This window comes from Mauremys reevesii, linkage group 1 (assembly GCF_016161935.1).
Source record: "Mauremys reevesii isolate NIE-2019 linkage group 1, ASM1616193v1, whole genome shotgun sequence".
Classification (NCBI taxonomy): Eukaryota; Metazoa; Chordata; order Testudines; family Geoemydidae; genus Mauremys; species Mauremys reevesii.
Window position 1 is genome coordinate 261,310,682 of NC_052623.1, and position 259,956 is coordinate 261,570,637.

General features: G+C 44.1%; 3 protein-coding genes and 2 long non-coding RNA genes across 7 annotated transcripts; 2 read left to right on the forward strand and 3 right to left on the reverse strand.

Moving 5' to 3' along the window:
• The first annotated feature begins 5,903 nt into the window (after positions 1 to 5,903).
• On the forward strand, positions 5,904 to 147,978 carry STAB2 (stabilin 2). The gene is made up of 69 exons (XM_039484192.1): positions 5,904 to 6,082; positions 9,245 to 9,378; positions 10,867 to 10,982; positions 20,153 to 20,238; positions 21,056 to 21,125; positions 27,415 to 27,510; positions 27,848 to 27,973; positions 29,725 to 29,921; positions 30,849 to 30,982; positions 38,295 to 38,428; positions 43,000 to 43,082; positions 44,168 to 44,317; positions 46,006 to 46,149; positions 47,800 to 47,862; positions 47,961 to 48,080; positions 49,353 to 49,406; positions 50,410 to 50,490; positions 53,866 to 54,018; positions 57,122 to 57,184; positions 58,299 to 58,382; positions 59,847 to 59,933; positions 60,501 to 60,612; positions 62,364 to 62,544; positions 63,264 to 63,357; positions 64,370 to 64,528; positions 67,021 to 67,116; positions 68,710 to 68,805; positions 71,825 to 71,872; positions 77,623 to 77,759; positions 78,148 to 78,262; positions 79,855 to 79,932; positions 80,135 to 80,233; positions 80,338 to 80,445; positions 84,902 to 85,033; positions 87,481 to 87,609; positions 91,681 to 91,737; positions 92,206 to 92,301; positions 93,060 to 93,255; positions 95,285 to 95,380; positions 97,783 to 97,828; positions 107,281 to 107,357; positions 109,413 to 109,538; positions 110,920 to 110,993; positions 113,329 to 113,400; positions 116,128 to 116,247; positions 117,938 to 117,985; positions 119,238 to 119,321; positions 119,423 to 119,569; positions 119,966 to 120,106; positions 120,471 to 120,530; positions 121,111 to 121,287; positions 121,383 to 121,475; positions 122,508 to 122,654; positions 123,971 to 124,027; positions 125,179 to 125,302; positions 126,570 to 126,719; positions 128,614 to 128,718; positions 130,823 to 130,930; positions 132,196 to 132,389; positions 133,213 to 133,354; positions 133,800 to 133,933; positions 136,094 to 136,259; positions 136,511 to 136,617; positions 137,662 to 137,781; positions 138,642 to 138,800; positions 142,197 to 142,304; positions 143,621 to 143,749; positions 145,625 to 145,744; positions 146,769 to 147,978. Exons 1-69 carry the CDS (start codon positions 5,999 to 6,001, stop codon positions 146,817 to 146,819), a joined length of 7,674 nt encoding a protein of 2,557 aa, XP_039340126.1. The 5' UTR covers positions 5,904 to 5,998; the 3' UTR covers positions 146,820 to 147,978.
• Positions 47,708 to 129,923, reverse strand: LOC120370088. Of its 2 annotated transcripts, XR_005583615.1 has the most exons (6): positions 129,651 to 129,923; positions 124,958 to 125,090; positions 81,883 to 81,949; positions 67,780 to 68,099; positions 55,256 to 55,369; positions 47,708 to 49,496 (listed from the first exon to the last, which is right to left on the reverse strand). It is a non-coding gene; the product is annotated as an uncharacterized LOC120370088 (long non-coding RNA). The 2 variants fall into 2 exon arrangements; XR_005583612.1 differs by lacking the exon at positions 67,780 to 68,099 and having other exon boundaries at positions 47,711 to 49,496.
• A 5,396-nt stretch (positions 147,979 to 153,374) lies between the features above and the next one.
• On the reverse strand, positions 153,375 to 187,925 carry NT5DC3 (5'-nucleotidase domain containing 3). Its single transcript, XM_039484206.1, has 14 exons — positions 187,666 to 187,925; positions 171,859 to 172,043; positions 169,678 to 169,752; positions 169,129 to 169,184; positions 165,389 to 165,479; positions 163,544 to 163,681; positions 161,336 to 161,396; positions 160,456 to 160,558; positions 160,227 to 160,328; positions 157,815 to 157,896; positions 157,320 to 157,406; positions 155,934 to 156,074; positions 155,272 to 155,336; positions 153,375 to 153,880 (listed from the first exon to the last, which is right to left on the reverse strand). The coding sequence occupies exons 1-14, from the start codon at positions 187,868 to 187,870 to the stop codon at positions 153,619 to 153,621; spliced, it is 1,653 nt and encodes a 550-aa protein (XP_039340140.1). The 5' UTR covers positions 187,871 to 187,925; the 3' UTR covers positions 153,375 to 153,618.
• Positions 187,926 to 220,604: 32,679 nt separating this feature from the next.
• On the reverse strand, positions 220,605 to 229,100 carry LOC120370123. Of its 2 annotated transcripts, XR_005583630.1 has the most exons (3): positions 229,065 to 229,100; positions 226,925 to 228,216; positions 220,605 to 221,636 (listed from the first exon to the last, which is right to left on the reverse strand). It is a non-coding gene; the product is annotated as an uncharacterized LOC120370123 (long non-coding RNA). The 2 variants fall into 2 exon arrangements; XR_005583631.1 differs by lacking the exon at positions 229,065 to 229,100 and having other exon boundaries at positions 227,396 to 227,533.
• Positions 227,413 to 243,907, forward strand: HSP90B1 (heat shock protein 90 beta family member 1). The gene is made up of 18 exons (XM_039484309.1): positions 227,413 to 227,548; positions 228,091 to 228,190; positions 229,276 to 229,417; positions 229,499 to 229,615; positions 230,085 to 230,416; positions 232,385 to 232,496; positions 233,484 to 233,597; positions 234,404 to 234,520; positions 235,975 to 236,112; positions 236,200 to 236,277; positions 236,384 to 236,449; positions 236,900 to 237,169; positions 238,381 to 238,626; positions 239,448 to 239,584; positions 240,525 to 240,603; positions 240,690 to 240,845; positions 241,860 to 241,958; positions 243,648 to 243,907. The coding sequence occupies exons 1-18, from the start codon at positions 227,500 to 227,502 to the stop codon at positions 243,675 to 243,677; spliced, it is 2,382 nt and encodes a 793-aa protein (XP_039340243.1). The 5' UTR covers positions 227,413 to 227,499; the 3' UTR covers positions 243,678 to 243,907.
• Positions 243,908 to 259,956: the final 16,049 nt, after the last annotated feature.

Here is a 259,956-nt window from a genome sequence, read left to right on the forward strand (position 1 = left end):
AATGTACCATTTCTAAGAAACAGAGTTTGGAGTGGGGGGCAGGGGGGTGTTTCCCAACCAATCATGGCTAGGGAATATATAATTTGTGTAAGGAACTCAGTGTATTTGTCTGAGGCGTTCAAGTAGGGTGTATCCTCTCTGATTGTGCTTACTTTACATCTGCAGTATCACTTTCAGGGTGCAAAGGGCCATATAAGTACCAAGTATCCCATAATTGCACTACAGTTAGCCTGTTCTGCACTAATCAAAAGAACCGTGAAACTGCTGACTGGATCTGAGGCCCCCTTTGGATCTGGGGGCCTCTGCAACTGCAGGGTGGGTTGCTACAGCACTGGGCAGCCAAATGACATGCTGTGGAACCTTAAAGCCAGAGCCAATGGAATCCTGCTTAAAGCAAGTTCCTCACCTGACTTGTTCTAAAACAAAGTCCACACACTGCATAGCTAGACACTCATTCCATTCCTGAAGGTCAGCTTTATTTACAAAAAAGCTATTAGCAATAGAATAAACACAAAGTTCAGCTCAAGTGGGCCTTACTCCCACCCTCAACCTCGATTCCTCAGGTTCCTACTGAAGGACTGCTCAGCCCACACTCTAGGTCCTCTCTAAAATGGCCACTCCCACCACCATTATATCTGGAAGGGGTGATGAGCCAGTTACCACAGAGAAACTTTTTCTCAGCATGATTAATACCTGCTGACAGGATGGAGTGTTTCAGGCAAACATTGCCAGTTTATTACACAGCGGTCATTAACATTCATTCCAGTTTTTAATGCTTGTTCAGCGGGACCTTTTTCATTCATTTCCACGTGGAGTTTTGTTCACGTGCTTGTTTGGGGAGTGGCTGTTCTTTGTATGGATATGTATGTTTGCATGCAAAGTGGGGTATTTGTAAACAAATAGTCATTATTTCCTATTCATCACTCTCTGGTTTAAAACATTCCTGTTGTAAAAAGTTCAGGGAGCAAAACCAACATGCAAGGCACATAACCAATCAGACACCACAAATAATTCCACTCTTTATTTATTTTAGTTGCTTATCAAAGCTTCCTGCAGGGAGGTGGGTACAGGTAGCAGATTTATATGTCTCTCATCTCAACCATTTTTCATTCTCTCTTGGCCTTGTATAAAGTTTCTAGTTGTGTCACTGTGTAAAGAAATGAAGTGCATCGCGCTGCTATTTTGGGTAGGATGTGCACTGTGAGTAACATTTTCTAAAGAGCCCAAATGGATTAGGATTAGAATCTAAATCCCATTTCTATCTGAGTATGGGAAGAGTAGCTATCTGGAAATTAATGAGAGTTAGGCACTTTGCCTGTTTAGAAGACTTTGAAAATCCCACTAGGTGCCTATCAGCATCTTTAGGCACCTAAGTACTTTTGAGATTTTAGCCCTAAATCTCACTGAAAATCAATGGGGGTTTAGGATTTTCACTTTTGAAAATATGATTTAGGCTCCTAAGTCTTGTAGATGCTTTTGAAAATTGTACCCTGTCTCCTGTCTTTATTGTGCCCTCAGCCCTACCCTCCACAGTGCCAGTGTACAAGTGGGTCTGATGAAGGAATTACTGGGGGGAGGTTCTATGGTCTGTGTTATGCAGGAGGTCAGAGTAGATGCTAGACTACAGGCCTTAAAATCTATAAGCCTGTGAGTGAAAGGTGGCAGGTGGAACTGCCTCCCTATAGAAACAACATACCACACAGAACCACACTAGGGCTTGAGTCCATCTAGTGCACTTGCACACACATCACATCACCAAGAGAGTTTTCTCCGTGGGTTAGGAAGCATGGCCAAGTCCTGAAGCTGGTTAATGAGTAGGCTGCCATCAGCAGCATGTGTATCAGCTGGCAGGTATGCTCAGATTAGCATCAAAGTGTGGAGCCCCAGCCTTCCCCAAGCAAACCTATCCCATTTGTCAGATGATGTGCTAGGGCATCACTGCAATGGCTGAGGCAGGATTTAGTCCCATCAAGATAAAGAAATGAGCTACTAATTACTTTCCATTGCAGTCTAACATATTCCATGTGTAACCCCTGTGGAGCACAGTAACTCACTATACCAATAAGAGAAGATGGTGTTGAGTTATCCAGAGTAGGAGATGAGTAACTGAAGCAGTAAATGAAAATATTGTATTATGACATGCAAGAGATGGGGGGCGGAAGCAAGTCACGTGAAAGTGGCTTTATTCCATCTGAATGGCTACAAGAGGTGTTACACAGCCGATAACTGGCAGTTGACTAATGTTTTTTTCTTGATCTGCAGCACAGGAAAGGGAAGTGCCTGATTTCCACTTCTCTTATCACTGCAGTGTCTGAACTGACAACAGGGAACAAACCATTCTGACCTCCAATTGCTACAGTAGCTGGCATTTGGGAACATGTTGCTATGCAATGATATAGCCAGTCTTGGGCAAAGCTGGGCACAACTCAGGTAACACTACCACTTCCCAGATAGCCACTCTTCCCAGGGTTGCCAACACTGTATTTCAAAAAAGGGACTGTTTCTCTTAGTACCCTTGCCGCACTCCTCCTCCAGATATTATCATTAATAAAATAATAAATAATATTTAATAATTAATAAGCAGTACTCACCTACATTCACCGGGGATATTTCTTGCTGCTTTTTGAAAACTCAGCAACTCCTGACCTTGTTGTCCAGAGATGAAAAAATAAGGGGCGTTCCTTGTAATGAGGGACTGGTGGCAACCTTATTTCCCATACTCAAGTCCTGGGCTGCTGTCCTAGCTGCAGCTAGGCCTTTTGCTCCCAGAACTCCTGCTTATTTGGAGAATTGTCCCTCGAAAACATTTGCATGTGTTGGCCACAGTCAATAATGCAGTATCATGGAACATGATGGGAAAAGGAAGATTCCCAAGGCTCACACAGCTCCAGCATGTGCATGGGGCAGGAGGATTGAGAATTGGGGATCCTTCCTTTTAAAAAAATAAAAGGCCAACCTTTTGAGTTTTGGTAGATGAAGATAGACAGAAGGGACATCCCTTCATCTGCCAGTTGCCAAGGAGGTAGAATCTAGGGGCCAATAGGTCTCCTCCTAAACTCTCTGGCTGACAGCTGGAGTTTTTTCTTCAGGATATGTTGCCTCCTCAACCTGTGGTTCATTGGCCATGGAGGAACCCATCCCCTTAGCGGGACATCAGAGAGATGCCCTTCTGATCTTCCTCATAGGGACTGGACAAAATCTGGCCTCTAATTGAGATTTGTGATGTCTCTGGTTCAGACCAGACATGATCAATATTGCACACAAAAATGAAGCTGTGTGGAAGAGCTTGACCTAACAAAGGAAAAATGATAGTCCTCAGGGCCACATGGTCATACGTGCCCTCAATATATACATTGTGACCTCTGGCTGCTGGCTTGTCTACACAAACAAGAAACGGTTTACTTTCCTCATCATGTAGCGGAAAGGAACAGGATCTGATGAGTGCACAGGAAAGCTCTTTGCCCTGTCAGTTCCCCACCAACATTTTTTTGTTTTTAAAGAACTGAACTCTTTATGTAAACAATATAGAGTCCAAGCTGACAGGTGACAGCTTGGAGATTTATAGGCCAATCTATTTGTTTAATGATTTCAAACAAGATAAAGTCCATACACAGGCCATAATTTAGGCAACATTTAGTGTTGCGGGTACAGTATGTCTAAAGGATCAAGAAAACTGTTCAGCCAGAGCCTTTCACATGCAAAGCACCTGGAATCCCCAGTAGAGCAAAGAGGCACATGTGGTTACAACAGAGATAAGTGATAACCCAAAAGTGATACAGAAGAGAGCACTATTTCCAAGTGCTGTATAGTGCACCCTACAACATTAATTGAGCACCTTCAGCACAATCCAAGGGATATTCTTTTTAGAGAAACTGTTCTGTTATTCAACCTCATTTTTACCTGTGGTAGTGTCATGTCTGCTCCACAATATTTGCCTTTACTTTATAACAGGAGATAGGGGAACCAGTGTGGATAACTTCAAGACCTGCCCCAGAATGAACAGGAACAAAAACGTTAAGGTTTAACGCAGCTCCATTACTTTTTTGTTTTCCCTTGAAAGCCTGTGTTTCCTGCTTTCCTGTAAGCAGAACTACTGAAATACCATAGCAGGGTCTATTCTCATACTGCTTCAGCCCCGGCAGAACCAAGCAGCACAGGAAACCGCATGAGAGTCTGTTCTTGCCTGATTTATAGACAAATGTGAAGAGGCAAAACATCAGTGGATCTTTTAGCGCCTCAGGAACCAGGCCCAGAACCATAGCTGCTTGTAATGAGAAATGGAAAGGCCTGTGACTTTGATGTCCTTTACATCCAGGTTTGTCTCTGCCATTTTTGAAAAACATGGCATCAAGTTGTTTTGTTTTGTTTTTTGATTTGCAAAATAATATTTCAGAGAACCTGAAAGACAAAGACTTGAGAACTTGCGAATTGTCATGCTTTCTGCCTGCCTGGGAAGGAGCCAACTGTCTAGTCTTCCTGTACCAAATGAAATATTTTCATGGCTATGGTGGCTGCACCTGGACAGCCCGAAGTCCTGAGATTTCAGAGACAGTCCTGTGGGCCTGACAAATTCCCTCTCCCTAAAAGTCTTAAATCTCAAACCAAATACATGAGGCAAGGCAGATATGAGCAGCATGGGAAGGCAGCAGGCACAATGTCTGTTGCCTGTTAGTAGCAGGCAGTAACAAAGTAATTAGCACCCAGTACAAAATGGGAGTTGTGTACAGCTCACTTGACCACCCTCTTTATTCACAGCGCCTCAGGTTGGGTTGAATAGAAGTGAGCTGCCTGTCTGGGAGGAAGTTCAGACCTAGATTCAGGGTTTGGTTTATGGCCAATTCTGTATCAGATTTAAAATGAGTGGCCCCAAGTGGGTTTTTTGTAGAAGAAAAACAGGAGAGACAAGAAGGAAAAAACAAGATAGTTATGAGCTGCATTTTTGCAAGTTGAATAAAAGAAGCCCCCTCAACTCTGCTGCTATCTGGTCGCTTACTTCAGTAAAAGTACTAACTAGCATTAAACCAAAGCTTTGTCTTCCATGATATGGAGGAGTGCCTTGGACTTTCTGAAAACTTTAGAAGTATAATGAGTTTATAAAGTCAAGCAATCAAAAGTTGAGGCACCCAAAATCACTAGATACTCTTGAAAACATGGGTCATTGCCTCTGTGATTGAGAATGACTGGGCCCCGTAACATTGAAAGAATTAAAAGGAGCTGAAAAACTTTGAAAACAGTGAGAAAGACAATTTCTTCCCTTACTTCTTCAAAATGTCCTTCAACTAATTCTTTCCTATTATACAAAGCTAAGTTGACCTAATTAATTTTCTTTCTACCAGTTGTAAAAGATTAGTCATAATGATGTAATGAAGCTTCAAAGAGGGTAAAAACAAAGGAGGAAAAAAAGTCCCTTCTTTTATCCAGCTAACCAAAGCTAGAAGATATTGATTTGGCCACCTCAGATAATGTCTCTAACTTTGCTGAAAGCGCTACAGTTGGTGGATACACCCTTCTGTTTCAAGAACTGATAAGCCCAGCAACATAAAGTTTGCATTCTGCCTGACCCCATTCAAGTGATGACAACAAGATCAACAGCTATTCCCAACCTCAGTTCATGTCCACCTAAAAGAAGAAAAATATCGTCTCTTGCCACAATTCAATGTCCTTGGAATTGTATTGTCAACAGCTACAGAGAGAGGGATCTGCAGAGCAGAATCCTATCAGGATATCCTGTCATTCAATTAGGAAGGGTTTATTCAGCTTTGCAGTGAACACTTTCAGCAAAAGCCATGTATTTTGGTATTTTTCCTATCTAAGGGCAGGTTTCACGTGCTTTGTGGTTTAGCTCATTGCGTTCTTCAGGAAAAGGAGGGAAGTCACTTCAGTTTTTTCACTGGAATGTAGTAAAGTGGTAAGGCTACCAAAACTCTGATCATTTTCAGCCATAGCATTGTTACTCATGACTGAAGAGTTCTGAAGAAAAAAAATCAAGTTTTTCATAATGGAAAAACATATGGTTATTTTATTCCTCGTGTCTTCTTTGGTTGCAAAGAACCTCTCTTCACCACCAAAGCCCACAGATCAGGTAAGAAAAGTCTTATATTTTCTTTTGGGTACATTTTTTAGATAATGATGTATTGTGTTTGAGGTATAGTACAGAAGGGTTCCGTAATTTTTTTTCACATATACTGCATCTTATGGGTGGGGAGGGGCGGGAGGGGACCCACTGCACTATCCATCCATGCTTATGTGATACTGTCTCCTGGATAAATAGATATCCCCAACTGTTGTAAATTAGCATATCCCCATTGAAATCAATGGAGCTAATTATACCTGCTAATAATCTGGTCCATAAATTATGCCATAAATAGACGTTTGCAATTAAATACATAAATAAATCTCCACATTGGTGAAACTGCCAATAGGTGATGTTTGTTTATGATTCTCCAAAACCAAAAAATGGAAGTTATTACATTTTCTACGATATCAGAAGATGAAAACAGTTTTTGGTTTTTGTTAGCAAACAGCACTCTTTATTCTCCACCAGTGTGAAAAGCTATTTTGGCCAGGTGAAAAACAGTCCTGGAGAACCTGATAATTTTTAACATGCACAAAAAGTTGCAAACTTAACATGAGATTTGTAGATATTTCTGGAATTAATGTATATGGTGATGTGATACAACCAGTGCAAATTTCCTGGATTTATGGAATTTCACAAAAATGTGTTTTGTAACATAAATTTAGGGAAGTGAAAAGTGTTATTGTTTTATAGATTTAACTATAGAAATGAGAACTGATATAAAAAATTGTGTTCACTTGAACTACCTTAAAGCATATGGTTTGAGATTACTGTATCCTCACTAGTACAACTGAGGGGAAAGGTTTGAATAACCTATTAGAGGAATGAAACAGATGGGGTGGGGTGAGAGAGTGTCAGAAAAAGGGACAACTCCCACTATCCCTCCTTCTTTACTTTTTCAATTAGAAACGTGTGAAAAAATTGTTTTGAGGTGTGAAAAAGTGGTTTTTTCTTTTTACCTTTCTTCCCCCTTTTCAAACGGGAGGAGGGGGCAGGAAGGGAATGGAGAGAAAATGGGAATTTTCCAACTATTGCAAAACAAAAACTTTCAAAATTTTGGGGAGAAAACAATTTTATTTGAATTTTCTCATTTCAAAATCTTTGAAAATTTAAAAAAATCTCCAATTTCAATTTTGATGATTTAAAATGTTCTTTTGACATTTCAGTGAAATAAGCCAACCCAATATCTTAGTCCAGTTGTTTTTGCACTAATGCACCTGTTAAAAGTAGTTTGCTTGCATATTAAAAGTCCAGATCCTGATATCCTTGAGATGTCAAACTCTGAGTGACTTTTCCTGAGCAACTTTGTAGATCAGCACCTAACAGCATATTAAATTAAAAACACAAATGTTGAAATAAAAAGTTCAGTGGGTACATCTAGCTTAAGGTGAACTGGCCAGATCCTTCAGCATTTACTCATGTATTTGTATCAGTGGGACTACATCTGGGAGTGCAGATTGACAAATTGAGCATGTTGTTGTATTGTTGAAAGCTGACTGACTTGATTGCATAAGAAGGTTATGTCCTTAGGTAATTCAATTAGTTGTCTAATCAGAGTTACAACTGAGGAGCACGGTTTGAAAGGCTGTGTGTTTTAAAGAAGACCATCAGAGGCTTTGAAAGGTGTGCTATAGTGGCTAGAGAAGGGAACAAGAAGACACAGATTCCTGAGTTCTGCTCATGCCTGTATAGTTGACCCATTGTGTAGCCTTGAGCAAGTCACTTGTTTCCACATCTCCATACATAAAATATGAATACTTACCTATCTCTTTTATATGAGTGTTGCAAGGGTTAAGAGGGTAAATGCTTCTGAATTGTCTTAATTATATATTTTCCTAATATTTAATATTAATCATGATTAATATTAATATTTTTCTATTTTTAAAAAATGAAATATTCAGGGAGGAATTATTATTCTTAATAAGCAGCTTTACCCTTAGAAAAATATATAAACCACTATACTAAATAGTTTGCGTTATATAAAGAAATCACAGGGGAAAATCTTAGTGCAAAAATCATGCCCTCAACTAAAATGTTATACATTTTGGGGGGTTTCTGCTTGGAGCAACAAGCATCTTCATTTTTAATTGTCTGGACATACCAACTAGTTTTAAGGTTTTGTTGGGGGCGTTTTAAGAGGTAGGTCAAACTAGAACCTTGAATCTGAACTTTTTCAAATTTTCATCTTCGGAGAGTTCAGATCCAAACTCATTCACATGGTTTCAGTTCCACATCAGATCCAAACCTAGAAGGTGTCTACCTTTCATTTCAAATGTGGACAAACATTTTGGCCACATCTCTCATGATTTCAAGTCGATCTAATCTAAACCCAAAATACCATCCAGATTCATCCTTGAACTCAAATTCTGCCTATCCCAGGTCTTGATATTGCCTTCTTAGTCCTTGGGTTAGGGGGAGGTAAATATTATATTATGCAGAGACTGCATTTTCACAGGGCATAATGCAGTCAGGTTAAATAACAACACATACTTCCTCAGCAAAGATCCAATTTTATATTCTCTTCTCTGAATTGGCTCAATCACAGATCTTTTCCATCCAGTTGACTGAAATTGTACTACAGTGCACATGACATTTTGGGGGTTGTAAGAACTGGTTAATGGGTCAACTAATATCACAAAATTTCTCCATACTTAGAAAATAATGGACCTCCTCCCTGGTTTGGGAATCTAACTGAGCTTTACAATTTAACACCCCATGCACTGAGGTGCTTTCACTGAGCTGTCTTCAGTTTCCCTTTCAAACTTGCCAAACCAAGCATTTATTGCTATCATATTCAGTACTACTGACCAAAGATTTATCATGATCCCAGCAGGGATATGAGACATGGTGGTGGGGGGGAGGGGGGAATATATGGAGTCAGACACTATAGTTTGTAGGGCTCCTCTGTAGAGAAGCCTGCCGTTATATCATACTGACAGGCCCCACAACCTGTTTTAGGCCTGTGGGAGCAAGATAGCAAAATTGAAAAAGTGCACTGTAGCTACAGGAGAAGGATGGGGCTGGGTGGTTATGAAAATGTACCCATAATAAGACTGTAAGAATTAAAGCAAGATTTCCCATTGACTCCAGTGGGAGCAGTTAAGCCAACTGTGAGTGTTTTTGAAAATGTCACCTTAATGATTTAAACCTATTTCTGGCTTTTTACAGGTGAAGAATAAGTGTGATCAGAAGATGCTCATTACAACCAAAACCGAATGCCGATCTTGCTCTCTAAACCTTGAAATCCGGTGCCCTGATGGTTATAGTAAAATGACCAATGGATCTGGAATACGAGGCTGCAGGTATATCTTCTGACACAATTATTCACTATAAATATTGTTCGCCCTGAACCAGATATTTTTAGCAGCATTGGAAATGACCTATGCCTTGTTAATCTGTAAAATATGTTCTTCATTGTCCTAACCCCACATTCAAGTTGTAGCAGAAAGACTGCTTAATCAGGTGGAAGCAAGGACTGCAGAATACCCGCCACTTTATAGGCGCTGACTTCTAGTTTTCCCTGGGGTGTGCTCCACCCCTGCTCTGCCTCAAGGCCCCACCCTTGCTCCACCTCTTCCCACCCCTGGTCCACCCCGCACCCCTGAGGCCCCTGCCTGCCCGCTGCTCACAGCTCTCTGCACTCCCCCAACCCCCTTCCCATGCCATCAAACAGCTGTTTGGCAGCAGCCATCAATCAGCTGTGGCTGGTGGGTGCTGAGCACCCACTTTTTTTTTCCATGGGTGCTCCAGCCCCAGAGCCCCACGGAGTTGGTGCCTATGCACTGTTTTGTGTCTTGGGTTTGTGCTTTTCTATAGTGTGTGTTTGGTCTCTTTCACATCAAAAGTGGTGGAAAGTTTTCGGTTACTTTCATGCCTCATCTACTTCCTCCCATTTGAGCAGCTATCACAGAAGCACTATGAAAGTGTTGAACCCATAGGTACAATATTATTTTTTGTATTACAGTGGTAATGGGGCCTAGAGGCCCCAACCAAAATTAAGGCCCTCTTGTGCTAGGCACTGTCCAAATACGTAATGTGAGAAGAGCCCCAAAGAGCTTACAATCTACAGATAGAGTTCATGTTCCTTTGAGTTCTCACTTAGGTCTGCCAAGAGATCTTTCAGCAGGGAGTGTCAGTGGATAGAACAAGACAGAAGGTGAAATCCTAGTCCCATCAAAGTCAATGGTAGTTTTGCTGTTGACTTGAATCTTGGATTTTACCCAGGATAGTTTATGTTCAGAGTTACTCCTGGATGAGATCTTGGGGAAGATGTAAGTATTGGTATACATGACCTCCCAGTTTATCTCTGTGAGTAGTATTGTAAAATAGTTCTCAGTTGTATTCTGTAGTATTTATGTGTTCCAGCTTGGATATGATGTTTCCATTGTTAAATGCTGCATTCAGTTTTAATCTCCCAAATCCTGTGAGTCAAAAATTCAAATGGAGTTTTCAAAACTTTTCAGGGATATCCCTCCTAAATAATCTTGTCACAGTTCTTTATCCTACTCTAGACTAAATATATACTAGACAACTGTGGAATATCCAAAATACAGGCAGGAAGAAGGACAGAAATATTGTACAAGAGAAATGGCTGCAAGGATGCTTTTGGACTTCAATAAACTATGGGGGGAAATCCTATGTTTTACATGAAAAATACAAAAAACAGAATTGTGAGGCTGTAATTTTTGAGTTCTGTTATCTAGCTTTAAAGAATTAAGAGATTACAAACTTCATTTGTCCCCACAGGAGGTTTTAAATACTCTAAAGTATCTGCAACTTCTTGTCTTCAGGTATTACCTTGAAATCAGGACTTACACTTTGTCTCTTCCTGGATGTCGGCATATATGTATGAAGGAATTTCAACAACCTGAGTGCTGCCAGGGATATTGGGGCCCAGATTGTATGGGTAAACTCACTTTATTGACATAATATCTGTGGATGTATAACAATGATTTGTCTTTTCCTCTCAAATTATTTGCATGGTAAATGTGATTTAGTTTGAAAATATGTCAGGAGCAGTCAGCTCAGTAGAGCATCTTGTTCGGTGAGTGTGCTTCAGAGTCTTACATCAAGTATGTAAGCTTTAAAGGGCCAATATACCCAAGGGATAGTCTAGTCACCTAATGCCTGTTACAGTATTGGATCTACTGACATCCTATATTAGGGTTCTGAGAAGGTGTGACATAGGGCCTTCTCATTTAATAGCCTACAGTTTTGGAATACTCCCATTCCTCACTGTTCACCCAAATACATTAGTGACATCTTTCTGAGGCTATATATGTTCCTTTCCTGTTTAAGTCAGGGTGATTCAGGGCCTGATCCAGCACCCATGCAGTTATCCACTGGCTAAATAGACAAAAAGAATATTAACAGATGATCATATTCTATATAGGCAAAGGTACGGTTTAAACATGGACCATATTTACTGGAACCACAGTTCTAGAAACCCTACTCACAGCTAGATCTCTCCTTACAACACAGAGTGACAAGCCAACTTTTTAGTTATTGTCTTTTTTTTTAAATAAAGCATAGAATCCAGCCCAATGGTACTACAATGACAACAACAATACTTGGTTAGTTTTTACACTGCAACGTATTCTGTGACACCAAGTTATGGACTGCATATGTTTTAGAATATGGAAGAGTTCACTCAAAATGGAACAGTGTCAGAATCCATGCTAAAGGGATTCCCTAGTAAGTAGAGAGGCCCCCTTTTCCTTCTAATAAACATCCTGGCCAGAAAAAAAGGAACTCTGTATAAGAATCAAGGTCTAAGCATTGTTTCTGCTGTCACTTAAAGAAAAGTGCTATTTTCTTTCCTTATCTTAATCTGTTTAAGAACATACTGTGTCTTACAGTTTAGAGGAAAGCAGTTCCTTCCTAAAACTAGAAGAAAAATCCCTGACTAGGAGCATACTTCATCTTTTGTATTTGATGGTGATGACAAAATAAGCTCTTAAATTGCATTTCTATTTCCTTAAATGATAGACCACATTGGAGCAACTGGTGTTCTGTCCTTCCCTCACACACTGCTAGATTCCAGTACCGCAAACCTTCCATGCAAGAAAGCCACACTCCTGTTTCATTTTAAATGGACTACAATATATTGAATCCAAACACGAACCATCACGAAATATCAGGCTATTGACGGCAAGGAGGCTCTGCCCAAATTGTTGGGAGGTGGTGGGGTTCAGCAGAGAGGCTGGAATAAATTCCTTTTTTAGAAGAATTTATGAATTCTTAAAAGCCTGACAAGACCAGAACTAATATTTTCAAAAATGAGCAAGCCCCTGTCCATGTCTGATTTTCAAAGTTGCTGAGCACCCAGAAGCTTTCACTGAAGCCATTTACCTAAATATGGACCTAGAATCTTAACTTTCAGCAGTCCATGTTTGTAAATCTTAGCCTAGTGTTTTAAGATCACAGCTAGAATGCCTGCTGCATTTGAATGTACATTAAATTACAACTGACACGAGATCCTTTTTATTGAGCATTCCAAACACGCTTCAGTAAACTTCAGTTAAAATCAATATCATTTCAGAGCTTCAAAAAATTTTAAACCCTGTGGGGACCAGTATGATTATCTAGTCTGACCTCCTGCATAGCACAGAAATATATCATCCTAATTTCTTAGTTGTGCAACTGAGGCACAAAGAGATCCAGGGCCAGATTTACAAAGGTATTTAGGTGCCTAAAGACAGAGATTTTCTTTGACTTGACTTTAGTGGGAGTTGGGTGCCTAACTGGATTAGTCACTTTTGAAAATCCCTCTATGCACCCATCTGCATCTTTAAGCACCTAAATACCTTTGAAAATTGGGCCTTAAGTGACATGGCCAAGGTCACACAGCCAATCAGTAGTAGAGTGAGGCACTCAGCCTGAGGTCTCCCAGGTCCTAGTACAGAACCTCTAGACCATCTTTCTTTTGAACCTCCCTCCCTCTGACTTACTCCGTTGCATCACCCATCCCTGCTGCAAACTAGCACCACTCACCCGCTCCCTCCTGCAGCCATTCAGATTTTTAATCAGTATCTGGCAGATACCAAGGCCACCTACTCTTCTCGGTATTTAGAAAACACTGAAAACTAAGATTTGTCACATAGCTAGTTAGCACAGTCATCAGCGGCATAAAAGCAAAGGACCTGGAATAAAAGTTAGAGTAACAAGCCCCAGAAAGTAGAGCTCATATATAGGACCCTGTACAGATGCCCAGCCTTTGACTTTTTCCTCTAAGTTTTAGTTACATGAACTATTTATTACTACTGTCATATGGATTCCTAAGAATTTTATTTGCTGTACAAATTTAAGTGAAAAATCAAAATAGATTAGGGAAATGTATAATATGTAGCTACTAATCAAATTCAAGTGGAAGGACATAAAATGTTTCCTAAAGGGCTGGCAACATTAAGTCCATTCTGCTCTTGTTTGTGTAATACAAAAGGCAAATGGAAAACAGAGTAAAGATAATAGTTTTAATGAATTAAACTGTATGAGGCAAGAAAATGTATGTATTTAAATGTTTTTTCTAAAAAAAGCAAAAGTTCTGACTATAAAGAAGCCAAAAACTTGGGGGGGTGGGGGAAATCCACAGAAACTCTGACAGATTCAAAAGTATTTCCCACCCTGTTATGTTTTCAGGTGACCTGCTTTTGTTTTCTGAATTTTCAGTGGATTTTTTTAAGAACATAATTTTTCAGTTTCAAAATCAGAAAACCTCAAAAATTGAATGTTCCAATTTAAAAAAAAATCTAAAGATTTTAAAAAATGGGTGCCTAAAATTAGGCTCCTAAATCTATATTTTTGGTATCAACATAAATAACCTGATTCTAAGAGGTGTTGAGCTCCCAGCCATTTCCAGTCTTATGCTCAGACTATTATATAGACCACACACACCTCTTTTTGTGGGTTAAACTGGAAACGCAGCTTTCTTACATCAGTTTTATGCTGGCCTGACTACGATGAAGTCTTTGGATTTACTCTAGTGTAAAACGGGTGTAAGAGACTGAGGAATGCAGACCATGGCCTTCTGGAATATAGTGATCAAGCAGAAGTGCTCTATCTGTCTGTCTAAAGTTGTAGAACAATACGATAATTTGCTAAACAGTTGGTAAAGGACTGGCTATGGTAGTATCAAAACAAGAGGCAAGGGTGGTAGTGATGACAAAGGGAAATGGAATGAAATCAGCATCTAAAGAATTATTGTGTCCGCCATTTTTAATATTTGTTTTGCCAGAATTTTGTACTTACTATATAAATCCTGAGTTCTTTCTCATGATTTCATTTGCTAGCCTTGCACATTGCAGGCAATGAGTTAAAACAACAAACTACTCTCTATGCAGGCCACAGATTAGCTGATTTGTGTCATCATTAGCCCTAAGGATAATTTTTATCTGTGACCTAACACCTTGAAAACATTTAGAAGCTCCATGAGGACATTGGTGCTAACATGTATTTATTGTTCTACCTTGTCCCTGGTTATCTCATCTCAGATCTTAATACAACATTATGATTTCAATGCATTCAAGGTACACTGGACTGAAAATTGTATCTGTTACAGACTGATTCATCAAAGAACTGTATATAAAGTCAATAGCTCTCACTGGATTACTGACTCATCTTTAAGGGATAGATTAGTATGCAGCCAAAGTGTTCGCAGAAATAATGCGTATGCATGTGCACATCCACTTATTTGCTCACTGCTCAGACCACTTGCAATTCACCCTTGTGCAGAGGCACAGTACAAGGCTTCCAGATCCCTTAAACTCCTGGAGTCAGGATTAAATTAGACATAAATGGTGCATAAATCTTGTGCTGGCTCACTGCACGGGGTAAATATTTCACCTCCTGCTGCACAGACCTAGGGTTGGCTGGAACACAACAAATCCATTTCAGGAAAAACTTTGAAGTTTCAAAATGTGCTTTTTGTTCTGCATCGGAACAAAAGTGAGACCTTTCGAGAGTGAGCCACCTCAGAATTTGGGGCAGGAATTAGAGCCTGGGTCCCTTTCTCAGTCTCTCTTGTTGGAGCTGTTCCCCTTTGTATACATAATTAAATATTGGGTCAGAGAAAGAGACAAAACAGATAGAACAGGAATTTGAACCTGGATCATTTCCCATGCAGGTAAATACTCTAATGGCCCGGCTATTCTGAGGTGGGTGTTGCCCACTTTCCTCTTTCTCCCTGAAATTCCGTTCTGGACCCGCAAACCTTTTTGATGGAAAAAAACTTAGCAATTTTTGAACCAGTTTTACACAGACCCAACACAAGGTCCTCTCTACTATTTAAGTCCAGTAGTGAAGCACGGGAGCTATAAGTGGCAGCACACAATGGGGGCTTGTCTCCTCTACAGACTACCCTAGTGAGGCTCAGTGCTGGCATGTTTTGCAGCAAATTGGAGAAGGGGCCACAAGCTCCACAGCTATGTAGAGGAGCTTATGAATAGTTGCCATTGAGAGGCTGCATTTAGACCTAGTCATAAAAGCAGGGAGGTTTCTGTGGAAAATTTCAACAAAAACAAAAAGCCTAAAAATAAAAGTTTTTAATGAAAATTTTTAATTTTTGTTGGTGAAAATTTGAATACTGAAATATTTCAATTGGAATGCTGTCATGCTGCCTCATGCTCCCATTTTGTATAGGTTGGGCTCCTTGGTCAGACTAATTCTCCTATGATACGCCATGGTCACCCCTCATGGCAAGGGGAGGTGGCCAAGTGTATCATGGGTGCTGTAGTTCAACTGGGGAGCCTGGCCAATAGAAGAGAGTGGAGACAGCAGGTAGCCAAACTTCAGTTCTCATGAGGCACTGTGACAGCATATCCAAATATTTTGGTTTTCAGGCTTTCAGTTTTTCAACGAAAAATCAAAATTTTCCATGGAAAGCAGATACTTATTTGGGAAAAAAGTTGTTTAAATGAAAACCCAATTTTCTGCCAAGGACAGTTTTGACAGAACATTTTCAATCAGCCCCAATTGCATTACATCCCGACCTAACCATGAGATGGGCAAGGCAAACTCCATTCCCAGCGCAAGGCCATTTTCTTAGGCTTTATACAAGGAGAGATGGATTTCACCCACAATACAGTGGATGCGAAAAATTAAAAATAAAATAGAAATACAGAAACTGTACAGAACAAGAAACTTATTTTCTAAGTAACCGTTTTATTTATAGTAAAAAATTAAGTAAATATACCAATGTTGGACTATGATGTTCTAGCTGAGCTAATAAGTTGTTTCCATCTATACCTTCTATGATTCCATGAGATTTTATTCAGTGAATATTTACTCTCCCAAAGGGTCAGAGAGTTCCATCTGTTCTAGAAAACATTGGACTTTTCACCTCTCAGTAAACCAGTAGGAGTATTGGCCAAGACTTTCAAAAATATGAGCCTAAAGTTTAGACAACTTAAAACATGCCCAGGTTTTCAGAAGAGCTGAGCAGCCAAGAGCTCCCAATCACATCAGCACTTGTGAAATCAGATCACTTAAGCCCCAATCCTGCAAACACTTGCACACATGCTTAACTTTACTTCTACAAGTAACCCCAAACTACTCACAATGGTAAAGTTAAGCACAAGTGTATGTATTTGCCAGATTAGGGTCTTATTCCGGTGCATGAATATGGATATAGAAGTTTAACTTCGGTCAAGAATTTCTAACCTACAGTTAATCTTCTATATCCATATTAAAGCATCTAAATAAACAAGCAGATTAGTAAAACTGCAGAGGTCTTGAAAATCTTGTCAATTTTGAGATGTCTAAATATAGATTTAGGAGCCTAACTTGAGGATCCTATTTTTGAAAATCTAGGCCAATATACATTTTATATCAGGGGTTGGCAACCTATGGCATGCATGCCAAAAACAGCACGTGAGCCGATTTTTAATGGCACGCTGCTACCTGCTGGGGTCCCAGCAGGCAGCAGCATGCCATTAAAAATCCTGCCCGGCCCAACCTGCCCCGCTCTTCTCCACCCCCAGTCCCTCTCCCACGGGGGCAGGGGGCAAGGGTCAGGGGGCAGAAGCTTGGTCCTGCCGGCTCCCCTGCCTCTTCCTGCACTGTGCTAAGTTCCTGCCTCTCCTCCTCCTTTCTGTCCCTCTCTCCCTCCCTGCTGGCTGCTCAGCTGATGGCCCTTGCAAGGGAGGGGGTGAGGGAGGAGCAGAGTCAGCATGTTCCATGCTCCCAGCAGAGACAGAGAAGAAGCGGGGGCAGGGCCTTGGGGAAGGGGGGGGGTGGAATCAGGGCATATCCCCTCCAGACTCCTGCTGTGAGCACCCCACGACCCCATCCCCACCCCCAGCCCTCTGCCCTGACCCCCCCTCACACACACCCAACCCTGAGCCCTGCAGCCCCACACACACCCCAGGCCCCTGACCTGAGCCCTGTACCCCCTTCACACACCCAGGGGTGGCTCCAGGCACCAGCATGCCAAGCGCGTGCTTGGGGTGGCAAGCCACTGGGGGCGCTCTGCCGGTCGCCGCGAGGGCAGCAGGCAGGCTGCCTTCGGCAGCTTGCCTGCGGAGGGTCCGCTGGTCCCGTGGCGTCGGCGGACCTCCCGCAGCCTACCTGCCGTGCTTGGGGTGGCAAAATGCCTAGAGCCGCCCCTGCACACACCCAGCCCTCTGCTTGACTCCTTCACCACCACCCCATGACCCAGCCCTGACTCTGGCACCCCCACACATACCCAGGCCCCCCAAACCCCATGCCTTGACACCTGCACCCCCCCACCTGCCCCAGCCCTCTGCCCTGACTCTTGCACCCGCCACATACCCATCCCCTCCATGCACCCCTCACATCCTGGCTCTTGCACCCCCCACATCCCCACCCTGAGCACCAAATGGGAGCTCCTGCACCCCCCACACACCAAATGGGAGCTGCCCAGGTAAGTGCTCCACACCCAAACCTCCTGCCCCAACCCTGAGCCCCCTCCCTCATTCTAGCTCCTGGCCAGATCCTACACCCAACCCCCAGCCTGCTCCTTCACCCCCAGCCCTGTGCTCAGTGCACTCCCACCCTCAGCTCAGTGCAGAGAGAGAGGAAGAGAATGGGCCAGAACCAGGGAGAAGGTAGGTACCCACTGTATGTGGGCAGGGCCAGGACCCCAGACCAGCAGTGGGCTGAGCGGATCCAGCAGCCGAGATCCCGCCAGCCCCACACAGCCTGCTGCCGGCCCCTTGCCAGCCGGGATCCTGGCCGCAGGCCCCACTCAGCCCACTGCCAGCCTAGGTGAATGGAACCCCAGACCTGCAGCGGGCTGAGTGGGCCGACGGCGTAAGATCAACATTTTAATTTAATTTTAAATGAAGCTTCTTAAACATTTTGAAAACCTTGTTTACAATACAATAGTTTAGTTATATAATATATAGACTTATAGAGAGAGACCTTCAAAAAAACATTAAAATGTATTACTGGCACGTGAAACCTTAAATTAAAGTGAATAAATGAAGACTCGGCACACCACTTCTGAAAGGTTGCAGACCTCTGTTTTATATAATCCTCCATACAAAACGCTAAACAAACTCCATACTCATCTTGTGTTTTCAGAAAATCCTTTAATACATTAGCCCATACATTTGAGATTATGTTGATTTAGAGAATCATAAAGAGTAAAGATGAAAAATAGCTACTATGTCATCTTGTCTACCTCTCTGCCAATGCAGGACTGGTCCTTGTAGTATATTTTCTGGAGCTTTGTCCAATCTACAAATATCCCAATATATGGTGTTTTTACTATGCTATATGGAAAAGATTCTTTCTTCAAATATGATCACTAAGTGTAATTTTTAATAACTGACCCTCTGGATGCTGCAAATGCTGTAATAAAATGACTACTATAGCAATTTCTAGATTGCCTATCAATCCTTTGACTAAAACAATAACTTTAAATTCAAATTTTAAAAAGTGTGATTACATTTTTTTCTTTTCATTTCATTTTCATGGCGGTCTGCCCCTCCACATTCCATCTGGGCAAACCAGAGGAAAAAGTGTTAGAAATCTCATTGTTCTCACAAGATTTCCAGTCCTGCATAGTCAATCCTGGCTCCATTCAAGTCCATGGGACTTCATTGGGGCCACGATGTCACTGAAGATACTTAGGTGACTGTCATAAACAGACAGTTAAGGGTTAAGAAGTTCACCTAGCCTAGCTGACACCTGACCAGCGGAACCAATGTGGGGACAAGATGTTTCAAGAGGAACGAGGGAAGTTCTTCCTTTGTTCTATTCATTAAGTTCTGTGCTGGAGTGAAAAGAGCCAGGAATCAACCAGGGTAGTGAGTATTAGAGAAGGAATAAATTAGCTTATGTTTATTTCCTTTTGTGACTTTGTCTTTTTGCATTAGAGGGATAATCAAATTGGGGTTTTCTTTTGTGTAACTAAGGTTTTTGCCCAGGGGAACATCCTCTGTGTTTTGAATCTGTTGTCTGTGAAAGTAACTTACCTGCTAATCTCAGAGGTATTCCTTTCACCCCTTTTCCTTAATTAAAAGTCTTCTTTTTAAGAACCTGATTGATTTTTTCCTTGTTTTAAGCTCCAAGGGGTTTGGATCGGTGTTCACCAGGAAATTGGTGGAGAAGTCTCTCAAGGTTACCAAGTATCAGAGGGGTAGCCGTGTTAGTCTGGATCTGTAAAAGCAGCAAAGAGTCCTATGGCACCTTATAGACTAACAGACATATTGGAGCATGAGCTTTCGTGGGTGAATACCCACTGCGTCGGATGCAACGTCGGTTGCCCAGGGAAGGGTTACAGTATTTGGGAGGGAGAGATTTTGGGGGAGAAGACAGAGTTTCCCAAATGACTCATAAACAGCTGTTTTTAACAATTTGGGTGGTGGCAGCATACTGATCTAAGCTGGTAATTAAGTTTGGGGGTTCTCATGCAGGTCCCCACATCTGTACCCTAAAGTTCAGAGTGGGGGTGAAACCTATGACAGTGACTCAAAAAAAATCCATGCTTTGAGATGCCTATTTGAACTGATTCCCCCAAACCCTTTGAGAGTCACCATCACTAATATAAAAGACTTTTTTGTCTGTATAACCATCACAGTCAGTTTTGTTGATTTGTCACGTTTTATTCTGTAGCATGTCCAGGAGGAGCTGCATCACCATGCAATAACAGAGGCCGCTGTTTTCAGGGTATAAACGGAGATGGAAAATGCACTTGCCAAGTATGTCCTTTCAATTTTTGGAATGATATTGTGTATCACAGCTAGGAAATACGGCATATTTATGCCAGAAAAATACATAAAGTGAAAATATTTCAGAAATAGCCTGCAGAGATGGTTTGGGGGCGGGACAGGTTGGTTTTATTTCATTTTTGTTTTTTTAAGTTTCTGCTCACTTAAAACTTCAAATGATTCCTTATGACTATTTACTTTACGGTTTCTATAATGTTCATTTGGTGGTGTTAAATAACCCCACCCAGAAGGGAAAAATAAAAGGTCAAATTCTTCTTCCTGATATGTGCATGTAAACCCCATTAAATTGGTGCACCTCATTCTGCTTTGGCTAATCTTCTAGAAACACTGCAAAGCACATCTTTTCTAGAGCACATAGGTGGGAGTTGGAGAATGAGAAACAGGGTAGAATTGAGGCACTTTTATTATTAATTATTATTATTATTATTATTGATTAGCTAGTAATTAGAATGATATGAGTAGTCAGTTAAGTTTTGTTGCAATTCTTCATTATATTTTAAGCCTTCTGAGTTTCTGTGGAAGTGGTCAGAGCTCTGAATGGGAACATAATGGCTAATCACTGACAGAAATTAAGTTTAATGTATAAGCATGTGAGGGAGAAAAATTGGCCAAAGGAGATTTTACCTGGGATTTACTTGAGCAGTCCTCATCTTGGTGGCACAATGTTTTTTCCAAATTGCTGTCTATAGTCCTTTCAGCATTATAACATTTTCTTATGCATGGCTACTCTGCTTGTATTCAAATGTTTAATTATATAGTAGAATGACTTTCCTTATGTGTTCTATAGCAAGGATTTGGTGGGACAGCCTGTGAAACTTGTGCTGAAGATAATTTATTTGGACCCAACTGCACTTCAGGTATGTCTGATTTTAGCTCCTTTTATACAAGTGAAAAAAATAAGAAATATTAAATCTGTATTAGTGCAGGATGAATTGCATGGCCAATAACCTAGGTGCAGCACAGTGAAAAATAGTATCCTTAAATATCTTTGTTTTATCATATAATCAAATAAACTAGAGATGGAAGGACCTGCTAGATTATCCAAGTCCTCTCACAGTTAGGGCTGGAATGTTTCCTGCCATATATTTTTCATGGCTATATCTATATCTATATCTATATATATATCTATATATATAGATATAGATATATATATCTTAGGGATGTTTAACTGTGATTAATTGCGCTGTTAAACAATAATAGAATACCATTTATTTAAATATTTTTGATGTTTTCTACATTTTCAAATGTATTGATTTCAATTAAAACAGAATACAAAGTGTACAGTGCTCACTTTATTTTTATTACAAATATTTGCACTGTAAAAAAACTGTAAAGAAATAGTATTTTTCAGTTCACCTTATACAACTACTGAAGTGAAATCTCTTTGTCATGAAAGTTGAATTTACAAATATAGAATTATGTACAAAAAATAACTGCATTCAAAAATAAAACTTTAGAGCCTGCAACTCCACTCAGTCCTACTTCTTGTTCAGCCAATCGCTCAGACAAATGAGTTTGTTTACATTTGCAGGAGATAATGCTGCCCGCTTCTTGTTTACAATGTCATCTGAAAGTAAGAACAGGCGTTTGCATGGCACTTTTGTAGGTGGCATTGCAAGGTATTTACATGCCAGATATGCTAAATATTCATATGCCCCTTCATGCTTCAGTCACCAATCCAGAGGACATGCTTCCATGCTGATGACACTCATTAAAAAAGTAATGCATTAATTAAATTTGTGACTAAACTCCTTGGGGGAGAATTGTATGTCTCCTGCTCTGTTTTACCCACACTCTGCCATATATTTCATGTTATAGCAGTCTCGGATGATGACCCAGCACGTTTGTTTTAAGAACACTTTCACTGCAGATTTGATAAAACACTAAGAGGGTACCAATGTGAGATTTCTAAAAATAGCTACAGCACTCAACCCAAGATTTAAGAATCAGAAGTGCCTTCCAAAATCTGAGAGGGACAAGGTGTGGAGTATGCTTTCAGAAATCTTAAAAGAGCAACACTCTGATTCAGAAGCTACAGAACCCGAACGACAAAAATAAAATCAACCTCCAACTGGTGGCATCTGATTCAGATGATAAAAATGAACATGCATTGGTCCTTACTGCTTTGGATCATTATCGAGCAGAACGCGTCATCAGCATGGACACATGTCCTCTGGAATGGTGATTGAAGTATGAAGGGACGTATTAACCTTTAGCACATCTGGCATGTTAATATCTTGCAATGCCGGCTACAACAGTGCCATGCAAACACCTGTTCTCACTTTCAGGTGACATCATAAACAAGAAGTGGGCAGCCTTATCTCCTGCAAATGTAAACAAACTTCTTTGTCTGAGTGATTGGCTAAACAAGAAGTAGGACTGAGTGGACTTGTATTTCTTTTGTTTATCATTTTTATAGTGCAAACATTTGTAATAAAAATAATAATATAAAGTGAGCATTGTACACTTTGTATTCTGTATTGTAATTGAAATCAATGTCTGAAAATGTAGAAAAACATCCAAATATATGTAATAAATTTCAATCAGTATTGTATTGTTTAACAGTGTGATTAAAACTGTGATTAATGGAGATTAATTTTTTTAATCATGATTAATTGTTTCTAGTTAATCGCATGAGTTTACTGTGATTAATTGACAACCCTTATATATATAAGTATTGGGGGGGTGGGTAATTGTGGTATTTTAGGATACCATTGTGTGGTAACCTACCAAATGCCAACTTGCAATATGTTTAATAAATTTCCTAACTAAAGGCCCTGGAAACATAGCATATAATTACACACAAAAACATTTCCCAAAAATCAAATAAATACAATATAGTATTAAAACCAGCGTACTTGAGTCAGAAACTAAGTCACCAACCAAAATGCAGTCATGAATTGGCTGTAACTTAAATATTCTGTAGTGGCTTTTCTACAATAATCACAGTAACTGCACAGCCTCAAAGGCATATTGTTTCCAACAGTTGTCCACTGGATGCCAGTGTTGATTCATATAAATGCTATTGAGACAACATTTTTATACAAATAGGGCATTAGAATCAATTCAGTATCTTTAATGGAATTATTCCTAAGGCTATTGGAGGATTCAACAGCATGTTCTTTTAACTATGATTTATGGTTTCAGCCTTCAGATATTTCAGCTGTTGATGCCTATTCCAAATTCTCTAGGGGCCCCTGGAGACTGTGCATTGGCATGAGGCTTGCATGAGGCTTTAGACATTAAGGCCTGCATGCACAAAAGGAGCTGTGCACATGGAGAAATCACTGCAATGCACAAAGCCTGACTTAGGCACCTAGCACATGTGCAATGAATGGGGAGAGAGGGTTACCTTAAACTGTGATTCATAAAAGATAGCACACTAGCCAGGGAACTGCAGGGCCGCCCAGAGGGAGGGGCAAGTGGGGCAATTTGCCCCAGGCCCCGGGCCTTGCAGGGGACCCCACAAGAGTTTTTCGGGGCCCCTGGAGCAGGGTCCTTCACTCGCTCCGGGGTCCCTGGAAAACTCTGTTGGGGCCTGGGCCCCCGGAGCATCTTCCGCAGCAATTCAGCGGCAGGGGGTCCTTCCGCTCCGGGACCCACCGCCGAAGTGCCCCGAAGACCCACAGCAGCAGGTCCCGGGGCAGAAGGACCCCTCCGCTGCAGTGCCGGGTCTTTGGCAGCTATTCGGGGGGGGCTCCCCGCCGCCGAAAACCCCAGGCGCCCGAATCCTCTGGGCGGCCCTGGGGAACTGCCTAAGCTAGTCAATAGGAGATGCCTACCAGAGGGGGGTGTCTCACGGTGATAGACGCCTAAATCCAGGCTTCAGGGATGTTCCTATTTCTGCTTGAAATTCACAGCTGGGAGCTCTCTTTGGAGTTAGGTGCCTTATGAAGCTTTAGCAAGAAGCTGGGGGGTGAGTGGTCACATGTAGGGCCCAATCCAGTAGGCATGCTCAGAAGCCATCTACTAGATTGGGCCCCTCAGGTGAGTTCACACAAAGAAGTGATGGGGGAGGGAGGACTTTTCTCATAACATTTTTACCAGTGGTTAGACCACTCAGCTGGGACATGGGTAGAGTTGCCAACCCTCCCAGTTTCACCGGGAGTCTCCCGGAATCAGGCTCTATCTCCCCGAGGCTACTAAAGCCAAACTGGGAGATTTTAGGCCACTAAAAGTCCCTTCGTGCCCTGGCCCCGCACCGCTCCCAGAAGCAGCCAGCATGTCCCTGTGGTCCCTGGGGGAAGGGGCAGGAGGTCTCTGTGCGCTGCCCCTGCCCCAGCGCCAACTCCACAGCTCCCATTGACCGGGAACGGCAGCCAGTGGGAGCTGTAGGGGTGGTGCCTGCCGGCAGGGGCAGTGCACGGAGCCTCCTGCCCCCCTCCCGGGGCTGCAGGGACATGCCGTCCACTTCCGGGAGCAGTGCGGGGCTAGGGCAGGCAGGGAACCTGCCTTAGGTCTGCTGTGCCACCAACCAGGAGCCCACACCCCTGAGGTAAGCGCCACCGGCCAGAGCCCACACCCCTCCCTGCACACACACCCCAATCCTTTGCCCCAACCCTGAGCCCCCTCCCGGAGCCAGTACCCCAAATCTCCTCCTGCACCCCAATCCCCTGTCCCAGCCCTAAGCCACCTCCTGGAGCCAGCAGCCCAAACCCCCTCCTTCACCCCAACCCCCTGCTCCAGAGTGGAGCCCCCTCCTGCACCCAAACTCCCTCCCAGAGCTCACACCCCTCACCCCCTCCTGAACCCCAACCCCCTGCCCCAGCCCTGAGACCCCCCCCAGCACCCAAACTCCCTCCCAGATCTTGCACCCCACATCCCCTCCCGCACCCCTTCCCCAGCTCAGTGAAAGTGAGTGAGGGTGGGGGAGAGTAAGTGACGGAGGGAGGGGAGATGGAGTGAGCGAGGCAGGGCCTTGGAGAAGGGGTGGGGCAGGGTGTTTGGGTGATTGGACAGTTGGCAACCCTAGCTGTGGGAGACCTTCCAGTTCAAGTCTCCCCGCTGCTTGAGAGGAGAAGGGATTTGAACCATGAGCATCTCAGGAACATGCTCTAACCATTGAGCTATAGGATAGTCTGATGTGATCCTCCCTCAGTATCTCCTCTTGAAGCTGTTCCACTGTATATAAATAAAGAGGATCCTTGGTCTCCCATATTCTGTGGGAATGGCCTAGCCCCCAGGCTATAGGGTTATTCTCATGCTTAGGTGCTCTCTCTCAGAGAGAGAGAGAGAGAGAGAGAGAACATAGCCGGGTAGTGAGGGGTGGCAGACCCCACTTCAAATCCCACCTCCCCTAGTGGGGACTTGAACCAGGGTTTTTCCATGTCCCAGATGTGTACCTTAACAACTAGGCTAAAAATTATGAGGGATTTGCCTCCGCCACTCCCCAGTCAGTTTTGTGTGAACTAACCTGACAAGCCCAATGGCCTACACGTGACCTAGGCGGTTTAATGCCTTTCTTCCCTTTGTTCATGAATTAGTCTGGGGCTTAGGTGGGAGATAGGTGCCAGGGTGTCTAGAGAGAGGCAGCAGGGCACACTTTCAGAGACAGAGACATAGGCACCCAGAGAATTTTCACTGGAAAAACTTAGGCACCTACAAGGTTTGGCGTGGGGAGGGGTACATCGTAGTGGTGTTGAAACCAGGACTTAAGTGTCTAAGGGCAGGTCTACACTAAGAGCGGGGGTCGAACTAGGGTACGCAAGTTCAGCTTCGTGAATAGCGTAGCTGAATTCGAAGTAGCCTAGTTCGAACTACTCACCCGTCCAGACGCCGCGGAATCGAAGTCCGCGGCTCCAAGGTCGACTCCGCCACCGCCTTTTGCAGTGGTGGAGTACCAGAGTCGACCTATCGCGTCCAGATTAGACACGATAGTTTGAACTCCGAGAAGTCGAACTCACCGCGTCGACCCGGCTGGTAAGTGTAGACTAGCCCTAAGTCCCTATTTGAGGCACCTAACTGCTGTTGTGCATTAAAACCTAAGGGCTTGTCTACACGAGAAAATTGTAACAATGTAACTATATTAATATAGCTAAAACAGTACAATCCCCTAGAGTAGATGCAGCTATATATATATAAGGTGCTTATACTGGTATAGCTCAGTAGTTCTCAACCAGAAGTCCAGGGTCCCCTAGGGGGCCTCAAGCAGGTTTCAGGGAGGCCTCCAAGCAGGGCCAGCATTAGACTCGCTGGGGCCCAGGGCAGAAAGCCAAAGCCCCACCTCATGGGGCTGAAGCCAGTCCCTGAGCCCCGCCACCTGAGGCTGAAGCCTGAGCAATGTAGCTTTGTGGGGACCCTGTGGCATGGGACTCTAGGCAATTGCTCTGTTTGCTACCCCCCAACACAGACCCTGGCTTTTATATGCAGAAAACCAGCTGTTGTGGCACAAGTGGGCAGTGGAGTTTTTATAGCATGGAAGGGGGGGGCCTCAGAAAGAAAAAGGCTGAGAACCCCTGGTAGAGCTTATTCCCATATAGGAAAGGGAATAAACTGTCCCAGTATAAGTCACCTTTATACTGACATAACTGTGTCCACTAGGGCTTTACCAGTATAACTTTTTCAGTAAAACATTTAAAAGTACACCTAGTCTAAGGGACAAATTTTCAAAGGAGCCTCAGCATTGTCTGGAATTTGTATATGTGCAACTTTGTGCCTGAAAATTGTTAGCCACAGAATTCTGTGCACTCCTTGTCCCCAGAAATGTTGATTTTGTCCTTCCAATGTAAACAGTTGAAGGACTAAATAAAACCTGTTTCAGAGATTGACCTATTTATGGATGCCCTTAAAATGGCTAATGTTCTTCCCTCTGTGCCCCTTGATATTAGCACGGGAACTGTTCCATTTGATGTTTAAAGGCTGGGGTCCCATTTTCAAATGAGTAAAGTTAGGCCATACAGGTCACTAGCAGCATGTTCTAATCAGCACCTCCACACCCAGACACCCATTTTAGGCCCCAACAGGTCTGCTTCAGCAACCAGGGGTGGGACTTGAGCATCCCAGTACAAAGCCTGTAACACCCAAGTTTGTCAAAAATGGTAGTGTCTAATTACTGCATCTAAAACATTAGTGGCATGAAAAACCACTGAAAACCTTGTTTCAAATCCACTAACTTATTTACCAAAACCAATCCATTTCTACATATAGTTTGCAACTGTGCTCATGGAGTATGCAACAGTGGAATTACAGGGGATGGAGGATGTACCTGTTTGTCTGGATACGAAGGGCTTAACTGTGATCAGGGTAAGTATAGCGTTTTTCTTCCAGCACATAGTCACCAACTTCTTTATGGTGGCTGCTGGTGAGAGCTAAATATATTCATTTAATGCGCATGAAAGTACAGCAGCAAAATACACACCCCAACTCAAACCCCGTCACATCTAAAGCTAACAAAGACCCATTATCATTATCACTGCATCATTACATCATTGATCACCACTAACAGTGGCCACATCACCACTCAACAGTGCCTTGCTCATCTATACTCTGCATTGGTTCTTGAACAGCAGAAGGATTGAGTGTAATGTTCATTAGTGTGATATTCAGCCACAGTATAACCCTTTGCCTTCTTTCTCTCCAGCAATACCTGAGTGTGAGGCCTTACAGTGCCCTGAAAACTCCAGATGCTCTATTTCTAGTGAAGATGAAACCAAACTGGAGTGTACATGTCTTCCCAATTACCATGGAGATGGTAAACAATGCGAACGTAAGTAGCCGTGAAGCCTGATGGGCCATGGCCACCTAGTTTGCTTCCATAAAATCAGCCCAGGTGAACAACGATTTACATTCGCTGAGAGAGGTCCCACCGCATGGTGACTCCCCCAACAGAACGTTCTGCAACACTGACACACAGGTCTGAGTTTTTTGTCATGAAGAAACATTTGTTTCTAATTATTCTATTACATTAATACATAACAATACATTATTATTCTATAAAAAGCAACAAAGAGTCCTGTGGCACCTTATAGACTAGCAAATGTATTGGAGCATAAGCTTTCCTGGGTGAATACCCACTTGTCAGTCTGATGAAGTGGGTATTCACCCACAAAAGCTTATGCTCCAATACATTTGTTAGTCTATAAGGTGCCACAAGACTCTTCATTGCTTTTTTACAGATCCAGACTAACATGGCTACCCCTCTGATTATTATTCTAATAATTCTAACAAATTATGGTGCTGAAGACTCAATAGTGTTTATCTAGTAACACAGTAATTGCAGTCCTGGATCAGACCCGAGATCCCTCTCATCTGGTATTTTGTCTCCAACAGTGGCTTGCGCCTGATGTTTCAGGAGAAAGTTCAAGAAACTGCATCAGAGAAGTTTCTTCCTATCTCCCATCAGTCAGTGTCTGTCCTATAGCTTAAAGCAAGAGAGATTATGTGCCACTATATTATATTTTATCTAGGGTACTAACGGTAAAATTTACCACTAGGTTCAGTTTTTTAAACTACATAGTGAGTTGATTCAGGATGGATGAATCAATTCAGATGACTCACTTTGAAATCACAAGCAACCACTTGTGCTTTAGTTTCCCCATTGGCTACTATCAGTATTACAGATGAAGGGCCAGATCTCGAACAGCTAACTCTCAGTGGTGAGCAGTTACTCACAGGAGTAATGCCACTGACTTCAATGGAACTACGAATGTAACTGTTGGGTTCCTAATCTGGCCCTAACTCTGCAGCAGTATGGAGGGAATGGACTAAAGCATTCATGGGCCAATCCTCTATCCCAGTGGCTCTCAACCAGGGGTACATGTACCCCCCCCTGGGGATATACAGAGGTTTTCCGGGGGTACATGAACTCATCTAGATCAATGTTTCTCAGCCTGGGGGTTGTGACCCCCAGGGCAGGTCGCAGGAAGGGTTTAGGGGTGTCACACGTGCAGGGCCAGAGATAGGGGGTGCATGGCAACTGCCTGTGGCCCTACACCACAGTGGGCCCCACAAAGCTAAGTTACATGCTTCAACCCTGGGGGGCAGGGCTCGGGCTTGAGCCCCTGAAATGGGTACAATAGTCTGGAGAGGTTGAGAACCACTGCTCTATCCCTGCCTTATAAAGCTTGGGTTTGGAAGACCCATTCTGCTGAGTGACATTTTCTTGCTAATCTAACATGCCTTAGGGCAGTTATTTTAAGTCATGTCACCTTGATCCTCTATGATCACAATTTATTAAAGAAGCGGGCAATAGTTATAATTAAGATTTTTAAATGAATGCATTATTGTAGGTTTAATTGGGTAATAACTCAACATCCCAGCTTTAAAGGTCACTTATGTACAAAAACACAGATAGTTGTTTGCTATGTTGGTATAAATAGGTTCCTATCTCATATCTTCATGTTGATACAACACTCTGGACTTAGCTATTTTAGGCAGTTCATTCTATAGGCTCCACCACCCCCTTACTTTTGCAACTTTGGGGTAATTATTAATTTGTTTTATTAATGTTTTTTCAAGCTATCAACCCGTGCTTAAAAAAGGTCTGTGCTCCGAATGCTTATTGCACCTATCTTGGACCTAATCGTCATAAATGTGTCTGCCAAGAAGGTTACAGAGGGGATGGCCAAGTCTGCTTACCAATAGACCCTTGCCAAGGGATGTTTGGAAATTGCCCTACAGAGTCTACCATTTGCAGATATGATGGTCCAGGAAAGGTAAGTGCTGAACTGGAGCCCAAAGCATTTCCAAAATCAACTGACTAGGACCAAGAATGGTTTTTCCCTGGGGGGAGACAGTCTTGCCTAGTGGATAAAGCTCTCAACAGGCACTTGGGTTCTATTCCCAGCTCTGCCGTGGCCTGCTGGGTGACCTTGGGCAAGTCATTTTCTCTTTCTTGTATCCCCAGTTTACAAAAGGGGGAAATGATAACAACCTCCTTTATAAAGCACTTGTACAGTGCTCTTGCATCAGTAGATCTCCAAGAGCTAGGTATTATTAATTCTGCTGGCTACCTGAGTGAAACATTCCATAGTAAAATTCCCTCCATTGATCAAGTGAGGCTTTCAAAGGTCTCACCTGTTCTAAATAGACATTAATGTTCCCATGGCACTTTTTGTAAGAGGTGGGGCTTGCCTTGGAGTCCTTGTCCATACATTTTGCCTGCTCCCAACTATTTTGCAGTCCCCCGTGTGCTGGTTTGTTGGCCTTCACTATTCTCGGGGCGGCGGGGGGGGGCTGCATTTCAGTGATGTTATAGGCATTTACTGTAGTTTATTAAATGCTTTGTGATCTTTTTGGGGACGAAAAGGTCTATGTGACCACGGATTATAAATTTGGCCTAGCGGCACTGATTTTAATAAATACCTCCTTGTAAGCAATGGCACCTAAAGAATTTTATTTCTTTTTTAAGGATATCATTTGAAAGCCAGAAATTTTCTAGGATGGATAAAATCTAGAAAAGGGTTGAATACATCTGGATAAGCTGCATATATGCATCTGAATTTGCTGGGTGTTTACCTGAGCCTTTGGAAGTTGTCTTTAAATCCTTGCCCTGGCTTTTGTGACAGAAACATGCTGAAAATAGCAAGTCACTAATGAAATCTGAAATACAAACTAACTTTTGTCTTTCGCCCCTGATTTAGTCCCACTGCGAATGCAAAGAACATTACAGAAATTTAGTCCCTGGAAAAGGATGCAGTATGACAGATATCTGTAAGACCAACAACACCTGCCATAAAAATGCAAAATGCGCTATGGTTGCACCGGGACAAATTTTGTAAGTCTTTTTCCTTCTTAAATCTTTCACTGATTATAGTTTATTCAGTAAATAGGCTATTAAGGAAAAAGAGATGGCAGAGCAATTCTCAGTGTATCACTGACAGTTTACTTTATAGAACTTTGGAGCATATTAGATCCTGCTACTAGTGTAGGAGTAATGCTTGGTACGGTGTAGGGAACAGCAAGATAGTTGAGTGTTGTGAGAAGAGAGTGTGCATTTATATTGCTCATTTATAGCTTGATCCAGTGTCCATTGAAGTAAATGGGAGCTCTTTCACTGATTTCAATAGGTTTTGGATCAAACAAGTATGGTGGTATCATAGATGGAGGCACAGTATATTAGCAAAGAATTATACAGTATAATGCTACAGAGAATATGTACTGTAGCTTAATGCAAAACCTTAGAACATAGTATTAAAACGAAGAGTTATAGTTTAACTCTCTTCACTCTCCAGAGATTTTGTCATATGACTGATGTTTGGTTTATAAGAGTTTATTTGTAGTGTTGCTTTTTAGGATTACAATATGGCTGATAATACAGGGTAATAATTCCTGTCTGGTGTCAAAAATACCTTCCATATAGGTGTTCACACTTAGCATAAAGGCAAGTCTCTTGGTTTAAGAAGAGGACAGCTTATCAATTTTGTGCATTCTCATGCTGGTTGTCCTTACAATATTAATGGAACTTTTCTATTATAAATGACTGTGCATTTAGTACAAGTTTATACAGAATGTCCTTCTGCCCACCTACAGAGCAGGTTACACAGCCTCTTCTCTGTGCCTCACAATCTTCCTTGTGATAATGACACAGAAGTAGAGCTGAGTGGGAAAGAGTTTTCCTATCCTGTGAGAGTTTCTGAGATTTAAAACAAAAATAAATTCTCAAAAAAATTCACAAACCAAAAATCTGAAAAAATTCAAATCAGGTCAAACAAAATGTTTCATTTTCATAATTTTGAAATGGTTTGTTTTTATTTTGACCTTTTTAGTATTTTTATTTACATTTTTTCTATAAATTCATTAGATTTCAAATCAAAAAGTGGTTTCCAATTCAAAATGAAACTTTTCATTGAGAAAATATGGAAATTGGAAATTTGACAATTTTCATTGGATTTTTTTTTCAAAATTAGTTCAAAATGGGAATTTCTTAAAAATAAAAGAAATCAAACTTCAGCCCTGCACCAGACTTTCAGTTACATAAGCCCACAACATGTCCGGAGTAGAAGGAGCAGTAGAAAGTAGTGACAGAACAGTAAAGTACAGATCAGATCAGTAATTTATGCAATAGGGAATGAAGCTGAAAATATTTATAAATCATTTGCTATCACTGAATAAAGAGAAACAGATAATTATGACTTCTTTCTTTAAAAGTCTGCTGGCCATTTCATTCCACAAAAGAATAGATGCATGAATGGTATTACTTTTACCAAAGGAAGCAGAGGCCCAGGGAAAGCATGGAAACTTTAGTCCCTATATGAACAGTGGAGCATTACGGTTTTATTGGTAAGGAAGATCACAGGAGATCATCCATTAGGTGGGATTTGAAACAGAAAACTCTTAGAAAACTTAATATCTGGGCTAACTCTGGAACCAGCATTGCAACACTGGCACTACAGTCTAGTAAAACTAGTAAAAATAAAATTCACCCAACAAGAAAGTAGTAGAAAGTAAAATGAATGCTGTCCAGGAGTTTTCTTTCATGCTTTATCATTTTTCATTTTGCCACTTGAACTTTTCAAGAATTGAAGAAAGGTTTTTATTTTACATTTTCCAACTCAGAAAAAAACAAATCCCCCTGAACATCATTTGATTACATTCTGTGGCAAAAAGAGAGATCGGAGGGAATTCTAGATGTCCCCAAAAAGCTGGACATTTTTGAAAAGATTGAAACTTCCAGTTTGTGGGAAAAGCTATTTATAGTAAAACAAAAAAATATTTGAATGAAAATTGTGATAGCTAGATGGGGGCACGGCCATAATAAAGAGCTACGGATGCTGCTGTTGTATCACAAGTATACAGGGAAGCGATGCCACTGCTGTGTTTGACTGTAGCTCAAATTTTAAACCTATATGTCTCCAACTTCCAGCTCTTCTTCCTTTGTTACACTTGAAAATAAGTTATTGTGGTGGCCCCGAGCTAGACCCAGAATGTTTTGTTGCTCTCTCGTAACTGGAAATTGTAAGTTTCCATTGTGTCACCTCCCCTGCAGTTTTTTTGTTTTTTTTTAAATGCACAGTTGTACTGCTGGTCTGCTGCCTCAGTCACTTCGGCTTCCTGTGGAAGCTCTTTGCTTAGAGGAAGACACTGTACCTGTAGTTTGGGGATTATAAAATAGCAGTAGACCAGGGGTAGGCAACCTATGGCACGTGTGCCGAAGGGGGCACACGAGCTGATTTTCAGTGGCACTCACACTGCCTTGGTCCTGGACCACTGGTCCGGGGGGGCTCTGCATTTTAATTTAATTTTAAATGAAGCTTCTTAAACATTTTAAAAACCTTATTTAAACTATTGTTGTACGTAAAGTAGTTATATATTATAGACTTACAGAAAGAGACCTTCTAAAAAGGTTAAAATGTATTACTGGCACGCGAAACCTTAAATTAGAGCGAATAAATGAAGACTCGGCACCCCACTTCTGAAAGGTTGCCGACCCCTGCAATAAACTATTGCTGTCTGTTTCTGTTCCCACATAGGTCTTTTTTGCACCAGTGTTAAAAAAATTTTAAACAACAACATTTCTTCAAGACAGATGTTACTTACATCTATGCCGTTGAAGGCCACTAAGAAACTTCAGCTGGTGCAGAATATGGCAGCTCAGCTAGTTAACAGGGCAGGTTATTGGAAGCACATTCAATTGTAAACTCTGTGGGGCAATGCCAAGCAAAGTGGGGCCCCCAATCCTTGCCCTCTAGCTGGAACATATAAACCTCTTCCCTGACTTCTCTCTTCTGCTTTTTTACTTCTCTCTATTTTGACTCTGTTCCTAAAATAAAAAACGCTGGTTAAGTAGCCACACCTCTTTCCTATAGCAGGGGAGAAGCAGGGAAACTCTCTCTTCTCTGCTGAAAGGAGAGAGAAATACTTCCCCACTCCCTAGCTTGGGTTAGCAGCACTCCCCCACAACTCCCATCCCTCCACGACTGATGCAATGAGTCTTCCCCATTCTGTTTCATTCCAACAACAGAGATTAAAAAATAACCGTGCCTGGTTTGCTTTAGGCCTGCTTCTCCCTAGCTGTTCCCATCCCTAATGGAAAACAGTGGATGGAAACAGCCCCATTCAAAGTAAAACAAACACACACATATACACTGAAAGACTTTACAGATTGCACCAGGTACATGCTCCAAACAAGAGACAAAAGTTACCCAATATAGGCAACTGCCTGGCTGCTCCCTGCCCCAACACACAGAGATAAATTAAGTCCTTTAAAAAGCAAAGGGAAGTTCAATTGGAAGCTTTGCTCCCAAGCAGAAGCTATAATTGCAAAATCTTTATTTCTGCAGCACTCAAATCCAAACCAAAAAATTGGCTTCTAACTCCATTCTGCACAGTCAGAGGTGGTATTTTTCTGACTAAATTAAATTAAATTTCAAACCACAATGCACAGCCCATATTTCTAAGCACACCGTGACTCTAGAAACAACCACAAACAAATGTGGTCAGCAATCTCTTCCTTGATAAGCCTTTGCTGTAAAAGAAGGCAGCATTAATTTACAAGTCTTAATCTGATTTCTGTATTATTTAAAAAACTGCTTCTTTTGCCAAGTTATTTCTCAGCTTTTTTAAAGCCCAGATTCTAGGAAACTGAATTCTTGCACCCACAGCCTGAGATTTGCCCAACCACTCCCCTTCCCCCACAGAAAGAAGGGTTAAGCCCCAAATGTTTCAAGGCAAAAAGGACCTATGCCTCTGCAGCAGATCTGGAGTTCCCTGCTCCCCACTCATGCTCTGTGGCAGTGCAGATGCCCAAGGGATCCCCTTAAAGAGGGGGAGGGTTCACCAGCTTAGAGGGCCTTCCATGAAAAGTAATATGGCCATTAGTGTGAATTAACGTTCCTGCTGTTTTTCCACTGTGTTGGTAGAGGGCAATACACAGGCCCCTTTGATCACAATCCCAGATCTCCTTCCAAACTTCTAGTTCTCCAGACTCAGGGACGACTCTGTGGACTTTAGGGCAAGAAGGGTGTTACCTTGGAGGCAGCTGTCACACATCCCCCCTCTGTATAAGAAAAGGAGATCTACAGGGGGACAGAGCACCATCTGGTTCTGGATTAACACTACGCTACATGTGGGGGGGGTGTGATTGGCAGAAGATGTGCATGTGTAATAAATATAAACAGGAGGTGGACACCTTGAGATTGTTTGATCATATAAAGAAGATGCTTTTAATTGTGTGGAATAACACTCCTTTAATGGTGCATGTAGAAAACTCAGCCAGATGAATCATTAAATATAAGGCTCGTCTGATAATGTAACTTGCTTAAGACTTAACTGGGAAGGGTGCTATTGTCGACTTTTTAATTTCAGCCACGGTCGCTGCTTAAACCACACAGCAGAGCCTGCAGGCAACCTACCAAGTGCAAAATATCAGTGGCAGCATTAGTGAAGATGGCAACCTAGGAAGATTTTCAAAATCATCTAATGATTTTATGTGCCCAACTTAAGACACCTTAAAGGAGTCTGATTTTCAGAAATAATTGAGCACCTGCCCTCCTAATAATCAAGCCCCTTCAAGGTGTCTCAAAATTGCTACTTTTGAAAAACCTTGCCCATTTATGTACACTAGCAGCTACTCAAGAAGCATTTGTGGTTGTACAATTGTAACAGTACAAGGTCTAACATCCTTTGGAGGGTGGAACCTCTAGTGGGCAGCCTGATTGAGTATTTGAACAGATGATACATTCCATTCAATAGAGAGCAGTAGCGCACACACTGAGGAAGGACAGAAACACACACTGTGAAAGCATGTGATTTCATAGCATAATGACTGTCGAAAAACTATGCTAAACCATCAGTAATGTTGACAAAAATGACTGTTAGTTTGATAGCAGTATTTTAACCACCACACCTTTGGTTTGATTAAAAGACATACGCAAATAACTGCCAATATGTAACAGAGATACAGTGTACATTATGGCCTGGTCTACAGAGTTTATGTTAGCTTTAGCAGAGCAGTTTTCGACTACCCAACACCACCCACCACCACCAGTAGGATAGATTAGTTCGACTTTTTTTTTCTCTTAGTTCGACTTCCTCCCTGATGAGGGAGGAGGCTAAATATTCGACATGGCTATGTCGAATTAGGCTATGTGTGATGGAAATCGACCTTAGTTGTTGCGCGCCTGACAGTCAGTCGAGCTTGATGTTCTGACCAGCCTCACAGAAAAATGCCAGGAAAATTGACGACGCCCGGCGCCTTGTGGATGTTCTGGAGGGACAGGGCAGGAGGGAGAGCCCCCCCAGTGTATCTGCAACGCCCTCCCTCCCCACACAAAGTCCCACCCCCTCAACCAAAGTAACAAGAAGGAGGGGGGGGGGGCGGGCCGAAAAAACTGTCACCTGCCTGCTGCACAAACACACAAACAAGCTCTCATTTCCTAAATGTTGAGAAGTCCCTTCCTTCCTGGCTCACGAAGCCCCAATCCCAGTTTCATCCCCTAACTGTTTTGCTGTTAATTACTATTTCCACAAGTTTTTCTACAGAAGACTGTCTGTGAAGGGGGGGGGGGGGGGGTTTGTTATAGTCATATCACCCACCACACTACACACAACACACACAGGGCAGGGCACACAGCACACCACACACACAGTGCAGTCAGTAGGCACCCTGGTGGGGTGGTGAGGAGGTGTGTTCCATGTTCTGTGTGGGGTGAGTGACTTTGTGGCATGGGGAGGTTTTGGAACTTGAATGCAGCGTCGCGTCGTGTGTCGGACCACAGAGCCACGCAGCAGGGGAATCTGTAACCTCCCTCACGGCACAAGGTGAGCTCCCGCACCAGAGTCCCCGAAGGAGGGAGGCAGGCAGGCTTGAAACAACCAGTCAGCCGCACTGCAGACCGCTCTAGGAGGGAGCTATCATTCCTCGTGTAGAAGAGTGTTAACATCACACTGCACACCACCACCACCACAGTCTGCCCCTGTTTTCAACCCCTTTAACGTGATTCATTCATAAAGAAAACATTGTTAATTAACCATTCCATTTTTTTTTTTTTTTGTTGTGTTGTGAAGAGTGGTGGGGTGGTGGTATGGGGGAATGAAGAAAGAAGAAAGAAAACAGTAACTGAAGAGCAGGGCAGTTTCAGCTCTCTGAAAAAAAACTGACAACAGGTTACCCCCCCCTCCTCCCTGACTAGCTAGCTTTCAAGCTCCCCGATGCACACTTCTGCTGGGGCTCTTCTAATTGCACGGCTGTCTGGCTGAGCGTAATCATTTGCCTCTCCCTCCCCACCCCCAAAGGTCTCCCCTGCTCTCTCAGAGAGTGGAGCACACACAGCAAGCAACAACAACAATGGGGGGATTGGTTTTTTTCGCTGAGATCTGCGAGTAGTCAGTAAGCTCCTCTCCCTCCTTGAGACGTCCGAAACTGAATGATGAATGATGACCACCCAAGAAGACCACACACATTTTTCCCCCAGCATGCATTGGGGGAATCCCAAATTCAAATGGGGCGGGGACTGCGGGGAACTGTGGATAGCTTCCCACAGTGCACGCTCCAATGTCAAACACTTGCCCCATTAGTGTGGAGGATTTCCACAATCGAAAATTGTTAAATCAAACTAATCTGGTAGTGTAGACATATCCTATGGCAGATAAAAACATGGCTTCAAATGTACGTAGCTGCAGCTTGCTGATCAGTGAGCCCATATCAAACCTCTTTATAGATAAGACCAGAGAAGTTTAGCTTAAAGAAACTATAAAATCTGGCAAATAGACTTTAATTTTGGAACTCTATCTTTGCTTCAATGTCACGTGGCTCCAGTTTCATCACTTTGTATGGTCTTGTGCTAAGATAGGATATAAACGCTGTTACTGCAGTGAAGTAAAATTACTGCTGGTCAAATAATGAATAAATGTATTAACTTTATATGATAAGTGACAGAAAACTGAGGAATCATTTATTAATCAAGTGCTATTTGACAGTCTGTAGAACTGATCAAAAAAAGGGAAATGAAATGTATTTGCAAATCATCAAAACACTAGAACTCAGATAAGTGATTCCCAACAATTCAATTACATCTGGTTAAAATTTTACTGATACAACAGTATCTGTATCCAACTGATGCTGAAGGTAAATTTTGTTCTTTTCACAGGTGTACTTGCCAGAAGGGTTATGTAGGTGATGGGTTTGTATGCTATGGAAACATAATGGAACGCATCAGAGACCTGAACACTGAACCTGGAGGACAGTGGCAAGGAAAACTGACATCTGCCATAGCACTCATTGGTAGGTACCTAAGGAAAAGAATGCAAATTTAGTCTGAAGAGCTGTCAGCAAAGAAACAACATTTAGCCTGAAGCCTAGAAACTCCCAAAACTACCAAAAGTGTGAGGGTACCTCACTCTGTCCTTGAAGTATATAGTGTTTCATTAGTTTAGTCAGGCTGAGTGACAGCTGATTGCAAGGGTTCTGGCAAGCCTTCTAGAAGAATATCATGTGAATTAAGATAAATCTCAGCCCAGTTTCTGAAATTAAGAATGAGAACACAATTTCTGCATGGAAAAAGAGGCTCCTCTTCCACTGATCTCACTTGAGTCTATTCTTCTAATCACTTTGAGAGAGGACTCCAAAAGATGGCTCTTGGACTTGCTTATTTTGATACATTCTGTATTTAGATCTCACTGTGGCGGGCTTCCGGAGCACATGGGCTGGAGAACCCCCTAATCTGAGGGACTTAGAAAAGGAAAGAAGAAATGCAGTTTATATTTGTTTAAGAAATACATTTCTAGCTCTATTCCTTGCAAAAAGAGCCTTGAAGATGCAAACTGGTGTAAACCAGTCACTAGAGTTGAAGGCTTGTCAATGATTTTTCACTAAGATCATAGGTAACTTGGTGTCCAGCCACACCTACTCACAACTGGCCCTTGGGGCTGGAAATACTATTGCCACAGGTCCTTCAAATCAGTGCACAGCCATTAGAAGCAGCCCTTCCCAGGCTACCTGTAATGGCACTAGGACTGCAGCAAGATTCCTATTAGCCACCTACTTATGGCTAAACTCTTCTACAGAGCAGACAGTAGGATTCTCTGACTACCTGTGGCAGCTCAGTAGTGTGAAAGGAAGCATAGCTAGTTCAGTGGACTCAAAGAGACTGAGCCATGTCAGACTCAGCTCTGAGACGGATATTTTGTAGATAAGATGACACTTAGCATTTCCATAGCACTTCTCACTAAAGGAGCTGAAAGCATTTTCTAAATATTAAATGAATATAATCCCTCTATGAGGTAGGTAAGTATTCTTATCCTCATTCAACAGAGGCATAAAATGAAGCACAGAGAAGTAAAGTGGGGTCAAAGATCTAGCTGGGTATACATGGAATCCTGACTTCCAGCATCTTGCTCTATCTACATTTACTTTGCTACCCCTGTACAAAATAGCTGATATTGTACTGCATAGTGTCAAATCATGTGTTATGCTGATGGCACAAGCCAGATGAAATGATACATGTTACAGAGACCTACCACCATATTCGGACATAATTTCCAACCCCTTGCCAAGGCAGCTTGATATTTTGTGCCGTCTAATGATATCAGGAAAAAATATACAATCCCACAAGTGAGCTACACGTTTGGCCATTATAAAGCAGATGCGCTACTGGAATTTTGGCATTTATGATGTTTTTAATACTGTTACTAAAAGAGGAATGGGGGGAAGAGGCCTGGCTGGAAGTGGAGGAAAACAGGAAGGATGGTAACAGTGGAGGGAACTGCTGGAGAAAAGAGAGCAAAGAATTTGGAAGCTACGGCAGATTCTTCATATGGAGTACAGAGCAGTGTTTGGTGAATAAAATGAAATGTGACTTATTTATGAACTGCCTTTTATAAAGGAGAATGATGGGGAAAAAATCTAGGATGCTTTTGGTTTTGCAAAGCCAAACTCCATACCAGGAATGGCTTGCATTTGGATCCCATTTTATCAGAATCCAAAAAGTTCAGGTGGCTCAGTAAGCCAGTTATTGCAAGCATCTCATGAGGAGAGCAACAAAAATACATTGTCTTCTGTCACAATCTTAAAAAACTGAAGCTACGGCCAGATAGTCCCAAAATGATGTTACATGTCAGAGTTAAATCCCTAAAAGCAGGAAATACAGAGATAAATTATTTGCATAATCCTCTTCACTATGCCCAGTTATTGCAATAAATCTGCGCAAGGTTCTGAATGCCTCCCTGGAGAAGAATGGGAAGATCCTACATTTGGCTAAGGATAAAATGTGGTAATTTTTGCCAATAGACCCACTTTTTGCAGTGAAAATGGGAATATTTTGCATCAGAGTTATGTGCCACAGTTTGACCTCATTTGTTGTGCTGTATATTCCACTACTCTTGGTCCAATCTTTACTTATTCTATAAGCCTTTAGATATGTCAGTGTCCGGTGGGACAGTGGGAATGACTGACAGCAGTTTTAAGTGTCAGTAACATCAAATAGATGACTTTAAGCTAGCAGGCACGGACATTGTTCTGTTATTTAGGGCAACAGAGCCCTAGGGTGGTCTCTAAATCCAGGCCTGGTGCTCCAAAAAAAAAAAAATCCAAAGATTGTATCATGACTCAAGCACAACAAACTTTCAGTATGGTCCAAAGAACAGGTCACTAGACTGGCAGTCAGGGGAGCTGATCCTATTCCTGCTTTTGCCACTGACCTGCTGTGTAACCTTGGACAAGTCACATTCCCCTCTGCGTGCCTATGCTTTCCCTCCCGCCCTGTGTCTATCTTGGCTAATTAGACTAAGATCCTCAGGGCAGGACTGTGTGTCACTATAGGTATGCCTACGCTGCAGCTGGGAGGTGGTATAATTCCCAGCTCAGGTAGACATATGTATGCTTGTTTTGTTCAAGCTAGTGGCAGCACGGGTAGCAGCTCATGCCAGCTCTCAGAGTATAGTCCATCCAAGACCATAGGTTGGTATGTAACCCATGCCTGCTTGGTGTGGCACTCTGTGCCTCTAGACCTGCTTGGTGTGGCACCTAGACCAACTACAGATTGATGAGCCTGCTACAGCCTTGGCTAAAAGACAGGTATCTTTTGTTTCACATGTCAAGCTCCAGAAGTCTCAGGTTTGATCCTGGCCAGTGACGACTGGGGTCTGCCCGCATTAAATGTAGGCGGACAGCTAGCCTGAGCTGCCACCACAGCCACACTGCTATTTTGAGGGTGCTGGCTAGTATGTGTATGTCTCCCCAAGCTGGGAATTACACCTCCCAGCTGCAGGGTAGACATATGTGTTTCTACAGTGCCCAGCATAATGGGGCCCTGATCTTGGTTGGTGCTTTTTGGTACTGCTGTAAAACAAAAAATAACATTGAGACAACAAGCCATCTTTCCCCTTAACCAGTCCTGGGGCATGAATGTTCCCCTTCATTTTGCCAGCACTGAGAACCTATGACATATGCATGTTAACTGCACAGGTTACTTTGCTTTACACATTAATTGCATGTTAATGTCTTTTAAAGAATAAAAAGTAAAGTAACCTGCATATTCTGCATCTTCCAGTCAAATTATAGCATCTAAAACTACATTTTGTGTATTTATTCTAGAGTACACAATACCAGTGATAAACTCCAAAAAGATGAACATGCTCTGTCAGTAAACTTTTACTGTTGTGTTATAATTGGAGTTGGGTGAATAACTGATTTTTTGGTTCGCTTTCAGTTCTGAAAAAACAGGAAAAAAGTCATTTTGACCCGAATTAAATACAAATTTGTTCAGCGTTTTGGTAAAACAAACATTTTTCATTGAACAAACATTTAATTCAACTGGAAATATTTTGTTTCTGGGCATGTTTAAAGGGCTAGATTCACAAAACAGCTGGAGGAGGTGTTGGTGCTAATAACCTTTAATCTAGTGGTGAAGGCCCTCACTTGGGGGTGGGAGACCCAGATTTGAATTCCTGCTCTGAAACAGGGACTTAACACAGGGCTCCTCCCATCCCAGGTGACTACCCTAACCATCAGGCTATAAAACCCTTCTCACAGTGGCTCAATGTCTTTCACTGTATATAAAATACTAGAAAACAGCTTCAACAGGAGAGACGGAATCCCATCCCAAATTCAAATCTAGGTCTCCCACATCCTAGGTGAGGTACCCAATCACTGAGCTAAAGGTTACACGTGCTCCTCTTTCTCCATTGTTGCCTAAGTCTCCTTGTGAATCTAGCCCCAAAAAATTGTTGGCCAAAACTATTTAGCAAATTCATGACAAACTCACAAATGGTTTTGGTTTGAACAAAACTGCATTTTTCACTCAGCTGTGTTATAATTTTAAACCTCTGAAAACAGGGCTTAATAGCGAAACTATTAAAGGGCTGAATCATAGAATCAGTGCTGTGAAACTGCTGTTTTGCAAATGATGTGTCACCGTGAATAGCAAATTAACTTTTATTTCCTAGCTATGTGTTCTCTGGTATTTGCACTACCAGCAGTTAATTGGCAACTCCCCAGAGGGCTGGATTTATTTCAAATAGCAAGTCTGCTCCTGGACAGAAACTAATACAAGGCTGAGGAAACCCAGTTTTCAAGACTTGCACTGGGTTCTGTTCCATGGAAGCTGGACAACTAAAAACAGTTCTAAATGTGCTTGCCTCACCATATATAGTAGGTTCAGTGATGATTTGGAGTCCATCCATAATTTGCTGCTCATATTCCAGGCCAATCACCAAGTTATTTAGCTGTTAAATTTTAACAATCACAGGTATTGTTATTTTGCTTTTTTGGCGCCGACAGTATACCTTACATTGTACAGAACATAGAATACACAATCCGTCATGGTATTCATTTTGTCATTTGTTTTTTCTTGTAAGAAAATGTCTACGAATGGCCTCTAAGTAGTCTGGGACCTTTTACTGTTTTACTGCCAACAAACAAGGGATTCAAAGGAATTAATGTAAGTGTGTGTGGGGGGGGGAAAGATTGGTTTTTTTAAATGTCAAAAATCAGATTTGTATAATATTTTGCATTCCATACAACCTTTTCAAGCTAGTATGATTTAACACTGATTGTATGTGTCTAGGAGTCAAAGACTAAACCTTCCACACTTGAAAGAGAAACAAAAAAAATGTCTGTTGTTTTGAGATAAGATCGGTGAGGTAACATCTTTTATTGGACCAATTTTTTTTGGTGAGAGAGGCAAGCTTTCGAGCTTACACAGAACTCCTCTTTCAGCCTCCTTTATTTTTGGAGTCTGGCTATAATGCAATGTTACTTTAAATCTTTAGGTTTGTTACTTCCATTTACCCCTATATATATACACAATTATTTACAATTAAAAAAATATTCTAAGGCCAAGATTTTAAAAAATGAATGCCTAAAGTTAGACATCTAAGCAGGGCTAGCCAAAATATTTTCAATGAAAAAGTTTCTACCAAAACAAAAAAGTTTTTTATTTTGATGAAAATTTTTCACACTATTTTTTGTTTTGTTTCAAACTGAAAATTGTCAGGTTTGGGGGGAATCTTCCGACATTTCTCTCCCTTCCCCCCCCCCCCCAACTGGGATAGGACCGGGATGCAAAGGGAGAGGAAGTGGGGGGGAAACAAAACACAAAAAGCAAAACAAAAAAAATGAATTTGATTCATTCCATCAAAAAATTTCTATTGTTAAAAACAACAGTGAAAAATTTTCAACCAGCTCTATTTCTGCATCTATATTTAGGTGCCTAAATAAGTGATCTGATTTTCAAAGTGTTGACCATCCAGCTATTCCTTTGAAGTCAGTGGGACTACTCACATGCTTAAGATTAAGCATGGGTGTAAAGTGTATGAGTCAGAGAGACTCCCACTGATTTCAATGGGCCTTGAGTCAGGCTCCTCATTTCAGGAAGTACTATGTACTGAATTAACTATCTGGGATTCAGACACATCTATTGCAAAAATAGATGGACAGAGCATGAACTCATCAGGGAGGTTCATTCTGTTTGTTAATAAAGCCTGTAATGTAAAGAAAGAAATCACTGTCTTTTTGCTCTTCTAGATAAAGGACCTCCTGAGCAATAAGGAGAATGCCCAGTACTTTGTAAAACTCCATATAATTGCCGGTCAGCTGACCACCAATAGCTTGAATAATACAGATACAATTTACACCTTGACTGGAAAGCCAGGGGAGATATTAAAAGGTGATAAGGTAAGAGTGGGTCTAGGTTTTGCTGTAAGGAGTAGCACTAGCAGGGGACTTCTTGCTTCTTTTATTTAACAAGGAGAATGGTAGTCCCATTCAATCTGAGACAGGAGGGTGCAGTTAGATTTCTGGCTAGGAAATGCAGTCCTATACAATAGCCAGAGTCCAAACACTGCAGAGGGCTAGGGTGAAATCCTGGCCCCACTGAAGCCAACAGCAATGCTCCCATTGACTTTGGCTGAGGCAGGAATTCACTCTTAGAATTCCAACATAACTCAACAGGTAACAAAGAAGCTTTTATTGATTAGTAAAGATGTTCTCTAAAATAAAGTCCTTGTAAACACAGAGACATGGCTTGCCCATACAGCATACTACCCTCTACCACAGTGATGAGCACGATACAAGAATCTCAAATAGCAAGGAAAACAGAGTGGAGGCCATTCAGATGGAGATAGAAGATTGCAGGCAGAGCCCTGTAGCTCTGTATGAAAGAGAGCAACCACAGTGGAATTATAGACCCTGTGGTCCATTGAGCCACAATTTGGTCACCCTTTTGAAACACATTCAAAATAAGTCATCAATCTAAATAAAATCAATAAGGCAAGAGTACTCTGAAAAAGGTGGGGTAAAGTGCATCAACTCCAGTGATGTAAATTTGGAGTTTCACTATGGATGATTTGACCTCATATTTTCATATGGATGCGTACTACATTTAAAAACTCTTTTTAAAAGCAGGTAGTGTTGTTCATAGCCAAAAAAATGTCGCTTGATTTCTTAAGCTTGTCTGATGACTGAAATCCAGCTCTCCTTATTTCTTTCAGTAGATCAGTAGCATCTAAGGGTAAGTCTGCACTTCAACCACTATAGCGGCACAGCTGCACTGGAGCATGTCAGTGTAGACACTACCTATGCCGACAGGAGGGATTCTTTTGTCAGCATAGGTAATTAATCTCCCTGAAGAGTGGTAGCTACATCAACAGAAAAATTATTCTGTCAATCTAGCACTGTTCTACACAGAGACTTTGGCCGTCTTAAATAAACTGGTTGGGGGGCTGGAGTTCCAAACCCCTTCCTCCCCCCCCCAGCGTGATACAGTTATGCAGACTGAATTTCTAGTGAAGACCAGGCCTAAGAAACCAGATCTGACTTGCTTTGTGTTTTAAACAAACAGCCATTCCTTTTGTAACAGGAAAGTGCAAATGCCGTCTGAGGCTTGTGAGGTTTCCTGCAGATTTCAGTACAAAGCACAATCAGCAACATTTTGTTGTTTTAAATATATATACTATAAGGAAATGGCTTATATTCCCTTAAGACTGTTGGAGTTTATCCATTAGCTTCAATCGCACTTTAAATGGTTTCCTGGCAGATTTTCATTACCATCTGTTATCAGAGCTGTGTTACTGTAAAGTTAAATCCTTCCCCTCACCACTAGGCTAATGCTCTTCACCATCCTTGCTTCTCTTCTGAACTTTGCTGTCCTGTAACCAAGCAATATGGGCCACATCCAAAGTCCGCTGAAGTCACTGGGAGTCTTTCCACTTCCTTTGATGAACTTTGCACCAGGCCCTGGCACGTAATGGATTTAAATTTCAGATGCTGGCCCTGCAATATGCTGTATGCAATACAGCCTCCCCACAGAAATGCAACAGCTCCAAGAAAAAAGGACTCAGTGCCTATTCTCTGGCTTGTTTTAGGACAACCAATTAAAAATTAGGATTCAGGGAAGTAAGAAGAAAGGAAAACTCTTACAGGGGGATATAATTGCTTCCAATGGAATTTTGCACATTATTGACAAAGCCATGGACAACGTGGAGCCAACGTTTGGGAGCAATAAAGAGGTGAGGCCTCATACATATAAGTGTCAGCAGGACTTTTTAAAAATATTACTTTTAAATGAATTTAGGACTCATGAAAGATGCCTGATGGAGAGCAACTGTACAAGTTTCCTCACTCTACCCTGCCAATGTGCCTGAACTGTGACCTGCATGCACAGTGGCCAGGTGTCCAGTTTTCAGCCGGAACACCCTGTCACAAAGGAATCCTGGTGGCTCTGGTCAGCACTGCTGACCATGCCATTGACTGTCCAGTTGGCGGCACCACGCAGCAGGAATGGCAGGCTCCCTGCTAATCTCCGTGCTGCGCAGCTCCCGGGAAGCAGCCAGCATGTCCCTGCTGTGGCTTCTACACATAAGGGCAGCCAGGGGGCTCTGCAAGCTTCCCCTACCCAAAGCACCACCCCCGCAGCTCCCATTGGCTGGGAACCATGGCCAATGGGAGCTGCAGGGGTGGCACCTGCGGACAGGGCAGCGCACAGAGCCGCCTGGCCATGCCTCCATGTAGGAGCCAGAGTGGGGACATGCCGTTGCTTCTGGGAGCTGCTTGACTAAAGCGCCGCCCAGAGCCTGCACCTCTGACTCCCTCCCAGCCCCAAACCCCTGCCCCAACCCCAGCCCTGATCCCCCTCCCACCCTCTGAACTCCTCGATCCCAGCCCGGAGCACCCTCCTGCACCTCAAGCCCCTCGTCCCCAGCCCCACCCCACAGTCTGCACCCCAGCCAGAGCCCTCACACCCCCTCGTGCACCTCAGTCAAAATGAGTCGAGTGAGGGTGGGGAGGGCAAGCGACAGAGGGAAGGGGGGATGGAGTGAGCGGGGTGGGGCCTCAGAGGAGGGGCGGGGCAGGGCAAGGGTGTTCACTTTTGTGTTCGTAGAAAGTTGGCAAGCCTACCTGCAGGGACAGCCTCCAAAGTAAGAGGGGGTAATGTAGTTTTCATGCCATTCAGACATTTACTTCTCTGCTGAGATGATCAATGGAAGAGTCAGTTGTAATGATGATTTCTGACATGTGGACCCCTGTCCACTGGGAACTGGACTAAAACCATGAACACATATCCCAGAACAGCCATTAGATGATAGTGACTTTTGGGTAACTCCTGACCTGAGTTAAGTTCAACCAGCAACCAAAATACTGAAGGCCATGATTTTGAAAAATGATCACTAATTTTGGGTGTCTCCATTTTTCAGTGCCCAACCTCAGATACCTTCTGAAGACACATGTTCCTGTGTGATCTTGGGCAAGACACTTAATTTCTCTGTACTTCACTGCCTTACTGGGAAATACAGATAATAATCCTCCAATACTGCCACCCTTTGTGTGTCTTGTGGATTTGGAATGTAAATTCTTCGGGGTAGGGCCATCTCTTACTATGTGAAAGAACAGTGCCTCGTATTGGGGCTCTGATCTCAGCTGGCGTGTCTGAGTCCTACAGCAATACAAATAATAAATAAAAACAACAAATACAGCCAGGTCTTTAATGACTGAGACTCATTCAATAATTCAAGTATTTGTAAACAAGGATTTTATGAGCATGAAAGTATGTTTTACTATTGATAATACACTTATGATCATGCAATGAATACATTTTAAATGTATTAGTTACTTCATTTCTAATTTAACTATAATGTAACAAATTAAAAATACATTTTTAGGAGACCATAATGACAGTGATTCAAGACAATAGACGATACAGCCGATTTAGATCCATGTTAGAGGTAAGAATATAGAAGTGGAATTCTATAAAGCTATTTTTAAATGCACAACAAAACTAGTATGTAATTCCCTTTTTTTCTTTTTTTTAAATAAAAAACAGAAAACTATTCTGGGACTGGTCTTGGAGCAGGAAGGTGGACCTTACACAATCTTTGTTCCAAACAACAATGCTTTGGATAACATGAAAGATGGAGCACTGGACTACCTGCTTTCTACAGAGGTATAACTCTTCAGATAATGCAGATCAGTACAGATTCTTATATAGTAGGTATCTTTTACAGCTTTGGTGTTGATAAAACTAAGCTTTTGTACTTCTGGGTTTAAGTCAATCTTTTTCTATCGTCAATCAGGAAAAGAGCTAATGTAATCATCATCACTATGGCAAATCCCAAAGGGCCATAAGCTCTCTGCAGACTGAATACCACCCAGGCTCATATGAGGGACAGATTACACCACAACTGCCAACTGCATGGTTCTTACACCTTTCTCTGAGGCATCAAAAACAGGATATTGGGCTAGATGGGCCTTGGGTCTGATCCAGATGGTAATTTCCATGCTTCTAAGCAGCTTTAAAGTGAAACTTTCACACTAAGGAACAAGAAAATATAACGTTTTCAGAAACTAGATTTATCTAATCCTCCTCGTGGTTTTTGCTAATATCTTCATGTTTAGGCAAAAATGTCCTCACCCCCTTAATCCATCCTCTCCCCTTCTACTTGCTCCCAAAGCGAAGGCTGGAAAATTCACTGTCCTACAAGTTCCTGATAGAAAAGGCTGGATCAGCCCATCTCCTCGCAAATGTGAAAACAAAGTATGATCTGCTGAATTCTTCCATCCAAGGGTTGGGGTGCAGATTTTCTGTCCCATACAGAGAAACATTGTGAACCCCCACTGGCTACAGCCCCTTGCTCCCATTCCGATTTCCTGGTAGCATGGCTCCATTGAAACCATAGTGACAAGGCTTTCCCTGAGAGCTGACCCCAGAGACTCTTTAAAGGGAGGTTTCACAGCACAGAGGAGACACTGAATAGGAGTTAATGCAGCTTCAGGCTTCATTATGTTTTGGGTAGATTTACTGCTGCTGGAGCTGGGAGACGATACATGTCCCTCACTAGCACCTCCCCAAGACTTCCCACTTCATCTGGATGGAAAGGGAAGATTAATGTGGAGGTGGGGGGAGGATGGTTTCCTCTGCGCACTGATCCTAGGGAACATCTAGCGGGAAATGCACAGCAAATAAAAGGTCACCCCCAAAAGGAAATGCGGGTGAAAGCACAAGGACAGAGACCAAATGAGAGTAACCTCTAGGACAGACTAGATGTAATGAGGAGAGCACTGTTTGGATTTCAGGGGAGTGTCACTGATAATACAGACATTTTCAAGACTCAGGTAAATGATAAAAATATCCTTATTTTATTGGTGCTGTGTTAAAGCAGATCAGATTTGTGCTATCTGCATTGGGTTAAAGAAAGTCCTTTGTTCACTTGTGCAGGGTGCATGGAAACGTCTGGAGCTCGTTCGATACCACATTGTTTCTTATGCTCAGGTTAGTGTAACTGCTTGGCTGTCCTGTCCTATCGCTGTCCAGGAAAGCAGCATGCTGGCTCTGCAGTGTGATTTCAAACATTCTGCATCGCTGAAAGCAAAAGGTTTCTCTAAACACAGTTTCCATTCAGTGTTATTCAACAGGGTAGCACATGGGGTAAGACTGTCTTCACTGCAAAACAGGCATGTTTTTTACAAAGAAATGCCCCACTTAATGTAAACTCCTAATGGAGACATGGTACTGTCGTTTTTATCTGATGTACCTAGTCAGCAACAACCCCAGATAAGGTGCTTAGCATTGACCTCAACTAACTACATCAAGGTAAAAACTACTTATGCCTTGTCTACACTAGGATTTTAAATCAAGATAGGTATTTTGATGTAAATGCACCTTTTTTGCCACTAAGATATAATCCAATAGATGACAGGATCACACCTTGCAACTGGAATGTGCTAACTTACTGATATGTGAGATGGTACAAAATTTGGCTGTGTCAGCTCCGCACTGCTAACGGGAATAAAAAGAAGGGGAAAAGTATCTTTGTCACTAAAATAAGTGCATATGACTCTGAACTGATGCTATTAAGATTGACACCTGCCTGGTTTAAACTGGGAGGAGTGGGTTTGTCAATATCTAAACAAGTTCCCCAGTTCTTCCCCCTTTTTCTACCAGAGTCAAAACAGAAGAACATAGAGTCCCATGACATCACACATGTATGAGGGTGCCTCATTCCTGTCTTGCTGCTGCCCCTGCTTCCTCTGCACCAGGTTGGGGGACAGGAGTCTTAATAAGCTTGGTACAGGCCACACATATAGTTTCCCAGATGGGAGTCCCCCTGTACTGGTCTGCATCAGGGCAGCCACCAGCTGGATTTCACCCCCCTTTCTTCATAATTTTTTCTCATTTTGTTAACAATCTGTTTCTGATAAGAGAGGATGACAGTCAGCTTTAAACCCCCATCACACATTCCTTTGTTTGTTTTAATCACTTTTACTCATTGTAGTTGGAGGTTGCCAGCCTCATCTCCATAGAGCACGTCAAGACCATGGCTAGACAGTTCATCTATTTTAACGCGACCAGCAATGTAAGTCAAGGAGAAGTCAACTTTTTACTGATGAATTTTCCTTTCTGATCCACTCATCCTGTTACTTTAGGTGCAAGTGAAAAATTGTTGAGCCTCAGGCTCGTCTACACTAGAAAGGCTTTGCCAATACAGCTATACCGGTATAGCTATACCAGCAGAGCCTCCTAGTGAAGACACAGCTTACACCAGCAAAAGGAGTTCTTTTGATGGTATAGTTAAACCACCTTCCCAATGGACAAACTATACTGGCAAATAGACTCAGCTATAATTGGAAAAGAGCCCATGTGGAGGATTTTGCTGCCATAGCTATGTCAATCAGAGGTGTGGATTTTTTCCACAATAGAGATATGACAACAAAACTTTGTAGTGTTGAACTGGGAAGGGATCAAAGAAATTTCCCATCTGAGTGAGTGGAAAATTCACAGCATTCCACTCCCAGAGCCCTTCAGGGCTCAGCACTATGAAAGACATTTAGAAAATATAAATGATTGTTTGGATGGGTGTTAGGAAGGTCTATAGTTTTTTTTATTTTTTTAAGACTGGGCCAAATCCTGAGCTCCTCCTTCAGCCCTGGCCAGTCGAGGAGAGTAGGGGTGTTTTTAAAATGTGTCCACCGACATATTTTAATTAACATTCTTAAATACCTCTCAGCACCAAGTGTAGACTGAGTTTAACATTTTTTAAATGTTTTAGCTGGTCATGATGAATACAACCAACACATTTTTTAAGGTATTAAACCCTGGCTACACGAGGTGCCAAGTTTTGTTGAATAATATGTTAACTAACATGTTTAAAAACATACCTCTCTCTCTCTAGCCTAGACCTGCCCTTAGTTTTCACTCAATATTTCATCAGGCAGATTCTCATCGATTTCAATTGGAGTTTACATGAGTAAGGACTGAGTGAAAACTTAGGACAAATCCTGAGATCTTTGCTAATTAAATAAGTGGAAACAAAATTAAGAAGTCAAACTTATTTAAATTTCTAATCTCTAACATACTTTAAAAAAAATGGTGATGGGTCATACTCTTAGTTCAAGATGCAGCCTTTTAATCAGTGAGCTATAAATTAGTCTCTTGAAAATGCTTTTGGTGTGCAGTACATTTAAGAAAAATAATATTACTGTAGGTACTTTTAATAAGTCAAGCTAATAGATGTATGAAACTTCCTTCCATTGTTCACATGCATTAGCCAAAATTGTGTTAAGGATGAATTATTTATACAGATCTAATTTTCACCAAAGCAGAATAGCAAAGAGGGCTGTTCAGATGTCAAGGAGCATGAAAGAATTCCTGAGTTCTAACCCTGGTTCTGCCACTGATTCACTATGACCGTGGACAGATGACAACTAAGGCTGTCAAGCGATTTTAAAAAATTAATTGCAATTAATTGTGCTGTTAAACAATAATGGAATGCTATTTATATAAATATTTTTGTATGTTTTCCATTTTCAAATATATTGATTTCAATTACAACAGAGAATATAAAGTGTTCAGTGCTCGCTCTATATTTATTTTTTATTACAATATATTTGCACTGTAAAAATAAATAGTATTTTTCAATTCACTTAATACAAGTACTGTAGTGCAATCTCTTTATCATGAAAGTTGAACTTACAAATGTAGAATTATGTACATAAAAACTGCATTCAAAAATAAAACAATGTAAAACTTTAGAGCCCACAAGTCCATTCAGTCCTACTTCTTGTTCAGCCAATAGTTCAGACAAACAAGTTTGTTTACATTTTCAGGTTTACAATGTCACCTGAAAGTGAGAACAGGCGTTCACATGGCATTGTTGTAGCCGGCGTTGCAAGATATTTACATGTCAGATGCACTAAAGATTTATTTGTCCCTTCATGCTTCAACCACCATTCCAGAGAACATGAGCCCATACTGATGATGGGTTCTGCTCAATAACAATCCAAAGAAGTGCAAACCAATGCATGTTCATTTTCATTATCTGAGTCAGATGCCACCAGCAGAAGATTGATTTTCTTTTTTTAGTGGTTTGGGTTCCATAGTTTCCACATCAGAGTGTTGCTCTTTTAAGACTTCTGAAAGCAAGCTCCACACCCCATCTCAATCAGATTTTGGAAGGCACTTCAGATTCTTAAATCTTGGGTTGAGTGCTGTAGCTAGCTTTGGAAATCTCACATTGGTACCTTCTTTACTTTTGTCAAATCTATAGTGAAAGTGTTCTTAAAACAAACATCATGCTGGGTCTTCATCCAAGACTGCGATAACATGGAATATATGGCAGAATGTAGGTAGAACAGAGCAGGAGACATACTATTCTCCCCAAAAAAGTTCAGTCACAAATTTTATTAACACATTTTTTTAATGAGCATCATGAACATGGAAGCATGTCCTCTGGAATGGTGTCCAAAGCATGAAGGGACATACGAATGTTTAGCATATCTGGCACGTAAATACCTTGCAATGATGGCTACAAAAGTGCCATGCGAACGTCTGTTCTCACTTTCAGGTGACATTGTAAATAAGAAGCTGGCAGCATTATCTCCCGAATACGTAAACAAACTTGTTTCTCTTAATGATTGGCTGAACAAAAAGTAGAACTGAGTGGACTTGTAGGCGCTGAAGTTTTACATTGTTTTGTTTTTGAGTGCAGTTATGTAACAAAAAAAATCTACATTTGTAAGGTGTGCTTTCACGATAAAGAGATTGCACTACAGTACTTGTATGAGGTGAATTGGAAAATACTATTTCTTTTGTTTATCATTTTTACAGTGCAAATATTTGTAATCAAAAACAGTAATATAAAGTGAGCACTGTACACTTTGTATTCTGTATTGTAACTGTTTTCAGTGTATTTGAAAATGTAGAAAAACATCTAAAATATTTAATATATTTCAATTGATATTCTGTGTAACAGTGCGATTAAAACTGCGATTAATTTCTATTAACTTTTAAAATCATGATTAATTGTTTTGAGTTAATCATGTGAGTTAACTGGGATTGATCGCCAGCCCTGTCACAACCTCTCTCTCATTTTTCTCCCATCCATAAAATTGCGATGACACTATGGACCCAATCCAACGCCTACTGAAGTGAATGGGAAGACTCCCACTGACTTCAGTGGACATTGATCAGACCCTTGGTTACTGACCTCACAAGATAGCTGAGAGGATTAATTAATTAGGCTCAGATGTTGCTTTTATGTTTGTGGAGCAGATATCAAGGAAAAGGTGTAATCCAGGTACACTATTTGCCTTTGGGATGTGAAAGATAGGATTTGCCAATTAACTGAACCAGGAGCTAAACCATTTTATCACTAAAAATAATGAAATTAGAACATTATGAAGTAGTGGTGTGGTAGTTTTCAAAGATGATTTCAAATTCTTTTATTCTGCAGGGACAAATCTTGGTGAATGGTGAAGAAATAGAAGAAACAGATATTGTTGCCAAAAACGGTCGAATATACACTCTTGCAGGTGTTCTTATTCCTCCCTCAATTGTTCCTATTCTACCACACAGATGTGATGGGGGAAGGAGTGAAATTAAAATGGTAAGGAAAGCCAGTACAACAAGGTTTCAGACAGTAGCCACTAAGTACTCCATGCATGGTACCAGGAGCGGCTCTAGGCATTTTGCCACCCCAAGCACGGCAGGCAGGCCGCCATAGGCAGCCTGCCTGCTGCCCTCGCGGCGACCAGCAGAGCGCACCCAGTGGCTTGCCGCCCCAGGCATGCGCTTGGCGTGCTGGGGCCTGGAGCCGCTCCTGCATGGTACTTTAATCTCCTCTTTATTGCAACATCAGAGAAATCAGCAAAAAGTATGGTAACATTTTGGATACGATACACATCCCTGCAGACAGCCCAGTATGTAAACAGGTCAATTGCGAGCTAGAACCTCGGGTGAGCACATCCTGTCCCATCTCAAGTTCTCATCCAGTTTCTATAGTGACCCTTTAAAATTAGTTATCTTTCCAGTCAAACAATCTGCCTCCCAGAGTTCCATTTGTGCTTATACCAGTATGTAGCCACTTCTAGTTCCCATGGTAACTATTTAAGATCAATCATTTTATTTTTATGACACGTGAAGAAAATACAGTTAAATAAATACAACATATAGACTTGTCCATGCTCCATTTTGCACCTTATTTCTTCAGATTAGGAAACAAAAACTACTGCATATTTCAAATAATTGAGTTCCCCACCACATACTCAATTTGAATAGCACATTTTAGGGCTTGTACACTTGGCAGCAGTGATAGTCTGGTAAGGAGCAGAATAACTGTCAAGCAAAGCTTTTTGTCCGCTATAGGTGTTGCTCTGATCATCTGTTCTTGGATCACACTCAAGTACATATCTGGGCCAAAGACATTTCTGACACAGTGATATAGCAAAACAATTACAATCTTCACTTACAACAATCCAAAAACATAACTCTGAAGCAAAACCTCACCTGAACTGGACAGCATCCATTCATAATGAAATGAAATGAAAGAGGTGGTGATAAAGAGCCATTAACCGTGGTAATAACTAAGTCCCATGTGTGCAATATAATCATAAACCTGGCACACCACCACACAACAGTTCCTGGCATGGAAACTGAACAAGACCTGAAATACATTAGTATTTCAAATTCCTTAAAACAAAACCTTTTCACCTGAGTAGGATTCATTTCCTGCCTTGATTAACAAACATTGCAATAATGATAGGTAATTTAAAAGGTGGGGATCTACATGACTAAGTTTTCTGTCTTTAAAACAAAAATAAGTAACCAAAAATAAAGCTACTGACCTTTTGTTACATCTGATATTTGCATTCTGGACTGGTATCAGAATACCAGGTTTCTGTACTCGGGTCTACCATGGACTTGTGAAACTTCATCTCTCCGTACCTCAGCTTCTCTATCTGAGAAATGAGAATAATACTTTGTAAGGTGCTTTGAAATGTATGGATGAGAAGCAATGTTATGTAGATTTATTATTATATTAATGAGAACTCATTAAGTGAGCAAATAGGTGACTTGTGTGACATTGAATACTGGAAATATTGGTACCATTAGAAAGAACTATGAGCCAGCTTTACAAAGGAAAGAGGTTAGTGGGATTTTCAAAAGTTCCTAAGCAGATAAGGTGCCTAACTCCCATTGATTTTCAATGTGAATTGGGTATCTAAATCACTTAGGATCTTTTAAAAATCACACTAGACACTTATCAGCATCCTAAATACCTTTGTAAATCTGGTCCTATGTTCCTATGTGCATTGTATAACAGTGGATATATGGACATCCAAACATGGAACGTTTTAAGGCTTGATTCTCAATTCTTTCACAAATAAAATGTCCACTGTCTCCCATGAGAAGTCTGTGGACATAATTACTGTTACTGTAGATCAGGCACTTAAACATTATAGAAAACATGAAACATCTTGGACCATCACTCAGAGATTATTCTAATTTATTTCTGAGACTGAGGGTAACATCATCAGTCATGAATAGTCTAACTCAAGTGGGAACCAGGGAACCCTTTTCAAGCCTTGACAAACTCTACATCCTCACTATCGAATACTTATTAAAGCTGGGTGAAAATTTTCAACAAAACTTTTTCAACAAACATTGCAGATTCAGTGTCAACTGAAACATCTGGTGAATTTGTGCAAATATTTACCAAGTTATTTTGGTTTAAAAAAATAACAATTCTGAAAAGATAGACACATTTCTACATGTTCAAAAAAAGTTTCAATTTGAAATGACCTTTGGTTTTGAATTTTACGTAATTTTAATTTTGAAAAGGTAAGAAACCCTTGAAAACAAAATATTTTGCTCAACCCAAAACAAAAATTTTTAGACTTTTCTAGTTCAACAAAAAATTAAACAATTGCTTTGGGTCACCCAAAAATGTTTTTATTGTTAATTATAATTATTATTTTGGTTTCAGTCAGCAAACCTCAGTTATTCACACAGCTCCCATCATTATCAGATGTTGAGTTTTTATGACTCCTCATCTTGAAACCTGCCAGTTGATTCTAAATCATCTCACTACTGCAGCTGTCATTGCCAGGCAATACTAAACTAACCATTTGTGGCAATGAGCTAAAAGGTGATAAAAAAAGAGTGATGATCATAGCTGGATTATGGCTCAATGTAAGATTTATGATATGGATACAGAGAGAATATTTTTTCTCTTCAGACTGTATATGCATGAGATAGATCTCAAGTTAGTTTGCTAAGGTTGTCTTCCTATGAGTTACAGAAAACATCTCACAAATATTGAAATATACAAATTAGGCCAGATCCTCAGCTGGATGAAGTTGACGTTGGCTTCAATGAGTTATGCAGATCCACACTGGTTGAGAATCTGCCCCATTATGTGTGTGTGGATTTGCTGAAACAGTAACTCCCCACTCCAGTTTAGGGAGGTGCCAGGTCTCCAAGAGAAAGTGGTCAGGAAAGAAAGGAATGGGGAATGTCCAAAAAGCCAGGGAAAGGAGGCAGGGGGAAGGATGAAAAGATAAAAATTAATGTTCATTAGAGATTTGATGAGGGAAGATTCAGTTCTGGTTCTGTTACTTAGTTCTGTGATTCATGACATAACTGAATTAAGTTTATCAGACATCGCTATAGCCTTCCTAAAATGTGACTGTTGTCCTGTCTCCATTCAGGGTACCTGTGTAAAATGTTCAGTATTCTACAGGAGCACTTGTCCAGGGGACTCAAAGCCCATAGTAAGTGACCTTCCTTTACAGATATTGCCAAACAATCTAGAGTATTGTTTAAACTTAAATTCAATTTTCTGCATTGATTTCCCCAGTACAAACAATAACTGATTTCTTCTACTCAGCAGGAACTACAGCCTTAGGGGGAAGGGGGTAAAATGAGGCCCAGCAATCTCCTGGACCCAGAACTGTACAGAGCAGACCCACACACACACTGTGGGGGCACTAGGACCACCATGGTACCTCCCTTCTTATCAGAGACTCCAGTTAGTAGGGGCAGAAGGCGCCAAAGCGGTGTCCTATGGACACTCAGAGAACTTTCTAGTTTTGACTGGATGTTCTCTGCCTTATGATGATTGGCTGTTTGCGCCAGTCCTCTTCCTTCATCAGTCTCTCCACCTCAGCTTCAGTCCACATCTGCCTCTCTCACACCTCATCCCTTCCCATTTAGCTGATCCCCTCCAAAGTAAACCCATCCCCCAGCCAAAAAAAAAACAAACCATCAAGGAATTAACATGACATTTTCTGTCATTATATTGTTCACCCCATGCTCTACCCCTTCCCCCACTTTATGTCTGTCTTGTCAAATTAAACTGAAAACTCTTCAGGGCAGGGATCTTCTATTACTGTGTGTTTATACAGTGCCTACCCCCAATGAGATCCCTCTCTTGGTTGGCCCTTAGACACTGCCATAATAAACATGATTATTACTATTATCAATAATAGTAATAATAATAAATGTACACATGCTTTGGAACCAGTGGAAAGCCTTCATCTGTTTTGTCTTTAAAAGCATTAACCGTCATTTCTGGTGGTGTATTTTTCCATGTACAAAACTCACATATTGCTGTCAAGAGATTTTGTTGTCCATAGATCAGAATTCACTTGTATTGAATACTCTATCCCGTGTACAATATAGTAAAGATCCAACCACAGAGAAAAAAAATCAGGAAGCTACACATTATAGTAAAACTAAAAATATCCTTGTAAGTATCAATAGAAAAAAATAAAACAGTGTAATGATATTTCCTGTTCTTCAATTAAATCGTTCCCTAACATTTTGATTGTAGTGCAGTATTGAATAGCTACCTGGAAATTTGTTTATGATTTATTTATGTTCTAGGCTTTTTCAAGACGTAGATGTGTTTATGAAGCCCTGTCCTATCCAACAACCGGCTGTGCTAGGTACTGCAATGTAACAATAAAGGTAAGAAATTGTACAAGGTTCATATAGAAATCAGCCCAAATATTGCTGTTGGTCTTTGCTAATTTTACTTTTGGATGTGTGCAGCATCTAGAGGTCCCCTTATCGTAGTTCTTTGAGCAAGAGTACCAACCAGAGACACTTAGCTTCTCTGCTATACTACCCTTTGTACTACCTGAAATACCTCCTCTCCATTCTTCATGTTTACCTCAGCTCTTCTGGAGAGGCTTTGTAGCTGCCACACATTTCTGTTTAGAACTTTCTTTTATTATATAACTCAGCTTTTCTTTCTTTTTAATCTCAACATCTCCCAAACACTTTTCATTGATTCGTTTGGCTGCCTTTATGAAGGACTGCACAGTTGGACAATTAGCAACACTAGTAAGATACATAATTCTGCCAAGAGTTCATGTGCTGCTCAGTGGCAATGAGCAGCCAAATGCTTGCAAGGATTTTACTACATTTTGCCTCCTGTGGTATGTCTAATCCTTACAAAAATTGTCAGTCACAACCCAGTACCATTAATTTTCCACATTCCTTTTTCCAGTCCTTCTAATTAGGTTTCTGGGTTTCATGATACATATTAGGTGCAAAAGGTCTGCAAATCTCTAAGAAAAGAGAGGCCTTTGGACCCATGCTTCCCTATGAATTAGCCAGTTCCCATGCATTTATAGTCATGAATCTGCATAGCAGCCCAATTCCTGAATAAAAATGTTGATACAGGAAATAATTATTTAGGGCTAGATTACAGCTAGACCAGATCTGGGTGCACATCTCTGGGCGAAGCAGTTGAAGAGGAAGTAAGGCAATTACTCCTGTGTATGGCCCACCTGTAAGCTGAGGAGAATTGCAGTCCCTGATCTCAGGAGTGCAGGCCCTGCCCAGGGCAGCCCAGAGGGGGGAGGAGGGGGCAAGTGGTGCAGTTTGCCCCAGGCCCTGGGCCCTGCAGGGGCCCCACGAGCCCTGGCCCAGCGGCAGTCCGAGTCTTTGATGGCATTTCGGCGGCGGGGGGCCCTTCAGTGCTGCCGAAGACATGGAGCGACTGAAGGGCCCCCCGCCGCTGAAATGCTGCCGAAGACCCGGACCGCTGCTGTGTGAGTACAAGCCCCGCAGCTCCCCCGCTTTGCCCCAGGCCCCCTGAATCCTCTGGGCAGCCCAGGCACTGCCCCTTTGAGTGCGCAGCACCCCAGGGCGTCAGACAGTTGTCTGTGTCAGAGCTCCTTCTCCACATGGCCATAAAGCTTAGAGGAGTATAGCAGCTTGTGCAGTCCATCACACACTAAGAAGCTTTGGGAGACAGGTTGCAGCTGACTCTGGGACAGTGTCACTCCAGGTCAACCACAGTTCAGGGCTGTGCTGAAATGGCACCGTCTAGCCCTGAATGATTGGTCCATCCCTCAAGTCTTCAGATAGAGGAAGAAAGTGTTACTTTACATGCCATGCAGCAGTATGTGCTTTACTTCACAGGAACCTAAGTGTTGCAAAGGCTTCTATGGGCCAGAGTGCAATCAGTGTCCAGGAGGATTTTCCAAACCCTGCTCAGGAAATGGACAGGTAAATGGAGCAACACGTTGTAGGGGTAGAGACAGGCTGGGCTGGGGAGTCTCCAGACTCCCTTGTTCCTTTAGCACATAACAAATGTGAAAAATATTGCAGGAGGTTCACACTCTGCTAATCTATGTTGGCAATCTGGGAGTCAGACACTGATATAGGAGAGGAAAGATAGTGGAACCCTCCAGTTGACTAAAACATCCAATTCTGTGGTTTTAATACACTGTATTGGACATGGTTGGGATTTTAAGTGACCCACTCTGGGGCCCAGGGTTGTCTGAGACAAAAACAACAACAACATAACAATAAAATAATAATTTTAAAGTTACAATTGAGAAGGAGAATGGAATTATGGGCATATGGGAACAGGGAAGAAACACAAATTGGGGGAAAGTTTCCACTAGAAAAATTATTTATCATTGGGTTGAGATTCATCTTACATTTAAAGAGGGCGCTGCTATAATCACGGTATAGATTGGCCCAAGTTAGTTATACAATATTTCCCAGTAGAGTAACAAAAAAGGATTATTTTAACATTCGTATATAAATCCTATATCTTCTGTGTTGCAGTGTGTGGATAGAATGAAAGGAAATGGAACTTGTATTTGTACTGATGGATTTCAAGGATCCCACTGTCAGTTCTGTTCAGACCCTGATAAATATGGTCCTCAGTGTGACAAAAGTAAGCATAGCTGCTCCTTCCTCCACTGTGCATAACCTGTTGTCTTCTAAAACGTTATTTGTACTACAATCCCAGCTAACTGATAGTGGCCTACTCTCTGTAGAAGGCCTTTGGGGTGGGCTAATTTCATATGGTTTCCAACAAAGAGCCTAATCCACAGCCCACTGAAGTAAATGGAAAGGCTTCCATTGACTTTACTGGGCTTTGGATCAGACTCGGATTGCTTTATGTTAATTGCTTTTTTTCATGTCTGACTTCCTTGCATGATTATCTAAAACAGACAAAATCCTCCTCCTCAACATTTATTTCTATTCTGGAATTGTTTACAAATGTAATAGCAGCTGTCTACATACATATGAAGACACAGTCACTCTCTTGAAAAAAAAATCCACAGTCTGAAAATATTGAGGTTATGTAGGAATCAGATTCAGATCCACTTTAAACATCATTCTTACTAGATAACTATGGTGTCTATTAGTATAGGGCCCAGAGTAAAAAGAAAAGTGGCATATGGTAATATTTTTTCCCCTGTAGGATTCAATATTGTTATATGTGCTGTAAAGCGAGAGACAATAGACTAAATAAAATGAAATATACAGATATTCACTCTGTGTCTATAAGTTACATTATCATCCATAGCCAGGGGTGGCTCTAGCTTTTTTGCCGCCCCAAGCACAGCAGGCAGGCTGCCTCCGGCGGCTTGCCTGCGGGAGGTCCTCGGTCCTGCGGATTCGGTGGCATGCCTGTGGGAGGTTCGCCGGTCCTGCAGCTTCGGCGTACCCGCCGCCAAATTGCCGCCGAATCCGCAGGACCAGCAGACCTCCCGCAGGCAAGCCACCCAAGGCTGCCTGACTGCCACCCTCACAGAGACCGGCAGGGCGCCCCCCGCAGCTTGCCGCCCCAGGCACACACTTGGAGCGCTGGTGCCTGGAGCCACTGCTGGCCATAGCTTTTTGACTATGAACCCAGTCTATCATATGCAAAAAGCACTTTCCCCTAAGGCTCAGGCTATGTCTACACTGGGATAAAAACCATGCAGCTGTTCTATGACAGCTGACTCAGACTTGGGCTCTGGGGCTAAAACTTGTTGTGTAGATGTTCAGGCTAGGGCTGGAGCTTAGGCTCTGGGATGCTCCACTCATGCAGAATCTCAGAGCCCAGGCTCCAGCCCTAAGCTGAACATCTACACAGCAATTTTTAGCCCTGCAAACCTGAATCAGCTGACCTGGACCAGCCATGAGTTTTTTATCGCTATGTAACCATAGCCTAAGAGGCCACTGGCCTTCCATAAGATGATGGAAGGTCAGAGGCTGAAGCATAGATACTTTAAAAAGATGATAATATTAAGATCTTTTTGAGCTTTGATCCTGCAAATTCATTCACATTTGTTTATCTTTTGGAACTCTGAGTAGTTCTGTGACTTCAACAGAACTGCTCATAGGGTGTAAAGTTAAGCACATGAGTAAATTCTTGCAGGATCAGGGCCTTGGTTTGTAAAAGTTTAGTGATTTTGTTTGACCTGTTTATATGTAATCATTTTAGTTTTTTCAATCCAAGATATTATGTTGTGTGCCTGCTTCATCCACTTCTATAGATAACTTTAAATTCCAATGGCAGACAGATGTGCTATAAAAAAATATGAAGATTATTATTACAGGTGTTTAGATTTAGAAAGAACTAATCTGAAATATTTAAGAAATGGCATATGGGGACAATTGTTTTAATTTCATGTTTTATTCTTCCCCCTACAGAATGTCTGTGTGTTTATGGGAAGTGTGATAACAGGATAGATAGTGATGGAATCTGCCTTGCCGGATCATGCAAAAGTGGATATGCTGGGAAACTCTGTGATAAGCAGATAGTTCCGTGTGGGCCTTTTGTGCAATTCTGTCATGCACATGCAAATTGTCAGCTTAGTAATGGTGCCATGAGGTAGGTCAGTTACTTATATCTAACTAATATTATGTGTACTATAAACACTTTCAGAATCAAACTACAGGATTGGCATTTTCTGTTTCAAGATAACATTTCACACTATTGTATAAACATTAATCTTTATAATAATACTGTGAGGTGGTACGTGCATGTTCCTTTCATTTGAGAGGGGGAGAAACAGAGGCAGAAAAGTGAAGGGACCTACCCAAAGCAATGCAGTGAGTCAATTGCACAGCAGGGATTAGATCTCAGCGGTTTGATTCCCCGTTCTGTGCTCATTTCCACACATTATACAGAGCTTTTTCAGATCTTAAGATCAATATGTTTGAGCTTGTAAAATTGCAGAAGTAAGAGGGTAACAGTCAAAAGTGTCAAAGCAATTTAGGAACCTAAGTTTCATTTTCAAAAGTGCCTAAATATCTTAGGAACCTAAATTCATTAACTTGCAATGAGACAGGCTAAATACTTAAGTCACTTTTGAAAATGGGACTTCAGTGCTTTTGAAAATTTTGGGCACTGGGCTTGTCTGATGTTCACCCTTAGCCATCTATGTATTTGAAATGATGTGGTATCTTCCATAAAGCCAAAGCTAATAATTTTAAGCAACCTGTAATTTAGACAATGTGCTAAAGAAAAATAGTATCAAAAATCAATTCAGTTTAATTTTACAAGTGTCCTATCATGCGAAGTGATTTAATCAAACCTTGTTTTTATAGCTGTGTCTGCAAACCTGGATATGAGGGAGATGGGACAACCTGCAGTGAAGTAGATCCTTGTGCTAGCTTAGCTCCAGGTGGTTGCGATAGCAATGTAAGTATACAATTTCTTACAGAATGAATTGCTTATTTTAAAGGAAATCTAAAGAAAGGCTAGGAATAGCAGTAAGAAATATTTGCATATATAAATTCTGAATTCCCAACCAAATTCACATCCTTCCCATAGTTAATATTCATGCCCTTACAGTTGCTTTGCTATGAAAATTGCTATGATTTATATAGTCATTATGTCCAAAGATGGATGCCACACAGCTTTTTTAGAGAGTTCTGTGACATTCTTAATATAACCCAAAGTAAAATCTTCCTTCAGAGCAGTAGAACCATGGATTGAAATCTCTCTACTCCTCTATGCCCTCCCATTCCATAATGAATCTAATGCTATGGCAATGAGGGATCTTTTTCCTCTTTAGAGATGGCAGACCAGGATCTACTACAAGGAAGCCCATAACTAGTTCAAGGGATTAAGTAATGGATTTTAAAATTATTTTCAATGTTTAAATTGTCAGATCAAATTCAGGTCAAGTTATTAGTGACCTAAAGTTATTTATTATCATCTGATGACTGCTTGGAAGCTTATGTGAAATAAGTTGCTAGTTGCATTGCAGTCAGCAGTGCAGAGGTATCCACATAATAACACCCATGGTGGCTGGCATTAATTGGCATCTTTGCTGATTGCATCAGTTCAGAGGTCAAAGATTTGATTCAGTCAACAGAGACCTTCACACCTCCTAAATGTGGTCCCTCCACTCCTCCAAGTCAGGGTGAGACACACTGACACAGCATTGTGAGGGAACCTTTCACTGCCCACCACTGCCTCCTGTGGACAAAGGGGAACGTCAAGCTCCCGGGCTGTAAGTCCAGCACTATTCACGAGCACTAAAAAAAAAAATTCATTAAAATATTAAAGGGGGGAAAAATAGAGTTTGGTTCTCTAGCGTCATAGCCAAAGATTCCATCTCCTTTCCAGCATGTCCTTTTCCGAGCTGTCCATTTTAAGATGGTGGTTGGTGTCCATTAAACTTGTTTACTCTGACATGTCCCCACAGGCAGAATGTATTAAAACAGGCCTCGGAACTCACACATGTGTGTGCCAGCCAGGATGGAGTGGGAATGGAAGAGATTGCTCAGAGATCAACAATTGTCTGCTACCAAATTTCAGAGGGTGCCATAACAATGCTACCTGCATATATGTAGGGCCAGGTCAGGTAAGTTTTGCTCATATCTTCCTGCACTACCTCTACCTCATTCTGTTCTGCCCAAGTTTGCTACCGAGCTACATCTTCTCCCACTCCCTCTATGTGCCCTCTTCCATGCAACCCCACGTACCTGGAACAGCCTCGCACATCTTGTGTCCCTCATCTCATAGGAGTAGGGGCAAGAAACCAAAGTGGTTTTCAGATGGAGCTTGATAAATTTATGAAGGGATTATTTGACACAGGGCCAGATTAACTTTTTGTGGGCCCGGCGCCAAATATATTTGTGGGCCCCCATTGGGGAAAGGGCATGTGATGGGGGGCCATCCACAGAGCGAGGGGCCAGTTGGGGGCTATGAGGTGCAGTGCAGCAGGAGTGGGCCCACTCAGCGCAGCACAAGGGCATTGTTTACAAACCCGCAACTGCTAGACACACACTGGCCCACCCAGCCCTGCGCTGCCAGCATGTCCCTTCCACACTGCCCCCCTGCCCAGTGCCACCTCACCCAGAGACCTCCCCCACAGATCTCTATGCCCAATGCCCCCAGACCCATTATGCCCAGCATCCCCTGCCCAGAGACCCCTCCCGCTGACCTCCCACCACAACTGCACAGCACCCTCACACCATACTCTCTGCCCAGCTCCCCCACCCACAGATCCCCTACTGTTCAGCACCCCCTTCACGGTCCCCCCCCATCACAGCTGTACTGCGCCCCATATTCCTGAGGGAATTCTGCATCAAATTCTGCGCATAATATTTTAAAATTCTGCAATTTTTTTTTAATTTTTTTTAACAATAAATAAATGTGGAATGACCTCCTAAGGCTCCTTCCAACTCTGCTATTCTATGATTCTAAGTTCCGCCATGGCAGTGGGGAGCACAGGCCACTGGCTGCATGGAGGTGGGAGAATACCCTGCAGTGAGGCTGAACCTGACCCTGACACAGCACAAGGGCCATGCCTGCCACAGAAACACCCCGGGGCCCTGCTCCTTTTGTGCCAGACACACCAGATGTGGGCAGGGAGGCTCAGCCCGGCAGCAGGATCCAAGTGCAGAGGGCAGGGCCGGCTCCAGGCACCAGCAGAGCAAGCACGTGGCTGGGGCAGCACATGCTAAGGGGCAGCATTCCGTCCATTCTTGGTGGCTTTTTTCTTTTCTTTTTTGGCACTTTGGCAGTTCGGGCAGCAGTCCAAGCATTGTTGGTTGGTTGGTTTTGGGGTGGGTTTTTTTTTGTTTTTTCTCTGCTTCGGCAGTTTGGGCGGCGGCAGTCCGAGCATTTTTTTGTTTTTTGTTTTTGCTTGGGGTGGCAAAAACGGCAGAGCCGACCCTGGCAGAGGGACTTAGTGTGGGGGGATCCAGATGGGGGAAAGCGGGTTCTGAGTGGGGCAGTCTGGGTGCAGACAGCTCAGGCGGGGATCTGAATGCACAGGGAGGTTCCAGGTGCAGGGCCAATGGGAGTCTGCAGGAGGGTCCAAGTGAAAGTGGTTGGAGCTCAGCAGGGGTTTGGGGAGAACGACCTGGCCCCTGCACTGGTCCCAGGCGGCTCAGCCCCAGGAGGTAGCGGGCAGAGCAAGACCGCTCAGAGCCGCAGCCACGCTGGGGGGGGTAGACAAGCAGATCCCTGTGGGACATGACCCCCAAGAGCCCCCCAACCCAGCCGGCAGAGGAGCAAGTGGGCAGAGGGGATGGGATGGAGCAGGGATACCTGGGCTGGCTGGACAGATGAGAGGAGCATGGGGGAGGGGCTGGAGAGGAGAGGAGCCAGCCTGCGGTGGCCCCTCGGCTGGCAGCGCAAGTGAAGCACAGTGCACGGCCGGCTGACAGGCCCCTGTTGAGCATGGGCCTGGCTCCAGGGCGCCTCTGGCACCATTGTAAACCCGGTACTTAGAGGGTTTATTGCAATAACGGGGGACCGGAGTCGATGATACAGGAGGCCCCTTCGAATCTGATGTTCTTATGTCCCAAATGATTACCCTTCTCTCCATCTTAAATCTTGCCTTAAAACTCACTTCTTCTGAAAAAAAAACTTATTAATTCTCTTTGGAAAGGGACTGTACTTTATTCTTTAGTTATTTACAGCTATTGAGGAAACATTTTAAAAAAATCCATCTACAATCCATGAATGCCAATTATCTCTCTAGGCTATTTCTAGAGCAGACATGTATATAGCTTTTAAAATCACCAATTCTTTTAAACATCCATGCAGGACACACTGGGAATGATGCCAAAAGATTCAGCCCCTCAGCTCCACCGTGTGCTGGGCCTCAGCTTGCTGGTATTAATGTTGGGGATGCAACAGTAGGCTCAGAGTTTCAACACAAATCCTTTGTAGGTTTAAAGTACAAAGGGACAGATTCACAGCTGGTGTAAACTGGTGTCACACCATTAAAGTCAGTGGAGCTATGTGGATAAACACCATCTGAAAATCTGATCCACAGTGTTTAGAATGTTCTACAATGTTTTAAGCATTTTACCTTACTGCCTTGTTTTGTTGGAATGGTAGAATGACTGTGAATGTAAGGAAGGATTTCGGGGGAATGGAATTGAATGTGAACCAATAAACTCTTGTCTGGAACAAAATGGAAAGTGCCATCATCTGGTAAGTTTATTTGTTCAGAGAAAAATTGTCAAATAACATTTCTTTTACTGTATGCATCAGTGGATAATATTTCCTCCATGGACATGAGAATGAATGGCATTCCGCTAGAGCAAATATGTCTCAGCTCCCTGTTATAGGATCTTTAAAGCTCAGTGGAGTTCATGAAAATGTCCCTCAGTATCAGGTGAAGTGATTGCTGATATCCAAATAGATCCCTATTCAGTTTTTCCCACTGAGATCCATTAGAGTTTCCCTGACTGAAGTCTGAGTGATAATTGAGTAAGGCCCCTATAGTTTGGTCTTTTAAGAAGGAGATCAAATTTCCAATCGATCTCCATGTTCTCTGTAATATCTAGATGGTTTGTTTTGGGGTTTGTTTATTTGTTTGCTTTTGGAATATCAGCAAAACATGAAGACACAGAGACAAATTTTCTGCTGCTGTAAATTTTTGCAGATCCATTGAATCCATACACCATAGACAGAGGCGGCTCTAGCCATTTCGCCGCCCCAAGCACAGCGGCACGCCGCGGGGGGCACTCTGCCGGTCACCAGTCCCGCGGCTCCGGTGGACCTCCCGGCGCCCGGTAGAGCGCCCCCTGCGGCATGCCGCCCCAAGCACGCGCTGGGCCCTGACCATAGAATAAGTTCTTTTTGGTTACTTACAATAGCTAGTTCAGGATTCAGTTATCCCATTCACCTTTCAAAGATGGCAAAAGGAAGGGGGCTTAGTAGTCTCATCATCTGGTCTAACAATACATAGACTCTCAGGAGCCATAGGTTCAAATTTCAGGAGGGTCTGCTCATCCATCCAAGGTAGGTACGTTTAGTATGATGCCATTTACTCTGTACGTCGCAAATTGGACCTTGATTTGAATTTCCCAGATAGTTAAAATACTTAGTGGCTGCTACCATTTCTTCTCTCCAGACCAGAAGTATCTGCTCAGTCAGGCATTATGGGATTCTTCAAGATGTGATATGCTACACTGCAGAAAGAGTGATTATTTTTAATTAGAACTGGTTGGATTATTTATTGGCAGTAAATTATTGATCAAGTTAGCCTTTTGTTTCTGTTCCTAAATTATCTGCAACAGCTCTGGTGTGCACAATTTTGTACTTCACAATGGTTTGACAGTTTGAGTTTTTCCACTAACTGTTCCTTGAGCTTTCCATCATTTGTGGCATGAGACTGGTTATCTAAATTGTATTTTTTCTGGTATGCTAGATGAAAAACTTTCTGCGGGGAGGAAAATAAAGCTAATATCTTTTATTGGACCAACTTCTGTTCGTGAAAGAGACAAGCTCACCAACAGAAGTTGGTCCAATAAAAGATGTTACCTCACCCACTTTGTTTCTTCCATTCATGAAAGCGTTTAACTCCTATTGATTTCAGCGGGACTTAAGAACATGCTTAAGTGCTTTCCAGAATACAGATACTTTACTGAATCAGGGCCTCAATGAAGGGATTTTCAGCTATTTTAACTTTGCTACATCTCAGCATTGCCTTGTATTATGTGCAAGCATATTATATCAACAACATCTCTTGAATCCCCAGCTCTTTGGCAGGTTACATTTTCTCTCCCTCTTTTTTTCAAGGCAACTTGTCAGTTTCTGTCATCTGGTGTCTGGGACTGTGTGTGCGCAAAGGGCTACGAAGGAGATGGCATCATATGCTATGGAAGTGCAGCAGACGTAAGTAAGATAGTGGTCTTTTGTCTAAGGGCAAGTTCAACTGCAGGTTCTGACAGTGATGCTGGCTAGGGAGACAGTAACGTAACTTCTGAACAACGCTAACAATGTAATGCACAACAGTGCTGACTGCAGACAGCATTCCTGCTGAGACTCTTGCAATCCCCAAAATGAGATACTGTATTTAAAGAGAGGCTAGGACTTTCAAAGGGGCCTAAGGGAATTGGGCATCTAATTTCATTAAGCCTCTGAAAATGCCAGCATGGGAGCCTAATTTTCATATATTTTCACAAAATCCAACTGAAGTGATTGAGAGCTGCGGATGCCCAGTTTATATGAAAGTCTGACCTTGAAAATTAGTCTCAGCTGAACCTGTCAGTTTTGATCAGAGATCGACTTATAAGTAAAATAGGAGAACAAAACGGGTTATTTAGTGAAGAAGGTAAATTTTCAACTATTTAACTGGATAGGAAAAAGAAAGGTATGTGTCAATCTTCTCAGCTTTCTTATCTTTTCTTTTTAAACTGGCAGCAGTAAGAAACTGGGATTGGCATTACCATTTATAGCCCAATCTGTTCCCAGTCTCAGCACTGAAATGAACAGAAACCAAATAAATTACTGACTAAGAATCCATTACAGAACATAAAGACATTTACAGCAGGTTTGCCAATGGATTTATAATATCAGGTTAATTTTGCAACCTTTCACATTACTTGGAAATGGCAACATAGAGCCTGAAAACTCTTCCATTCTCCAGTTGGTGGAAAACAAAATGTCTGTCTAGGGAGATATTACACTCAAGATGAAGGTCTGCAGTAAACATGCTGCATGGGAATGGGGAATCATAACTGAATAGCAGTATAGTTTTTCCTAGGACTACAGTATACTTTGGCTACTAAAAATGTCCCATTTCTGAAAATGACCCTAAAGGATTTCCATTCACTATCAGTACTACAAAAAAAAAAAAAGTTTTAAAAACTGACTTGCCTTTAATTGTTATTATGTTTATTATAATGGAGCACTATCTTCACTATAGTTAAGGTTGAGAAGACCATTCTGTGTAAAGAAGGTCTCTTCTTAGTGCTGTAAAATCTGCACAGTTACATAGATTGCCTTGAAATTTAGTGTGCCCTGTAGGAGTGCAGGGTATGGGTAGTGATCCAAATTTGAGGTCATTTGAACAAGGGATTCCTGAGATACAGCCCCCTGAAATAAACAGCTTTTCTAAAGATATAGTCTGGCACCATTTTTTGCCCACACCTAGAGATCAGACATAAGGGTCTCACTAACTTGAGCATTACCATCAGTGTGCATAGCACCGACAAGTCCTTTCGGGGAGCAAAATTGAAAATAGTATTATCAAGAGTTTGGCTCTCCAGTGAAGCTCTTGCGTAAGGGTCAAACACCAAACAAATCACACTGAGCATGTGCAAAAAAAGGAGACTAAGAGGATTTGTAGGTGGAAAGTTTTCACTGTATCTGGATAGTTCAAGGCAATAAGTAGTAAGTCTTTTGTCCTGAACTCACCCAGCTAGTGACAGTTCTAGCCCTGCCTAGGGCAAAAAGGCATAAAAAAAATCTGCCCCTCTTTGGGAGGGAGGCATTTTGCGGGAATAAATTTAAAGTATTTTTGTAACAAAACAAAAGTTAGATGTAAGAATGCTTACGGTCAGGGGAGGGGCATTTTAAGGGGTGGAATATAGGAGTGAGAGAGGTTTGGGGCTGCATCAAAGGCAGCAGGGATAAATGGGGATGGGGGGACGACACTGGGAAAGGGACATGGGGGTGAGTGGCAGGTGGACTGGAGGAGAATAGGGGCAGCTCCAGATAGTGTATGCCAGATCTTGGGGCTCCTACCCCATCAGAGAAGTCTAAGCCCTCTCATGTAAGATGGAATATGGGGGCCTTGCATCTGAGGGCGTGTCTGAGCCCTGCTCTCAGCCCCTTTATAATGAGCACCCACAGCTCCCATTGCCATCTGAGGTGACCTAGAATGTCAGTCCTGGGTGATGGTACCTGGAGATGCAGGGTTTCAATACAGACTTGTGTGGATTATGTCAAGCAGAAGGGCACTGGGGTCTTCTTGCCATGGGTACTGCCAACAGTGAGGTGGGATAGAAGAGCAGTCTGTGGATTTAATGATGAGTGGGGGAAAGCATAGGTTTAGATGGTATCCTGTGTGCACGTGTAAAGGGGTTGTAAAAGGGTATGAGGCGGCTGTTAAATTTGGCAAGTGGTATTTTGTTGGAGTAGGCTTCGTGTTTGAGTGTAGAGCAAGTGCAGTGAGTGCCTGTGCATTACAGCCAACAGGCAGAGTATGAGTATGTGTGTTATGGGTGATTTGGGGGCAGCACTCAAAGAAGGCAGAGTTAAAGTTACATGGGCAAACAACCTTAATTCAGTATTTCTTTGTTTCCAGAAGTCTGAAGTTTGCTGAACTTAAATTCTGGAAGGGCACAGACTACCACCAGGCAACATTAACTCTGTGTTAATGACTTTATCATTTAATCTATATCGCGCTAGTGCCTAGATGTCCCAGTCATGGTCCACAACCCCATTGTGCTAGGTGGTGTACATACAGCACAAAAACAAAGAATTTGCTTTTGATTTATTTAGGATTGAGTTAAGCCAAGATTTGTGCTTGAATGTTTAGAGATAAAATGTTTAGCCCAAAGTTAGACACCTATAAATTAAATGATAAAATCATTAACACATGCATATTTAAGCATTAGGTGGCCTGATTTTCAGAGGAGTTGAGCTTTCACAATTCCCACTGAAACCAAAGTATACCATAGTACTAGGAAAATGTACCATCAGCAATCAAACGGTAACAACTGCCACTGTCCTCATTCTGTATGCCTTCTGAATCCCTGCATCTCCATGTGATAGCACCCAGGACAGACATTCTGTGTCACCACAGATTGCAATCGCAGCGGTATGGGCTCATTACCTCTGAAAATCAGACCACTTATGTAGGTCTTATGAATAACCTCTGTATTAATTCTTCTCTTTATTGGATCAGGAGTTGTCTGCTCTGTCAGAGGCAGCTGGATTTAACCAATGGGTTAACGTGAGTATACTTTTGTTTGAGGAAAATACTATCCTTTTAATGTATAGAAATGTGGATCTCTAGTGATGTTCCCTGTGGTGGGTTTGATCACAGGGACCCCCTTGGGACTGTCACCTGATGTGTTGAGACTACCTCGGAACTCGTTTTCTCTGCCAGTTTGGGCCTCCAGAACCCTGCCTTGTCGAGCCAGACACGCCAGTCTGCTCCAGCACTGACCCAGGGTCTGAACCACGTGCCCCAAAGCTGCAGACTTAACTGAAAACAACTTAAGAAGTGCTCCTGTCTCTAGCACCCAGACACCAATTCCCAATGGGATCCAAACCCCAAATAAATCCTGTATAAGCTTTTACTCTGTATAAAGCTTATACAGGGTACACTCAAATTGTCCACCCTCTATAACACTGATTGAGAAATATGCATAGCTGTTTGCGACCCCAGGTATTACTTACTCTGGGTTAAATAAAAGTGATTTTATTAAATGTAACAGGTAGGATTTAAGTGGTTCCAAGTAATAACAGACAGAACAAGTAAGTTACCAAGCAAAATAAAACAAAACATGCAAGTCTAAGCCTAATACATTGATAAGCTGATTACAGATGAAGCTTATTGGAACATCTCTGAGGGCAAGATTTCTTTCACAAACTAGACTCCTTCCTAGTCTGTGCCCAATCCTTTCCCCGGTACAGTTCTTGTTAGTTCCAGCAGGCCTCTTAGGTGAAAAGCAGGGGATTTCACATGACTGCAGCCCCCTTAGGTCTGTTCCACCCCCTTATATAGCTTTGGCACAAGGCCGGAATCTTTTGTCTCTCTGGGTCCCCACCCCTCCTTCTAAATGGAAAAGCACCAGGTTTAAGATGGATTCCAGTACCAGGAGGCATGGTCACATGTCCTATTAAACCCCAAGCCTTCATTCTTCCTGACCTGACTCACAGGAAGGCTTGCAAGTAAACAGAGCCATCTACAGTCAATTGTCCTAGTTGATGGGAGCCATCAAGATTCTAAACCACCATTAATGGCCCACACTTTGCATAACTACAGTAGGACCTCAGAGTTATATTTTATATTCATAGTTTCAGATACAAGAATGATACATTCATACAAATAGGATGAACACACTCAGTAGATTATAAGCTTTGAAATCATACCTTACAAGAGACCTTTTGCATGAAGCACATTCCAGTTACATTATATTCACACTCATTAGCATATTTTCATAAAATCATATGGAGTGCAACAGCACATTCCCATCAAATAATATAGGCCAAGATCTATACTGACATGAACAGGTGAATAGGTGTATTTCAGGGCAGAACCTGGTCATCTAATTCTTCTGGCATTGAGGCCAAATTCCAGCTCCAATCTCAATAAGTGCAGAAGCTCCACTGGCAGAGGAACCAATTCCAGTTCTAGTATATGGGGTGGGAGGCTGCATAGAGAGCTCAGCTCTATGGGCATGCAGATGACATCAGATCTCACCACTGAGCAGGTCCTTCTATTTTCCCACCTTGGTGAGAAGGCTGCGTAAGGTCTGTGGAGCCAATGGCTGCTGTAGACTCCACAGCAAAGGGGATGGAAGGAGAATTCTGTCTCCTGCCTATTTGCACAGTGCTGGATGGCATGAAAATCCTAAACTGTGAGTGGTCATCATTCTGGCTATCAGAACAAGTGAGGAGGAACCCACCATCTGCACTGACTTGATTGAACCATAAAAAAAAATGGAACCCCTCTACTCCGGGTTCCAGCCCAGGGCCCTGTAGATCACAGCTGTCTATAGTGCCTCCTGTAACAGCTGCATGACAGCTACAACTCCCTGGGCTACTTCCCCATAGCCTCCTCTAAACACCTTCTTTATCCTCACCACAGAACCATCCTCCTGGTGTCTGCTAATGCTCATCTTCCTCCCAGCTCCTCACACCCCAAACTCACTGACTAACTGGGAGGCTTTTAACTAGTTCCAGCCAGCCCTTGATTGGCTTCAGGTGGCCCAATCAGTGTAGCTATCTCCACTGCCTTCTAGAAAGATCTTAATTGGCCCCAGGTGTCTTGAGTAACCTGGAGCAACTGCCATTTGGTTACCATGGTCGTAGGGATTTGGTTAGCCTGGGGCTAACATACCTGTTCCTTACTACTTTACTGTAGCCATCTGGCCTTGCCCCATCACATTGTATTGCAGTAGAACCTAGAAGTCTGACCTCCATTATGCCAGGTGCAGTACAAACACACAGACACTTCCAACTCCAAAGAGCTTACAGTCTAAATATAAGACAAGAGGCAATAAGTAGATACAATAAATGGGGCAAGCACAGCGTAACAGACAGACCCTTAGGAACAGTGTGATAAGCAACAGTCATAACATGCCAGCTGCCTAACCATTGTCACACATAGTGTAGCCATCACAGCAGAGTGGAATTGGAGGCAGGGGCGGCTAGGCTGCCCCCAAAGCCAAGAGCAGCGAGCGCCGCGCGCCCTTCCCCTCCCCCCGCGGGCCCCCCCCCCCCTTCCCGCGGCTCCTGGGGAGGGGGAGGCGAGTTCGGCGCGAGCTCCCTGCATGCGGCCGGCGCAGCACGGGCGGCCCGGCGCCGCCGACCTGCCGCTGCCTGCCGAGGAGCTCCGCGCGAGAGGGAAAGCGACGGCGGGCCGCCAGGCATGGGACGGCAGCTCGCTCGTCCGGGTCCCCGGTGGTGCCTGCCGCCGCATGCGCCGAGAGCCTCCACGGCAAAAAAATGCCGCCCCAGGATGCCGCCCTGCCGGCGCGCAGCCCGCTGGTGCCTAGAGCCGCCCCTGCTTGGAGGATAATGTGGCTAATTTAAAAATAGTTACCTGGCTGCCTATATGACTCAGGCTCTCAAACAACAGCATATTTCACTGGCAATTTTACAGACAGAAAATAACAAAACAAGAGTGGAAATAAGACATGTATTAGGAGTCAAGTATTATGAAAGTGCCGCAAGGCTTGCACAAAACTCATCAGGTGGTAGAGGGGAGAGAGAGAAGAGTGAACACACTATGCAGGGAGCAGACCACAAAGTCTATTGAATTAGGGACATGGACATTCCTGCTCTACTTCAGAGAAACTCCACCTCTTAAATTAAAGAACTGTAGTGTTAAAAGATATATTTTTCTATAACATAGGTTCTCAAACATCATTGTACTGTGACCCCCTTCTGACAACAAAAATTACTACATGACTCCAGGAGGGGGGACCAAAGTCTGAGCCCGCCCCAAGACCTGCCTCCATGGGCAGTGGGGGGGGGGCACGCCAAAGCCAAAGCCCAAGGGCTCCAGCCTCGGGCAGGGGCCTGTAACCTGAGCCCCACCACCCAGGGCAGAAGCCGAAGCCTGAGCCCCACTGCCCAGGGCAGAAGCCCTTGGGCTTCGGCCCCTGGTGGTGGGGCTCAGGTTTCAGCCCCAGGCTTCAGCAAGTCTAACGCCAGGCCTGGCAACCCTATTAAAACAGGGTCGTAACCCACTTTGGGGTCCCAACCCACAGTTTGAGAACCAGGGCCGCCCAGAGGATTCCGGAACGGAAGGGCCCCCCGCCGCCGAATTACCGCCGAAGACCGGGCTGAACTTCAGCGGCGGGTCCCGCTCCGTCTTCGGCGGTAATTCGCGGGCGGGGGGTCCTTCCACCCCGGGGCGGAAGGACCCCCCCGGCGAAGACCGGGAGCGGAGAAGCTCCTGCACCTGGCCCCGCAAGAGTTTGCCGGGCCCCCCGGAGCGAGTGAGGGACCCCGCTCCAGGGGCCCCGAAAAACTCTCGTGGGGGCCCCTGTGGGGCTCGGGGCCTGGGGCAAATTGCCCCTCTTGCCCCCACCTCTGGGCAGCCCTGTTGAGAACCAGTGTTCTATAGTGTCGCATTCCCCACTTGTCTATTAAAAGAGCCAATGCAACTTCCATGATTTTAACATCTCAGGTTAGTAGCAAGTTCTATTCTGTATATTTGTGCGATGCTCCTTCTCCATTGCACAGATGCTGTTCATGGCACTCTTGTAGTTATAATCACTGCTATCTAAATAACCTACCAAAAATACTTTCAATCAATGATATGTAATGTCTTAATTATCTCCTATCAAAATCCGCAGCCTCCCCCATTCCCTTCAGTCCTTCCTCCACACCAGACCCATGGTCACTCACCAGCAAATTTTTTTTTCCAGTTCCATTGTCTTGAAACAAAAGCCAAGTATTCTGTTAAATGATAAGAAGTGCAGGGTTCTTGAAGCAGGTTTGTCCCCAGATTTTACTCCAACAGTAAAATCTCCAACAGTAGTAAGAATCCTAGCCATCTAGAAGTGGTTATCAAGACACCGGTTGTCATTGGCCTTTACACATATCCTTTCCAGTTGCAAATTAGTTTCATAAAAAGCAGGAATTAGGAAATCAAAGCACAATGACTATCCGAGGTTTTGTACAAATCAATTCTTGGCCCTTAGAGACTTATTGCCCAGAAAGAGACTGTGGGCCTGACCCAAGCCCATAAGAGTCAGTAAGAATCTACAGACTTCAGTGGGCTGGATCAGGCCCTATGGTTGCCTGAGCTATGTTCAGAGGCTGTGTTTTGGGGGTAGGGGAAAACCTCTCTCTGGATCAAATGGTGTTTGATAAGACAAGCAAAACAGGGAGGTCTTTTTCAGGGCATATTTTTAACTTCATACTCTGGCAGGAATGTTCATGTTTATACATTTTCATACCTGAATGCTGTTTTTTCCTACAGACTAGGAAGGAAGGAAGAGGAAGATTGTTATTGTTAGTTCTATTTTTAAATACTTGGGAGGCCCTCAGATGCTGGTGGCAATGGTGACTTGAAAGAAAGATGACACTAACAGATAAAATTCCCCGCTATTTCAGGGGGCTGGTTTATGCATATTCTCCTTTCTTGGCACCGAAAGGACAACAAAAGTGATGAAGGAGCACCAGGAAGAGACCACAGCCAGTCTCCAGGCAGCACACTGGCCAGGGCAAGGCAAAACTTGAACCTCTTGCTCCATGGAAATTAGCAAGAGTGAAATTTGGTGGTGTTGTTCTGTTTTATGAGAAAGGAGTTACACAGAGGTTGATCCTCTTAATCTCTCCTCCCCAGTCTCTTCCACAGCCTAAGGCCCAACACTGCTAAATGAAACACGAGTTAGCATACTCAAATATTAGCGGCCTACAGCCCCATGTTAAAACTGGGATTGTCAACAGCACCTGAAGGGAATTAGGAACCCAAATCCTATTGAAATTCATTGAGAGTTAGATGCATAACTCCGTTATGGTTCTTGGAAAATCTCTGCTTAAATATACAATCTTTCAAATGTGAACCTTGTATTGGGCAGATTACCTATTTCATGGCTATTAACTCTATTTATCCTGTTTCTTAAATACTTCTGACTACCCTTCATGGGTACTTCAGTTGCAACTATTATCAAGCAGCAGTAGTAACCACAATATTTTGTAATTCAAACACATAAAATAAATGACACAGTAAGATAGTTGTGTAGATTGATTCATTTCTTATATTAAAATTGGTTCTTCTCCTTATTAAGATTGTTTCCGTTCTTCATACACTGACCAAAAATTCACTGGTTTGGCTTTCCACACATTTTTTTTTTTTGTAGCTTTCTTTGTAGCCATTGGTTCAAATCATTACGCTACTTAATGGTTCTTCCTCCTCACACCAATCACAGGACAACTCATGTATGGAACCCTATTAAAAGGGTCACCTGATGACACAAGCTTAGAACATATAATATAACACATTTTACTCTGATTCAGGAGGCTTCAATAAACACAATGCTGTCGGTGACTTCAAATCTGACCATCCTTGTGCCTTCCCTTCGAGCAATTGAAAACATGGATCAAGATGAGAAAGCCTTTTGGATGTCAAAGAATAACATTGCAACCCTACTAAAGTATGTTGATGTTTTGTTTAGTATTTGATACATCTGATTCTTTAAATGAATTGGTTTTCAATGCAAATATAGTTTTAATTTGAACCCATTACAGCGAGGCAGCTTTTACATCCTTAAAGACAGTGAGTCAGATTCTCCTTTTTTACACTGAAATGGTAATCCCATTGAAGACAATTATTCATTATTTGTATTATTACAGTAGCGTTAAGATCCCCAGCTGAGACCAGGGCCCAGCTGTGCTATGCACTGAACAAACAACCCCAACTTTAGCCCAGCGTAGCTCAAAGCAGAATCTGACCTAAAAAGTGTGGTCTGAAACACCAAAATGTATTTATCTGCAAGCTGTAAGAAAATACAAACATTAGAATCCAGCTGAATTTCCTTTTAGGTATCATATATTAGTGGGAGCTTATAGACTTGCTGACCTCCAGAATTTATCATCATCTGACATGCTGGCAACATCTCTGCATAACAATTTCCTGCATCTGTCTAATGAAAATGAGGTAAGATCACTTGTCAACTAGCTTGAAATCCCATTTTGCTTTCAGTCCATCAGTAGTGGTATAATAATATTAATACGCGTGCATACTCTTACATTTAAAGATGCCTATGACACAGGCATTAAAGGAATTTCTCTACAACATTCTCACACTGTTGGGTTCTCTGACAAATACTGTACTGTGTTCTCTACTGCTTTATCTAGACAGCCAGACTGAGACACATCAATTCTTATATGTTTGTTTATTATTGGTATTGTTGTAGCAGCATGAAACCCTAAATGATCAGAGCCCCATTGTAAGGGGGTACAAATAGGAAAGCACAATCCATACCCTGAAGAGTTTACAATCTAATTTAACACAAGACACATTAAGCAAGTGTAACAAACAAACAATACTGGGGATAGGGAGAGAGGATTAGGGTAATAGTAATACCGTGCAACTACATTGGCTGACTGCATGCACAGCTTGATGGTCCCAAATCATTTGAAAGTATTTTTAAAGGTAAATAACTGAAGCCAGGTGTCTTTGACCACCTCTCAACCTAGCCTTCAGAAGTTGTCTGATTTATTGTAGAAAATCTATACACATTTCTGGGAATATGCAAACTCCATAGTATTTAGTCCCTTGAAGGAGTATTCTTTGGAGGAGCATGTTGAAGAGATTCCACTAGGTCAGTAAAGCTTTGAAGCTTTGGGAATCCACAGACTTCTCAAAATTACTGAGGGAAAGATAGTGTTTTTAGCATGCAAGCTGTAATAAGAGATGTGGTGCCTAGGTGCACCACCTCAGAAGAAGCACCAGGAGGTTCTGCCTCGGAGGCATAATTCTTCCTGAGGATCCTTAAGTACATTTGAGGGGGGGAAAAGGAAGTAATTTACTTTACCTATTTAAAGAAGCCAGCATGCTGCCTCCATGCAGCTAGTCAGTTCTACTGGCCCACATGTAGGGAATGGAGCTGGGCAAATAATTGATTTTTCAGTTCAGTGTCAGGTCCAAAAAAAAAATTTAAAAAAGCTCTGGGGAAAAAAGTGTGGTTTAGATTGAACCGAATGTGAAATTTTTCAGAATTTGTGGTGAATCATAAAAGTCGGTTTTAGAGCAGGGATCCAAACCCAGGTCTCCCACATGCCAGGCAAGTACCCAGACCCCTGGGTTAAATATTACCAAGGGCCAACAGTAGCAGTAGCAGTACCCCCCTCTCTTTCTGGGCATTTTGTGATTGACTGAAGCTATTTGTGTCAAATTCATGGATAGTTTCAGGGTGACTGAAACTGCATTTTTGTCAACTATTCATCTGAAAAATTTCACCCAGCGCTAGTAGGGAAGACAGAGCCACAATGCCACCTACTCCCCATCCAGTTTCTTCAGAGTGAATCATCAGGGGTGCAGCCCCTGTGGTCCAGGACTGAGAATCTGGGGAGCCCTAACATGGGCTAGGCTGTGGGAGGAATGCTTACTGTCTCCCATGCATCTTGCTTGACCACGTTAGACAAGGATACAGTCTAGCTCTATGTAAACAGGTGGCAGTCTGCTGCACAATCAGCAAACTGGTGTAACTGTGATGTGAAAGTAAACCCTATTCCTTTGCTTTCCAGAACATCACTATTGAAGGAGCTAACATTGTAGTTGGTGATATTGCAGCCACAAATGGAATCATCCATGTTATTGATAAGGTACGTGACCATGTAATTAAAAAGTTAGCACCCTGCTCTCTATTCCTTGGCCTCCTGAGTAAGGCAATGCAACTTGTATGGGAAAACAGCCGACAGCTGTGGAAAAATATTGTATGGTACATCAATTTATTCTATTTCCAGTCCTTGCACTTGCAAGCATATATGTCAATGTATTGACATTGTTTCTATGTTTTGATTTCAGGTTCTAACACCACTCAGAGGTCTGAGTGGCACATTGCCAAAACTGCTGGCCCGCTTAGAACAGATGCCCGATTACTCCATTTTCAGGGGTTATGTTATTGCAAGTATTCATATTATTTTAAGAATACAGCTAGTTCTCTGGACTGTGTGTGTTTGGGCTGGTTGCAGATTATCATTACAAGTTTTTTTGTCTTTCCACAACAGCAATATAGTCTGGCAAATGAAATTGAAGCAGCTAACACTTACACAGTTTTTGCCCCAAATAATGATGCAATTGAAAGTTACCTCAGGAATAAAAAGTCTGCCACTCTGGTATGTATTATACACAAGTCTCGAACACACCATTTCAGTTTCAAAACTGCTAGTGCGCCACAGAATGAGTGAAAATAGAAATGAATAAAACAGCAGGGTCTGGGTTTTGCAAAAAGTCAGTCAAGTTGGCTTAAAATCAAAAAAGGCAGTTGGGGATGGGTTTATGAGCTATTTTCCCCCAAACAATGGGAGGTTCCAATTATCATTCTTGGGTTTTGTCCATCTCTACTTGAAAATAACAGGTATAGTGTTATTAGTAATGCTTTTCCTCATTGGATCTCAAAGCACTTTACAAAGGAGATATCATTATGCTTGTTTTGCAAATGGGGAAATTGAGACACAAAGAAGAAGTGAAGTGATTTACCTGAGGTCACCTAGCAGGCCAGCAGCAGAGCCAAGAATAGAACCTAGATCTCCTGAGCCCCAGTCTAGTAATCTATCTACTAGGCAACACTGACTGTTTTGTTCATGAATGTCAATCTGCTGAAAAACTGTGCCAATACTATTTTAGTTCTCTCATGATACAATGTTATTGTTTCTATATCACCTTCCTGGAAAAATCCATAATGAGCATTTGAAAGGGTATCCCTTGAGAGCTGCCTTTTCACTTAGAAAACTGAACCTGGTTTTAAAAATATTAGTTAATTATATGACAGTGCAGCTAGACATGGACAGCAACATCAAGACCTTCAGCCTCACAGAGTTTGGCCTAAGGGCCTGTCTGCACTTACAGTGCTGCAGCTGCACTGGGTGCAGCTGTGCCCCACTAGCATTTAGTGAAGAGCATCTCCTGTCAGCATAGGTACTTCACCTCCCCAAGAGGTGATAGTTATGTCAACAGGAAAAGCCCTCCTGTTGACATGAAGCTGTCTATGCCAGGAGTCAAGTCAGTATAACTGCATTGTTCAGGGGTGTGGAAAATCTACACCCCTAAGTGGCGTTGTTATACAGACGTAAGTTGGTAGTGTCTGAGTCTGCAACCCTCATGAATGAAACTAAGCTCAGATGAGTTGCCCTGCCTAAGTCCATTCACACACAGGTATTGGCAGGATCAAGCTTTCAGAGTGTAAAAAGCTTAATAGGTGCTCTATTAAGTTTCTTCTTTTAAATTGAACTGAAAGTAGAGTTGAGTAATGCTGTGGATGGCTTTGGTTTTCAAAAGCCAGCCAATCAGGCTTTGGTACTGCAGAAACAGATGTTTTTAAGAGCTGAACCCCCACTGTAACTGCACCTTGAAATTTGGGTTAAGAATGGGTGAGAGGAAAAATGGTCTTAATTTCAATCCTTCTTTAAAAGGTAATTAAACCAAGAGCAAGCAGTGACTGACAGGTGCACACACTCAGGCTTTAGTTTTCTATGTATCCCTCATTTTTTCCTATTATTTATTCTGGCATATGGAGGTTTCAGTTCTTGCTTTTCAGCCACTATATATTGTACCTGTAATTTTCTTGTGGCTCTCCTCTTGGCCATAGACACTGATTGCCTCTGTTTGAGGTGTGGCTCCCTGAAAGGCAGAAGCAGGAAGTGGTCAGACCTTTTCCCATTTTATAGAAGCTCGGCCTTAGAGGGAGGAGTTTGGAGCAGTCACTGGGCCCAATCCTTGATTTCAGGGGGAGCAAGATTTGGCCCAAATAGAACATTGGTCAGGAGGGGTATTTTTCAGCCTGCTGGTGATAGGTGGCAGGAAATATCTCCCTACATTTTAGCTGATGATGAGTGAGATTTAATGTTCCCATCCCAAGTGCCCAGTTAAGGGAGCTCAGATATCTGAAAACAAAACAGTAGGATTTCTACCCGGTGGGAATTCAAAATGGACACTACATTACTGCATGAAAAAAGCCAAAAGGACATAGCAAAATTTACAAATGTTGTAGTTTGGAGTCATTTCTTTCACTAGATCTATGAAAGACATGAAGAGCATGACATGGCATGAATTTTAATATGTAAATTGGAAGAGCATTCTAAACATGTTCCACATATATTAGCCTTCTGGACAGGTGAAAGCAGGGGGAAAAAATAAATTGGCTTCCTGAAAAACAAAACAGGCTTGTTAGAAGTGGAACATCTAAAGTAAAGTGGGAATTAGGCTCTTGAGTCCCTTAGGATATGTCTATGCAGGAAAAAAAATTCTTTTTTAAATCTCAGAGCCTGAATCAATTGACTTGGGCTTGTGGGGCTCATACTACAGGGCTAACAATAGCACTGTAGACTTCCCCATTCAGGCTGGAGCCCAGGTTCTGAGACCCTTCCCCCTCGCTGGGTTTCAGAGCCAGACTTTGACACTGCTATTTTTAGCCCCATAGCATGAGCTTGAGTCAGTGGAACTGGGCTATGAGACATGCTGCCGCTCATCTTTATTTTCAGTGTAGTTGTAGCCCTAAGTGCTCTTGAAAATTATTCCCCTGATCCCACTAGTCCATTACAAGCAGAACAGGCCACTAAAACAAAGCATTACTGACCATACAAAATGTAAGTTACAAAGTAACTCCAGCAAGATGGGAAAAGACCTGAAGCCACACAAAAACCAATAATTTTTAAAATCAGAAAACAACTTAACCATTTTTAAGAAAAAATGTTCAATCCACCAATAACATGCAGAAAGCTGTGTGAAGGAAAGCCTCAGCTTTCATTTATAAAGTATTGATCTAACCCTTTTCCTGGTGGAGATAACCTTCAAAATGTAAACTGATATAAATCAGTGCCAACAGATAGCTGAGGTTGAAAGGATCAAGCTGCTTGTCTTCACTTCTGCAGCAGGAAACTGGGGAGGTGGGGAAGAGACCTAAAACTTGCAGATGACACCAAGCTGGGAGGGGTTACAAGCACTTTGAAGGACATAATAGACTTCAAAACAGTGTTGAAAAATTGGAGAATTGGTCTGAACTTCAACAAGAAGAAAGTCAATAAAGACAAGTGCAAAGTACTACACTTAGGAAGGAAAAAAATCAAATGCCCAACTACAAAATGGGGAATAACTGGCTAGGTGGCAGTACTGCTAAAAGAGATCTGGGCGTTATAGTGGATCACAAATTGAATATGAGTCAACACTGTGATGCAGTTGCAAAAAAGGCTAATATTCTGGGGTGTACTAGCAGGAATGTTGTAGGTAAGAGGAAGTAATTGTCACACGCTATTCAGCACTGGTGAGGCCTCAGCTGGAGTATTGTGTCTAATTATGGGCATCACACTTTAGGAAAGATGTGGACAACCTGGAGAGAGTCCGGAGGAGATCAACAAAAATGATAGACGGTTTAGAAAACCTGTCGTACAAGGAAAGGTTAAAAACACTGGGCACGTTTAGTCTTGAGAAAAGACGACTGAGGGGAGACCTGATCCCAGTCTTCAAATATGTTAAGGGCTGTTATACAGAGGATGGCAACCAATTGTTCTCTAGGTTCACTGAAGGTAGGACAAGTAGTAATAGACTTAATCTTCAGCAAGGGAGATTTAGGTTAGATATTAGCAAAAGCTTTCTAAGTACAAGGAGAATTACACACTGGAATAGGCTTCCAAAGGAGGTTGTGGAATCCCTATCACTGTAGGTTTTTAAGAACAGGCTGGACAAACATCTGTCAGGGATGGTCTAGGTCAGGGGTTCTTAAACCGGGGGTCATGACACCTCAGGGGGTGCGAAGGTTATTATGTGGGGGTCGTGAGCTGTCAGCCTCCACCCTCAAACCCTGCTTTGCCTCTAGCATTTATAATAGTGTTAAACATAAAAATTGTGTTTTTAATTTATAAGGGGTGTCTCACTCAGCAGTTTGCTGTGTGAAAGGGGTAACCAGTGCAAAAGTTTGAGAACCACTGGTCTAGGTTTACTTGGTCCTGCCTCAGCACAGGGGGCTGGACTTGACTTCTCGAGGTCTCTTCCAGCCCTACCTTTCTATGACTCTGTAGAGAGCTCCTCCACATGCAGGATTTTATGTAAAATGAATTAGTTAAGATTGGGATGTAGCCCAACGATCAATCTTGCTAACTCTCCCCAAAATCCGTCGGCCAGCCCTATGCACAGAAATATAGCAATTGCCATAGTGGCTCAGACTACAGTAGTTTGCTTCCACCAGTGGCCAATACCAGGTGCTGAAGGAGAAAGTACAAGAAACTCCATAATAAACAATATGAAATAACCTGCCCACAGGGAAATTTCTTCCTATACCCTGGAGGTCAGTAGGTGTCCCCAGCATAAGGGCCCATAACCTGTCTACATGTTTGTGCTTTGTTATTAGAGAGATGAGGTAGAGGAGGTAATATCTTTGAATGGACCAACTTACCTATTTAGTATTAAGATATTACCTCAACCACTTTGTCTCTCTAATATCCTGGGACCAACTCGGCTACAACAACACTGTAAACAATATTTCACCCAAACATTTGCCGACTAAGCTGAACATCTTGTGAGTGCACCTTTGTTAAAATGTTGGCAGCACATCACTGGTTTACCCCCCATGTCTTGCAGGACGAAGACCAAATCCGATACCATGTTGTGTTGGAGGAAAAGCTCTTGAAGAACGACATGCACAATGGCATGCACAGGGAGACCATGCTCGGATTTTCCTATCAAGTGGGATTCTTCCTGCACAACGGCCAGGTGCTGCTGCCTGTGTTTAAATGTAGAAACATGTTTTCTTCACTACAAGAATGAAACTTCTATCTTAAATTGAAATGCAGGCAACAAGAGCTATTGACTCATCGTTGCTTTCTGACACCTTAATATTACAAGAGATTCCACTCAAATGTGCTGTTGAGTCTCCAGACAGTCTAGACAAAGCCTGCTTAATTCAAAGTCACACTGGAAGGGACCTTTGACTGGATTCAAATTATGCTGTTCAGATTTAGCATCTGATTTTACAAGACAGTATGATGATCTCACACATCTGGTGACTAGAGACCTGCATTGCAAAGCAATCATTAATCCTTTTTCTAACAGTTTTTCTGGAAACTCTCTTTTAATTTTAAAAATAGTAGTAATATTGATTTGTAGTTTTATAACCCCTTTCATCCCAGGAGGTCAAAGCACTTTGCAATATTAGTGAATTTACCCTCACAACCAAAGGGGGCGCCCTAGAAAGCGCCGAGCGCTGCGCCGCCCGCGCGCCCGCCCCTTCGGTCTCCGCTCAGCGGGTTCTCCCGCGCTCCTGCGGCGCCGCCGCCATGCCCTGCGCAGGCCCACGGAGCGGGGGAGCGGACCTGCCGCGCCCGCGCCTGCGCGGAGCGAGCGGGGAGGAGCGGGGCGCGGGCCGCCGCGACCGCGCCGCGGCAGGGCAGGCAGTCCCCCCCCCCCTCCGGTGGACCTGCGCGGGCCGCGGCGAGCTCCACCGGAGCCAAATGCCGCCCCCCCGGGAAACGGCCGCCCCAAGCGCCTGCTTGGCACGCTGGGGTCTAGAGCCGCCCCTGCTCACAACACCCTTTCTATTCATGAGGAACCTAAGGGACAGGAGACAGGGCTGCCCAGAGGGGGGGGGGGCAAGTGGGGCAATTTGCCCTAGGCCCTGGGCCTCACAGGGGCCCCCATGAGAATACAGTATTCTATAGTATTGCAACTTTTTTTTATGGAAGGGGGCCCCAAAATTGCTTTGCCCCAGGCCCCCTGAATCCTCTGGGCAGCCCTGACAGGAGAATTTAACCTCACAACACCCTTTCTATTCATGAAGAACCTAAGGGACAGGAACTGCCCAAATCTGTAGCAAAGCCAGGAAAACAACCCAGACCACCTTGCTCCTGCTCCTATTCTCTAGTCACAGTATTATCCTTCATGTAATCAGGGGCGGCTCCAGGCACCAGCACGCCAAGCGCGTGCTTGGGGTGGCAAGCCACTGGGGGCGCTCTGCCAGTCGCTGGTCCCGCAGGCATGCCGCTGAAGCCACGGGACCAGCGGACCGTCCGCAGGCCTGAAGCCACGGGACCAGTGGACCCTCCGCAGGCATGAAGCCTGCCATGCTTGGGGCGGCAAAATGCCTAGAGCCGCCCCTGCATGTAATGGCCCTGTGGCGGTGTATGCACACCCCATCTCCTGCCGGGGTTGATAGTGGGTGTGTGGACACCATGGTTATTGTTTGCCCAACTGTCTCAGACCTCACCACACTGAGGTCCAAGAGTCAGAGTGAAGGCCTCTGGGGTGAGTGAAGGCCAGAGTCCTTGGGTCTGGGGCTGCGTAACCTAGTGACCAGAGTCAATACAGAAGCCCTTGTGTTCAGGACAGTGTGGCCTAGCGGCCAGAGTCAATACAGTGGCCCTTGTGTTCAGGGCAGTTTGTCCTAGCGACCAGAGTCAATATAGCAACCCTTGTGTTCACGGCAGTGCAACCTAGTGGCCAGAGTCAATATAACAACCCCCAGATACAGGGCACTATGGTCTGTGGTGGAGTGGTCTGCCACTGGGTCAGCAGGGAATCCAACCAAAACATGCAGACCTTGCATGGGTTGAAGATACCACTTGCCCCCCTCCCTGGGTCACTTCCTACCATGCTTCCTGAAGCTGTAGTCAATGGGGTATCAGGGTCTCCAGGCTCCTCAGCATGGGTAATTCCCTGGGGCTCCAGTCTGGTTCATCAAGCAAGGGCTATGATGGTTCCTCAGCTGGAGGCTCTACCAAAGGTCCTCCCTCTCCGGTGCTCAGTCCAGACTGAGCCGGGCTGCTCCCTTTTGTACTGGCATAGCACTTGCCCAATATGGTCTGAGGGGTGGGACTCCCTCCGCCCATAGTGTGGTGTTAACCCCTTCTGACCCAGGCACCCCCCAACACAGGCCCCAGTTCAGCAAAGCACTTAAGTACATCAATGGGACACGAGCATGTGCATAAACCTGATCATGTTCTTAGGTGGTTTGTTGAATAAGGATGTTTTGAAGAATTGAAGACATTATGCTTTTCCTTCTTTCTTCCATCACCACTCCAGAGAACTCTTTCAATCTGGGATCTCCTTGGGCAATATTTTTTGTTACAGCCCCCAGCTGAATCTATTTCCTCTGTCAAGTCAGTACTACTGCTGTGCAGTTCAGCTGATCTACTGTATTTTAACGGACTGCATTTCCTTTACAGCTGTACATCAATGAGGCACCTATAAATTACACAAATATTGCAACTGACAAAGGCGTTATCCATGGATTGGGAAAAATTCTGGAAATACAGAAGAACAGATGTGATATCAATGATACTGTGATGACAACCGTAAGTTATGTCTTGGTTGAGATTGTTGCTTTAAAATTTGTCATAGATGCTAGTATGAAAATATAGCTAAGGCATATTGGACATACTGCATCGTATTGACCAGTCAAAAATGTTTGAATTTTCCACAACAAACTCCTGCAGTAGCTTTGATATCATATAAAAACTACTTTGATTCTGCAGTCAGTATATTAACAGCCTGAATACAATAACAACATCACAGCAGTAAGCCCACTGTACCCGCCAGATTTCAATATATCAATATGAGCCCAAGTTAACCCACTACTTTAATAAACACTGATTGGGTTTTGTCCACTTTTGATTAATGAAAATACCTTCCGAACAAAACTTTTTACAGGAGAAAAAGTTCCTCTTTCCATTCTGAGATGTAGATTCCTTCTACACACATCCATTCCCATTCTTAACGGCTAACAAAGGCATTCCTGCCCATTGTGTTCTTCACATAGATCGGACTGATTGACAAATTGCAATGACCGGTGCTTAATTTGTAATGAAAGAAGTGCCAGGGCTCAAGCAATTTTTTTTACATTCACAACTGATGCAACAAGCCCAGAGGTGCTGGGGCTATGAACTGCCCAAGCCTAGAGGTGCCCTGGCACAAATTAAGCACTGGTTCTACCTTCCTCTGGAGAACAGGATGTGGTTTTCCATGGGGCTGGCAGTCAATGGTTTCCTTACTGGAAAGGCAAATAGGACAGCCCATAGACAGTTCACTTTTCTTGTTCTTAAGGCTGGCATGGTACAGAAATTAGACTTGGAAAAGGATTTAAGGGCTTGGCTACACTTACATTTTATAGCGTTCTGACTTGCTGACTCAGGGGTGTGAAATGCACTAGTGTAAACAGGCTCCGAGTTCTGGGAGTTGGATTACCAGGAGCACTGGGAGAGCTCTCTCCCAGCACTCGCACGCAACCACACTTGCACTTCAAAGCGCTGCCGCGGGAGCGCTCCTGTGACAGCACTTTGAAGTTTCCTGTGTACCTGTTATAAACAGACAGTAAAGGGTTAAGAAGTTTACCTAGCCTAGCTGACACCTGACCAGAGGAACCAATGGGGGGACAAAATGTTTTACCCAGGAAGGAGGGAAGAGTCCTTTGTTCAGTCAGTCCATTAAGTTTTGTGCCGGAGTGAAAAGATCAAAGAATCAACCAGGGTAGTGAGTATTCGAGAAGGAATGAATTAGCTTATGTTTATTTCCTTTTGTGACTGTCTTTTTGCATTAGCGGGATAATCAAATTGGGTTTTATTTTGTGTACTAAGGTTTTGCCCAGGGGAACATCCTCTGTGTTTTGAATCTGTTGTCTGTGAGAGTAGCTTGTATGCTAATCTCTCAGAGGTATTTCTTTTATCCCTTTTCCTTAATAAAAAGTCTTCTTTTTAAGAACCTGATTGATTTTTTCCTTGTTTTAAGATCCAAGGGGTTTGGATTGGTGTTCACCAGGAAATTGGTGGAGAAGTCTCTCAAGGTTACCCAGGGAAGGGTTACAGTACTTGAGAGGGACAGATTTTTTGGGGGGGGAGACAGAGTTTCCCAAATAACTTATAAACAGCTGTTTTAAACGATTTGGGTGGTGGTAGCAACCAGGTCTAAGCTGGTAATTAAGCTTAGGGGTTCTCATGCAGGTCCCCAGATCTGTACCCTAAAGTTCAGAGTGGGGGTGAAACCTATGACATGGTGGTAGCAGTGGGATTCAAAAAAACCCAAAAGCCAGTAGATTTTTTTTATCTTCTCCGAGCTGCAAGGAGAAACAGATCGTTATTATGCTTTGCCTGAAGGCACAGGTGAGAAGTTTTTCTAACAGGGCTTTGTTAGAGGAGGTTTCCAGCTGTGCACAGCTGGAGGGTAATTAACAGGTTGCAGAAGACAAAGTCACAAAAGAAAATAAATATAAGCTAATTCATTTCTTCTCAAATACTCACTCCCCTGGTTGATGCCTTGATCTTTTCACTCTGGCACAGAACTTAATGGACTGACTGAACAAAAGACTCTTCCCTCCTTCCTGGGTGAAAGGCAGGAACCTCACCATTACCCTTGTGCTGCCAGAGTAGGATGCAAGGGCAGAGCCAAGGACAAGGATCTGTCCCCTAATCTTATTGCTTTGAGATTGCTATGGGATGGATTTCCTTTGGCTCTTGGGCCTGTAGAGCCTTTACACTTCTCCACAATGAGAGTTCTTTGGTAGGAATCTTCTTGTGGAAAATCCCTACAGTCCTGCTGTGATGTACACAATACATTGCCGGGCAACCCAGCTGCAGTGGTAGTCTTTGATGCTTCTGCCAAGCGATTAAAAAAATTAAACGCGATTAATCGCACTGTTAAATAATAATAGAATACCATTTATTTAAATATTTTTGGATGTTTTGTACATTTTCAAATATATTATTTCAATCAAACACAGAATACAAAGTGTACAGTGCTCACTTTATATTTATTTTGATTACAAGTATTTGCCCTATATAAAAACAAAAGAAATAGTATTTTTCAAGTCACCTAATACAAGTACTGTAATGCAATCTCTTTATCGTGAAAGTTGAACTTACAAATGTAGAATTATATATAAAAAAACTGCATTCCAAAATAAAACAATGTAAAAATTAAGAGCCTGCAAGTCCACTCAGTCCTACTTCTTGTTCAGCCAATCGCTCAAACAAGTTTGTTTACATTTGCAGAAGATAATGCTTCCCACCCTTGTTTACAATGTCACCTGAAAGTGAGAACAGGCATTCTCATAGCACTGTTGTAGCTGGCATTGCAAGATATTTACATGTCAGATGAGCTAAAGATTCACATGTCCCTTCATGCTTCAACCACCATTCCAGGGGACATGCGTCCATGCTGGTGATGGGTTCTGCTCAATAACAGTCCAAAGCAGTGAGGATCAATGCATGTTCATTTTCATTATCCAAGTCAAATGCCACCAGCAGAAGATTGATTTTCTTTTTTGGTGGGTTGGGTTCTGTAGTTTCCGTATCAGAGTGTTGCTCTTTTAAGATTTCTGAAAGCATGCTCCACACCTCATCCCGCTCAGATTTTGGAAGGCACTTCAGATTCTTAAATCTTGATTCAAGTGTTGTAGCTATTTTTAGAAATCTCACATTGGTACCTTCTTTGTGTTTTGTCAAATCTACAGTGAAAGTGTTCTTAAAACATACAACATGTGCTGGGTCATCATCTGAGACTGCTATAACATGGAATATATGGCACAATGCAGATAAAACAGAACAAGGGACATACAATACTCCCCCAAGGAGTTCAGTCACAAATTTAATTAACACATTATTTTTTTAATGAGCGTCATCAGTATGGAAGCATGTCCTTTGGAATGCTGGATGAAGGGGCATATGAATGTTTAGCATATCTGGCACACAAATACCTTGCAATGCCAGCTACAAAAGTGCCAGGCAAATGCCTGTTCTCACTTTCTGGTGACACCGTAAATAAGAAGTGGGCAGCATTATCTCCCGTAAATGTAAACAACCTTGTTTGTCTTAGCAATTGGCTGAACAGGAAGTAGGACTGAGTGGACTTGTAGGTTCTGAAGTTTTACATTGTTTTGTTTTTGAGTGCAGTTATGTAACAAAAGAAATCTACATTTGTAAGTTGCACTTCAGGACAAAGAGATTGCACTACTGTACTTGTATGAAGTGAATTGAAAAATACTATTTCTTTTGATTATCATTTTTACAGTGCAAACATTTGTAATAAAAAATAATACACACTTTGATTTCAATTACAACACAGAATACTATATGAAAATGTAGAAAAACATCCAAAATATTTAATAAATTTCAATTGGTATTCTATTGTTTAACAGTGCACTTAAAACTGCAATCAATCACGATTAATTTTTTTAATTGTGATTAATATTTTTTTAGTTAACCGCGTGAGTTAACTGCAATTAATTGACAGCCCTAATGCTTGGTTTTCCAAAGTGATGATCTTTCACTGTTTTATATCTCCTGATTCCCCTAACGGCTGGGAATAGAAACATAGGTTGAAACTATCTGCAGTAGTGTAAACCTTTAACTGTGTACCCCTCTATGTTTGCCAAGGAAAAGTGCAACCTGTGTTCGTATCGATCACGCTGCCCTCCTGGAACTAAAGAATTTGTAAGTATTTTATAATTAACTTTAAGTGTGCATCGTTTGTATCATTGTCAACTCTAAATACAGAGAGAGATTAATGGGCCAAGTTTATCCCATGTGGACACCCATTAATTTCAATGGAGTTACCTCAGTGAATTTGGTCTATTACATTTATTTAAATTATTCAGACCCAACAGCCCTTGAGTCCAGCTGAGCCATTCTTGCCTTGGGCTTTAAACTGAGGTGGTTTGGACAGTGGCACTTGACTAAATTCACTGTAAATTATTTAGCTAATTATCTGTTTGTGTACTTTATTTTTACATCAGAGAATATTTTCTTAGCATATGTATGAACATGTTTATCAATAGGGCCTGACTATTTACAGATGTACAGAGTATACTGTTTACACAAAGTTGACACCATTTTTAAATGTCTAAAAATAGTTGTATGATATCAAACAATGAAGCAGCTGTCTTGCCAATTTTTGTACAGCTAGGAGAGAAGAAATATTGCATCTACACTGAAAACTTTATGGGAAGGACATCCATTCATATTGGATGCCAGCCAAAGTGTATTAAAACGATCATTGTAAGTATTATTATTCATTATTGTTATTTATGATGTGTTTTGTGGTGGGCCTTAGGAGCCCCACTCATGGTCCAGGACCCCATTGTGCCAGGTGCTGTACAAACACAGTACAAAAAGGCAGTCCCAGCCCCATGGTTTAATGACTTTCTGAGTAGGTCTCTTTATCAGAATAGCTTCCAGTTATGGTGAGCGATCCGAAGTTTAATAGGGCAGGTTGAAAAATTTTCATTGAAAGTTTTCTGTCGAAAAATGCTGTTTAGATTAAAACAAAATATTTCACAAAAAAAGAGATTTTAATTTAAAAATTGGAAAAAAAACTGTTTTGAAAATGGCAAGCCATCCAATTGTGACATTTTCAGAACAGAAAGTAGTTCAGTAGTGGGGGACTGTGCAGGGATAGGGAAGAGGAGCAGAGGTTAGAGAACAGTAACTCTTCGAAACTTCTCACAATAGCAATCCCTACACTCTGCACTGTGGGGAGCACAGGAACTAATTGGGCTCGCTCCCCACTAGGGAGCAGGAGTCTGAAAAGGAAGCAGTCAGAGGTGGAACCATGGCCCAACCTTCTCCACATTAGGCCATAGAGCTGGGCTGAGCCACTGCCCATGCATAAGAACCAGCCCTAGGACAGATTGTGTTTCTCTAGTGAGATCTCTGGCACTTCTGCTGGAGCAGTGTGATTCTGCACCATCCCCTACACAGGGAAGTGGCTTAAAAGCCCCAATTCTAGCCTTTGGTATGTTGTTTCTCCGTTTCAGACCAGAGAATGCTGTGCAGGTTTCTTTGGTCAACAGTGCCAGCCCTGTCCAGGGAAAAGTGGAAATGCCTGCTTTGGAAATGGCATCTGTTTGGATGGTGTTAATGGTACAGGCGTGTGTGAATGTGAAGAGGGGTTTAATGGAACAGCCTGTGAGAAATGTATTGAAGGCAAATATAGTCGCAACTGCAATCAAGGTAATTAATGACTCCAGACTATGCAGATATCATCTCAAATCTTGACAGGTGGAAAGTTGACCAGCCAAAAATCTCTGAAATTATTTCAGAATTCAGTGGCCATATGATTCAGCTCTCTCAGCCCCCTGCCTCTGATATCCTCTCAATGCTCTAGGCATTAATTATCTTCCCACTTACACTTGTGTAAATCAGGAATAACTCCACTGAAGTCACTGGAGCTACACCTGTGTAAAAGTGGTGTAAGAGGCAGGGGCGGCTCCAGGCACCAGCGCTCCAAGCGCGTGCTTGGGGTGGCAAACCATGGGGGGCTCTCTGCCGGTCGCCACGAGGGTGGCAGGCAGGGTGCCTTCGGCGGCTTGCCTGCGGAGGGTCCACTGGTCCCGCGGAGGGTCCACTGCGGGCGGTCCGCTGAAGCCGCGGGACCAGCGGACCCTCCGTGCTTGAGGCGGCAAAATGTCTAGAGCCGCCCCTGGTAAGAGGGAGGGAAATCAGCCTCTCTTTACATGCATACACATTATATAAAATGTTGTGAGAAAGAGAGCCTGCAAGTATCCCCTTTCTATACCCAGTATTGCCAACACCTAGTGTTCAAAAATTGAGTCACAGACAAAAAAAAATCACGACTGGCTCTAAAAAATGGAGGGGTGTATTTGTTTGTTTGTTCTTGAGCCCTTAGGTTACACACAAGTCATATTTTTGAGTTTTTCTCTGCCGCCATGAGGATTGGAAATTTACTTATTTTTAAATGAAAGCTGAGATTCTTTCATGATTACGTTATTAACAGGATCTGGGGCTTTATGAAAAACACCAAATACCATGAGATTGAAATAAAGTTGCGAAGAGTTCACAACACTGTACACCATATAGTTTAGTTTAAAATTAAGAAGTCTGAACTTAAGCCTTCCACCCAAGAAGGAGACAATCTCTTTCCCTCTGACTCTTCTAGGTTCAACCCTTTACCCACAAAGCACTCTTGTCATTACTGTATTTCCACTATTAGCATCCTTAGGCCATGTGCCCACATTACACTGGGCCAGTCTCATGTATGACACCACAACAGCACCTTCTCTGACCCTACTGGTGCTGTTTTTCCTCTGCTCTGCTTTTCACAGCACTTTTCTGCTCATTGACTCCACCTGCTGAGCCTGCATATCACTGCCTTGGTCTAGCAGCTAACGGCAAGACAGGATGTGTGTGTAATCTTCCCCTTAGTGCTCTTTCCACCTTTCATCTCTGTCATTTCCAGTTAAAAAGTCCTAACTGGAAACATTAACTTGACAGTGATACAATTATGCTTTTAGATTTATTCTCTGCTAAATGGCAAACAGACACGCCACGCACATTTCTCTAAATAGATTGCTACTCACTAGGAGGGATTTTCCAAGGCAGGAAAGGGGAATAAAGGCATGGGCTAGCTGCTCAAGTGCATGCCAAGGGTCCTAGGCGGGCTTATCCAGCCTACGTTGCTGCCCATGCTGCCGTGGCTTCACTGCTGTATCTGCCTGTGTGCTGCAGTCACACATCTGATTGCAGCGAAGACGTACTCTGAGAGGAACATTTTTGGGTAGGAGGGAAGAGTTTACAAATAAGTTTGTTGCAGAGGCATGTGCATTCTGCACTGGGGGAATGGGCTAAAATCTATTAGAATCCATGCAAATGATTTTAAATCCATACCTCAAAGAAAATAGTGACTGTATATATGTAACATTCTACCAGTCATGGGAGGCGGGAAACAGTCGAATGCTTGCATAGTGTTGGTAGGACAGGATGGTCATAAATGAAAGAAAATATCCAGACCATTATCCATTGAGTCATTTATATTATTCTGTGTATGAAAATATGATAGGCATCTCTACTAAATGTCTATATATACTAGAGATATACAACTGAGTAAAGTACATTAGGAAAACGGAGTGTGTAGGGAGAGTGCATACAGGCAACCCATCTAATGTCTCAGTTGTTGCTCTGCTATGCACACTCTATGTTACACTGCATATTTTAAGTGGTTTTCTTACCTCTGTGCATTTAGAATGTGCTTGTGTCCATGGGAAATGCAGCAGTGGGATTGAGGGCGATGGCTCCTGTGAGTGTGACGTTGGCTGGAGAGGTGTGAAATGTGAGAGCGGTAAGTGTGTCCTGGGCCAGCTCTGGCTTTTTTGCCGCCCCAAGCAAAAAGAAAAAAAAAGGGAGGGGGGCAGGGCCACTGGAGCAGCAAAGCAGGGGGGGGAAAAAAGGCGTGGTTGGAGCGGCAAAGCGGGGGTGGGACACGGTGTGGCTGGAGCAACAAAGCGGGGGGGAACATGGCGTGGCTGGAGCGGCAAAGCGGCGGGGCAGGGGGAGAAACAACGGCGCGGCTGGCAAAGCAGGGGAAAAACAAAACAAAACAAACAACACTACAGGGCAGACGGAGCCAGGGGACTCCCTGTGCTGCAGAGTGCGCGCCCGGTCTAATGTGGGGGAAGGGGAGGGAGCGGGGGGAGAGAGAAGGTGGGTGGCCAGCACTTCAGCGGGGCACTTGCCACGCGGCCCCGACCGCCGCGCCGCCTGCCAGGAGGGCTCCAGTCGGCAGGGAGGGAAGGACGCGGGCTGCCCTGCCAAGTTTGCTGCAGGTCCCTCCCCTCCTCTGCGTTGCCGCCCCCTACAGGGCGGCCGGAGCAGCGGGAAAAAAAGGTGGCCGTGCCGCCCTAGGTTTGGGCGGAATGCTGCCCCGTAGAATCTGCCACCCCAAGCACGAGCTTGCTCAGCTGGTGTCTGGAGCGGGCCCTGAGTGTGTCTTCTCCTTTCTCTGATGAAGTTTGTATGTGTTCTGGAATGCAGAGCAGTGGCAAGGAATACATCCCAATGCACTGTGTACTTAAGGTTCTCTCCCACAATACTAGGTAACAATCAGCCTCCCAAGGCTACAGAAAGGCAATGAGACCCTCAGCCTGGCTGTGAAAGAAATGTCTTTGGAAAGCTTTCAGACCTGTGTGAAGGGATTAGCCATCAATAGTAATGGAGAATCATGCAACCCAATTGACAAGCTTCGCTCTTAAATATATCCCTTTGCTTGCCTATACCTATTTCATTCAGGATCTCTTCAAAACAAAATTCCTGTTTGCTGTAAATTTGTACTATTTCCAGAGCAGAGTTGTTCTGCAGAGCAAACTCCCCTTCAACTCCTGCAATAAATTGACTTCAGCTATATGATATTACATATTGCTTTATAATTATTTACTTGCAAGTAAATAAGAGTTATTTTTAATTAGTTGGTGGGGGAATAAGACCAAGGCCTAGAAGAGAAAGCCAACTATGCAGCGATTTTCAGAAGGGTCCCAAAGTAGTTAGGCATCCAACTCCCCTAGAATTTCAATTGGATTTGAACAACTAATTCCCTTGGGCTCCTTTGCAAACTCCAGCCTGCATGCTTAACTGTGACCTCACATGCAGCACAAATCATTGCATGGAAACCAAAATGGTAGGTGCTATATAAAATGCACAGGTTAGATAAAATAGAGTATCTTCAATAGCAAGGCACTGGACAAGACATATAAAGGAAATACAATAAATAAGCATATATTCAACAAAACAACAGGCGCAGAAGAGACAAAAACCAGTGCCCAGAAGCTCCTGATGCAGATGCAATACTGAGCTAAGGAAAAACATCAATACACTAATGGTGAAATACCCCTGTGCAGCAGGCAGCAGAAGGCCTATGTGACACTCAAGTCTCACTAATGCTTTATTTTGGGGCTTAAATGGACTTTGAGTGGTGCATAGCCCTTGTGCTGTCTCCCTGCACAGAGGTGAATCCTACCCCAAGGTAGGTAGAGGGGAAGAAGAGAGATTTTAGGGTGAAATTTAAAATGTGAAAATGAAATTAGGTACAATGAGTTGGGATAATGACGCCAATAACTGTATTTCACAGTTAGGCTTGTGAAATAGGCTTGACAGGATAGAAGAATTAAAAGAACAAGTATGGCTCTCTTCCCCATCTTAGATTAGCAGTGGAACTGCCTGAGGGAGGATGGGCCAAGTCGGCAGAACTGTGTAGAGATAAATCACTGATGACTATTGTAACATCAGTATGTAAATGTACTGTAACCCATCATTTACACTGCTTTGATGCCTTTGTGCACCTTTCAGCTTCACTTTTACTGCTTATATAACAATTATGGTAACAGGTTTCCTTTAATTTTTTTTAAATAAGTAAAATGACAGGGATGAAATGCAACCCTAGTCAGGTGCATCACTTTCATCCCTTGTACCTCCCAAAATAGGACATCAGGGATGCATAGCCTCCACATTGTGATGACCTATGCACAGGGAAAACTTTCATCCTTACTCACATTGGGCAGTCCCTTACTCCAAGCATTCCCGGGGATTTCGTTGGGCAATAAGGCATTATTTAGTACAAGGATGACAGAAGCTGACCTTGCATAAGGAAAACGAAGGGGAAGAGTTTGAAACCACAGAAAGGGGTAAAGGAACTTATAGTTTTAGAATGTTGACTTGCAAGGGTATAAACGTTCATTTTGTCTCTTCCAGAAATCAAAGATGATGCCTGTAACAGTACGTGCCACACCAGCGCTAAGTATGTATGAAATCCGGCCACTTTGAGAGTCATTCTCATAGTATAATGTGAATGTTCTTCATTTTTATGTTCCATATTTCCCCATCGTCTAAACAGATTGCAAATATTCTCCTATTTTGTCTTGTTCAATAATTTGTTGTCCCAAGTTTAGATCACTTCCTATGCTTCCCATTTTTAGCACAGTTTTGCAGCACTTTGCAAAGAGAATATAGTAGTGACAGGCCAACCTTAAAAGTTCAGTATCCACACATTAACAGAGAAAAGACCTTTTCAAAGGTGCAAGTCTCGACCAAAACCTAAGCAGTTAAGCCCAGATTTTTTAGAGGTACTTACACATTGCTCGGCTCAGTGTTGCAAGTTCTATCATTAGACAGCTACATCCTGTTTTCAGACGTGAGGTAGGCACTTGGGGGCTAGATTCGAAAGTGAACTTAGCACTGAGTGTCACCACACCTAACTTTTAAGCACCTAGAAAATCACTGGGATTCACCAAGCCTGAGTTCGGTGCTTGGCTCCCTATCCAATGAATGTGGACATACGAACATAAGAATGGCCATACAGGGTCAGACCAAAGGTCCATCCAGCCCAGTATCCTGTCTGCCGACAGTGGCCGATGCCAGGTGCCCCAGAGGGAGTGAACCTAACAGGTAATGATAAAGTGATCTCTCTCCTGCCATCCATCTCCACCCTCTGATAAACAGAGGCTACGGACACCATTCCTTACCCATCCTGGCTAATAGCCATTAATGGACCTAACCTCCATGAATTTATCTAGTTCTCTTTTAAACCCTATATCAGGGGGGGGCAGGGGCCCCCCCCCAGAGAGAGGGAGGCCCCGCCTCGCCCCCCTCCTGAGCCTCGGCGGCGCAGAGCGAGCTGCCCGCTCGCTCGCCCCCTGAGCGCCCGCGCCGTCTGGAGAGGAGGGCTGGAGAGCGGGGGCCTGAGCGCCGCCCCGCCGCCGCGCCAGAGCGGGAGGGGGGGGGGAGCGCGCGCCGCGGGGGGGCAGGGCAGCCGCCCGCCAGCCCCGCCGGCGCGCGAGCCGAGCTCGAGGCAGCTCAGGCCCCGCCTGGTGGCCCGCCGGGCGGGCGGGCGGGCGGGGGGCGGGGCGGGCGGGGCCGGCGGGGCGCGCGCGCGGCGGGCGGCGGGGCGCGGGCGGCGGGGCGGGCGGGGGGGCGGGCGCGCGCCGCGCGGCGGGGGGCGGGCGGGGGGGGGGGCGCGGGCCGGGGGCGGGCGGGGGGGGGGAGGCGGGGGCGCCTGGGGCGGCTGGGAGGCGCGGGCGGGAGAGCGGGGGGGGCGGGCCCCGCCGCCGCGCAGCACGCCGCCGCGCCGGCGGCGGGGCCCCATCTCGGCGGGGACCCCCGGCGTGCAAGACCGCCCCGCGGCGGCCCTGCGCGCGGGTCTTGGGGGCTGGCGCGGATCTGACCGGGCGAAGGGGCCCGCGCCCGACCCCCCGGCCCCCGGTCCTCTCTGGGGCCCTGCCCTATATAGTCCTATATATGGAGAGACAGCTGTCTAACAATGGGATTCACAAAATTCACCATCTAGATGGCTGCCTGCCTACGCTAGCCAATGGGAGATGCCCCAGGGTGTGTGCTAAGCCCTGCCCCGCTCAGTGCCTAAATCCAGGCTGGAGAGATACACCTCCCTCTGCTTGAGGTCCTCAGCTGCAAACCCTCTCTTGGCGTTAGGTACCTTCGCTGGAGGCTCACCTCCCTCATAACTTTTAGCCCAGCGGTTAGGGTACTCACCTGGAATGTGAACAATCCACCCCTTCCCCCCACTGTTGCTAAGGAGAAGATATCTGAACAGGTGAGTGCCCTAAGCACGGGGCTAAGGGACATTTTGAGGTAGCGCTACCACAGTCTTTCCTGTTGAGGCTGTTCCACTGTGGATTAAGTCATTTAAAAAGTCATTGGAGCTGGGAGACTGGATCCTGGGATTCCCAGCAGACCACCAGGCTACAGATTCATTCCCACACTCTCTCTGACCCAATGACTCCCATTATTATGGACAGCCCTGCCTCAGAATAATCTATAGCACAGTGACCAGGGGACTCAGCTGAGCAGTGTCAGATCCCTGTTCAAATCCCTTCTCCCCCCCCAAGGGGGACTTGAACCAGGGGTCTCCTACATCCCAGCTGAGTACCCTAACCACTGGGCTAAAAGTTACAAAAGATCACTGCCTCTTCCTCACACCTCCCACTGTTTTCTGTGCGCTTGCCTGCATGGCCTGATCTGGTATGCAGCCTCTAAACGTGCCTATAGGATTGGGTCCCGCAGGCGAGTTAGGCAGAGGAGCACCTGTCTTGAAGGTTCATGAAGAACACAGGGGCTTAGGTGTCCAAAAACCCAGCATAGGGCTGCAGAGACACAGGTACCTAGGGAACTTTTACTTTAATGTTGGTACTGAACAAGTTTCGGTTCCTACAGAGTTAGGTGGCAGCTGAGCGAGGGTTTTATGAACCCCAGCAGGGTCTGATTCTGGGATTTAGGCACCTAAAGTGGCAGTTGGGCACCTAAGTCTTTCTGTGAATCTAGCCATTGGGAGCCTAAATCTTATGAAAGTCAATGGGGCTTGGGCTCCTGAGTGCCTAAGCCACTTTTGAAAATGGAACTTAGCTGTCTAAGGCTTTGTCCACACTGGCAAGTGAACAACAAGGGGTCTGTCGTGCAGAGGTGTTTAAAAAAGAACACCCCCTCAAAAGACAAAAGCTTTGCCAATGACAGGCACTGGTGTGAACAGCACTTTGTCGGCAGGAGCACTCTCCTGCCAATAACGCTAACGCCGCTCATTAGCAGTGGACATTTGCTGTCAGCAGGAGAGCTCTCTTCTGCCGACAAACAGCAGCTACACTGCGCGCCTTTTAGCGGCACGGCGGTAGCGGCACAGCCGTGTCGCTAAAAGCTGAGTAGTGTCGACACAGCCTATATCACTTAAGCCTTGCAATGGTGAGTGGAGCAATACCTAAATTCCTTTAGAAATCTGGGCTTTACTGTAAGGAATCCAGCCTGCCACTAGACACCCAGGGAGATGCTGGCTAATTTATCTTAGACTTTCAGAGAGCAAAGAAGATATTTTGGAAGTTCGCCTCTTATGTGCTGACTGTGTATTATAAGACGATCAGGAAAACAGGAACAGAGAGCCCCAAACACCTACAAGCTTCTTTGCTGACAGCTCCATTTAAATATTTATCCCATCTGCTTTTTATAGCTCTACTGTTTAATAAGACTTTAGGGAAAAGTTATATTAAGATCTGGACAGCAGAGTTTGACTATAGTAGTCTACCCTTCCTCCATGCATAGGTGCCGACTCCATGGGTGCTCCAGGAGCACCCACGTTAAAAAAATTAGTGGATGCTCAGCACCCACAGGCAGCCCCACTGATCAGCTCCTCCCGCTCAGTGCCTCCCGTCCACCGGTGGCCCCGCCAATCAGCTCCTCCGCCTCCCTTCCTGTGCCTACCCCCCACCAGCGATCAGCTGTGCAGCGATGTGCAAGAGGCGCTGGGGGGAGGAGAAGGAGTGGAAGCGGGAGGTGGCAGAACAGGGCAGGAAGGGGCAGGGGTGGGAAGAGACGAGGCAAGGGCAGGAAGAGGTGGAGTGGAGTGGGGCCGTGGGGGAAGGGGTGGCATGGAGGCAGGGCCTGGGGTAGAGCAGGGAGTGAGCACCCCCAGAGAAAGGAGGAAGATGGTGTCTGTGCCTCCATGTGTTTAATTTGAATTGATGTACTGAATTTCCATGCATGTTAGAGGAGCACAAAACCAGAGTGATGGTCCGGCTTGTGATTACAAGAGCAGAATTCCGTCTACCCTTGTGTAAGCCTTCTGCCAGGTGGAGTTGGCTGCAACAAGAGCCGCGTTCAATATATAGGGGCACCTCTTAACAATCCAAAACAGAACCAGTAATCTGGGAAAATCCCTGCGCACCTCTAAGAGCCCATATTTCCCCAATCACAAGTACTGAGTCTGTGTATACCAAAAGAAAACTTTTATTAAAAGGGAGAGGGAACCTAGCATTAATCTAGGAAAACACCACAACCATAATTCAAAAGCACAGAACCATAAACAAACACCCATCCCACAATACATTGGGTAGTGCCCTTTGCAACAGTTTCCCACCCTGCATTCAATATGAAAGTGAATTGTAATCCCAAACCAGCCAAAACTGATCTGTTTGGCAAAGCAGATCCATCTGCTGAACACCTAGGCAGAGCAGATGTGTCTATGCAACTACAGTCTGCTCCTGACATCTTTTCCCACAGTGCATCACTAGATGTCAGGGGAGAGCTCATTCAAACCCTGCTTATACATGCTAGTTCATTACAGTTTTATCTTACACGTACAGGACTAAATTTTCAAAAGTAGACTTTAATTAGAGGCATTGAAATGTTGGTTATCCAATTTGGGGCCTCTGCATTTCTAGTGTCCCAAACAAGGGCACTTATGCACAAAAATCGAGTATACAGACATGCAACTGCTAGATATGCATATAGATAATAAGTGTGTGTGCGCACAGCAGAAATTCTAGATGCCTAAAATTAGAGGTTAGGATGAAGTTCCTTTAAAGTCTTGGCATTTTGCAGTTTAATTCATAGCATTACTATAACTAGGTCCTTTTTCAAGGTTGCATGTCCATTTGCTTTTTGCGAGCATTACAGTCAAAGATACTGTGCATCATCATGTCTGCCCTCCTTCTCCTTCCCTCTCCCTCCCCCACTCAATGATTCCATTTCCCCATCCTTCTTACCATCATTCCTCTGCAGTTCCCACCAGCTCTACCTACCCCTCTTCCCCTTTCCACCTTGATCTCTCTCCTCTTCAGATCCAGATCCCACATCCAGACCCTCCTCGGCCTCCTCCTCCTCATTTCTGGTGACGTTTGCTCCAGCCCTGGTGCTTCCTCCATCTCCACCCTCTCCATTCCCATACCAATCTTTGCCACCAGCTCTGTCCATTGGTAGTCATCATTCCTAACCTCCCACCCATGCCCCTTCCTCCTCTTCTCTTGCTGTCTCTGGAATGCTCCACTCCATCTCTCCAAAAAACATCACAGCCAATCACAACTTCTGTATATCTCGCTCCCTGCAGTTTCTGTCTCTGTCAGATGAAGGGGTCCAGGGCTCTGACACTGCCTCTGCAGCTGCCTTCTTCTTATGAAGGCCTCCCCTTCACTCATACTTCCTGCCCTGGATCAGACAGTGGTGGGGGTGTTGGGCTTCCCCTCTCCCATTCTTGCCCCTACTAACCCCTTCTTCCTTCCCCTTCCCACTCTTTCTGAAGATGAGGCAGTCGCAAGCAAAAAAAAAAAAAAAAAAGGATTAGGAATCATTAAAAAAAGAGAGAAGATATAAGAGAGATATATATATTATTATATATATTATATTACATATACATACTGTGTATCTGTGACAGTCTCTCTCTCTCCTCTCCTCAAAAAAAAGCTCTACTAAAAAGAGAGAAAAGAAGAAAAAAAAAATGAAAGAGTTTAGAGAAGGGGGGTTTAGAGGAGGAAAGATTAAAGAGGCTAGGACTCTTGCTAGAAGAAAAAGGAGGAAAAAGAGGAGGTAGGGGGGAGTATATAAATATAGTGAAAATGAGAAAGTGTGGAGAAAAAAAATATTTATTTTATTTATTTATATAATACAAGAACTAGGGTCACCAAAAAAAATTAATTAATAGGCAGCAGGTTAAAACAAATAAAGGAAGTTCTTCTTCACACAGCGCACAGTCAACTTGTGAACTCCTTACCTGAGAGGAGGTGAAGACTACTAGGACTATAACAAAAAAAAACTGAATAAAAAATTCATGGTGGCTAAAGCATAAATGGCTATTAGCCAGGAGGATGGGTATGGTGAATGGTGTCCTCTGTCAGTCAGAGGAGGGGGATGGATGGCAGGAGAGATCACTTGATCATTGCCTGTTAGGGTTCACTCCTCAGGGGCACCTGGCATTTCTCCTCCTTTGAATAGCACTGCACCCAACTCTTCTCTCCTCTCTTCCTCCATGTTGCTGTCATCTACTGTCCACCCAACTCCTTCCTATGAGCCCCCCGCCCCCATCCCTCAGCCATTCTATGACTTCCAGTCCATCAGGACTGATGATTTCTCATCTGCTATCAGCCATCTCCTCCCTGCCCTCTCTTTCCTTTCTGCCATTGACAGGGCTGTTGATTCTCTCCATTCCTCACCCTTGACTTCTTTGCCTCTCTCCCATTGCAAGGTCCGCCCTGTCAGCAGCTAGTCCTGGATCATCCCCAACATCCACTTCCTCAGCTTCTGTTCTCATATTGCAGAGCATCTCTGCTGGAAATCCTGTGACTGAGCTGACTTCTTCCTCTACCAATTTATTCTCTCCTCCCTCAGTAGTGCCATCTTTCTTGATAAACAACTTTACTTTCCAGCTTAATTCAATACCATGCCCACAGCCCCCACGTGCCTCTCCAACTACTGCCTCATCACCCATCTCTTTGTCATCTCTAAGCTCATTGAACATGCTGTTTACAATTGCTGTCTGGCGTTCTTGTCCTCCAATTCATCCTAGACCCTCTCCAATCCAGCTTCCACCCTTTGCATTTCACTTCAACCATTCTCACCAAAGTCTCTAATGACCATGTCTTAGGGTAGGTTTACACTTACCTTCCGGGTGAGTTCGACTTCTCGGAGTTCGAACTATCGCGTCTGATCTAGACGCAATAGTTCGAACTCCGGAAGCGCTGCAGTCAACTCCGGTACTCCACCACTGCAAACAGCAGTGGCGGAGTCGACGGGGGAGCTGCGGAGTTCGACCCCGCTGCGTCTGGACGGGTGAGTAGGTCGAACTAGGGTACTTCGAATTCAGCTATGCTATTCACGTAGCTGAATTTGCGTACCCTAGTTCGACCCCCCTTCTTAGTGTAGACCAGGCCTTAGCCAAAGCTCAAAACAAGTATTCCGTCCTCATCCTCCTTGACTTTTCTCAGCTGCCTTTACCACCATCAACCATGCTCTTCTTCTTGAAAGCTTGTCTTCCATTGGTTTCCGTGACTGTTCTTTCCTAGTTCTCCTCCTACCTCTCTAATTGTTCCTTTAGTGTGTCCTTCAGAGGATCCTTCTCATTACCCCTCCAGCTTTCTGTGGTGGTTCCACAGGGCCGTATCCTTGCTCCCCTTTCCTTCTCCCACTACACTTATCTTTGGGTAATCTCATTCATAAACACAAATTCAACTACCATCTCTGTGCTGATGACTCACAGGTCTTTCTGTTTACTCCAGTTCTGTCTCCTGTCCAAACTAAAATTTCAGCCTGTCTCTCTGCCATTTCCTCGTGGCTGTCTAGCCATCAGCTCAAGTTAAACATGTTGCCTCACTCCATTCAGAATATTGCTGCAAAGATCATTTTGCTAGCCCGTCACTTTGACCATGTCATCCCATTTGTTGAATTCCTCCCCAGGCTTCCCCTTCTGTGTTGCATCGAACAATGTATTCACTATCAAGGCCCTTCACAGTCTATCCCTACTCTACCTATCTCTCATTTGCTTTCAAGACAGAATCATAGAGTTTAAGGCTAGCAGGGACAACCAGATCATCCCCTCTGACCTCCTGTACATCACAGGCCACCAACACCACCCAGACACGAAACCCAACAACTGAAATCAAACCAAAGAGAACAGCAGAGACCAAGGTGCACCAGTGCCTGAGCCCCCACAATGGCAGGAAAATGATTAAGTGAGATGTACCCAGATAATCCTGGCAAGTGACCAGCACCCACATGCTGCAGAGGAAGGCAAAAGAAAACCTAAGGACAGTCAATCTGACCTGGGGGGGAAATTCCTTCCCGACCACACATATGGTGATCAATTAGACACTGAGCATGTCAGTAAGAACCAGCCAGCCAAGCACCTGAGAAAAACAATGCTCCATCCATCTCACAGAACTGGCCCGCATAGGGTTGCCAACTTTCCAGTTTTTTAAAAACTGGACACTACAAGCGGTCACACCCATCGCTCGCTCCTCTCTCCCCTAGGACTCACCTGCCATCTGCAGAGATGGGCTGGGATGAACTGACGTGGAGCCTGCCTGCTTGCCCAATTGGGGCACAGCAGGGCAGAGGGGGGGGTCAATCCCCAGAGCAAGGGGCCAGAGGCAATTGGGGCATGGCAGGGTGGGGGTCGTCCCTGGAGTGAGGAGCCAGAGAGAGTTGGGGCCTGGGCCACCTGGCTGAAAAAGCGGTACCTGCGTCCTCTCCACCGAAGCTGGGGACCAGTTCCTAAGCTTCTCTCCAGTCCATCAGCTGAGCTCCTCCAGCAGAAGCTGCTCTTCCCACCCTTCTGGCAGTGGAGGCCGGTCACTGCGGTAACTGGACTTTTGGTGTCCAGTCAGCAGCACTGACTGAACACTGCACAGGTCCCCTTTTGACCACACTTTCTGTTCAAAAACCTGACACCTGGCAACCCTAAGCCCTCCCTGTCCAAGGTCCCATCTCCAGCCATGGCCCCCTGATGCTTCAGAGAAAGGAGTCAAAAAACCCTCCCAGAATACACTGCAGGGGGGAATCCCCTTCTGACCCCCTGCAGGTGTCTAGCTGAACCCCTGAAGCATGAGCAATAGGGTCTGTCTGCACTGCAATTAAACACTCACAGCTGGCCTGTGTCAGCTGACTTGGGCTCATGGGTCTCGGGCTGCAGGGCTGTAAAATTGTGGTGTAGACATTCAAATGTAGACATTCCAAACTCTGGGCCACTCCCGCATCGTAGGGTCCCAGGGCTCATGCTCCAGGCTGAGCTGGAACATCTACACCACAGTTTGACAGCCCCATAGCCCAAGTCTCACAAGCCCAAGTCAGCTGACATGGGCCAGCTGCAGGTGTTTTATTGCAGTGTAGACATACCCTTAGGAACATAAAATATAAACCAGAAGTGAGCCCCAGAGCTATTGAGCCCTCTTTCTACCATAACAAGTAACCCTGTCATACAACTGCACTCAATTGCATTGTTGACTCCCCACTTCAATTGGCCAATTGTGCAAGCCTCCATCACCCACCTGTGAACAACCTTTGTGCTTTCTTCCAGGCTGCCCCTCACACTCAGGAGACGCTCCCCATAAATATCTGCAAAATTCACTCTTTATCTTCCTTCAAAACCCTCCTTAAATCTCTTCTTTTTTGTGCTGCCTACCAAAAACAATGGTTAGACCACTGGTTTGCTGAGACTACTGCCTATCATGCTGGCCAGTATTGTCTCACTGTTTCTTTGTCCTCCCCTGTATCCATCTGTTGTCTCTTGTCTAATATTTAGATTGCAAGCTCCTTGGGGCAAAGCCCTTTTCTTGTTCTGCGTATGTACAACGCCTAGCACAATGGGGTCCAAGGTGCCATGGTATTACAAAAAATAATCATAATAAAGCTACAGTAGAGCAGAAATGACAATACAGAGCACATGATGATTTCTAATATACCACCTTCCTCCTTTCTCCGTTCTAGCTGCCTCCTCAAGCCTGGTGGCACTGCATATTGCAAGTGTGCAGCTGGCTTTACAGGGAATGGAACACACTGTACAGGCAAGTGGGCTTTGTTTTATACCTATTCAAAGAATGTGCTTGAAGTACTTGGTGTTCACTGTGAAACAGACGAGCTGTTGAGAGATACACGTTTCCACACAGGAAGTGAAAAGAGGACTTGCTGCCAGTTTGTTCAAAATGAATGGACTGCAACAGGTGCAGATTCAGAAAAACAAAGGACTAGAAATCCCTTAGATACAGTATATTGTGGTAAGGGGAAAGAATGGGGAAGAGGGAACATACTGTGCACAACTGGAGCTGTTAGTTCTGGAGTAGCGAAACCTGGCTTATGTCTGTTCTTTTTTTCTGACCCAGTTTAGTGAACATAGGCTGATTGGAGGTACAGTAGCACTTCTGGCTAGTCCTGTGGTTTTGTCCATTTTCTGAATTGATGTAAATTTGTGGCGATTAACTAAAACTGCTCTATGGATAGCCTAAGAAAGGGGCAATTGCAGTTAATCCCAGGTGTTCTTTGGAAAGCGTGGAAAATCCAGATTTATGAAACAGACTGTTTCCTTCTGCAGTGTGCGTAATTAATTCCCTAATCCTTATCTGATTAAAATAATGCCCTTTGGAACAATAGAGTATTTGTCTAACCACGCTGGATAGCACTGTCCTGACGCCAAATTCTAACCCCTGCTTTGCAACACCCTAGCAGCACAAATCAGCCAGAAAGCCAGTTTAATCTGTTACTGGGAAATTCCCCATATGTAGGGAGCATCTAGGGTGGCATAGAACCAGCCTAAGGCTCTATTCCACTTACTGTTGGCCTCTGGTGTAAGGGCTTTCCTGAGAAAAAGGAGTTATGGGTCAACTTGCCAGTCCACTATGGTCTGGTTATTCTAGTTACTGGAACAGCTCATTGACGCCATGAGTAGCAGAGTGTAAATTCAAGCACCTATTTGCACAGGTTCCCTACCCACCTTTGCACCACCCAGCACAGCTCAAAATCTGGGAGAACTGAGAAAATGGCAAGAATTTCTATCTGAATAGCCAAAGTTCTGCAGAACCTAGATGTATTGAGTTGTATTGAGATGTATTATGCTATCTTGGCCTTCATCTCTCTCCTGGTAGGGACTTTCTGCCACAGTCAGGCTGGGTGATCTGGTAGGGCTGTCCATGTCGAAAACACTATATTCTGTTTCAGTGGTTGAAAACACTACATCTTACACTGGTGTGAGTACAGTGTTTTTGAACATTAATAGAATACTGTGGAAGTGTTTTTAGCAGAAAAGCCCATTGGCCAAGTAGAATGGGCTAATTTCTACCAAACAAGAGCCGGGGGCAGGGGGGCTGATTCCTATGCCCAGCCTCTGACTCATTAGGCTGGTAGTGACAAGGAAATTTATGCACTGTAGAAGCAACACACTCACCAATGGGTAATCCAAGGACTGTTTAAGATTGCCAGGATCACCCTGACCTCCTTCAATAGAGGGATGTTTGATTCTGAATGGGGAGGTGTAGCAGAGTTGCCAGATGTGAGAGTCCAGCAGCTGTGCCTCAGTTTCCCTTTTGCATTCTTCAGCCTATTCTAGCCACAGGAATGTCCTCAAGATCCAGACAAGACACCTTTTAAGAGTCTAACAACTCTCAGGGTCAAAGTCCTTTAACACATCCAAATGATATGACTAGCACTCTCAGGCTCCCTTTCCTTTTCAGTGCCAGTGCAGGGTTTACATCCTATCACAGGAGATGTAAACTTTTCCAAACTAAGGAAAAGTTGGAAGGATCCCTGTAATCCCATGAAACATGAGGAGGGCCCTCTCTTTATTATTCGTAGTTAGACTAGGCAGCATTGGAGGATGGGAACTTCTGGAGAACCAATCACAGCTGACTTATTATTTTTCCACATTAGAAATGCACTCTCCCCTTTTCCTATTGCAGTTTATAAGAAATACATGTAAGATTCTAATTACTTCGGAGGACTCTTAAATCAGAGTTTGTCTAGGAACTATCACTAAATTCCTTTACCTTTGGAGACATGACAGAGATCAATTAATCTGCCAATAAAAAAATTAAGCACATTGATTTTATTTTTTGTTTCCCATTATACAGTTATTGACGCATGTGAGACCAGCAATGGTGGCTGTTCTGTCAAAGCAGAGTGTAGGAAAACTACTCCAGGAAACAGAGTATGTGTTTGTACAACTGGATACACTGGAGATGGAATAGTCTGCCTTGGTGAGTGATCGCTAGATCAGGGCACTTGTCATAAGACAGGGAATTGGTACAGTGATGTCTCCACAATGTCTGTACTGTGTATATTAATGCTGTATGGTGTCCACTGTGCATGTGATGGATCCCCAAAGATATATTTCTCTACACACACACACACACACACACACACACACACACACACACACACACACACACACACACTCCCTTACCTTGGGGCAAACTATAAGACACTTTCAAAGAAAATGCAAAATTCAAGTATCTCCAAAACAAAATGACTCCTCTGAAATCATAATAGTGAATTGCCCCTTAGACCTAACAGTCCTAACATTCAGGTCACTGCTTGAAAGGGCTGATGCAAAGCCCACTGAAGTCAAAGACTCCCACCGATTTCAGTGGACACTTTGGATCAGGCCTTAGGCCCTATATCTATCCAAGGAAAGGGTAAAAGACTTGGGCCTGGTCTACACTAGGAAATTAGGTCTCTATAACTACATTGCTCAGGGGTGTGAAAAATCCACACTCTTAAGTGATGCAGTTAAACCGACCTAACATCTCCTGTAGACAGGGCTCTGCCAATGGGAGAATTTTCCTGTCCACATAGCTACCATCTATCGGGGAGCTGGAGTCCTTCCTACGCTGATGGGAGAACCCTCCCGTCGCCATAGGGAGTGTCTACACTGAAGCACTCCAGCTTTTTAAGTGTAGACAAGCCCTTACTGTATTAAACTTCACTGTGAACCATTCTAAGAGCAATACTGTCTGCATGTTTACAGATCTTGCTGAGAAAGATGAAAGATACTTACAAGGAGGGCATTAGGTAGCAATAAGAATCAGTCTAAATGAATCACATTTGTCCATACGTGCTGAGTTTCTAATCTGTGAGAGGGTGCTCCCCCCAGCTCCCCCCAGGCCCCACCCCCACTCCACCCCTTCCCCCAATGACCCACCCCCACCCTGCTTCTTCCCACCCCCACCCCACCTCTTCCTGCCCTGCCTATTCCACACCCAGTTCCACCCCCTTTCCCCAAGCGCACTGTGCCCTCGCTCCTCCCCACATCCTCCCCAGTGCCTCCTGCATGCCATGAAACAGTTGATCATGGCAGGTGGTAGGTGCTGGGACGGAGCGGGAGGCACTGATCGGCGGGGCCCGCCAGCGGGCAGAAGGCACTGGGGGGGAAGGAGAGGGGTTGATAGGGAGCCTGCCAATGCGTGCTCAGTACTCACCATTTTTTTCCTGTGGGTGCTCCAGCCCTGGAGCACCCACAGAGTTGGCACCTCTGCATTGTCACAAGCCGGCATTCCTAGTACATGTTACTTTAGCTAATCAATGAAGTGAGAATTTGTAAATCACTGAGTTTGCTCCAATTGTTTTTGTCTTATAAAGAAATCAACCCTTGCTTAGAGAACAACGGTGGATGTGATAGAAATGCGGAATGCACTCAGACTGGACCCAACCAGGTAAGTCATGTGTCATCACAGTTAAAAAGGCCTAGTGTGGTCACTCCGAGCTAGGGCTGGCTGAAAATTTTCCAACTGGGCTTTTTTTTCTTGGTACTTTTCTTCTTTTTGGACAGAAAATTGGGTTTTCAACTAAACTACATGTGTGGGAAGTGTTTGCTTTCCTCAATATTTTTCAATTTTCCTTAGAAATCAAAAACCTGAAAAATGTTGACCAAAACCCCCAAAAAAGTCGGCCAAAACCATTTTTTGTTTGTTTGCTTTTTGGCCCTATTTTTTTCATTTTTTCAGTTTTCAGCTGAAAACTTTTTGGGGGGGAGGGCAGGTTGAAAATGAAATTCTCTTTATTTCCGTCAATATTTTCTGCAGAAAAATCCCCACTTTTCAGCCAGCTCTGCTCCCAGTGTATAACAGATTCATGCATAAGCAGATACAACAAGGGATGTATTAACTCTGCAGTCAATGTGCAGTAAGTTTTACACGGGTAATTACCACTGCTTTCACATGACTAGAAGATTAGCTCTGACTGAAGTACTTATTACTACCCTTCTACTTGCATACTTTACTGTAATCACTATGGGCTGGACGGTAGTTCTACAATCCAGCCTGCATAGCTGTGCTTCCCCAGGAGCAGGGCAAGAAAAAGACAGTGACTGGGAATAACAATCTGGTTCCTGCTCCCCATTAACTCCCCTCTTGGAGCAATCTGCATCAGCCCTTTCGCTGGCACAGATTACTTCCCCTTTGCCTCTGCCAGGGGTGCAACCAGAATTTCCCTAAGGAGGGAGCCCAGAGCTCTCCCTCCCCTGCCTCTGCACATAGATCCATGCTCTCCCCACTGCACCCAGCACTACACACACTGTCCTCCTGCCACCCACTCCCAGCCCTGCGCTTTCCCCTCACCTTGCCCCTACCCCAGCTCTGAGCTCTCCCCACTGCACCCAGCTCAGCACACAGACCTCACCTGCTGCCCCACACTCAGACCCACCCTCTTCCCCCCAACCCCAGACACATTGCCCTGCCCCCCAACTCCAAGCTCTCCCCCTGCACCTAGCCCTGTGGTGTTCCCACCCCGCACCTAACCCCAAGCGCTTCCCCAGAGAGCCAGCCAGGCTGGAGAGCACCATCGCCACCAAGTGCCAGACAGTTCTGGGAGCTCCAGACCAGACCCCCACCCCCTTGTGCATCTCCACTTCCCCAGGAAGCACCAAAAGCCTGGATCCAACCCTCCTACCCTCCTGGGAGTTCCCGGTGACCCCTGCTCCTCTTCTCCCCGGGGGATGAGGGTGCCCAGTGCCCAGCAGCAGCAGAACGACTGCAAAGGTGGAGGGGAGGGACCAAGTAGGCACATGGGGCTGCAGCACCACTCAGATCTGGCCTGGCCATCTTTTCTTCGACCAACTCCTGTTGGTGAAAGAGACAAGCTTTCGAGCTATCCAGAGCTCTTCCTCGGGTCTGGAAGAAGACTTGAAGCAGAGCTCTGTGTAGATCAAAAGCTTGTCTCTTTCACCTAGGATGACCAGACAGCAAGTGTGAAAAATCAGGACAGGGGTGGGGGGTAATAGGAGCCTATATAAGAAAAAGACCCCAAAATCGGAACTGTCCCTATAAAATTGGGACATCTGGTCAACCTACTTTCACCAACAATCCCTGGTCCAATAAAAGATATTACCTCCCTCACCTTGTCATGCATGAAGTCTGACCTTTAAAGAGAGAATAAGTAATTTTCTTTAGCCATGGTAACCTTCCAGCTGTGTGATAATTGCGGGTATCAAAAAGCATAACCCTGGTGTAACTACACTGAAACATGCACAGGACACTGCTGAGTAAGATGCTGGCAGTAGTGACACAAGGACACATTTGTTAAAGTGCTTTTGTGGGAGTATTTCAACACTCCAAAAATGTCCCCACAAAAGTGTCCTGGTTCTTTATTCTGAAAACATGGTCAACTTCTTTAATGATTTAAATAATACAGCTAAAAGGAGGGGGAGTTGTGTTTTCAGTTGATATCTTAAATGGGCTACACTGTCAGGAGTGAGATAAAGAGAGGCCATTTCTGATGCCCTCGGTTGCAGAGGAAAAGGGAGAAAGGATAATGGAGCTATGACACCTTGCATCAGCTGAGGATCTGCCCTAAAGAGATAATATGCTTGTAGTGTGAGAAATGGAAACTTACAAAATGGATATTAAGATAAAATGGGATTTTGAGTTCTGTTCTCTCCTCATTTTACCATGCAGATCAGTATAGTCAATAAAAAGTAAATAAAATCAGAAGGTACTACAACCAAATTCCATATGTTTCTGTGTTAAAATGAATCCTTTCTTCTCCTGGTAGGCCGTGTGTAATTGCTTGAAAGGATATTCAGGAGATGGTAAAACATGCACATATATCAATCTGTGTTTATCGGTGAGTATCATTTTACGGGAAAGTATATTCTCATCATTACTTTTTTTTATATAACACCAATATGCTTTTGGTTTTGTACGCATGAAAGACTAGCTTAGAAATGTGTAGAGTAGCCCATCTGGACCTGATTCAGGAATCATGTAAGCATCTGCTTAAAGTATAGTTGACAGCACTTAAGCATGTGCTAAACTTTAAGCATATGCTTAGATGTTTTGCTGAATTGGGGCCCAAATATGGAACAGTCTAGTTTTTAGGCTGAGCACAAGATTTAAAAAAAAATAACCTTAAATCAAATCCTGGGAGAGATACTGTATTTTTTGTGGTTAAATGCAAGGAGTAATTTTCATTATTTCTGTACAGATTTTTCAGTGTTGCTGAAATTAGTTAAAATTTACAAATCCGTTCTATAAATTACTCATTTCTGAAGTACCTAAAAACTTCTAAGGTTTTAGAAGAAGTGAATGCAGTGTCTAAGAAAGACCAAATAAAATAACCAGGTTCCAATGATAACATGCGAAAATTCTTCTCTGATGCCTGTCTCACTGATCATTCCAAGATGACAAATCAAATCTCACAGCTCCATTCCTGTCAGCTCATCTGCTGCCAGGATAATGTACAATGGGCCAGATTCTCCAGTCTGCTAACTGGCCTGAAAATGGCACAATGTGGCCTTAAAGTAGCGAGATGGCAGGTGAAGAATTCCCCCTATGCAGTGGCAGGGCCGGTTCCAGGGGTTTTGCCGCCCCAAGCAGTCCTTTGCTCCGAGCAAGAGTGAGGGACCCTCCGCCGAATTGCCGCCAAATACCTGAACGTGCCGCCCCGCTCCAGAGTGGCCACCCCAAGCACCTGCTTGCTAAGCTGGTGCCTGGAGCCGGCCCTGTAGTGGAACTCTTCACTGGTGTTAACTCTGGTGCACCCCTCGGTGTAAGAGGGAGAAGAGGGCATGTTGAGAGTGTTCTGGGAGCGGGGTGGAAGGGCAGGGAGATGAGGAGGGCATGGTGGAGCAGAGCTCTGCTATGCTTGATCCTCCACCGGTGTACGTTTCCTCAGGTAATTTAGGGCTCTCCCTGTGTATGTGGAATCAGGGAACTGCAACCCTGTGCTCAGATGGATTGGAGAACCAAACCCCCTGTCTTTGGAATTACTCGTTATGTGCAGAGAGTTGGCACACACTCTAGGTACCAGTTGGCTCCCATATGACTCCTAGCCTTGGTGCTGGCCCTCTGCACAAGGTTGAATTTTACTCAACGGGCCCAATCCCATACTTCTGACACAGGCAAAACTCCCATTCACTTTGAGCCCAAATATGGAGTGTAGGATTGAGCCCTTTGATGTGTACAAGCACTTGCTCATTGGTCTCAGATGAAAAGCCCTCCACGTTCAAAAGCTGCCTCCCTGTGACCCCAGGCTAAGGATGGCTGACGCATTTCACTGACCTGTACACACTGATCTTTTGTCTCCAGAGGATCGTGACAAGTAGTCATCATCCCTTGACCTGGCAACAGTCTGGCACTGGATTCTTTTTCAAAGGCTGCCCAGATGGAATAGTTAAGAAATGTAAATTAAAAGTCAGGGGGAGGGGATGTTGTTCAGATTTATGAGCTGCTGCGTATGTTTTTGTGTGAGCTTCATTCTGACAGCTTCTCTTCCACTTCACTGGCTACAATGCTATTAAAAGAATGTTTTTACAGAAGGTTGGCTTTTGTCAATGTTGTGCACATGCTAATCTGGCTGTAATATAGCCAAGTGCTCCATGGCAAAGCTACACAGATTGCTCTGAATAAACTCAATTCCCTGTCCAACAGTCCAGCTAGATCTACCCAAATAAACAGCACACAAATCCAAACCTCGCTGCACAGGGTGAGAACTGTGCTAGAGCCCATCCCAACCAGACCCCTGGTGGTAGTTCAAGAAGGACCCCCCCCTCAATACCACTCAAAATGGGAGGTCAAACGAAGTGGAAGTGCGCGCCCATGTGACTGGCATCTGAGTTTTAGAAATGAGCATGTGAAACAAAAATGAGCTACATTTCTCATTTAGCAGCATTCCCTGGTTTGTCATGAAGAGACATTTCCCCTTGTCCACAAGTAAACCAGTTTGCAGTCTGATTATCACATTGGCACCAGTTCTGGGCTGGCTCGGTGGGTGTAACAGGGCACCTCTGGGGAATTCCCCTAACAAAGGGAGCTCCCAGGACATGGAAAGCCAAATTAAGAGACCTATGCCTCCTCCCTCCCAGATGGAGGTGGGGAAGAGGGGAGACAGCAATGAGTTGGGGGAAAGACAAGTGTGGCAGTTCTGTGTTCCAGCTATTCCTGGCTACCAGACACATAAGGAGTAAACTAGAGCAACCTCTGCAACCCAGAATCCCAGAGCCACTTTTGGCTCCTTCCCCTCTCAGGATGTACCTCCTAAGAAGTGCAGCTCAGCATCATAGCCCAGGAGTCCATGATGAGGCCTGCATGGAAATCTTTTGGGTAGCAGTATACAATAGCCAGTTACATCACACTGAACTGAGGAGCTAGCGAGTGGGTGTTAAAGAAATTGGCAATGTGCTTTGCTTTAAGTGTCAATAACTATCTTTACATTAATCGTGAATGCTTCTTTACTATTCATAAGAAAGAGAATATTTCTCTGTTGGAGGTTTGAGCAAATGAACTGAAAATATTTTGTAAACACAAATACACCAACTAATTTGATTTTGTTTGATGTTGCTAATCTTACAAGAATAATGGTGGCTGCAGTGAATCTGCAATCTGTAATGACACCGAGCTGACAGAGAGGACCTGCACCTGCAAACCTGATTACGTTGGGGATGGATTTAAATGCCGAGGCAACATCTACCAGGTAAAACATTTGTGTGTGTTCACTGTATTGAATATTTTTCAGAGTTCTGTAAAACAGTGGCCACTCTTAAAACCATGCCAGTTTTGCATAGATAAATAGGTACAGCTACCCAAGTGTTTCCTAGGTATGTCCTGCAGTAGTTATAGAGAATACTGCAAATGCTGAAGTAAATTTATCTATTTATCTAAGGGAGACATGGCACCTTTTACAGAGCAACAGCTGCTGCACATCAGGTGGCTTGTTAAGAAACAGTGGCATAGGCATGGGACGAGGGCTGAGGAACTTGTGAGTTCTATCCTCTCTTTTGCCAATGAATTTCAGTATAAATCATATAGGACTAAATTTTCCAAAGTGCCCACTAATTTTGGGTACTCGGGCTTTGGGTGTCCAATCTGAGATACATAGGATGGCTTCGTTTTCAGAGGTGCTGAGCACCCACTTCTGCAACTGAAGTGACCAGGAGCTTCAGGTGCTTGGTGATTTGAAAGGGCCAGATTCTGCTTGGCCCTTCATGGATGAACAGTGGAAGGGCAAAGAAGTGCAAGGAGCCGTCTGCTCCTTCATACAGTTCATATGAAGGCCAAGCAGAATGGCAGAACCTGCACCCTGGAGAGTGCACAGCTAGCTCCTTCCCTTCTTGCACAGACAATAGAAGGGCCAGAACTGAAAGGGAGGAAAAGGTTTCCTCTGATAGCCAGAAAGATCTCAGAGTTTATAGCCTATTAACTCTTCAGCCCTAGCCCAGGACCTGATTATTACCCTTTAAACGAGGATTGTCCTGAAGATGTCATCTGAATAATTCCCTCCCTTACTTTTTATTACTTCTCCAAAGACATGGAGGAATGGCTATGTCTCCTCTTAGTTATCAGTTCTCTAGGTTGTATGTGCTCATTTCTCTTAACCTCTCCTTCATATTGCATACTTCCTAAACCTTTTTGCAGTTTTGCTTGCCTTTAGGGTTTTCCCCAGTTTAACAAAGTTCTGTTGCATAAAGCCCAGAACCACATGCAGAATTCTTCGTGTGGTTGCTTCAATGTCATATAGAAATTTATCCCCCTAGTCCCGTAAGTGTTACCTCGGGACAAGATTTTCAAAAAAGACTAGTGCGTTTGAGGGCCCAATCTGAGACCCAGTTTTTCAGAAAGTGTTCTGACCTGCCTTCTGAAAATCAGGACCCTCTGAAGTGTCTCCGGTGAGGTCCTCAGAATCACTAGTCACTTTTGTAAAGTTTGGTTTCTGTATATAACTTTCAATATAGCATGTACTTTGTGCAGCAGCAGCAAAATGCCTGCTCTGTGACAAGCTGAAATCTTCAATATTGACAGCTGAAGCCTGGTTTTGTCTCTCCGGGTCTCTATAATAAGACTAGAACTATAATATGAGGAAACGGAGTGACCTGACATCTACCTGGCATTGCAAGGAACATGAATGCTGCTATTCTTCAATTCTCACAACTGCTTTCTGATAGACTGGCAAGATAACACATACAACAAGCCAGACAAGAGCTACAGTGAGAGGTCAGCTGACAAGCTGTACCAATGCAGGCGATTACTGTATCATCTAGACCAAAAAGTTCCCTTTCTAACACCAGGCATGTTCCTTCCCTGAGGGCCACACTCATTAATATTCTTCAGACATAATTCTACATTCACACAATTCAGTCTAAAAGTGCTGTTATTCTTGGTTGCAGGAGCTTCTTAAGGATTCCAATACTACTGATTTTTATTTCCATCTCAAGGTAAGAAAATTCTTGAATGTTTTTTGTGCCACAGCATCTCTGGCCCTGATCTCACAAAGTAATCCGGACTGGAGTTGGTCAATTATTACTTATATTGGAGACCTTCACAGAAAACCTAGAGTGTCGCATGTAGTGGTGCTAGTTATTCAGTAAGTGGCATTTTTCCCTCTGAGTCTATACTGCTCCAACTCCCCAGTATGGCTTTGAGACTAGAGGGACTCTGCACTGGTGTCCTTCCGATCAGACCCAAAACTGAAGCCCTTCCCATCCATAGACAGAGATCCCATGGCATTTTTTTCCAAATTCTGATGTGGGCAATTACATTCTTTTGATCTAGTTCTCATTGCATTTTCCATAGTATTTTTCACCACCTCTCTAAAATGTTGCAGGATGTTGCTGGGTGCTTCTAAACAGCTGCTTTGTGCCTCCTGCAGTTCTGACTACATTTCAGAGGACGGTGATTCCTTTGTGTAGACATGTGTAGTGAGGCAGTGTGGAACAATGGACAGGGCACTAGACCAGAAGACCTGAGTTCTAATCCCAGCTCTGTTCTGTGTCTTTGTTTCCCCTCCATCCTTTAGATTGTAAGTGTTTCTGTACTGGGATTCTCTCCTGCTATATGTTTGTGCAACATCTACAGAAATGGGCCATAGGTTTCTAACCATAAGATTATACATAAGCGTGTGTGTGTGTGTGAGAGAGAGAGAGAGAGAGAGAGAATATGGAAACACTTTGCGTTCCGTCAAGATGAAAGGATTTAACCACTCTCCCTGCAAAGCTTGTAACCTTTTTTGCTTCCATATTAATCGCTGCTGAGCACAGCTTTCTCTCTTACTTTCAAGCACTACTTGTCCATTGTTATAAAGGAAGGCAGTACATGAGAGAGAGCAGGAGAGCTCTGTGCCCTTAATAGCAGCAGAGGAAGCTGGGGGAGAGTATGGTGAGGCAAATCTTGCAGAGAGAACTCTTTAAATCCTGTAAGACTGAAGGAGTTGGGAGGGGATCTTCCCCATTGCAACAGAGTGTTTCCCTCAGTCTTACATTACTTATGGTGGGATGGGAGAAGGGAATTCAATGTGAGGCAGATGGCAGCAAGGAACAGGGCTGTGGGCAGCCACAAAGGTCAATCTAGAGGCCCTGCCTACGGTATGGGGCCTGGTTCCCTGTATAGGATCCGGTCTAATTCTGCCCAGTGTATGAAACTATGTGCATTAATGAATGATTTTTGCTTTGTTTTTTTTAAACTTGCCAGGCCCTTGCTCTCAAAGATATTGCAGGTTCTGGTCCTTTCACTGTGTTTGCACCCAATAAAGAAGCATTTAATAGTGAACCAAAAGTAAGTAAGAAAAAGGCAATGGACTTTGGGTGAGTCAGCTGAGAGCTTTTAGATTTGTATGTTCTGTCTTTGCCTTTGAACTCCTCCAATTCCTGCCCTAGATTAAAGACTGGATTGTCAACGGAGTGATGCCCCAGATCCTTAGGTACCATATGGTGGGCTGTGCCGGACTTCTCTATAATGACCTGACAACAATTACAAATGTCACCTCACTCCAGGGGGACCCCATCCAGGTCACTTTCTCACAGGTAACAAGATAGCCAAGGTAAAATTGTTAGAATAATAAACTGACCATTTTCATTTGTTGTTTTTAAAATTAGAATGTTCCTTTTCCTCCTAAAAATAATAAATAGTATTTAAAATAAAAATTGTGTATTGCTTATTGTTTTCACAAATGCCACCCTCTCCATTTGCACCGCTAAGGGCACAGTCTTGAAGTCCTTGCTTGTGTAAGTAATCTACTTGTAGGACTACTTGTGTGGCTGAGGGTTGCAGGATCAAGCCTTAAATTACTTAAACTGGTGCCCTATTTGTTGCAAGTGTATTGCAAGCAGTGAGTTGGCCTCTCACAGTAAAGAGTTTTCATTTCAACATTTCCCTGCTGCACATTTCCACAGAAAACACTTTTTTGTTTACCTTTTCAGAATTCAGTGTATCTGAATACCAAGGCTAAGATTATATTCAGCGATACTGTCAGCACAAATGGTGTGATACACATCATAGATAAAATCCTGCTTCCACAACACATGCAGGATTTCCCTAAGAAGGAATCGGGCATTGAGTGGGTACGTACCTCATTCCTGTAGCATTCTGCCAGTCTAATCTGGAATGTTTCTTGCCAATTACCATTTGTCACAGTAGTTACAACAAAAGCATTGGCATTATAAAGCCCCTACACTGAATCATTGGCATAGTTTTACATTGTTATATATTTAAAATTCATTAGGATCATTCATACATTAAATGTATATTAAAGATGTTCTGCTTTTTAAAGGGAGCATCTAAAATAAGACCTTTAAGATGGCTTTGATTTCACAGTGAGAAGTGAACTACAAGATCAAACATGCCAAATACCTTATTACTAAATCTATATCCAATTTATTTCCCAGACAAGACAAGTAAGCACATTTCATCCTCGTATCTTTCTAGGAAAGCCTTAAAATGGTTGCAGCCAAACAAGGATACATCATGTTCAGCAACTTGCTAGAGGTAAGAGAATCCAGGAGGCAATGACCATTTGGCACAGGTTTGTGAAATTGGCACACAGCCTGAGTGATGGGGCTGTGTACAGTATGAAATGGGGCACAGGCTCTCTCCCCACAAGCTATGGAGGAGCCCCTGCAATCAGTTCTCTGACCGTCCACACGGGAGAATGGCAGGTCTGAGCACTCATGGGTCCATAAGATCCAGCCCCTCCCTGCTCTTTAATCCACCTGTGTGCTCAAACTTTTTGGCCCAGATTTGTAAAAATGGCTCCTAAGCTCGGAGATAAGCATCTAAATAAGTGGCCTGTTCCTTAATAAGAGTTGCTGGGTGCTCAGAACTTTTGAAAATCAGCTTTAGAATAGACTTCAAAACCTAAATTTAAACACCCAGTTTTTTAAATCTTAGCTATGTGCCCAGGAAGGCAAAAATACAGGCCATTTACTAGGAAGGCTATGATGCATTCAGCATCCTTGTTGCTGGGCCAATTCACTCCTACCTACAGTACATGGTTTCTCACAGTTTATCCTTTACAGTGTAATTTTACAGGAAGAACAAAAAATCAGTCATTTTTTCTATGTTGCAGAATGCTGGTTTGATGAGCGTAATCAACGATCCTCTTCATAAACCAGTCACCTTGTTCTGGCCGACCGATGAAGCTCTCAGAGCTCTGCCTAAGGAACAGCAGGATTTCCTGTTTAAAAAATCTAACAAGGACAAACTGGTGCAATATCTGAGATTCCATGTCGTCAGAGATGCTAAGGTGCTTTAAACATTTCCTGATTTGTTTAGAAGAGACATTGCTAAAACTCTGTTCTTCAACACCAAATCTTCCCACTCTGTGTGTTTCTTTCACAGATTTTAGCCTGTGAGCTCCCCAGCTCCAGTTCTCTGAAGACCCTTCAAGGTTCTGATCTCAGTGTAAAATGTGGGGATAACAACAACTCTATTGTAAGTGTTTAACATACCAGCACATTGGGAATCCTAATGGAATGTACTATTTAATAACTTAGGCCTTGATACTACATTGGGAACCACTAGTGCAAACCCCTCCATGCCTATGCAGAGCCCCCTTAAGGAATTAGCGACACTGGAATTAATGGTGCTTCACATATGCACAGTGGTCTCCATTAGCGTTTCCCAGTGCAGGAGCAGTGGCTTAGGAAACAGATCCACAGGTTTGTGATTTTGCCTTACAGGTAAGGTGGCTTACTGAAGAATAATTTTCTTTATCATAAGGCAATAGTCTCTCTAAATAACTGGCTGGCACATACCTCAAAAGAGAAATACCACCATGCCTCAGGCCCAGATCCTCAAATGTAGCTGAGTTCAATGGGAGTTAGGTCCCTAAATACCCTTGAGGATGTGGGCCTTAGCATGTAACACATCAAAATATAAAATGAGCTCCCACAAAGTGAAGTTGACTCTGGGAGAAGAGCCATACGTGTACGATGTACAGTATGGGCTACATTTTAGAACTAAGGACCTGCAAGTTGTTATTGCCTAGATACAAACCTGCACAAAATCTGTTGTGCAAACTGCCTGGTTTGTGTGTGTGAGAGATCACCTGTTTGAACTCAGGTGCACTGACTTTGCAGGTAGCTGTTTCTGAACATTTGGCCTTATTTGTATATACACTGAATAAGAGACACCATGAGGGAGCACTCTGCATACTCCTGGGGGGGAGGGGATTCATGGGTGATGGCATGTGCCCACCATTCCCTCCGGCGCCTAACTAGGGGGTATGGCAAACTGGGACCCCACCCTTAGAGACAGGGGTTTGCATTCATAAGCCCAGTGGGAAATGCTGTTATCCTATCTGGAAATTATAACCAATTTTCACTCTGTAAGAGAGAGAACTGACTTCAAAGGAAGAGTTATATTCTTACTAATTCCTGAACAGGAACTTCACATGGACTGAACCAAGCATCCAGTGAAGCAGGCTCCTTATTTTATGCAATTATCTTCTTGCCTCTCTCTCAGGGTGACCTCTTTCTGAATGACAGGAGGTGCAGGATAGTGCAGCGGCACCTGGAGTTTGATGGTGGCATCGCTTACGGGATTGACTGCATGTTAATGGACCCCACCCTTGGCGGGCGATGTGACAATTTTATCACTGCAGATTTCACGGTCAGTCAGTCCTTCAGTTCAGTTTTGTGACCCTTGGGGAGATGTGAACTGTAGGCCAAACCCTGGCCCCACTGAAGTCAATGGCTAACCTTCCACTGATTCCAATGCAGTCAGGATTTGGCTCCAGGGCTGAAACTCTGTTTAGAGTGCTACTTTGGGTTTGTCTGGTGGGAAACCTCGGGTGGACCTTGACTAACTAAAATAAAGTAAAAGGTGAAGTATGGTGCTTAAAAGATACACTAAGTTCCACCTGCAACTACAATCAGGAAAAGGGCAAGGTTAGGTTGGAATTAGCTGAAACATATTAGCTAACCCTGACCTAATTTCAGCCACTTCTCCTAGTCTAGACAAACCCTTTATGGACAAATATGACTATGAACAGAGTGCAGAAATTAATTCTCTTTGGACCCTTTTGAATAATGCATGTTGAGAGGGTCAAATAAAGTTACCACCTATAAGAGGATGATGTTATTACTTTCGGAGTTACATGTAGGGTTAAAGCAATCATCCATCTAATCTTACACTGGCTAATGCTGTATGCCTTCACAGGAACATGTAAAAGCCTATTATAATACATCTACATGTGTATTATCATAACACAGGGGATTTTTTTCCTGACCCTAGATGGTGAGCACTATAAGCAGGAGGATTGTTAGTGCTTATTTTTATCCTAACTGGTATGTCTGTGGATGCTTGTGCTCTTTGTATAAATATCTATATCTAGATACTCTCATACGCACAAGGTGCTCATTTACTATGTTAATGAGGGCCATATCAGTTTCTAAAGAGAAAGAGAAATACAATATGGCCAAAAAGCCACTAATGGTTTTGAGTCCTCAACTTGAGTCACCTTAAAGGGGATTGTGTAGGGTGGGTCCCCAGCACTTTCTGAAATCAGGTCTCTTAAAGCATCTCAGTTTGGACATCCAAATCGGAGACACCCGAAATCCATTGTCACTTTTGCCAACGTAGGCCTATGTACAAATAGATAAATACATCTCCCCCTCTTACCTATTTAGCTTATTAGCAAATTTGCACTTTCAGAACTATTCTACTGTGAAATTTCATATCTCTTTCATTTCATTAAATTAATGTACCTATTTTGTTGTCGTTTTCCTTTACTGTTTCCCCTCTGTTATCTCTTTTGAAAAGCTCCTATAATCTATATTAGGAGTAATGAAATTGGATATTTTTAAAGGTATTTTTCTCTGGTCATTAATTTTAACTGCCTATATAAAAGTAGACACTATTCTAGCGCTTTCAAACAGCTGTTTGTTGTTCTTATTTTTAAATATGTTTTTCCCTTTCTACAACAGGGGGATTGTGTTGGCTGTTACAATAATCCTAAATGCCCTACAGCGACTAAACCGAAGGTAATAGTATCTTTTTAAGGCAGTCTAATTGTCAGGCTTCTGTGCACTGCACAATAATAAACTAAAAATAACACACACTTTCAAAGAACAGTAGAGCTGTGAACAATGAAATCACTTGTTTAAATGGAACAATAAAATCCCAATCCTACTGAAGTCGGTAGTGGGTTATAGATCAGATGCAAAACTACTGAAGGCAAAGTGAGGGCTTCCATTGACTTCAATGGGTTCTGAATTAGGCGCTGTCATATCAGCCTTTCCCCATTAAGAATTATGATCAAATCCAACTAGGTCAGAAGTGCCAGAGTTTGGTTGTCTCATCCTAGCACATACTGCACACCAAAAAACCGCTTGATGCTTCTATACATGTGGCAGGTTGTGTTATAGTGAGCAGAGTGGACCTATGAGCTAGAGGAGAGTGGCAGGGTCAAAGTGCATTGTCAGCATTCTGTCTGGCATCTGCTACTGTAGGAACCCTAAACATTTACCAGCACTAAATTCATCTCCAGACATTTTAGTGATTAAAAAGAAAGAGTTGAGACTGGCATACTCTTTCGTCTCACATTTCTCTGCTTCTATCTACCTAATCTTCAGTGAGAGCTCCAGCAAACTGGCTTGAATATTTAGCCTAGTCTAAACGTTACAGGCCAGATCCTCTGTTTGTGTAAATTGCCCTAAGGCAGCTGGTTTCATTGGAGCTGGGCCAGTGTACATCAGCTGAGGTTCTGGCCGATAGGGCCCTTCTCTTCTAGGTGACTGGTTCAAATCCAGTCTAAGCCAGTAATGACCAAAAGTTACCACCATCTGATGGCTCATGTGAAATGAATGAGGTGGTGCCAGCTCTCTTCTGATGTGTCCTCTCCCTTTATAGCTACCTGTTGGCTGTCTCAGAAGACAAACCATAGATTAAATGGGCAGGAAGACTGAACTAACCTCTTTCCTTAGAGTTAGCCTCATCACATCAGGGTTGAAGCACATTGGGGGAAGCTTGCCCCACTACTGCCCATGCTTTGCTTTTTCTGTAGGTAGATCACTTCGATCTCCAGGGCTGTCAAATTGATCAACTCTACGTTAAAAAAAAAATACAGTGAGTTAAAAATAAATCTACATAACATTCCATCACCTGTGTTTTTATCCCCCTGTGCAATGTTTAGGGAGGGATACAGAAGTGTAAATACCAATTCTATGGGAGGAGCTTAGAGGGCTGTCGTCAGGATTGTACGATGGTCGTCTGGATTGCAAAGTGCTGTCAAGGCTACTATGGGCGAGACTGCCAAGGTAGGATTGCCCTGATTAACCTTTGAGATCTCTCTGGGAATAGCCACCTGACACCACAAGGTGACAAGGCAATTCATTATTGGAGATTTTTAAGAGCAGGTTAGACAAACACCAGTCAGGGATGGACTAGATAGTACTTAGTCCTGCCATGAGCGCAGGGAACTGGACTTGATGACCTCTCAAGGTCCCTTCCACTCCTACGATTCTATGGTTATATTTAATTGTTTAAAAGGAATATTGAATAAAGGCCTGCAATCATGACTATGCATGAGTCATGACAGGCTTCATGATCTAGTGTACTGAGTATACTAGTGTGCTGAGTAAGAAACAAGAGCTGCTGAGATGTAATCTCAGCTCTGACAGAGATTTGCTCTATGACCAGGGATAACCTCTCTCTGTCTGTATTCCCTCTTTGTAAAACATGGTAATACTGCAGTGAGAGTTCATGCAGGCATAAGTAACATTATTATTATTTTCCACTCCAAATAACAACTTAAATATGCTCCAAAAGGTTCTTTTTTTTATGTTAGCAATTTGTAAACTCCATGTTGATAAAGAAGAGTAAAATTAATGCCATAAAGAGTAAATATTGCTTTGTTGTGACATTGCATGGAGACACATTTCAGCCATTTGAAAACATACAAAAGACGCGAGAACCATATCATATGCCAACTTCTGGGGACTAACATCAAAGCGCATTAAACACATGTTCTAGAATTCACAGCTAGTGCATGAGCATATGTGTATCTGGTATGAGTTCAAAGAGCATTAAGCACTAATGGGGCTGGGGGGCCCTGTTAGTTTAACTTGTTTATTGACTTTGAAAACAACAGCTGAAGGGAATCACTACCAAGGCTGATACTGTATCATCTAACTCACTTCCCAACCTTCACTCAGCTGTACCAACATGCTTGCAAATGTCACATGTTTTAATCCAAGCAATTGTTGGTTTTGACTTCACCGGAACTCTGCATGGGCTATAGGGTTCATCCACATGGATCTGACTGCAGTCCTGCAGGCCAAGAGTCTAAATGAGTGGGCTCCATGTTACACCCTTCCAGTAAATGAGGTTGTATGAATCCACTGTGGTCCACTAAGTGTGTATGTGGGGGATTTTCAGTAGCACCTAAGGGATTTAGGAACACATATGAACTAACATTTTTGTGCTCAAAGATTTTCTAAAACCAGTTTTCTTAGAAAACAAACAAACTTGTGAATACAAGACAGAGCTGAAGAGAACTGACTCACTGCATTTTATCCTTTCTAGCCTGCCCAGGAGGGCCAGAGACCCCATGTAATAATCATGGTTCGTGTAACGACGGATACTCAGGAACCGGAGAGTGTAAATGCAACAGTGGCTTCAATGGGACTTCATGTGAGCTGTGTTTGCCGGGAAGATATGGCTCTGACTGTAAATGTATGTTTCAGCCTTGTTTCTGAATTAATATCTGATTAAAATACACGATTTTTCTATATTTATTTTTGAAGCAGAAAAATATTTTAATGAATATTCTTTGCTCTTCCATTTTACAATTGACACGCCGCCTATGGCTGCCATAGCCCGGACACTGGTTGAAGATCACTCCCATGCAGAGAGCCAACACAAGGTGGGGCTTACACGGGACTTCAGAAGTACATAGGCTTGTGTTGGCCCTCTGCACTAGGGTGAATTTCACCCACTCCGCCTATCAATTATACAGTTCCATTTTGCAGTAGCATGAAGCAGGTTGAGGCTTCACTTCTTGCTTGATCTACAGTCCTTTTTAACTAAAATATAGCCGTCTCCCAACCCCGGCAACAGATAAGACAATAGAATGGAAACGCTGATAAAATACAAGAAATCAGAAGGCTGTCTCATGGCTACTAAAGGCAACACTTTATACTTACCATATGAGAAAGAGAGTAACACAAGAGGGAAAATTAATTTATGGAGAGAGCCAACAGAAGGCCTATGCTCCCTGGAAGTTCCTACATAATCCTGTAAGTGTGGGCTTAAGTGGGACTTCCCAGGTGTGTTGGCCTTGTGCATCCTCATAGGGGTAAATTTCATCCTAGATTTAAAAAAATTATTCTCAGCATAAAGGCTTTAGTTGAGAGACTAAAGATAGCAGAAGAGACAGGGTATTAACTCTTTCACCCTAAATTACTGTTTTCAATCCAACACCGTTTTGTAGTAACTAGCACTAACCTATAAGGTTAGGGTATGCATGCAGAAGTTCCGATGCTTACCCAAAGTTTATCCATTTGACATCTATTGTATGGGAATGTGTATGTTTATGGCTATATAAACTATCAGTCTGAACCTCAAACTAAAAGAAAAGCCAAAAAGGTCTTGTGGCCCTATATTCTTTTTTTAAATATACATGATTTGTTGATACAAATTAAACATTAATTGACTAGGTTAAACCCTTCACAAATCAAAAGACAAAGTGTGAAGTCCTGGCTCCACTGGACGTTTTGCTGCTGACCTCTGTGGGTCCAGAATTTCACCCATAGAACCAGAACTGCTTATAAGCCAAATCCCATGCCATTACTTTCCCACATACACAAAAAACATTCCTGGCAGAGGGGTGGGTCAGCAGAGCCAAAACTCCATTAAATAGCAAAACACATAAAGAACTATCAATAATAAAGATTCTTCATGAGAGACCAGCTCTGTTGCTTGGTATTTCCACAAAGAAAGATCTACTACTCAATGAAGAAATACTTTGTGCTTAAAGTTTCAGGGCATGGAGGTATGAGGGTAGAGGAATATCCCCCTACTTTAAAAAAAAAAACACCATCCCCATTCAGACACTTTTATACAGTCATGAAAAATAGCTGAGATATTTTTGAGGGTAAGAATATGTGTGAGCAGGTAACTTTTACACCTGCTTGGAGACAAAGTCCACCTACCCTGTGTAGAGGCAAATCCCAGCTTTGCCCTTGTTAACAATCAAACGAACAATCAGACAACATGAAGACCAGCCTGAGCCTGCTTCCCAGGTGTGAAGGTTCCTCAGAGGGTTCCTTGTTCAGGCTGCTCCGCCTCTTAAATCCTCTCTGCCTGAGATCTCTCTGCCTGAGAGCAACTCAACTGTCAAGCTTGTCAACTCTCTTTATTCCCTCTGGCTAGAGACCCCCCCCCCACTCCAAGTTTGATATAACTGACAGTTGTTGCATGGTAAGCCTGGTTTCCACCGCTCTCTCTAAGACAGACCATTAACCCCTTCTTGCCAGGGGCCTGTGTGGTTTTGTGACATTGCTCTAGGGAATAATTTTTCTTTCCTAATTACTATTCTGTCTGTGATCAATCTACATTCCTTTCACAGCGTGTAGATGCAAGGCCCATGGGCAATGTGATGAAGGAATCTCTGGATCAGGACAGTGTTTCTGTGAAACTGGATGGACTGGTCGATTCTGTGAAACCAAACTAGGTGTGTAACTTCTCAGCAGAATCTGTTGCAAAACAATAGGTTACAGTGCTCCCAGGAAGTTTAATCACTTGTTGTTTTCATGGGGTAGACATAGCAAGACAGGGTTAATAACACCAGAAATCCTGCTTTGTGCAGGATAAATGTTGAAGGAGACTATTTTGCTTTTGATACATGGAGGATTGAAAGCTATAAAGAAAATTATATTGTGCTGCATTATGCCATGATCTGCACGGGGCCCAAAAAATTGCTGCAGTTCCTCTAAAGTTGGAGCTTCGTAAACCTGCTTGAGGACTGACTGCAAAATGTATCAAAGGTGTACTTGACTCAGGATCAGTTCCATGTACACACAAATCGCACTGACCCAGGGATTAGATCCAGAGTCCCAGGACCACATGGAGGTGAAGGGTCTGACCCTGAGTCGAACTCTATTGTTCTGCAGTTTAGATGCAGCTCCACTGGAGTAGTGTTGTGGGAGTCTGCCACAAATATCCCACAACCCCATGAGCCAACTTTTTGTGTCCTCTGGGCAGTCAAGAAGACAGTCAAGTTTTCACACACTGCACCAGGAAAAAAGGGGTAGCACAGCCACATTTTTTGTGGGGGTGCCAGGGATATGGGTGGTTGGACTCAGGCCCACATAATGCAGTGTAGACGCTGGAGCCCCAGGTTGGGACACATGATTCAATAATTCCTAACCTACATGCTGTAACAAGGGTTACAAATAAGCATAGACACTCAAGCATTAGGTTAACAAGCCCAGGGTCTGCTAACTCGAGTTCTGCTAATCCTGGGTTTACACTGAAGAGTACACAAATGTATTGTGTTTGGAAACGAAGACAATTGAATGAGAGGCAGGCAGCAGCAGTGCACAGGGACTCAGCACAGAGACTTTTCATTAATGTTACTACCAGTCAAAAAAATGTCTGACTTACCAGTGGCTGAGTATCACTAGTCTAGTTCATCTCCCTGCTGTACAGCAGCAATGGTGTCTGCGTCAGATGCAGCTGTATTTGTCTACTCTGGGATTGCTCAAATGCTGGGAATTCCATGACTGCTTTTAGCAGATTATTCTGTTGTCTATGGGGGCAGGCAGCATCGTCTAGTGCAGTGTTTCTCAACGATCAGTCTGTGGATACGGTTTAGGAAGGCTTACACACGGTTTAGGCTGGTCCCTGGTATCAAAAAGGTTGAGAAACACTGGTCTAGTGTACCAACCACAGGACGGAGAATTGAGACCAGAGAGTTCTAATCCCAGCTGTCATAATGGACTTCAACAAGTTGCTAACCCACTCTGCGGCTTTGACCTTGTATGTAAAATAGGGATATTATTATTTAATAAAATGAAAGGAAATTTTGAAACAGTCATTTCAATTAAAAAAACGAAGTATTTTGAAAATGTCAAAATGAAATGTTTTGATTTTTTTTTCTTGACTTTTTTTTTTAAACAAACTATTTGGTGTCACTGACAGACATTCACAGAATGTTTTTGTGTCACAGAATCTGCATTTTCACCGAAAAAAAAGTGTAGGTCAAATACTTCATCCAAGTCTACCTCCTAGGGATGTTAGGAGGATTGCTTAGTTATGTTTATAAAGTGCTTTGAAAATGTAAGCACTACATGCCTGCAAAACACAATAATTTTAAATGAACATATGTTTTGAAAACTGTACTTAATATCAATTCAAACAACATCCCCTTTTATAATATTAGGCTGTTACTGTAAGTGTGCTTCAGAGTAATGAAGATCACTTCACTTGCAACTGATTAGCATCTAAGTATGGCCCAGTAGATAGAGCTTTGAATGAGGATTTGCATTCTGTTCCTGCACTGATCTGCTATGTGCTCTGGAACAAATCACCTCACCCTTGTTTGATTATCTGTAAAATGGGAATAATGATATTTACTACCAGCGTAAAGTGCTTTGAGATTTATGATGAAAAGTGCTATACAAAAGCGAGGCATTATATTCTGTAGTAATATGAATTGTCTCACAGGTTTTTAAGTAAACATGTACTGTATACAAGTTTTCCTTTCTTCTCTAGATGAGAGTACATTTTTAAAGTATAAAAAGTCATTTTCATCAGATATTTTACATTCTTCACAGCTCTACTGCCTGTGTGTTCACCTAATTGTTCTAGTAACGCCGTCTGCAAAGAAAACAACATGTGTCAGTGTAAGCCATTTTATGAAGGAGATGGAATCACATGTACAGGTGAATTTTTGTACTGTCCCAGACCTGAAGCAGAGCTCTGTGTAGCTCAAAAGGTTGTCTCTTTTACCAACACATGTTGGTCCAGTAAAAGATATTAACTCACCCACCCTGTCTCTCCCCAAACGTTAAAGGCAAATGTTGTTGTTTTCACCTAGCCCTTCACTTTAATACACAGGACTCATCAGAGTGAAATGTTAACTATCAAAGAGGTGCCTGAACCAAAATTTCAGATCTAAAGACTTTCAGAGGTGGGAGGCTGAAATAAATAGAGTAGTTACTGATTTTTCTTATACAGAGTGTGAGGTCAATGCATGGTTGCAACCATTGTAATAGATGATAGAGTTTGGCCCTGAAAGGCGCAACACAGGGTGATTATATTGGGGCTTCAGATGCATATGTGAGGGCAACAAGATAGCGAGCTAGCTCTATTCGGGTATGGGAGGACTTTGTGGTTTTCCAGCTCAATAATTCATTTGCTGCAATCTGTGTTTGATTACCTGAGGCAAGGAAACACTCTGACAATATTACTTAAGAGCTAGTCAGCCATTATTACTGGGACAGATCATCTCCTCCACACACCCATACGTGGAGAGTTCCTTCATCTGGAAAGGGGTCTTGGCACATTTCCCACTCTCCGTTGTATGGAGTCAGGCTTGTTGAAGGAGTAGGTAGGCTGGAGGACCATGGCAAATGCACTCTCCCCAGTCCATCCCAGCGGAAGTTAGCCGCATCCCCAGGTTGTATTAACCTTTCTATAATCTACCCCCAAGCTCGTTTGGAGCCACCCTATTAGAGTGGCTCTATTGTGGTTCCAACGAGCCAAGCAGAGCCACTGGGAGCCAGCACCACTGTGAAGTACCGAGCATGCGTGGCCCTGGCTTCTGGAGAATCTGCCACTCTTGGGGACCCTTTTTTGATGGGGTTGAGATCAGGAGGGACTTTCTTCTGCATTGTCCCAGAGGGCTGCAGGGCATCTATAATCTTCATGGAGGTTTCCTTGCAAAAATTCCCTTGCTGAAGCAGGAGAGGATGGTCTAGGCCAGTTCTAATATGTTAGATTAGAGATGTGCCCAAGCCTCTGAAGAGGACTGGGACCCCTTTTGTGCAGGACTCTCTACAAATAGAGATTAGCCAAAGAAGCTTATAGTCTAGTCAGCCAAAAATGTTCCAGTTGCTTTTAAAAGAACTGGAGGCAGCGTTTCCTTGTGAAGGAAAGACACTCTTTAAAAATACACTAACTTACATATTTTCTTTTTGCTTTTTAGCTGTGAATCTTTGTAAACAAAACAATGGTGGGTGTCACCAGAATTCAAAATGTACCCAAACGGGTGTGAAAGTCCTTTGTAGCTGTCAGAAAGGATACACAGGAGATGGCCACACCTGCCTTCCTATAAATCTTTGCGCTGATGGGCTCAATGGTGGTTGCCATGAACATGCCATTTGTACAATGACAGGACCTGTAAGTTGTTGGTGGGGACGGAGGTGGGGCTAGCCTTTTTGGGTTTTGTCTTGGAAATCCTGACTAGACGCCCACTCCACCTCCTAATGAAGTCAACAGGAGTCTTTCCAGTGACTTCAGTGGGAGCTGGACCAGACCACCCCTCCCAACTGTCCCTGACTTTTGGGTCCCAGCCTGCTTTCCACATAACTTTGGTGTCCACTCAGCTTACTGGTGGAAACTGTTTACATGAGAAATGCAGTATCATGAAACTGAGGTTATTTATACTAAAGGAATGGATCCCACAGCATGTTCAAGTATTCTGCATGCATATTTTGATAACCCTTATGCTGAGTGTCTCACCCCTCCCCACGTTGGGCCTTGGCAGTTTGGAATGTATAAGATGCCTAGAGGAGACGTAAATATTCCTACAGCTAAATCTCACTTCTCAGCCTGTTTCAATCAGTGTATTGTTAAATTCTTTTCATGGTTCCATATGTATTTATTTCATTTTATTTTAAGTGGCTACCATGTATATTTATTATTATAATTCTTCAAAGCATACTCTGACTGGGTTAGGCATAAATGCTTTGGCCTTAATTCAGAAAAACACCTAAGTAAGTACTTAAGTGTTTTGCTCAATAAGGATGAATTCTAATGTGTGTGTAGATGGTTTATTGAGTCAGCTTTTGCTAGTGGCATTTTAGCAAATACACAGTGTGCTGTTGCTGGACTCAGCAAATGGGATACTTCCATCCATTCAGAAAATGCTATTTTAGGTTGTCATTTTTATGTTTGTAAAACATTCTATTTGAGCGTTTTTATTCTTTCTTTCTCCTACCAGGATAAACGCAAATGTGAATGTAAAGATAACTATGTTGGTGATGGGGTTGACTGCACTGTGATGCAGCTTCCAGTTGACCGTTGTTTGCAAGACAACGGGCAGTGCCATGCCGATGCAAACTGTGCCGATCTTCACTTCCAGGGTCAGTATGCCACATAGACTCAGAAGTAGCGTGGTATGAAGAGCTTAGGCTAGGATCCTTCAATGAGATCCATCCAGGTGGACTCCTGTGTCCATGTCAAGTCTCACTGAAGTCAAAGGGGTTCTGCATAGATGTAGTCATTTAGATCCCAATTGAACAATCCATCCCTATACCGCAAATCACTTAAGCACATGCTTAAGTCTTGTTGAAGTAATGGGACTTGTGCACATGCTTAAAGTTTAAGAGTGTGCTTTAATATTGTGAGTTGGGACCTTTGAAAGCAACACATTAAAATGATTCCAAATGGAAATATTACCCCACAAGTGGCTTGTTACATACCAGCTACATTTCATGAAAATGCCTCAAGGATTGCTCCAACTATTACAGAACAGAGTGTTAAAAAACATACAGCCCTAAAGTTAAATTATTTATTGTTTACTTACAGATGCGACAGTTGGAGTTTTCCATTTGCGCTCTCCCCAAGGGCAGTACAAACTGACTTATGAAAAAGCAAAGGCGGCCTGCACTGATGAAGGGGCAACAATTGCTACATATAATCAGCTGTCATATGCTCAGAAGGTGACATAGTGCTGAACTTCAGTGGCAATGGACTCACTGTGTGTACTGTATTTAGTGGCTGCACAAGGGTGAAACGGAACTATGAGACTTAGCTATTTGGAAGTTAAATGCTACAGGGATGTACATTTATATCTTAAGGAGTGCAACTTCTTCACTCTAGGAGTAGGCATGGTAGAATTTGATTTTTTTAAAATTTCAACAGAAAATATCAATGTTTCTTTTTAATCTTTTTTAGATTTTTTATTTAAATTTTCACAGCTGTGCAAAATTATGGATTTTAAGCATTTTTTAGCTATTTAAATGTTCGCACTTCTGGGAAATTCGGGGGGGGGGTGTCAGACAATTATTTAATGACAGTAGATATTGAGATCCAAAAAGTTAAAGCTTTATAACCATTAAAACACAAATTGCCAACATCACAGGTAAAAATATACAAAGTAAATAACCTGAAATCAACAAATCGGACCTGTTTTTACTATTCATTCACTAGTCCATTTGTAACAAGCCTAATTCAAAAGTCTAAATCACTGGATTTTGACCAAGTTCTCAAGCAGCATTTTTTTTACTTTGCCCGTCCGTAAATTTCAATTATCATCAGTGGAAATATTTTTTCATTGGTTTTAGTGTGTACAGTGAAATTGACATTAACTGACATTTACCAAGAAAAATCTAATCCTTCCAAGCCTATCAATGAACCAAGTTCTTCTCTTGAGTACAGACACAGAATGCTCATTGACTTTGAACAGGAATTACACATGCACTTGTGAAGACAGGATTTCGCCTTATGTCTGGAAGCTGAAAACTAACAACGGAAATCAAAATAGGGTTGTTTCTTTTTGCCAAGTTCATAAACACACAGTAGGACTGTGACATTCCTGTCCCTGTATTAATATCACTGTAATTACTGCAGATGAATCAAAAGGTTTGGAACTGTAGATTGCTTGAAAAAACTTTACTTACCTTGTTTTCTTCTATTCACCCTTCATTTCCATGTCAAGCAGCCAACCGATGTTAGAATTCTAATCTGTCAACGTTAAGCACCTGCTTGAGATGGGGCAATACCAGCAAGCAAAAAAAGCATGTGCTGTACTAACTTTGTACCTGATTCTACTTCAATTAAAATCATTAGCAAAATTGTCACTGTTTTTAGTGGTAGCAGAGTAAGATTCTTTAGTAGTCAAATTTTAAAAAAAAATTTTTATTATGGATTTTAATTCCACACATTTTTTAAAGAAACTTACTTAGAGAACTAGGCTTACATTTTTTTCTTCAAGGCTTTGGGTTTTTTCCTGGCTGGTATCGGTCTCGGATAACCCTTTTATTATTGTTTATACTAAGCATCTTCTAGATTATGTATAGTTGAAGTCAATGAGAGTTTTGCCATTGTCTTTATTAGGGCCAAGATTTCACCCTGGATTTGTAAAACTAGTTTTAAATGGTAGGTCAGACTGATTGTCAAGTCATTTCCACTTGTCTCATTCCTATTCAGAGTTCAAAATGTAGCAACAAGGCCCATTAGTTAAAGAGACAAGAGATACTGGTAAGATGAAAGACTGGAGTATGTGCAGTGTGTAAACTTTCTTCTTGGGCAAGTAGAGAGGCCTGAACCAAACCCAAGGATCCAGAGCCCTCTGGACGTTGGGCACATTCAGCTCTGGATCTGAACAATGCAGTTCAGGCTCCTCTTTAGTGTCAATATTTCTCTGTGACAGCAAAACCAGCAATAACATTGGCTTTGAGTTTACTGAATATTCATTATTCACATTGAATTGAACTTGTCAACTCTTCTTCTGTGTTGATAAAAGAGGTCGTTTTCATTCATATCTGTTTGGCTTTTGCACACAAAAACCACCCAACTGCTGCTAAGCACTCTTTGGCCCTGCTCCTGCATTGAGTTCTGCATAGACAAACCCCCTGTGCCTGGGACTCCACACCCAGGTGCAGTGGTCCATGCAGGACTGGGCTGAGTTGACATTGTGCAGAAAGACCACACAAAGTCAATGCATGGCTCAAGTTCTCAGAACAGGACTTTAGTAGGACTCCTGGGGCACGTAGGCATTATGTTGGCCATCTGTGGGAGGATGAGTTTCACCGCGTGTTAGATTATTTACAGTTCTGTTTCCTCTGTGCGTTACAGTATTATTAATGTGTTGGTTACAGGCACAATACCACTTCTGTGCTGCTGGCTGGTTAGATAGTGAACGAGTTGGTTATCCAACTGCCTTCTCTTCCCCAAACTGTGGATCAGGATTTGTTGGAATAGTTGACTATGGGCCTAGAGCCAACCTGAGTGAAACCTGGGATGTCTTCTGCTACAGAGTCAAAGGTAACAGAGTGCCTACTGCCTATATCTATGATATAGTGCTGTCTTTTGACCAAACTAATTAGTTCCAGTAATGTCACTACGCTTAAAGAGCCCAGCCCATTGTATTGGCAACAGGTTCTTTTTCTAAGCTAGGGGAAATTTCTTTGGACTGGCAAATTATTTTTCCTCCACAGAGCATTAGCAAACAATCTCCTGAAGACACCATGCATTCTTGGCTTGTTATCTAAAAGACGTGTATTTGTATTTTACAGATGTGAACTGCACGTGTAAGACTGGCTATGTGGGTAATGGCTTCACATGTAGCGGGAACCTGCTACAGGTCCTGATGTCTTTCCCCATGCTTACCAACTTCTTGTCGGTATGGACTAAAGAAGAAGTGCATTGTTTTGAGATACAGACAAACTAAACTAAGTTTCACAGCATAGCAAATACCCCATACATTTATTTACATGTAAATGTTCGCTTTATTAGCTCATTCCACTCACATTGACTAGCATACATGGCTGGGTAATCTCACTCTTCTCTTACTATATGAGAAAGTAAATACAAGCATTACAAAAATGCAGAATTAAAGCAGGGTGGAGCCATTTAAATCATGATTTTAAAAAAACAACACTGGTTTAAACCAGGTGGAGGCTTTGTAAAAATAAATTGAAAATTTGTGCTGTTGAAAAATGTAGATTGAACTAATATGTTAATAGTGGGTTTGGGGTTTGGTTTAATTTTAAATGCCACAACTGGTAGAATATTTTATTTGAATGTTACCACACTGCTAGAGGCAAAAGACAAAAGATTGACATTTAAGGCCCTGATCCTGCAAACACTAAGACTGGTATGTAACTTTGCTCATATGAATAGCCTCATTGATGACAATGGGTCTACGCATGTGCTTAAAAGTTAAGCCTGTGCATAAGAATTTGCAGCATCAAGGGCTAAAATTGTGTTCTTAATAGAAACTTCTCTCCAAGGGTATGTCTCCACTGGAGCTAATTTCCAGCTGAGGTAGAGATACCATGCCAGCTCTGATCGAGCTAGCGTGCTAAAGGTAGCAACGTAGCCTTAGCTGCACGGGCAGCAGGAGGGGCTAGCCACCCTACATATATACCTAGGGTTTCAGGCAGGATTGTATTTGGGTGGCTAACCAGTCCCAGCTACACTGCTATTTTTAGCATGCTAGCTCCGTCACAGCTAGTGTGGGTATGTCTCCTCAACCTGGGAATTACGCCACTGGCTCCAGTGTACATATTCCCTTAACAGGATAAAATGGCTGTCACTTCAAAGTTATTTCAGTGTTAACAATGAAGTTTTGTTTTTTTACATAGTATTCGTTCAGCTTTTGTCACAATAACTGGACCATAATCCAGATTGCCCTCAATTAAGAATGAATTTTGTTTCTTCCTAGGAAGTCCTGGTTTACTCTAACAGCTCCACGAAAGGCAGAGAGTTCCTGAAATACCTCACAAACTTGTCAACCCGGGCCACTCTCTTCGCCCCAAACAATAATGGGCTAAGAGAAAATGAGGTGAGCATCTATTTATCCTTTTCTTTCATGGTATCAGTATTACCTCATTCTCAGCAGGCATGCTGGAGTCCAATAGTAACTGTTTAAATTTAATTTGAATGAATAAATCTCAGGAAGAGATGGCAGGCCGGATGGTTTTACTAGGTCGCAAATCAGATAGGAAAACTTGTCTCTTTCCTATTTTTCTCCCGCACAATCATGAATACAAAGTTACATATTGTTGGGCCCCTTTTAAGAATTTTCCATACAGTGGGTTTTGTTGCCATATATGAAAGTCCTTTCGAGGCAAGGTCAGCTCTCACTTATCTGCAACTGCATCTGTAAAGACAGTTGTTAAAAGAAAGTTGTGTGTAATATTGGTATCTGGTATTTGCTACACATCCATTTAGAGGAGGTTATTCTTCTACCTTATCATGTCCTTCATCCCTTTCCAATCAACTGTTGCTTTAAATTTTATGGGTGGAATCCTGGTCAGTGGCGTAGGAGTTCATCCTGAGGCCTGCGTTATGCCCCAGTGGTGCGCTAGGTAGTTTGAAACTTGTACATTTCTTAAAGATTTCCCACAAACACATTTTTAAAAAATGTGGGCTTAGACCATTGTTTGATTCTACAAGGGTCCTCTGTGCCTGTGATAGTGCAGAAAAAGCAGCAAGAAGGGGAAGCCTTTTGTCCAGCTAACATGTTTTGTTTTGTGGTAATACTCTAAGGCCAAAAGAGCCACAGGCCCTCTTGCTAAAGACCCGTCAGGGAATGCAAATAGCAGAAATGGAGAATTTCAAGATCCATCCAGGGAACTTCGAGTGGTAAAATCAGCTGGGTGAGTTAGACTGGTAAATGTGTCTATTTTCCCTCTTCTTCAGACACTTTCTGGACGAGACATTGAGTATCATCTGTCCAATGCCAGCACAGTGTTCTATGAAGACTTGACCAATGGGACTACTCTTCAAACAAGGATAGGGAAAAGACTCTTAATTACATACAGCAGAGGCCAGGGTTACCAAATCCCGACAATGAAGAAGGTATCTGTGTTCAAAATAATTCTTCTGTCCTCACTCCTATCCACCATCTTATCCTTTGTCTTCCTTATTAGCAAGCACCGCACAATCCAGGGTAGCACTGCCCGAGGGAGAAGCAGCAAGCCAGGAGACTGCAATGATTTCTAGTGCAAGTTATTCAGCATTTCATTATAAGGTGCTGTTGAGTTACAGAAAGCTTGAAACGTGGGGTGGGGGAAGATGGGGTTGGCCAATACTGCCAGAAGCATGTAATGGCGCAGTGCAGGCTTGGGCCTAACTTGCACCCCAGAGTGGTAGGAGAGCTGGAGCTCAGTGGGAGAGGGTGAGTGGCATTTAGTTTACTACTAAGGAACATTCTTAGTTCCTGATCGAAATTTTTAATTAAAAACAAAGTGGACCAAAACTGGCCTTTTAGAATGAACATTTTCACAGAAAATTGATTTTTTTTTAAAAATAGTTTCTGCCATTTTGTAAAAAAGCTGAAAACCCTCCCCTCCCCAACAAAACCAGAAAAAGTCAAAACAGAAAATTCTTAAATTTTGGAAAAACCGTACATTTTCATTTATGGTGAAAATTTTCACCTTGTGCCCCAGCTCAAACACTTTGTATGACAACAGCCTCTATGTAGCAATTCCCTTGGGCTAAACTCTGGATGCATGTGTAACCCACACACCTCCTGGGTGTGGTGTTCTGTCTCATCTAGTGCCACCAAGACCACTTAGAGAGAGAGATTAATGAATTTGCTCTACAGTCTTAGCTAATAGGAAGTTGGCTTTTAGCTCATGCAGTAGAGGCTCATGCACTAAGTTCCAGAGATTCCAGGTTCGATCCCATCTGCTGATGACTGGGGTCTGTTGGCGTTACACGTGCATAGCAAGACAGAGTCCTTGCCCTAAAGAGCTTGTCATCAAGCAAGACTCTTGCAGACAAGCTTCCAAAGAATGTGTGGCTAGTGTTCCTTGGCTAGAACAGAAGCGTGGGCTTCTGAGGAAGAAGGTGACACATAGGGAATAAATGAGAGCTGGAAAGAAGATTGCTCTGGAACCCTTCCCTTGCCTCTGTCTCCAGAAAAACATTCAGGGGTGACAATTACAGCATATCAGATAAGGAATTTAAAAATAAAATTCCACCCTCCATTCTACTCTACTACCCCGTTAGAATATACTATAACAGCCAAACCATTGTCTCAGCATAGTACTAAAATAATCTTTTCACTGCCACTTCCCCCTTGTCTTACACTTGAGTTAGAAAATAACCAGAGATCTATTGTGTGGGGGGGGGAGTTGCCCTCCTTGAACCTTGGTCTGTGGGGGATGGGGAGGTGTGTTGTTCCAGTCCATGTGTCCAGTTGATTTTGGTCTCCAGGTGACTTGCAATACACAATCCTCCACCCCTCTGTTTAAAATCCACCCAGAGAACATCCAATTTATTTTCTAGTCCCCTTGAGGACTCTCAGCATGCACGTGAATGAGCATGGGCCAAACACTAGAGTATGCTCCTGTCAGAAAGTATACTCCATCACGCACAGCTGTACCCCTACAAAGGTGTCTAGCCCTTTAAGCACAGGTCACATGTTTGTACAGTCATAAGCCAACAGCAGGCTGCAGACCAATCTTCAACCAGCTGAGTTAAACCATCTTCGATTTTCCTAGTTACAGCAGTGCCCAAAGGCGTAAGAGTGGAAGGGAAACGAAACAGCTGTCTTACAAGTGTGCACCCTTCATTCAGCTAAGCACTGCTTCTCTCTAGCATGATGAAACAGCCCCATAACATGCTTTCAAGGCATTTTAAATAAGCACTGATGGGCTAGTAAAAGTAGGGAAGATTGAGATTATAACCTAGGCAGTAACAGTAATCATTTTCCTATTATAGTGCCTGTTTCACTTCTTCCTTCTGGTGGCAACATTACATTTGTGTTTGCAAAACTAAAAATGCTTTAATCTAATCCCTGAGGCCCTGGCACAGATCCACACATTCACACTGGAGGACATCTGCACAGGGAGTTATTTAGAGGTCAAGCAAACACCTGCATCCACACCCTATCGGGCCATAGAAACTGACGTTCCACATGCAGTGGCTGAGCTCTAAATCCTTTTCATAAGAACGTTCATGCTGCCAGGAGAGACTATAACTCAGAATCATGCTGGGTGACTTCTAGCATCTCTTGTGTAGTGCAAATGACAGTCCATGTGATTCTGTTCTGTATGTAGAAAAGGCTACTTTGCTCACTGTTGTCACAGCAACAAGCTGCAACTTACTCACGAGCAAGATCATCTGTGCTAATTCTTATTTAAAATAGAATGCTTTAGACAGGGTTCAACAGTGCATGTGGTTTTAGAGGGACTAGAAAAAGGTAAAGATGACTGTAGCCCTTGCCTTCAGCCATGCCCCACATACAGCGAGCATAGGTCTGGGGTAAGATAAGCTGTTTGCAGCTTCCTGATCCTGGAGCCAAGCAGAGACCAGTTTGCCACTGGTGTCACTGAGAGCAGCCCTGCCTCACCAGCCAGAGATTGTCACATCCCTCCCTCAGAAACTCCCCAGGCACAGCTCTATAGTGTAGGAAGCTGGATATGCTACATCTACATCAGCGAAAGATTCCTCAACAATGGAAGAATCACCAGATGGTGAGCTCCAGCTCCTGTGTGCCATAGCAGCAGGATAAAAGGGACCAGACAGAGGCTCGAGATGGTTCCATAGGTAGCAAGAGTTCAAGATGAGTTTGTCAACTGCATTTAGAACAGTCTGGAGTGACTGTAGGACTGGTTGATCCATAGCCCATTACTGCTCCCTTTTCATCTCCAGATTGTCCATTCAACTAGAGCCCAGGGAAGCAGTGACCAAATGCTGCCATCCAAGACCTGTTCCATGGCCTATAGGAAATGAGTTGGTGGGCTCAGACTGGTTGACAGGTGTCCACCTTGCAGTGCCACCCGCACAAATAGTATTTAATGATAGTGTCAGCAGAGAGCCAAAAATTGATGAGCATGGAGATGACAGTGCTCCTGGCCAGGGTTGAGATAGTGGCAAGGCCACAAGGAGACAGTTGTCCTGTTGCTCCCGGTATTGTATTTTGCTATTGAGGCAAGATTGTCAGTTTCATAAATCACTAAAAACATGACATAGATAAAGGGACAAAAATTAATTTCCTGGCATTGTCCATTCCTGGGTTCCCGCTCCTGTTGGTTAGCTCTGGCCCAGAGGAGCCCTCAGAGGGTTTGAGCAATTGTGGGCTGATGTCCAATAACCAGGTAGGGTATTTTCTTTAGGCAAATGTATAATTACACAAGAAGAGTCTCCCTCTTCTAATCAGACATAGGGAAATAAATCTAAATTTTACTTTGCTCCTGAAGTCAGGAAGGTCAAAACTCAGTTCCCACTGTTCTTTTTCTTGGTTAGAATGAGACCAGATATGTGGATGGAAAATCTATTCTTGAATGGGATATCATTGCTTCCAATGGAGTAATCCATGTCATTTCAGAGCCCTTAAAAGCTCCTCCTCCACCTGTAAGTTGTTGTTGTTGTTATATGTTTTGAGATCATTGCTGAATAACTTGTCCATACAATCTTCCTATAATTCCTTAAAAGTAGCCTGTCAGTTGCATTCTGGTTTTATTTCCAGGTTAAGAATTTACTTTAGTATAAGTTGAATTTAAAACTCAAGGACAACGTTACTGGTAGAGTTGGTCAATATTTTTTTTCTGATGGAACAATTATCGGCTAGAAAATGCTGATTTGACTGAATCAAGTAATTCTGTGGGAATTTGTCAATTCCATCAAACCTTCCTATGGAAGCTTCAGCTCCCCCAGATCTGTGGCTCCCCTGAAGCTAGCTGGGACGCTGGTTTACCACACCAGAAATTTTTGAAAAATTCCATTTTGGTTCTTCCAAAATGGAGTTTTTTGAAAGTTTCTGTCCTAGGGAAAATTTCGCATTTCTGATTTTTCATGGCGACTCAGAACAAAAACAATTCTGTGCAGTTTTCTGCAGGATGGAAATTCCAATTCCCACATGATTTTGATTAGCAGATTATCACCACAAATCATACCAAGATAGCAAGGCTCATGAACACACTTAGATTCTCCTTTCAGTGTGTGCAAGTTTGGCACTTTGCCACATCCTGAGCAAGATCACCCTAAGAGCTCATCTACACATAAGTTGTACTGCTTTAACTACAGCTTAGGTGTAATTGTACCAGTTTGACCTTCTCAGTCCAGTTAGAGTGGAACAACCCCATCTGGTGTCGGTGCAGTTATACTGCTATACGCATTTACAGCAGTGGAGCCTGTCCCTGTACAGAAAGAGGAATCAACTATTCCAATCAAAGGCATCTTTCTACTATATAACTGCATCCGCATTAGGGGTTGTACTAGTGTAAGTATTTTGTTAATAGTTCACACCCCCAGCTAACAGACAGAATGTGTGTGTAGACCAAGATTGTATCATTCTACTCCCACTTACCTGCACACAAATTCTATTGCAAAAGGCTACATTTCCCACCTTTACAGTACAATTGCCTGACTATGTTTTTTCCATAAGAAGGAACCTTCCCTGGGGAAAGGGATTGCTGCTGATCAATGAGCAGCTTGGAGTCTGTTAGAAAAGGAGGGTTTGTTTTAACCCCCATGGTTTATGAGGGTCTTAGACCTGGGAATTCTCAAGCATAAAAGCAGATCAAGAAGAATTAAACTAGAGGCAGCATCCCTGCCTCCTACCCTGCCATCAGCATCCTTGCAGTGTACAGCATTTTAAATTATGGTCTACCACTTTGGAGTGATGCTCAGCACCCAGCTCCAGTGCTCCCTCCTCTCTCTATGATCAGGCTTCTCTCCACGCTGGATATGGAACAGGAATATTCTTCGCCATCATCCTGGTTATTGGAATCGTGGCTTTTGTCGGGTACTCGTACTTCAGATTCAAGAGGAGAAATATTAGCTTCCGGTATTTCAAGGTAGGAGGAGGTTGACTGTGAAATTGAATGAGAAGGGGTCAGCACCTTCTCATGCCCATCCCCATTTAGGAGCAGATACAAGCTACGATGTCCATCCTGTTTGGGTCTGTCTTCAAAAACATCCATCCTTGTTACTATGCTAGTTAGTAATTATGCTTGTTTGCGTCAAACCATCCCCCAACGGACACAGCTGCCTCTATGTGCGGGGTCAAAAACTCTGTTCCTGAGAATCTAGGGGCTGTTCCTACACTTGGAGAGGGGCAAAGTCTCTTAAAATGGTCACAATGGAGCCTTGCCCAGGCAAACCAACAGCCTGCACAAGAAACCTCCCAGCTTCCCTCCCACCCCAGCCCGTTTACCTCAAAACAAGGACAAGAGACATAGTCTCTGCAGTCAAGGGAGCGCAAGAGCCTAAACAACGAAGCGGCAAGGCCATGGCCCATCCTACTCAACAGCAGTCCTGAGTGGGCCACATGCTGTGTGTGGATGCAGTGTGCATGCTGTCCTGCACACCAGGGTGAAACTGCTGGTCTGAGGCACAGTCCTCCCAAGAACTCCCCCTAGGGCAGTGTTCACACCCACCATCCACGGCCACAGCCTTGCTCTAAGCTTGTATTCTACAGCAGCCCTGCCACAAGGTCCTATTTCTCCAGCTCACCTAGACACTCAGCTTCAGGAGGCCGTTAATTTGGAAGCCTAACTATGCCCACATAAGTGGAACACCACCCAATACCCCCATTTTACTGCCAACCATCATGCTAGTCCTGGGCTTGTCCAGCAGCTGTGTTTGAACCGAGATTTGATAGCAAGGAAAGCAGAGATTTAGACAAATTAAAGCATTTACTAAGTAAGCTTAGTAAATTTAAAAAGTAAGCTTAGATGCGATATTTAATGTGGAGCCAGCCAACACCACTTAGCTTTGCACAGTGCCACCACAGGAAGCAATCCAGTAACAAAACTATTCAGCACAAGATACAAGGATGGATGGCGAAAAAAAAAAAGAATGTGTGGGGTCATGTAAAAGGATCAGTCTAAAAGAAATTTTCCCCCAGAAACAGCCAGTTTTTGTCCCTACCTATCAAACGCGCCGACTTCCCCTCTGCCCGGTGGGTGCTCAACCCCCTGCCTCTGGCCCTGCCCCTACTCTGCCTCTTTCCACACCCTTCCCCCAAGTCCCCGCCCCTGCCCCAGCCCCACCTTTTCTCCGCCTCCTTCCCCGAGCACACCACATCCCTGATCCTCCCTCGCCCTTCCAGAAAGTCCTAAGCACCGCCAAACAGCTGCTAGGCGGCAGGCGGGAAGTGCTGGGAGGGACGCAATGTGCACGGTAGAGGAGGAAGCGAGGCAGAGGTGGGGGGAGCTTGGCTGCCGGTGGGTGCGGAGCACCTGCTAATTTTTACCCATGGGTGCTCTAGCCCCGGAGCACACGGAGTCAGCGCCTATGCTACGTATTCTAGCTCCTGCATATAATATGAATAGTCATTTAGGGTTGTAAGAGGAATATTGACCAAGGGAAATGTGATTTATTTGTATTATGCACCCAGAGGCCCAAAGTGAGATGGGGAACCCGGTCTGCTAGGCATGGTACAATAATGCTCCCCATGCTAAAGCATTTGCAATCTAAGTAGAGAAAACAAAGGGGGTGGGAGAGAAAAGAAAGTAATTTGCTTAAGGTCACGTGGTAGAGCTGGGACCAGAACTCACGTCGCCTGAGTCCAAGTCCAATGCTTTAGCCATTAGACCACACTGCCTCCAATCACTACACTGCTGCAAATTACTTGGTTATGTGCAGCAGAGTCAATGAAACTCTGAATGCCTCACATGATATGCTAATGCAGACTGATGGCTTTTCAATGGGTGTATGGTTTTATACAGTCAAAAGAAGACATAGATGTAACAGCACTCGACAAGCCACGGCTTTCAAACATCACAAATCCCTCCTATGAAAGTTCTACTCCTCCTCCACCACCTGAGCCTGCCTATGATCCTTTCGCTGTAAGTTTTCATTTTGATTTTGGAGACTATGATAACAGTTTAAGATCGTGGCGATGGAATTCTGTAATGGGACAGTGTCTAGCTGAAAGTCGGGAAGGAGGGGGTCTATACTTGGGGGGTAGGAGGATAAAAATCCCACCATTGCTACCACTGGGCCAGCTCCGCCAGTAGCAATAGCAGGACTCTAGATCACTCAGCAGCATTTTAACAACCAGAGCTAGCTGTAAAAGACACTGCAGTTAAAACGCTGGTGACTGCTAGTAACTTTTTTATTCAAACATTCCCCGGGGCTGCAGTTACTGCCTGATTGGTAGCAAGGGTAGGAAATGTGTAGAAGAAGCCTTATTTTTAAAAATAAGGTTTCCTTATCTCAGCTGCAGACACGTTATAGCAGTGGTTTCCATCCTGTTCTGTACAATGACCCCATGTAAGAACAGATGTTCCAGAGTGAATATTCCTATAAAAAAAAATGTGCATGTTGCTCTTGTATCAGAGTTTGATGGTCATTCAGTGGCATTTTACTAGCCTGCTGTTACACTTAGAAAAAAGTTTGCAATAGCAAGGGGACACAAATACTTGGGGCACTATGTAATCCCTCCCTCCATAATAATAATTGCAGGGAAAGGTTAAAGAAACTGAAGGCAAGTGGGGTTAGTCCTTGTGGCCCCAATTCAGCAAAGCACTTAAGCATGTGCTTCAAAATCCTATTGATGCAGTAGAACCAAAGCCTGAGCTTTAAGGGCTTTGCTAAACTGAGGCTCTTAGAGGGCTGATGACTCACGTTTACTTTGCCTCCTTTCATGGTGGCTGGAGTCAAACAACATGATACAATGCTGTTCTGGATGTAGGATGAATGACATTTTGGGGGAAATCTCTCACTGAGAATCTGGAATGCAGTTTAATGTTTGGGCTGGGTTTGGGATTTCCTGGTGCACATGCAATAGGCACAATACGTATAGAAATTCACTGTCAGGGAACTTCTAGATTAGGCAATAGCGTCTAATACTTCATTTATATTTTATAGGATTCTGATGAACAGCAGCTTGTAATGAGTGGGCCTCATGATCAGTTTTGAAGACTGAAGTTGGAATTATCAACAACGAAAAAACATTTCTCTACAGTCTAAAATTAACATTTACTGTGAATAAGCCCTGCCTAAGCACTTGAGGGGAAAAAAATGACCTTTTATAATTTTTTTTAAAGTGTTTAAAATGTAGTCCTAGGCGTTTAAGTCAGGGAATTTGCTGAAAAGTTGGTTGCATGTAAGAAATATCAAGTTCCATTTTAAACAAATACAGAATTAATGTAGAAATGTATTCCTCTGCCTAGGAGACATTTAAAGGTTATTTCTATTTAAGGACATAGCAGTTGCTAAACAACAGCCCACAATGACTTACAGTTTTTCAGAACACCATGTAGCCACTTTGATTTACAATGCCCGTCTTTCTGTGACAAGATCAAACTGCCTCCTAAACACATAGTCCTGATGGCCTCTGACAACTGTACTTGGAGGATGTACTCTGTGTTTGCTACCCTTGTGTCTTTATATCTCATTTTGTCTTGGGGTCGAATCCAGAAGTGGCTGACAAGCAGCAAAACTTGCAAATATTGCTTAATAGCATTATGACCTTCATTTTTAAAACTGTTTGATTTTAATGCTCTTCCTTCTAAAAAGTGAACTAACTGCGAATGCAAGCACAGTATGTCTGGTTTGCCCACTCTGAGCCATTTATGGATTCTTTGCATCATTGTTATGAGGAAGAAATATATTCCTTGTAGAGGAATTAATGAGGAATGCAAGTTATGTATGACTTTAACCTTGTTTCATTCTTCTATTTCAAGTCATTTTTGTGCAGAATAGACATTCTGCTTGTTTACTGCCTGCTTTGCCTTCCCCATTCACTTTTCAGTGGTCTGTGTAAAGTTAAAAAAAAAAAAAATCTTCTGCCTTGTCGGTGTAGTGTATTTGTGTCAACTCAGTTACACCTGAGATGCAACTTTTAAATGAACAGTAATAGCAGCTGCTGTTTCTACCTGTACTATAGTAAAATAAATAATGAAATAAAGTTGGGGGCGGGGAGGTGGGGAAATTCAGTCTTAAATGATGAAGCAAGTCTCCAGCTGACTGGAAAGGCTACATAACACAGTAAACCTCAAGGAGAGAATTTTATGTTTGTGAGAGCAGTGGTGGTAACATTTCATTTCAACTATAAATTTACTGGCATTCTCTTTTCTCTCTTTTGTAAGAAGTCATTTTTTGTGTAGCACCAGATTGCTTTCAAATAAATATCCCAGGATTTTTCAGCAGATTAAGCAATACAAGCAAACCACATAGGTTACAGTAGCACAGTGTATGTCTACAATAATAATTTAACACCTGTGGGTGGCCTGTGTTAGATGGCTTGGGCTTGGACTGCAGGGTTGTAAAATTGTGGTGTAGATGTTCAGGCTGACACGGACAAGCCACAGGTGTTTAATTGCAGTGTAGATATACCCAGAGAGACCCAGCACTTGTTGATGTAGTCAGGCTCGTGTGAGGAATTCCAAGTTTAAAGGGTAAATGAGTGAACAAGTGAGGCAAAGACTACAGCAATTTTCATGTTTATCTCCTCCCTTCCTGTTCTCCACACACACATTTTTACTTAAATTGAATTTAAAAAAATATCTAGGATAGTTTTTCCACATAGTAGGCCCAGCTACTAAGCTTCCTGCCATCCCCAACCTGTCATCAGAAAGATTAAGGCTCTTTAGGGACCAGATAAATCACCATGCATTTATTTTTGTAGCAATCGTTAAATATTCTTCACATAAAGTAACATTTTCTGATCATTTATTAACCAAACTATTAATTTTTGCACTTCTGATTTAGATTAAATATAGACAATTCATCTCACTCTGGTTGAGTTTAAATATACTCCAAATTTGAAACATGCTGTAAAATCTGCATGAGAGAAGCGATCTGGCAGGGTTAACAAAAGGTAATTAATACAGGAAGTAGAAGGTACAGAGCTCAAGAATTCTGAAGCCGTTACAAAAATACCAAAATACATTTTTAAAATTATGCTGAAGTAGAAAGAGCACTCAAACACTGAAGCATATTCATTTATTTATATTTTCAAAAACCACTAGTCTTAAATTCATATTGTACACGGTGTGCTTGAACACTAATCCCCATAACTAAAAATGTCATGCAATATAAATAAATAAATAAAAATCATAATAGCTGCTTTCCATCAGCTCTCAAAGCAATCAACACCAAGCATAACATAACATTTTACTGTATTTTAAGTTAGGTTGAAGTTTTTCATCTTGAAACAAAATGCACAGTAAATGGACGGATAAAATATTCCCACACAACAATTTCACTGTTCCTTGCTTAAACACACTTTAGCAGTGCTCAGAAGGACTCACTCTTTACCTAGATTTAGAAAATTAGGCAACAAAGGCTCATGTCAAGAGCCATAAGCATCAAAGTGTTCTAACAAATGTAACCACTCAATTTTTAAAATGTGACATTAACTATTATCTGCTGGTACTAAATCAGATGGAAAAAATATACTGTCTATTTTCTCTTAAACTAGTTATGCTCTGCAGTACAAATAATATCACTACTTTATAAAGCACTTTGCTATCCTTTGGGATATGAAATGTGCTATGTACAGTAACACCAAGTTTTGTTCTATCTTAGCATGATAACACACAAATTGACATTGGCAAATTGAGATTACCCCCCCAAATTTCAGCATACAAAATAGACTAGATATCAAATTATGTAAAATATTAAATTAACTAGATCTTGCACTGTCCAGTCTAGCCTATAACTCACCTGATAACACTAGAGTAGGTACCAGTGGAAGTTTATACTTCTGTCCAGCAAACAACAGTAGGACAGTCAGTGGAACGCATACATTTCAAGTCAAGTATAGTCTACTCATATGTATAAAGAAGTACCTAACACCCTAGAAATATTGCACATAGTCTTAGAAACCAAGCTAGAGAAAACTTCAAGCAATGCTATCATATTAAACCTCCATGGCGATTTCAGGCATCCATGTTTAAAGGAAACTTACACTGGATTTGTGCAAGCAGTTTTTAAATGTTCATTTTGCAAACATGCTTTTTAAAATGTGGAAAATATTGCATATGAAAGCCATTATAAACATTAGACACAAACACATGAACAGAGATGGGTTTTAAAAAAAAAAACAAAAACAAAAAACCCCATAACTTTTGGTCACCAAAAGTTTATTTACACTATGGTCATTGCTGTAGGCAAATTATGCCCTAAAAGGAAATTGGCAAAGTATATAGCAAGAATTATTCTTAATTATATTTTCATATACTTTTTAAAATTAGAACTAAAACATAGGAAATATTAAAATGAGTTAAGCTATACGAGTTCTGAAATGGTTGGGTAGGGAAGCATTGGGTTTCTTGTCTTTGGTCACAGAAGAGGGAAAAACCCTGCTTAGAAACTTCTGTAGTGGTTTATTGAAGTGCCACTGCTTATTTGATGAAACATGCTTCAGCAGGCGCTTCCTTTGTGCGAAATTCAGATAAGCTTCAGTTCACTCTTAAACTCTGGGAACTAAACAGTGCGAAATTATCTGCTCATCTATTACCTAGTGTGACATTCTATATCTTGGAGGAGCACCCTGTAACCTCCATATTCCTCACTTATATATAATTGTGATATTGTACATAAAGCAGGCTGTGTGAGGTATCAGGGAAAGGTTATGATCCACTGAAAGTCACTGTTCTATCAAAATATGTATATCAATAATGCATATGAAGTTATGAGAATTGTGTTGTATGGTTGTCACTAAAATATGCTGTGGGTTTGGGAAGCGCCCAGGTACTTGCTCTCCAGAAACAATGCCAAGGAAAGTAACCAACGCCCAAGTGGTGTCAAACAACCATTGTCCAGCAAGGAAGCTACAATGCAATGATTCACCTGCATAAGGTCACATCAGGGGAATTGCTCAACCTTGCCTGGGGACTCAGCAATGCCCACCAGACATGCCCGGACTTGTGCTCCCCAAGCACATGGGACTGAGCATATAAAACAGAACATAGTGGCCACATGCTGGGCCTTTCTCCTGCCCCCACCTATGCTGCAAGCAACAAAGACACTCAGAAGAAGACCGAAGACTCCAGCCCAGGTTCAAGGGACAAACCGGTGTATTAAGGACTGCACTATCCAGTGGGGTGAGAAAAACTGCTTAATGTAGATGTTGCCCAGTCTAGTAGGGTCAAGAGTTTAGAATGCGTGCTTATATTTTCTTTTCTTTTGGTAACTGACTTTTTGCCTATCACTCATAATCTATTTTTTTTCAGTCAACAAATCGGTTTAACTGTTTATCTTTACCAGTGAGTTTGCCTGAAGTGCTTGGTAAATCCGCTCAGGTTTGTAAAGGCTGGTGTATATCCACTTTCCATTGATGAAGTGATGAACCAATTAATAAATGTGCACTGCTCACCTTGAGCAGTGCAAGATGGCATATTCCTGAGGTACAAGGTTGGGAGCTATGGGGATTTGACTCTGGTGCCTTTCTCTGGGTGATTCATGAGTGGCTCTGGAAGCATTCATGCAATCTAGCTGGGCATCGGGCTTCCCATGCGGTTGTGCTGAGTGATAACAGCACCTGGTGGGGCTTGCTGCTTGTCACTAGCAAAGCACTGAGAGAGAGAGCCCAGGCTGGAGAGAGTTAAGGGGGCACAGTGATCCCACAGTCCCAGGCTGCACCCCAGGGATCCCACCACACCTAGAATTTCAGGAATTTAAGTAAATAAAGCTCCTTGCTAGTCTGTACAGTCCCAATTACTTTGTGTGATCTAATGAGTCTTCCTTCCCCCGTTTTGGGGGTTTAAAACCAAAAAGATCAGATATGATTTTACTTTTCATTTTTCTTTTTCCTCCTCTTTGTTTTTTTTCTAACTCATTTACCAAGACTGCACATTTACTTTGAAACGTAAAAGTAAAAATTACAGAAGGCTACATCAACGTGTGATGAAGGCTTAACATTCCGAAACACAGAATATGTCATAATAAGACACTGTTCAATGTTGGGGGGGGGGGGAGGCTGCATTTTATTTGAACATTCATTCATAGTATTTCCCTGATAACTAGGACCTAAATATTCAAAAGGTGCCTACTTTGAGATACCATCAAAAGGGCAACTGTTCAGCACTTTCTGAAAATTAAGCCATTTAAGAGGTCCAAAGTTGGGCACGCAAAGTCACTAGTCATATTTGAAAATTTAGGCCTACGCCCAGGGACAACATATTTATCACATATAGAACACACGTTATTATATGACACCAATGTAAAATGCATGTGCAGATAGAAAAAGCAGCCCATTAATGAGTCTCTGTAAAACTACAGGTTTAAAGATCTATTGTAACTCAAGTATCCAGCACAGAAAGTGACTATACTTACATTACTCCCTCTCCACCTCACTGTAAACTGTTTGATAATTGTGTTTCTCTCTGAACTCCCAATAGAACTTAAGATTTTCAGTCATGTCAAGATACATCGGAGTCACTGGGTAGAGGTCCATCAGACCAGCACCAGAAGAGACTGGCTATATATTTTTTGTGTCTTTGTGAACCACAAGGCTGCAGATACAAGTTTCAATATGAAAAAAAACAAATATTCCCTTCCAGCCAATTCTGTTTTGGGGGTATATCCCCCACCCCCCCATGTGCAAGCATAAGTTTCATTATTTTTAAGAGGATTTATACATAGATACTCCTGGGGGAATTCTGCACCACTGCCACCTGCAGAATTCATGTCCACTGCAGATTTCTTTCCCCCATCCCCACAGAAAATAGATTCTGCCAGAGAGGCACTGCAATTACACTTTTTGCCCGCCAGGGGCTGCTGTGGCACCAGAACAGAGGGGAGTCAGCTCAGGGGCCAGAGCAGCTGCAGAGTGGGATGGGGACAGGTGAGTGCCCTTCTCATGGTGCCCTGCCTGTGGGGCCAGGTGAGGAGGCACACAACATGGCAGAGATGGACAGAGCGGGACACACAGGGCTGCTGAGGAGTAAACTGGGGTTCAGAAGGGCTGGTGCTCGGGACAGACTGGAGCAGGGGCACAGGAGCTAGTGAGGTGACAGCATTGAACTAGGGACTGAATGGGAGTGGGGATGCATGACCACATGGGCATGGGGGGAGGGGGTACAGGACCACATGGGGACAGGGGCAGATGTGTCTGACTGAATGGGAGAGGCTAGGGGTCAGCCAGAGTCTGCATGGGGGAGGCTCTCCACTCCTTAATCCTTCCCTTTCTCCCCACCCCCCCAAAAAATGTTCCTTACTTCTTCCACCCACACCCACAACCTCCAGGGTCATTCCCAGGCTCCTTCCCTGCAATTACTTCTCTCTTCCTCAGCTCCTCTGTACCCCTGACTCCCCCAAGCCTTTGCACTGCTTCGGAGGGGTGCGGGAAATTCATTTAAACTACAATACTGAACTGTTATTACTCAGAGTTCTGTATTAATATGCCTAGTAAGGGATCTATTTGTCAAAAAACATTTCCTGAGTCTTTTTTGGTGTCTGTATTGTTATAGACATACTTGCTGACAGGTATTTTGAAATAAATTACCAAAATGATGGAAACTGGTGTGATTATACTGTGAGCAGAACTTTTAATTTTTTGGCACAGAATTCCCCCAGGAGTAATACAGGAGAGGGGAGATAAGTTATATATGAATTCTTGCTATACCAGGACAGATAAGTCCAGTAACAGGATCAAGATACATAAATGTACTAGATGATTAAAAAAAATAAATCTACATTCTGGAAGTTACTGATGGGTATATTCATCCATTTGGGGTGCTATAAAATAACCCAGGTACAAACCTAAAGCTCATTTGATCTGAGCCATCTCTTGCAGGAAGGGTATTCTGAATGTACCACTGCACAGTTGGTCTGACCAGGTAGGGAGTTCATGCTGCAAAGGAGTCCTCCTTGGATAAAATGTGTAATTGGGATCATAGTTCAAGAGACAGCTCAGCGATGCCATGTAAATATCAGCAAATCGAGATAAACGCCTTAAGAAATAGGTTGGATTCTGGTCAGTCCTGAATAAGCCCCCAAATTGCGAGTTGAAGAAGTTTCTGGTCATTTCCCTGTCACCAGAGAGAGAACATTTAAAGAGAGACAGAGGATGAGGGGGGAAATTAAAAAAAAAAAAAGACACTTTTTAATCAATTTCTATAACCCAATATCTGAAATGAACAGAACTTGTAACGTAAGGAGTTATTTATACTTTTCTCTTAGTGCTGTCACTCAAAGCCACTTAACCTTGCTTTGAAAGGCATTTCATGTGACAATAGGTAATTTAGTAGATATCTTTAGTGTGATTATTAAGACCGACCTTGATCTTGCACCCACTGAAACCAATGGCATAAGATTGGATTCTCAGCGTTTCCAATTTTTATTTTGAAGGGCTGGGGAGGAAACGCAGAAGAGAACTTTGTCCTTGTCTTAAAGATTTTCATTTCTCACACAAAGGCTACACTGCACTTTTGTCAGTAAAACTTGTGTCGCTCAGGGGTGTGTGGGGAAAAAAAAACCACAACAACTCACCCTTCCCTGACAAAAGTTTTACTGACGAAAACACCAGTGCGGACAGCGCTCTGTTGGTGGGAGATGCTCACCTGCTGACAAAGCCACCGCTGCTCGTTGGGAGTGACTTTATTTTGCCAGCAGGAGAGCTCTCTCCTGCCAGCAACAAGCGGCTACCCGGGAGACCTTACAGCATCACAGCTGTGCCGCTGTAAGGTACGCAGTATAGACATAGCCTTAAACTCCCACTCTTGAGCTCCTGCATCCTAGCCAGTCTTGCCCAGATACCATTCTTCCAACTGGAAGAGATTCAACAGCAGTCTTTTTGGAAACAGGACTGGAAGAGGGAGTTAAGGAGCGGCATTAACTGGTTCCAAAGGCTTTCCCCTTCCCTTTCCCACTATTTTTTTGGAAGTTCCCTAACTAACCAGCAAGAGTCTCCACAAACCTCAACTTCTCATGTACAGAATCTGACATCTCAGACGTTAGGTCTCTTGAAGTTTAATTTAAAAACATAAGGTTATTCTCCTTATTGAGAAGTATGGGTTTGAGTTATGCAAAGATTTCCTTATGGAACTGTTATCAATGGGTAGCAGCTGAATGTAGGAAGGACAGGGGAACGAGGACATACAGAATTTGGGGATGGTGGACCAGGGCTGTGCAGGATGGGAGGAACAACAGGGTAATTCAGGCCATTCATATGGGACAAAAATATATGTGTTGTGGATCGGGAAGAAGAGAACAGAGTTCTGCAGGGGCACATGGGGAAGGAATTCACGGGTGCAGAGGGGGACAGAAGCTGTATAAGAAGCACACAGAAGACAGATATAAATGCTTGTCCCTATACATATCAACAGGCAGTATAGAGGATCTAGATTTCTGGAAAAAACTGGGGAAATCCAAACAAAACAACACTTTGATTGCAACAAGTATTTGAATGTTCATTTCTTACCTCATTTCTTTTCTTTCCTTTTTCCATTCCTGTAAAATCATTTGTGAATCTGGATCTTGGTAAATCTGAAATATAAATGTGGTCAACAAGTAACTAAACATACGCTTGCAGAATAAGAGTTCAATAAAGGGGAAAAGACTCATTTGTTGCTGGAACAAGGAAATGCTGCTGCTTAAAAAGGTAATGCTGGTGCAGCGCCTATGTGCACTGAAAAAAATCTGAAGGGTCACGAAACAAGTGTGATCATTATAAACAGAAGGGACAGGGAGAAATCTGCATTATTCCCTACTCGCCAAATCAAGATGATGGCCCTAGTACAGGTTTAGTGTGCTTTCTGTTACCAACAATATCGAAAAAGTGTTTTTGCTGATTAAACAAAAATATTTCCTTTTTGTTTCAGTGCAGGTGCGAGAGTTTGTAAGTAAACTGGCTTATCAAATATACTGCAATTGCAAGAATGATTGTACCTACAATCAGATTTGAAAGCTTAAACATAACAAAATTAAAGTCAGACTGAAAACACTTGTAAGGCCATTAATTCAAACCCTTAAAGAGTTGGCTGAATTCCCTCTATTAAATAAAAGCTATTTAATAATAAAAAAAATAAAATAAAATAAAATAAAAACAGACACACAAAAGCCACACACACACAACCAACAAACCTGCATATGTTCCAATAATCCAGTCAGGGTTTGTAGCCAAGTCATGGTTTGAATGTACTGCTCTGTGTTCATGATTTTAATCTCTGATCGTAACTCTGGAATAATTGCACCTGTGCGCCAGCCATGCTTCAGGGTCAAATCCTATTTACCAATAAGAATTTCAAAAAGTATAAGCCTTAAGAGAATTGAGATTTACTTCTTTGCTATTCTTTAGCCCAAAGGGATGTTAATTACTGTAAATTACTTCTTACGTGTAAGCAAAAACAAAAACACAGTGGTTCAACTGTGCCAAATTGCAAAAAGGTTTAATTTAAAGCTTCAAATCCCACTTTTCTAAAGTTAGGGAGCAGATCCAGGTGACACAAAGTGAATGGATTCTGGCCAATAGGAAATTCCCCTGGCACAAGAAAACTCTGCAGGCATAAGACTGAAGGAGGCATAAGGGGAGAAGGAGGCGCATCAGAACATGGAGGGCAGTGCTCCACTAAACCAAGCCTCCAGTGGCATAAGGGCAGTTACAAGCCCCCAGCTACTCAAACTCCTCCCAGGGCTGATGGGAGCTCAGGGAACTGGTTGCAGTTCCCTGCTCCAGCTCCTTTCTCCACTGCCTGAGTGGAACGTCACTGTCCTTTTCTTTCTTGGGCCCTCAATCTGCAAAATATTTGTGTGCGCTTAAGTATTTTGCTGAACCAGGGCCCTTATGGCAAGACAGGATGGGGAGTCCTGAAGCTTTTTTTGTAACATGGCATCACGAAATAGAAGAGATTGAGAACCACTGATGTAAGGGAAGCCGCATGAGGCAACAATAATTAAAGATAATTAAAATGCTGAAGCAGTGGTGTCTAATATAGAGCTATCAGTTAGTACATTATTTCACTTGTGTAGCATGACAGGAGGAAAAAGTAGACACTTTCTGGCTGTAATCGATAGTGTAACATAAAACTAGATGTTGTTAATAGAGAAGTTCAAAATAGAAGTTCATTCTTCCCTTATTACAGTTGGTGGTAAAGGTCATCCAAACCAGCAATATCCTGCACTTCAGGATATCTGCATTAAATTCTCTGTTACACATGGTACAAACAGTGCCGGTCTCAAGTGTGCAGGCTTATATGGCTGTTCTTAAATTGTAGACCAGTTAAAAGACACAAGGCAGCTGGGGGGATGACGATGATCATCCTTTTCAGGAAATGATTTTTAAATTTCTAAATTGTTATTACAATAATGTGGTTTGCTTTTGTTAACTTCTACAAGCCTAGCTGTTTTAAAATGTAATATTTAGAAATATCAATTGAGGGTTTATAATATTGAATCCCTTTTTTTTCCAAATCTGGAAAAAAGGCTTTAGCCTCCATGGAACACTATAAAGAAAAAAAACAAGTTACTTACTGCCAGATCACTATAAATGTGATCACCAAAATACAGGACTTTGGAACCCCTCCAGCCAGTAAGCTTCAGAAATTCATATAAGTTTCCCTGAAGAAACAAAACAGCAGGATGTGTGTGTACTAAAGTAACATCCAACTTTCATGTTTTTGAACACTGAGGAAAATCTGACAAGTTTAAAAACAAACAAATCTAGAAATATATTACTCCAGTATGAGAATATTAAAGAGTCTTACTCTCAATTTCATTAAATTCTATAGCTCTTAAATTATACATGCCATTTTTGTTGCAAGATAAGATTTAATCACACTTAAATGAACATGATACTGTATGCTGAAAGTCTAGAACTCCAATAATGGATGTTTTTAAAACTTATTCAGTTATCAATATAATTACCTTCAGTACATTAAATTAATTTAAAAAAACCATTATGAAGGCTACAGAAAAAGAATATTATAGGAACTAGATATGTAATGGAAGGATATATTGGAAATGTACCTGTTTGTAAATCTGGCCTTTCTGCAATTTATGAATTTTGTCCCAAAGCAACACTCCCCTTTCATTCACCTTCCGAAAAGGTCTAAAAACAACAGAATTGTATAGAATTGTCACACTATCACAGCACGGCTGCCACTTTTTAAAGTTGGGGCGGGGGAAAGAGAATACGAATAACACCCAATTTAAAAAAAATAAAAATAGGAGAATGTGCTCATTATGCACCAAACTCTCTCAAAACCAAAAACAGGTCTCCAAACTTCCGCTTTAACCTGGTGCAGTCAATGTATTTTATACTATATTGACTTCGGTATATCAAAGTTTAAGAAAAGTTGCTCAGTAAAACATTAACTCTTGTTTGCTTTCACCTAAAATTTATAAGCATCCAGAGTTAAGGCACAAAAGCAGCCTGCCTGCTCAGACAGACGGCACTATGCTACTGGTAAACCAGGAAGACGTGGGAAGAGAATAAAAATTAAGAATGAAGGATGGGCAAGATACCTTGTTTTATACATACAAAGCAAAGCAAATACCTAGAACTAGTTTCTTTACGAGCGTACTATTTTATTTTTTATTAAGAGGAAGAGAATACTTAAAAAACCATCACAGCAAGGGTAGAAAATCCCTCCAAACTATACAGAAGTATAAAGGAAATAGTCTTTTTAAAAAACAAGCAGGTACATCTGCATATAAATGCACATTCTAAATCAGAGGTGGGCAAACTACAGCCCGTGGGCTACATCCAGCCCACAGGACCCTCCTGCCCGGCCCCTGAGCTCCTGGCCCGGGAGGCTAGCCCCCGGCCCCTCCCCTGCTGTCTCCCTTGCCCCGCAGCCTCAGCTCACTGCGCCGCTAACGCAATGCTCTGGGCAGCAGGGCTGTGAGCTCTTGCCGGGCAGTGCAACTGCAGAGCCGTGGCCTGACCCGGTGCTCTGTGCTGCACTGTAGCGTGGCTGGCTCCAGCCGCGCGGCGTGGCTGCCTGTCCTGGCGGCGAGGCTGTAGCACTGCCAGCCACCGGTGCTCCAGGCAGCACGGTAAGGGGGCAGGGAGCAGAGGGGGTTGGACAGAGGGCAGGGGAGCTTTTTTGTGGGGGTGGGGCGGATAGGGGTCAGGGCGGTCAGAAGGCAGGGAACAGGGGGGTTGAATGGGGGCGGGGTGCCGGGGAGGCAGTCAGGAAGGAGAGGGGGAATTGGATGGAGCAGCGGGGGGCAATCAGGGAGGGGTGGATGGGGCAAGCCTCCCCTAACCGGGCCTCCATACAGACCCGATGTGGCCTTCAGGCCAAAAAGTTTGCCCGCCCCTGTTCTAAATTGTTTACTTCAGTAAGAGGCTGTCCAGGGACTCCAGCCAAATCAGTCTGCTATTTAATGCCTCTTACCTAATGCAAGAGAGATCAGTACGAATGTCTCCAAACTCAAGGCCTGATCCTGGAAAGTGCTGAGCCATTTCGACTTGGAAAGCGAGAGCACTCAAACACACTGCAAGATTGGGTGTTAATGGAACAGTTCTGCAGCCCTTACTCAGTCTAGTAGCCCAGTAGATACTGGAACTCACTACTCCCTAGGCCAGAGGTGGGCAAACTACGGCCCGCGGGACGCTCCTGCCCAGCCCCTCAGCTCCTGCCCTGGGAGGCTAGCCCCTGGCCCCTCCCCCGCTGTTCCCCCTCTCCCGCAGCTGGCGCAATGCTCTGGGCAGCAGGGCTGTGAGCTCCTAGGGAAGTGCAGCTGCAGAGCCCGGCCTGACCCGGTGCTATGAGCTGTGCGGTGGCAGCGCCGTGGCCCAGCTCCAGCCGGGCGGCAGAGCTGTAGTGCCGCCAGCCAATGGTGCTCCAGGCAGCGCAGTAAGGGGGTAGGGAGCAGGGGGGTTGGATAGAGGGCAGGGGAGTTCAGGGTGGTGGTCAGGAGTTGGGGGTATGGATAGGGGTCAGGACAGGACAGAAGGCAGGGAACAGGGGGATTGAATGGGGGCAGGGGTCAGATGGGGCGGCGGGCGGGGCAGTCAGGGGCAGGGGTTCCTGCGGAAGTCAGGGGACAGGGAGAAGGGGTGGTTGGCTGGGGCAGGGATCCTGGGGGTGGGGGGAGCCCCAATCAGGAATGAGATGAGGGGTTGGATGGGGGAGTCAGGGGACAGGGAGCGGGGCAGGGTCCCGGGGGACCGTCAGGAAACAGGGCAGGTTGGATAGGGCAGTAGTCCGGGGGAGGGGAGGTAGATTGGGGGGCAGGACACAACCCCCTCCCCTAACCAGCCCTCCATACCATTTCCGAAACCCGATGTGGCCCTCAGGCAAAAAGTTTGCCTGCCCCTGTGAGCTCTTTTTATATTACATACAGATAATTTAAAATGTTTCAAAACGTGTTACATAACCTTACACAGCGTGAATCCCTTGAGCCATGCTAGATTAGCAAGAAACCCACCTTCTCTTATCATTGAAGAAGTTTGGCTTGTCAGCCTGTACAATGACTACATCAAAGAGATCCCTCCAGTCCCTTCCAACGATGAACTTCATACCTTTGTCACTACAGAAAGGGCAACAGCATTACCAATGAAATAGGGCAGCGGTGAGCTTACATTGACAAAACAATAAACTACCTTGATTTTAAAGTTTTGGAAGTATAGATAAGCAATAAATGGCAATAAACTTACACAAAGCTACTGGGACTGTTTGTGATGAGAAATATCTTCTTGCCATGATCAGCCAGCTTTCGTAACACTGCACGGGTCTGCTCAGCATAGCAGATGTACTTCTCTAGGAAAAATATTAATTTTAATATCATGTTGAACATCAATGTAAAGAGAATACTTTTCTGGATCATTTTCTAGTGAAAGTAGCACTTTTGATAACTGCAGCTCATATTTAACGAAGACAATCCAAGGGAGACATGTGAAGCTGAAAATATCCTCCCCCCACCTAGGATTTGTAAGTACCGTATTTTCCGGCGTATCGAGCGACGGGGCGTATAAGACGACCCCCTAATTTTATAGTTAAAATATAGGTTTTGGGCCTATATTCGCCCTACAAGATGACCCCCCCTTCCGAGGGGGGGAGCCCAGAGCCTTTTAAATCCCAGCCGCAGCGGGGAGTCAGAGGGCTCTGGGCTGCCCGCTGCAGCGGGGAGCCCAGAGCCTTTTAAATCCCAGCCGCGTCAGGGAATCAGAGGGCTCTGGGCTGCCCGCTGCGGCGGGGAGCCCAGAGCCTTTTAAATCCCAGCCACGGCCGGGAGTCAGAGGGCTCTGAGCTGCCCGCTGCAGCGGGGAGCCCAGAGCCTTTTAAATCCCAGCCGCGGCAGGGAATCAGAGGGCTCTGGGCTGCCCGCTGCGGCGGGGAGCCCAGAGCCTTTTAAATCCCAGCTGCCCGCTGTTTATACCCGGCGTATAAGACGACCCCCTATTTTTTTTTTTTTTAAATATAGAAAGTCGTCTTATACGCCGGAATATACGGTAAGTATTATAAGAAAGTGAGAAAGAAACAATAAAAATGATGGAGACAAGAGTAATCCCTACATGTAATCTCACTACTACTTACCAATATCTGCTTCAATTGCTCTGTACATTATTCCTTTGATGTGGACATCTCGGATTGAATCCTGTCAAAGATCGATACAGCACTCATAAAAGGGTCTTTCAAATATGAAAACCCTGGTCACAGTACAATGTCTGCATGTTGCTTTTATAGCAATTAATTTATCTGATCTATGATCTTTATTTCCCCTAAAAACAATGTTACCATGTGATCGTCACTATTTGTACGTCACTACTACGCTAAGAATAAAATTATACTCCAAGATAGGATCATTTTCATACTTCCCAGAAGTTTGAAACGAAGTGCAACAGAAGCTTTACATAAGTGAGGATTGCAACATAGCACCCTTCAGGGTAATGTGGGCCTAAGACCCTTAACGGAGTGCTAGTTTTTGTTGACCTGCAGAGTGACGCACATTCCTTTCCTCTTGAAGAAACTGAAGTTTTATATCAGAGGGGTAGCCGTGTTAGTCTGGTAGGTTGATGGATTTCCACTCCATACGGCTAAATGCAGTGCGATTAGGATCACTCCCAACTAGCTTGTCATTTAATGAGAGAGATTTATGAGTAGATGAAAGACCTAAAAGTTAAAGCAAAGAAACAAAAAAGAACTCTGAAGGCATTTGGCTGCTTTCCTCAGCTTGAGCTATGCCAGAGCCTTCCTGATGGGACAGTATTACTGCCATTTTGTTACTGATGTAGCTACACACCAGGACTTAGATAACACTATGGACTATCTAAAGTAATTTAGATATTTTTAGAAGGGAGATAAAGCAAAGATTCCTACATACTAAGGCAGAAGCTGCGGGGGGAGGGGGAAATGGAGCTTTGAGAAACCTTCAGAACCTCTCAAAAAGGATGGAAGCCTGACAATGTCAAAAGAATTACATGTGAGCTACTGAGTTCGTTAAAAGTGTTTGTCTAATGGAGAAAGATGACAGACTATACGTTTAGATACATCACACACAAACATGGCACAACATCAGAGCTGGAGGTTTCTACCTTAGAATTGTAATACTGGACTAGATACAAGAAAAGTAGTGTTTAAACAAAAAAAAAAACGGACTTTTTTATATTTTAAAATTTAAGTAGGCTCGAGATGGCCAAATCACCATCAAGCTGTTCCAGACAGGAGAGGCCCAGGACTTTTTTCTGGTCCTACATTACATCAGTTTTCAGATACCTCACTAGGAGTCAAGAGAGTTGAGTTGCTACCAGAAACTACCAGAGCCTCATCCAGGATAGTGATTGGGGTGTGCTATAGACCGCCGGGATCTAGCTTAGAGATGGATAGAGAGCTCTTTAATGTTTTTAAGGAGGTAAACACTAATAGGAACTGCTTGATCATGGGGACTTTAAAAACAAATGCTAGTAATAATAATATGCCATTTTAGATTTGATTACCTTTTGAGGACATTGTTGTAGGGGACAACCTAAATAAATGGGAGGATAATCAATAGTGCATCTGAGACTAGGGTGTATGATTTCAAAAATAATCTTGGAATGGCACATGTTTAAAAAAGATGAATTCAAACTAGAACAGGTACAAAGAAGGGCCACTAGAATGATCCGGGATGAGGGAGATATGATTACACTCTTTAAATATATCAGAGGGATAAATACTCAGTCAGGAAATCTGCATCTTGCAGAGGTCAGACTAGATGATCATAATGGTCCCTTCTGATCTTGAATTCTATGATTCTATGATTCTATGAACTTTTTGCTGCCTGAGGACACCCACCCAAAAAAATGGAGGCAACATACACGGACACTTTATATGGAGTTCCTAATGGCCCTTCTGTTCCTTGCTGGTAGGGAATATCTAATAGCATAGCTTCACATGGTGAAAAATACTTGGCTGGATCACATGGAAGTGAGTCTTATTTCTGCACCCTTTCCCATTCTCCTCTCAACCCAGATCTACAGACATACACAAACCCACCCCCACACACCAAAAAATATACTAGAATTTTAATAAAAGGTTTTGAAAAGATTAAGCTAAGGATTTTCAAGGTCTACCATCTTTTTCATAGGTTTTTGTGGTTCTTATTGCAATGCACTGTTCTGTAAGAAACTGGAGCTCCATAACAAGCTGAGATTTTTTAAACTAGTTCTGTAAAACAGAACCAAAGAGGGTTGAAACTTCTTTGAGTTGTCATAAAAGAACAGCATAATTATGTAAGTGCCCATGAATCTCTGATAAAGTTAATACCTTGACATCTTTGTACAAATGAACAGGTTCATAATCTATGTTGTTTTTCAGAAAATATTCATTCACACAAGAGAGGAGAGTCATCTCTGGTAATGAAAATATATCCATGAACTGCTTCATTGTGTGTCCATGTGAACTCTGCAAATAAGGACATGCGTGTCAGAAATATTTACCAAAACTAAAGCCTATAAATCTAATATTTCAGATTCATTGCCAAAAAACTTTTTTATTTTTTACTATTGGCATTTTACTGCTGCAGAATTCTGTTTGCACTAATAAAAGGGAAAACCCACATACCAATATGATAAAGTTAGAAGCATTCTGCTTTTAATTTAAGGTCCAGTAATTCTATCTAGGACTACCACCACATTTTTACAAGCTATTTGTTTATTTAAATAGTGATATCATGTGAAATCTCCCAGAACCCTTTGTCTAGAATTTTGCAGGTCTGCTTCGTCTATGTATTGCATAAGCTAAAGATGACTAAGGAACCTGTAATACAGGCTTAGGCTATGTCTACACTTAAAACACTACAGCAGCACAGCTGTAGTACTGCACCTGGAGTGCCATAGCGTATTTTCCCATCACTGTAGTTAATCCACCTCCCCAAGAGGCAGTAGCAAGATGAATGAAAGAATTCTTCCAGCAGCCTAGCAATGTCTACACCAGTGGTTGAGCTGGCTTAGCTATGTCTTTTGAGGGGCATGGATTATTCACACCCCTGAGAGAGGTAGCTTTGCCGATGTAAGTTTTCAGTGCAGACCAGCCCTAAGACTCACAAATATTTTGCTTTCGTCAAGTGCTTATTGAAGAGAAATGGCAAAAAGCAATAAGGTTTTGTAGCCACAAAACTAGGAACATAAATTCTTATAGGACATAAAAGCTAAACACAATTTTAAATTTCCCAACACTTGAGAAAATATAGAGAAGTAAATAACAAACCCAACCGCTCCCAAAAGGGCCACGCACGGAGAGCAAATGGGTATGTTTTGCTTGGGGTTGCATACAGGCTAAGCCCAGAAGAATGAACAGCTCCTTTGAGACTACAATGCTATGAAGGACGTAAAACAAAACATTCAGGACCTGCCTCTATACTGCCACGCCAGAGAGAGAGTCTAGTTTTTAAATTCTTTGGGCTGAGAACAATACTCAGCACCAGGGAGTTGGGGGAGACGTACCTCGCACTGCTCTAGAGAGCTTTCTGGTTGATTTAGGGGCAACACTCATGGGCCCCCAAAAGAGCCAAACACATCCCTTCTTGGCTGAAGGAAGGTACAGTGGCTTAGGCCAAACAGGAAGGTGATAGACCAACCATAGAGAGCACCAGCCTCCTCACAAAGTAAAATTCTAACTGAAAGCTTCCTCTTGGCAACGTCTTTTTGGTGGCCCCCTCCCACCTAGCAAACAAGTCGGTGCATCTGACTGCTGCATAATGAGCTAAACCTTCGTGCCAACCAGGAAGAAGGATGGTCTTGTAGTTAAAGTACTGGATGAGGACTCAGAAGATCTGGGTTTTTGTTTTGTTTTGTTTTTTAACAGCACTGCCACAGATTTCCTGTGAAACACCTGACAAGTGACTTAATCTTTCTAGGCCTCTAGTCCCCCATCTGTAAAACGAGGGCGATAAACTTTTCTCCCCCTCTTTGTCTAGTCTATTTCAATTGTGAACTCTTCAAGGCAGGGACTGTCTCTTACTATGTATTTGTACAGCCCCTAGTACAATGGGGCCCCAAAACACAAATGTAACAAATATTAGCAGGAACATTTTGAAAATATAAAACAAGTCAGTGGCACATATGGGGTTTCAGTTAGTAAGTTTTAAACAGAAGTAGTTTGTGTTTTTACCTTTCCATAAAAGTCACTCATTTGTTCCAAGGGGACATGGGAACCATCATACATTGCAATGACTTCTTCATCTGGGACAACACTGAGGCCTCTGGCAATAACAATATTAGTTTCGGTTTAAAAGTCCAACCAGAAATTTCAGGTAATTATTGTATGACAGACTGCCTACATATACAAACTCAGTTCCTGAACTTCTTAAAATACCAATACTATCCGATGGTGTCCCATAAGAAACACCTTGGTCTGCAATTTAAGAAAGACCATCTTGCTAACTTCCAAAACAAGTAGCATTTCAACAAACTGGCACACATGAAACTCATTCCAGCTTTTAAAGTTCTTTTTATTTCTTCAAAAAAGTGAATTAATTAGTCTCCATTAAAAATTTGCCTCCAGGGCTTGAAAAGTGCAGTTACGGCTTCTAGTTTCTCAACAAAATGCAATTCCCTCTCTGCTTTTGTTTCACGAGGCACAGATGATGCAATAGTGTTTAACCAGATTATTCTGCAGTGTGACCTTGAAGGACAGAGGCCAAAAAATGCAACCTTCTTAACTGAAGTAATAACCAGATTTTTTTTTAAACCCTAATACAGTTAAGTCTCATTGAGTTGAAATTATAATTAAGGAATTGTGACAAACATGTTAGATACAAAATCATAATACAGAGGGGAAAAGGAGGCCTATATTTGTCCCCAACATATTTGTACCAGCCATTATATAGCTATTTCCCCACCACTACCACTTACAGTATTGAACACCTTTTACTGAGTATCTCAGAGTACTTCAGACATATTAGTAAACTGATAACACACACCCCCACCCCATAGGAAGAAGTCGTGAGAAAAGATAGTCTTGTGGTTAAAAAATGGGAATAAAATCAGGACATCTGGATTTCTGGCTCTGCCACAGATTTCTTGTAGTACCTGATGTAAATCAGGTGAATTCTGCACCTCAGATTCCTGATCTTATCTACTTTAGAGGTGTCGTGAGGCATAAACATTAGTTTTTAAAAAGCAACTTGAGATTCTAAGAGTATTCCAGATAGAAAGTACTATAAGAAATGTGAATTATTCTTTATCGTCATCCATTTTACAGTACGGCTGATCAAACAGAAACAAAGAAGTTACATTATTTGCCTAAGGTGTAATACATCAGTAACAGAGCCAAGAACAGAATTCATGATTCATGTTCTAACTTCCAGATGAGTCTGCCAAATATCATTGGAGTATCGCAAAACAGACCTTTTGTGAATCATGATATACTTATTTAATAACAAGCTTACTGTAGACAGTAGATATTTATTAAGTGCATGTTCAGAGGTACTATTTATACCATTTTTGAGACAGCATGGAGGAGTGTGCTCAACTATGAGTGTGGAAGAAAAGTTTAACATCAGCTTTGCCAAGGGAGCCATTTTATCGCTGTAGTTGGCAGGTCAGCTGCATACATATGGGGTTTTTTTTACCCTGTTCAGAGTAAGGCTACATGGCATGACAGACAGAACACCATGGCTGGCCTACACTCCTGCTGGTGTACTATAGTACAGTTACAGTAAGCATAGGTGGACTGGCACCAGTGTAAGGACTGCAGGAAATCCTCATGCAGACAAGGGCATGCCTAACTCTGAGTACACCTACTAATTTATATAACTACGCAAACTGCGTGTGAGAAGGCAATATCCTGCACAGCTATGTGATAAATAAAATCATGATGCACTGTAGCGGGGTGGTTACCCGCTCCTGCCCTTTTGGGGCTTTAAAACAGCCCTGGGAAGGGGCTTTAGGCTGGGCTGATTGGGGAAGTGGCTGCAGCTGGGGCCACACCCCAAACTGAGCCACAGGGCCTTATAAGAAGGCCAGGGAAGCCAGAAGCCAAGACAGTCTCTCTCTGCATTCAGAGGGAGACGGGCCTGGCTGCAGGGAGCTAGACCGGGTACTTGAGTGGAGCAGGGCTGGGGAAAGACAGAGGAGCTGGGGAGCTCCAGCCTGGAAAGCCCCAGGCTGCCGCCTAGCAGAGGGCTAACAGGTGCTGGGGGTTGCAGAGGCAGCCCAGGGGTAGGCCAAAGCAGCAGGTCCAAACCCTCCTTGCCAGTGATGAATAGACTGATACTGCAGTCTGCCCCAGGATGTGGGGCTAGACAATGACTGGCAGTGGCCATACACTGAGGCAAGGTGGGGATAGAGGGTGGGGGTTCCCTGAGAGGGGAGACCCTGAGAGAAAGGGGTTACTGCCAGGGGGCAGCACCCCATGTAAAAGGGCACCAGGGTCCAGGGAGGGACTCGGGGCCAGGGAACAGGCGGATCATGGGCCTGCAGAGGGCGCTCCGTGCTGGAAATGGACCTAATTCCCCCGGAGTCACCAGCAGGAGGTGCTGCAGGGGTGAGTCCGACGCGTTACATGCACCTTTAACCACTTCACCTATCCCTTAATCCAGCCAGCATTTACGCCAATATTCCAAACCTATGGAAAGCTTCATACAGCTGCCTTTTAAAAAATATAAAACAAAATAAAATCAACCTGTCAAACACATCTCCTCCTTCTCTCCCTAGAAGTACAGCAGCCCAGGACTAAGAATAAGCAGGATCCTGGGCATGTGCATTTTTTCTGTACACAGAAGTGTTACGACTAAGATCTGATGTTATCCCACTATATTGCTGGAATAGATTTGGGAGCCTGAAAACCCGGGCTTAAGTTCATTGTATAAAAGGTCTTTATTTTTTGAACTAAAGGTTCTGATTTTTATTTATATACCTTTGTAGAGAGGAGTTTCCCAGCTTCCAAGTGGGAAGCTGCAGTTATAGAAGGCACCCCAAGATAGACTCTGAGGACTTGATGTGTTGCATATCAGAACACATGAAGAGGTGGTTAAAAGGTTTAGTGGTACTCTGGTAATTTATAACACAGTATCAACATGATGGCTGCATTAAAATCTTTTAATCACACACACCATCTTCTATTTTCTCATATATACGAGAGACTCCACCATAACAGAACGTAAGAACTGCCATACTGAGTCAAACCAACAGTCCATCTAGCCCAGCAGCCTTCTCCAACAGAGGCCAGTAATGGAGTTTCAGGGGGAATGTTCAGGACAGGGCAGTTTGAATGATCCACCCCGGTCTTCCCCTGGCAGCCTCTGGAACAGATTATCTAGTAAGAGTACTATAATAATCTACCTACCAAGTATATTGTTAACTGGCACAAATATACACAGAGAGGAGTTCTGAAGCTGGGATATGACTTAACATCTATAGATTTTTCTTAAAGGGAACATTCGATGGTACACATTCCAAATACAATGTATTTTCCCCTCTGCTACTGTAGGTACAGAACGTTAACTGTTTTAATTGGAATACCCATATCATAATAGAGGAAGTCTCAAGGAGCATCTCTCCCTCTTCATTTGAGATTCCAGTGTCCCTGCGGCAACAACTCACACAGAAAGCTAACACTGGAGAAGCATTGAGTGTATTTGTAGCTGTTTTTTTAATAAAAGCTGAAAGTTGGGGACAAGGTGCTGAGTCAGCACCATATCACCAGCCAGCTCTCCATAGAGAATCCCTTCTTCTAGTTCAGCCAGTAAAGAGCACACCTGTGTCCCTGCCTTCCAGTAGAAGACTATACAATATACACTGTACTACATTGCTACTGGCCTGACTCTTCAATGTGCTTGCAGAGGAGCATCCAGTGGATTCAGAAAACAGGAGTGTGTTTTATATCAACTAAGCAATAATTCTACCTACCTGTATACTGTTCCCAATTGAATATAGTGAAAAGCATCAATCTTCATCAATAATGCCTTGAACAAAAACAAAAATTTCAGACAATTTACATTCCATAAAAGCAGTCTTATATACAGTTATAAAAGCTATAACCATTTTATCGGTCACAAGGAGTAAGACTTTCTTGCTCAGATATGGATGAATTTCAATTAGAAATTCTTTGTAAAGGGCAGCAGAGAATTTTGTCAAAGGATTTCATTCAGAGCTTGTAAAAACTACTAGAAACTGTATTATTCAGATGACATGGGATTACAATCATGAAGAAATAACTTTCCCTAACAATACTAGCATATTTGTGTTTATTCTCTTCCAACCTGATTTGTCATAAAAGCCTTGAGGAAACCGCTCTTTAAAACAATTCAAGCTGTCACAAACATAAGGGAAAAAAAGAACAAAGGGCCTACATGTCAGCACAAGGTAAAACCTTTGATGACATTTATAAAATGCAATATTTATTTTCATAATCTATGTATTCAGCACCACGTAACTCACCACATCATTTATACCTACCCGATGTACATCATAATGAAGTCCTCTTATTGCAAAATTGGGATCATAATCATACTTCCTTATTTCTGCGGGATACTAAGAATAAAAAGTGAGGGTTAATTTAAACTATTTACACACCCCAAGAAATTTCTTTTTCCAATTCTAAAAAGCTTAACTTCCCATGTGTCACTTTTAGCATTCACTGAAGTATGCCCTTCAACGTGCTGGTGATGCACACGTGAAAGTATCTACAACTCACATACAAGAATGGGAAGAACACCTGGGGGGGGAAAAAAATCTATAACTCAAATCTTCAAATGTGAGCGACTAAAGTTAGGCATCTAAGGAAAAGTGGCCCAATTTGCACAGAGGATGAGCACATGCAGCACCCACTAGCTTCTGTGACATTTCTAAGTATTCATCACCTCTGAAAATTGGACTAAAGAAAAACAAATACCTTTAGACACCTGTGCTCAAAAGCTTTGGCCCAAATTTTCAAAACCTTTCTAAAATTAAGAACTTGGGCTTTCTTATTGCCCTTAGCATGAAAGGTTCACACAGTTCATTATGCAGCAAGAGGCCAACACATCAAAAACAAAAGTTTGACTTGAAGCATTAGAGCTAAAGACAGTCAGATAAGTGGCCTGATTCCAAGGCTTCACCCCTTGTGAAATCTTATCTGGACCATTAATTTAGATTGGATTTGATCTGATTAATATATATATTAATCAAAACTTTAGTAAAGTTGATTATTCCAGGGTTAATATCTATTCATTTGATGTTTACTTTTAAATATATTTCCAGATTCCATGCTGCCTACATCAGGGTTTTCAATTTTTATTTATACTAGCCAGATTACATTTTAGTGACAAAAATTAGCCATCTTTTAAATTGACTGAGATACGATGATATGGCCTCTGTCACCTAAAAGCTTCACCTGCAGGGTAATTCTGATGCTATAGTACAGGGGTCGGCAACCTTTCAGACGTGGTGTGCCGAGTCTTCATTTATTCACTCTAATTTAAGGTTTCGCATGCCAGTCATACATTTTAACGTTTTTAGAAGGTCTCTTTCTATAAGTCTATAATATATAACTAAACTATTGATATAAAATCAGTTCAGGTGCCACCTTCGGCACGCACGCCATAGGTTGCCTACCCCTGCTATAGTACATAACGGTCAATAAAAATGCAGCTAGAGAGAGACTGGAGTTAGAGAGAGTTGTTTTCCCTTGGGTTGAAAAAATATATTCCTATGGGAAACTATATCTCCCAACAGGTGGCCTGAAGCATTACATCATATTGTAAAGTATCAGAGGGGTAGCCGTGTTAGTCTGGTTCTGTAGAAGCAGCAAAGAATCCTGTGGCACCTTATAGACTAACAGAAGTTTTGCAGCATGAGCTTTCGTGGGTGAATACCCACTTCTTCGGATGCAAGTGCCACTGCTTGCATCCGAAGAAGTGGGTATTCACCCACGAAAGCTCATGCTGCAAAACTTCTGTTAATCATATTGTAAGTGATTACTGGTACCCATAGGGGACTAGTTTCCAATTTCAAGCTACTACTACAAGCATGCAACCCCACTGCTATTGCAATGTGTCAGTTTCTATTACAAAAACGACACCGAATACAATTTGCTAACTTATGCTGCAGAAGTTTCAACCAAAATGTTGCAGAATTTTAGAGGCCCTAAGTTGTGTGTGTTTATGGTACCTATGAAGTTTTAACTTTGTTTGTTAATCCAGAGATATTTATAGACATTTATGTATAGCTGTTAACCTTTGGACTGAAATATGGGAATGGAAATGCCCAATGCTACAATGTCCATTCAGTCCAGGTTAGGATATGTAAAATATTCCAAATGGACAATAATAATAATTGCATTCATAACAGTGCAGTAAGTGAATTCTGCTTAAAATACAGGCAACTTAAGTATCCTCATACCTACAAGATGTCTCTGCTAACTGACTGACAGATACAAGAACGGAGTCTTCTTTCCAGTTCCTGGACTGTCTCCATTCTGCACATTACTGCAGCTGAGACTGAACAAGGAACTTTGTAAGCAGCTGCTGCACAAGATGTACCAAAAGACAGCCAACTGGGGACCAAGCCATTATGAGATGTACAAAGCTTCTCTCAACTAGAAGTTGCTCATAGCATTCATACAAATAAAGATGCATACTGTAATTTCATTCATCTTACCCGATGCTCATTAATGAGAAGATCTCGGGCAGCATTATAGATCAAAGTGTGCAGATCTTGGGAATAAAAGACCAATGTGTAGTCATAATCAAAGCCATAGATTTCAATGTCTGATAGACTCATTTCATTGTTGGTAAAAATAGCATCTGGATTCAGCAAATTACTCATAATTGAAGGAACCAAGTCTGAAGAAAATAAAAAAAAAAATGGAGTTAGTATTCCAGCCTTATACAAAGCATAAAATCAAACCCCATGCATATTATATTTTAAATTTGACATTTATCATTATATATTTGTAATGACCGGGTTACTGGTCCAGTAGATAGGGGGCAAGCTGTAGATGTGATACAACTTGATTTTAGTAAGGCTTTTGACAAGTCCCACCTGACATTCTCAAAAGCAAACTAGGGAAATGCAGTATAGATCAAATTACTATCCAGTGGGTGCACAACTGATTGAAAGTATCAGAGGGGTAGCCGTGTTAGTCTGGTTCTGTAGAAGCAACAAAGAATCCTGTGGCACCTTATAGACTAACAGACGTTTTGCAGCATGAGCTTTCGTGGGTGAATACCCACTTCTTCGGATGCAAGCAGTGGAAATTTCCAGGGGCAGGTGTATATATAAGCAAGCAAGAAGCAAGCTAGAGATAACGAGGTTAGATCAATCAGGGAGGATGAGGCCCTGTTCCAGCAGCTGAGGTGTGAAAACCAAGGGAGGAGAAACTGGTTCTGTAATTGGCAAGCCATTCACAGTCTTTGTTTAGTCCTGAGCTGATGGTGTTAAATTTGCAGATGAACTGGAGCTCAGCAGTTTCTCTTTGAAGTCTGGTCCTAAAGTTTTTTTGCTGTAGGATGGCCACCTTAAAATCTGCTATTGTGTGGCCAGGGAGGTTGAAGTGTTCTCCTACAGGTTTTTGTATATTGCCATTCCTAATGTCTGATTTGTGTCCATTTATCCTTTTCCTTAGAGACTGTCCAGTTTGGCCGATGTACATAGCAGAGGGGCATTGCTGGCATATGATGGCATATATTACATTGGTGGACGTGCAGGTGAATGAACCGGTGATGGTGTGGCTGATCTGGTTAGGTCCTGTGATGGTGTTGCTGGTGTAGATATGTGGGCAGAGTTGGCATCGAGGTTTGTTGCAAGGGTTGGTTCCTGAGCTAGAGTTACTATGGTGCGGTGTGCAGTTACTGGTGAGAATATGCTTCAGGTTGGCAGGTTGTCTGTGGGCGAGGACTGGCCTGCCACCCAAGGCCTGTGAAAGTGTGGGATCATTGTCCAGGATGGGTTGTAGATCCCTGATGATGCATTGGAGGGGTTTGAGCTGGGGACTGTATGTGATGGCCAGTGGAGTCCTGTTGGTTTCTTTCTTGGGTTTGTCTTGCAGTAGGAGGCTTCTGGGTACACATCTGGCTCTGTTGATCTGTTTCCTTATTTCCTCGTGTGGGTACTGTAGTCTTGAGAATGCTTGGTGGAGATTTTCAAGGTGTTGGTCTCTGTCTGCGGGGTTAGAGCAGATACGGTTGTACCTCAGTGCACACCGCACCATAGTAACTCTAGCTCAGGAACCTTATAGACTAACTGACGTTTTGCAGCGTGAGCTTTTGTGGGTGAATATCCACTTCTTCGGATGCAAGCTTGCATCCGAAGAAGTGGGTATTCACCCACAAAAGCTCATGCTGCAAAACGTCAGTTAGTCTATAAGGTGCCACAGGATTCTTTGCTGCTTTTACAATATGACACAGTTGTGCAAAAAAAGCGAATAACGTTCTGGGGTGTATTAATAAGAGTGTCATATGTAAAACAAGGGAGGTAATTATCCTGCTCTACTCAGCATTGGCAAGGCCTCAGCTGGATCACCATCTCCAGTTTTGACTGCCACATTTAAGGAAAGATGTGGACACACTAGAGAGAGTCCAGGGGAGAGGAACAAAAAAAATTACAAAAGGTTTAGATTAACTGACCTATGAGGAAAAGTTAAAAAACCCTGGGCACATTTAGTCTTGAGAAAAGACAACTGAGCGGTGACCTGATAACAGTCTTCAAATGTGTTAAGGGCTGTTATAATGAGGATGGTGATCAATTGTTCTCCATGTCCACTGATGGTAGGACAAGAAGCAATGGACTTAATCTGCAGTAAGTGAAATTTAGATTAGATATTAGGGAGAAAAAAACCTTTCTAACTACAAAAGTTAAGCACTGGAATAGGCTTCCAATGGAGGTTGTGGAATCCCTATGATTGGAGGTTTCTAAGAACAGGTTAGGCAAATGCCTCTCAGGGATGGTCTAGGTTTATTTGGTCCTGCCTCAACACAAGGGGCTGGACTTGATGACTTCTCGAGGTCTCTTCCAGCCCTGTATTTCTATGATTCCACAAATATAAGTAAGTGTTGATGGACGCTATTAAGCCATTTCACTTTAATATGTAGACTTTAATATGGTGGAACAATGATAATCAATAGGACACAGTAATACCCGATACAAAATATACAGGAATGACACAGCAAGTCACTCTGGTGGGGGAGTGGCAATATTTGTGAAAGAAGGCAGCGAGACAAGAGTCTTAAATGACTTGAACTGTACCATAGAATCTCTACAGATAAAAATTCCATGCTACAATAATAAAAGTATAACAGTAGGAATATACCACTAATCACCTGACCAGATAGTGACAGTGATTGCGAAATCACTCAGGGAAACCAGAGAGGCTACAAAAACAGAAAACCCAGGAACAACACGGGATTTCAACTATTTCCATATTGACTGGGTATATGTCACCTTAGGATGGGATGCAATAATAACATTTCTAGACACCATTAATGACTGCTTCTCGAAGCAGCTACTCCTGGAACCCACAAGGGGAGAGGCCAGTCTTGATTTAGTCCTCATGGGAACACAGGATCTGGTCCAAGAGGTGAAAATAACAGAACCACTTGGCAATAGCGACCATAATGTAATTAAATTTAACATACTTACAGTGAGAAAAATACCAAAGAAACCTACCATAGTAGCATTTAACTTAAAAAAAAAAAAAAAAAAAAAAAGAGAGAGAGAGAGAGGCCTGGTCTACACTAGGCGTTTAAATCGGTTTTAGGAGCGTAAAACCGATTTAACGCCACAACCGTCCACACTAGGAGGCACCTTATATCGATTTTAATGGCTCTTTAAATCGGTTTCTGTACTCCTGCCCGACGAGAGGAGTAGCGCTAATATCGGTATTAACATATCGGAATAGGGTTAGTGTGGCCGCAATCGACGGTATTGGCCTCCGGGAGCTATCCCACAGTGCACCACTGACCGCTCTGGACAGCATTCTCAACTCGGATGCACTGGCCAGGTAGACAGGAAAAGCCCCGCGAACTTTTGAAATTCATTTCCTGCTTCGACAGTGTGGAGAGCTCATCATCACAGGTGACCACGCACAGCTCATCAGCACAGTTAACAATGCTGTCTCCTGAGAATCGAAAAAGAGCCCCAGCATGGACCGCTCGGGAGGTAATGGATCTGATCGCTATATGGGGAGATGATTCAGTGCTAACAGAACTGCGTTCCAAAAGACGAAATGAAAAAGTATTTGAAAGAATTTCTAAGGCGATGACGGATAAAGGCCACAGCAGGGACTCCGTGCAGTGCAGAGTGAAAGTTAAGGAGCTCAGACAAGCCTACCAGAAAACCAAAGAAGCAAACGGAAGGTCTGGGGCAGGTCGAAAAACATGCCGCTTCTATGCTGAGCTGCACGCAATTTTAGGGGGCTGCGCCACAAGTACCCCACCCCTGACCGTGGATTCCGAGGTGGGGGTTGTAATCTCTGCCATGTCTGAGGATTATGCAGACGGGGAAGATGAAGAGGAAGAAGAAGAGGAAGACCTCGCAGAGAGCACACAGCACTCCGTGAACCCCAGCAGCCAGGAGCTTATCATCACCCTGACGGAATTACCCTGCTCCCAGCCCTCACAAGCAACTATTCCAGAGAATGACGCCCTGGAAGGGAGCTCTGGTGAGTGTACCTTTGCAAATAGCAAACAGTGTTTTTTAAGCAAGCCTTTTTTAATGATTGATTTGCCCAGAGGACTTGGGATGCATTCGCAGACAGTATAGTTACTTAGAAAAGTTTGTTAACATGTCCGGGGATTGAGAGGAAATCCTCCAGGGACATCTCGATGAAGCGCTCCTGTAAGTACTCCAGAAGCCTTTGCAGAAGGTTTCTGGGCAAGGCATCCTTGTTCTGCCCACCATGGTAGGACACTTTACCATGCCATGCATGTAGCAAGTAATCAGGTATCATTGCGTGGCAAAGCATCGCAGCGTATGGTCCCGGGGACTGCTGGCATTCAAGAAGCATCCGCTCTTTATCTTGTTCTGTTATACTCAGCAAAGTGATATCGTTCAGGATAACCTGGTTAAAAATCAGGAATTTAAGTAAGGGGGGTGGCCATTTTTCTACTGGTTTCATGGAATGCAGCAGCTTAAAAAAGACACTTTCCTGCACGTAGCGAAGCGGGGGGAGGGGAGGAGTGAAATGCCGATGATCTTTTCTGTTTGGTCACCGGTGGGTGGGGAGGGGAAGGTTGTTGATTAGCAGGAGCTAGCGTGGTATTAGCCATGCGTTGGGGAGGGGTAAATCACTGAGACAGTGGCTTACCATGGCCGCATGCAAGCTGAATTCTGATGCCTGGACCTGATGTGTCTGTGAGATCTGTAAACCCAGAGCTGCAAGCGGTCACTATTAAGATGAAAAATGCGACCTTGTAGGGAAATCACATGTGCTAGGTGAATAGTGATGTTCACTGTGAAACAGTATAACCATTGTTCTGTAAAATGTATCTTTCTAAATATTTATCTCCCTCATGCAGCTGCAAATTTTTCAACCATCCCTCCTCCATCCCAAAGGCTAGCACAGATAAGGCGGAGGAAAAAGAAGACGCGAGATGAGATGTTCTCGGATATTATGGAAGTTACACGCAATGAAAGAGCTCATCTGAATGAATGGAAGGACGTGGTTTCAAATTACAGGAAAGAGGCCAGTGAACGTGAGGACAGGAGGGACAACCGAGATGAGAGGTGGCGACAGGAAGACCGGCAGGAAAATCAGCGGTGGCGGCAGGAAGATCAGCGGTGGCGGGATGCAACTCTGGGGCTGCTGCGTGATCAAACTGACATGCTCCGGCGTCTTGTGGAGCTTCAGGAACGGCAGCAGGATCACAGAGTGCCGCTGCAGCCCCTGTATAACCACCCTCAACCCTCACCATGTTCCTTAGCCTCCTCACCCAGACGTGTAAGAACGCGTGGGGGGAGGCTCCGTGCACCCGCCCACTCCACCCCTGTGGACAGCCCAACCAGAAGGATGCCGTTACTCTGAATTTTTTTTTAATGGCCTTCTCCATCCCTCCTTTCCTCCTCCCAAAGCACACCCTTACTTCTCTCCCTCTTTTTATAATGAATCAATAAAGAATTCATGCTTTTTAAATATAAGTGACTTTATTTGCATAAGTAAGCTGTACTCGAAGGGGGAGGGGGAGTTGCTTACAGGGACTGAGTCAATCAAGGGGGTTGGGTGTTCATCAACAAACACAGCAGTCACACTGTACCCTGGCCATTGATGAAGCTCGTTTTCAAAGCTTCTCTGATGCGCACCGCTTCCTGGTGTGCTCTTCTAATCTCCCTGGTGTCTGGCTGCGCGTAATCAGCGGCCAGGTGATTTGCCTCAGCCTCCCACCCCGCCATAAAGGTCTCCTCCTTACTCTCACAGAGATTATGGAGAATACAGCAAGCAGCAATAACATAGGGGACATTGGTTTGGCTGAGGTCTGAGCGAGTCAGTAATGTGCGCCAGCGAGCCTTTAAACGGCCAAATGCACATTCCACCACCATTCTGCACTTGCTCAGCCTGTAATTGAACAGATCCTGACCACTGTCCAGGCTGCCTGTGTATGGCTTCATGAGCCATGGCATCAAGGGGTAGGCTGGGTCCCCCAGGATAACGACAGGCATTTCAACATCCCCAACTGTTATTTTCTGGTCTGGGAAGTAAGTCCCTTGCTGCAGCCGTTTAAACAGAGTAGTGCTTCTGAATACGCGGCGCCATGAACCCTCCTGGCCATCCCACGTGGATGTTTGTGAAACGTCCTTGATCCACCAGTGCTTGCAGCACCATTGAAAAGTACCCTTCCGGTTTACGTACTGGGTGCCCTGGTGCTGCGGTGCCAAGATAGGGATATGGGTTCCATCTATCGCCCCCCCACAGTTAGGGAATCCCATTGCAGCAAAGCCATCCACTATGGCCTGCACGTTTCCCAGAGTCACAACCTTTTGTAGCAGCAGCTTAGTGATTGCTTTGGCTACTTGCATCACAGCAGCCCCCACAGTAGATTTTCCAACTCCAAATTGATTCCCGACTGACCGGTAGCTGTCTGGCGTTGCAAGCTTCCACAGGGCTATCGCCACTCGCTTCTACTGTGAGGGCTGCTCTCATCTTGGTATTATGGCGTTTCAGGGCAGGGGCAAGCAAGTCACAAAGTTCCATGAAAGTGCCCTTACGCATGCGAAAGTTTCGCAGCCACTGGGAATCGTCCCACACCTGCAACACAATGCGGTCCCACCAGTCAGTGCTTGTTTCCTGGGCCCAAAATCGGCGTTCAATGGATAGAATCTGCCCCATTACCATCAGGATCTCCAAAGCGCAGGGGCCCGCGGTTTGAGAGAATTCTGTGTCCACGTCCTCATCACTGTCATCGCCGCGCTGCCGTATCCGCCTCTTACTCGCCTCGGTTCAAGGTCCTGGTTCACCATATACTGCACGAGAGTGCGAGGTGTTTAAAACATCCACGATTGCGGTATGGAGCTGAGCAGGGTCCATGCTTGCTGTGCTATGGCGTCTGCACGGTTCACCAAGCAAAGCAAAAAAGGCGCGAAACGGTTGTCTGCCGCTGTCAGGGAGGGAGGGAGGGGTGAGGCTGTACCCAGAACCACCCGCGACAATGATTTTTGCCCCATCAGGCACTGGGATCTCAACCCGGAAATGCCAAGGGGCGGGGGAGGCTGCGGGAACTATGGGATAGCTACGGGATAGCTACCCACAGTGCAACGCTCCAGAAATCGACGCTAGCCTCGGACCATGGACGCACACCACCGATTTAATGTGTTTAGTGTGGCCGCGCGCACTCGATTTTATAAAATCTGTTTTACAAAACCGGTTTATGCAAATTCGGAATAGTCCCGTAGTGTAGATGTACCCAGAGAAACCACACAAAAATAAGAAAGCTAGTTAAATGGAGATTAAAAGGAACAGTCACAGGAGTGAAATGCCTGCAAGCTGCATGGAAACTATTTAAAAATACCATAACAGAAGCTCAAACATATACCCCCAATTTTATTTTTCTTTTTTAATTAAGAACCAAAAAAATGCCCCCATGGTTAAATACCAGAATAAAAGAAGTGGTTAGAGGCATAAAGGCATCCTTTAAAACCTGGAAGTAAAAATCCCACTCAGGAAAACAGAAAGGAGCATAAACTCTGGGAAATCAAACGTACAAATATAATCATGCAGGCCAACAAAGAATTTGAAGAGCAACTAGCAAAAGACATACAAACTAATAGCAAAAAAAATTTAAGTACATCGGAAGCAGGAAACCTGCCAAACAATCAGCAGGGCCACTAGACGATCAAGGCACTACAGGAGCACTCAAGGAAGACAAAACCATTGCAAAGAAGCTCAATGAATTCTTTGCATTGGTCTTCACTACAGAGGATATGAGGGAGATTCCCACACCTGAGCCATTCTTTTTAGGTGACAAATCTGAGGAACTGGCCCAGATCGAGGTATCTATAGAACAGGGGTAGGCAACTTATGGCACGCGTGCCGAAGGCAGCACACAAGCTGATTTTCAGTGGCACTCATGCTGCCCGGGTCCTGGCCACCGCTCTGGGGGGCTCTGCATTTTAATTTAATTTTAAATGAAGCTTCTTAAACATTTTTAAAACCTTATTTACTTTACATACAACAATAGTTTAGTTATATGTTATAGACCTATAGAAAGGGACCTTCTAAAAGTGTTAAAATGTATTACTGGCATGCGAAACCTTACATGAGAGTGAATAAATGAAGACTCGGCACAGCACTTCTGAAAGGTTGCTGACCCCTGCTGTAGAAGAAGCTTTGGAACAAAATAATAAATTTAACTTATCAGGACCAAATGGTATTCACCCAAGAGTTCTGAAGGAACTCAAATATGAAATTGCAGAACTTAACTGTGGTGTGTTACCTATTGCTTAACTCAGATTCTGCACCCGATGACTGGGGGATCGCTAATGTAATGCTGATTTTTTAAAAGTTCTAGAGGTAATTCTGGCATTTCCAGGCCAGTTAATTTAACTTCAGTACCAAGCATACAGTAGTGAAGCTACAGTAGTGAACAGAATTATCAGACAAATTTATGAACGTGATACATTGGAGAAGAGTCAAAACAGCTTTTGAAAAGGGAAACCATGTCTCACCAATCTATTAGAATTCTTGAGGGAGTCAATAAACATGTGGGCAAGGGTGATTCATTTGATATAATGTACTTGGACTTTCAGAAAGCCTTTGACAAGGTTCCAAACCAAAGGCTCTTAAAGCAAAGTAAGCAGTTATGGGATAACAGGGAAGGTGCTCTCATGTATCAGTAACTGGTTAAAAAATACGAAAACAAAGGGTAGAAATAAACGGTTCAGTTTTCACAACAGAAAGAGGTAAATATGGGGGATAAGGAGGGATATGATAGAAGTTATTAAATCATGAATGGTGAAGAGACAGTAAATAGGGAAGTGTTATTTACCCCTTCCTGTAACACAAAATCCAATGAAATTAATAGGCAGCAAGTTTAAAACAAACATAAGTACCTCTTCAAACAAAACACAATCATAGGACTGGAAGGGACCTCGAGAGGTCATCTAGTCCAGTCCCCTGCACTCATGGTAGGACTAAGTATTATCTAGACCGGGGCAGGGGCGGCTCTAGGAATTTGGCCGCCCCAAGCACGGCGGCATGCTGCAGGGGGCGCGCTGCTGGTCGCCGGTCCCGTGGCTCCGGGGAACCTCTTGCAGCCATGCCTGCGGGAGGTCTACCCGAGCCGCGGGACCAGCGGACCCTCCGCAGTCATGACTGCAGAAGGTCCACCGGAGCCGCCTGCTGCCCTCCCGGCAAAAGGCCGCCCCAAGCAAGCGCTTGGCGCGCTGGGGTCTGGAGCCGGCCCTGGACTGGGGTCACCAACCAGTGTATATTGATTGACTAGTCGATCCTGGAGCCACTGACAGTCTATCACGATCTCTGGCCGTTAAAAGTCCGGTGGCGCAGCGGGACTAAGGCAGGATCCCTGCCTGCCTTGGTCCCGCACTGCTCCTGGAATTGGCATGTCCCTGCGGCCCCTGGGGGGGTGGGGGAAGGAAGGAGGTCTCTGTGCACTGCTCCTGCCTGCAGGTGCCGCCCCCGCAGCTCCCATTAGCTGGGAACAGGGAACTGTGGCCAATAGGAGCTGCAGGGGCAATGCCTGCAGGGAGGGGTAGCGCATGGAGACCCCTGCTCCCCCCTCCCCCAGGGGCCACGGGGATCTGGGGGCTGCTTCTGGGAGCGGTGCAGGGCTGGGGCAGGCAGGGAGCATGCCTTAGCCCTGTTGCACCACCGACTGGGAGTCACCCACTGTAAGCACCACCCAGCACGAGCCCTCACCCCAACCTCCTGCCCCAGCCCGGAGCACCCTCCTGCACCCAAACTCCCTCCCAGAGCTTGCGCCCCTCACCCCCTCCTGCACCCCAATCCCCTGCTCCAGGCTCAGCCCAGAGCCCCCTCCCACATTCTGAACCCCTCAGCCTCAGCCCAGAGCCCACACCCACTCCTGCACCCCAACCTCCTGCCCCAGCCTGGTGAAAGTGAGCAAGGGTGGAGGAGAGCAAGCAACGGAGGGAGGGGGAAATGGAGTGAACAGGGCAGGGCCTCGGGGAAGACAGGGTAGATCCTGGGCTGCACTTAAATTCAAAAAGTGATCTGGTCCATAAAAAGGTTGGAGACCACTGATCTAGATCACCCCTGACAGGTGTTTGTCTAGCCTGCTCTTAAAAGTCTCCAATGAGGAAGATTCCACAACATCCCTAGGCAATTGATTCCAGTGCTTAACCACTCTGAGAGGAAGTTTTTCCAAATGTCCAAGCAAAACCGCCCTTCCTGCAATTTAAGCCTGTTGCTTCTTGTCCTATCCTCAGAAGTTAAGGAGAATAATTTTTCTCCCTCCTCCTTGTAACAACCTTTTATGTACTTGAACCAGTGGAACTCGTTGCCAGGGGATATTGTGAGGCCAAAAGTATAACTGGGATCAAAAAAGAATTAGATAAGTTCATGGAGGATAGGTCCGTCAACGGCTATTAGCCAAAATGGTCAGGGACACAATCCCATGCTCTGGGTGTCCCTAAGCCTCGGACTGCCAGAAACTGGGACTGGACAATAAGGGATGGATCACTTGATAATTGCTCTGTTCTGTTCATTCCTTCTGAAGCATCTGGCACTGGCCACTGTCAGAAGATAGGATACTGAGCTAGCTGGACCAGTGGTCTGACCCAGTATGGCCGTTCTTATGTTAAGTCTCCACCTGGAACAAAGAAAAATGCTGTCTATAATTTTATTAAGATGTTTGACTACCCATAATATTAAATACACACACATTTACTTTGGCTACTACTTTTGAAGTAAGAAAAATATTAGTTTTGGGATACTTGACAGAAATCCCTCTTTCAGACACAATACATGCATTTTTGACACCTCTATAAATATGTTTTCATTTTGTTTTGCTTTTACCGCCAGTATCCTCTTCTTTTAGTCTGCACCTCTTTCCCAACCATTACTTAGTTTATCTGCTGTGCAGTAACTGTTTTAATTTTGGTTTCAAGCACAGCAGGTATGCGTAGAAGCACAAAAGATTCAGCAGAAAATCACACAGGATTAATCAAGTGAAGGATAGATAAAGCAACACAAGAAATGGCCCATGGTCTGAAATCCGTATTAGGCTTCAGAAATGAATGTAGATTTACCCTTTTAACAGTACACTTACATAAGAACATTAGAACAGCCACACTCGGTCAGACCAAAGGTCCATCCAGCCCAGTATCCCGTCTTTCAGGAGTGGCCAATGCCAGGTGCCCCAGAGGGAATGAACAGAACAGGTAATCATCAAGTGATCCATCCCTGTCGCCCATTCCCAGCTTCTGGCTAGGGACACCATCCCTGCCCATCCTGGCTAATAGCCACTGATGGATCTATCCTCCATCAATTTATCTAGCTCTTTTTTGAACCCTGTTATATAGTCTTGGCCTTCACAACATCCTCTGGCAAGGAGTTCCACAGGTTGACTGTGCGGTGTGAAAAAAAATATTTCCTTTTGTTTGTTTTAAACCTGCTGCCTATTAATTTCATTTGGTGCCCCCCCTAGTTCTTGTTATTTACTCCTTCTCATAACTCATTTCCTTATTTACTGTCTCCACACCAGTCATGATTTTATAAAACTCTACCATAACCCCCTCCCCTTAGTTGTCTCTTTTCCAAGCTGCAAAGTCCCAGTCTCCTCATATGGAAGCCGTTCCATACACCTAATCATTTTTGGTGCCCTTTTCTGAACCTTTAACAATATCAATATAACTTTTTTTGAGATGGGGTGACCACATCTGCATGCAATATTCAAGATGTGGGTATACCATGGATTTATACAGAGGCAATATGATATTTTCTGCCTATTACCTATCCCTTTCTTAATGATTCCCAACATTTTGTTTGCTTTTTTGACTGAGTGGATGTTTTCAGAGAACTATCCACAATGACTTCAAGATCTCTTTCTTGAGTGGTAACAGCTAACACTTGCACCATTTAATTCCAACTCAGGCAGATAAAGGTAACTTAACAGATAATTATTCTTCCCAAACAACAATGAAGTAAACATTGATAGTGTGCTATTAACCCCCAATTTCCTAACCCGAGAGTGTGAAAAGACCTCTTTCTCTCTCTCTCTTTCAGCAACAGTGCATTCAACATGGCACAGTTATTTCTGTTTTTCGTCAGTGTTTTTGCCCAGAGTTCATTTTATAGGTATTTCATGGTTGCCTGAAAGCTGTAAACCAAGCTATTATAAACAGGTTTTAGACATTAACTACATTGTCTGGCTGACATACCCCAAGCACGTACTACTTAGGCCAAAATGACTTAACGTAAGATGATTAATCAGTCCTGACTGAACAGTGAAATAAAAACTAAATGTCAAATAGCCTATAACAACCTCAATTCCCAAGTGATCCTGAAAATACTTGTCCTCTGCCTCTATATTCCCATCTGAGTATTTACAGACCTCATTCCCCTAACGTAGGCCAGGCCTCCTCAGCAGCACTGTAAGACAACGCCTCTAAAAATATTTCTAGGTGGGATTTGCAACCAACATGGATAAGGAGTGCCAAAAGAACAGAAAGAAAAGATCCAGAACAGTATGCGGCATGTATGTTTGCATGATCTCTATGTTTCTCCACCCAAAAAACCCCTGTATTATCCTTTGAACTCTCTCATATATGGCGAAAGTGCCTGCAATGATACATTTGAGTGTGTGATTTTAGCACTTCTGAAAGAGTCTGAAGTATTATCCAGAATGATTATGCCTTCGGTAGCAGAGGGCAAGCTTCCCCACATCTTTCTCTCAATATGCCTGAACCCTGATGCTGACCAACAAACTCTGCTTCAGTTGTCAGACCCCATTCAGTCCTTGACTTACCCAATGAAGCTGCAGACATGTGCACTTTGGTAATGCTCTACCTCCCTCACCCCCAATGATAACATGGGCAGAGGGAAATAGACTGAGCCCACCTAAATAATTTCACACAGGCCAAACAGCCATCAGATGGTAGTGACTGAAAGTTGTTACTAACATTTTATAATTGTAAGATGCCTCAGAGAGCATGCTTCTATATAATGATGATATACCTGCATGACTGAGGTCACTGGACGTTCAAATTCTCAGCTAGCAACTTAGCCAGGCTGTTAAATAATAAAAATACATAGTTTTTATATAGGGCTTATCATCAGTAGATCTCAAAGAGCTTCACAATCTTTAATGCATTTCCCTACCTCACACAGGCGTTCTGAGGAACAGTATTATCCCAATTTTACAGATGGGAAACTGAGGCAGAGAGAGGCTAAGGGTACCTCTCCATTGCAATAAAAAACCCACAGTACAGCCGTGGCTAACCCAGGTCAGGTGTCTCAGGCTTGCGGAGTATAAAATTGCAGTGTAGGTGTTCAGGCTCAGGCTGGGGCTCGGGCTCTGAGACTTCATAAGGGGTCAGAGCCCAGGCCCAAACATATACACTGCAATTTTATAGCTCTGCAACCTGAGCCCTGCAAGCCCGACTCAGCTGACCTGGGCTCTGAGACGCTGTGCCGCAAGTTTTTTATTGCAGTGTAGACATACTCTAAGGTAGCATTTCTCAAATGCGGCCACCATGGCCACATGCAGCCACTAGCAGATTTATTTCCAGCCACAACAGCCTCCAAAGCATGGGCAGAGATTGGAGGCGCATATGGGGGTGCCCCCCTCCCAAGTTGAGTATGTTGTTGGGGGGGGCACAATTTAAAGGTTCAGCCACCCCTCAAATAGCTTGAGTCACAGCCCTCCTTACCCTCAGTCTCCCTTTGCGGAAAGCAGCGGCCACTCCCTGCAGTGCCCAGCTGTTGTTCCTGAATATTTGTTACCAAGGACAGCCAGATGTGCCGCCTTGATGTTTGCACAGGAGCCGCCAGCAGGGATCGGCGCCCTGCACTGCGCAGCCTCCTTGGATGCTCTGGGCAGCGCCTCTGGAGACACATGGGACCAGTGTGCACAATGCCTAAGGCAGCTCTTGTCAGTGAAGGTAACTGTAGCATTCAGTTGCTGGTGCGCTCTCCTGGGCAGCTCCCCCACAGTCAGGGCACAGGGAGCCTGGGACTCCACAAGCAGCCAGTGGGTTCCAGATACACCTTCCCTGGGGCGGGCTCTCACTGAAGGGCCGTAGGAGGCAGGGACAGAGAGACGGGTTGGTGCCTTGGAATGTGTATATGTGTGTATTTACTTGTTTTTCCAATGGCTAATTACATATTTTAGGGGAAATTGTCAGAGCAAGAGTTGGTGGCCGCACTCTGGGGCCATCAAAAAATTTGTTGTGAAAACCCCTGCTCTAAGTCACTGACCCAACGAAGCCCTTGTTCCCTCATCCTCAGAAAACTGCCTGAAGTTACTTTGCACAAGCCTACTTATCAACTTTTGCTTCCTTGCTTCAATACCTCAGAGTTATTTACCAGAAGTGGAGACATTCCTCTGCAGCAGTCTTGGGGTTAAATAGTAATTAATTAATTGGACTTGTAGCCAAAAGAAAACCAACTAAAAGGTCATTTCATTCTACCACTTTTGGAACGTGACCCCTTTGCAGAAGGGGCCTCAAACAGAAAGACCACATACACATGCATTAAATTAACTCCTTGCTTTTCTTATTTGTTGAATTTACTTTTGCCTCAGTGCTACAGTGAAACAGATTTAAAAACAAAGATGTAAAAAGTTTTATCAACTCTGAGCTACACTATAGCAAAACATTTTCTTTCAAAATAGTTTTAAATATTTAAAGTTAATAGTTTCTAGTTCGAAAATGTAATTAGAATGGTTCACAGTTACTTCAGTATTTGTGGTCTGAAAAAATACAGGTGCTGAGCCCATCCTGATTCCAACATTTGTTGATAGTTCAGTCTTCAGACTCCCTTATCAGTTTTAATGTAGTCTCTTATCTCTTATGAGATAAAAGTGAAAAGTCACCCATAATTTAAGATGATTATGAAAGGAGGCTACTGTCGTTTTCCTGAAGACAAAGCCAACCACATAAATCACAGTCATACTAAAAATACTGTATTTGAGGAACCGCATAACAGACTTCAGTCACATCACCAGGCAAATTCATATTTTAGCCATCTGCAACTAGTTACAATCACCATGGTGTAAGGCACCATTTGGCAACTACAAAACACACAAAAAGCCAAATGGTAAAAACAAAATGCATTTTTAACAGGTATACTTGATAGAAAAGCTCAACATGGACTCAGTTTACCTTCAATTTGCCACCTGAACCCACTATCTTGCAGAAACTTTATTTTCCTTCTGTCTTATATAGCAAACATAATACCAGCTAGTGCAGGTACCTCGAGGAAAAATAAAGCACAAATTTTGTTTTGAGTGAAATGTTTTGGCCTTTAACTGACTCATTCTATTTCCTATTGGGGAAGCATCCACTTCACAACTAGCACCCTTAAAGCAACTACTGAAGCAGCTAGCTTTATGAGATAAGGCTCCGCTGCCAGGCTCCCTGCAACCACAAGTCCAAATCCTAGCGGGAGGCCGTCAGTCCTTTCCTTCACCCTTTCCAGGCTGGCACCAAGCTCCAGGAAGCTTGCTGAACGTGGAAGTTTGGGGAAAGCTTTTGTATAAGGACTCAAGGTCCTCCCTGCTCCTCAAGGGCATGAATGGCGGTGGGGTGCACGACCCAGGTTAATGCCCCTCCCCCGGTCTGGCTGCCGCTCTTCAGCCCAGAGCCTGGGACATACTTTGGCAAGGGAATCCCGCAGAGCCGCCTGGCCCGCTGGCAGGGCAGCAGAGAGGGTGGCCGAGCGGTGCCCTGCGGCAGCTGCTGCCCACGTGCCCGAGAGGGCGGGAGGTGCCCTCGGGCCCCAGCGTGACACTGATGCTGGCGGAAGACCCAGTCCCGGAGGCTCTGCGCGGCACTCACCCTTGGTCACTTTCTTGGCCTCCCTGTAGCGCGCCCACAGGTAGCTCTTCATGTCCGGGGTGGGCGCAGGGGGCGGCGGCTGCTGCTGCTGGGGAGCCACCGTGCAATGGGGACCCGCTCTGGAGGCGCTGCAGCCGCAGAGCCCGGCGGCAGCGCGACCCGCACACCCCGCCCGCCCTGCGCCCAGCAGGGAACGCGCCGCCATGCCCGGTGCTGCCGCCCCCGAGCTGCGAGCGACTCCTCGGCTCTGCCGCCGGGACTCCCCGCCACCCCCCGTCTCGCCCCGCCGCTGTAGCGGCCGCCTGAAGTCACTTCCTCGAGCCCCGCCCTTCCCCGCGCTGACTCTCCAGGGGGGCGGGATCAGCGGCGAGACACCAGCCGCGGAGCTGGCAGCTGCTGGGGCACCCAGCCCCGGGGGATGCACGTGTCGCGCCGCCGGCGACTGGGGGGAGGTGGGACGGGCCAACGGCAGGGGGCTGCTGCCGAAGGGGGCTCGGGTTGCGATCCTCGCTTAGGTTTTGCACATGATCCACAAGTGGTTTGGCTTCAGCTCTGGCCAAGCCCTTAAGGAGAGTCGGGTAAAGGCGCTCCCCGGGCAGCCCCATCCCGTGCAGTGGGCCAGACTCCAGAGACAAGCAGGGCGTTCCCCAAACTGGCTGAGCAAAGACAGTGCGTTGCATAACCAGAAACCAGGGATCAGCTCCTGCCTTACCCCAATGCTGGGCACAGACGCTAGTAGTGGTAGATGTCCTAACCAGTGTTTCTCAACCTGGGGGTCATGACGATCTTAAACTGAAGCTCCAAGCCCCAGAGGGTTGTGGAAGCCCGGAGTTAAGGTAGAGGTTTAAAAAAAAAATCTAGTGGGAGGGGAGGGGGAGTGTGGTCGCGATTTTTCTTTTAAGTCCAAAGGTGTCATCAGCCCAAAAAGGTTGAGAAACACCATCCTAAGGTGTCAGGCCTGCACCTATTTTTCTCTAGGTCAAGCATAGACCACCCCACCCGCCTTTGGTTACCTGGATCTGGAAGCTCAGACTCAAAAACCCAGCTGCACACAGTGGAGTTCAGAGACTGTTTCTGTAAAAGAATGCATGCAGTGTAGTTATAGCCATTTCAGTCCCAGGATATTAGAGAGACAAGGTGGGTGGGGTAATAGCTTTTATTGGACCAACTTCTGTTGGTGAGAGACACAAGCTTTCGAGCTATACAGAACTCTTCTTCAGGACTTCGTGACTGGTGTGGCTCAAAAGCTTGTCTCTCTCAACAACAGAAGTTGGTCCAATAAAAGACACTACCTCACTCATCTTATCTCTCTCTTTACAAGACTATTAGGGTAGGATATGGGTACAGACCAGTGGGCTGAAAGGGGATGGGAGACTTAAGGGACTTAAGCTACAGTAAAACAGTAAAATAACCCTGAATAATTCCTTCCCCCACCTTCAGAGGGGCACAAAACCTAATCCCACCAGTGGTACACATAAAACTGAGATGCCCTAGCTAGTTGTGGTAGCAGCTCAGGAGCTGCTCAGTCTGGACCTCTAGCGTGGTGGGGTATGTTGTTTCTCTGCTACTCAGCATTCCCCCTTCCCAGGGCCGGTGCAAGGATGTTTCACGCCCTAGGCGAAACTTCCACCTTGCGCCCTCCCCCGTCCTCGAGCCCCCACTCTGAGGCGCCCCCCCTGCGGCAGCTCCCCACCCTCCACCCTGAGGCACCCCCCCACCCCAGCTCACCCTTGCTCCGTCTCCACCCCGAGCACGTCGTCACTGCTTCACTTCTCCCGCCTCCGAGGCTTGCAGCGCCAATCAGCTTAGGCGCCGCAAGCCTGGGAGACGGGAGAAGTGAAGCAGCCACAGTGTGCTTGGGGAGGAGGCGGGGCAGGGGTGAACTGGGGCGGGGAGTTCCCCTGCATGCCGCCCCACCCCGTTACTTGCTGCAGGCGGCCCTCCCCGCGCTCCCCTGCCCCAGCTCCCTCCGCCTAAATGCTGGCGGCAACCGGGGCGACCGAAGATCTGGCCGCCATGGTCGCTGCCAAAGAAAATGCCACCCCCCAAATTCTAGCGCCCTAGATGACCGCCTAGGTTGCCTAAATGGTTGCACCAGCCCTGCCCCTTCCATCAGGACATACACGAGTATAAGTGTGCACCATCAGGCCCAATCTAGCAGTGCCCATCCCATGTCCTGTTTCCCAGGCTCACATACAGCTACATCTAGGGAAAGACAGTCCTTCCTTTCCAACAAGGCCCCCACACCCACACTCCTGCCAAGATGGCACTCTCACCCCCCTCCCTGACTCCTCCTAACTGTCCTGGAATCCTCCCACTTCTTGCCCCTCTAGGCCATTGATCCTTCAGCACTTGGCTGCTCGCACCGAGGTGCCAAGTGCTGATATATTACATTACCCCTGCTTTTAAGAGGATGCGTCTGTCCATTCCTCCTGCCCTCTCCCCCCCTCCCCCCGCCCCCGCCCCCGAATCCGGCTGAAGCTACTTCAAATACTCTTTAAGCCACTTGGGCAGTCTGCTCTGGAGTTCTGAGACTGGAGCCGGGGGTGGCAGGGGTGAATCTCAGGAATACTCTCCTGCTGAGCCCTGGCCTGAAACCACCTTGAGTGTTTGCACGCCCTCGTTATCCCTGTCTTCACTGAGCCAGGGTACCCACTCTAGGCTTTCTGACTCAGGAACATTCCTTGGGGTTACACATTGGAATTGCTGGGGCTGTAATAGGGGACCCCAAGAGTATCTCACCCAGTGCTCCTGTGTATGATCAGTGTCCTTGTGCCATGAATTCAGAGGGCTTCAGATGATTGTAATGAACCATGAAAGATTGTCCACCCAGCTCTGAGGACAGCTTATATAGCACCCCATATAGTCTCCTGATAACTGTAAACAGATGAATAAACTTGACACTGCCCCTTCCTTCTAGTCTGTTCTCACACCCACACCAACTCTCCAGGCTCAGACATCTGTCTGGTGACCTTGAGATTATAGTATTCCTTCTGTCTTTGTGTGGCTCTACCCTGATGCCTCTTAACAGTCTGGCTCACAGAACTCAAGCACCTGACTACCTGTAGGACATACTCAGATGGATTGCCAAACTCTTCTGATACATCTATCCCAGATATAAGTTCAATTGTCAGGCAGCTCTCCTGACCAAATAACACCACATAGAATGTATAGCCCCTACATTACTGGACACTGCTCCAAAAGACCATCATAATATAGGGGAGTAGCTCGTTCCACTCACTTCAATTGTCTTAACCAATTATCCACGTTAGGGTAGAAAGCTGAAATAGCTGCTAGATGTACCTTGATAGAAGTAACAGCCAATCCTTGCTGTTTCAGGTACAATAAGTAATTTAATATGTGTTGAATTGAAGAACAGGATGACTATACTCCAGAAAGGCATGACCAGATGGAAAAACGTCTCCTCTTTGAAAGGTAAGTAGCCCTAGTAGATGACTTTCTATTATTTAGCAGGATCTCTTGAACATCTTTCAAGCAAGATTGCTCCCTAATATCTAGCCAGGGAGCATCCATTAAATGAAGAGATTGCAGACCATGATCTTGGGAGATAAGATCCAAGTCTAGTGGAAGTGAAACGGGAGGTTTCAATGAAAGCACCAGGAGAGTGGAGAAACAGTGCTAACAAGTCCGTACTGGGGCTATGAGTTTGACTGTGGCCTGATCCCATTTTATTTTCAGTAATACTTTTTGAATGAGTAGGATTTGTGGGAAAGCAAAGAGGAACCTGTCTGACGATTGTAGTAAGAATACATCTATCAGGGAATTGGGGCTATAACCTCACAGGGAAAAGAAATGCTGACGCTTTCTGATGATACTTGTCACAGCACGAATAGGTCTTCCTGGGCAGACTCCCACCACATCTGGTGACATCGGGATGAAAAGACCACTCTGGTAATTCGTAAATGATCTGCCCAGGTATTCTGCCAGATTGTTTTGGACCCCAGTAGGTAAGAAGCTTCTAGATCTATCGAATTGGCAATGCAGATCTCCCAAAGCGAGTTGCCTCTTGACACAGCAGAGAAGAGTGGGGCTTCTCCCTGCTTTTTGAGGTAGAATGTTGCTGCTGTGTTGTCTGTGAGGACCAACAAGCTGTTTCTCTTGATGTGCGGCAGAAAAACTTGGCACACCAACCTGACAGCTCTCAGCTCATTGACACTGATGTATAAAGCTCAGTCTTTTGCAGACCATAGACCCTGAGTCTGTAGAGGACCCAGATGGGCCCCACCCAGCCAAAGGCAGAAGCGTCCATTACTAATGTGAGTGTTGGTTGCGGGCGGCAAAGGAAACACACATATGTTGGCCAGACTTGTCCACCAATCTAGGGAGGCGAGGATGTGAAAGGGCACCCTCCCCACTGAGTCTAGTCTAGATGATGACAGCTTGGTGAATAGACTGAGGCTAGCCAACCTTGTAGAATTCTGAGGCACAATCTGGTGTACTGAACCAAATGCCCCAGGAACCTGAAACAGTTTTGTGTCATTGTGACCAGGTGAGATTTGAGATCTACAACAACTGATCATATTGACTGAAAGCTCAAGTCTGGAAGAAAAGTTCTGGCTTGAGAGGCGTCCACTACAGTCACTATCAACTCTGTTCTCTGGACTGGAGACAGGAGAGACTTCTCTGTGTTGACTAATAGTCCCAGAGAATTGAATGATGACTGGATCAGAAACACACTTAACAGTTCCTGCACCGTGGATCAGCCCTTGACAAGCCAGTCATCCTGGTAGGGATAAACTTCTACTCACAATCTTCTGAGGAAGGCAGCTACTACTTGTAGAACTTTCATAAAAACCTTGGAAGCTGCTGATGGGCCAAATGGTGGTATGGTAAACTGGTAATGATTTCAGTTTACAAGAAATCTGGTGTACTTCCTGTGAGCATGATTGATCACCACATGGAAGTAGGCATCTTATAAGTCAAGGGTGGTATACCAGTCTCCAGGATCCAGGGAGAGGACAATAGAAGCCAGGGTGACTATGCGGAACTTTATCTTTTTTAAGAATTTGTTGAGTTGATGCAGGTCTAAAATTGGTCTGAGACTGCTCTTTGCTTTCAGGATTAGGAAATAGCAGGAGTAAAATCCTTTCTCTCTGTGACACTGTGGAACTTTCTCCGTGGCATCTGCCTGAAAGAAAGACTGTACCTCCTGGAGAAGGAGCTGCTTGTGAGAGTGGTCCCTGAAGAGGGACAGGGAGAGAGGGAGGGAGAGAAAGATAGAAACAAATTGGAGGATATATCCCACCTCTACAGAGCTCAAGATCCACTGGTCTGTAGTAATTCAGAATCAAGCACAGAGGAGGTAGGAAAGACAGTTTGCAAATGCAGGGGAGATAGGGTCTGGAAATATGGAGACTGGTATGGCGTCCTCAACTGACCCATCAAAATGATTGCTTCACACTTCCAAGGTATCTAGAAGGGCCAGGAGTTGGAGCGAAGTCGAAGGAGGGGAGGAAGTTTTTCTTTTTTTTTCTTTTTTGTTTTGTTTTGACAGGTCTTGATGAGGAGGTAGAGCAGGATAACAATGTGTCGGCTGAAGCCAATAGTGCTTTCTCACAAGGGCAGGTGTGTACAAACCTGACTTCAAGATGACCCTTGAATCCTTAATGCTATGGAGCTTCCTGACTATCTGGTCTGAGAAAAGAGAAGGACCTTCAAGGTAAGTCCTGAATAATATTCTGGACGTTATAGGGGAGACCAGAAGACTGCAGCCATGAGGACCTCTGCATGGATACCACAGCAGCTATGATCCTAGCTGCTGAATCTGCTGCATCCAGCCCAGCCTGTAGTGAAGTTCTTGCTATTAATCCTCCCTCGTTCACTAGGGAAGAGAACTGTCTAGCATTCTCAGGGAGCAGCTCCTTGGCCCAAGGAACTAAACAGCAGTGACAGAAGTTAAGGAGGTGCAGCATGAGGCTGCTATCCATCACACAGGCAATGAGAAGACTTCCTGACCTCCTCGACCTGAATGCCTAAGTCTGAAGCCACCCTCTTTAACAATTCCTGATAAGTCTTGTAGTTGGACGAAGGGGGTGACGTTGCCTCCAAGGAAACCGCCTTATCCAGAGAGAATGAGGATGAAGCCAAGTCTGGAAGTGGTTGAACTTCTTGCATAGGACGCTCCTCTGGCTCCTCAAGTGCCTCTTGTTGATGCTTGGCACCCGTTCTAGTACTGGACAGAACTGGGGTGGCTCAGTGCCAGGACTCACTCAACCTGGACAAGGGCACTAAGTAGGCACGACCAGGGGAAGATCTAGAACAGGGGTGGAAAAACTTTTTGGCCCGAGGGCCACATCTATGTATGGAAATTGTATGGCGGGCCATGAATGCTCACAAAATTGGGGATTGAGGTTTGGGGTGTCGAGGTGATGGCTCCAGCTGGGGGTACAGGCTCTGGGATGGGGTTGGAGGTGCAGGAGGGTGCTCCGGGCTGGAAGAAGGGGTTTGGAGGGTGGGAGAGGGGTCGGGGCTGGGGCAGGGGCGCAGAAGGGGGTTGGGGTGCAGAAGGGGGTTGGGCGTGCAGGCTCCAGGCAGCGCTTACTTCAAGGAGCTCTTGGAAGCAGCGGCATGTCCCCCCTCTGACTCCTACGCGGAGGCTAGGTGGCTCTGTGCCCTGCACCCTGCCCGTGGTTCCCGACCAATAGGAGCTGCGGGGGTGGCTCTTGGGGTGGGGGCAGCATGCGGAGCCCCTTGGCTGCCTCTGTGCGTAGGAGCCAAAGGGGGAACATGGGAGCCACACAGAGCCATGGCAGGAGCAGGGCAAGACCCAACCCCGCTCTCTGGCTGGAGCCCCGGCAGGAGTTCAAGGGCCAGATTAAAACATCTGAAGGGCCGGATGTGGCCCCCAGGCCATAGTTTGCCCACCCCAATCTAGAAACTGGGGGAAAACCCTAGGGTTCCAAAAGGCTTCTGATAAAGGACGGCACCCCAGTGACCTCCTGGCCACATTACCATAATAGTTCCTGTTGTGGAGTCACGAGGGTATGCAGAGAAGAAGGATCTATGTGGGGACCTGCAGGGCCTGCTCCAAGGCTGAGAGATATATAATCCCACCTCAGCATCTGATGGAGAAGACTTCCCTTCCACTGACCATGGAGGGGCTTCCCCTGGTTGGAGCCTCTCTGGAAGACTTTTGCTTCTTCCTAGGCACAGGCCAGGACTCCAACCATCTTGGTAGTGTGCTTCTGACTGAAGCAGTGGTACTCGGCACTGAATCAGACCAGGACAGCTCTGAGGGTAGTCTCAGTAATGCTCAATTAGCGGGAACTTCAGCTTAGCCTCCCTATCTTTTTGCATCCTTCTCTTGAATTCCCAGCATATTTGGCACCAGTCCTTCATGTGTGCTTTGCCCAGGCACTTAAGACAACTGCTGTGTGGGTTGCTCACAGGCATAGATTTTGAGCAGGAAGCACATGGCTTGAAGCCCGGTAACCAGGGCATGCCTCGGTGACAGCAACAAAACCTCAAAACAGGGAACAACAATAAAATCAAAATTATCTTTTTTGTTTTTAAATGAGTAAAATTACTAAAACTAGCTAACTATAACAACTACTGACTACTGCCTACTACTGACTACAACTAGACTACATACACAAAGCTGAGAGAAACTGTTCTAACAATGAACCGGGTTCTGTAACGGGGACACTCATCTCTTGAGCACCTCTTGCTGCTGCGTGTGGTACTGCAGTCCTTTTCCTGATCCTGGTGCCCCCATAAGTTGTGGACTTCATTTGGTGGGTCTTCAGTGCCTTGGCCCTCCAGCCGGGTCACAGTATCAAAATGAACCCCTTCTGGGGTAACAAAAGTCCAACAAAATTGTCTGTCTGCCCTCACCAGGGTCTTCAGCCCCAGCTTTGGGCCCCTTAAATTCAGTCCTTTGCTCATGCTTCTAAACAAGCTTGGTCTCCTCCTTGAGGTTTACACCACTTCACCTGCCCACTACACCACTTCACCTGCCCACTACTCCAAGTTCCAACAGCAGCCATGTACCACTTACTGCAATCCTCGGCTGCTGTTTCCCTGGGCCTCTTCCCAACTGGCCCCTTTATCATCACCCCCTTACCTTAGGGTTAAAGTTCTCAGGCTCTCTCTCATCCCAGCTTAAGCAAATGCAGCCAGAACCAAACTCTGGTTATCCCTCAGCTCCTTTGGTCAGAGAGGAATCCCTTCCTTGGCCCTCTGGTTCTGGCCAGGAACTGACTTGCTAAGGCCCTGAACTCCTTTTATCTGAGCCTGCTGGGCTCTGATTAGCTGTAGGGATCCCACTGCAAGCTCCAAAGAATACTTGAGGGCATCTGTTAGGTGCTTATAGTCTTGCCAAACCTCACTGCTAAGTCTCTGATAGGCTTCCCCTATGAGCAATAGGCTCAAAAACTTCAGTTTAGTAGACTCAAATCACCCAGTTAGCTCATTTCAAACTGATCATGCCAATCACTCCTATTGCACCACACTATAAAGTGCCAGGTTAAATATGGGCTCTGGACAGGACCGTCTCCAGGCACTAGCTCAGCTAGCAGGTGCTTGGGGCGGCCAAGGGGAAGAGACGGCAGGTCGGGCTCTTCTGCGGCAATTTGGCAGCGGGTCTCTCAATCCCTCTTGAAGGGAAGGATCTGCCGCCGAAATGCCGCCAAAGAAGAAAGCGGCGAATTGCCGCCAATCGCGACTTCTTTTTTTTTTCACCCTGCTGCTTGGGGCGGCAAAAACCCTGGAGCCATCCCTGGCTCTGGAATCCTACTTGGAGATGACATATCGGACCCTTCCAAGAGGCACCCATTCCTCTTCATCACTCATTTTCTTCCTTTCCAATGTCTAATGACAAACACACACATGTAAAACATCTCTACAATTAAGAAAGCAGTTTATCTTTCATCTTATGGTCTGGACCACAGACGTCCACTTAGCTCAGTTGAGGGATAACCCCCGCAATCCCACCATTGCCACCAATTTGTACCAAACTCTCCCTGCTTTTCTGCACTGGACATAGTAGATATCCTAAGGTTACTTTCCTGCACCCATTTCTCTCTGGGTTGGGCACAGACCCCCCTTTGCTTATGTGGATCCAGAAGCCCCTGGCACAAAAACCTAATTGCACACACAGGAGTTCAGAGACCATTTATATAAACCAGGGGTAGGCAACCTATGGCACGCGTGCTGAAGGCGGCACGCAAGCTGATTTTCAGTGACACTCACACTGCCCGGGTCCTGGCCACTGCTCTGGGGGGCTCTGCATTTTAATTTAATTTTAAATGAACCTTCTTAAGCATTTTAAAAACCTTATTTACTTTACATACAACAATAGTTTAGTTATATATTATAGCCTTATAGAAAGAGACCTTCTAAAAACGTTAAAATGTATTACTGGCATGCAAAACCTAAAATCAGAGTGAATAAATGAAGACTCGGCACAGCACTTCTGAAAGATTGCTGACCCCTGATATAAATGAATATTTCACAAGGAAATGGGTATAGACGAATGGGCTTAAAGGGGATGGGGATATAAGGGAATTCAACAGCAACAGTGAAACAGTAAAATAAACAATAGAACAATCTCTTCCCCCACCTCTGGGAACTTTTACTCCCCAGATGAAGCTTCTAATCCCACCAGTGGTGCATATAAAACTGAGATGCACTAGCCTAGTGTAATACACTACTCGGTGGCTGCTCAATCTGGACCTCCAGCCTGATGGAGTATGTTGCTCCTCAGTTACTCAGCTTTCACCTTCCATTAGGACACACAATTCTAAGTCAAAAGTGCTCAGCCCCGAGGTAAATCCAGGAGTGTCCCTCACATGTTCCATTCTCTGGGCTCATGTGCCTCCAGGGAAACAGTCTTTCTTCCTTTCCACGGAGGCCCCCACATGCACAAATTCCTACCATGATAGCTCCTCCCAATTGTCCTGGAATCTTCTGGCTTCTTGCCTCTCTAGGACAGTGGTTGTCAACCTTTCCAGACTACAGTACCCCTTTCAAGAGTCTGAAGCTTGAGCCTCACTGCCCAGGGCTCAACCCCAAGCCCTGTCACCTGGCGCTGAAGCATGTAACTTAGCTTCACGGGGCCCCTCTGGCATGCGGCCCCAGGCAATTACTCTGCTTGCCTAATGCCGACCCTGCACTTGCAACCCCCTAAACCCATCCCATGCCCCCCAGGTTTAGAAACACTGATGTAGATGAGCTGATGTACCCCCTGGAAGACCTCTGCATGCCCCTGGTGTACCCCTGGTTGAGAACCACTGCTCTAGGCTGTTGACCCTCCCAGAGGTGGATGTTTGCACTTAGGTGCCATCTAGTGGTTTATTACAGATGATTCAGGTCAGAGATTCCACTGAAGTTCAGTGGAATAGTTCTAGGTTTTTTACCCATCGTTCATACCAAGTGAAGCATGCACAGAAAAGGATTTTATACAGAAGTGTATTGGAAGGCAGGCCAAAGCTGCTTAGGAGGATTTGCATATAGGCAATGTAAAAATAAATAAATCATTTTTAGTGTCAAAGTGAAAACACAACTTCATTTTTCAGTGCCAAAGCAAAGCACTTTTTCTCCAGCTTCTTCCTCTTCTCATCCCAAAGCATCTTTACAGACATGGGGAGCAGTACAACATTGCCATTCATTCCTCTCCATGACTTGTTCCTCCAAGCCCAGCGGGGTCATGCCCTGCATACCATGTCCTGCCATATAGTCAGTGGTCAGCAGATCTTGGTTACATTTGCATTATTTACATTCACCTGTTTGTCTTCTACAGTGTGCACTGCATGTTTCTGTTTATATGTAAAGTACGTTAAAAGATCACAAAGATGTGTTTATGTTGGGACACGCAGATCACATGGTATCGGTACTAAATCTTCAGTGATGGCAACAGAAACTATATGTGTAGCTCAAGTGTAGTAGATGTCCCTCTGTTTGATTTATTTCTGTTCACAAAACTACCGAATCAGCACTAAATACATGTGCATAATTCTGAACTGCATTTGCAACCATTCTATCTCTGTATTGTTTTTACAAAACCAATATTTTGCCCTCTCTTACATCCCATGTAACTCCACTGACTTCAGTGAGGTTACACAGGGTAAAAGTTAGGGCAGAATTTGGCACAAAATAAATACCGCTTCATGGCATCTTTAAGGCCAGACTTTATGCTTGCCTCTTATTCTCTTTCTACCAAGCAGCCTCCTTGAGATCCTTCCTCCAAGAATATGTGTTGTGTGAAACGGCTGGTGCTGATTTTTCTCACCAATCATGTCTAAATCCCTTTGTTTCTGAACTGTTATCAGATATATATATCATCTATGTCTAGTCTGGTCTGTAAACCCCTTGGGCAAGGTCCTTGTCTTTAAGTATTATAAAGTATTATGTACGTTTTTATGGTAATCTATAACAAATATAACCATATCATTTTGATTGAACCGATAAAGCATCATTAAAATGGTTTGGTTTACAGGGCCACCCAGAGGGGGGAGCAAAGGGGGCAATTTGCCCCGGGCCCCGCAGGGGCCCCCAAGAGAAAAGCGGAAGCTCCCGTCTCCGCCCCTCTCCTGGAGCCTCGGCGCATAGAGCGCCGAGTCTCCGTCCGAGCGCCTGAGCCCCGCCCCGATCCGAGCCGTGTGGGGAGGGGGCGGGGCTGGGAGCTCTGGGCTGAGCGTTGCGCTCGGCGTGGAGCTCACAGCACCGCCCCCTCACCACGCGGCTCTGAGCGGGACGAAGCTCAGGCCTCGCCGGAGACGCGCTCGGGTAAGGGGGAAGCGGAGCCGCGGGCCGGGCCTGGGTGGGAAGCGGAGCCGCCGGGGCCGGGGCCGGGGCCGGGCCGTGGGAAGGAAGCGAGACCCGCCGGGCCGGGGTGGGGAGAAGCGGGACCCGCCGGGGCGGGCCGGGCCGGGGTGGGGAGGGAAGCGAGACCCGCCGGGGCCGGGGTGGGAAGCGGGACCGGCTGGGGTGGGGAAAAGAGGGACCCGCCGCTGCCGAAGCGCAGCCCGGTCTTCGGCGGCGGGGGGCCCCTTCCGTTCCGTGACCCGCCGCCTAAGTGCCCCAAAGACCCGCGGCGGGGACCCCCCCCCGCCGCAGGTCTTCGGGGCACTTTGGCGGCGGGTCCCGGAACGGAAGGGCCCCCCGCCGCCGAAGACCCCGGACCCCCGGAATCCTCTGGGCGGCCCTGTTGGTTTATACAGTTAGGAACAATATTTCACTTAAAATGCATATTTTGAATTTGTTATATCTATATATATATACTAATTTTAAAAGTAATGCTATTGCAAGTTCATTTTTCCTTATTTTTATTTAACTATCATATGCTGTTTAAAAATAAATTTCACTCTTTGCCCCCAAATTGGTTATCCTCATTTGTCTTCCTTGTGTTCAGGTTAAAGAAAATGAAATAATAACAATTCATGTTGCTACACTTTCTCCAATATTTGTCTTTTGAGTCATAAATTGGGGCCTACTATGGAAGAGGAGAAATTTGTCTAATAAGGTAATTTTAAATAATGATGCCTCATATGATAATACAGGCTCTCATTCTGCAAGCATGAAATATTTGTTCATGTGAATAACCCATTGACTTAAAAAAGCCTTCTGCAGCAAGCTTTATGCCAAATATATAAAAGGAGGCTGTAGCTAGAAGAATACGAGACAAAGGTTTTTTGCACAGTGAAAATTAGGATGATCAGATAGCAAGTGTGAAAAGTTGGGAGAGGGATGAGGATAATAGACACCTATATAGGGCAAAACCCTGAATATCAGGTCTGTCCCTATAAAATCGGGACATCTGGTCACCCTAGTCAAAATACGTTATCGTAAGGCAAATATTACAAAAGCAAATTATCTGAACCACAGTGGGATCAATTCTGCAAACACTTTCAGGTAAGTTGTTCCGGCGACCAAGAGGCCATTCAGGCTAACAGCAGTCTCTCCGAAGCATGCAAAGAGAATTTCAAATTTTGGGTCTGGTTAGCCACTGCCTTTATCTTGTACAGTCATTATATGGGTGAAAAGTGAGCATAGAATGCCAGCATTCTGATTTGGTAATGTGCACAGGGGTAAATGACTACACGAGGTGCAAGACAGAGGAGAAATAGGCTCTTCAAGTCTAACTGGGCTGTTGATATCTTATGTTACACATTCTCATGTTTTATTGTCTTTATCCAAACTTGCAATAGGAATAAACTTTATAAAACATGATACTGGAAAATTTCTCCAGGACAGATACTACTTAACCCCTAATTCTCCCAGACTGACCACCTCACAGTGTCAACACTCAGTAGAAGCAGAAGCAAAGAAAAATACTAATTTCTCTATTCCTACTCCTTTTTACTTTATGTTGCATTAGTTTTCCTTTGGGGATTACTATTTGAGATTGTGCTCTGTAACCTCACTGAAGTCAGTGGAGTTATATGGGGTGTAAGTGAGGGCAAAATATTGGTTTTGTAAAAACAATACAGAGACAGAATGGTTGCAAATGCAGTTCAGTATTATGCACATGTATTTAGTGCTGATTCAGTAGTTTTGTGAACAGAAATAAATCAAACAGAGGGACATCTACTACACTTGAGCTACACATACAGTTTCTGTTGCCATCACTGAAGATTTAGTGCAGATACCATGTGATCTGCATGTCCAAACATAAAAACAGCTTTGTGATCTTTTAACGTACTTTACATATAAACAGAAATATGCAGTACAAATTACATATGCAATCATATCACTATCTAAATTCTTTGCTTTTCATAGTTTTGATCATATGGGATATGATCCTTCAAGTTATTGAAGTTACTGCAGTTTGCTGAGCACCCTCGGTTACCATCAGTTTCAGTAATTGTTGAGGCAACTCAGCACCTCAGAAACTGCTCATGTAAGTAAAGCCACTCATATGTTTAAGTGTTTGCAGATCAGCCCCTAACCAGTTAAAGGAATTCATAATAGATGAGCCTTTAAATGAGAGCTAAGATTGAGCTGATGCAGACACTGTAATTAATTAATCTCCCACAAGGGAACTGTAGGTGAAGTGCAATGATAAGAAATCTGAAAATGTATTATGCAACTGCTATACTACAATATTCCAAATAAAGCAACATTTTAAGCAACAAAGCTAGCTGACAGATTGTATCACAGTGATTTATTACAGTGGCAAATGACCTTGGACTGAGAAAAGATTGAACAAAGGTTATGTAGAAGCAATCTGTTGTGGAAAGAATGGGAAGTCTGCTTTCCTTAATGCAGTCTGAAGGTTCTTATTCATTTTCTCTACTTTTGTATATTTTCTATCTGCATAAATATCTTTCATAAATTAAGATAATAGGAACTGTTTAAACACACAGACCACAGAACAACCATAAGATGGTAAACGCTTTTGATTATTATTAAGGCTAAGATTTTGTCATGGTTATTTTTAGTACTGTAAAAGTCTGGGACAGGTCATGGGCAATAAACAAAAATTCACAGAAGCTTGTGACTTGTCCCTGACTTTTACTAAAAATAACTGTGACAAAATAGGGCTGAGACCAAGCCCTGTTGTGGGTGGGTATGAGGGGCGGTCCAGCATCCGCCGCCACTGTGGCTGACAGCTCCGGGGTCCCCCACTGCCTGTAGTGGCTTGAAGCTCCAGGGTCCCCTAGCTGCTCATGGCAGCTCAGAGCTGCACGGGCCCCTGCCCCTTGTGGCGACTTGGAGCTCTGGGGCTGGAGGCTGTGAGCTCTGGGCCCCTCCCTCACCCCCCCACTGGCCATGGTGGCTGAGCTCTGGGGGCCTCTTTGAAACTGAATCCTGGTACAAATCTCCTGAGTCATCCAGTACATCTTCCCTCACATACAGGGGCGGCTCCAGGCCCCAACACGCCAAGCGCGTGCTTGGGGCGGCAAGCCGCGGGGGCCGCTCTGCCAGCGCCGCGAGGGCGGCAGGCAGGCTAACCTTGGCGGCTTGCCTGCGGAGGGTCCACTGGTCCCGCGGCTTCGGCGGACCTCCCGCAGGCAAGCCGCCGAGGGCGGCCTGCCTACCGCCCTCGCGGCGCTGGCAGAGCGCCCCCCGCGACTTGCCGCCCCAAGCACACGCTCCCCCAAGCATGCCTGCGGGAGGTCCGCCGAAGCCGCAGGACCAGCGGACCGTCCGCAGGCAAGCTGCGGAAGGCAGCCTGCCTGCCGTGCTTGTGTGGCAGAATTCCTAGAGCTGCCCCTGGTCACATAAGGTTTCAGTACTGAAATTTGTGAACATTTTTTCTTAATCTTATATTCTCTAGTGTCCACAGAAGTTTAGGCTCTGACTCAGGACAGCACTAAAGCATGTGCTTAGCTTTAAGCACATTTAAAGTCAAGTGATGCTTTCCTAAAATAGGGCCTTATTGTGTAAATACATATAATTGGTTTTCCAGGGTTTTTTTACTTATATTTCAGAACCTCCCTCCCTACTTGATAATTCAGTTTTATGAACATTTTTTCCTAATGTGATGTCTTTTAGGTGGAAGGGGGTTTTGAGGAGTTGGGTACCTCCTGGGCACATGGCACTATGCTGCTTTATGAAAGAGCAGGCATTTTTCTGACCTGGTGTCTGGTCTGAATGAGTATTCATTCTAAATTCTGTATATCTGGATGATATATATGGATGATGATATGATAGTAATACACAGGTTGACAGACAATACAGCTTTTATCATGGCTTTGCAATGAAACAGGTCTTTGGCCTGGAGACCATGAGACTTTACTTACTTTGGACAAAGCTAAATGGTTAGTGAAATTGTCATTTGCTAGTGTTGATGAACTGAGGCTCTCTTGTTGATTTGATAATGTGATATTGTCAGAGATATCTATTTTAATATCATCACATTTAGTACTGCAATGAACAAAAAAAAAAATGCTTTTTCTTGAGATATTTTTATTTTTTTTTCAGTCTCATTTTGATTTCTGAACTGAAGTGATTCATATTATATGGTGAAGTTTAGTAAAACTGCTAACTGGAGATCTCACAGTAAAGCAACTCTGAGTTTTGTTCTTAAGCCTGTCCTGAGAAGGTTTCTTCTGCAAATGTGAGGCGCTATGGGGACTTTCTTCCATCTGACTTCTATATCCAAATCTTGGTCCCCTACCATGGTAATTTTTTTCAACTTCCTTCAGTAGACTGAAAAAAAAGTCAAGATTTTCCAAGAAGTAATTGTACCCATATGAATTACCCTATGGATTAAAAAGTAAATAGAAACTTGCCACTGGATTTCAAAGATGTGAGGGTGAGCGGGACCAAGAAAACTAACCCTTAAATCTAATAATCTCTTCAAAACTCCTATTGCTTCTTGTTTAACTTGAAAGCCAGATTGACTATGTAGTAGTTGTCCTGAAAGATATGTGTAAAACAAACATAATATATTTAAAATATTATTCAGTTTCTTCATTATACAGAAAATATATAGAAATCTGATATAAAATCTTCAGGGAAAAGATAAGTTACAAGGAAAATGAAGTTATTAAAACATTTCAAACAATCATTTTATTAAAATGGCACAAAATAATTGGCTTGAAAAGTCTTTTTTTTAACAGTTTTAAATTTTGATACTAGCTTTTAAGAATCACTATAATTATTTGAAAAGAAATCTAAAAAGAAGTCTGCTGTTTGTTTTTTTAATCTCGGTCCCTATTTGATTCCCCCACTTCTGTCACCACTAAGTATATACCTCTTTGAAGTGATCTGCTTTGCTGAATGTGGAAGAGCAGGGATATATACATATTTTAATATTTGTATTCAGCTCTGAGCATGAAAAGAAAGTCAAAATCAGAAACAGACAGTCTTTGTACTCTTTGAGACAAACTCACTCCAGGGGAAGCTATTCTATAAATCCTAAAATATATTGCACTAATGTTAGTGGAATATTATAAAGGCTTAGCCAGTGTAAAGGAGCCAAAAGTCAACTATGAATTGAGTCCTTATATCCATTCAGCGCATGGTGCTGTACCTGACTGACAGGTTAGAGTTTGTTTGCAGTGTTGTTGTCGCCATGTTGGTTCCAGGATATGAGAGACAACATGAGTGAGGTAATACCTTTTTTTAGACCAACTTCTGTTGGTGAAAGAGAGAAGCTTTCGAGCTCCACAGAGCTGTAGAAGAGCTCTGTGGTGCTTGATAGCTTATCTATTTCACCAGCAAAAGTTGGCTAATAACAGACATTACTTGTCTCTCTCAAGTTAGAGATTGCGTATGTGAAATACCATGTGAGTTCTGCTGTGTGTATAAATACTATTTTTAAATGAATAGAAATACTGTTTTAAAAAATACTGTTATTTTACTTTCACACCCAATTGTCAGTGGATTTGATGGTCTAGTTAATATTTTTTTAAATGGATAATACTTGTGGGAAATATGGCACTAGAAGTTTAAAAGAAAACACCTCAAATATTCAGTTTTTCAAATAGATACTGTTGTGGAATAATTCTGTAAATAGAGCTTAACCTAGTAGTCATAAATATAATTTGTAAATATTACCTAATTTAGACCAGGTACAGCTCAGGCTGTAATTATGCTGCTTTCTGACTTGTAAAGATTTAGTCAAAAGTTGCATATCATCTTTTATCTTTATCACTTCTCTATAATATTGAATTGTTTGTCTCCTGTGGAAACTAAAACAAAAAGACTTATTGCAGGTTTGTACATTTCTGTTGGAAGTATAGGCCTGGAAATTCAAAGTAGTCTGTGCCAGATTTTGTAAAATTTAAGCTTTCAATGTTTCTCAGAAGATACTATTGGAATATTAGACACTGAACGTATACAACCTTTAAAAATATACAAATCATGTCAGCTTCTCAGCTCTTGAGCTTTGCTAAGCTGAGGATCTGGCTGCTCACCTCCCATTATTTTTTAGTAACCTGTCTGAATGTAAATATAAAAAAAAGTTAAAGTGTATTGTCAACAGTTACAAAAAAGTGTCTGTCTTTTTTTTTGTTTTTTTTTTTTTATACTTAGAATAGGAAATAACTTCAGGATCTCAGATATTATTGTATGATAACTCTCAATAAGTTCTGAGTTTTTAATAGCAACCACAGCAATGCACTCAAAAGAATTTACAGGGTTTTCCTTGTTACTAGTACCTTGTGGAATGAAAAAACAAGCTTTTGGATGTAGCCTCTTTCTGATAATAAACATGACTTTTGTTCTGAATTTTCTCAGACAGGAGAAGTGATGACTATCAACTGTTAATAAAGACCAGATGTGTGGTCAGGGACAAGTCAAATCATCCCTCTGCCTCAGTTTCTCCCTCTGTGAAATGGGGATTATTTAACTACATCGCAGAGGTATTTTGGGAATTAATTAGTTAACATTTGCACAGCCCTTGAACATGCAGTGCATTAGATTAGTGCTAAATATTAAGTAATATGCATAATCAGCTAATGAACAACCAGGTTTATTCTCTAAATGTTTACCCTAAAAATGTGAAAGGAAATTGCATGTTAAAGGACAGAGGGCTCAATCCCATAAGGTGCTGTTCACCTCCTCGGAGGCACTAAGCATGCTGAACATTCACTGAAGACAATGTGAGTTGAGAGCCTCCACAGGGCTACTCAGCATCTCTCAGAATCAGGCCCTCAAAAAATTAAACCAAACAGATCCAACTATAAAACCTTAGAAACCTGGGCCAGCTTGTGGGAGTCACTTAGCCAGTCATGTTTGGCCAGGAATATTTTGTTACTCTGTATGTTTTTTGGATACCAAACTAAGGCTGTGTTTAGAGTTTGAGAAATCTAGTACCCAGGGATCTTTGAGTGTACCTTCCTCCTAAATCAAAATGACTCCCAACTTCTTAAACCAGAAGGCAACTGTATTCTCCTTGGAAGTACTACTAAACTACTCCTGGGTTCTGCCAGGAATTATATCAGAACATTAATTATCCAATTGGTGTTGTACAACATTATCATGTGCTGAAGAATAGTATTTTGACCTCCCAAACAGCCCTCACAGCAACCACCAGCAAAGTATTTGCATTTCAATTTATATTGCCTAAACTTATTTAATGTAGTAGGGCATAACACATATTGCTCACTGCTAAGATTTTAGGGTGACCAGATGTCCCAATTTTATAGGGACAGTCCCAATATTTGGGGCTTTTTCTTTTATAGGCTCGTATTACCCTCCACTCCCTGTCCCGATTTTTCACACTTGCTGTCTGGTCACCCTATAAGATTTCCATGTGGTTAACCTGAAATTGTTAAGTTAGTTTAATGTACTTGTTTACTAATTCTCTCTCTTGTTTATACCCTGCAGTTACCTTTTGCTTTACTCTATCTGTATTCTTTTGTAAGTCATCTGATGGCAGACATCCCAAGAGTATTCCATGACTTCTGGACATAATAGAATCCTTTCGGCATCAGTCCTGTTTCAAGATACAGTTCTCCAATGCTGTTCTGCATTCTGAAAAGCATTTCTGTTACTATAGATTTTTCAAGTTCATGCTGTAATCAGTTCAAAGGATACACATCTGCATCCACAGTCACACCTGGTACACTCTTTTTAGAATAGCTGCATTTCACAGAAAAGGAAGTAACACATTCTACGTTTTAAAATGTTCTTTCAAACATTTATATTTAACAAAACAAAGTGAAAACATTCTTCTGACTGCAATAAAAAAAAACACCCTACCCTCTGGGCTAGTTTGTGCTAGCAAGCATAGCCGGGGAGGCATAATGACTCAGAAAAACACTTTTGAGTCACAGCTGCTCCCCTGTTTCCTCCTTGCTCCTTCAGATAGTAATTTACTGCTCGCTTATACTACCAGTAAATTCAGCCCCTCCCTCCCACAATTCATGCTGGCTCAAATAGTCTAGTTCAGGGGTAGGCATCCTATGGCACGCGTGCCAAAGGCGGCACATGAGCTGATTTTCAGTGGCACTCACACTGCCAGGGTCCTGGCCACTGGTCCAGGGGGCTCTGCATTTGAATTTAATTTTAAATGAAGCTTCTTAAACATTTTAAAAACCTTATTTACTTTACACACAACAAAAGTTTAGTTATATATAACAGACTTATAGAAAGAGACCTTCTAAAAATGTTAAAACACATTACTGGCATGCGAAACCTTAAATTAGAGTGAATAAATGAAGACTCGGCATACCACTTCTGAAAGGTTGCCGACTCCTGATCTAGTCAGTGAGTGAGGGGTGGAGCTAAGGCTTATCCATGCCCCACCCCTCCCTGTTCGCTCCTTTCCCACCTGCTGCAGGAAGGAAGTAAACTGGCAAATAGCTGAAATGGTCCCACTGATTAGGCAACCCCTTCTAACTGACTGGTGCTACAAACAATTTATTTTACAGATGCTTTTGCATCTGCCAACAAGACGGTTAAAAGTGATTAAATATTACAAGCAAAGATAAAGAGACATGCTTGTCTAGTAAAAGGGACAACGTTTTCTTGATAGGATAAGAAGGAAGGCAGAAATAGAAAGAATATACCAAACTAAAGGTAAGAATTATAAAAGCAACTCTTATAGCTGAGCAGGTTTTTCTTTAAAACTCAGGGCACCACAGAAGTACATATAAGAGCAACAGTGAAGTCACACCACTTTTCACTCCATTTATCAGGATTTCAAGGGTGAAGCAATAATACATATTATACAACATGTGCTGGACTATATGATTAAAAGTTACAACAATAAACATTATTGAGCAGTTTTTGCTAAGACTTGTGGCACTATAATACACTATATAATTTCTTTCATATATTTGTTATTCCCTTTGCTTAAAGTGACACGTACTGATGAAAGCCCTAGTGTTCCACTGCATGGCCTCACTCATGCTGGCTATAGGCAGCAAACCATTTGCCATCACCCTGGAACAGAGTTGTAGGTTTAGAACAAACATTTTTCCGTCTCACCAGTAAATATTGGTAAAGGATACAGGATTTGCAGTAAAAATCATTTCAAATACAAGCTAATAATATATTTGGCAAAATTCTGATTTAATCTGAGTGAACATATATTAGCTATTGTTGCTTTGAAATATTTCTTAATATACCTTTAAGCAGGAGTGAAAGTAACTCTGCAGACCTACCAGTATGGGGGCCGGCTCCGGCCCCTTGAAGGGGCAGGGCCTTGGGTGGAAGAGGCAGGGCTGGGGGGGTCAGCGTCCCTCAGCCAGCCCTTCCACACTGCCTGGCCCGTGCCACCCAGGGCTCCAGCAGCAATTTAAAGGGCCCAGGGATCCAGGCTCATTTAAAGCACTGGCCCCAGGGCAGATGCTCCCTTTGCCCCTCCCCCACATTGGTGGCTGTGGGCGCAAAAGAGGCAACGACATTAAAGTGCTGCCGCGGTAGCGTTTTAAGCAGGGTCCTTTGCCGCAGCAGCGCTTTAATATTGCTGCCCCTTTTGCGCCCCCCCCCCCCCCACTGGTGGGGTGCCTCTCCAGGTACTGCACTTAACACAGACATCCACAGGCAGGGACACACCCAACTGTGTTACATAAATGTTTTGGAGAGGCTCCAACCAATTCCCCACAGCTCCCCAGCCTAGGACGCCAGAGCTATACCATCTTGCCCTGGTCAGAAGCCTGTAAGTTTATTACCCAGTCCACCCCTTCCTCAATGTGGAGAGGACATGCACCAGATTTTGTTCCTGAGCAGATTCCCCAAGCACTTCAAGCAAAACACGCTGTTTTAGGTAAAATATAAAAAACAGATTTATTAACTACAGAAAGCCAGATTTTAAGTGATTATAAGTGGTGATGATACAGATCAAAGTTGGTTGCCCAAGAAATAAAAGTAAAATCACAATTTGAGTTCTATAAACTAGACTTGATTTGAATCAAGTAGTGTCTCACCCTGATGGTCTAGTTGCTTCCTGGAAAGATTCTTTGCTATATGGGTATGTCTACACTGGCACAGTTACAGCGCTGGCAGTTACAGCACCGCTCACAGAGTGCTGAAGGGAAATCGTTGTTGTGTGTTCACACTGTCAGCTGCCTGTACAATAGCATGTTCACACTTGCGCACTTGCAGTGGTATTCAGAGCAGTGCACTCTGGGCAGCTATCCCACAGAGCATTTCTTCCTCTTCTGCCGCTAAAAGTTGTGGGAAGGCAGAGGGGGTCATGGGGCATCCTGGGTCCTGTCCCAATGCCCTGTGATGCCATCCACATTTGGCACTATCTTTCAACGATTTGTGTATGGCGCACTCTGCCTCTTCGGTCTGCAGGAAGGGATCCCACAACGTAGACCAATATGCTGCTCACTTTCACTAACACATCACAAGTGGCAGTGGAGTTATTCCTTAAACTACAAAGGCAAAAGGAGTTTGATATTGATCTCGCCACGCATACTAGCTACGACACGAGATTGCCTGTGGCATTCATGGAGGTGCTGACCACAGTGGAACGTCACTTTTGGGCTCAGAAAACAAGCACTGAGTGGTGGGATCACATCGGGATGCACAGCTGAGTGGCTGCAGAACTTTCAGATGAGGAAAGCCACATCAAGGGACTGTGTGATGAACTCACCCAGCCCTGCGGCACAAGAACGAGAGCTGCCCTGTCATTGGAGAAGCGCATGGCAATTGCACTGTGGAAGCTGGCTACTCCAGACTGCTACTGATTGGTCACTAACCAATTCAGAGTGAGAAAGCTAACTGTTGGACACGTGTTGACAGAAGTGTGCAGGGCCATTAATTGCATCCTGCTCCGAAAGACCGTGACTCTAGGCAACATGGATGATATTGTGGATGGCTTTGCCCAAATGGGCTTCCCTAACTGTGGAGGGGCGATAGTTGGCATGCATATTCCAATTCTGGCACCAGATCACCTAGCCACCGAGTACATTAATTGGAAAGGGTATTTCTCTATGGTTCTCCAGGTGCTTGTGGATCACTGTGGGTGTTTCACACACATTAATGCAGGCTGGTCCGGGAAGGTGCATGACATGCATCTTTTGGAACACTGGCCTGTTCAAGAAGCTGGAAGAGGAAATTAAAGATGGGCATTTCAGCCAAAACTCAGAAGTTCTATTTGAAGTAAATCATAAACTAAAATTGGTTCATTCATGTTTTAAATGATTTTTAAGTGAGAACATCTAGGGAAAGCACTTACTATAAAAGTATTGTATGACAGGTCAAAGCTTTAAAAAAACACCAAACATCACAGTTTGAGAAACTCAGATTCCCTGGATACAGACTGTTTTTTCTTGAACAATTTGCCCATGACATCTTATTACACCTGATCTTACTTACCAAGCAGCTGATGCTTTCTGACTTCTTGTACCGGCCTGTAACTTAAGTGCAATAGGCCATCAGGTTTTTCCTGGATCTACTTTAAGGTAGAATTACAAAATGCTGCCCAGTGACAGGGAGTTACTTTATATTCATCTGCACAGCCCAGAATGTTCAAAAGGTGCAGGATCTCATTGTCAGCCAGCCCACAATAAGAAGCATCTAGTAAACACAAAGTAGCCTTTCATTCCTAAAAAGGACAAAAAGAAATTTAGTTAACCTGGACAGCATTTAAAATACTATTTAGTACAACTTAAGCACTAGTAATTGTTCTAAATCTCTTTGTGAATGTGTTTTCTTGAATTTTGTTGTATTAAAAAAGTAGGCTCAGGACATGAAGCTTGCTACAAAGCTGCAGATCTACAGACCCACTGTTTAGCAACTCTGTTGTATGACAATGAATTGTGGGGGCTAAGAAAGGCTGAAGAGCACTGAATTTATTATTTTTATTCTTGTCATCTTCATCAATTGCTCAACATTACGTGGCAGGACAAGATCAGAAGTGAGGATATTCGAAGCCAAACCAGAAACCACCTCTATCAGCACTGATTCGATTTCAGCAGCTTTGTATGGACATATTAGGAGGGAAGCCCAACAAATTCCAAAGTGTGTTTGCAAAGGAATGCTGCTACACCACTGGCAATCATGTAGTTAACAAGGCTTTCGTGGAATGACACGATCTATTTATGCAATGGCTATATGAATAATCAGCTTTCAGGCTTGATTCTCCACTGCCTTGCACTTTGTGGAGCGCATTTACACCCATATAAATTCTGTGCAAATCAGTATGGTAGCTTTTTAAATCCACTTTGCATATGTTAAGGACTGTGCAAGTGCAAGCCAGTCAAGAATCAGCCCCTTCACTTTTAAATTACGTTTTTGTTTAAAGACTTAATTTTGAAACCACTATTGCAGCAGATTGGAAACTGGCTCTGTCTCTTCCATAAGGTTCCCAGTGCCACATATGTCACATTTCAACAGGACACCAACAACTAGAAATAGGATCAGAAATGTCAGTTGTAACTAAAATTGTAAGCCAAATCCTGTTGTTGAACCACTTGGCCATAAAGACAGGCACAGTGACATACTGCAAATGCAGCAATATTATATGTCCAAATAACAGCATGTAGCTGTGTGATGGGGTGTACAAATCCCACACTGGAAAGCAAGGATTAAGGAACAGCTCTGGGCCCAGGCAGCCCCACGCAGCCACACTGGCAACACAAGCTGAAAGAGGGCCTTAAAATGGGAAGCAATGCTGCTCAGAGGCAAGCAACTGAAGGGAGCAGGTGGCTGCTCTGAGAGCAAGTACTGCCCAGGAGATCTGACAATGGAGACCTGACAATGGAGACCTGAGCAAACCTACAAAGGAGAGGCAGGTGACTGATTGATTGTGCAGGTCATAGACTTTATTTGAGATTATTCGATTCACTCTGTGGAGAGAAGGAAATAAGGATAGGAACTCATCCAGAGGGTGGCTGCTTCATATCCCAAGGTGCAGAGCATAACTGTCCACCATTGGACCCTGGACTGGAGCCCATTAGAGAGTACGTCCAGGCTCCCATACTCCATTCCAAAAAGATGTGACAACAACATGAGCCTTCCCCTCCGGGAAGAGCCCATCTGGTGAAGACCTTGATCATTCAAGGACTCAGACCCCAAAGTGCCCCTGTTAAAGGGAAGGACGGAAAACTCTGGGAGCTGTGGGGGACAGGGAGCTGTGAAGGACAGGACTGTATTTTCAACAGGGAGACCACCTGCCACACCCCAACCTGACCACTAGGTGGCTAGCATTACCCAGACATGGAAGTTAAATTTTATTCCTAGAATAATAACTATCTGCAGGGATAGTTGAGAGGTTGTGCAATCACCACTGTGGGTCAACGGGCTTAAGCAGACCTAAGTGCAGGCCACTCCTCTTAACCCATTGGCCCTGCCCTGAAATACTCTTTTGTTACTACTCACTGGGGGCCTATGAGGTGGTTTCTCTGGAGTTTTTGGTAGGAGCAGAACTCTTCCCATTTTTCCCCATCCACCGGCTGGTTTGCTGGCATGTGCAGTGGACAGAAAAGTTGACATTTCATTTTAGTATACATTTCGCAGTGTATTCCCACTGAAAAGTGGTTCTTTTCCTTTTGGACTAGTTGGCTATGCAAATAATGGTACTAGTGTTCCTTTAATAAACTTTTCAGTCTCAAAAAAAGAGCATTATGAATAAGATATTCTGAGGACACTTACTTTTGTAAGAAGCCTGAAAACCTTAAGATACTACTTTTCTTTTGATGCTCTTCTTTGTGTCTATTCTCCAACGTGTAAGAACTAATAGCCATAGTTCCTGAATAGAAAGTGTTTCCAAATATTCATTAAGACATTGATGCTGATTTCTGTACATTCCACATACACAAAGCTCAATGGCCAAGACTGCTAGTTGTAATGGCCTCATGTTTTACTCATGATGTCTCTGACTTGAGGAGACAGGATTTCCTTGTCTGGCACTGATAAATGTTGCTGAACGATTCTTATTTGTGTATCTTCATTGGGAGTATTACAAAGATTCACCATTTGGACATCTGAACGTGCACCGAGTGCTTTATAAGACAGATCAGAACAGAGAAAAGTCATGATAAATTTGTAGCGAGGTGGTAATGTAGTGGATAATCAGGAATAATCTTTTACCTAGTAAAAAGATTTAGAGAAAGAAATATAATTTAAACAATAATTGCAAAGCTATACCGATGAACCGGCTCTTTGCAAACTTAGCTTAATACATCCTCACAGTGAGGTGCAGATGATGCAATGCATTCTGCTGGTGATGTGCCCTATTCACACACAGTTATTTCGACTCTTCTCATGCAACTTTCTCATATTTTCTTGAGAGTTATGGCAAATATAATAAAAATACTCCTTAGAAGTAATAGGCTACAATCAATTTGCCTCAGTCTTCATTGCCAGAATTAAAAGGCACAATACCTGTGGTTTATTAATGGGAGAGCAATCTTACAGTCCACTAGAGTGTGCTACCATCCCACAAATACCTCACAGTTGATTTCACAGCATATTCTATGCTCAAGTGTTCAAATCACGTGTAGGCTTTTTTGTTAGAGAAGTAAAGATTAAGGCTAAAGGACAACGGAAGTCTAAAAATGGACTTCTTGTTATTTCTAGCCAGAAATGCTTTAGAACTAAAACGTAAGAATTCTCCACTAGCAATACTTTCAACAAGCAGCATTTTGGTAAATGGATGGGTGTGAAAAGAAATCTGTCTTTACTCCATTATTCCCACACCAAACTATCTACTGATACAATAAAAAAGGCAATTAATCTCTGAGTTAATTGCTCTTGAAGAGAGACAGCTGAAATTCAACATAAAATCAAGACTGTAAAAGTCAAGTATGTGTTCTCGGGCCCTTCTAGTTCTAAGAGCAAGTGGTATGTGTCTCACTGGAAAGCTACAGATTTCACTCTCCAGTGCCTGTGGCTAATTTTTCCAATCATTTACGCTTATGTAAATCTGGAGTAACCCTACACGAAGTCAATGGAGCTACACTGGTCCAAAACTAGTGTAAATGAGACGAGAATTAAGCCCCCTATTTTTAGCCTTTGTAGTTTGTGAGAATATTTAAACCTATCACTGGCTCAGGACTGTATATATAGCCCATCCTAGCTCCTAGGCCAAAGATTTTTCTGTGGGGAGGAGGAGAAGGACTTTTTAAAATGGCAGCCTTTTTAAGCTGTTCAAAGTTTTAGAATGTTAGACTAAATACTGGTGTAAAGGGTATAATAAGCAGAGCTGCTGGTGAGCTGATCAAAGGATGAGGATAAATGTCATTTGTCTATCACATGACTACTACCACTACATATGTAATACATATTCTTATGTAATATATGTGAGCCTGGTCAATAAGAGAACAGTGTGGGAGTGTGATGGGGCGTACCTACCCCACACCTGCCCCGAGAGGGATAACTCTGCTTTGCAGGCTGAGGAAGCCCCACCCCTCTGACCCTGCTAGGCATACTCAGCCCGGAGGCAGCATATAAAAGGTAGCAGCCCAGGCCAGTCTGGGTAGGCTGCTGGAAGGGGAAGGATGCAAGTGCTGTCCAATGAGTTGCTACGGGCTGTGACTGTGGGACTATGGCTCACAGTGTTCCAGACCAACTCCAGGCTGCCTGATGAGCACTGAGAAGGGACTGCACTAATGGGAGCCCAGCCATTTGAGGACCCCAGAGGAACCAGGGAGCTTTGATGAGGGGGAAAGGGTAAGAAGCAGCCCAGGGCACTTAAACTTTTTGCCAGCGAGTGAACTGGGGAACCAATCGGTGTGTTTTGGGAGGATCCCTGCTGACTTGGTGGTGAGCACCCCCACTACTACCAAGGCCCTGGGACTTGGAGGAGCAGGGAGGGCCTGAGTCCCCTTACTTGGGGTGCCACACACCCCTGAGTGGTGCCCCCACTCCCCCAACAGGCCATGCAATCCCACAGAGGTGGGCTGCTTTATGGACTCTGGCCATTGGGCCATGCTGCCTTGAGTGGAAAGGCAGTAAGTGCTGCCTTACTGATGCCAGTCACTAGGCCATACTACCATATTTATAGTAGAGGTCATCTGTATAAGAACTAACTGGCTGCAGTACAGCCTTTTCCCTTCTTTTGGACCACATGTAACCCAATACCCCATAGTGGGGTGTACCTACCCTAAGACATGGAGAGACTTTTCAGAATTCAAATATGGGAAAGCAGTTCAGGGATTCAGGTCTCAGTAATAATGAAAATGGATAAATCACACCTGATCACATTGGTAACAGTCCCCACTAGGAGTCCTGTCTTCACAGCCTTGGGTGGTTGTGCAGCAGCAAACACAACAGGCTAAAAGAGACATGATACAGGTTCTAATGCTGTTGTCTGTTTCTAGCATTTAAGAGTTTTTTTTCCATCAAATGAAAACTTTTGAAGAACTTCATAGCGACTCTGCTAAACTGAGTTTTTTATTGTTACTTCATTATCCCAACACCCCTCCTAACCCTCAGTTGCCTCTGTTTGTCCACCTGTTATATCCTGTTTACCACCTAGACTGTAAGCTCTCTGGGGCAAGGTCTTTCTATCCCAAACTGTCTTGCAGGTGACATTTTAACCTTCACTCAGTAATATAAGAGAAAATATTTGCTAGATGTATAATTAAAGCGGGCAACTATGTAATGCTACATCTATGTTGTGCTATACAAATAGTAATCTAGTTCCTCAGCTAGTGTAAATGGGTGTAGCTCCACTGACTCCAGCTGAGCTCTGCTGATTTATACCAGCTGAGGGTCTGATCAAGTTTGTGTAGAAATGGTGCTTCCGTTGCAATAGCTGCAGTTGCCAATCTGGAAAAACAAAAACAGAAGTGATACTATTAAGCAATATGAAGCACTCTTTGAGCCAAATTCTCTGCTGGTGCAAATGGGCCAAAGTTCACGTAAGTCAATGGAGCTGTGCTGATTTACATGAGGAGCGAATGTGGCTATCTTTCTTTTCTGTCTCCTGCTGAACGAAGGCCGCAATCCAGCAAAGCACTTAGGTGCATGCTTTACTTTAGGTATAACATAAGAACGGCCGTACCGGGTCAGACCAAAGATCCATCTAGCCCAGTATCTGTCTACCAACAATGGCCAATGCCAGGTGCCACAGAGGGAGCGAACCTAACAGGCTATGCTCAAGTGATCTCTCTCCTGCCATCCATCTCCACCCTCTGACAAACAGAGGCTAGGGACACCTTTCTTTACCCATCCTGGCTAATAGCCATTTATGGACTTAACCACCATGGATTTATCTAGTTCTCTTTTAAACCCTGTTATAGTCCTAGCCTTCACAACCTCCTCAGGTAAGGAGTTCCACAAGTTGACTGTGCGCTGCATGAAGAAGAACTTCCTTTATTTGTTTTAAACCTGCTGCCCATTAATGTATGTCAATGGTCTCACTGACTTCTATGTTAAGCGTACACCTAAGCGCTTTCCTGGTGCCAGGCCCTAAAAGAATTAATTAAAAAAAACATGGCCAAAACTGTTGTGGAGCCAAAACAACTTTGCAGCAGATGCTACATCTTGTGAGTTTGCCATGGTTGTCCAGTTTGACCTAAAATCTTTCAGTTGTAGAGAAGGATAGAAAATCTGATAACTCCTCTCTTGTTTGAGAGAAATGATATTCTTTATGTGTGTTCTCACTCTCTTGCACTATAGCATGACTGTAACATATTGCTGCAGGTGTAGATAACCAGCAATACCAAAACGTAAAGACTGGTAGCGGTTGTTGTTTTTAAACTTTGCATTGTGCAGTTAATGTATCTGTACTACAGTTGTTCCCCTAGGTACAATTTATCTAAACCTCAGATGTTACCTTCTGCATTGAGACTTCTGAAAGACCATTCATTCCAGTCAGTTCATCTATTCCAGGGGTGGCCAAACTGACTTGCGAGCTGCATGTGGCTCTTCTACAGTTAAAGTGTGGTTTGCAGAGCCCCCCTGTTCTCTGCCTACCAGACTGGGGAGGAGAACTTGGGGCTTCAAACCTGCAGTGGGGTGGTGGGCTAGGGGTTTTGCCAGAGATGACGGGTGCCTGCTGAGAGTGTTGGGGAGGCACAATTTAGAGGTTCAGCCTCCCAAAAGCTTGAGTCCCACATATCAGGCATGTTCCCTTCTTACCCTCAGCAGCCCCTCCCCCACCCCGCAGCTCCCAGATGTTAGCTCTGAAGGGAGGGGCTACTGCTTTAGCTCCCTGAAACAAACTGCAGCAAAAGCAGCAGCTGTCCCTCAGCTCCCAGCTGTTTGCCACTGCCTCTCCCCATGGCCGCAGCTCTTAGCTTGCTAGCTTCTGCAGCTGCCATGCAGGGAAAGGGCCCAGCAGCACCATATGACCAAGTGGGTCCAGCAAACCCTGGCAAAAATCAGGGGGGAGGGATGCCTGCCCCAACATGTTGCTTCTGGCTTCTGCCTGGCAGGGAGGAAGGTGTCGGGGCTTCAGCCCCCTGGGTGCACCTGCTGGGGCTCAGGACTTCAGCAGGAGCAACCCTAGCAGGCAATTCCCAAAGGGCTGAAGCCCCGAGGCCCCCCTCCCCACAGAGCTGAAGTCCCAAGCATTGGCAGACACGCCCTGACTCTTGAACATCTGTGCTGGTCAGGCCTCAGCTGGAGTATTGTGTCCAGTTCTGAGCACCGCATTTCAAGAAAGATGTGGAGAAATTGGAGAGGTTCCAGAGAAGAGCAACAAGAATGATTAAAGGTCTAGAGAACGTGACCTATGAAGGAAGGCTGAAATAATTGGGTTTGTTTAGTTTGGAAAAGAGAAGACTGAGAGGGGACATGATAGCAGTTTTCAAGTATCTAAAAAGGTGTCATAAGGAGGTAGGAGAAAACTTGTTCATCTTAGCCTCTAAGGATAGAACAAGAAGCAATGGGCTTAAACTGCAGCAAGGGAGGTTTAGGTTGGACATTAGGAAAAAGTTCCTAACTGTCAGGGTGGTTAAACATTGGAATAAACTGCCTAGGGAGGTTGTGGAATCTCCATCTCTGGAGATATTTAAGAGTAGGTTAGATAAATGTCTATCAGGGATAGTCTAGACAGTATTTGGTCCTGCCATAAGGGCAGGGGACTGGACTCGATGACCTCTTGAGGTCCCTTCCAGTACTAGAGTCTACAAATCTGAAAATTGTTGTATGCAGCTCAGAGGGTCAGTAGGTTTGGCCACCCCAATCTATTCCATCTATTACAAGTACACATGGCATTAAGCTGATTGCTGAAATCTTCATGGCATCTATAACTAGAGTTACCACCTTTCTAGTTGCTGGTAACTGGACCCTGAGGCCCTTGCCCCTGCTCTGCCTTCCCCGCCTCAAGGCCCCACTGCTCCACCTCTCCTGCCTAAGACCCTATCCCCATCGCTTGCTCCTCTTCCTTCTCCCACCATTGCTCACTGGATCGTCTCAAGGAGCCTGCCTGCAGGTAGGAGGCGGTCTTGGCTGAGCAGGGGCTGGCACAGGTTAAATGACCCGGCACCTCCTCCCACCCTGTGGTAACCAGACTTCTGGTTTGGGTGCCATGCAGGGCTCAAGCAGCATCACAATGCTCCAGAGATGTTCCTCTTAACCAGGGCAGGGTGAGTGGAGCAGCTGCCCAAGCTGCAAAGTGGGGTAGAAGGGGTGGAAAAATGGGGCAGATGGAAAAAAACAATAGGGGGTAGAGCCCTACAATGGGACTGGGATTCCACATGTCTTGTACCATACCAGGCTGGGCACCCAGCTCTGTAGGCAGTACTTCCACCACCAGCAGCGCAGAAGTAAGGGTGGCATGGTCAGGGCCGGCTCCAGACCCCAGCGCACCAAGCACGTGCTTGGGGCGGCGTGCCGCGGGAGGGCGGCAGGCGGCTCTGGTGGACCTCCCGCAGACGTGCCTGCGGAGGGTCCGCTGGTCCCGCGGCTTCAGTGGAGCATCTGCAGGCGTGCCTGCGGGCGGTCCACCGGAGCCGCGGGACCGGCGACCGCCAGAGCACCCCCCGCGGCGTGCCGCCCTGCTTGGGGCGGCGCAATTCCTAGAGCCGCCCCTGGGCATAGTATAGTAATGAGACCTGTGGGATCCCAGTCCTGCATCAGTACTCTACCACCTATCATTTTCTTTTTCATCCACCCCATTTTCCCACCCTCCCTTGCTTTGCACCCTGGGCAGCTGCCCTGCTCATCAGCCCTGGTTACGCCCTTGATGGATACAACTGTATTGAGAATTTTAAGAAAAACACATTTCAGAGCAAAAAATAGAGGTTTTTTTACTTCTGTAACTACTGTACCAATACCAGAAGTGCCGGGGCTATGAACTGCTAACCCTGATCCCCAGCAAGCCCTGGCACAAATTCAGCACTGCCTATGTCTTATACAATCACTGCACGTACAATTGTCAAAAGAATACTTGCTTTTTCAGAAATAATTTAAATAAATCTTCAAACTGAAGACTATAACATTTCAATACACTTTACCTTGCTGTTAATGCCTGGAAAGTGATTGAGTCATCACCTGAGAGAATGTTCATGTTCATTTTGAATGTCACTAGTAGCAAATGTAGCCAAGATCTCAAGCTGCCTTCGATTCATCAGAGGGCAAAGATAACTTATACTGCTTTGCAGCAAAAGCTTCATGATAAGAGTGTTCAAGACTGTTCATTATTTAAGGAATAAAAGAAACCACTAGAAAAGGTTTGCTAAACTTTGGTGAAGACTAGTTAAGCAAAATCTTAATTTATTTTTAAGGGATCAAACTTCCTTTGGACTTAGCACACACTTTCTTATACATTGTCTTTGTACTGAACGCTAAAACAGAACGTTCATGAAAGTGAACTTCAATATGCAAACAATATAATCTAAGAAAGTAATCAACACTTAGTTATACTGTACTTCAGATTATGCCATGACCCCTACATGACCAAGACAAGGCCTAGCTTTTTTTATTTCCTAACTCTTTCAAATGTTTTCTAACAATAATTCCACTTTTGTATAATTATCAGAGTTGGCTAAACCCACTTTTTTGCAAAACCCAAGTTTGTTTTGCAAACATCATCTGTGGTTTCTTGGTTTAGCAAATCCAATAACCAAGTTGGTTTGGATCTGGGTTCCATTTTATCTCAACCCCCGAAAATCAGAGGGATTGAGATGAATGATTCTAATTTCCCATATTTCAGAAGAATGAGCTGCAAAACACCCATAAAACTTGTTACAAATAAAATTTTATTCACAGGTATATAGGTGCCACTTTCTTCTGCTCTGAGTTCCCATCTCTTCCAGATGCCTATATGTACTTCCACAGCATTTGTACGCTTTATTTAGGAAACGTTTAGAAAGAACTCAATCCTGAAAGTATGTTTTTAACAGAGTTCTAGAAATGCTGTGCTTCTTTTGTTCAAATTTCTGAATTACTAACCTGTATTTTCAGGCTTCAAAGCAGGAAAAAGTTTTTCAATTACATCAGGCCAGTCTTGAAAACTCCCTGCAAATTCACACAGATTTCTATCACATCTGGCTTTCAACTCTGTTAATTCTTCATAGTTGCCATCACATGCCTGCTGGAAAAATATTCTTCCCTCTTCTTCATCTGCAGCATTCAACAGTTTGTCATCAGTGTAGCAATATTCTTTGAAGTAAAAATATTAATACTGCAAATCACTCAGAAAAGCTGCATGGAGTATTTCCATCTCAGGCTGCAGTGTTGGTTCCCTTCATCAAGAACTCAAGGATAACCATTCTTTGTGGCAAAATAGTGTTTCCTATTTTGGATAAACTTTGAATGTCTGGTGAATAAGGAGGTAAGAACAATGAGTTTTCAGGGTGAAACACACCACATGTCTGGCCCAGCATGCAAAGAAAGAGTGATGAGCTTATTATGTAGTCCAGACAAAGCTTTAGCTGTAGACCTGGAATGTTGTTTGTGAAGTCCTGGGCAGGATGGATTTTGTACCTCTTCTGTTGACCATCTCAGATCAATTGCTTTGAAATATGTCACTCATAAAGTGCAGAGTTTATTAAGTCTAGTGAAAACATTGTTTGCCAAGTAATCTCTTTGTTCTTGGCAGTCCTTTAACGTCAAACATGTATAAGGCTGAGTAGATGACCAGTCTGTGAAATGAAAACAATGGTCTTCTCTTTTTTTCCACTTAAGCATGCTGGAGTGTGGGACATTTCCAACATCTTATTCATACACAAAAGAACTTCAGGTTCAACACTCTTCAACTTCCAGTGCTTCTAAAACATTAAAGCAGGGAAACATGTGAGATGCTGTTGCCTGCTCAATATATGAGAGAACCACAGGGTAGGTCCTTATGAACAGCAGGTTACGCATATATGGGACAACTTCGGGACAACTACAGATGCATGTCTCCTCCATGGTCCAACAAGGGCACCCAGTCTGGGCTCCAGGCTTCCCCAGCTGTCACCCCAGCTCTCTTGTGTAAAGACACATGTTTCTCTTCCTTGTCCTGATTGGAATATTTCCAGGCTGCACAATTCCCAGACTACACTTTGATATCCTCAGCAAAAGATAGACTGCCAGAGCTATAACTAGACATTTTAACGCCCTGGGAAGAGCAAGCATATTTGCTTCCCCCTGCTGTTTTTTTTTTCCAGCAATTCTTTGCCCCATTTTTCCACCCCTGTGGCTTTATGCCCTGGGCATCTGACCCACTCGCCCCACTCTCCAGCCTGCCTAACCAAGCCTGCTTCGCTTCTCTCAGAGACAGTACATAATGTAATTGCCAGTTATCACACAGCTCTTTCTAAGCAACTATTTATTCTCAAGGTAAAAGCATTACAGAGAAAACATATTAAAACAATAAAAGAACCTACATGCATGCTTATAAGATTAGCAGCAATAACTCCACCTCCAAAGAGGGGTTCCCGATGGTGTATAATCCTTCAAACCTCACACAAAGATTTTTTTGTGGTAACACATTCATAACAGCTTTCACTAAGAACAATAATACAGACTGGGCCAAGTCCTTCCAACCCATTTGGCTCCATGTCCACAGATGGTGCTGTCCATTTCTTGGATCAGTAACTAAGTCCTGAGCCAGTTCTTAACTCAGACTATTTAAGTAAGAATCCTCTCTTTATGTGTTAGTCCCTGAATAAACTACTATGAACCAATATAGACAAGCCTCTGTCCAGGTGGTGGTAGATGTTACAACCTGAGTAAATTTGCTAACCCTTTCTCCTCCCCCTCGCCCCTGCACTGTTCTTAGTTCCTGGACATCTATAGTCCCCCTCCCCATTTTTTTATTTTTAAACACAGTGAACTCCTAAAATACTTGAACTTAATTCAAAAGGATTTGTACAATCTATCACAGTCATTAAAAATCCTCTGACACTTTTAACACATTAACCCGTTATGACCTAAATGCAATTTGTGTGTACTCTGCCCCCGAAAACACCCTGCAGTTTCTGTTAGTGACAGTGTTGTAGGGTTGCCAACCCTCCCGCTTTTGCTGGGAGTCTCCTGGAATCAGGCTCTATGTCCCAGAGGCTACTTCAGCCAAACTGGGAGATTTTGGGCGCTAACGGTCCAGCATGGCAATGGAGCTACGGCAGGCTCCCTTATCTGCCATGGCTCTGCTACCAGAAGCAGGCAGCACCATCCTGGCCAGAGCCTGCACCCCTCTCACACCCCAACCTCTTGCCCCAGCCCAGAACCTGCACCCAAACTCCCTCCCAGAGTCTGACCCCACAGCCCCTCCTGCACCCAAACTCCCTCCTAGAGCCTACACCACCTCTTGTACCCCAATCCTCTGCCCCAGTCTGATGAAAGTGAGTGATGGTGGGAGAGAATGAGGCCTGGTCTACACTAGGACTTTAATTCGAATTTAGCAGCGTTAATTCGAACTAACCGCTCAACCGTCCACACCAGGAAGCCATTTAATTCGAACTAGAGGGCTCTTTAGTTCGAATTTGGTACTCCACCCCGACAGGTGGAGTAACGCTAAATTCGACATGGCTAGCTCGAATTAGGCTTGGTGTGGATGCTAATCGAACTTAGTAGCTCCGGGAGCTATCCCACAGTGCACCACTCTGTTGACGCTCTGGACAGCAGTCCGAGCTTGGATTCTCTGGCCAGCCACACAGGAAATGACCTGGGAAAATTTGAATTCATTTTCCTGTCTGGGCACTTTGAATCTGACGTCCTGGTTGGACATCGGGGCGAGCTCCGCAGCACCTGCAACGATGCAGAGCTCTCCAGCAGAGGAGTCCGGGCAATCCCAGAATAGAAAGAGGTCCCCAGCATGGACAGACCGGGAAGTCATGGATCTGATCGCTGTGTGGGGCGAGGAGTCTGTGCTCTCGGAGCTGCGCTCCAGCAAGCGGAATGCAAAGACCTACGAGAAGGTCTCAAAAGCCATGAAAGACAAAGGATACAGCCGGGATGCGATGCAGTGCCGCGTGAAAGTCAAGGCTGTCCGTCCTGTATTGGACAAGCGGTCTGTACATCAGTGCACACCGAACCCAGCACAGTATGCTTCCATGTTTCAACCCAGGAACAGAAATGCAAAGTCAACGAAAGATTGATTATTAATTACTGTTACATGTCATTAGTTTTAAAACGTGCTTTGGAAGTGGGGGAAACTTGGAGAACCGGGTTTGTGAGCTCAGATCTAACTCGACACATACAGACACAGGCCCATGATCAGGCTCTCTTAAAATCAAGTGGACAGTCACAGGTTACCCTGCTCTGTGAGGAAACTAGCTTTCAAAGCCTCCCGGATGCACAGCGCTTCCCGCTGGGATATTCTCTCGGCACGGGTGTCTGGCTGATCGTAAACAGCAGCCAGGCGATTTGCCTCAACCTCCCATCCGGCCAAAAAGGTCTCGCCCTTGCTCTCACACAGATTGTGGAGCACACAGCAAGCAGCAATAACTACGGGGATATTCTTTTCGCTGATGTCCGAGCGAGTGAGTAAGCTCCGCCATCTCCCCTTGAGACGTCCGAAAGCACACTCCACGACCATTCTGCACTTGCTCAGCCGGTAGTTGAAGAGTTCCTTCTCACTGTCCAAGGCGCCTGTATAGGGCTTCATGAGCCAGGGCATTAGCGGGTAGGCCGGGTCCCCGAGGATCACTGTAGGCATCTGCACATCCCCAACCGTTATTTTGTGGTCCGGGAAGAAAGTACCTGCCTGGAGGCGTTTGAAGAGACCAGAGTTCCTGAACACACGCGCGTCATGAACCTTGCCCGCCCACCCGACGAAGATGTTGGTAAAACGTCCCCTATGGTCCACCAGTGCTTGCAGCACCATTGAAAAGTAGCCCTTTCGGTTAATGTACTCGCTGGCCTGGTGGGCTGGTGCCAGGATAGGGATGTGAGTCCCATCTATAGCCCCACCGCAGTTTGGGAATCCCATCGCGGCGAAGCCATCTATGACGACCTGGACGTTTCCGAGAGTCACTACCTTTGAGAGCAGTTGCTCAACGATTGCGTGGGCTACTTGAATCACAGCAACCCCCACGGTAGATTTGCCCACGCCAAAGTGGTTCGCTACTGACCGGTAGCTGTCTGGCGTGGCAAGTTTCCAGAGGGCTATGGCCACTCGCTTCTGCACACTCAGGGCTGCTCGCATCCGTGTGTCCTGGCGCTTCAGGGCAGGGGACAGCAAGTCACACAGTTCAAGGAAAGTGCCCTTACGCATCCTGAAGTTACGCAGCCACTCTGTTTCATCCCAGACCTGCAGCACTATGCGGTCCCACCAGTCCGTGCTTGTTTCCCGGGCCCAGAATCGCCGTTCCACACCATGAACTTGACCCATTGCCACCATGATCTCCACGGCGCGGCGTACCCTGCTTTCTGAGAGGTCTGCGCCACTCTCCTTACCATGCTGCCGGAGCCTCCTCGCCCAATTTCTCAGCATCTGACTGTGGAAGAGGTGGACGATAAGGTGCGAGGAGTTGACAATGGCCATAAGTGCAGCGATGATCGCAGCGGGCTCCATGCTCGCAGTGCTGTGGCGTCCGCGCTGTAACCAACCAGAGAAGGGCGCGATCAGATTTCCCGCCGACGCTTTCAGGGAGGGAGGGCGTGATTGACGGTTCAATGACGACAGTATCCCAAAACCGCCCTCGACACATTTTTTCCCCCAGCAGGCATTGGGGGCTCTACCCAGCATTCCAATGGGCAGCGGGGACTGCGGGAACTGTGGGATAGCTTCCCACAGTGCACCGCTTCGAAAGTCGACGCCGGCCCATTAATGTGGACTCAGAAGTTCGAATTAGTGTGTTTAGTGTGGATACACAAATTCGACTTCATAAGGTTGAATCCACAAATTCGACTTAAGTAGATTCGAAATAGTCTTGTAGTGTAGACAAGGCCTGAGTGATTGAGGGAAGGGGGATGGAGTGACTGGGGGCGGGGCCTTGAGGAAGGGGCGGGGCAAGTGCAATTAGACAGCTGGCAACCCTACAGTGTTGTCTTGCACTTTCTGGCCCAGAGCAGTATTAAAGTGGGGAGGGGGTGTACAGGTTCACACACATCCAAGCTTATTCGAGACTCCTACTATGATGATGACTCCTGTCACAGGGAGCCAGCTGCTACACCCAGTGCACAGGTAGAGCGGGCCATCCTCCAGGATTGTCCTGCAGTCTCCAGAAATTAAAGATTAATATTAAAGTTTATGACATGTAATGAAACCTCCAGGAATATGTCCTACCAAAATTGGTAACCCAAGACACATAGGGTGCAAAAGGCAGGAACGTCACTGCTCTAGGATGGCAGCTGTCAGGTCAGGGGCACATTTTCAAAGGGCTCCAGGAGCTCAATGAGGCAACCGGTGCCTAGGGGCACTTTTACCATCTTTAGGTGCCTAAATGCCTTTATCAGAGGGGTAGCCGTGTTAGTCTGGATCTGTAAAAGCAACAAAGAATCCTGTGGCACCTTATAGACTAACAGACGTTTTGCAGCATGAGCTTTCGTGGGTGAATACCCACTTCTTCAGATGCAAGAAGAAGTGGGTATTCACCCACGAAAGCTCATGCTGCAAAACGTCTGTTAGTCTATAAGGTGCCACAGGAGTCTTTGTTGCCTTTAAATGCCTTTAGAAATCTGGCCCTAAACTACTGCAGAGGTTGGGAGCGTGGCCACTATGGCCCAGCCAAAGCACTGAGCGCTGCGGGTCGACTCTCGGCCACCAGGCACGTCCCCCACAGTCAAGGACAAGGCAAAGGCTGCAGCTACAAGCAAGGGGCGCGGGTCCAGCCCGTGGTGACGACACGCCGGCACTATGACGTAAACCACAACTCCCAGCATGCAGCGCGCCCTCAGCTCATTGAAAACGTAAGAACTACGATTCCCCTCCTCCAATGCGGCGCCAGTACGCAGGTCCCGGCACGCAATACCGCGGAGCGCTGCATGCTGGGAGTTGTGGTCTAAGAGGTCTGGGGGCGCCCGCTCCCCGGCCCACATGCCTTGTGGCGGGAGCAGCTTCCCTTTCCCGGCCCGCATCCCGCGGCAGCGCAGCCCCGCGCATTCCGGGTATCGGATTGGCCTCCGTCACCCACTCCTCCGGAGCCGCCTCCGCAGAGCTTGTACCTGCCGGAAGTAAACGTTGCCGTAGTAACTGTCTCTGGGCAAACATTCCGGCGCCCCGGAAATGCTTTGGATTGATCCGGCCATGTGGAGACTTTTATCGCTTTAGACACGGATCTCATCCGTGGGTGAGTCACGTGCCCGCGGAGTCAAACATTTCCGAGTATTTAATTTAAATAAAAGGCAGGCAGATTAAACTAGCTATTAAAAATGATTGGCCGACTCTTCCTTCCAGTGACCAATCAGAGGCGGCCACGCTCTGGCCGCAGTAAGCCGCACATGGAAGGTTCTCATTGGCAAGGACCGGACTCCGCCCCACCCCTCGGGGCTCTTCATTGGCTCTGTGTTTGGCGTGGTGCGCTCTGATTGGCGGCTTGCTGAGCGCCGTTCCCCGCCCCGCGTGCCGGACAGTGATAAGGCTGGGGGGAGGCGGGCTCACCTGGCTGGTGGCTCGGCAGATTCGGCGATAGACCCGTTCCTCTGAGCTCGAGTCGCGGGGCAGGGGGCTCGGTTGTTCTCTCCTGGGTCCGCTTTGACACCGCCATGAAGCCGCTGTGGGGACTCGCTCTTCTGTGTGTCCTGCTCCTAGCCTGTGAGTCGCCCGCCCGCCCGCGGGTTCTAGAAGCTTCTGGCGAGGAGCGGTTGGGGCAGGTGGCCTGAGCCTGGGCCCGCGCGGCCTCCGCCCGGGGAATAAGAGGGAGGGGCTGGGACCCTCGGGGCCGTTTGAACCGGGGAGGGGGGATCCGCTCTGGGGCGAGCGGGGAGAACTGCCCGGCGTCCGGCCCCGCCTCCCCATCTCTCCTCAGCTTCCCCGGAGGCTGGCGGGGCCCGCGCTGGCTCTTCCCCTCAGGGGCCTGAGCCTCGAGGCGCTGCGCCCCGTGGTGGGGGCGGAGCCGCTCCCCGCAGCGCCGTTATAACCGGGTGTGGGGGGGGGGAAGCTCCCTGCACTGCCCGGCCCGTCATGGCGCTGGGGCTGCAGCTCGGAAACCTTCCCCGCCTCCTCCCTCCCCTCGTGTCGCCCGCGGCGGGGTCCAGACAGGCGTCTCCTTTGCAGTGCACGGCGCGGCAGGCCCCCCGCAGGGGCGAGGCGGCTCCGCGCTGTGGGTCAGTTCTCTAACGCCCCCTTCTCCCCAGCATCGGCTAGAGCGGAGGAGCTGGACGCGGACGGCACAGTAGAAGATGACCTGGGGAAAAGCAGAGAGGGCTCTCGGACCGATGACGAAGTTGTTCAGAGGTTTGTGCCTATAATGCTGTAAAGAGCTGTGAATCCCACGTGCTGGTTACTGCCTCCTCCTTCTGGCTGGCCGAGGCGTCAGTAGTGTGCTGGGGGAGAGGTTTGTGTTTCTCATGAAGTGTCTTTCAGGGCAGTGGTTCTCAAGCAGGGGTACATGTACCCTTGGGGGTAAACCGAGGCGCAGGGGGTACATTGATTCATCTGGCTATTTGCCCAGTTTTACAACAGGCTGCGTAAAAAGCCCCAGCAAAGTCTGTACAAACTAAAAAAGCAAATTGCCTGTGTTTTGTGGTTTTATATTAAAATAATCCCCTTAAAAGCAGATAAATGGTAAGTAAAACCTAATAGCTGAGTGAAATGGTAGCCAGATTGCCATGTTACATATTTGAAGTCACACAGATTGACATCTGTCATTGACTTCCTTTGGTACCAGTCAGCTTCCTTCTTTTTTTGATACTCCTTAGGGCAGGGTTTCTCAAACTGGGGTCAGGACCCAACAGGTGGTCACAAGGTTATTACATAGGTGTCACAAGCTGTCAGCCTCCACCCCAAACACCGCTTTGCCTCCAGCATTTATAATGGTGTTAAATATACAAACAAGTGTTTTTTTAATTCATGAGGCAGGGGGGTCGCACTCAGGCTTGCTGTGTGAAAGGATTCACCAGTACAAGTACACTGGCTTGGGGCAAACAATGCAGTACACTTGAAATAACCTCTCTAATGTTATAAAAACTCAATTGTATGCCTACCCTTCTGTAGCATAGAGGTTATTGTATATTGTAACTTCAGAGTGGAGCCTTTAGACTAGGGACTGTGGTAGGATTTTTGCTGAATAGTAGAGAGGTCCAGCTTTTAAAACCTCTAGTTCACTCACCTATCATCAGACTTTCCCAGTAGTTTTCACACTTAGTGTTCCATGGTCAAAATCAAATCTTGCAGTTCTAAACTGTCATCCTGATGTCATGGAATGTCATAGTAACCGACGATCTGTCTGCTGTAACCTCAAATTCAATTGTTCCTGCTGCTGGGCTAACTACATACTAACTGAATAAGGCCTAATAAAAGATGTAACTTTGTCTCCACAGAGAGGAGGAAGCTATTCAGTTAGATGGCTTAAATGCATCCCAGATAAAAGAAATCAGAGAAAAATCTGAGAAGTTTGCATTCCAAGCTGAAGTTAACAGAATGATGAAACTCATTATCAATTCTTTATACAAAAACAAGGAGGTAAGCAGTATGTTTATCTAGACAATGTCAGCATGTATAGTTCTAGCATAAACTTTATCATCCTTATACATTTCATTTCAGATTTTCCTGAGAGAATTGATTTCAAATGCTTCTGATGCTCTAGATAAGATAAGGCTATTATCACTGACTGATGAAAATGCCCTTGCTGGTAATGAAGAACTCACTATTAAAATAAAGGTAAGAGCTCCTAGCTGTTAATAGTAATCTGCTGATTCTTCCCACCCACCCCCTCCAGTGGACAATACTTCTTGACTTGCCCAAGCTATAAATCTGTATTTAACATTCTGCCTATCCCAGAGTTTGTAAACTACTTAGATTAAAATCTTGGTACACTACCATTTGTTTGACCATAAAATCCTCAAATGCCTCGTCTTACTGTTGTAGCAAGCATTTATAGCTGCCTCTGAAGTGTTCCACTTTCTGTGGAGAGTGGCTGAACCCCACTGCATTGCTTCAGCAAGAGTGTTTTCCCTTATTGCATTAATGTGAATCCATACTCTAGCCAGATTTTTGCATAGCAGACCTTATTCATGAAGAATCTTATCAGTTACTGTAATGTCTCACCTGTAACTTTCAGCTTTAACAAGATGCAATGCATACTGTCTTCAAGTGACATTTAACTGAATTTACCTCATTTATTTTCTAGTGCGATAAAGAGAAGAACATGCTTCATGTTACAGACACAGGTATTGGCATGACCAAGGAAGAATTAATTAAAAACTTGGGTACCATTGCCAAGTCTGGAACAAGTGAATTCTTAAACAAGATTACTGAAATGCCAGAAGATAGTCAGTCAACATCTGAGTTGATTGGCCAGTTTGGTGTTGGCTTCTATTCTGCCTTCCTTGTAGCAGACAGAGTTATTGTTACATCAAAGCACAATAATGATACTCAACACATTTGGGAATCTGATTCAAATGAATTCTCAGTGATTGATGATCCCAGAGGAAACTCCTTAGGCAGAGGCACCACCATAACGTAAGTATTGCAGCTGATCCCAAAAAAACTTATTAAACTATTGATGTATACCTTGCTCATTAGCATGTTGGTTGGTCTCTGCATTATGAATAGGGCCCTACCAAATTCACAGTCCATTTTGGTCAATTTCACAGTCATAGGATTTTTAAAATCATAAATTTTATGATTTCAGCTATTTAAATCTGAAATTTCAGTGTTGTAATTTTTGGGGATCCTGATCCAACAAGGAGTTGTGGGAGAGTCGCAAAGTTACTGTAGGAGGGTAACAGTACCACAACCCCTACTTGTATGCTGCTGCCTTCAGAGCTGGAAAGCAGCAGCTGCTGGCCAGGAGCCCAGCTCTGAAGGCACTATAGAAGTAAGGATGGTAACCCCTGCAACGCGGTGTTGGGTCAGGACCCCCAATTTGAGAAATGTGGGTCCCCCCTCTGAAATCAGCATAGTATATAGGGTAAAAGCACATGAGCAGATTTCATGGTTTGTAATGAATTTTTCATGGCTGTGAATGTGATAGGACACTATGAATCCTGTGCATGCAACTCTTCATTTATAGTGTCCTTAGCCTGGAATAAGTGCTCTTCCTGAAAAGGAATGACGTCCTGAATCAAAGCTGTGGTATAGGGAGTTGAAAATAACTACTGACTAAAAGTGTTCAGGTTTTTTTGCCAATTTTTTTCACTTTCTTGCATCGCTTAAGGATGTAATGAGATTTAAGAGGTATGCTTGATTTCTAGTTTTAAAGTTGGAATTTGATTTAGTTCAGCTACATTACCTGAAAAGTACATACTCCCAGTACTCTTGCTAAACTGCTAGTGTTTTCTAAAGTGGACATAGTGATGGAGAAGAGTGGACCAGAAGAAACAAATGAACTGCCTGCAAACTTAAATACTTTAATAGCTGCTGTCAATTTCTGTGGGCCACATTGACAAAACTTTGTTATGCACGGTGTAGAGAATAACGAATGATCTCTTCAGAGCTGATCTCCAAACTCGTAGTGCTCTGACATAACTGGCTACTGTGTTTGGCTGTTTTCTGCTAATGCAGTTGGCTTGCTCGTCCTATCTGAGGCTTATCAAACTTGATTAGCAAGAACCACAAAGAGAAACATGCCATTCTCTGTTTTGTCAAACTTTCCATTAACTTCAAGTGCTGTAGACCACCTAAATCTTAAATTTGTCTGCTACTGACCTATAAAAATTGAAACTGCATGATTGTCTACCTTTTTTGCTGTTCACTTAATACACTTCAGATTTCACTAAGAGAAACAACTTTCTAGTCTAGTCCTGATAGCTTGAGTTGCAAGTACTGTTTGGAAGACTTTCCACAATGTAATGTGGAAAAAATGAAACCAGTGCTAAATGTAATAGTTCCTCTTAAATGAGGCCAAACTACCTGACGACAATAAAAATCCCTCTGAGCAGTCAATTTCAGTTATACTCTGGGACTGGCTTGGTGTGCAGCTCATGGATTTAGAGGGTGACTCAGCATCCTCCAATGGACCCTTTCTCTTCATTTGGGGTATGCTTCTTGGTTGCAGCTGACTTAGGTTTTTATTTTTAAGAATATTATTCTTGTTGGGGAAGATCCTCAAGTGGTAAGACTCTTCATGACACTTCTCCCTCCCTCTTTCTCCCCCCCTTCTGAAGTCTAGTAAATGATGTAGAATCTGTTTCAAACAATGATTTAGAGTCTGCTAATGTGAATTGTCTTTAAATGCAGTTTTCTAAAGCTGTTCTGGTCTGATTTGTTGCGCTTCCATAATTGGAAGAACTGTAATGGTACTCCTTTTTCCTCCGGAAAAAGGAGAGCAAAGGAGCAGAGTAGACTGTTTTGGAACTTTCCCAAGGGACTGTCCGCTATTTGGGTGTTCTGATGCACTAGATTCTTCAAGTTACTTATATATAGATTCAACTAAGTAAAACTGCCTTGAAATACTAGCCTGTCTAATGCTTGTACTGTCTTCTTCAGTCTTGTCTTGAAGGAGGAGGCATCTGACTATCTTGAGCTGGATACAATTAAAAATCTAGTCAAGAAATATTCACAGTTCATTAACTTCCCCATATATGTGTGGAGCAGCAAGGTAAATAGCTCTAACTCTTAAATAATTACATTATTATATATACAGCACAAGTTTCAAAGGCTTGAAAAATCCATTTCCTGATAGGGTGCCCTCATTCATCACAAAATTTCCTGAGCTGTTTGTTCTACAGAGCTTAAGCATTCTATGAAAGCACTTATCCTCATGGTTCCAAAAACTCCATTGGTTCTTGGTAGTGTTTCTCCAAATTGACTTTCCCAAAGGAGCAGAACTGACAAGATACTGGTCAGCTTCACTGCTCTTCAAACCTGGGGAATAGGAGAACTTATGGCAACTTCACACTACATGTAAAAGCTGAGCAGTAGCTGAGGAAACTGGAATCCATATGCAGGATGACTCAAAAGAGGTGAAGGGATAAGTGAGGGACCTGTCCCTCCACCTCCCCAACTGGGGGGGAGGGGGAAGAAATAACTGCTACTCTTCCTCTCAAGAAGCTACAGGGTGGCTCTACCTATCTAATAGCAAGAAGCAAAACCAAAAGGTGGAAGCCTCAAGCAGAGAATGCATCATGGTGGAAATATCTACCTGCTGCCTGGAGATTCTGAGGCTTCTCACCAGGGTATTGTTTTGGGGCCTCACTGGAGGTTCACATTTTGTCGTGTGCCTCTGGTTAGTCTTCAGTGTGTTAGTACAAAATTCAGACATAGTGGTTGAAAATCAACTTAAGCAAGCTTGTTTCTGCCGCAGCCACATTCACATCTGTTGCTATTCAGAGTGAATTATTACATATTGCTAATGATCAGAATGCAGAACATACTACATGGTTTATCTTAAAGCATGGTAGTTGACATGTTCTAGAGTTACTCGTTCATTTAAAATAATGGCTTTTTGTAGCCAAATGGTGACTAGATGTGAAAATCTAAGCCCCTTAACTACCATAAGTCATTTCATGAGAGTGCCAACCAAGGAAAGGCTGTCTGACCAGGTCTTTCTGAAGCAAAGTAGACTTACAGCTAAGTGTTTCCACAGACTGAGACTGTAGAAGAGCCCATTGAAGAGGAGGAAGAAAAAGAAAAAGAGGAAACAGATGATGAAGCTGCTGTTGAGGAGGAGGAAGAGGAGAAAAAGCCAAAAACTAAAAAGGTAAGGTTGTGTGTAGGTTTTTTCCTTTTTTGGGGGAGAGGGGGTTAATAGACTTCAAAGCACTAGACAACTTGGTTTACAGTTCCATGTTCCTTTATCTTCCAGATGTGCAGGATATATTTTTAGCAACAATGGTGCCTTCTAGTAAGTTTGCCATCCGTGTGGTGTTAGTAGAAATCTGCTGTTAGTAAGGCAGTAAAATAGGATCAAAACATTGTGTATTAGAATGTTAACAGTTGCCTGAACAGCAAAAAAATGTTTTCCTGTTCAGAAATACTGGTAGTACTTTGTGAATGGTAGTTCCATAAGGATTTCTCTACAAGAGGCTGAGAACAGGGCTAGGTGTACTGTAATGTATTTCTTACATTGGCAAGTAAGCTTCTGAGGGCAGATCAAGAGTCTTGGACTGTTAGTTTAATGGCTAGCCACTAGATAATGCAAACTCTATGCTCCTAGTACACCACTGAGCACTTGGTGAAGTAATACTCTGCATGCAGAACACTACAAAGATTGACAATACATAGGGACACTTGCTAATTTGAGTATTGGGGTAGCCATGTTAGTCTGGATCTGGATCGGATGATGAAGTGGGTATTCACCCACGAAAACTCATGCTCCAATATGTCTGTTAGCCTATAAGGTGCCACGGGACTCTCTGCTGCTTTTTCTAATTTGAGATGCCTTGGTGAAGCAGTGACTTTCTTCTGTAACTTGCAGTAATTTATACATCAATACCAGCAATTTCAGGCATGTGCAAAAGAGTTCTACAATGTAGAATTGACTTTTTTCTTTTTCTTCATGCACAGGTTGAAAAAACTGTCTGGGATTGGGAGCTTATGAATGATATCAAGCCAATTTGGCAGAGACCATCTAAGGAAGTCGAAGAAGATGAATACAAAGCTTTTTACAAATCGTTTTCTAAGGTAAACTTGATAGGGGCTTCACATTTCTATAGTGCACTTCTGGTACAGTACAAGCTCAGTCTTAAAGCAATATATGGGTTCAGTAAAGGTCCTTGTTCTGATTGGGGGGAGTGGGGAAGGGAATGAGTTGTGGGAGGGTAGTTGGTATGATCCTCCCCTTTTTGGGAAATGCTGCACCAAAATATTTTCTGCACAATTTTAAAATATTGTACATATTGTCAAAATAACACAATATATAGTCATGCCACTTTCAATTTATTTTGGCAATTTATTTCAAAATGCCTGTCAAGTATGCCTGTAACAATAGAGACAGATTCAGGAACTGTTTTTTGAGAAATAGGTTTCTAGGCATATTAATAAAGAACTTTATGCATCTTTGACTGTTCTGTTTGAGTTAAATTAAATTTTCATTTAAACAGTCATTATATAAGAGTATTATAATGACCTGGCCTAAGAGGGCAATAGTATCCTTAAGGACTGCTTTGTCTGTCATGTCTAGTCTCAAGTTCAAGCTTCTATGTTTATAGTATGTTTTTTGGGTCATGCCATTGTAGAGGGATGGGAGGGTTGGTGTGTTGGCAGTATTTGAAGATAGCAGGTGGCTAGCATGGGGAAGGGAGACCCAGGATAGTCAGTAAGTGTGTACGCAGGGGTTTGTGTTCAGTCATGTACATGGTTTGCCAGCCAACACCCTTTCATCTCCAGAAGTGATGGCCCCCATGCCAGGTATGGGTAGGAGTGCTGGGTAGGGATTTAGTGATAGATGGGAGCAGAGGGGATGTGGATTCAAGCTGGCAAGGAATAGAAGATGGAGGGTGGTGCCGCTAGGGTCATGTGCACATAAAGACGTTGTGTGTGCACATAACTAACCTATTTGAAATGCAACTGGAAGAGAAGCTTCTTGGTGGAAATCAAATTCAGGGGGAATTGTGCATTGCATAACGGTGCAGAATTATTCTTTGCAAATGAGACCACCTACTTTCTTCATATCCCCTTGCAAATACCAGTGAATATGTTAGTGGTTGTGTAATGGCTTATTACTTTTCACTAGTGTATTGCTTAATTTTTCAGTTTCAATTATCTTTCCTCACTTTTGGTAGAACCAGGCTGCTTAGTAATATTAGTTAACTACTGTTTACATGCTATTTACCATAATCTGGGGTTTAAGATTTCAGTCTCAATATTTAGTTGACAGTTTATTTCCATGTTAATCTCCTTAATCTCATTTCATGCAAATCTAGAATGAAAGGAAGAGGTTAAATAAAACTTCCCTTCTAAAGGATGGATAAATCAGTGGTAGTTATGCAGACGGTTACCAGCACTTATTTATCCCATGAATTATTTCTAGATCACTGATCCAGCTGTTCCTTCCACGAGTGCAAACTCACAAGAATAGCTTTCACAGTGTTTGTTTCTTTCCAGAGCTTGACTAAATAGTAACTTTTCTTCCACAGGAACACGATGATCCTATGGCTTATATTCACTTCACTGCTGAAGGAGAAGTAACATTCAAGTCTATCTTGTTTATTCCCACCGCAGCTCCACGGGGCTTATTTGATGAATATGGATCCAAAAAGAGTGATTTCATTAAGGTAAAAACATAAGTATACCAAAAGGTAGAATAAACTTAAACATCCCTCAAACATTCCTAATTCCTTTTTATTTTTTTAATCATGCAGTTGTATGTCCGGAGAGTGTTCATCACTGATGATTTCCATGATATGATGCCTAAATATCTTAATTTTGTCAAGGGTGTTGTAAGTATCTTGAAGTTTTTAACTGAGTTGGCTTAAGTTACTGTTGCTTCTACTTCATAAATTCATTTTTCCTTTTTTTTTCTTTCTCCCCCTTTCCCCTAATTAGGTGGACTCTGATGATCTTCCTCTGAATGTATCCCGTGAAACCCTCCAGCAGCATAAATTGCTAAAGGTATCTTTATTTAGACATAATTTAACAAGCTACCTAATGGCAAGGAGTAGATAAATCTACTTCCCTGGTTAAGTAACATGATTGTAGCAAGTATGGGGAAACAAAATACCCAACTAACCATAGTTAGCCTAGACTCTTTTGGCCCTATTGTATCTAATTTAGGAGTAAAGTAAAAAGCAAGACATCAAGCTTAACTTGATTTCACTTAATTAAAAGTGAAGATGCAAAGAGGAACAATTCATGAAAACTCTTGCCACAAATTCAAAGTGTATTAGATCTTAAGTGGAAGACAATGAAAAGGAGATGGCTACAGAAGAGTAACATGAGAACTGAGGTAGTATTTAACAGATTGTCTGGAGCATTCTTTGTAGTAGCTTTTAAAAGATTAGTTGTGCTCACTGTTTATGTAACAGTATGGGTGAACTTGCATTTTGTCTCTGGAATTCTTAGGTTATTAGGAAGAAACTGGTTCGTAAAACACTTGACATGATCAAGAAGATTGCTGAAGAAAAATACAACGATACATTTTGGAAAGAGTTTGGTACTAACATAAAACTTGGAGTAATTGAGGATCATTCCAACCGTACCCGTCTAGCTAAACTTCTTCGTTTTCAATCATCTCATCATGAAAGTAACACTACTAGTCTGGACCAGTATGTGGAGAGAATGAAGGAGAAACAAGACAAAATCTATTTCATGGCCGGGTCCAACAGAAAAGAGGTAAGAATAAAAATCTTCCAATGTTATACAGAAAAATGCAACTTTAAGCAAATCCAATTTCTCCATAAGAATTAATGTAAATAGTGGGGGCAGGGGGAAGTGTTAGGTTCCAGGGAAATGTTTTTTCACCAGACAAAACTGATAGAGAGAAAACAATTTAATACTGTACACAGTGGTGATTGTGAAGCTTGGTTGAGGTGGTGAAGTCAGAGGGTGGGATATTTCCCAGGGAATGCATTACTGCTAAATGATGAACTAGCATTCCTCTAAGCCCTCAGGGTTAACACATTAATGTAGCCTCACACTCTACAAGGCAGCACCAATAGAGGCAGGGGAGACTGCATGGCAGACACACACCCCCTGTCAGAGAGATACACATTACCCCTTTAAGTATGCTGACATCACTCTAAGTATATTGCCTTTTTAAGTAGATCTAGAAGTTGAGACAGCAGCTGCAGCCAGCAACAGCAAGCTGTCTGTCCTGAGCCCTGTCCTGTCCCCACCCTGCTCTATATGGAGAAGGAGTAAGCAGGGACAGGAAGTAGGGGAGGGGGACACCCTGACATTAGCCCCCCTCCTGCACAGCAAGCAGGAGACTCCCAGGAGCAGCTCTAAGGCAGAGGGCAGGAGCAGCACATAGCAGTGGGGGGAGGGACAGCTGAACTGCTGGCAATTGATAGCCTGCTGGGCAGCTGCCCCACAGGGAACTTAAGGGAGCAGAGCGCTGATGGGGCAGGGGGCCTGCCAATCCACCCTGGTTCCAAGCCCCCACTAGCTAGCTGCAATGGGCTGCTCTTCCTGCAAGCAGTGGACAAAGCAGGTGGCTACCAAACAATGTTAAGGGAGCATTGTGCAACTTTAAACAACCGTGTTCTCTAATTGATCAGCAATGTAACAATGTTAACTAGGATGACTAAGTGAGTTACTGTAAAGCAAAATAGTCAAGTAGCAAACCTATCTGAGTTTAGGAATCAAACTAGTTGTAATTCAAGATGTTACTGCTGGAAAGAATGGCTATACTCAGTGTGCCATATGATTGTAGTTGAGTGTACTGTAGTACTACTGTTGCTGTTCAAGGCAACTTAGATATATTAACCTAAATGCCAGACACTGCTAATATTTTCACAACTGGCTGAACTATACAGCAATGGAATTCAATAATTTAGTGTCAAGCAATATTAAACCAATTTCTAATTAACTTGTCTTTCTAGGCTGAATCTTCACCATTTGTTGAACGTCTTCTGAAAAAGGGTTATGAAGTGATCTATTTGACTGAGCCTGTAGATGAATACTGCATTCAAGCGCTGCCAGAATTTGATGGCAAGAGATTCCAAAATGTTGCTAAGGAAGGAGTGAAGTTTGATGAAAGTGACAAATCCAAGGAGAGTCGGGAAGCCTTAGAAAAAGAATTTGAGCCACTCTTAACCTGGATGAAAGACAAGGCTTTAAAGGACAAGGTACAAATTCTGTGTTCACAGGAGCATTATTTTGCATCTAGAACAGGAGTACTTGTGGCATCTTTGCTCAAATAAATTTGTTAGTCTTTAGCTTTCGTGGGCTACAGCCCACTTCATTGGATGCATGCAGTGGAAAATACAGTAGAAAGACACACACGAAACAATGAGTGTTACCATACACACTAAGTGATCAATCATGGTAACACCCATTGTTTCATGTTCTGTGTGCGATCTTCCTACTGTATTTTCCACTGCATGCATCCAATGAAGTGGGCTGTAGCCCCCAAGCTTGTGCTCAAATTTGTTTAAGGTGCCACAAGTACTCCTGTTCTTTTTGCGGATACAGATTAACACGGCTGATGCTCTGAAGTGTGTGTGTGTGTGTGTGTGTGTGTGTAAATAAAAGGCATCTAACTAATCTCTTTAATTTTTAATTTTACACCCTCCTCCTCCTCCTCACAGTAGACTTCATTCGTTTTTGTCCCCCTGGGGGCATAAACTTCATTTCTATATGAATGTAGACAGCTTCTAAAAAGCACTTTGCTCAACACTCTTAATGGCTTTTTAGAAGACAAATGCTAACGGGATATTAGGACTCTGATTTCCAATAAAAAGCTCTCAAAGCCAACTCTGAAGTATTTATAATAAATGTATTATAGGACTGTATTTAAACTTTACAGATTTTAGTAAAAACTAACTATCTCAAAGTTGAGAACTGCAAATTTCATCTCAAATTACTGCAGTAATTTGAGATCAATGAAATAGGTAGACACTTCTCTTGTTCATTAGAGGTTTCCTCTATCTACTTTTTTTCCCCCTAGATTGAAAAAGCAGTGTTGTCTCAACGCTTAACTCAGTCTCCATGTGCACTGGTGGCTAGTCAGTATGGATGGTCTGGCAACATGGAAAGAATTATGAAGGCTCAGGCATACCAGACTGGGAAAGATATCTCCACAAAGTAAGCTTTCATACCTGTATATCATGGTCTACCAATACCACAGATGCGAGCCACAGTTAACATGCATTTATGAATTGACTAACAGTGCTCCATATTGATAATGGACCTATAAGAGAAGTAATCCTCATTTTTAACTATTTTTCATTTCAAGGACTGAAGTATACACTCATCATTGACTTTTATACATATTTACAGGACTTAACTATGTGACTGGATCCTTTAAAATTTAACAGCCCAAACTACAAAAGTGTGTTTGTGTGTGCATGTGCGCACACACCCCGAAACTTTCACTGAAAGTCTTTTTGTATGCAGACATTCCCCTGCAGTGTTAACAGTAGTGAGGCTCTAGCCCAGATAGGCTTTTACTAATGGTAAAAGCAAGCTGATCAGATTCCAAAAACTCAGGCCTAGTCTTTAAGTGAACCTGACCTGACTGTCTTAAGTATTTAAATTGTTTGACAAATCAAACTTTCTGTCCATTGGTGTAATAGTGTAAATAGATGGTCTGTCACAGCAGTAATGACTCTAAGAAGAAATATTCAGAAAATATTTATAAAGGCATCCAACAGTGCTACATTAAACTATTTAGAAAGCAAAGCCTACAGCAAACTCTTAACTGAATCCATCTAGTGTCTAAGCATTGAAAGTGTTTATTGGTTTGTAACCCCCTCTTGTAGCTAGCATACCTGCTTGCTTCACAAACTGATGCTACTGAAGCACAACAGAATGAATTGATAAGCATCTGCACATATCAAAGAGCAGAACAGCAGTGTGAACTAAGTATTACATGTAAAGCTGACTTTCTGCATTTTAGTTGTCTTCCAGAACTTGAACTTATGGACTATTCTGAAATAAGCCAAGCCTAAAATATTAGAGGGCAAACTAAAGTGGTACTACTGCTTTTAAAAAGCTAGCTACTGATGTAATTTTCTACTTGTAGTTACTATGCTAGTCAGAAGAAGACCTTTGAAATTAACCCTAGACATCCGCTGATCAAGGACATGCTCAGGCGCATCAAGGTAAACAGAAGCTACAAAGCAATGATATATCAACTGTTTGGCTGCATGAACCCTGATTAATGGCTCTTCCTTACTTTCCAAATCAGGAGAATGAAGATGATAAAACTGTTGCAGATCTTGCTGTAGTTCTGTTTGAAACAGCAACCATAAGATCGGGTTATATGTTACCAGACACTAAAGAATATGGAGAGAGAATAGAAAGAATGCTTCGTTTAAGTTTAAACATTGACCTTGATGCAAAGGTGAGCTTCCTTCCATTTTGGGTAATGTTTGGTGCTCAGTGGTCTTAATATTCAAGCACTCTAAAAGAAAATAAGTTTTGATTTTATTTATTTAAGGTGTGTGCATGTATGGGGAATATGGGTATGTCTGCACAACATTCTGGAGTGAGTGTTCCTGGCCCAGGTCAATAGATCTAGGCCAGCAGAGCTTCAGCTAGTTTATTAAAAAATAGCTGTAAAAGCCACAGATTAAAGTTAGACAGTGCTTTCAAGTTGAGACTATACAGCTGTTTTTAGAGCACAAGCCCTGCTAGCCCAAGTCTGTCAACCTGGGCTTACTCCAAAATACTGTGTAGACGTTTTCCAAGTAACAATTGGACATATTAACATCTAGACCCACTTACAGTATATCCAGTTTCTCTGCACACAAGGGTGGGTCATTAATGACCCAGTTCTGATTTACTGGCCACATTCTAAAGCTGCTCTTAAGTTCTGTCACTTGGCACTTTTCCCCCCAAGTGACTCCACCAGCTGAAGACAGTACAGAGTGCTGAGGTGGAGCATAAGAGCATGCATCATCTCCTCCCCAATTGTAGCTATATAGAGATAATGTGAGACAGCTATACTTGATGTGCCCACTGGAGAGAATTGGCCACACTTGAAGAAATCCGCATCAAGGTATATGGGCAGGTCTTGCTACCTAAGTAGTGCAAAGGCAGGTGAATGGGCCAGAAAAGTGAGCCTCTGACCCACTTTCAGTCCTATCTACCAGACTTCTTGTGAATCTTAAAACTAAAAGATACTGCAAAACAGTTCACTTCATTGCATTTTATGTACAACTTCATTTAACATCCAATAGCTAGATGTATCAAGTGATTAAATCTGTTGCCTTGCTTCACTAAAATCCATTCATTCTCCGTTCATACAGTAACATCCAACTGAATCGTGCATATATCCTGTGTACCATTAAGACAGAGAAGCAAATTGATCTATTGAGGATGGAATAACAAATAGCTTTATTTCATCTTCTCTAAGGTGGAAGAGGAGCCAGAAGAACCTGAAGACACTGCTGAAGTAGAGCAAGATGAGGAGGAAGAAGTAGAAGCTGATGGTGATGAGAGTGAAACAGAGAAGGTCAGTTCTCAGAATAACTCTTCATTACTACAGTCTCTAATTCAGATTTTTCTAAACCTAATGAAAGTAACATTTCAAAGTGAACAGTTTATGGAGCAAACAAAACATGGCTTCATTGAGGCATTGTGTAGATAAAACTTGTGGAACTCCACTGTATACCAAAGACTGACGATATGCTTTGATATCAAGCAAGCTGCTACTTGCTGAACTTGTTAAATGAGACTGAGATAAATCACTTCATTTTGTAGTCTAAAGCTGGATCTAAACTGGGATTTAGGCAAGGCTACTTCCCTAAGGCACTTGGTGTATGCCTTTCCTAACTCTAGTAGACAAGAAGCCACTAACTTTAAGTTCAGAAGAGCTTAATTGGGAAGTATAACTTGTTGTTGGAGATGGACTATTTAGCTAGTGGCTGAACTTTGCTGAATCTGTGGTCAGAAATAAGCTTTTTATTAAAATGCTAGCACTTTTTAATGTTTGTAAATTCCATTTGTGGGTGTTAAGTAATCAACTTTAACCTTGAAAAATGATCAACTGGAAATAAAGTAACCCTGGGTTTTTTAGATGTCTGCAACTATTTTAATGTAGATGGTCACAAACTGTGATGCTCTGGGACTCTTCTCCTTTCAGTACTGCAGTTCCCTACTGCTTCATTCCCAATTCTGAGGACCAGCTGGAAGGGTTATTGAACCAAACAGACTAAATTATTGGTTCCTAGGAGTTTAGGTTGGGGAAGGGCCTTGTTGAATTACATAAATCTGTTCTGATCTCTTGGTGATACCAAGTGGAGATTGGTCCTGGTGTTCAATCACCTACCTGAAGTGGTTGGCTCCTATAGCCTGTATCTCTTACCTGTAAAGCTGGAGTTTGCATGGTGGTGCTTTTCTTAATTGTACCTGAGAATCTAAGGCTGCTTTTAATGAAGTACTTGCCCCAGGAGTAGGTTAGTGGGGTGGGGGGTAAAAATGACTTGGAACTGCTCCCTGTATCTGGACTCATAGCTTCTTAAATTTACCTGCCACGCCTACTCTGAGCTGCTGCTGCTGCAGCAATAATGGTATGGGAGGGAACTCTATTCTGTTTTGTCTTGCTAGTCCACACTGTTGAATTCCTGTTATGATCTCAACAGTCATGACCAGAAAGCCAGTAGATTTCTCAGCATTGGTGGTGTTGGAAGGGGGGGGCTTGCAAACTGAGCAGAGATGGACCACAATCATAATTGCATTCCAAAGGTGGCCTACAGTAGAGAAGTTGGGGTTTGTGCCCCTTTTTTGCTGCTCTGATATAAAGGGCCTGGAAGGATTTTTCTTTAAATTGTTCTAGATTAAATAACAGATCATATTTTCCCCTCCAGTTGGACAAGCAGACAACTGGAGCCCCTGTGGACAGGGTGGTCTTAGACAATTGTCTGATCTTTAAGACCGCTTTGAGTTGTTAAATGGGTGTCAACAGGTACAAAATCCCTTTTTAAAGGGGACTAAAAATCTTGTCACAGGCATTACAAGTGCTGTGAAAATGAGAAATACAGCAAACATGGTACTGCAGAAACTGGCCTTTGGAAGCATCATATAATGCATGGAAGCTATTCTTTTCTGTATACAAAGATCTATAAATTGAGATGACTTTAAGTAGCTTTTTTTTTTTAAACTGTTTTGAGACCATAAACTTAACTCTCTCTCATCTTTGCAGGAATCCACAGATGTAAAAGATGAACTGTAAGCTGCACTCAACTAGCATCCTGTCTGGGGTGAGGAGGGAATGTGAATTAGATTGTTCAGTTTTTCACTGTAAAATGTTGAGGGGGGTGTTGTGGGGGTTATGGGCAGAGGAGTATTTTTTAAGTTGAATTTTTTTAAAACATTCCTCATGAATGTAAATTTGTACTATTTAACTGACTATTCTTGGTGTAAAATCTTGTCACGTGTACAAAATAAAAATGTTCCCAAATACTATGTGTAAACTCTACACTAAAGGGCCAGTCATCTGGCATGTAAGCTAGCACTAATTCATTTCATGTTTAATAGCTGTGGGGGAATATCCTGTGATGTCAAAAACTCACTCTCTAGAACAGTCTTAACTGAAACTTTCCTGTTAAAGCAAGACCATTCAGCTCTCTTGGAGAGAGGTAGGATTAACCTTTTAAAGATCATATGTTTTGGGCAGTGGGGAGACTAGGAGAAGCTGTACAAGTATCACTTCAAGTACTGAACTATATCTTATTGTCAAGGATGAAAATGCAAAGCAGGCTTCTAAATGCACTGGAGCATCTTACCACCCAGGGTTTGAAGGGTCAGCTTCAGAGCTTGCTTCAAAAGGGGCTGGGTATAGCAAATAGAAATGATTTTAACTGCAAATTGCATTCATGTTCATTGATTGTATAAATGTCTCTGCTGCACAAGATGAATAGACTCTATTGCCATACCTAAATGGTAGGATGTAGAAGTTACTCTAACTACTTTAGTCTATGAACCTCAGTAAGTTAAACCTGTTTCTACAATTTGTTCAGTAGTCTAATGCACCATCCACCCACATTTATGGGGTGGATGGTTCATGGGTTCTCAAGTACAACTTGGAACACTTTTCTTGGACTTTGAAGAAGTAGACTAATCCTCAAACACTTCTGCGAGTGAGGCAGGTGCAGTTGCTGAACCAGAAAGGTGAGGTGGCTTGCCTAAGGCCACAAAAAATTAGTGGCATGGATGGGATTAGAACAAGACCTTTGTCTTCATACCTAAAAACAGCAGAAGCTGGAGGAATTGATGTAAAAGTTAAATAGTTTAATGTGTTTCTGGTCATTAAAGGTGGTAAATCAGTTTTATCTTAATTCCTCAGATATTCTTTACCATATGCAGAGTTGCAGTTGAACACTTATAACAAATCGAAATAAAATAATACATTGTGTAATAAGGAAAAGAGTTAAGTTCAGAATTCATATGGGCTGTTGGTCTCCCAAAACCTCCTGTTGGGCCAAATGTAGGTGGGGGTGTTGCTCGTACTCTTAAGACTCAGAAGAGCTATGATGAAGTAAGAAGCCATGGAGTCTGACTTGATTACTGTGCTAAAGTGTACAGTAACACCTTGCTTAATGTTGTAGTTAAAGGTGCATTTTTTCAGGAACATAAGTGAAATGTTAACCAAATCCAACTTCCCCATAAGAATTAAGGTGGGTTAGTTTCTAGAGAAACTTTCATTACACTGTTTTAAACCATTTAATACTATACACAGTGATGATGACAAAGCTTGAGTGAGGTGATAGAGGGTGGGATATTTCTTAAGGAATGCTTTACTGCTAAATGATAACACTTGACAGCTCAGCTGTTCTAGTTCAACACTGTTTAATGTAGTCTCACACTTTACTGGAGGGAGGGGAGACAGCATGACAGACACTCACACCTATGTGTGAGAGATGCACATTGCCCCTTTACATTGACCCAACTCTCAGTAATTGCCTTTAAGTAGCTCAGCAACTTGATGGTCCCTGCTACCCTCTGGCTCTAACATACCATTGCTCCAGATAAACCCAAAGTCCTCTAAACAGGCAAGAAGAGGATAAAGGTTATCCCTCTTCTTAAGGGAGTGTTTGTTGCCTCACCTTTCTTTTATAAAGAGGACAGCCTACCCTCAGTACCAGAGAGACTCCACACCCCCAGTTTAAGTGTGGCTGGAGTTCATGGATGTCTGTTGGCATCAACCACAGTGACAGCTAGGTGTGCTCTGAAACTGTTGATGCAAGGGGTGGGTCTGAACCCTGCAAGAAGAGAAGAAACCTTTCACTTCCTGCATTGGCAGTACTGCACCACAAGAAGACTGCCTCAAACAAACCTGTACTAACATAACCTAGAGCAGGGATCTCAAATCACCATGACTACTAGTACATGGGCCTGAGGGCCACATTACTGACACCTTTTCATACAAAGATACAAAAGTTCCCCACTCCACCCCTTCAATGGGGCCCTATCTCTTCCCTAAAGTCCCTGCCCCTATTCCAGCCCCACCTCTTCACATCCTGGAAAGTCCTAAACACCACCCAACAGCTGTTTGGCAGCAGGAAGTGCTGGAAGGTAGGTGGAGAAGCAGAGACATGGCCCACTTCAGGGGGATAAGGGGAGCTATGGCAAGCTGTAGGAAACAACTCTGCATGTTTGAGATCCATAGCCTAGAGTCAGGAGTCCTTCCCACTCCATCTGCCAGACTCAAATATTCTTGATCTGGCTATCTACAGAGTTGCCAGTCCTTTCAGTCCCAGTATTGTCCAGGGCTATTCCTACACCCATGTTGTCAGATGCCAATTCTGAATACCAGTCACTGCTGAGGCTCCAACAACAGCTCACCACTTACTGGTTCCTTCCCTTAGAGTGTCATAAGGCAGCTGGTACCATCAGTTCCACCAGTGGAGTCAGGCAATTCTTATTCCTCCAATGAACAGGAAGTGATACCAGAAGTTCCACTAACAGTCCTGAGGTGAGAAATGGACCCTGATAGGGCTTCCAGAGCTTTCCCAATGCCACCACATCCCCACACAGAACATTATTGACCTAATGACCAGTGATTCCCCCATAGAGTCCTCCTAATCCATATGATCCCACTCACTGGTCATCTTAATTCCTTAAATCCATATTTTAGAGTTCTAAATTACAAAGACCCTGGGCAATGCTTTAGACAAATCACCACCCGGAGAGGAGTTTCAGGCCCCTCTGCCCCCAGAAGATTGAGGAAGAACCACCACTACCACCCATGCTACTGGCAGCACTTTCTTCTTCCCAGATGAGGCAGTGGCACCAGCCTCACCTTTACCACTAGATTATTATAAACAGTATCAGGACCTCTTTAGGAAAATTGCAGATATCCTCCAGAGAGATCTGGAGAGTGTTCAATCCATAAGCTTTTGGAGATCTCAAAATGAAGGAAACTTGTTTGCAGCCCTCAATCAGAAGGAAGCCTACTTTCATATAGACATTCACCCGGCACACAGGCGATTCCTGCACATCACAGTGGTACAGGAATACTTTCAATACAGGGCTCTTCACTTCAGCTTAGTGGTAGCACTGGGTTTTTACAAAGTTTCTCTCTGTGGTAGCAGTGTATCTGCAGCACCAAGGCAGCATAGTATTTCCTCAACAATTGGCTGCTCAAGGGACAGCCATACCAGGAGGTGCAGAGGGCAGTCCTCTCCTCACTTGATCTCTTTCACTTGTTGGGGCTTCAAACAAATCTAAAAAAGTCCACTTTGACCGATATCAGATTTTATCTGTGAGAGTCTGAATTCAATTTCAGCCAAAGCATACTTACTCCTAGACAGATTCCTCATGATGAGGGATCTCAGTGCCCAAACTCCGACTCAGCCCCCAGACAACAGTCGGGTTCTGCCTGGTCCTTCTAGGTGACATGGCTGCCTGTACCTATGCAGGGGCATATGCAGAAATTTAAATTTGACTGCTTTTGGTGGGGCCAGTTCTGTGTCCCCACCACAGCTTCAGGGCTGGAGGAACTGTCAGCTCCCACCAGGGCCAGAGGCGCTCACCCTGCTGTGGCCCCAGGCTAAAGGGGCTGTTAGCTCTAGCCTTGGGGCCATGGCAGAGGAGTTCTATGCTCATGCCAATTGTTGTGGGCATGGCCCTTTCCTCCCCATGCCTATGTGATACCATTTGTGAGACTTCACCTCTGTTGCCTCCAGGCATGGCTGCAGTCTACATGCCAAGCAGGCACACCCTGGACAAAACAAGTTTTTCCTCCCTCAGAGTGTCTTCACATCCCTCACTTGGTAGGAAAACAAAGACTGTCTATGTAGGGATTCCCTTCATCCCTCTATCATCCACAAAGACACTTATGGATACCTCCCTACTGGCCTAGGAAGACCTGGGTGACAATATAGCTAAGCGTGCTTGGACTCCATCAGAATCCAAATTGCACATCAATCTTCTTGAGCTTCAGGCACTTTGTGAAGCCTGCAAGAGGTTTCTACCCTTTCATCCAGTGCACACATCCAAATCATGTCAGACAACATCATTATAGTACATTATATAAATAAGCAGGAAGGAGCAAAGTCTTCCCTACTCCGCATGGTGCGATCAGACACTGGAACTGGTGCATCGGACATCAGATCACCCTCTCAACAGTTCACCTACTAAGAGTAGTGAACACCTTAGCAGAAGCCAGAGGAGGCATTTCCATCAGGATCACAAATGGGAGCTCCCCTCTTTAGTGGCACAGCATTATCTAGCAGTGGGGTTTCCCATCCTGGGACCTCTTTGTAACCCAAACAAGGAATGCCCAGATAACTTCTCCTGAGCCACCCAGCGGCACAACTCCAAAGGGGACTATGCATTCTGGTACTATGGTCAGATCCACTCACGTACGCCTTTCCTTCCATTCCTCTATTATTTTGCATCCTCAGAAATGTCAGGCAGGACAAGGCGAAAGTAATCCTGGTAGTACCTTCGTGACTGAGACAGTTTTGGTTCACCACCACCCTGCAGATAACCGCTCACCCATGCATACATCTACAACCACTCCCACAGCTACTATCTCAGAACAGGGGCAGAACTAACCATCCCAGCCTGGCCTCTATCCGGCAGACTGGTTTTTGGATGATTAACAGATTTAGAGCTCATGCTCTGAGCAGGTCCAATCCATCCTCAAACAGGAGACCCTCTACAGGAAAGTACAGTGTAGCCAAATGGAAGTTGTTCTACCTCTGGTGTCAACAGCATATCCTCTCTAGAAGAGTCTGGGATCCCTTTTATTCTGGTCTACGTTCTTTCCTTGAAGACATCAGGCTCACCTGTCAGTTTGCTCCGTGTGCATCTGGCAGCTATCAACGCCTTCCTTCTCCGATGGAGAACTCCATCTTTACCCATCTCAACAGTGTGAAGTTCCTGAACGGCATCATCAGAGCCTTTCCATCAGTATTACAACCTGCACTGGCCAGGGACATGAACTTGGTACTCTCAGCAATTTTGAACCCACCATTCTTCTTCGCAGCCTGCCGTGGCGCCCCCCAGCCTCCGAGTGTCGCAGCAGATATATCGCTGGAACCTTTTGTCGGCGCCTAGTTTAGTTAGCAGCCCATGACCTCCTCTAGGGCTTTCCTCTCTTCTCATTTAGTAGTTAGTGTATATAGTCAGTTAAAATAGTCTTTACAGTGTTAGTAGTTAGTTAGATTAGAGACAGTGGGGGATCCTCCTCCTCTCCCGACAGTTTGGGCTTATGCCCAAGACACCACCATTTTAAGCCCTGCCTCGCGGCCATAAGTCAAGACGATGAAGGACGTTCGCTTATGCTCCGAAAAAGCCAGCGGGACATTCGGCGGTGCCGAAGCCTCCAATTTGCCGATCGTTCCAAGCCTAGAAGCCAGCAGCGGCTCGGTGGTGAAGCAGCCGCTAATGGAGTCGGCGCTTACCCCCCAGCCGCCGACACGAAGCCAGCCGCAGCAGCGCTGACACAGCCCGGCGCAGTCGTGGTTCCCAGCCGGCAAGGCGGGCGCGGCGCAAAGCGCGGGCACGGAGAAGCGGCACGTTCCTCGCCATCGGCGCAGCACCGGCGCCGCCGGCAAGTGCATCCCACCGCAGACGCCGGCCCACACAACACGCAACCACCGCGGCACCAGGCACAGACGTTCCGCGCTCAGACCGCGGGTGCAGACTCGCGTCCCGGCGCCGCTGATCCTCGGCCGCCGGAGGTCGAACTGCCCGCCCGTCGGTGCACACCCGTGCCGGCCCGCGGTCTCGGCCGCGGCCGATGAGGGCCGGCAGCCCGGAGCCGGAGCCTCCCGCCCCCCGAGCCTCCGAGTGCCCCACGTCGGCGCCTGGGGGCCGATCGGCGTGCCGAGCTCCGCGTGGGAATGCCACCCTCCCTGGCGCCCCAGGTCGATCCGAGGCCCGGCCCCGGCCCGCGCCGCCGATCCCCGGGTCACACAGATCCCTGGCGCGACCCCATCGGCGCAGATGCCGCCCGCGGCGCCGCGGTCGCTACCGGCCGTACCCGCCGCATCCGTCCCCGGCCGCGTTCCCGGACCGGGTCCTCGCGTCCCGTTCCCCGGCCCCGCGGGCACCGCCGTCTCGTCCCGCTTCCGCGCGCCGCCTCGGCGCTCCCGGCGTCTCCGGCACCGAGATCACCGATGGGGGCTCCGATTCCTCGCATCATCCGCACCGCGCGGTCCGCCGCTCACCCTGCCCAGCCGCAGGCTGGAGCGCCCTCGGCGCCGGCGCGCGGGGGATGGTCGCTGCCGCCCTGCCTTCGCCCCCCGAGGGTCGTGGCCACTCCTCGGGCGGCCCAAGGCTCCCCGACTTGGACTCCCGGCCCCCCCGCAAGGGCCTGGGACGGGCTTTTGGGCAGGGGGGCCGGCCCCGGAAGCTTCTCACGCCTCCAGGTCCCCCCGGCACCATCAGGTGGCCTCCGGGCTGTGGCTGAGCGCACCAGCCCCCTCCTCCTGGGAGCATCCCCCCCAGGCGTCGTGGCACAGGGTCTTGGCCGCGCCTTCCTCGCTGGTCCAGGTGGTCTGGAAGGACCACCTGCCACGGTGGGCACCGGCATCTCTTCCGTGGCCGACGTGGTGGACTGGGCATCTGTGGTGGACTCAGGCCTCTGTGGTGCTTGTGCGGCACACCCGTGACCTCGGTGACCGAGAGTGTTGGAGCTGACCACTGTGCCTGCTCCAGGGCCTTGCTCATGCTGACGTACTACCTTGACCACCCTACGCTTGGACCCACTGGCTGTGGGGTGGCACCCACCCCTAGAATGTGGAGCTGCTCCGGCCACCTCTGCCACGCCCCCTCTCCGGGCGACGCAAGTACTCCCGACCTCCCAGGGCTGGCACTCCTACCCTGTCCGCACCTTCTAATCCTCCGGCGCTAAATCCCCCAGCTCCAAGTGACCGGGATCTATCATGACAGCCGCATCCATCGCCAAACCCGCTCCGCAATCAAATCTAAATGGGACGGGGCGGTGGCCCTGGCCACAGGGCAGGGCCAGCTGGGTGGTGCCCAGCAGCCTCTGCTCCCAGACCAGCTCCTCCCGGCAGAGAGGTTCCAGCTGGTCCCTACAAGTTCCTCCAGGGGACTCTCGGCCCTCCTAGGGGAAGGGAGGGGCTCAAAGCCTCGGGAGGGTCTCAGAAGCCAGGCCTCTCTCCCTCATGAGCCTCTCCTGGAGGCCTCGAGAGACTCAACGAGGGCCTCTGGAGCCTCTGGCGCCACCTGAAAACCCGCCCCACTCACCTCACACCTCTGGCGCCAGACACCCTCCAAGACTGAGGCAGGACCACTCCCTTGCCCTTCTCTCACTGCAGACACCCAGTTACCTCACAGGAGCCCGTTCGCACCGCCATGAAGCACACTCCGGCCAGGACCGGTCACACACAGGCAACAGGTCGGCCCCGCATTTTATGTCCACCGGCCTCCGGCAGGTCGCCAGCACCCAGCCCGCCAACCATTAGGAAGCGCAGGCCCAGCCCAGCCCCCAGGCAGGCTGATGGGCCAGGCGCTGGGGAGAGGCCCAGGCCCCTCGGGCGCCAGCTGGATCCTTGGCCGGACGGCGCATCACCCTCTCCCACTCATCCTCCCCCATTATTTGCGGCATGCCCTTCCACTTTGTTACTCCCATCCCAAATAACAACGGACAGCTGGCCTCCGCGCGGCGTCCAATATGCCCACCCACTTCAGTCCCCCTCGCCCTCCCCTCTCCTTCGCCTCCCTCTTCAGGACCCTGCCCTCCTCGCCATAGCTGAGGTGGAGATCGACATGCGAGGCAGAGTGGGAGCTCGTGAGGATTTGGATTCCCAAGGCGAAGGGCAGGGATTTTAGGAAATCTTTTCCTCATCCCCGGGCCGGGCGGATCTCATGCTCAACCTCTCAACCTCCTGCAGAATGGTCACCCTGCTCATCCTCCCTCACTCAAAGTCCTCCTGGACGACCTGCTCCAACCTGATCCGGGAGACTGGTTTCGCGCCCCCCTCCCAAGACCGACGTGCCTGGTTATCAGCGATCCCTCCTCGCACCAGCTACTTTGGTTCTACTTCAGCCCTCCACCCGTTCTCGGTCTTCTACAAGTGCGACCTTTCCCAGCACACGCTCTTCGCGCGCCGCCCGCATGCGGTGGTCGCCCCATTCGACGATCGGCATCGCAGTGCGGCGGGCCGCAGCGACAGCTAGTGGCGGGCGGCCAGGCGAGATCGGCCCTGTTCCGGGTGGCGGCCATGCCCGTACCCGAAGTTCACACTTGGCCATCACGCGCCGCCGAGAAGTCCCGGCCTATGGGCTTCAGAGGATGGAGGATGGGCCTGTCTCCAGGCCAGGCCCCACCAGGGGGTGGTCTCCCCATCCGCACCCCTATCCCTTTCCCGACCGTGTCTCCATCGCCTGGGACCTCCCCTGACCCGACCGCGGTCCTCCTGCGTCGTGACGCGACCTGCACGCAATGGCATCCTTTCACCATTGGCGCTGTGGCTGGGCTGCACTTGCCCCATTTTCATGACCCTCTGGGGTGTGGGGTACTCACACGCAGCCAATCCACGGTTAGCTCAACTGGTGGCTGGTGCCAATACCGTTGTGTGTGCATCCGTCCCGTCCCCTCGTCCTCAGGTGTCCATTTCCCGGGATGCCGCCTCGTCCGTCACCATGACACCGGATGCCTCGGCACATGGATGGATGGGTCCCTGGCGACCTACACCCCCACCCTCTCCCTCCTCTTCAGCGGCCATCTGCCTCCATATCGCTGCCAGCACCTTCCGGCTGCGCCCATCTGCACGGTGTGCGCCCATCTGCCACGGCGGCGTGAGGCTGTGTCGACAACAGACACGGCGGTCCTTCCCGGTTTGCACTTTGCTCAGGGCTGCCGTTGTTCTGCTCTTGTGTCTGTGGGACTTCTGTGTAACCCACAATTCAACTCACTCATCCCACCTGGTGCAGAACACACTGGCAGTTTGGCTCAGCAGAGTGGTCCCTTCAGTGGGATTAGTGGTCCCTGTAGTTTCCAGTGGTTTTCTCATGTTTCGGTCAGGTTTCCCAAGGAGTTGGTCCAAGGAGAACACACAGGACAGGAGAGTGGTTTTGTTTTTTAGGCTCAGTTTGTTTCGCATTCCTCTGCTCCTGGACCGCTTCCCCTCCTCTCTCCTCCTCTCGTTCCCCCTCTCTGCCTCCCTCCCTCCTCCTTTACGGACTCCGCGCTCTAGCGACAGAGGGCCAGGCATCCCTCGCACTCGGCCCGCCTGCCTGGCCAGCAGCGCTGGTACACTCTGCTGCTCGAGCTCCGTCCTGGATCTACTACCTCCGCGGCCCTGGGTCACGCAGGACGCAGGACCTCGGCAGGCTCCGGACCACCAGTCTACAGTCTCCTCCATCTGTACCCTCGTGCCTGACCGACAGGCGGAGCGCGGAAGTCCTGATGGCGGGCAGGAAGCCTTCCACAAAGAAGCAGAAGCCTCGCACTCGCCAACCTACTCCTCGCGGCGTTGAAATTTGGCTTTGGGCGGTCATCACAGAGGCCTCCTCCCCCCTCCCCCTGGTCTCCTCCTACAAGGAATCCACACTCCTGGGTCCTCCAGGGAAAGGGACCCTGGTCCTCCTCCACGCTCCTACCGCGCGTCCGCAGGTCGCCCATTCCATCAAGTCGGATCCATCTTCCCCATCTTTATGGTTTCCGTTTCCCGCTTACGCGCCGACCCGCTTGCCGCTACCCGTCCTACCCGTCCTGGGATCCTGTTTGAGCCTAATTCTGAGCCCCTTATGGAGCACCCCCCGGGCCCTCTGCCCATCTGCTCTGCTCTATCTCTGAAAGCTATAACGCCGGCCCGCCCTTCGTTCGTCGGCAGTGCCGAGTTTCCAGCAGCCCCCCTAATGATTCATCCACCGAACCTGCTGCGACGACAACACCCAGCCTTCCACCCACAGCACCCTCCCTTCACTGGGTTCCAGCCTTCCACCTTCCCAGGACATTCCCTTCCTTTTTTTTTCCCGGCCGCGCGCCTCCCCAGCAACAGCTTCCTCACCTGACGCCCACCCTCGCTTTTTATATAGAGCGAGCGAAGCCGGGCGGAGCGCCGGCCGCCCCGCGCTCGTCGTGGTTGCTGTTGAATGGCTCGGCGTGCTCTCTCTCCTCCCAAAGTTTCCTCCTGGGTGACTGCATGTACATGCTGATGCTGCCGGCTTTGCTGTGCTGCCCAGCCGCCTCGCCTCTCTCTCTTCACGAGGCGCCGCTCCCTCTCTTTCGCTTCTCTGGCCATGTATCCCATCCATCTGTCTGTCTGCTGCCCACCTTGTCTTCACCACACCTTTCCACTCTGGCGTTGGTGCAACAATCAGCAGGCGAATCCCAGCTCATCAGAGGTCTTCTCTGCCAGTCCTGCCGTCTCCACACCCCCCCTCAAGGCTTGGGAATCACCTAACCTAAATGAATGCATAGGAATCATCGAAGAAAGAAAGAAAAAAGACACCGCGGCTGTTGTTTGTGTTGTTGTTCTTGAGATGTCCTATCTATCCCCCAGACCCCGCCCCTTCCCTTCACTGTCGGAGCTGGCGAGAAGGAGGACGCGCGCGGCGGGGGGGCGGCTGGTATATATCCAGCGCTAGCGCCGCGCGCCGCCCGGGGGCGCCGCCCGGCCCGAGTTGCTAGGTAAAAAATGTTTCCAGAAGCCACGCCTGCGCGCGCGCACACCTAACTGGAATGGATAGGAGCAACACATCTCGAAGAACAACAGTTACAACGTTGAGTAACCGTCTTTTTGAGCCTCTGGCCTCCTGGTCTTTTTTGTACCTCTCTGTGAAAACAGCTTTTCTAATGGCTATCACCTCTGCTAGAGGAGTGGGTGAGCTTGAGGTCCTCCTGGTGGACCCTCCCTACACCATATTTCACAGGGATAAAGTGTCCTTGAGATTGCATCCCGAGTTCATCTCGAAGGTTCCCTCTGAATTTCACCTGAATCAGACTGTTCATTTGCCCATTTTCTATTTAAAACCTCATAATAAACAGGGAGGACAAGAAGCTCCACTCTTCAGATGTCTACAGAGCTTTAGCCTTCTACTTGCAGAGGACTAAGCCCTTTAGGAAGTCTCTGTTCTCAGCGATGGAAACAAATAGTCTTGAAGGAAGCAGCTCTTCCCATAGACTCGAGATGGATTTCAGGGTCTATTATCTTTTGTGAGATTATGAAGCCCCTTCCCTTCCAGCTTCAAGGCACACACTACTAGAGCACAAGCTGTCTCGGTGGCTTCCCTGCAGGGAGTTCCCCTCTTTCAATTTTGTAGTATGACAACTTGGGGGGTTATTTGCATCATTACTAGGCATTACGCCCATGTTTAAACTTCATCTGGAATGCCTCCTTTGGTTCAGTGATCTTGCAATTGAAGATGCAGCTTCCTCGCACCCTTCTCCACAATGAGTACTACTTGGGAGTCACCCACTGTGAATATCCATAGGGCCCAGCACTCAAATAAATGAAGGTTACTTACCTTATAGTAACTGGAGATCTTAGAGATGTGTAGTCCCCATGGGTACATTCCATGACATGTCCTCCTTCCCTGCTGTTCAGAGTCAGACCATCTCCCAATTCACAGTGGAGCAGGAGAGGCAGTCAGTCTACAGCACCCCTTATACTCTCAGTTCAGTGGAGACACAGGTACAGACCAACAAACAGTGCTATTGAAAAAGTATCCAATTTCAGGAACAAGGAGCACATGTATACCCACAGTGAATACCCCTGAGGAGGACATCTCCAAGAACTTTAATTACTATATGGTAAGTAACCTCTATTTCCCAACCATTGGATCTCATGTCTTTTTCTGCTAGATTAAAGAGCTCTCTACTATTAGAAATTTCTTGTAGACTGATCAGGTTACCTCTTAGCCATCTTTTGAATGAACAAAATAGATGAAAATTCTTAAACCTCTTGGTATATAAGGCATGTTTTCTAGGCCTCAGCTCATTTTTATAGCTCTTTGCTGAACCACTTCTACTTTTTCAACTTTTTTATTTTTTTAGGGTGGACCCCAGAACTGAACACAGTATTCCAGTAATGGTCTCACTATGCTTTATACAGCAGAAACATCACCTTCCTAATCCTACTTGATGTTCCCATTTACATATCCAAGAATCCCACTCTACTCCCTCTGACAGATGTCTGAAAGATTAGGTATTAAAACTGAGGTCACCATGTGTAACTGGAGCGTTAACTGAACCCAACAAGAAGCTGCACAATCCTAAGTGTGACTGACACACAGACCAACCATGTGGAAAGGATCCTCCCCATCCCAAGGTTAAGAAGATAAGAAGAAATTGAAAAGAAATCTCACCAAGATTCTATTTCCACTTCTATTTCTTTAATATAGTAACTGTAGGTTTTCTTACTACGTCTACACATTCTAGTGAGACCTCAAGTAACCATATTTTAGATTGCAACTCCTTTATAAATCCAAGCAAATTAACCTAAGAGAAATTGAAAACAATACCTTTAAGCAATGTTTTTAATAGTCTAAAATTGTCCCTTTTGAACCAATTCATTCGAACAAGATTAACCAAACTCTTAAAGTGCCTTAAAAACAAGTGCATCCTTGAAAGTGTGATAAATGAGTTAGATACTAAAGAACTTGACGATCGAAATAGAAAAGGAGCGCTTAAAGACGATAAAGTAATTGCGGAGAAACTAATTGGATTCTTTGCTTCAGTCTTCACGGCTGAGGATGTTAGGGAGATTCCCAAACCTGAGCTGGCTTTTGTAGGTGACAAATCTGAGGAACTGTCACAGATTGAAGTGTCACTAGAGAGGTTTTGGAATTAGTTGATAAACTCAACATTAACAAGTCACCGGGACCCGATGGCATTCACCCAAGAGTTCTGAAAGAACTCAAATGTAAAGTTGCGGAACTATTAACTAAGGTTTGTAATCTGTCCTTTAAATCGGCTTTGGTACCCAATGACTGGAAGTTAGCTAATGTAACACCAATATTTAAAAAGGGCTCTAGAGGTGATCCCGGCAATTACAGACCGGTAAGTCTAACGTCGGTTCCGGGCAAATTAGTCGAAACAATAGTTAAGAATAAAATTGTCAGACACATAGGAAAACAAACTGTTGAGCAATAGTCAACATGGTTTCTGTAAAGGGAAATCGTGTCTTACTAATCTATTAGAGTTCTTTGAAGGGGGTCAACAAACATGTGGACAAGGGGGATCCGGTGGACATTGTGTACTTAGATTTCCAGAAAGCCTTTGACAAGGTCCCTCACCAAAGGCTCTTACGTAAATTAAGCTGTCATGGGATAAAAGGGAAGGTCCTTTCATGAATTGAAAACTGGTTAAAAGACAGGGAACAAAGGATAGGAATTAATGGTAAATTCTCAGAATGGAGAGGGGTGACTAGTGATGTTCCCCAAGGGTCAGTCCTAGGACCAATCCTATTCAATTTATTCATAAATGATCTGGAGAAAGGGGTAAACAGTGAGGTGGCAAAGTTTGCAGATGATACTAAACTACTCAAGATAGTTAAGACCAAAGCAGATTGTGGAGAACTTCAAAAAGATCTCACAAAACTAAGTGATTGGGCAACAAAATGGTAAATGAAATTTAATGTGGATAAATGTAAAGTAATGCACATTGGAAAAAATAACCCCAACTATACATACAATATGATGGGGGCTAATTTAGCTACAACGAGTCAGGAAAAAGATCTTGGAGTCATCGTGGATAGTTCTCTGAAGATGTCCATGCAGTGTGCAGAGGCAGTCAAAAAAGCAAACAGGATGTTAGGAATCATTAAAAAGGGGATAGAGAATAAGACTGAGAATATATTATTGCCCTTATATAAATCCATGGTACGCCCACATCTTGAATACTGTGTACAGATGTGGTCTCCTCACCTCAAAAAAGATATTCTAGCACTAGAAAAGGTTCAGAAAAGGACAACTAAAATGATTAGGGGTTTGGAGAGGGTCCCATATGAAGAAAGATTAAAGAGGCTAGGACTCTTCATCTTGGAAAAGAGGAGACTAAGTGGGGATATGATAGAGGTATATAAAATCATGAGTGATGTTGAGAAAGTGGATAAGGAAAAGTTATTTACTTATTCCCATAATACAAGAACTAGGGGTCACCAAATGAAATTAATAGGCAGCAGGTTTAAAAACAAATAAAAGGAAGTTCTTCTTCACACAGCACACAGTCAACTTGTGGAACTCCTTACCTGAGGAGGCTGTGAAGGCTAGGACTATAACAGTTTTTAAAAGAAAACTGGATAAATTCATGGTGGTTAAGTCCATAAATGGCTATTAGCCAGGATGGGTAAAGAATGGTGTCCTTAACCTCTGTTTGTCAGAGGATGGAGATGGATGGCAGGAGAGTGATCACTTGATCATTGCCTGTTAGGTTCACTCCCTCTGGGGCACCTGGCATTGGCCACTGTCGATAGACAGATACTGGGCTAGATGGACCTTTGGTCTGACCCGGTACGGCTGTTCTTATGTTGATCATAAGTAAACATAGTAAGAAACCTTGATAATTTGCATTATTCCTTGACATAACTGTTGAGCCCCATGTCTGATAATTGCTTGCAAGACTATATTGTGTATGTGTAGCACACCTACAACATTGGTTTGATTACATGAGTGGTCAACTGTTTATTGTACACTAATGTGGTTCTGGGTGGATTAATAAATTACAGATTAGATAAGAATAAGCAAGTATCCTGATCTGAGAATACTATTCAAGTTAAAAGTTGACCTGAAAAGAACCCAGCATTAATATTAGTCAGCTAACACTCCCAGGACTCAGTAAAAAGGGGTTATTTTCTATTACATTCCATTCTATATTGGTTATAACACTTATTCAATTGACAAACATAGTTTGTTAGATTTCAGCAAATTTATAAAAACTGACCTCCTTTCTGCCAAATTATGTAAGCACGAAAGGAGGACTAGTATACACTGTGATTCCTTATTACTGGCCATCAGGGCCTAGTATTACTACCAACTTTAGGATAGCATACACCCATTGATTCATTTACCTCCTGAAGGAATAGAAGTTAGTAGCAGTAAGAGATTTTGCAGAGGGTCACACAGGTTTCAGGCATGATCTCCATACTTCATAGGAAGTGTCAGATGAGGGTAAGAAAGTAAGAAGTGATATTTGTTCTAGACGTTCACAACAGTAAGAGGTACAACTTTTTGGGAAACCTTCATTAAAGTAAGGTTTCAGAGTAGCAGCCGTGTTAGTCTGTATCCACAAAAAGAACAGGAGTACTTGTGGCACCTTAGAGACTAACAAATTTATTTCAGCATAAGCTTTCGTGGGCTACAGCTCACTTCTTCGGATGCATAGAATGGAACACGCTGACAGGAGATATTAATACATACAGAGAACATGAAAAGGTGGAAGTACGCATACCAACTGGAAAAGTCCAATCAATTGAGATGAGCTATCACCAGCAGGAGGAAAAAAAAAAAAAAAGAACAACCTTTGAAGTGATGATAGATGACCCATAGAAGGTGTCAGGAGAACTTTACATAGCTGAAACAGATTCAATTAGTGTAATGACCCAACCATTCCCAGTCTTTGTTTAAACTTAAGTAAATTGTATCTAATTTGCATATTAATTCGAGTTCAGCAGTCTCTCTTTGGAGTCTGTTTTTGAAGTTTTTTTGTTGCAAAAATTGCCACCTTCAAGTCTGTCACTGAGTGGTTAGTGTTCTCCCACTGGTTTTGAATGTTATGATTCCTGATGTCAGATTTGTGTCCATTTATTCTTTTGCATAGAGACTGTCCGGTTTGGCCAATGTACATGGCAGGGGGCATTGCTGGCACATGATGGCATATATCACGTTGGTATATGCCCCTGGGGCTTGTTCACCTGCACATCTATGCATCCGATGAAGTGGGCTGTAGCCACAAAAGCTTATACTGAAATAAAATTTGTTAGTCTCTAAGGTGCCACAAGTGCTCCTGTTCTTTTTTCATTAAAGTAAGTTTTTCATTCTGTCTTTTATACTTATCATTCAATCTTCTTAGTGCTTTTATTTTCTAC

Excerpts from the sequence above, each read along its gene's own strand:
- STAB2 (XM_039484192.1), top strand. The coding sequence starts at position 5,999 with ATGGAAAAACATATGGTTATTTTATTCCTCGTGTCTTCTTTGGTTGCA. Across the intron at positions 27,974-29,724 it reads AGATGGTAAACAATGCGAAC|CTATCAACCCGTGCTTAAAA; the intron begins GTAAGTAGCCGT and ends TGTTTTTTCAAG. Across the intron at positions 77,760-78,147 it reads AACATTGCAACCCTACTAAA|GTATCATATATTAGTGGGAG; the intron begins GTATGTTGATGT and ends ATTTCCTTTTAG.
- NT5DC3 (XM_039484206.1), bottom strand. The coding sequence starts at position 187,870 with ATGGCGGCGCGTTCCCTGCTGGGCGCAGGGCGGGCGGGGTGTGCGGGT. Across the intron at positions 169,753-171,858 it reads TTCTCATTAATGAGCATCGG|TATCCCGCAGAAATAAGGAA; the intron begins GTAAGATGAATG and ends TTTTATTCTTAG. Across the intron at positions 157,897-160,226 it reads TTCTTCAATGATAAGAGAAG|ACCTTTTCGGAAGGTGAATG; the intron begins GTGGGTTTCTTG and ends TGTTGTTTTTAG.
- HSP90B1 (XM_039484309.1), top strand. The coding sequence starts at position 227,500 with ATGAAGCCGCTGTGGGGACTCGCTCTTCTGTGTGTCCTGCTCCTAGCC. Across the intron at positions 232,497-233,483 it reads TATATGTGTGGAGCAGCAAG|ACTGAGACTGTAGAAGAGCC; the intron begins GTAAATAGCTCT and ends GTGTTTCCACAG. Across the intron at positions 239,585-240,524 it reads GGGAAAGATATCTCCACAAA|TTACTATGCTAGTCAGAAGA; the intron begins GTAAGCTTTCAT and ends TTCTACTTGTAG.